Consider the following 288,358-nt stretch of genomic DNA (forward strand, 5'->3'; position numbering starts at 1 on the left):
AAAAAATCCCTATACTGGCATTTAAAAACGTTAATACAAGCTGTTTCGTCTAAAACCCACATTACAAGTATTGAAGATTCTAATAAAGATATCATCTGAAAGTTGGTACTCAGTCATAAGCCATAATTTGTTAAGTTTTGCTCAATGAAAATATTCTTATCAAGGCGGCACTTCCGGTTATACCGGAAGTCGCTATCAACTTGCTTATCTTAGTAGAAAACTATGCTTTTCACTGCGTTTTTGGACTACTTAAGTTATTTTAAGGCCGTTTTTATCAGCTTTCTCTAAATTTAACCTAACCTTAATTTAACCGTTTTTGAGATATTTAGGATTTTTAAAAAAATTTTTGGATTTGCACCTGTCTCCTAAAAAATTTGATTTTTAGTTTAATCAAAACTGGGAGAAAATTAATTAACACAAAAATTGTATGTTTGGACAACTTCAAGTACATACCCATAACTTAATTTTTCAATTTTCCCAATTTTTATTTTACTGGGTGGAGGAGAATTTTTTCTGCATCTATCAGTAATAGCATTCCCTATACTTATCTGTGATAATTTTCAAGTTATGTTGCTTTTTTGACATTGTAGAAAATTTCTTGCTCACCACAGCTATTTTTGCGGGGTTTGTCATGAAAACATTTTTGATTAAACAAACGACAAACTCTGTTCAAAATTGTGTTGTCCGTTCTGTGAAAACAAAATAAATTCATTGAATGTTGGTTTAAAAAACTTCAATTTCTCACATTTTTTCTATCGTTTCCATGGCAACCTATGAGAAAAAGCCTATGGCTAATGAATTTCTCAATCTCAACAAAAAGTTATTCTAATTTAAAAACTATTAAACATAAGTATAAGGAATGCTAATACAGATCGAAACAGAATTAATGCTTTACGATTTAATGAAATGAAACTGTTGGCATTTTTTTTTGAAAAAAAAATGAGTTATAGGTGCTTAACGTTCTACAAACTTAACTTTAAAATTTGGGGTTTGTTATATTTTTTTAGAAATTTGAAAGCACCAAGAGAAAGAACTAGGCTTCCTCTTTCAAATGAGCTAAAAAATATTTTAAAATTTTCAATAAAATGGCTGAGCTATTAGTTTTTGAACTAGAAGATGCAAATCTAAAAAAAACAAAAACCCTAAATAATTTGTAAACGGCTAAATTTAGATATAAGGTAAGCTTATAATAAGGAACTTGATAGCGACCTCCGGTATAACCGGAAGTGTACTATCTTAAAAATATTTGCATTGAGCAGAACTTAAGAGATTATGGTTGTATACGAATTTTTAGATGACTATCATGACTAGAACTCCCAATACTTGTAATATGTGATTTAGACGAAACATCCTGTAGACTGAATTATTAAGTCTCCGCGCCTAACTAGAATGCAACACAAAATACAAAGTATAAGTGCGGTAAGTACCATGGTTAGTAGAGACTAACCATAGGTAAGTACCAGGTAAGTACTGAGTTTTAAAATCAAATCACAAATACGAATGGGCATATTCTCGTCATCTATAACAATAAAATTTAGCCTAAAGTCAAGGGTAAAGTCATTAATGTCATTATTATTCAAAATATTTTCCAATAGTGAAGAAACAAATGATGATATTAATTTTCGGAAAATATTGGCGCATCGGTAAAGTAATGTTAAATTATGTACAGAGTGCTGCATTTTGGATGTCCGAATAGAGGATCTCCGAAACTAAGAGATTTAAAAAAAACGAGACATATTCTCGGACCCGTTTTTTGAGAAAACAATTTTGATAAAAACCTCATCCCGCTATTATCTTTTCTGTATGACTTATAAACGAAAGTTTACATTTTAGTGGAATCTTAAAAAATTCATATTTTCCTTATTATAAAAGATGCACATTTGAAACAAAAACACTTTTTTACAGAGAATTTATCAGCGATTTTTTAACCATTCGTTTAGCTGTAATAATAATAACATAAAGTTTTATTTTTTTTAATGTGAATCATAGGAGGCTGTGATATTTTGGAAAAGCTTATTTTGTTTGATTTGATATGTCTATTTGTGTAATACGTTCTTTTTAAATGTTTTAAAAAATACATCATTTTGCTTTTTTTATAGTAGGCCATAAAAAAATTTTGAATTTTCAATCAAAACTATAAAAAATATATTACCCAACAAGTATTTATAATTTATTGATTTTTAAACACTAATTAATGCAAAAACAGCATAATAAATTATTATTAGCTCAAATTTTTGCAGTTAATAGAAATTATTTGTTTTTAGATTTAAAATGACAAGTTTACATTGTCGTTTTATTTCCTAATTAAACATTTAATGTCGGTAAAGAAAAAATCCTATTAATTGTATGATTGCCTGTCAATAAAATTTCACTTTACAAAAAATATCAATCTAAACACCAAAATCAAGCTCCATCTGCGGTAAAAATTACGTATCATTGTCAACGTCACGTCACCTCCAATGCACTTCACTATGTCATAAAATGTTGTGACACATCGTTTTCAATTTTCTGCATATTTTTTATGTAATTAAAATCTGCGACGATCGTACATTTGTTCAACTGAAAGTAACTTTAACATAGCGTATTTTAATTTCATATTTTTTATTTTAGTAACCGTTTAACAAGATTTCTAGATTTTTCACACCTTTTATGTGAAATAATTTTTCCATGGCTAAATACTTTCAAATATTTTAAATATATTTTTTATCAAAAGTATATAAAAATATCAAACCGTATTTTATTATTTTCAGTTTAGCAAAAAATAAGCTTTTTGAAAATTTCAAAGCAATCTATGATTTCTACTTATGCTATTACGGTTATACGAATGATTCAAAAAAAACCGCTGTTAACATTATTAAATTCTCTGTAAAAAAGTGCCTTATAATGTTTTTGTTTCAAATGTGTACTTTTTATAATAAGAAAGAAATGATTTTTATTTCGCTGAAATGTCAACTTTTGTTTGTTAGTTTAAAACAAGAGACGATAGCGGGTTGCGGTTTTGATCAAAATTATTTTCTCAAAAAACAGACCCCAGAATGTGTGACACGTTTTTCTCTAACGCTCTTAATCCCCCATTCGAACATCCAAGTTGCAACACCTTGTACAACAGCGTACTTTAATATGAAGTTATTTCTCATATTAATATTTTATATTTTATTTTAATATTTCGTTCTAAATAACAGCCAACGTATTTTATAAAGAAAGGCTTATTTTAAAGTTTCCATTAAATGTTACAGCTGGAAAAGGTATATTAAAATAAATACATTAAAAACAAAACCTAAACACAAAAATCTACTTAATAAATTTTATTACAACTATGCTCACAACAATGTAAAATATACCTCAGAACCACACTATTGTATTTTGATAAAAACAATACAGAATGACCCAAAAGTGACGAACCAACTCTCGTTCAGTTTAAGGGTAAAAATAAATTCAGATTTTTCCCAAAAATTAACTTGATTATAAGTTTTGATATATTTTTTTGTTTATAGTTTATTGAGCTCTATCTCGGAAAAAAAAACTCAAATCATTTTTTTGTTAAAAAAACTTTATCTCGGTACTATCTAAGAGATGGTCCAAGACTTTTGAAGCAATCTGTTGAGGATCTAATGAAATTTTGAAGGTGTTAGATAATGCTTTAACAATTTATCATGGGATTTTTTTCCTAGCCGTGTCAAACATTCTTCTATTGGTTTCTTCTCATCAACACACAGAGTCAAAGCTTCTCGAATCATTTCACTATCAACTGTTTTCAAATCTGTTGCAAGTTCCAAAGCAGCGCACACTCGAATAAATTTTGAAGTACAATCACTTCCATATTTGCCATATTCACCCGTTTGGTAATCCCAAGGAGACATGTAGTGATAAGAAATCCAATAAGACTTGTTTATGAAGAAAACTGCATTGCTGTCATAAGAATTCCTAACGAAACGACAATTTGAAATAATTATTATAAATACATTATAGACTGGTTTATAGAAAGCTTCATTAAATTTTAATTTGTCGTTAAAAGTTAACAACGCGAATAGACCAATAAAAATGGTTCAACTTGGTCACGTGATCCGTAATTGCGGATTAAATTAATGACGCTTCTAAACCGGTCCGTTGAATGTTCGTTACCTGTCCATTTGTTTTAAATCAAAAACATTTATAGCGCTGTGAATTAGTAAAGTTAAATGGTAACTAATTCCCAAACGTAACCACCCAAGTATGAAGAATGAATTCAAAATAGTTTCGTCCCAATATTCCACAGGAGCATTTATTGGCAAAAGTAAAGTTACAATTACAAAAAGGAACCAATAATACCTGAAACATATTAATTATTTAATTATTTTTGATGAAATAATATAAATACTTTTTCTGAAACATGACAATTTTGTCTTGCTCTAAATCAGACATGTCGATTTCTTCCAACAATTTTTCTTGCGCTGGACTCAGTTTCAAATTATTTGCTATAAAATGAGAATAAATGAAACCTTTTTGAGGATTAAATGGATCCATTTCTGTTTGGAAATATTTGTGATGAAGCCGATGAAGACGAACCCAGTTGTATATGGAGGTCTGAGAAAAAGAAATTCTTGCTTTATTTTCTTATATTTAATTTTTGTCGTAATTACTTGTCCAGCCAATGTTTGACAAAGCATAAGAAATATTTTTAGTGAAGTTGTTGCTTGGTAGGAATTGTGTGCCCATAATCGATGTGCTCCGGCTGTTACTCCAATTGTGGAAAGTAAGATTAGCATTAAACCTGAAATTATCAATTACACATTAAAAAACTTAATAATAATACCGCAATACTGCTATAGAGGCTGTCCGTTTTTCGAGCTCCACACTTGGGATTTCAGTTATTATAAGCGATACGAGTTCGGTATGCTGAACAATTATATACAAAGCGATCAAAAAGTCCTTCTATTAAGTAAGCTTAGAAATTAAAGGACATATAGTTGCGGAATTCAAGCCAAATGTCAAAAGAAAAATGTCAAAAAAATTCAGCAAATTAAATTATTGTTGGAATCCAGTTTTGCCCCATAGACACCATTTAGGGGTCGTGTAGCGTTCGGGTGTTTTTTGTGTCACGAATTCACGGCATCTAACAGTTTACGTTTGAGGTAATTTCAGATTAAATTTTGACAGCAGGCTGAATTAATACACAAGACTGGACACACGTTCTCAAGTGATACGCCTACTTGATAGAAGGACTTTCTGATCGCTTTGTACAGGATGTTCCGTCTAAAACACACATTAGAAGTATTGGGAGTTTTAATAATGATAATCATCTAAAAATTTAGACCCTGCTCTATGAAAACATTTTCAAGATGGTGACACCGGTTATACCAGAAGTCGCTATCAACTTCCTTATTTTAATTGGAAAAATATATTTTTTAATGCGTTTTTGGATTACTATAGTTATTTTGAGGTAGTTTTCATAAGCTCTCTCTATACCTAAATTTAGCCGTTTTTTTATTTACGAAATATTTATATTTTTAATTTTTTTTTGAATTCGCACCTTCCTGTTCAAAAATCGATAATTCTGCCATTTTAAAAAATCTGAAAATATCTTTTAGCTCATTTAGAAAAAGAAGCCTAGATCTTTCGTTTGGTGTTTTCAAATTTCTAAAAAAGAATAGCAAACCCCAGATGTTTAAAGTTAAGTTTTCAGAACTTTTAACACCCATAACTCAATTTTTTCAAACAAAATACCACAACTTTTATTTCATTAAATCCTAAGATTTTGATTCTACACCGACCTATATTAGTATTCCCTATATTTATATTTAGTAGTTTTCAAGCTACAATAACTTTTTGCTGGGTTTGAGAAATTCATTAAACATAGGCCTTTTCTCATAAGTTGTCATGGAAGCGAGAGAAAAAACGCAGAAAAGTAAGGTTTTTTAAACCAACATTTTGTGAATTTTTTTGTTTTTACAGAACGGACAACACAATTTTGAACGTTTAATCAAAAATGTTTTTATAGCAAAACTATGCAAAAGTAGCGATTAGCAAGGAATTTTCAAATGTCAAAAAAGCAACATAACTTGAAATTTATCACACATAGGTATACGGAATGCTAATACAGATCGATGCAGAACAAAATTCTCCTCCATCTAGTAAAATAAAAATTGGGCATCCTAAATGAAAAAAATAAGTTATGGGTACTTGAAGTTGAACCTAACCTTTAAATTTTTGGGTTTATTAACTTCTTTTCCAATTTTGATCACACTGAAGAACAGATATAGGCTAATTCCTGTAATTCTCCAAATATAATTTCAAAATCTCTAAAACTAAGAGAGTTATCGATTGTTTAAGTGACAGGTGCAAATTCAAATACTTTAAAAAAATCTTAAATATCTCAAAAACGGTTAAACTTAGATATAAGAAAAGCTTAATAGCCTTAAAATAACCTAACTAATCTAAAAACGCAGTGAAAAACATAGCTTTCCATTGAAAATAAGAAAGTTGTAAACGTCTTTCGGTATAACCAAAAGTGCCTCCATCTTCAAAATATTTTCATTGAGCAGAACTCAACGGAATATGGCTAAGCACCAACTTTCAGATAAATATCTTTATTAGAACTTTCAATACTTCTATATATAATGTGAGGGTTAGACGGAACAGGCTGTATTTTTTGTTTTCGAATTATTGTAAAAAATGGAAATTTGTAATTTTCGTTTTATTTTCATGCAACTTTGGTTTTTGTTATGAAAGCGATATTTGTTTTCTGTATTTTTGAAAAGTATTTTTTTCCTGATTACTATGATGTATGATCAAAATGAAGAAAAAATCATTTTTGCGAAGAGTGCTTTGAAAAAAACGCCAACAATTTTGTTTTTAAACAAACTAGATTTTTTGAAACTTAATTAAATTTTGATTTACGTTTCCGTCAAGCTTGCTTATTTAAAAAATAAACGACATAATAAGTTAGAAGTTTATTCTTCGCAAAACAAAACAAAAAAAAGTTATAAAAATTTTTCTCACATATTTAATAGAATTGTTAAAATTTAGTTTGAAAAACAAAACTTTTTGCGTTTTTTGCAAAAGTACTCGTTGTTTGCAAAAACGCATTTTTCTTTTTTTCGACTATATCATGTGATACAATGTTGTAATCAGGAACAAAAAAACTATATCAAATATGCCTTCCATAAGGAAAACCCAAGTTGAGTGTCGTAACTCTGATGTCACGAAAGCCTTGGAAAAAGAGACGACAGATTTAGATTTCTTGCAAAAAAGTGCATAAGGTTGTTCTATTGAAAAACGTCTAGTTCTTTTAATTTTCGCTTAAAAAATATAAACGAAAATTACAATTTTTTTTTCAATAATTCAATAATTTTATAACTTATTTGTCTAGCATAAAAATGAGCAACTTTGCCCTAATTTAATCGACCCCCTATCTCTTATAATAAATAAAATCCCAATGGTGGAAAAACGCCCAACTTGTGTAGTGAAATCTTTCTTAAAAGATACGTCGTATAAGCGGACCCCTCTGACAAACGGACATTTTTGTTGAACCCGTTTTGAGATAATTTATTTTAAATGGTATTATTGTTTCTCTTTTGAAAGGACTCTCCAATAAGCGGACGTCATGTCATAAGCACTTTATTGAATAGTTATTATTAACGATCTATCAGAAAATTCGGGAAGTCACATAAGAGGCTACATGTTTGAATTCATATAGAAGAGAAAATATTTATGAAAAGCAAGGTTTTTGCTTTGTGGATCAATTACCATGAGTTGGCGACGATATTGGAAAATCAAATTTTTAAGGCATCTGAAAAGTGGCTAAAAATATTTGTTTTGCATTAGATATTACACTTTTATTAGGATAAGGATTTTTGAGCAAAAACTCAAAACTGAAAAAAAATTGAATGGTGTAAAACTACAGATAATTGACTTACAATCTGTTTGCGTTACTTCTAGCTTAACCTTAACCTTAACCAATAACTAATAATTTTACTAAGAACCGATTTATGGAAGCGTCATTAATTTAATTCGCAATTAAATGCCTGATTAACTGATCAGTGATCACGTGACCAAATTGTAGCAATTTGGTTGGTCCATTAACAACGGTTAACTTTTAACAACAAATTAAAATTTAATGAAGCCCCTAGAGTTTCACGTAAAGTAGGATTTCGTAAAATTAATGAATTTGTAAATTATTGTGAACCAAAATGTCGGTTTTTATTTAAACCAATTAAAGATGACCTCGTTAAACTCCAAAACCAATGACGTCATAAATAATGCTGTGTTTACAAAAACAAAATCAACTTGGTTTTTAAAAAATTTGAATTTTATGCGATATCTTTGGTTCAACTCGTGTTTCGTATTTATGTACTGATTTTTACTGTATTTTTACAAGGTAACCAATTCACCAAACTTTCTGTACACAATGTTGTAATAAACTAAACTAAAAATACAAAGTACACAAATATGTATTTTTTTGAGCAAACAGTCATTTCTCATTTTGTAATGAGAAACATAGGTATTCGTCGATTAAAATCACCTTAATGCAATAAAATTTATCAGATTACTGAATCCAACGATCCAAATAATTTCACGGCATTTTAGCATCTATAGCGTGTTTCAAAACTATAAAAACGCCAACGTCGCATTTTACCGAATTATTTTTTTAAATGAAATAATTAAAATTTTAAAATACAGACTGATCCAGAAATACTGAGTCCGTTGGCAACACTGAACTTAAATTTTTAAGGATACCAATGGAGTACGCTTCCAGTTAACAACAATTTAACATTCTTGTGGGGTTGTACGTCAAATAATTGTTAAGAGAAATCGAATTCGGTTACAGTGTTGCAAATTACGAGCACAAATACTTTCAAATGTGTTGCCAACAGACTCAGTATTTCTGGATCAATCTGTAGTTATTAATGATTAAATTTTTCATAAAAAGTATAAATTACTTTAGCTATTATTTTTTCAAGTGCATAAATAATTTGTAACAGCTAATTTTGAGAAAAAATGCAATGTTGGCGTTTTTATAGTTTTGAAACAGCTACTTTCCTTCAAGTTAGAAATATCTTGGTGATGAGCTCGAAATGCAATTTTAATAATTTATTAAAAACAAACACTGATTTAAAAAAATTGAAATTGCATTTTTTTGAAAACACAAACCTTAACCAAAAAAATCATCAGTGTAGATTGCTAAACAATCCATACCTACGTACCTCGAAAACTAAAATAAACTTTTAAAATTGTTTTCTTCAAAAATGATTAACAGATTTGATAATGTATCAACAATTTTTTAGTAAAAATTAAACAAAAACGTTTGATTCCATTTATTTCGAAACTTTGTTCTATAATACAGTAAAACCTCCGAACAACGGACACACCTTTATTATTTGCCCGTTGTGGAGAGGTGTCCGCTAGTGGGAGGTGGAAATTTTAATATAGGTTTTGTTACGTTCCTACAAAAATGTCCGTTGTGAAGAGATGACCATGAAGGGAGGTTTCACAGTATATGGTTTCCAATACCATGTGATCATTTGAATTTATAATGGAGTGTTATACTAAAAAATTAAAATTTTTATATGGATAGCCAACAACAAAATAGGCGACCCATATTTTTTTATTTTAACCAAAGCTCTACCGTTTTTGAGAAAAATAATTGAAAAGGTGAAAATTCCTGGCCTGACGTCAGCAATGTTCCTTTTTGAATCAGCCAGTCACAGAACTTGAGATAGAAGACTTGCCAACAAAGATAGCTTGAAAGACATACGTTTTTTCTTAATTCCTGCCTCTGCTGTTTTACATACGACTTCAGATGTGCTGCAGGAGCAGTCATTTTACCAAAACACAAACTCCTGCAAAATATTAGCACACAACACAGTCACAATCGACAACTTACAGTTTTGACATTTGTATTTGACGTTTACCAGCCTAAACGTAGGTCGTAGCGTTAATTGTATGCAGCAAAAGACTGACGAATCATTAGTCGAGACATTGCTTACGTCACAGCGCAAATTTTATATTATTACTAAAAAAGTACCGATTTAAAAAACTCAGACCGATATACTAGACATCATTTTGTGTCTACTTTCAGAATCTGCAATTTACAAAAACTTTTACTTTTGAGTATAACACTCCATTAGAGAAAACTTTATTATTTTTTTAAACTTGATTGAAAACGCTGACTATCATAATTAATCAAGCTGAAGACTCAAAGAATAACCGTTTTTCAAAGCTAACAATATTTAGTTTACGTGTTTCTGTATTTTTGCCAGAACAATAGTTTAAGCTTCGATTGTTTCAGAATGATATTAAATATAATATATTTTTGAGCGACTTACTCGTAATATACAAAGTGATTCTTTTAGAACCTACATTAGAAACTTTTTAATTTATAATACAGCTAGAGCTTTAAAAATTTGCGTACGATCCAAATCGACCATTCTGAGTTCAACTAAATTATTTTCAAAATGGCTGAGCTTCCGAAACTATAAAAAGTTGGATTGAAGTTTGAATTTTTAAAAAGTAGCCACACATTTTTATTGCATATTTAAATTTACCTTTTTACGCATAGTAAAATTTATCCAAGTTGTTGTTACTTATCTGTCATAGTTTTTGCCATATGTCAATCTTTCTGTTAAAATTTTCATTTGCAAGGGTTTATCTATGATATCACAGTCCTTAAACCCTTTGCAATAAATGGATAATTTTTTTGGATTCCATAACTGAAGGTTCAAAGAGTCTTCTAAAGTTTTCAAAATTGTCAACTGTCAAAATTCATGGCTAGTATGATTTTTTCAAAATGGTTATTAAAAAACTGCTACAACTTAGTTTTTTCAAATAGAACGGCCCCATTTTCTTAATGACAATCGAAAGAACATCGATATTTACAGTGACTTTTATCAAATCCAAACCCATCTCTTACAGTTTTTGAAAAAAATCACTAAAAACCGATTTTACCGTAATTTTCATAGTTAATCAAATAGACCTTGCAAAATGGTCAACAACTGTCAAACTACAGTATTTTTTTAAATTTCTTGCTGGTTCATTATTAAATAAGCAGTAAAACAATAATATCTAAAAACGGTTTCTTACAACTTAGTGAAAGTAACTCAGTCAGTCTGGCATCGAATTTTAAACTTTTTGAATAAAAATAGCAAAATTTTATTGTATTTTTCGAAAGTTTACTTAATTAAAAATAAAAATAATGAGCTAAAATTCAGTTTTTTGCGATTACTTGATAAACTGAAGAGATAGATATAAGGGATGTAAATAAAAATCTGCATAAAAATTAATGTTCTTTTGATTGTCATTAAAAAAACAAGGTCATTCTATTTGAATAAACTGTTTTATAATCATTTTCAAAAAATCATAGTAGCCTTGAAATTTGACAGTTGACAATCCTGAAAATTCAGGAAGACCCTTCAAACCTTTGACTATCAAATGCAAAATTATTGTAAAGGGTTCACGAGCTCTGCTATTTTAAATGAACCCCTGCAAGTGAAAATGTGTATAAAAAAATTTATACGTCAAAACCTATGACAGACAAGTACTAACAATTAGGGTACATTTTACTCAGTTTCAAGAAGCAAATTCAAAAATGCAATAAAAATAGATGGTTACCATTTAAAATTTCAAAGTTGGCGCCAATTTCTCGTAGTTCCGGATGGTCGATTTAGATTTTATACAAAATAATGAAGTTCTAGCTATATTATAAATTAAAAAGTTTCTAATATAGACCCTAAACAAATCAGCCATAATACTTTTGATTAAAGAAATTGTCAAAAAATCTAAAAAAATATACTAAAAAAACAAAAAAGGATAATTTCTGTGTGCTTATTACTTCCTTACATACGATAAAACTATATTTTTATCTCATCTAAAAATACTTAAAAAAGTAGTGGAAATTTAGTGTACATTTTTCAAATATTTAATTATTTAAAGATCAATAATGAACTTCTCTAACGTGCTGAGTCCACACTAGTTTTTTGCAGAATTGTTTACAAATTAAAGTTAGCTCTTATCACTAATTGAAGACTCTACACTGTAAAAGCAATCTATCAATGTCATTCAAACAACTTTGGTCAGTAATCTTTCTGATATTTCTACATGTTTTAGTGCTTTGTGAAAATACAAGATTGATAATACTGTAAAGACGCAAAAGCTGTGAAAACCTAAATTGATTTATTAATTAAATGTAACTTAAATGAATAAAACACATAAACTTACTGAAACTTGTCGTGAGAAAATAGGCATCATAAATAATGAAATGTAATCCACAGAAACAAGAAATTGCCACTTGAAGATTAAGTACAACGCAAAACCAGTCGACTTCTCGTAAAGTTGATAATTTTTCATCTTTTGATTCAGACATATTTAGCAATTTTATTTCACCAACTAATACGTAAACATAGAAGCGCACCGACTGTCCACTTTCCACCGACTGTTTATTGTATGGCGAATGAAATTCGATAGAAAGCTTTTAGCGACAACAGCAAATCGCATTTTCATGAACAATATTGAATTATTAGCTCAATTTATTTGCTCAGTTGAAAAGAAAGTGGACATTCCGCGGAAAATTAATGAGCTGGAAGATATCGTTTTAAATTGATGAATGTTTAATATGAAAATGACAGAGTTGGTTTGTAGGAAACTAAATTATTAATAGTAAATTATTTAAAGCTATTATTAAAAAATTGGGTGTAGATGAAGTAAAAAAATTGGAAGTGTAGATGAAGTAACAAACATGTGTAAAGATAAAGAGTTTTCACACCAGAGTTATCACTTGCTACACAGCAATGCGTTCTTTATTAGACCATAATTTTTAAATGGAAACTGTTACGTCTGTGCAAGGAGAAACTCAATCGAGTACCAACTGTTAGTTAATCATTGAAAATTTTTATTTACGTGAAGTTGTCTAATTCAATTACAATATCTTTTAAAAAGAAAATATCATACAGTTTGTTAAACCCTTCTCATGACTAAGCAGTGTATGGTAATCAGGTTTAGTAAAGCATTCGAGTGACATTTAACCCTAAAATGTATTGTATGCAAATTTTTGTGTTGAAAACTGTATCCAAAATGTTTTTATAGCAACTAACAAAATCGTGAAACCAAATTCTTGCTTAGAAACAATAGTAAAATATTTTATTACGACAAATTGAGAGGGAGAAAAAATGCAGTATTGTTTGCATAGGTATTAGATTAAAAAAAATGTTTATTCTAAGTAATAGATCGGTTATTTACAATATTTTTTTTTGTTTCGTAAAATATAATTTTTGTATTCATAGCTAGCTATCTAATACTGCAACTGCAATGTCTACAAACATTGATTATTTTATGTTGGTATGAGGTATCGCTTCCGTTGAGAGGGAAACGATGATTTTTTACGTGACGGTATAGTTAAATTAAATTAAATTTAGAAACCAGCCCATCAGTAGCAAATAAAATAAATTATATAAAAACTAATTTTTTCACATTCACAATTCATGCAGCACTCCCTGCGCTCGTGCTTTAAAGCATTGCTCATATGAGAACTGCAATTCTTGAACACGAAGTATTAAAAGTTCTAATGAAGATATTTATTTGAAAGTTGGTACTCAGCCATAATCCGTTGATTTGTGCTCAATGTTTTAAATAAGCAAGCATGATGGAAACGTAAATAAAAATTCAATTAAACTTCCAACATTTAGTTTCTTTAAAAACAAAATTGTTGTTGAGTTTTTTCAAAGCATTCTTCGCAAAAATGATTTTTTATCCATTTGGATCAGCATGTAAGATTCCATCATATCATGTTGTAATCAGGAATAATAACAGTTTTCAAAAATATAGAAAACGAATATCCCTTTCATAAGAAAAACCAAAGTTGAGTGTTGTAATTCTGACATCAAGAACGCCTTGGAAAATCCGTTGGCCGATTTAGATTCTTTGTAAAAAAGTTCCTGATGAACATACTAGTTAAAAACATCAAGTTCCTTTTGTTTTTGCCTGAAAATAAAACGATAATTACAAATTTCCGTTTTTTTTTAATAAATCAAAAACAAAAAATACACCCTGTTCCCTCTAAACCCCACCTTAGAAGTATTGAAAGTCCTAATTAGAATATTTATTTAAAAGTTGGTACACAACCACAATCCGTTGAGTTCTGCTCAATGAAAATATTTTTAAGATAGCTTATAACGGAAATCGCTATAAACTTTCTTATTTTAAACGGAAAGCTATGGTTTACACTGTGTTTTTGTATTAGACGAAATATTTTAAGGGAGTTTTTATCAGCTTTCCCATACCTAAGTTTAGCCGTTTTAAAGATATTTAAGATTTTTTAAAAGTTTTTGGATTTGCACCTGTAATTAAAAAAATCGGTAACTATCTTAGTTTTAGAGATTTCGAAACCATATTTGACGAATTCATAGAGAATGCCTATATCTGTTCTCCTGTGAGTTCAAAACGGGAAACGAAAGTAATAAACCCAAAAATCAAAAAGTTAAGTTTGGACAACTTCAAGTACCCATAACTTAATTTTTTCAAATAGAATGTCCCAATTTTTATTTTACTAATTGGAGAAGAATTGTTTTCTGCATCTATCAAGTATTAGCAGTATTATTGACATTGTAAAAAATTTCTTACTAACCACAGCTAATTTTGCCTAGTTTGCCATAAAACATATCTGGTTAAACAAACGACAAACTCTGTTCAAAATTGTGTCATCCGTCCTGTGAAAACAAAATAAATTCATTAAATGTTCATTTTTTCTCTCGTTTCCATGGCAACCTATGAGAAAAGACCTATACAACGTGTCTCAGCTAAGACTTTCGAGCTTAATATCTCCGTTAATTTTCAACGGATTGTTATGAAATTTAGAATGCACATATTTTAGGAGGTGGTCTTTCAATTAGGGGCAAAAAAATGACCTTAAGTTAAAAAATAAAATTTTAAAACACATTTCTTTTATTTAAAATTAAGCCAAATTACCGCTGGATCATTAAACCCCGAAAAATATATGGCCACACAAAAAATTTACCAAATCGCTCGGCCGATCCAAGAATAAAATTAAATTTTGTTGTTAAAAACTTGATCTAAATTTTGATAGTAATTTGGGCAGTCACTTTTTGAAACAATTGATGAAACATTTCTATGCGGCATTTTGTGTACCACTGAAAAAACTGTTAAAAGTGTGCGCGCTGTCAGAAAAGTAAAATTGTTTTAATTTGGTGAAATTACTTTAAAAACGAACAACAGTGGCTGCAATTTCTGTGTTGTTGAAAAAGGAATCAATATTCGCCTATGGTGGAAAGTGTCGTTGGACTTTTTGTGAAATGTTATTTATGAAATTTAAAGTTCAAAGAATCGTCAATAATTTGAAGACACAGGAAGCGTACCTGAACTAAATCGAGTGAGGACAAAACACCTCACTGGAAACAAAGCAATAGTTGGGGCTGTAATTCAAGCTTTTAAAGAGAATCCAATCAGCAGTGTACGAAACATTTCCAAACTCCTAAATGTTTATGTGTCTAGAATTTTTCAGCTGTTGTTCAATCTTTTAGTCCTTTTTGAAAGAATTAAAGCATCCAGTACCAAAAGTAAGTCAAAAATATTGTTTTTTAACTTTGTATGGGTGAGAGATAATTGTGAAATGTCTCTTGCGTGACAGTTACGTTTCTGCGAGTAGGATTGACCAAAATTCAATGGTAGTGCTCATTTGTCTCGTAGAGATCTACGCTTTTGCATCTGTACCCACGTTTAACAGTTTGTTTCTCATTTTTCTCGCGAAACAGACGTCTTTCACAAACGAGTTTTTTCTGACAGAATTTTTCACTGACGATATTTTAAGTCTTAAAAGGCTTAACATTTTAAAAAGGCATGCAAAAATTACAGTAGATAACGAATGGGGGGACAACACAACACAACCTTGACCTTGAGTTTGACCCCGCCCATTTTCCCTCTCTTTCTTTCAAGGCCACTCGTTCTCTCTCTTACTTTTCAAGGCCAACCCCTCCCACTTCCCCCACCACTTCAAGGCCAAGGCATTATTGGACCTTGATGTTTTCAAGGTCAAGGTTATTCATGCTACTCCCCACTTTTTCAAGGCCAACAACTCCTCACTCATTCAAGATGAATCGCGCAATTGTCCTTACTCATTTTCCACCCCAAACTGTATAAAAGATAATGTGTTGTGTTGTGTAACACAGTTCTTGTGTATATCTACTATAACAAGAAATTCTTTAAAAATGGAACCCATCAGAAAAAGTTCTATTTATAATACTCCTGGTAAGTTTAATATTTTTTTAGTAGTTTAGTTGGAAATAATTTTTTTTCAGAGGATATCATAGTTTGTCCATACGACAAAAACCACATTCTTCTTTGGTTTCGGCTCGAAAGGCACATATGGAAGTGCCATCGGGCCGATAAAGAAAAACAAAGGGCCTTACATGAAGTGATGATGAAGGAAGAAGAGGAGAACTGGGATCATTTCAATGAGCCCAGCTACCTCGACTTCTTAAAATCTAAAAGGAATCATAATGCCTTAAATTAAAGAAGTAAGTTTTATTGAAACTTTTTCAACAGTAATTTATTGTGAATTTTTTTAGGGTCGGGGTTCTTTCGTAAAAATAGTGTAGAATAAGTTTAGCAAAGTAGTAGTAGTCGTAGTAAACTGTAAATATTATATTATTGTATAAAAAAAATAAAAGTTGTAAAAAAAAGCTACATGTTTTTATGTACACCTATTTCAACCTACTGATACAAGTAAGTGTGACCTGCAAGCAGAGAGTCGCTCACTGTTTCAAGACCACTCATTCCCTCTTTATCTTTGATGTTTTCATCTCACTTTTTCTCATTATCTCACTTTTTCAAGGCCACAATATTGATGCATTTTCATTCAAGGTTAAAAAGTGGGGGTATAGTTAATATATAGAATTTAGTACAAGTTTGATAGCAGTCAGTACTGATTTAATCCTCCGAGAAATAATAATATAAAAAAAGTGCATATATCTGTGTTAATGTCTAAGAGTATTCGCTGCTGGGTCATGGATGTATTGAATCGAATCGCTCGATGCGGACAGAAACCCATTTTAAAAGCTGGTGAGCTAGAGTTGAACACAAGATTCCGCATACATAATATTAGACGCACAAAGTCTCTGTTCGGAAATTCAGTGCTTGTTGAGTTGGACAATTATGCAGTGTTTCTGCCGAGAAGAATAAGTGATTATTTAACTGAGGAGAAAATTGATGAGTTATTACGAGATCCACGTCCACTATATTTAATATATTTGGGAAAAGAAGATGCTAGAAACCCGACATCTGCACATTGTTTTGAGTTTCAACGTGTTGATGATGAAATATTAGGTGAGTGAACATAATGTAAAATGGAGGATGAAAAGAAATTAAAGAAATGTATATTTCATTTACAGTTAACGAGAGTGCCGAAGAGTAGGATGAAATTATCGGAAAAAGACTTATGTGTGTGAAGTAGTGTGCGTTTTGTGCTAGTGATAGTTTCTTAAAATAAATGAATAAAAATCATGTGTCTAGACGATGGACAATATGAAAAATGTTTATACGAGTGTTTTGATAAAAGACTGTTATCATATAAGAACTGGGTACATTCATACCCATCTCCATGGAGTTTAGCAAAAGCGGGATTGTTTTATATTCAAATATCTGATTGTACCCAGTGTTTTGTTTGTGGAGTAATAATTTCACGATGGGAAAAAAGTGATGATGCGTTTATGGAGCATAAAAAACATTCTCCAAAATGTGGATATGTGAAATTGCTTTCCACAGACAAAACTACAATTCAAAAATTCAAATTAGTTACTAAAAATAGCATTGTTGTAGTTTTATTTTTTATAGTATTTGTATTCATGTATTATTTATGGGCGTCTTCTTATGCATAGGTAATGTGATGCAGACTTGTTAACCTTGATCAGTGTCGGGCGCGCGCCAAAGGCGAGGTAAACTAAAGGTTTCAAGAGACGTCTTGATTTAATTAGTTTATAATTAAATAAGTGGTAGAATAATATGGAGGATTTATAATAGATTTAAGGATATTTAATGTACTACCTATAATATTGATGAAATAAAGTGTTTTAATTGATTCCTTTTAGTTTATTTTATTAAAAAAAAACAATTCATAATAATAATTATCTATGTAATATCCGATGAATTAATCCAAGAGTTATGAGTTTTATCCATTCCACTCCACTTGACGAATAAACGGTTACCTTTCTTTCGTAAAACTTTCTCAACGAGATATACATTCGGATATTTAACTTTTTGTAATTCTTCAGTGTAGAAACCTCCTCGTATTGTTTCTCCAGAAACATCTTGTAGCAAATAAGTTCTAGGATTAGTATTTTGAATCTTCGAAACTGTAAATACTTCATTACTCCAATTTGGGGTGTACCCTTTCTTAAAAAGATGTCGATGTTTACTAATTCGAACAAAATCACCAACTTGAAATTTGGGTTTATAAATGTCCATTGTTTTAAGATGACTATAAACTTGATCCAAAACTTTGCGTTCGTTTTTCTTATTTATTGAAATCGGTTTTAAACCAGTAGTCCCATGTCTGGTATTATTGTATTTTTTTATTATGTCAGGTAAAATGTTTATCCAGTTGTAGTGACCTTGCACCGAAAATTCTTTATACATCATTCCCTTGATTGTTCGATTCACGCGCTCGACAACACTACTTTTTAAATTCGAATAAGAACTGTAGTGATTAATTTTGTATTTATTCATTAATTGTTGAAAATGTTTATTGTAAAACTCCTTTCCCAGATCTGTTTGAATGTTTTTAGGAACGTTACGTCGAGTTTTTAAAATTTCACTCATTGCATTTACAACACTTAAAGCCGACTTATTCTTTAATGGAACAGCCCATACAAATTTAGAAAAAACATTGATAACCATTAAGATATACTTAAAGCCTTTATTGACGCGTGAATATGGTATCATTTCAACCAGATCGAGTTGCAATAAATCATTTAAACCTTTCACTATCACACGTCGTCTTTTAAAGTTCACTCTCGCCGGTGCATGTAGTTCATTAACAACTTGACGCTTAATATTTAAATCACTACGCTTCATGGTGGATTGGTACTTTTAAAACTATTTCTATATATATCGGTTTAGCTTCTGATGTTTTGGGTCCATATTTAAATGATAGTTTGTCACCTTCACGTAAAATTTGACCAATTAAATTCGTAGTTTGTTTCGAATTAATTAATGCAATCCACCCGCTCGATGGATTACCATTTACAGACGTAATCGTTGCTTCTTTTAATGGGAAAATATAATTCGTACCAATATTAAATAATACAAAAAGTTTTTTAGCTGGATCCAGTGTCCCAAAGAGTGAGATTGTGGTATATGAGAAAGATTTGACACGTTGTAAAGTTGTCCGAATTCTGTGTTCACTAATGTGTTCACCAAATTTATCTAATGTCATATTCTTGTCTATTGAATGAATAAAGTATGTAGAAATACTAACTATAAAATATAATGTGTTTGCAATATATACAAGTCGTCTCTAAATTATTAACGAATTATTTTCGATTCACGCAATTCTGTTATGATGCGATTGATTTCATTCATATGATTATTATTACCAGCTACTGTCGATGATAATAAAAGACGTAGTCTATTTACGAGTGTGTTGGGATTTTTGTAGGGAACAAATTCTAAATTTTTATCTGTTAAAGCCAATGTGCGAAGAATACTACCACCCTTAACTCTTTTTGATATTGGTTGGATACTACTTGTCGGAGTTGATTGTTCATGACCTTGAGTCTGCAATCGTTGTATTGCAGGTATGTTGCGAAGTCGCGGATACTGTTTACGTGCTGGTGGTACGAGAATTGAAAGACTACTACTGCGGCTTCGTTGCTGGACAGGAGTCGATTGACCTTGATCTGCATCAAGGCTTTCTTCAGTATCACTGTAAAATGGCGGCGACTGAGATGCACGGTGTTCCTGAAGCGGTAGTGGCTGTCTCGAGAAATGTCGAATAATTGTTTTATATTTGTTCCCTACATTCCCCAGAATTTGTGCATTTGGTTTATAGTTTTTTCTGTCTGCATTGGTTCGAATGACAATATTTCGATAAGTTTCTAAATCTGATTGAGTATAATTAGTTGGATTTTTTTTAAATAATAATTCATACAATCCAGGTGTATCAGGATAAGCTACATTTTGAACGATTACATGATCGTCTTTGAAATCAATTTCAGAATTGCCAATAAAAAATTTATTTGCCTCGGTTCCATGTCTCACACCATATTGATGATCAAATTTGTTTTCTGTGTCAATAATCATATCTTCAATGTACTGTCGAGGTAAACCGGTCCATTGTTTAAGAAAATGGCGAAATGCATCGGTTTTTGACAAATTTATTAATGTTTCTTGCAACTTTCCAATGGTCACATTCCTGAGTGATTCTCCCTCCTCTCTGGGTGTGCTAGCAGCCGCATGTTGTCGCATTAAACTGAATCGTGGATCGAGCGATGTAGTACTACGGCTTGTAGTCGTTGACTCAAAAAGTCGCTTCGCCTCCGGTTGCTTGATCTCATGATGAATTGATATTTTTTCCTGTTTTGGGACAACTTCGCGTTCATGTTTAATTTCAGAAATTAAACTTTTTATTGGATCAGTTAGAGGTTGAATATGGGTTGCGAAACGTCTTTGCGAACTTGCAATGTGTGAAGATAATGATCGTACTTTTTGTTTAACGTGTCGTCTTGCCTTATCCAGCTCTAAAGCTAAACGTTTATCCATGTCGATCGTCGACTAATAAATAAATCTTTGACAAACATTTACATTTATATTTTAATGAACTGATCAAAACCGTTACGATAACGCCCATTGTCTTGTTCAGCATCCTTATCAATAGTAACAAATCCATACGGTTTTTGCCAACACTGTGAACACATTTTCTGAAAGGTTTCAAATGACATATCTGTACCAACGTGATCATTAAAAATATGTTTTAAATTTAATACATCCTGAGGAAAGATAATTATGAAATTAGCATTATCACGAATTAATTGTTTCTGAATGGAAGAATACGTTTGGCTAATAAATATACAATCGATATTATAATGCCTACCAAAGCAAAAATAATCACGTATTATATTTTGGTTACAAGTGACTACATCATCAAATATTATTATGGAATAGGGTTTGATTTCTTTAGGAGGAGGAATTTCGGCACCATCTTCATATTCATAGTAACCGACTTTATCGAGAGGTGCCAGAACCGATTTTAAAAATTGATATTTTGGTTGTTGTAGGGTTTTTGAAAATAAGTAAATGTCTGTGAAGCGTAATCCATTTGGATGCAGCAAGAGACTTAATATCACATTTGTTTTTCCACATCCAGAACGTCCAACCACTAGTCCTCTTTTTACACTATTATTGAATAAAGTATTATGTTTAGGAAACTGTTGATAGGGTACACAAACTGAATAGTCGTGGTTAGAAATTTTTAATAAATCTTTTTGTTGCACAAGTTTCATTGTTGACTTACAGAATACAAATAAAAATACTTTACACATTACATCAATTATAAATACATAATAATAATAATAATAAATACGTAGTATAAATAAATGGTTACATATCGTTACATATCTACAATAAGGTAAAATTCAATCAGTGGGTTCCACATATTTTTGCAATTCTCTAATTAGAGAATCTAAATTTCGATCTCTATCAATATCGTAATGTCCCCAGGCTAATGTATCAATTGAATTACCTAAAATGTATCGTTTATCATCGAAATTAGACAGTGCTATTTTATTCCTTAATTCGGTATACATATTATGTAAATAAGATTTGAAAACGTTCATAACACAGAAAACTGATGAAGATGAAGGATTTGTTGCAATTGCCCGATATTGTAACAGTGTTAGAGATTTATCAATTACATGTTTACTTACACCTTTAGCCTTTTTAATTAAATCATTCACTGTTTGCACACAATATGCTTTGGCACCGGTGCCATAAAGAAGTACAATTGGTACACCAGCATACTCATCTTTCATTTTACCGATAATAGACACAGTTTTAGGAATATCATGAATATTATTCTCGGGATAATTTGAAGTATCAAACCGATCGATATTCTGTTTAATATCATTATATACGTTTTCCGTATAAATTTCTAAAATTAATGAATCCGTATCCGTATACAAAAGCTGTACATTATTTCCATACTTAACTTTAAGGAAATTATAAAAAAAGTCATACATTAAAGTTTTTGAAATTTCCAATATACTGAATCCTACATAAATAGGTTTATCATACGTTACTTGAACTTTATTCATTTCTATTGCAACTAAATTTTCAGTAAAAATAGAACAATTTTTAAATTGTGGTTTGGCTATCCATGTCTCTGCTCCATACTTGTGACCGTTTTTTTTCCAATGTGTAGCCAGTTTAATATCTACCCGATTATCGACATTTTCCATGGTTTTTCCATACACGCTATTATTCATGAGTTTAAATAAATCTTTTTCAAACTTATTTTTAGTCTGATTTCGTAATTTCGTATTTAAATCAATATATGGTTTGAGCCATGACGATTGATTGAATTTTAGTACTCTATGAATTTTTGTCAATTCTAGTCCATTTTGTAGAGCTTGTTTTAAATTTCGATAGTGTATTATGTAGTTTGTTTTAGCACATAGATTTGGAATGAGTTTCGCACATTTTCCGTTTGGTGGAATTAAATTTTCAGGTAGAAATGCCATATCATTATGAGAGTTGTGTAAATGATGAGGATAAGAGATATCTACTTCAAGGACATAACCTTCAGGTGTGGTATCAGTCAAATCCATAATACTAAGTGAATTAATTTCGTCTTGCGTTAACCAAGTAAATCCACCTAAAGGGAGTACTTCACTCATAGCCCAACCATAGAGATTTGTTGCATCGAGATATAAAATGTATGATGTCGGTTTCGAAGGGTCATAATTTGGAAGAAATTTATTATTTGCTTGAGCCGCTCGTTTAACACATGTACTAACTCCCCCACGAATCCCTTTTTTGAAAAAATGCAACATATCTATATCAGTCAATAATTCTAATTTTACATGGGTAAATTTAAGCATAGCATTCCAACTAAGAGATGGTGCTGTCACGTAATGTGCTGGATCAAGTTCATAATGCTTAAGGCACATGTTTCGAAAATTCTCAAAGACATCAGCTAATAGTAAAATATCACTTTTTAAATAGAGATCAGAATATTCGCCTAGAGTCTGACAATGGAATGTATCCCATACGGTATTAGCTCGTTGATAATCATCTTCAGAAATATGCTCATCGCGAAGTTTATCGTAAAAATAAATTTTTTGTGGTAATTCCGTGAGATCTAATTTAGAAAAATCATCGATAAATGAATATGGAAAAACCCCTTTCTGTCTAATTAACTGAAATTCTCTGTCAACGGGAAAGTATCGTTTTACTTCCATGCATTGAGCATCATCCAAGGCTGCTGCCAGTTTTTCTAATGAACATGTCAAAAACTGAAAACTATCTATAAAACGCAAGTGTAAGTGCTCCTTGACTATTCGATTGTTTGAATTTAGATATTCGCCTACACAAATTTTTTTCGAAAATGTAATATATTTCTCTTTAGTTTTACCAAGGATATTAATTTCACTTTCTTCAAGGGCCAACTCTTTAATGAATAAGTGACTATCATAATTTGTTAAATTATGAAATACTATCGGAATAAAATTTGGAATTTGAAAATTCAAGTTACAATTACTGTGCGCGGCGGACCTATAACGACCCGTTAAATGACAGTGATCTTTTACTTTAATATCATTCTGTTGAAAAGGTTTTTGACAAATATGACATTCCGTTGCTGTAAGATAATCAAACTCTTCTTGAATAGTTAATGGAAGCATTGGTTGTACAATACTTAAATACTTTTTATAAATCTCTATCAAATCTATTTCTAATGCTGTAATAAAGTCAACCACAGATGACTGTCCTCGAAAACTTTGGAATTTAGATAATTGATCGTTATATGAACATTTAATGTAATATGCACATGAATATGGTTGATGGAGAAAAGTTTTTATCGAAAATGATTGATTTGGATTTGGTGCAACTGTACTCATAGGTTTCAATAAACATTCGAAATCAGCATAAACAATAAATGGGATAGTCATTTTATGATGATAATTTTGAAATTCTAATACATTAGCGGGAACATTATAACCAAATCTATTTGTTATTAATTCATTATTTGGGATTCTAGCATAAAGTTTTCCACAATCAGTCGAAGAATGTCTATCTAATAAAGCTTGGGTTGTGAAATATTGTAGACATCCATCACAGAAAAATTTTGAATGATGATGTTTTGAGAGTTGGGAAGATACTAAACGTGGCAAATTAGTTATTGTACAGTAATGTTGATTACCATCATTATCACTCAACAATAATAAATTTATGTGTACCGGTTTCTTAAAGTTTGTAAAATATAATGGTCCCACAATTTCAAATTTTACCTTATTGTTTACATAAAGTAATTCAAGTCCGTAAACATTAAGAGAGACATTATTTTGACTTTCAAATTTTGCAATACTATCCAGTTTTGCAGGAAATTCAATACCTTGGAAATTAAAAAGTGTCGACCAATGTGGATATGAACTGGGTAAATGTTCTGGTCCCATAGGTAGACACACTGCTGCTACGACACTCCAACCAAAACAATGAATATCCTGATTTTGAACATTAACTATTGCCCTCTTCATTTTCACGCTTGGCGGTAGTGGGATATACGATGAAGCTTTCAATGGATTGTAATAGTTTACATTTAATTCTAAATGTAAAATTTTCACAAGTGTCCAGCCTAAAACACAGAAGCAAAAAAAATAATTGTATTATATAGATTTTTACAATATATAACTACCTGAATCTCGTTCCAAAAAATCCATCATTTTTTGACTAATAACTTCTTGAAAGTCATGCAACATATTCCTAATATTCGTGCCTAAAGTGACAATTCTGTTAGTAGTATTGAAAGATTTCACATCAAATATATTTTTTGACTCAATGGTATACAATCCAAATAATTCCAAATTAATTTTGATTGTACTAAATTTTTCAATTTGTGAAACAATAAGTCCAAGTAATTTATTGTGAATTTTATCCATAAATTCATTTAAATCGATATAATCGCCCTCATCACAAATCCTATATGAAGCGATGCGTGATTTAAATGCACTGCTGAGTGCAAACACCCCATCCTCCAAGGGAGTACTTTGACAATTATTTCTATGCTGTCTACTTCTCTCATGAGCCGTAATAAGCTTTGGAGCAATTTCTTGATTACATGTAACGCACATATAATTGTTGCTAGCTAGAAAAGAAAAATAATTGAAAATAGAGTACCTATTAGTTAAAACTTACCAGTTGAATGACATATTTTCTGTTTTTTGGCGGCCGGTCCTCCATTTTCCTGTTTTTTGACCACTTGACAATAGAGCTTTTCGTGGCGTAGTCGTGATTGACGGGTTGTAAATTGTTTATTACAGTTTTCACAGTGATGCATTTTCTTATGAAAATATGAAATAATAAATTAAACAGGTTACTAATAAAGTTTAATTATAAATTTGCTGCCTTCTGTTACTATCTTTGAAAGACTTTTATTTATACTATATAAATATATATTTTTTTGTGTTCAAAGATAGGTATCCAGCAAGACCTCGAGGAGGAGCAGCATGCTTGCCATCGTGTTGTAGGTAGTATGATGTTAAAATTTGGAAAATCGCGTCCGAATTAAATGTACTTGATATGAGTGTAGGACGGAAATAGGATTTATTAATAATAATTATTAATATTAACATCATTAATATTAATATTATAATTATTAGTAATTAATATTAATGGGGACTTTCGCGCACGTCTACGAGGCTTTCTAGGGCGCCGACTCCTCCTTGATCGTGAGTGAGGGGGAGTGGGTGGAATGATGTTGTCGTCGTCGTCATTGTCTTCGTTTTCGACATCAACGTCTCCACCCTCCACCCTATTCTCAACTCTATTATTTATTTGCCCTAGAATGGGTGACAATTGAGAGGGTTGAATGATGTCATTTTCAACATCCATCTCTTCACCCTGCCTCCTCTCTTCAACCCACGGCTCTGCCAGTGCGTCAATGACATTTTGAGTAATAATACTCATCGGATCGAACGTTGCAGGAGGCTGAGGGAGTGGTGGTGTGATGATGTTAAGTTCCACATCAACCTCGGATCCAGATGGTTGTTGTATGTCATTGACGCCCTGTGATAATATCATGGGTGACGGTGGTGGTGATGGTGACCGAATGATGTTATTTTCGGCCTCTACCACCACCAATCTCTCTGGCAGAACACCATTTTCCTCAATAATCGGTGAATTGGGTTGAGGGGGATGTTCAACGTTACCATTGATAACGTTTTCCACCTCAACCCAAGGCTCCGATAAAGCGTCAATGATGTCCTGCGATATTATCATAGGGGGTTGAGTTAATACCGCGGGTGCCGCTTCAGGAGATGTTGGTGTAACGGGGCGGGTAAACACTGGCTCAACGAAGGGGCTTTGTGGTGGTAGTGGTGGACTGGGAGAGATTGGGGGTTCTTCCACCACCACCATATCATTATCAAATACATTTAACTCATCGGTAACCGAATTATTGATGGGACAAGTTCCTTCATCCACAACCGGATTGGACGCCGCCTCGTCTTCGTTAATAAACTGGTCTATTAAGGTCAACGAGATGTCGTCCGAATAATCATTTTCAATACCATGTTGAGCCAGGTATTGCGTGAATGGTAAAGAAAACGATAATTCACTATCAGGTTGTGATGAAGGAGTAACCATAGAATCATCATCCTCATCAACGATTTGAACAATGTTAGCAACAGCGTGATTAGCTAATTGCTTCTCTTTCACACTTAACTGACTACATTCAATCACATCCTCTTCAAGACAATCTTCCCTCAAAGATTGACTTAAAGACGACTTGACAAATTGTTCAAATTGTATCTCATCATTTTTGATTAATTTTGAATAAGCAGGTCTAATAATTACATCAGAAACGATATTGATTCTAGGTTTATCCCTATTAAAACCACTACGGTTTTGATAGGGATTTGCAACTTTTCCCTTCAATACTTTAAATAATAACTTGGATGACTGGTTACTTACAGTTGTCCTAGTTGAGGGACCGGGACACTGAGAACACTCGTCACCATGAGTACACGGTTTAAAATGAGCAAAATAATTTGAACACATTATTTCGTACACAGACTACCTGTACAACACAGAATGAATTTCTGCATGCACTGCTTGCAATTTTATAAATTGTTGAAAGCTCCCGTCAAGGTCAACTTCTTACTGCAACTACATTGGTGTATTCCATCAAGGTTAACATATAGACACAAAAAATGTAAAAAAGCCCTATGTAGACAGGATGGAGTGTAACCGCCTGTTTCAAGGACATCATTAACCTGTTTAATTTATTGAACAAATAAGAAAAATCACTCATATCCACTGCAATAATCAACTCTTTTTTATAAATGAAATGAATTTTTTTGGGTGGTGTATAAGGATTATTGAAAGTGTAAGGGAGTGGTAAATATTATGAAAAAAATACAAATGTTTATAAATTTATAACATTTATTTATAAATACTACAATTAATTATTAATTCAATTAATATTCCATTTCATTACAAAAAATATTTTTTGAAGAGTTTGTATTTTCAAAGTTGCTTCTCGATGATTGTTGATAATCATTATTAGTATTATGGGATAAAGATGAATCAAAATAATTCCCATTTCCGCAATCAAAACTCCTCCAAGAATATTCACGTTGTGGAAGACATCTTCGTAAATGTCGTCGAAGATGTTTTACTTTCAGGCGATGTCCTGGATTATTACGACACGTTATCCAACTCTCTTGATCCATGATTACCAATAGACTGATGAGTTGAGATTATTTACACAATGTTTTGTACACTTTTAACGAAATGTTTGTTTTAAAAAAAATACATTATGTAGACTGCAATATGCGTTATCGTTCAGATGGTACATGCATTTAACTTTATCGGCGTGTAATGTTGGTTGTTGTGGAAATTCAATAACTTGTTTATGTGTATATTTTTTCAAAAATTCGGCTTTTTCTCTTCCTTTCACGTAAATTTTGTCAACATCCTTCAACACATTGTTTATAACTTGTACGTGTTTCCAATATGGAATATGTCCCATATTCCAGTCAATACAATGATAATTCTTCATTAACCATTTTACTTGTTTTTCATCTTGAGGATTCAAAAGTTGTGAAGGGAAAGGGGGTTGAAAAACATAGTGTGCGAGTTTGTCTCCTCTTAAAGCAGCCAGTTCTTTAACTATAAACTTTTTTCCAATTTTGTAACCTTGAACGTCTATAATCACTTCGTTCTCCATTACTATTAATATTAATTTAGACTTGTTTTACAGATTTTGTCAACGGTGTATATGTAAAGGCTCGGTCACTAATGACTAATGCATATGCGGTGGTTCCCTCACTTATACCGGTGTCTGTATCAAATTCAATTCTCAGTGCAATGGACTGTGTTTGTAAACCAGTTTTTTGCATCGAACAATCAATTATGATTAGTGGATAACTGTCGAAAAACTGTGTAGGTGTAATGTGTGTTTCTTTTTTATCTGTATAATAGTATCGGGATCTAAAGTTTGTAAACATTTCATATAATATACCGAAATGGTGTTTTTTATATGAAATATTTAAATTTTCATAAGGATATCGTTCATTATTTAGAAATACTCTCATATTGGTTATATCGCCTCTATCAAATTTACTCATATTTTTATCAAGTTGTCCTTCTCTATTGCTTTGAAGGCCAAAGATAATATAACGAGGTGTTTCAAATTTTGTAGAGATTTTCACAGGCCAACTACACTTTGTAGTATTTGGAAAGAGTGGCAGCGAATGAAGTTCCCAGCTTCTGTACGGCACTGCAATTTCTTTATCTTTTTCAATGGTTTTTGTCAATTTAACCTCTTCCTTTAAACCGGGCACAATATGTGGAACTAGCCATGCAATTTTATCAATTACAACTCGTGCTTTCTCATTTGTTGCACAAATTAATGCATTGACATCACTATTACTACGAATTAATATTAACTCTTGCGGTATGTTTAGCATTATATTTTTATAATCTTCTGCAAATCCTAATAGTCGATTTAATGGGATACATGCTTGAAAATATCCATCTATAGGTTTAGTGGCTTCTTCATTTAGATCCCAACCAGACATTGTTAATTTCAGACTTTCACTTTGATTTAATGATGCCAGATTTTTCATAGTTGTTGTAATACCTGGCTTTGTGTTTGTATCTACAGTTACTCCACTTACTTCATACCGTATTTCACTAAACAAAAAAGCGACACCATTATTTACAAACTTGGTTTCTGTTGCTGGTACAGTTTTATTAGTTGTAGCGTCGGTTTTAACCAATTGTCCCTCAATTAAAATTAAACTATCACATGGTAGTGTACACAAATCTTCTTGTAAAGGAATTCGAATTTCATCCGTGTTTTCATATCTGGCTGTATATGCCTCATGACTTTGAAATTTGTAACCTACCACACCTTCATCCCACTCAATACCCTTCTCAATATCGAACATTTTTTATGTGTATAATTCAAATCCTAATGATTTTAGAAACAGTTTATTTTTATTACTTAATTGTTGCACGTTTCGTTTCGTACTAACTGTTTTTCTACACTTTTGTTGCTTTTTATATGAGTCAGTTCTAAAACTAATACCCATTTTCTTCTTTCTTCTGCAAATGTAATCCAACTGTTACAGTCTCTTGTTGAAAATTGACTAACTTTTCATCTTGATCTATTATTTTAAGTGTAATATTTCTGATAGTTTTAACACTAATGGGTAGATAAATCACATGATCTGGTGACTGTACTATTTTAAATCCAGGTGGAACGTTTGGAAAAAATTGATAAATTATGTGTACAGGTTCTCCATTTTTAAAACTTCCAATTGTAATATTACATTCAATCATAATCGAATTAAGTTTCATTATGTCTGCAATATTATCCGAATCTTTTCCAATATTTTTTGGAACTATTTGACTATTAAATCCCAACACTGGTCCGATAGTATTTGGTTTGGTAAAGTCAACATCTTTTGTTGCTTTGATATGTGTATGTAATGTATTATTGTTTGCAGTAATAGATAAGAGGTCATTACTGAATTGTTTTTCAATTACATGTTGTAAATAGTTGTTTATATCGGTTAATTGATAACAACCGGTCGGTATTTTAAATTCGACATCCCCGAAAAAGAATTTATTATTTTCTTCATCAATATTCGGTATACTGTTGTAGACTTCAAAATTTGTAACACCCAGTTCATAGACACCATCACTAACATCAATCGGTGGATTAAAGTCAGCACTTAGTATCGCTGATTTTCCTGTTAATACAAACAGCATCTTTGATTCGACTAAACTTATAATTTGCATGTGTGTCTATATAAAAACTTTAAACATAATTGTCCACAATTATATGAACCCATTTTCTGATATCCATCATAATTGTATGTAATGTTATTACCATCATTATCACTTTTGAAATAATTTATAATCTCTGTTGGAGGTTTTAAATTGCCCATACTATCAAAGTATAATATATTATTTTTATTTTTTACATATGCTGTCCAATGAGTTCCACTATTTTTTTCTTCATCTAAATTTATAATTCCTGTTTCATTTTTATGTATAATTTTCGGTAATTTATTACGCATATATACACCTCTAAAATTTGGAATTTGTAATAGTCGAGCAAACTTTATTATTTCAATATTAGTGAGGGCGTGACGTGGTAATTTTACTGGGAGTTTTTTTTCTGATACCATTTATATGGACCAATGTAAAGACCTTTCCCTTTAGTTTTTCCTACACCTTTACCGCTACTCATTTCCATTGCTTTATTATGCCGCATAGTTTCCTCCAACATTTTTTTATCTACCGAAGCTTTATTTACAGCAGTCGCTATCCCTGCAGCTCCTCCTCCTAAAGCGCCTAGAGCACCTAATAGTGGTAATAGGAATGGTAAAAAACCACCATATTTAGGAGCAACTAGAACTCGTTGTTTTTTTGTCTTCTTTTTTTTACCCTTTTTACTTTTAGGTCCCATTCCGAATTTTACTTTGCCTTTCATTATACCAGCAATTGCTAATGCAGCTGCTTTTTCCCCAAACGATGCGTCTTTTGCTTTTAAACGTTCAACTGCTTTACTTAATAATAACTTATCTGCTTCGTGTCGTTTTTGCAAATTAGTTTCGTTGGCGTACGATATATCGTGTTCTTTACAAGCCTGATCTAATTTATTTCTACCACTATGTCCAAGTGCAATTCGTTCTTGTAATTTGGTTCCAGGACCACAAAACTGATAACCCGGTATATGTAATTCAATGGGTAATTTATTTATTAATTTATTTATTAGACCCCAACCTCTCTTTGTCAGAGTTGAATCAATACTATGTTGAGAATCACAAGTCTGTTTATTATATAACTTCATTTATTTACTTTTATCCATACAGCAAAAGAACAATATAGATACTAATTTAATCTAAGGTTACAAGTTGTTTATATCTAATTTCTACTATTATTAACTAACATTCTATACCACTATCACAGCTACTTGATGAGTCGTCAGAATCATAGTCATCAGAATCATAAAACATCATTTGTCGCTCTCTACTAAAATACCACATTTTAACAGTCATTCTGTTTATTAAATTATTTCCACACAACTGAGAATTCTGTCCTATTACTGTATTACACCAAAAACACTTGTAGTTTAACACTGAAGTCACATGTAGATGACAAATGTGAAATCTCACTGCCATAAGCTTCACACATCTCAAACAAAAGAATTTTCTGTTACCACAGTCCTTTGGAGATAGGCAAAAGAGCATGTAGCAGTAAGGATCTGAAAACATTTAAAACTTAATTTCTACAAGTACATACAATCTCATATTACATACCATTGTCAACTTCCATTATGCTGATTTAAGTTAGTGGTATATAGCTATAATTTTTTGGGCATTTTCCGGATCCACTTGGCTAGCTGTGTAACACGGAGTTTTACACTTATGACAAAGGAAACCATATTTTCTAAGTAACTCTTTGAATTCTTCTTCATTACACGTAATGTCAATACTTAAAGAATTATTCCACCCATCTGGATTAATAATAGAAATGTCCTTAGTGCTGCACTGTTCACACACAACCACTCTATTAAAGAAACGTTCCCAACCACCTTCCAAAGATATGTGTCCTAACTGGTTGTGGAAACACGTTTCTTCCACTATTATGACACCTTCACAAGTAAAACGATACCACATTTTTTTTACTACTTTAATATTGAGAAATACTTATTAGATACTGTTTTTGAATTTGTATTGAATTCTATATATATTAGCTGCAGTGACCTTGAATGATAAGTAAAGAGGGAAGTTGTTGGCCTTGCAAAAGTGGGGAGTAGCATGAATAACCTTGACCTTGAAAACATCAAGGTCCAATAATGCCTTGGCCTTGAAGTGGTGGGGGAAGTGGGAGGGGTTGGCCTTGAAAAGTAAGAGAGAGAACGAGTGGCCTTGAAAGAAAGAGAGGGAAAATGGGCGGGGTCAAACTCAAGGTCAAGGTTGTGTTGTGTTGTCCCCCCATTCGTTATCTACTAATTACGTTTTTAAGACTTGAGTTTTTGCATTAATTGGATTTTAATCTTTATCTTCTAAAATATCTGCATTTTAAATTTGATAAAAATCCGTTGACAAATGTCTGAGATATCAGGCTCGAAAGTCTTAGCTGAGACACCCTGTATGTTTAATGAGTTTGTCAAACCCAACAAAAAGTTATTGTAAATTGAAAAATAATAAACATCAGTCTAGGGAATACTAATACCGAATGCAAAATTAAGTTCTCTACGATTTAATGAAATTAAACTTGTGGCATTTTATTTGAAAAAAATGAGTTATAGGTGGTTAAAGTTCTGAAAACCTAACTTTAAACATTTGGGATTTGGAAAAATCTAGGCTTCCTCTTTCCAATGACCTAAAAAATATTTCCAAATTTTTAAAAATTGCAGAATTATAGATTTTTGAACTGGAAGATGCACATCCAAAAAAAAAATTGAAAACCCTCAAAATTTCGGAAACGACTAAATTTAGGTGTAAGGAAAGCTTATGAGAACTACCTTAAAATAACTCTAGTAATCTAAAAACGCATTCAAAATATAGCTTTTCATTTAAAATAAGAAAGTTGATAGCGACTTCCGGTATAACCATCTTAAAAATATGTTCATTGAGTAGGACCTAAGAGATTATAGTTGTATACAAATTTTCAGATAACTATCATCATTAGAACTACCAATACTTCTAATGTGGGGTTTAGACGGCACATCCTGTATAAAGAGTACAATTCTTTCAAAAATGTGTAAATTTTTAAAACAATTTTTTCGGCAAAATTGTGTTCAATTACCTTCAATGTTATATAATTTTTCAAGGTAATGATACGTTTGTTATCAAACATAGATAACCGCGTACATAAAAAAATATTAAAATTTACCTAGATAAAAACACATTTACAAATACCATAGGCAACTATTTACAAAGCAAGAAACCAAAAATTTCATTTTCTTTTCAAGGCTTCAAGAAATTAAATTCACAAAGTTTACGCAGTTTTTAATTAGTACAGAAACCAAACAAAAAATTAGAAAATCCGGAGACAGAACAACTTTGATTTACAGGTGGACACCTAACAAAAATTTGTCAGATTTTTGTACTAATTACAATTAGTCCAATTATTAATTTTGTATTGTAAAAGGTTATGCATGTGATGGATCTAGAGCGTAACTGCTGCGCGGGCAAATGACGCCGGCAGCCATCCCTCTATTTTTTGAACTATTGCCGACATTGTATTTGAATTGACGTAGTAAACAATTATTTTTGAACACATTGTATTTTCTAGTCAAATATGAAATGCTGGAAAAAGAAACTTTTTATTAATTCTATGATTATTGATTACCTGTCTGTCAATAAAAAGTAGCAAAAGTTTTCTTTATTTAGCAATAACTGTAAACTTCTGTTATTTGTTATGCAACACAAAATATATACAAAAATTAACAAGTGGGATTATCCAGACTGTCCCAACCTCTCATCCATCCCAAAAACCTACGCTTTATTTTTGTAAATAAGGATACAATGAAACTATAAAAGTGTATGAATAATTTATAACAACTAACATTTAGAGAAAATGCGATAGTGGTTGGTATTTCTTTGTAGCTCTAAAACAGCTTTAAAAATATGTATAAGCTTAACCAATTTCTCAATGGTATAATTAATTAAACCACAATTAAATTAAATTTTAACAGGAAATGAAGAAACTTAATTATGATAAATTATTCATTTTTATAGAGGTGCTCAAAAACTGGCGCACCAACTCGGTAGTGAAGAAATGCTTATAATATGCAAGCTCATTCTTTTAACTTCTAATAGAGGTAGAGCTTTAAAATTTTGTGTACGATCCAAATCGACCATTCTGATTTCAACTAAATTATTTTCACTATGGCTGAATTTTCGAAACTACAATTTTAAAATTTTAAATCGTAATTACCTATTTTTAATGCATTTTTGAATTCGCCTCTTGAAACTGCGTAAAATGTAATGTTGTTAGTACTAATCAATCATAGTTTTTGACGTATGTCAATTTTTTTGTTAAAATTTTCATTTCCAGGGGTTCATTTAAAATATCACAGCCCTTGAACTGTTTAAAATAAGTGAATAATTTTTTTTATATTTGAAAACCAAAATCCTTATCAACTGTCAACTGTCAAATTGCAAGACCGACCCTGTTTTTCCAATAACATTCAAGGACATCAATTTTTATGCAGACTTTTATTAACATCCATCTATCTATCAGATTGTCAACTGTCAAATTGTAAGACCGACCCTGTTTTTCCAATAACATTCAAGAACATCAATTTTTATGCAACTTTTATTAACATCCATCTATCTCTTACAGTTTTTGAAATAATCAGAAAAAACAGAATTTTGGCTCATTATTTTCATTTTTAATTATGTAAACTTTTGAAAAATACGATAAAAGTGTGCTATTAATTAAAAGAAATGTTCGATTTGTTCACCATTTTCATTCAAGAAGAAAAATTCGATGACAGACTGACTGAGTTTCATTACATAATTCACTGTTATAATAAAATATTATTGTTTTACTGCTTATTCGACAGTGAACCAGCCAAAAACTAAACAAAATGTTGATGTTTAACAATTGTTGACTAACTATAAGAATTACGAAGTAAAATCCGTATTTTTTCAAAAACTGTAAGAGATAGGTATAGGACGTATTGATAATGATAAAAGTCACCATAAATATCGTTGTCTTTTCGACTGCGGTTAAGAAAATAGGGTCGTTCCATTTGAAAAAACTGAGTTATAGCAGTTTTTTGATAACCACTTTGAAAAAATTATACTAGCTATGTATTTTGACAATTGACAATTTTGAAAATTCTAGAAGACTTTGAAACTTCGGTTATCAAACACAGAAAAAATTATTTACTTATCGCAGAGTTCAAAGGCTGTGATATTTTAAACAAACCCTTAAAAATGAAAGTTTTAAGAAACAAATTAAATATATCATAAACAATGACAGATAGGTACCAACAACTTAGGTAAATTTACTCAGTTTGAGAAGGTGAAATGAAAAATGCAATAAAAATGGTTACTATTTAAAATTCCAAAGTAGGCGACAATTTCTCATACTTCCGAAAACTCAGCCATTTTGAAAATAATTTAGTAGAATTCGGAATGATCGATTTGAATAATATACAAAATTTTACTACTCTTGTTGTATTAGAAGGTAAAAAGTTAGTAATGTAAGCCCCAAAAAAATCACCCTGTATAATGATAAAATTATAAAAAAATCTTTTTCGTGTACTTAATAGAAATTGATAACATTGTTTAACCCATAATTAAGAAACACTTTTTTTATTCATTCAATTTATTAACAAATGTTAAGTGTACAACTATGATTTTCTAAAAATGACAAATTAGAAAATGGCAAAATTCGGTTTTAAAATGCAACACCTTATATTATACGGTTTGTGGAATCTGATTTGTAAAATTTGTACGATTTTTGCGAAATAAATTGTTGTATATATGTTCAATAAAATTTAAATAAACTTTAAAATTTTTATAAAGTGAAGTACACGAAAAAGTGCGTGTTAAACGCGTATGAAGAGAGTTTTCTAGTTCGTAAAAATTTGATTGATCAATCACTTTCCTTTATTTATTAAACAATCTACTGTTGTGTTAACGTTAATGAATTAATGACAAATAACAAAAAAAATGTAACTTTGATTCACCACTCTGTATACAACACCTGTGTATAAAAAAAATATTTTTAGTTTGTGGACTTTAAGTCATTAAGTGGACTAAAACTCATCAAGTACAATTTTTTTTATATAACATTTTCTAAAATTATTATTTATTATTTTTACTGTTTTCTTCCTTACTTTTGTGTAAACGAGTGTTTAATAATTAGTTTGTATTAATAGCAACAATTCTCATCGTTGTTTTAAATTGTTTAAATTGCCCAAATTGTCCGTTTCTACCACAACGTCACTGCGTACATGTCTCAGTATATTATATTTTCCAAATTTTAAGTATTGTCGAAACATTTACTGAAAAATTACAAAAAAAAAAATTTTTTTTATTTGTTAAGCTCTGTTTGTTAAAATTAACACGTGTATTTCTTATACACCCCATGTACTAATTTCATGTACGCAATGAGTCTGTGTTTGTTCTTTTTCTCTATGTATATAATTTTTTTCAGAATTTTTCTACCCTTTTTATAATAAAAATTAATAAAATGAGAATATATTAAATTTTAAGATTTATAAGATTATTCCAAAACAGTGATGCTAAATGATGTTTTGAAGTTGTATTGTATAAAAATTATAATTATAAACTATTTGGTAGCAATACTAGTTTTTGGGATATAATTGTAAAAACATAATTTTAGTATTAGCAGTTTTAAAACTATAAAAACGCCAACGTCGCATTTTAATAAATTATTTAAGATTAAGATTATTTATGTAAGATTAATTAAATTGTAAAATAGTTATTAAAGTATAAATTACATTACCTATTATTTTTTTGAAGTGCATAACAGCTAAATTTGAGAGAAAATGTTGGCCTTTCCATAGTTTTAAAACAGATAATGCACTATTTGACTATAAAGAAACAAAAAAATTGTTTTTCAAACTTTTTTATTATATTATATAGGTATGTTCAGACTTAACAAAAAACACCATAAATCTAATAAGAAAACAAAAACAAATTATGTAAGTCACTGGCGCATTCAAGGAAACACTTATTCTAATTCCGATTTCATTGCAAGATTTCCTTGAATCAACCCCACCATACAACTGTGGCTGTAAGTAAAATAAAGTCACAAAACATTTTAAGTTGAACTGGATTTAAAAAACCGGTTCAAGAATGTTTAAGTAAGTAAGTAAACTTTATTGTTGGCTTTGTGACTCAAAACTAAAACTTTCAAAAGCATTGCTGCCTAAATGGCACCGTTTGGCTTTGTAAATTTTTCAAAAAAGAACAGCACTAAAAATTCAGCTAAAAAAGCAACTGACAAAAACTCTAGGGATTATTTTATACTGGCTAATACTGTTTACTGGCATTGACTTTAATCAGTTAAAATCCTCCATTTTATTCAGTTCTTCTAAATCTTCTTTTTCTATATCTGCATCTCCGTAACCCCAAATGTGACTTCCATCGCCACTTTTCTTCGCTCTTCTTGCAATCATCGAATTCGAAGCGAATTTCAAGTCGTAAGCCCATCCAATTTTTGCGAAGAAATCAATAAACGTGGTAGATGGGTTGTAGCTATTTCCAAGTTCTCCAGTTCTGTAATCCCATGGGAAGACGTGATGGTAGTTATGCCAACCTTCACCCAACGCTGCCAAAGACACTGCTAAATTTTCCACTGGACTTATATATCTGGAAACCAACTTTACAAAAGATTTGAATATTTTTTTCTTTAATAAATACCTGTCGTAAGGTTTCTGGCCCCACATATGCGCAACGCTGTTCACGAAAAATGCGATGTTTAAAGTGATACAAAATCTGGCGTTAAAATTCACCCAAAACGAATTCCAAATTGTTTCGTTCCAAAAATACACGGGGGTAAAAACTGGTAGAAAAATAACGAACAGGAAAAATAGTGGTGGATATAATCTAAAATCACAAGTTAAAATTGTTAATTTTTTACGAGGGGTAAACCGCAGGGGATATCAGTGTACAAAATCAGGGGAAATCCCAGGAAATCAAGAGAAATCAGAGAAAATCTTCCAACAGTGCGCATGCGCAAATTGAGATTCTGTGTGCCCTACCGGCAACATGTCTGCGGTGATAGAGCTTCGGCATATGGTCTACAATTGAATGATGAAAAAGAATACAATCTATACACGGTGTTCCGTCTAAACCCCACATTAGAAGTATTGAAAGTTCCAAGAAAGATAATTATTTGAAAGTTGATACTCAGCCATAATCCGTTGACTTCTGCTCAATGAAAATATTTTCAAGATGGCGGCACATCCGGTTATACCGGAAGTTGCTATGACTTTTCTTATTTTAAATAGAAAGCTACGTTTTTCACTGCGTTTCTGGATTAGTAGAGTTAATTTAAGAAAATTTTTATCAGCTTTCCTGTTTTCGAAATATTTAAATTTTTTTGAAAATTTTTGGAATTGCACTTATCATTTAAAAAAACTTTCTTAGTTGTAGAGATTTCGAAATCACAATTAGAGAATTAAAAGAGAAAGCCTATATCTGTTTTCTAGTGTTTTCCAAAATTGGAAAAAAAGTTAATAAACCCAAAAATTTTAAGGTGAAGTTTGGATAACTTCAAGTACCCATATCTTAATTTTTCCAAATGGGATGTCCCAATTTTTATTTTATGAGAACCGTTTGCGATAAATGAATAATTTTTTTTTGTATTCGGTAACCAAAGGTTTGAAGAGTCTTTTAAAATTTTCAAAATTATGATGTCAAAATTCATGGCTAGTATGAGTTTTTCAAAATGGTTATCAAAAAACTGCTATAATTCAGTTTTTTCAAATGGAACGGCTCTATTGTCTTAACGGCAATCGAAACAACTTCGATGTTTACGGTGACTTTGATCAATCAATACATCCAATAGAGTTTTTGATAAAAATCACTAAAAATCGAACTTACTTCGTAATTTTCATAGTTAATCAAGTAGACCTTGCAAAATGGTCAACAATTATCAAACTTCAAGATTTTGTTTAGTTTTCATCTGGTTCATTATGAAATAAACAATAAAACAATAATATTATAATTATGGTTTATTATAGCTTTGTGAATTATGTAAAAGAACTCAATCAGTTTGGCATCGAATTTTGAACTTATTCTTAAATGAAAATAGTGAACAAATCAAACATTTTTTTTGGTTAATAGTATTTTTCGAAAGTTTACTCCATTAAAAATTACAATAATGAACTGAAATTTTGTTTTTGCGATTATTTCAAAAACTGTAAAAGATAGATATAGAAAATGTTAATAAAAGCGTGCATAAAAATTGATGTTCTTTAGATTGCCATTAAAAAAACAGAGTCATTCCAATTAAAAAAAACTGTTTTCATGTTTTAATCATCATCTTCAAAAAATCATAGTAGCCTTGCAATTTGACAGTTGACAATCTTCAAGACGTGAGAAGATCCTTTGAGTCTTTGGCTATCAAATGCAAACAGAATAATTCACTTATTGCAAATGAAAATTTGTATAAAAAAATTACATACTTACGTCAAAAACTATGACAGATAAGTATTAACAACTATACTACAATTTACTCAGTTTTGAGAGGCGAATTCAAAAATGCAATAAAAATATGTAGTTACTATTTGAAATTTTAAAGATGACACCAATTTCTCATAGTTCCGAAAATTCAGCCACTTTGAAAATAATTTAGTTGAAGTCAGAATGCTCGATTTAGATTGTATACAAAATTTTAAAGCTTTAGCTATATTTGAAGTTAAAAAGTTCCTAATGTAGGCCCTAATTAAAAGAATCAGCCTGTATATTACAAAGTAAAAAATATATATTGGTAATAAAATTATGAAAGAATGAAGAACAATCTGCAACGAACAGGTAGTAGGTATTTAATTCACGGGAAATAATTTTAAAAAATTAGGGTATATTTTGAGAAAATCAGGGATAATCAAAGCAAAATTGTACAAAATTTGGCTTGCGGTTTACCCCTCGAATTTTTGTGTTTGTTACTACTTTTTGTGCCACATTATGAGCGGATCGGCTTCCAAGTCGCTCATATCGACGGCTTTTCGTTTTTCGACAACATCAGGATGAGGGGTTAGAACAAGCCAACCGACGTGTGAAAACAGAAAACCGCGTTTCGCATTATGTGGATCGGCGTCGGTTTCGCTGTATTTGTGGTGAACTCGATGGTCCAATGCCCAGACGTAGACATGCCTCTAAAATAAAGAACACAAGTGTTAAAAACTGTGAAAAAATTACATAGAGGTGACCCAGGGATGCGTGCATGCTCGATAACTTTTTTTTCTATGTAAGCTAATAAATGTTTAAATGATAAGTCTTACAATATGACACATTCTAAAAGTATTTTAATTTATATACAGGCTCTTCCAAAATCAAATACCCAACTAAATTCGGTTTTTTTTAAATGGAAACCTCAAATTTTTGTTACATTTTTTAAATCGTAAGTAAATTGTTGATATAACACACCCGGTTGATATAACACTAGAGTTATCTGTCATAGTATTCCACTTATGTCAATTTATTTGTGAAAATAGCGTCGTGCAAAGACTTACAGAAAAATTTATAACTTCAGAACCATTTAAGATAACTTAACCAACTTTTTCCAATCAATTCCTCAAGCTTTAGTGCATCTTTCTCAATGAAAACGAAGTCGGAATCGACATTCCATCGCCTACTACTAAAAGAATATTTCTTAACAAATTGTAAATTGTAGTAGAAACAGACGTACATTACAAGAAAACAATTTTAGTAGTCTTTATAAAAACAGGAAAGTATGATAAACAGAAACAATGTAAAACTTTTAAAAAAAGTCTACTTATAAAAAAAGCTCAAATAGGTCACCATTGCGTTCCACACAAGCTGCTAGTCTTCTAGTAAATGAGATCCGAACTCTAGGAAGCATTCAACTTCTGTAATTCTGTTGCTTACTTGCTAGAGGTCGGAGTTCATTTACCAGAAGAATAGCAGCTTGTGTAGAACACGATGGTGACCTATTTAAGCATTTTTTGTAAATAGCCTTGTCTGGAAACTTTTACATTGTTTTCTGTTCTTCTTTCAAAATGGTAAAGGGGTGATAAATTTATAACGGCCTACTGATTTTTTTTTTCGAAAAAAACCTTTCAATATTTCTTATTTCACAAAACTCTTACGAATTTTACAAATTAGACCACACAAACACTATATTGACAAAAAGCTCATAAAGAATGCCATGCAACGGTACAATAAAATATAGGGTATTGCATTTAAAAAAATCGAGTTATTGCTATTTGTAATTTGTCATTTTCAGAAGATCGTAGTAGGCGATGGAATATCGACTTCGGGTTCGTTTTCATTGCAAAAGATGCGCTAATGCTTCGGAAATCCAGTGGAAAAAAGTTAGTTAAGTTGTCTTGAATGGTTTTGAAGTTATGAATTTTTCTGTCGATGCACGACTCTATTTTCACACATAAAATGACATAAATCAAAAACTGACAGATAAATCTAAGAAACTGGGTGCGTTATATGAACAATTCGGTCACGATTTCAAAAATGTAAGAAAAATTTGAGGTTTACATTTAAAATAACAGAACTTAGTTGGGTATTTTATTTTGGAACAGCCTGTATACAAATTAAAATATTTTTAGAATGTGCCTTATTGTAAGACCCATCGTTTAAAAAAAATCCAAATTGATAGCTTGCATAGAAAAAACGTTATAGAGCATGCACGCACCCCTGGATCACTCTGTATCTTATGACATCGAATCTAGTTGTATGATTTTTTCTTTTCTAAATAGTTGGTATAATTGAAAAAATATAATATCTGAATAACATTTCGACATACAACTAAAACTCCTTCGCAATCTTTATGGTACACTATCTGTGCTAACACAAAAGTGTTACAATAACAAACGAAAATTTGTATTGTGGTTTTGAGACAAAAACCATAGTAGCAATGTTTTTGAAACAACAGTCGAATCATTACTTTTGTAAGATCGATATCGCGCAATCAGCGTGAGTTGTGACAGTGTTTGTAGAAACTTTCGTGCATTAATGAAAGTGTAAAGTAAACCAAATTATTTGTGAATAATAAAAAAATTAAAATCGATATGCTTTTAGGTCACACAAGCTACGCTTAACGTCGTTATCTAGGTCTTGAATATTTCTAGTGGCGCGAGACCGACTGATATTTATGTACCTACTAGGTCGGGAATAAAAATTAAATTAAATTAAAGCACTCAAAAAATCTACAACAAAGTTAAGAAAATAGTTTTGTAAAATGTATTGTATAATTAATTATCAGGTTAATTTTAATTTTAAAATAAATATTCATACTTATTTTGTGCACTTCATATTAAACAAAAGTATTTTTAACAATTGAGTACTAGTTATTTATTATACAAAGTGGTAAAATTTTATTTTATATTCGAGGGCTTGAGAAGATAATAGTGAATTTTATAGTGGTGTACGGGGTGCTGTACACGACACATTCTCGTTTTTTTTTCTTGTTTTTGATTTAATAAAACTTGGCATTTTAGCGAAATTTAAAAAAAGTCATATCTTCCTTATTATAAAAGGTACACATTTGAAACAAAGACATTATAACTATTATAAGGCACGTTTTACAGAGAATTTAATAATGTTATAAGCGATTTTTTTAACCATTCGTTTAGCTGTAATAACTTAAAAGTTTTATTTTTTTAAATAGCAATCATAGGTGGCTGTGATGTTTTTAGAAAGTTTATTTTTTCTGATTTGATTCGTCTATTTGTGTAGTAAATTATTTTTAAATATTAAAGAGAAAACATAACACTTCGCTTTTTCTTTAGTATAGTAGGTCATCAAAAAATTTTGGAGTTTCAATAAAAACTATGAAAATTTTATTACCTAACAAGTATTTTTAATTTAATGATTTTTTAAACATTAATTAATTCAAAAACAGCATATAAATTATTACTGGATCAAATTTTTCAAATTGCATTTATATGGGTTTCAGTTCAGAAAAAAATATGCTTTTCGAAAATGTCATTGCCAACTATGATTCCTATTTAAAAAAATAAAACTTGATGCTATTACGGCTAAACGAATGATTCAAAAAAACCGCTGTTAACATTATTAAATTTTCCGTAAAAAAGTGCCTTTGTTTCAAATGTGTATCTTTTATAGTTTTTTTTATTCTGCTAAACTTTTGTTTATAAATCGAAAACAAAAGATGATAGCGGAATGCGGTTTCAACCAAAATTATTTTCTCAAAAAAACGGACCCAAAAATGTGTCACTTTGTTTCGGAGATCCCCTATTCGGACATCCAAAATGCAGCACCCTGTACAATACAAAATTTTATTTCATCCTTGAGTTTTTATTCCATCACTGAGTTATTTTGATTATAAATTATAGACGTCAAAAAAATAATGATAGTTATTAAGCATGAGTCTCTAGACGATAAAATTTTATTTTACCATCAAACAAACAGTAGGTAATTTAATTTTATTATAAGTTTGGTTATAACAGCAAATTAAAGATTTTTAAACAAAATGGGAAATTATGTCGATGTGTCCTTTGTCTGTGTTATTTATCGAAAAGTAAATTTTTACACCTGGTTCTGTAGTACTTTTTCCGCTTGATCATTAATCCTTCAAACTTAATTTTTCACCATGTGTAAGCACGCAAAGTGTAAGTGTATGTAGGTACTCGTATGCTTAATTAATAATACACGCCACTGTCAATTCTAGTAAGTGAAACAAGACCAGTATTCATAATTAAATATTTCGTACAATTGAACTATCATGTTTTTTTCATAGTTTAACAAAAACTATTTATTTATTATTTATTGTTGAGTTTAAAAGTAAAATTTTCCTTGATGACAAAACATGTGAAAACGATTTTCAATTAAATCCAAACCAGCACAAACCAGATTCGCCTGTTGACAGCAACCGCTATTTGTTCGTGTTAATCATTGTTGATGGACTATTCCCATTTTCCAGGAATTTGTTACCTATTCACCAATGTCTACAAAATAAAGCCCGATATTTTCCCAGTAATTGTATTTTACACCGAATTGTGTCATTAAAATAGATCGATGTGGAAAGTAATTTGCTGTACTTGATAATGAGTTTCAAATCGAGTAAAAAGTGACGTATTATTACATTACTGGGTCATTAAATATATGGTCGAAACCATTGTCGTAAATTTGTTAATGCGTGTGGATGTGGTATTTGAATGCAGATCGATTAAATTGGGGGTAAGAACCTTACACAATGCACACTTGGATAAGAAATTCTAGAAAACTGGTAATCTATTTACAATCAAGAATAAATTCAAATAAACTAGTTTTTTTATAAAACGGCCACTTATCAAGATTAACTTTTGCTTGTTTTCTAAAAGCTTTATTCGAGCTGCCAGAGGACATATAGTTCCTAAGCTTTTAATAAACATATTAATAAAAGCTAATAAATAATATTTGATAGATCGACTTATAATACATAAACTAAAAATATTATTATTATACGCAGGGTGTTGCATACAGGGTGGTAAACCAAAGTTATATTTTTTATATGAAACGTCCCATATATTTTTGCATAATTACATTCTACACGAAAAAATAATGTAACTTTATATACACTGTTATGGGTCTATGTCTTTTCGTTTCGGAATTATTCAACTTTGCGTTATAGAAAAGACCAAATTTTGAAAAAGCACTACAAAGTCGCCAATACTATTTTCCGACAAATTTGCCATAGAAAAACGCAGAATATCTTGGAGTTTTAGCAAATAGTCAACTTATACCTAAAACACGCAGAAAATGTACAGGATGTGCCAAAACGCAAAGAGTTGATTAACTCATTTTTTTCAAATGGAACACCATGTATTTTATTACACGTATCTATTTATATACTGTTTGCATAGTAAATTTAAAACATTTGTCGAGATTTTTTAAAAAACGTATTTTATTAGGTACAAGAAAATTTGTTATTCTAGAATTTGATAAATCAAATGGTAATTTATTTTTTGATAGGTACTAGATACATAATAGTATATTATGCTTCAAGTTTTATGAGACGCATTTCATAATAGAGCAAGTGCGACAAAGTGCCTTATAAACGTGATATACAGTATTTTTTTCTACTTGGTACTTTTTGTACCAAAAAATTAATATTAATTTCGAAATTTAGGGAACTTTGTGGCAGTTGACAGCATTTGCGCGCAGATAATGAAATGAAATTAATAATTTAGACCGTCATTAGTTTATTTGTACAAATGTATTGTAAAAATCTCCAAGACGTTTTCCAATGTATCCCTTAACAAATACGGGCTTTTGTGGCAAATACGTGGAATTTGAAAATTGGCCGAAGGATAATAAGATCTGAAATTACTTACTTGCACTGGCTTTTGAAATTATGTTTGTACATGACTCCAAAGGTGTTCGAAAGGACCACACACATATCAGGGCTGGTACAAAAGCCTCTAAAAGTTCGTATTTGATTAATTTGATTAAATTATGCACTTGAAACAGGTGCCGATTGCCACTGACAGTTTGCAAATCGCGTATCATAATGACCTCAATACGAAACCGAAGTAGAAAAATGAATTTTACTCATCAAGAATTATTAATAAAAGAAATAAAAAAAGAAAAACATTTTTTAACACTTTAAGATATATTTGTAATTTGCTATACAAACCGCTTATCGTTGTTAGAATGCTTATAAAAAATGCTATCGATACGTGTAAAGAAATACATGGTGTTCCATTAAAAAAATGAGTTATTCAACTTTTTGCGTTTTTTACACCCTGTACATTATTTCCGAGTTTAAAGTAAAATTCCACTGTTTCCAAACTAAAGAATATTCTGAGTATTTGTGTTACAAATTTAGCGAAAAATATTTATATGCGACTACGCAGGTATTTTTTAAAAAATGGTGTTTTTTTATAAAAAAAAGTTGAATAATTCCGAAACAAAAAGAGAAAAACCTATAATAATGTATACAAGGTTACATTATTTTTTTGTGTAGAATTTAATTATGCAAAAAAGTGGGTTCCATTTAAAAAAATATAACTTTGGTTTACCACCCTGTATACAACACCCTGTGAATAATAAAAATATTATTAGTTTGTGGACTTTAAGTCGATCTACCAAATAATAAAAACGGAATGGTAATATTTCAAGTAACAAAAAAGTTATAGACCGATTACGCACCCCTAGGTCACCCGTATACTAACATTTATTCCCACGACATATGGGCTGTTCTGTCTAAACCCTCATTAGAAGTATTGAAGGTTCTAGTAAAGATATTTATCTGAAAGTGGGTACTCAGCCATTATTCGTTAAGTTCTGCTCAATGAAAATATTTTCAAAATGGTGACACTTCCGGTTATACCGGAAGTCGCCATCAACTTTGTTATTTTAAATGGAAAGTTATGTTTTTCACTGCGTTTTCGGATTAGTTGAGTTGATTAAAAGTTAATAAACCTAGAATTTTTAAGGTTAAGTTTGGATACCTTCAAGTATCCAAAATTAATTTTTTCAAATGGAATGTCTCAATTTTTATTTTACTAGATGGAGGAGAATTTTTTTCTGAATCGACCTGTACTAGCATTCCCTATAACTATCTGTGATAATTTTCAAGTTATGTTGGTTTTTTTGACATTGTGGAAAATTTCTTACTAACCTCAGCTATTTTTGCAACGTTTGCCAAGAAAGCATTGCTGATTAAACAGACGACAAATTCTGTTCAAAACTGTGTTGTACGTCCGGTGAAAACAAAATAAATTATTTGAATGTTAGTTTGAAAAATCTTAATTTCTGTCGTTTCCTTGGCAACGTATAAGAAAAGCTATTGTAACTTGAAAACTATTAAACATAAGTATAGGGAATGTTAATACAGATCGTTGCAGAATTGAATTCTCTACGATTTAGTGAAATAAAACTGTTGGCATTTTATTTGAAAAAAATGAGTCATGGGTGCTTTAAGTAGTGCAAATTTAACTCTAAGAATAGAAGGTTCTTGATCATTTTTTCTTAATGTGAAAGCACCAAGGGAAAGATCTAGGCTTCCTCTTTCAAATGAGCTGAAAAATATTTTCAAAATTTTCAAAATGGCGGAATTATCGATTGTTGAACTGGAAGGTGTATACCCAAAAAAAATAGCTACTCGTAAATGTCCGTAAACAGCTGAATTTAGGTATATAGAGACAGCTTATAAAAACTATCTTAAAATAACTCTAGTAATCCAAAAACACATTAAAATTATATAGCTTTCCACTTAAAATAAGGAAGTTGATAGCGACTTCTTGTATATCCGAAAGTGTCGCCATTTTCAAAATATTTTAATCGAGCAGGACCTGAGAGATTATGGTTGCATACAAATTTTCAGATAACTATCATTACTAGTAGAACTGCCTGTATAATGTATAAGCTTTGAGACCTGACCTTGAAGTGTGCCATACCTACTCATAACTTACCAGTCTAACCTCAAAGTCGGAGAAAATCAAATTCCATTAAAATTCAATTTTTTCAGACATTTTCAAAATAAAAAAAAATTGCTCACCTGACCCGTAATCGTAAATAAGATGAGTAGAAGTATCTTAAGTGGCCATTTGGCCTTGTAAGCCCTATGTGACCATAATCTATGAGCACCCGCGGTGATGCCAAACCCTGAGAGGTATATCGTTAGGAATGCTGCAACAAAAAATTGTTTTATATATACGCTCCCAAAAATATCTGTTTTAGAAACTCATTCAAGTTTAAAATGAGTAACTTCTGCGGATTATTTAGGTTAATGTAGCCCAAATGTCACGTACCTAAAATGTTTTTACGAACTCATTTGCTATTCAGTAATAATTCGTCCGCAAAAACATCACATTCGGTACTTGTTATAAAAATAACTACAAACTGATCCAGAAATACTGAGTCTGTTGGCAACACATTTGAAAGTGTTTGTGCTTGTAATTTGTAACATTGCAACCGAATTTGATTTTTCTTGACAATTATTTGACGTACAACCCCACAAGAATGTTAAATTGTTGTTAACTAGAAGCGTATTCCATTAGTAACCTTAAAAATTTAAGTCCAGTGTTGCCAACAGACTCAGTATTTCTGGATCAGTCTGTATTTACAGCCAAAATTGATGAAAAATAATATAATAAAATGAAAAAGGGTCATCTTGTCAAGACAAAAACTACATATTCTAGTTTCATTTTTTCAGGTGTTAAACCTCACTTCAATGATTTGTTTTAGTGGTTTATTTTTATTACACACACCACAGATACAGGGTGCCCCAACAATTCGAAGAAGCTGCATAACTTGTTTATTGTTAAAGATATTGACTTTTTCTTTTTTCTCAGATTATAGCTGCGCTTCTGCAGTATGTTTCTAAAGTCTTGCGGTATATATACAGTTCCGGTATAAAAAAACCCTAAAGTTATGTTTTTTCAAGGAAAACACCCTACGTTTTATTGTATTTTTGGACGTAGCTTTTAATACTGATGATTTTAATCTGAACTTATATTGGTCGTTTCTGTTTAGTTTTCGAAATAATTTGATTTTTTTGACAAAAACAGGTTTTATTTAAAAATTTATTACACAAAAACGGAGAATAGTAGAAAAGTAGGACTTTCACCGCTTTAACGGGAAAAGTTCAAACTTAAATCTGTTTCATTTGCTTAGCGCATTACAATTAGAAACATAGAAAAATTAAGTAGTTTTTTAAAAGTTGAGTAACTTGAAAAACTTAAATGAAACACCCTATTTTTTGTTCTTGCTTCTCAAAGATTATTAAATTGTTTATCTAAAAACATAATGTTTCAAATACCTAAAGTTTATAACTAAAAAGATATTTCACTTAAAAAGTTAATTTCAACAACAATGCACATTATACATGAACCATATCATAACCATAGCAACTCCACCACAGACCATTTATTGGAGTTTATATGAGAATTTAAAAATTTCGTCATAAATTAAAATTTTGGTTATTTTACTCTAATAAATGACAAATAAGGATAATATCAAAGTTAATATTAGCAGAAAATTTCACTTTTCGACAACTGAAACAATTGTTAATAATTTTTTTAATGTTTAATGTTAAATATCCTTTGAATAATCAGCAAAAGACACTTCACTGTTAATGTAATTTAAAGATGTTTCAGGTGCAAAAATAAAAAAATGGATGTTGCATTTAAAATTTTTAAGTTATTCAACTTTCAATAAACATCGTCATTTTTATCTTCTTGAGTGCAGTAAGTAATAAAAATAATATGTCCTTGAAGTTTGAATTTTCTTCTCTAAAATAGTGAAAGTTCTACTTTCTGAGATTCTTGGTTTAAATGTAATGATTTTTTTTTAATGCAAATTTTTGGCAAAAAATCAAGTTATTTCAAAAACAAAGCAAAATTAACCAATATCAATTTAGCTTAGTGTTTAAAACTACATCCAAAAATGCAAAAAATATAGGTTATTGTTTCATTTAGAAACACAAGTTTGTGTCGTAACTGATTTCGCAAACACGCTGTATAATTGAAAATAATTTTAAGTGAGTCGTGGGATTAGTATGTACGACTTTCGTAAAAAAAAATAATTTTCGAACATTTAAAGGTCAGTAATGGACTTTTTCACATTGCTGAGACACCCCGTATGCATCTGAAGAGAAATAAAACACAAAGTTACAAATAGTGTATGTTTTTTTTAAAAAGGTCAATTAATTCACAATAAAACAATAAAACTTTGGCGTAAGTGTACTTCCTACATTTCGCAATCCTTAATTTTATTTGAATAGGTCAACCCGAATTCTTGTTTTGTAATTAAAACTCTGGCTTCCCAGCAGTATAAAATAATCCATTTCTTTATTTTATTGTACCACTAGTTTACTCGTATTACTAAACGAGATCAAAGTTATGAATTTATGGTTCAGAAAATTATTCTTGATACCAAACTCAGATAGACTATTAATTTAAAATTAAATTCATTAAATCCGGTAAAACTTAAAAAACCATTTTTTTACATAGGGTTTATAATGCTAGGAAATATTTCATTTGGTAATAAATTTAATGGGAAAATATGAAGACGCAAAGTCCATTTTTTATTGGATCAATAGCTTTCATTTCACAAGGCGCCGCTGTCTGTATCAATTTACCGAGTTAATATCATCATTGGGAAATTTAACAAGGAAAGTTGAGTGCAATGTTTTGTCCGAACATCACGTCCAATAAAGGATTCGTGAATTTAATAGAAAAATCTCAATATAAAAAATATATACAGCATTACGCTCTTTAAATACTTATTTATTTATTACTGTTGTTTCATTTTTTCACAGGGTGTGAAAAAATCCATTATTGACCTTTAAATGTTACAAAATTAATCTTTTTTTTACAAAGGCCGTAATATACTAACCCCCTGACTCACTTAAAATTATTTTCAAGTATACAGAGTGTTTCCAAACTTATGTTTTTTAAGTGGAAGAGCCTATATTTTTTGCAATTTTGGATTAACTTTTAACTCAGATGTTTTTTAGCTAAATTGTTATTAGTCGATTTTGCTTTGTTTTTGAAATAACTTGATTTTTTGACAAAAACACGCATTTTAAAAAAAGTCATTACATAAAAACGAAGAATCTCAGAAAAGCAGAACGTTAAAGATGAAAGTTCAAATTTCAAGAATATATTATTTTTTTAGCTTATAGCATTCAAGAAGTTAACAAATGAAGATGTTTATTGAAAGTTGAATAACTTAAAAATTTTAAATCTAACATCCAATTTTTATTTTTTAATCTAAAATTAAATTGCCTCTCTAAAAACATTAACAGTTAAGTGTCTTTTGCTGATTACTAAAAGGATATTTAACTTTAAACATTCAACAAATTATTAACTATTGTTTCAGTAGTCAAACGGTGAAATTTTATGATAATAATGACTTTAATGTTACACCTAAGCCATTATTTGCTATTTATTACAATAAAATAACAAAAACTTTCATTTTTGGCGAATTTTTAAATCCCCATATAAACTTCCGACAAATGGTCTGTGGTGGAGTTGCTATGGTTATGATATATACTATGGTAACAATAGTGCTCATAAATAGTGAACATTGTTGTTCAAATTAACTTTTAAAGTGAAATATCTTTTTAATTATTAACTTTAGGCTTTTGAAACTTAATGTTTTTAGATAGACAATTTAATGATGTTTGAGTGGCAAGAACAAAAAATAGACTATTCCATTTAAGTTTTTCAACTTTTAACAAACTTCTTAATTTTTATATGTTTCTAATTGTAATACGCTAAACTGTTGACACAGAGTTAAGTTTGAACTTTGCCCCTTAAAGTGGTGAAAGTCCTACTTTTCAACGTTTCTTGTGTAATACATTTTTAAATAAAACGTGTTTATGTCAAAAAAATCAAATTATTTCAAAAACTGAGCAGAATCGACCAATAAAAGTTGAGATTAAAATCATCAGTATTAAAAGCTACATCCAAAAAGGAAATAAAATTTAGGATGTTCCATTTGAAAAAACATAACGTCTGTGTTTTTTAAGTATTGGAACATCCTGTATATATACCGCAATCTTTTAGGAATATACACCAAAAGCGCAGCTATTATAATTTTAAAAAACAAAAAAGTCATTTTCTCTAATAATAAATAGTTATGGTGATTTTTCAGATCGTTGGGACAACCTGTATCTAGAATTCACCCTATTCCATATTTAAAAATTTCATTCCATTATTTCATTTTGCTAACTAATTATCTACAAAAGTTTATCAGCAAAAGCTGGTAAACGATCAGTTTTTTAAAGTAAATTAGTCTATTTAATTAAATGATTTAGTCAAAAAATTAATATAAAATAATTACGCTTAAAATGCTTTATATTGCACGAGGCGAAAACATTTTTTCTTAAACAAAATCTATAATTAAAAATAAATCAAAAATTTGTCACTACCACTAAATGTCATTTGTGGAACAATAAGAAATAACAAAAGAACAATCGATCTAAATACTTCCTAAATTAATAGCTTTCTATTGTTAAAGCAAAACGATTAGGTAAATATTAAAAAAGGTTGACTCAGTAATGTAATATTTTTTCCACCATTATAACCATCTGTTACTTGGTTAATTGTCTCATATTATAATTTAAATTTGCTAACAATGTTTCTTATGATTAAAAAAATCTCTTACTCTTATTTATTTCAATTTCGTAATGTGAGTTTGATCTTTTATGTTATCGTCCAAAAGTAATTAATCAACCGGAAAAGCCATTTGTTTGTCCTCGAACTTGCCCAACCTAGAGAAGACGTTAACAACATGACTGTGTACTATCGCATGAAATCATTATCTTATCTGGTTTAGCATAAGCTTAAACAAATTTAGAAAGCATTATTGGCTTTAAAAAAATACAGGGTGTTAGGGAATGACTTAGCAATATTTCGTATGTGAATTTATGATCAGACGGGTTAAAAACCCTTATATCATTTTTCCAAAAAGTGCGTACTTTCTTCAGAAATGTTTATTAAGCCATCTGTTGAGTGCCACTGTGTGGCTTATAGTACTTTATTTAGCAGTTAATTTTTTCATAAAACATAATGGAGATGGAGCCGCGTTTTGAGAATTTTTTAAAATTATAGTTAACATGTTTATTTGTATGGGAGGTTCAAATCCAAAAAACTAAAACTTTTGTAAAATTTAATAACAAAACACAAATTGAAATGGAAGAATAACGTAGTAGACCAAAAAGTTAATTTACTCAGCTGTTTTGTCGATAATATTAGATTTGCGCGAATTTTTATAATTCTAGTTTAGCGGTTCTTAAACTTTAGGACTTTAATTTCAGAACGATTTTTTGATTTACATTCGGTTCACTTTCATAAAAACCATTTTGGTGGAAATTGGGTACTCTTGGCATTAACTTTTATATGAGTTGTCATGGTAATAGGTTAGTCAATTCCACCACAATGGTTTTTATCAAAGTGAACCGAAAGTACAGAAATTTTACTTAATCGATTTGTCTTGCCTTTCTACCTTTAAATTTTTGCTAAACCTTACCCTAACACGCTGTATAGGTAGATACCTGTGAGCAAAGTAGATAGATAATTTGAATCTTTATCACTAAATCAAACGAGAGGATAATACAGGATGGCCCAGCTCAGGTCCCGTCTTCTGTAGCTCAGCTATTGGTACCGTTGGAATTTTTATATTTTTAAAAAAAACTTTAGGGATATGCAAGAAACTCGAAAAACATCCTAACGAGCATTAAAAAATAGCATAGCATTAAAAAAATATTATTAAGAATTCATATTTTTTGGGACACTCTGTATAATTAAAAATATTTTCCTGAAAGACGTCCTAGAGTATAAATAACGTCTACAAAATATCTAAAGTCCAATTTTACTAATAACTGAGCTACAGTAAAAAACAGACAGAATCGGTATAAAAAAATAAATCTAAATAAATCAAATTATCTTTAATTTAAATCTGCGTTTTGACTATAGTTAAATTATTCTAATACTCGTAAACAAATTAAGTCGTTTTTTAATTGTTTAGCTTTTTTTTGGTAAGATTTTAAGTCTTCTTTTTAATTTCTAGATCCTAAATTATAAACATTATTTTAAAACACGCTTCCCATAGCAACGTGTTTTAAACTGAAATGTTAAAAAAAACAACGCTCGTATTATTAATAACTATTTTTATTTGTTGCAATAGAACCACTACGTGCTTCTTCAAGAATTAACGACTCTGTCATGTTTAAATGGGAGGTGGAAATTTTAATATAGGTTTTCTTACGTTCCTTCAAAAATGTCCGTTGTGAAAAGATGTCTGTTATTCGGAGGTGTCCATTAATGGAGATTTGACTGTATTATGACATCGAATTATGAAAAGGATTGATATTTCTTTGCTGCACCAATTAAACAGTAAAAAAATAATAATTAATAATTTTTCACACTATTTGACAAACTTTTATCGGCAGATAAAAGAATATTTGAAATCAAAAATTTACCCAATATGTTAATAAAAGCATAGCATGTATCCCGTTTATATAAGAATTAAATAAATGCAGACCAGTCTCATACACAAGAAATAATGAAATAAATTACGTAAACAGTGCTAATACGAATGTTTGTATTTTCAGTTGATCATTTAAAATAAAAATCGGATAAATGTGAAAAATAAAAAAAAAACGTAAATCATTTGACTCTTAGGAGTAGTACTGTGATACTCGTATAACTGATAAAAATATTTTTTATACTGGCGTTTATGGAAATCTAATACGTCTGCTGATTTTAGCTGCTGACGCTATTTTGGATTGAACAAACTTTATAAAAAGCCATAAAACATGATTCACTTTGACGCACCTGGTAGGTATAAAGATTAAATCTACTCATCCACACAACATCAATTTTTCAAGTACTATTTATCACTAATTCTCTGATAGGTTTAGGACCGGTTTAGAAAACGTTTTAATCGCAATTAAATTTAAATTTAAAGTTAAAAAAAAGATAAAAACCAAAAAAATAGGTTTTACACCTTTAATTTTAAAAATTAATAAAACATATAAGTAAGCTTTTTTGATAACATTATTACTATGTACGTGTGGATCAAGGTCTAACAGACTTATATTAATTAAATTTGATTGTTCTGAAGTATTACAGGGTGTTTACAATTTAATTCCAAAGTTTTTAAACTTTAAAGCCTTTTATTTCGCTTATTTCAAATGGCAACTCCTGTTTATGCAGATTGACCAAACTTACTAAGTCTGTTAGACTTTGTTCAAGACGTACGTACTAATGTGATCAAGAAAGCACGTGACATGTAAGAAACTAGAAAGCCATCTAAATGGCCACTAAAAAATAATAGCATGGCATTTAAAAAAATTATTATGACGTCATACTTTTTGGGATAATCAAAAATATTTTCCTAGAATACGTCCTAAAGTAGAAATAACATCCATAAAATATCTAAAATCCAACTTTACTAATAAGTGAGCTACTGAAAACGACTAAACTGAACTAAGTATTGCATCTTCAAAATGTTAGTTATCTAATGTAATTAATAAATGAGTCAATTTAGGCACATATGTTTTACCTAAACATGTGTTCAATAATACGAATTTATTCATAGAATCATTAAAACTTTGCATAAATATAAAGTAAGCGTAAACAAATAGTATTTTATTATTCGTTAAAAATGAATAAACGAATGCTTTTTACAAATTTTTGTTGTATTTATAATTTTATAGCTTCTTCACACATTTTTCGTATAAATTTTTGTAATTTGAAATATTCAAACTCATTTTACAATTAGACAAGCGTGAATAGCACGGAAGTAAACGCCAAAAAATGTATTAACCTGTCGTAAATAGCTCTTGGAACAAATCCATGACAATTAATTTAGTTCAACAGTAATAGAAATAAATTACCACTCAACAACTGATCAACGATTCATTGTTAGTATTATTACAGATGTAGAAAATTTAAAATTGCGTGACGTGACGCGTTTATTTTTGATTCGCCGGAATTAAATCAGATATGTTTATAATTACGATTTTTATTACTGTAACTGGTCGAAGATAACGAAAGCGTTATATTTAGATACCTAGGCTTTTTGCTTAGTCACCTTTTATCGCACAAAAATCAATCGCTTAATCTATTTGACACCTGTCTATGAATCATTTTACTGAAAATTACTTACCAAAAAGTGTTGTGTATAATCTGGCAGACACAAGGCACAAATACAGTCCATATAAACATCCTACATGAATAAATACTTGTACTGTTAAATCAGGCCATCGAATTCTTGGCCGGAATTCTTCTTTTTTCAATTTGTTTTCTGGAATTTCGGTTTTGGTTAAAGCGTTCAGACGTCGCGATGTCTCTTTAGCAGCAGTTGAACAAGCACCTTTTGAACATTCATCGCTGCCTTCCGTCATTTCTGAAACAAATTTAAAATTACATCTTAATGAACTAAATTTATTAAAACTGCATGCAATTCATTTATCAAATAAATTACACTGAAAATGTTCCGAGGAAAGATTTGGGTGATTCTCTCAGTTAAAACTAGGTGATGTAATTTTTTTTAATATACAGGCTGCAGCATTTTGGATGTCCGAATAGGGAATCTCCGAAACTAAGAGGTTTAGAAAAAAACGAGTGACACATTCTCGGGTCCGTTTTTGTGAAAATAATTTTGGTCAAAACCTCATCCCGCTATCGTCTTTTGTTTTCGACTTATAAACAAAAGTTGAGATTTTAGCGAAATTTCAAAGAATTCATATCTTCCTTATTAACCCTGTTATAAAAGACACACATTTGAAACACAGACACTATAAGGCACTGTTTTTACAGAGAATTTAATAATGTTAACAGCGATTTTTTTTAAATCATTCGTTTAGCCGTAATAGCATTTTAAAGCATTTTATTTTTTTAAATGGGAATTATAGTTGGCTTTGACATTTTCAAAAAGCTTATCTTTTTCTGAACTGAAAACAATATAAATACAGTTTGATATTTGTATATACTTTTGATAAAAAAATATATTTACAATATTTGAAAGTAGTTGGCCATGGAAAAATTATTGCACATAAAAGGTGTGAATAATTTAGAAATTTTGTGAAGGTTATTAAAGTAAAAAATGTGAAATTATAAAAATAAGCTATACCAAAGTTATTTTCAATTAAACAAATATGCAATCGTCGCAAATATTACATAAAAACTATGCAGAAAATTGAAAACAATGTGTCACTAAAATTTTTATGACAGACAATCATACAATTAATAAGATTATTCCTTTTCCGACATTTCATGTTTAATTAGAAAATAGAATGACAATGTAAGTTTGCTATTTTAAATCTAAAAGCAAGTACATAATTTTTATTAATTGCAAAAATTTGACCTAATAATTATTTAGTATGCTGTTTTTGAATTAATAAGTGTTTAAAAAATTATTAAACTTTAAATACTTGTTGCGTAATATGTTTTTAATAGTTTTAATTGAAAATTCAAAATTTTTTCATGGCCTGCTACAAAGAAAAAGCGAAATGTTCAGTTTTTTTTCTAAATATTAAAAAATAATGTATTTACTGAAATAAACATCAAATCAAAAAAGAGCATTCCAAAAATATCACAGCCGCCAATGATTCCTATCAAAAAAATTAAGCTTACTAAACAGAAAGTTAAAAAATCGCTGATAACATTATTAAATTCTCTGCAAAAAAGTGCCTATAATGTCTTTGTTTCAAATGTGTGTCTTTAATAATGAAGAAGATAAGGTTTTTTTTAATTTCGCTAAAATGTCAACTTTTGTTTATAAGTCGAAAACAAAAGACGGGAGCTGGATGCGGTTTTGACCAAAATTATTTTCTCAAAAAACAGAACCAAGAATGTGTCACTCGTTTTTCTCTAAACCTCATAATTTCAGAAATTCCCTGTTCGGACATCTAAAATGCAGCAGCCTGTACATTATTTAAGTGTTTCAAGTAAAAGTCGATTCTTGCAGTAACTACAGGATATTCTGAGTTTTCCTGTTGCAAATTTATCGGAAAATATTCATAGGCGACTTCGCAGTGATTTTTCAAAAATTGGTCTTTTTATATAGAAAAGTTGAATAATTCCTAATCGAAAAGAGATATACCCATAATAGTTTATACAAAGTTCCATTATTTTTTTACGTAGAACCCAATTTTGAAAAAATATATAGGGTGTTCCATTTAAAAAAATATAACTTTAGTTCACCACCCTTTATACAACACCCTGTGTATAACAAAAATATTTTTAGTTTGTGGACTTTAGTTTGCCGATCTATTAGATAATAAAAACAGCATGGCAATATTTTAATAGCAAAAAAGTTATAGACCGATTACACACCCCTGGGTCACGCTGTATGTATACAGAGTGTGAGCCAGTAGTGGGTTATTTCTGAATTATTAATTCCAGCTCACCAAATCGGTAATCGTTAAAAAAATTAATTTAAACCACGATTTGCTAAAATTTCAGTATGGATTATTATTATTTAAAAGATAAAAAACAGTATTGATTAAATTAATGTTTTTAAAAATCAAACGACGTATCCAAGTGGTAAGTAAGTGCAATTAGATTTTTTGTTACATCTTAGAGACATGTCAAAAGTATCCCACTATTGACTTACGCTGTACAAAGTGGTGTAATAAAACTTTTTTTGAGTGTAAATCGGACGCTTTATTGCCGAGAGGATTTTTAACGAGAGGTTTATCATCTACGAGGTGAAATAAATGAACCGAGTTGAATACATTTTATTCTGCGAATGAGACTCAACAAGGCTTAAAATTGCTTTAAGTTTGTTAAGAATAGTCTGACGTTTTACACTGAGAAATGCCAAACTGTTGTCGAAACTTTCTTACACAGGAGAAAAACCATAAATTTTGACAGTGTTGAAGAATAAACATTTAGTTATCTTAGTTTTTGCTGTCAAGACTCTTTGTGATTGTTCTTTTTTTCAACTTCAACTACTATTTTTCTCAAAATGTTCTCAGCAAAACTTAAATGGATTTGAGAAGCTCTTAACAACTTAGGTACTCATTTTCAAATAAAATAATTATTAGGTACCCGCAAATCACCTACATAAACAAAATAATTTAATAACTCAATAAACAAATCTCAATAAATTTTACTTAATTACTTAGCGGCAATATTATTAATGACTTTGAAAACCCATTTAACATCTGGACAACATGCCAAATATAACCATACCAAATTCAACCTTCACTAATAAATTTGCAATAATTTTTGCAAGTTAGATGCTGTTTAAGTACAGTTCACATAAATATAAATGTGACAGATTTCCAAAAACCACTTATATTTCTACTCAGAAAACTGTTAAATTCTGATGTTTTCCTAAATGACTAATAAAAAGAAAGCAACATTTCTGTGAAAAATACATTTTCTTGACAATATTTACAATCAATACGTGTTAACTGTGTTATCAACTGTGATAACATATCTACAGATAAAAATTAACACAAGTAATGCCAAACAATATAAACCTTGCTTTCCAAATTTCAAAAATTGTGAAAAAAAAATTATTAAAAAAAGTACAATTCTTTGTATACAAATGCACGTCCTAGAGATGTTAGCATATTGTAAATAAGTTGTTAAAGATTATGTCATTTGCAAAATAAAATGTTTGGCTAAATCACTCAATAATGCAAACATTGCGAAAAAGAATACACAATTCTTATCATCCAACAAAATTTGTTACCGCCACAAAGTTTGTGTTTGCAAACTTTATAACCAAAGTTAAAGTTAGAAATCCATACGTTTTTTGATAAATTATTACACGAAACACCTGACCAATAACATGAAAACTGCCATTCTTGACTTTCCCCCTTAATTTCACGCCCTATCCTAAATTATTATTTTATCGACTGACTCTCATCACCACTTGTTCAATCAAAACAAGTGGATGCTATTAGTAAATGGGTTCTTTTATAGCTTACTACAAGAATACAATTCATTGTTATCTATTTCGGTTAAAAGGAATCGTGTCAAATCTAGTTACAACAAAATCGATTCCAACTTTAATTTTCACCTACTATTTTATTGTGCGTAATAGCACTTTAAAAAGTGTAAATTTTTTGATTAATAATTCCAGAAAACAAATGTGAATGTTGCAGATGGTTTCGTTTGATAATTGAAATGAAAATTAACGTTGATTACCGAGTAATAATTAAATAAAATTACCTAGGTACTTTTAAAGTTTCGTGCAATTATTTTAATTAAATACCATACAAATTACTGATCTGATGTTCTTAGCTTCCAAAATAAAATAATAAACTGCGTTCATTTTACGATTTTTTAAATACCTGTTCTATACTTTTTTCCAAAACTACATTAGAAACTTTTCCTCAAAATATACCCTAATTTTTTTAAATTATTTCCCGTGAATTAAATACCTATTACCTGTTCGTTGCAAATTGTTCTTTATTCTTTCATAATTTTATTATCAATATATATTTTTTACTTTGTAATATACAGGCTGATTCTTTTAATTAAGACCTCTATTAGGAACTTTATAACTTCAAATATAGCTACAGCTTTAACATTTTGTATACAATCTAAATCGACCATTCTGAGTTCAACTAAATAATTTTCAAAATGGCTAAATTTTCGGAACTATGAGAAATTGGTGCCAACTTTAACATTTTAAATAGTAACCACCTATTTTTATTGAATTTTTGAATTTGCGCCTTGAAACTGAGTAAAATGTACCTTAACTATTAGTACTTATTTGTCATAGTTTTTGACGTCTGTCAATTTTTTAATACAAATTTTCAGTGGTTCATTTAAAATATCACAACTCGTGAACTCTCTACAGTAAGTGAATAATTCTTTATTCATGTGATAGCCAAAGGTTCCAAAGGTTTTTCAAATCTTCAAGATAGTTAATTGTTAAATTACAAAGCTACTATGATTCTTTTAAAAATGGTTAAAAAACGATTATAAAACAGTTCTTTCAAATGGAATCACCCTGTTTTTTCAATCGCAATCAAAAGAACATCAATTTTTGTGCAAACTTTCATTACCACCTTCTGTATCTATCTCCCACAGTTTTTTAAATAATCGCAAAAAACTGAATTTTAACTGATTGTTTTTATTTTTAATCAAGTAAACCTTCGAAAGATACTACAAAATTGTGCAAATAATTAAAAGAAATGCCCGATTTGTTCACCATTTTCATTCAAGAAGTCCAAATTCGATGGCAGACTGACTGAGATACTTTACATAATTCACTAAGTTATAATAAACTATTTTTAAATATTATTGTTTTACTGCTTATTCCATAATGAACCAGATAAAAACTAAATAAAATATTAAAGTTTGACAATTGTTGACCATTTTACAAGGTCTACTTGATTAGCTGTGAAAATTACGAATTAAAATCTATTTTTGTGATTTTTTTCAAAAAGTGTAAGAGAATGGTATAGTGGCGGTCAGCTCGGTTTGCGCCATCAATTTCATTTTTTCATTACCAACACAAAGCTGTAAAAAAATTATCAAAAACAATGCAAATTTAAACAACTAAGAGGTATCTAAGGGTGGTATCCTTGAACATTAATTTACATGTGCACTTCGACAACACCGTCAAGTGTCACATTTGTCAACCTGACACTGACAGTAAATTGTAGTCGTCGTCGCATGGTTGTCGAAAGTATTATCGGTGTTAATCGTAAGTATTTTCCGTTCGTTTATTGTGTTTTGTGATTTGCGTTTCGTTAGGTTTTTGATTCTGCGTTTATTAGTTCTTGTTTTGTGAATCTGTATTTTTTGTAACAACTCATAATTTAAACACTTCGTAACCTCAAAAAATATTTGATAGTTTGTCACCACTATGGCCCTGCTATGTAAACGTAGTGACATAAATGTCAGATGACGCACATGCAAATGGAGCTGAGCGCTACCATATAGGACGTATTGATAAAAGTCACCAGAAATATCGCTATTCTTTCGATTGCCGTTAAGGAAATAAGATCGTTCCATTGCAAAAAACCAAGTTATAGCAGTTTTTTGAAAAAAAATCATACTAGCCATGAATTTTGACAGTTGACAATTTCGAAAATTCTAGAAAACTCTCCAAACCTTCGGTTATCGATTGAAAAAAAAATTATTCACTTATCGCAAAGGAACTGTGATATCTTAGATAAACCCTTGTAAATAAAACTTTTAACAAAAAAATGACATACAGGGTGTCCCTGCAATGTAAAAAAGTCAATTATTGACCTTTAAATGTAAAAACAAATAATCTCTTTTTACAAATTATTGTAAAATTATTTGTATTATTTACAAATTATTTCCAAGTATACCTACAGTGTGCCTCTGAAATTAGCTACAACACAAACTTATGACCTTCAAGTTGTCTCTCTAAAAACATTAACAGTTCAAAATTCAAAAGATCTTTAGCATTAAGAATTAAAAAAAATTATTACCTATTGTTTCAGTAAACAAAAAGTGAAATTTTCTGCTAATAATAACTTTAATGTTACCCTTAGGCCATTATTTGTAATTACATACATTACAGTGAAATAACTAAAATTTTTCTTAATAGCGAATTTTTAAATTTCCGTATAAACTCCAACAAACAGTCTGTGATGGAGTTGCTATGGTTATGATATGGTTTACTATAGTAACAATGGTGCTCATGAAAAGTGTGCATTGTTGTTGAAATTAACTTTTAAAGTGAAATATCTTTTTAGTTATCAAATTAAGGCATTTGAAACTTTATGTTTTTAGATAGACAATTTAATAATCTCTGAGAAGCAAGAACAAAAATAGAGTGTTCCATTTAAGTTTTTCAAAATATTCAATTTTTAACAAACTTCTTAATTTTTCTGTTTCTAATTGTAATACGCTAAACAATTGGAACAGTTTAAACTTTTTCCTTTAAAGTGGTGACAGTCCTACTTTTCTACAATTCTCTGTTTTGGTGTAATAAATTTTTAAATAAAACATGTTTATGTAAAAAAAAATATTTCAAAAACTAAGCAGAATCAACCAATACAAGTTGAGATTAAAATCATCAATATTAAAATCTACGTTAAAAAATGGATCAAAATTTAGGGTGTTCCATTTGAAAAAACATAACTTTAGTGTTTTTTTATAAGTACCAACAACTTAAGTAAATTTTACTCAGCTTGAATTCAAATATTCAATAAAAATGTGTGGTTACTATCAAAAATTTCAAACTTGGCGCCAATTTTTTGTAGTTCCGGAAGCTCAATGATTTTGAAAATTATTTAGTTGAACTCAGAATGGTTGATTTGGATCATAAACAAAATTTTAAAGCTCTAGCTACATTCAAAGTTAAAAAGTTCCTAATATAGGTCCTAAACTAACCACCCTGTATGCACACAAAAATATGTCTAGAAAAGAATGTTGATAACAAAATGAATAATAAATTAATAAAAATATATTCAGTGATTGTCAATTATGTATGTATATGACATTGACCTAAAGCTTGGCTTTTGACCTCTTGTGGTGTTAACCGCCTAAACATTGATGATTTTTTGAGTATCACATCAACAAACTACTTTTGTTGCAAATTCGCTGACCTCTATCAGACAACCTTGTGCCACTGCCGTGTAATCTTTAACGAAAGTTCAGTCAACCTAACAACAGTTAAACTAAACAAAATCTAACAAGTTTTAAATAAACGAGAAAATTGGGTTCTTTTTAATTCATGAAACAAATGCCAATGATTTATCACTTCAAAAAAATCTAAAAAGTAAAAATCAAAAGAAAATTTATTAAACAAACACTTTCAGTAAGCACAAGCAAACCTGCATCAGTTAGGCAGTTAATGAGATTTTGTGTCTAATTTTAATATTTTATTTGCATTTGATCTATTTTATCTTACTTAACTCTTACTAATACCCTTACTAACACTTTCAAGTTTAGAATATCATGTATTTAAATGTTGTCTTTAGAGAAAGTATTGTAATAGAAAAATGAGAAAAGTACTCATAAAAGAAAACCTAGAAAAAGTTTCATGTTGATGTCTATTGAAAGTAAATGATGATATAAAAAATTAATAATGTGTGCCAATAAATTTATTGATATATTGTAATCAAACTTATGCCCAAATTTGAAACCTAAAACAATCATAACAATTATTTTTGAAATTAACACAAAGTTAAAAATTTGTGCCAACCTTGATAGAGATAGACTGATAAAGTGATAACAACGATAACTGATAATAAATTTACTTTAAAATTACTAAATTGATTTTTACCTTCTTGAACAATGTCTACTCAAGATTACAAATTAGTCATTAAATACCACAAAAAGCACAGTATACAAATAGTATATTATTATACTAGTTTAGAAGACGTTCTATTATGGCACGAATGGTTTTGGCGCACGAGGAAAAAGTGCTCCAATAGAATGAGTGCCACAATTAAGTCCCATAAAACGATTGTAATATACTATTTTTCTACTTTCTATTTATTGTTTTTTTTTGTTTAGTTTAACATATCAAAATCTGTTAAAACTATGTTCTCTTAATTTTGTTAATTATTCGAACTTTATCAATAAACGACTTTACGCTGGTGACAAATCACACACTAAATTACAGTGACGACTTATGACACCCAGCCCAGCATTGCCAAAAATTCCTAAAAATTTACTAAAAGGAGTTGCACAAAAGTGCACAATCTGTGAAACCAAAGTAGAAAAAAAGAAATTATAAACCCATACTCAATACATTATCGCAAAATGTTAATTAATAATATTTAATGCAGTATGATGGTGTTAGTGAGCTTCCCTTCCTAATCAAAAAACAAAAAAAAACTGAAAATTTTATCGTTATTGTTCAACAACAATGTTAATAGCTCTTTGTTAAATTAGAAAAAAAAATTAAACTTCAAAGATATATTATTTTTATTAACTTAATAGAAGATAAAAAAGAAGAGGTTTGTTGCAAGTTGTATTTGAATGATTTAAGAAAAAATATTACTTCTATTACCCAACTTGCTGAAGTTTAATTTTAAATATTTATTATTGTAGCATGTTGTTATAGAAAATACAATAAAATTGAGATAAAACGTTTTCCGGAAGTTTTTATAAATGTTTAGTTCAATTTTTCCAATTATACATATTAAAATTTAAAATACTATACAGGGTGCTGCAGTTTGGGTGTCCGAATAGGGGACTAAGAGGTTTAGATAAAAATGAGTGACACATTCTCGGTTCCGTTTTTTGAGAAAATAATTTTGGTCAAAACCATATCCCACTATAGTCTTTTGTTTTTGACTTATAAACAAAAGTTGACATTTCAGCGAAATCTTTAAAAATTCATATCTTCGTTATTATAAAAGATGCATATTTCAAACAAAGACATTATTTAACTATTTTTTAACTATTCGTTTAGCGGTAATAACAAAGTTTTATTATTTTAAATAGCAATCATAGGCGGCTGTGACATTTTTGAAAAACTTTTTTTCCGATTAGACATCCATTTGTATAATATAATACATTAATTTTTAATATTGCAGAAAAAACATAACATTTCGCTTTTTCTTTGTAGTAGACCATGAAAAAATTTGGATGCCTAATAAAAACTATGAAAAATACATATATTACCCCACAAGTATTTATAATTTAATGATTTTAAACACTAATTAATTCAAAAACAGCATAATAAATAATTATTACGTCAAATTTTTGCAATTAATAATAATTATTTTTTTAGATTTAAAATGGCAAGCTTACATTGTCATTCTATTTTCTAATAAAACATGTAATATGGGAAAAAGAAAAATTGAAAATAACTTTAACATAGCTTATTTTGATAATTTCACATTTTTAACAGCTTCGTTGTCTGTTTGTCCGTTTCACATTTTTGGAGCCAAATTTGAAAAGGTTCCCGTTTTGCATACTTACTTAATCTGCGTGACAATGCAATCCTATGTGGTTAAAGAGGTTAAATAGGGTTTTGAAGTTTTAAGTTATATTTACAAATGGGTTTTCGATGTGTGCATACCGTAAATTATACCAACATTAACGGTATGTTAGTCATTGGGAAATACATAAATAGCTAATCCTTTTCATTACGTTTCGTTACAAACAAATGTCACTATTTTTTTAAATTAATTTATCTTGGACGATAGAGTATAGACACAGAACAGAGGTTAGGATGTTCTTTTAATGCTAACAGCTGTTTTCTATCACATTCCACTAATCAAGTTTGCACAAATCAACAAAATAATGGTGTTACAATAATACGGCGAAACTAAATCTCAGAGCAAAAAACGTTTAGAATAAATAAAGAGTAAAAAGCGCTAAATAAAAAAAATGTTTTTTTTTAGAAAAAAGCTCTAATTTAAAAAATGCACTAAAAAGTAAAAAACAATGTTTTTCTATCAGAGGAGAATATTTTTGCTTGCAAATAAGGATTTTAAAATTTAAAAAAGCTTTGAAAACGGTCATAACAATACGGCTTAACGGAATTACGTTCTTAAAGTAAGCACTGTTCCTAAAGCTTTTATAAAATTTAAAATTCTAATTTGTAAGCAAAAATATTCTGTTCTGATAGAAAAACATAATTTTTTACTTTTTAGTGCATCTTTTAAACAAAAGCATTTTTCTAAAAAAAACATTTTTTATGTAACATCTTTTTTAATTATTTTAATAACCGTTCACAAAATTTCGAGATTCTTCACACCTATAATGTGAAATAATTTTTCACACGGCCAACTACTTTCAAATATTATAAATATATTTTTTATCAACATTATTATAAGAATATCAAACTGTATTTATATTGTTTTCAGTTAAGAAAAAATAAGCTTTTCGGAAATGTCATAGGTAACAATAATTTCTGTTTAAAAAAAATACTTCACTTCACTGATAACATTATTAAATTCTCTGTAAAAAAATACTATAATGCCTTTGTTTCATATGTGTATTTTTTATAATAAGAAAAATATGAATTTCGCTAAAATTTTACCTTTTGTTTTAAGTCGAAAACAAAAGACGTTTTTTTCTTTTAACCTCTTAGTTTCGAAGATCCCTTCGGACATCCAAAACGCGGCACCCTGTACAAAAGCATAACTAAACGTTTTGTACTATTTTTCCCTTTAGAAATTGATATACGCGAGTCCCTACATTATTTTGGTCAAGACCTGAACAGAAAACATGATATGTATTTAAATCAAACTATAAAACTAAAATGACATCATAGCGGACAATGACAAAACTAAGTTTTTAATCTCTTATAATGACTGTATGAGGTAAGCGTAGGTAATATTGTAAATTATGTAAACAAGCATAACCAAAGTAGGCTAAACAAGCAGAACTACTTTTGTCATAAAATTGCAACAATTAATTCGTTCGTCAATTTGCAATAATAACATTCAACCGCAGCCAATCCCAAAATTTCCAAAAACCCAAAATCTTTATCATTCGAACTCTACTTATAAAATGTGGAATAGTCAAGCGTACACCGCAACCCGTGTGAAAGTAAACACTTAAGTACTCAGTGCAGGTGTAAACATTTTTTCACTTTTATTAATCCAAATGTGTTTAAAAAACTCCAAATTAAAGCGAAATCAACTTACTTGTTTTGCAACAGTCAAAATTGCAAGACCACTTCACTTACTAAAAGTGGTGCACATCTCACATTCAACGTTCGTTCATTCACTAAATCTCGCTTCAGAGATAACGGCAAAATTTTCCTGCGATCGGTCGCCGTATCTCCTGTTGACAGCAGATCCGAAGGCTCGCCTGCCGCCACGTGGTAATCACTGAACTTTACGCAAACGTAACACAAACACATTCAACGCCAACTGCGATCTACTGCTCGCCTGCGTTTGAAATGTTTTGGTGCTTGCGGGGAAAGACGTGCGCCACCACGCCTTCGACAACAACCTGTAGATATATGATGTAATTGTTGAAAGTTGCCTATGGAAGAACCGGAAGGAGTGGTTCCAAGTTCAAGTGAAGCAGGAAGTGGAGCGTTTGTTTTCTGCGATTCAAAGCATTTCGTTTCGATGGATTGAAAATCAAGACGGTTTGCAGCTTCTAGAAAAATTGTAAAAAATATCATATTAAAAATAAAAACAATAAAAAAATAATTAAAATAAAAAATAAAAATATTAAAATATCATTGGTAATGAGTGTATTACGTCAGCAATATATCTTTTGATAGGAATAATGTTCTTTGTTCTTTGTCTGAGAATTTGAAACACACTTGATTTTCAAAAATTACCAGATACAGTACCCAATGTTTGGATAATAGGAACAAAAAATTTGCAGACCCCGTTCAGAATACGAAAACGTTGGGATATTATACAGGTTGTTCCTTCTAAACCCCACATTAGAAGTATTGCGAGTTGTAATAATGATAGTCATTTCAAAATTTGTGTACAACCATAATCTTTTAGGTCCTACTCAATGAGAATATTTTCAAGATGGCAGCACCACCGGTTATACCGGAAGTCGCTATCAACTTCCTTATTTTAAATGGAAAGTTATAGTTTTGAATGCGTTTTTGTATTACTGGAGTTATTTTAAGGTAGTTCTCATAAGCTTTCCCGATACCTACCTAAATTAAAACGTTTACGAAATATTTATAGTTTTTATTTTATTTTTTGGATTTGCACCTTCTAGTTCAAAAATCGATCACTCTGCCTTTTTTTAAATTTGGAAATATTTTTCAGCTCATTTGAAAGTGGAAGCCTAAATCTTTCCTTTGGTGTTTTCAGATTTCTAAAAAAAAATAACAAGCTCTAAATTTTTAAAGTTAAGTTTGCAGAACTTAGAGCATCCATAACTCATTTTTTTCAAATGAAATACCAAAAGTTTTATTTCACTAAATAGTAGAGAATTCAATTTTGCATCGATCTTTATTAACGTTCCTTAGACTTATGTTTGATAAAACAGTAACATAACTTGAAAATTGTTACAGATAGGTACCTATAGGGAATACTAATACAGCTCGATGCAGAACAAAATTCTCCCCCATCTCATAAAATAAAAATTGGGACATCCCATTTGAAAGAATTAAGTTATGGGTACTTGAAATAGTCCAAGCTAAACCTTAAAATTTTTGGGTTTATTAACTTCATTGTCAATTTTGAACACACTGAAGAACAGATATTGGCGAGTTACTGATTTTTTAAATGACGGGTGCAAATCTATACATTTTCAAAAAATCTTAAATATCTCGAAAACGGTTAAACTTAGGTATAGGGAAAGCTGAAAAAACTTTCTTAAAATAACTCAACTAAACCAAAAACGCAGTGTAAAATAAAAAGTTAGTAGCGACTTCCGGTATAACCGGAAGTGCTGCCATCTTGAAAATATTTTCATTGAGCAGAACTCAACGGATTATGACTGGGTACCAACTTCCAGATATTAATCTATATTAGAACTTTAAATACTTCTAATGTTGGGTTTAGACAGAACAGCCTGCAGAATTCATAGTAAATAATATCAATAATCTGAACACGCATTCGGAGTACAGATACCTTGCATATCCAATTAACCATGCAAATGCATATTTCTACCACAAAAATTATACTCAGTGGCTAAAAAAAAACGTATTTCCAAATAAAAAAATACAAAATTAAAAAATGTATTTCAAACAGTTACGTTCTTTCTACAAAATAAAATAATCAAGAGTTTAAATGTACAGGGAATGGTTTAGCAAAAATTTAAAGGTAGATAGAAAACGGCAAAACGAATCGATTCAGTAAAATTTTTGTATATCGAAAATGCAGTTTTTCCAAAACACCGTTCTGAACTTTAGATATCAAATTTTAAAAACCGCTGAACTAGAATAATAAAAATTAGCGTGTAGGATAAACTGCAGCTCAGAATAATCCACTGTGGATAAGTGAAACACATTTCCAAAGAATTGTTTTGGTGAATGTTTGGTGCGGCAATCATTTTGAACACCTTTTTCCATAAAAAACGTTGTTTGTCCCCCAGTTTATTGTTGTAATTTGTGATTTTGAAAAAATTGTTTTACCTACCTTTAATGTTTTATTCTTTCATACATTTTGTATAAAATTTTACACACCGAAAACACTTTCTCTATCATTCCACGAGCACTGAATGACACTAATGATTCTCTGCGCTAATGTCAGAGTGACATAAGGTGATAGACAACTTGGATTCAACTTGCAAATCCTAATTTAAATTGGATCAAAGGTATGTTTTTTGGGTTGCATTCGCAGATCGTCAGGCTCTTTATTTTGTCTGACTTTGGTTCACCATTCTGTATACAACACCCTGTGTATAATAAAAGTATATTTAGTTTGTGTCGATCTATCGTATAATAAAACCAGCAATGGCAATATTTATAAAGTTATAGACAAAGGTATAGACCGATTACACACTCCTGGGTCACTCTGTATGTAAACAGATTTTGTTTTTAGGTAGAATTTTTTTTGAATTTAGCAATTTCTACAAGGTGAGCTCAGTTATTATTAAATTGGAGTTTTATATTTTGTAGATGTTATTTTTACTGTAGGAAAATACTTTTTTTAAAGCATGCTATTATTTTTTGTGCTCATTAGGATACCTTTTTATCTTCTCACATGTCCCTAAAGTTTTTTTCAAATCGGTTCAGAGATTACTGTAAAAAAAATAAAAACTTAAAAAATCAGTTTTACACCTTTAGTTTTAAAAATTATTAAAAAACAGAAACAGTGCTTTTTTGATGGCATTATTACTAGGTATGTATTTAAACAAGGCCTAACAGACTTAGTAATTAATCTTAATTGATTTGAATTACTACAGGATATTTACAATTTGTTTCTAAACCTTTAAAACTTTAGAGCTTTTAATTTTGCTTATTTTATTAAATGGCAACCCCATTTATTTTTCTACCATTTAATGCAGAATTAAAAATGGAACAATTTTTTATATAAACTAACGTATAAATCCTAAATATTCGGAGTTATTTGTTAAAAACTCATTCTGTCAATGACAAATGACTAATGATTAAAAGTCGAACATAGTTAAAGTTTTTGGCAAATAACTGAGAAAGTGTTAGTATTTGCAAAAGGGTAGTGATAACAAAAAATAATACTTTTTTAATTCCGCATCAAATGATCTAAAAATTAACAGGGTTGGAGCCATATTCGGCTTTTATTAATTAAATTTGTCAACAAAACAGCAAACAAAACAAGTTTTTAATAAATAACTCCAAATGTGTTGAAATTTACGTTAAGGATGTAGTAATAAGAATAAGTTCGTTTGTTAATTCTGCATCGAGAATGGTATAAAAATAAACTGGGGTTCCCATTTAATAAGCAAAATAAAAGGCTTTAGAATTTAAAAAGTTTGGAAATAAATTCTTAACAGCCTGCAGTAATTCAATCAATCAAACTTACTTAACAAGTCTGTTAAACCTTGTTTAATACTTACATAGTAGTAATGTCAAAAAAGCACTGTTTTTGTTTTTTATTGAATTTTAAAACTGAAGGTGTAAAACCGATTTTTGTTTTGTTTTAACAATCCCTGAACCGATAAAAAAACTTCAGAGGTATATAAGAAGATTAAAAGGTATCATAATGAGCACAAAAAAGTAATAGCAAACCATTAAAAAAATATATTATTATGACGTCATAGCTTTTTTGAGACACTCTGTATAATTAAAAATATTTTCCTGAAATGTGTCCTAGAGTATAAGTATCATCTACAAAATATCAAAACTCCAACTTTAATAATAACTGAGCTACAGAAGACGGGAGCAGGGATGGACCACCTGTATAAACATTTAATCTGAAAAAAAAATCATCAAGAAAATTTCATATTAAGAACAATACCTAATTATTGTAACTTTTTATTCTGACACAGAAATAAATGACATCGTAGATTTCTTGAAAGCAGATTTTCCCGAAATCCAATGTGAAGCTCTGCCTTCCAAACACCCGGAAGAATATTCTTCATTCAAGGTTTCCGTTTATTCGACAAACAAAACGAATGTTTTGGATCCATCCCTGTGGCCTAGTGGTGTCCATATTCGAGAGTTTTTTCAGAAGAAGCAACATGCAAGGAAAACTTCATAGTTCCTAGGCGGGAAGACTTGAAGATGTTGGTCATAAATGCTCAGTCTCTGCAATCGAAGATATCCGAATTTGAACTGTTGATTGAAGATGAGATGTACTCCATAGTAGCAGTCAGTGAGCATTGGTTAAAAGAAGAAGAAGTGGTGAGGCTAAACTTCAGTAACTTTTCTATAAAATCTACTTTCAGTAGAAAAACCAGTTCACACGGTGGCTCAATGCTCCTGACCAGAAAAAGATTTTATTCATGACGCTTCTTTAGATATAAATTGTAAGTTTGAAAAATTTATTAATGTTATAAGTGAAAAGTGTGATCGTGCTTTCCCGGAAATTAAGGTGAAATATAAATCTAAAAACAGTATGGTTGTGAATTGGTTTGACAAAGATTTACTACTTTTAAATAATAAATTACGGATTTTAGATGACATACATAAAATTGATCAGTCAAATATTTCCAGGGAGGCAAGGAATAAGCTTCGTAAACTATATAGAGAACAAATTAAATTAAAACGGATATTCTATTCTAAAAAATATATTGATAAATCTAGTAATAAATCCAAAGCAGCTTGGAATATTATAAATAATTCTTGTGCGTCAAGGAAACATGTTGACGAGAATAGTAAAGACAGCAACATTAGTAGCGACGCTTTTAACGACTTTTTTTCTTCTATTGCTTCAGAACTGGCAAAGGGACTACCAGATAAAGCAATAGATCCCATAAATATAATGATGTTTCATTGTTCAGATTTAGATTCTAGAGTAAATTTTGCATCCTCTGAGGTTTCCTGCGCTACAGTTCGCGATATTATAAATAACATGAAATCTAGTAACTCTATGGATATATATAACTTAAACACTCGTATTATTAAGTATATTAAAGATCTTATAGTGTCTCCTTTAACTCGTTTAATTAATTTTTGTATTACTACTTCTATTTTTCCAGACTGTCTAAACATAGCTGTGGTAATACCACTCTTGAAACAAGGGGACGTTAACGTTGTTAATAACTATAGACCAATATCTTTACTTCCAATTTTTTCCAAAGTACTTGAAAAAGTCTTATACTTGCAATTAGTTCATCATTTTGAAGTCAATAATCTATTCACAGACAGTCAATTTGGATTTAGACAGGGCCAAAATACAATTAGTGCAGTTACCAAATTTGTAAAATATATGACAGATTGTTTGGAAGAAGGAAGCTATGGTATAGGAACTTTTCTTGACCTCTCCAAGGCTTTTGACTGCGTTCATCACCACATTTTATTACGAAAATTATATTTTTATAACTTGCTACCTAGTAGTTGTAAAATGATAGCATCATTTTTAAGCAACAGATCACAGCTTGTAAGACACAAAAGAATTGACTCAGGCAAAAATCGTGTTGAATTAGGAGTGCCCCAAGGCTCTGTACTTGGGCCACTTCTTTTTATTATTTATATAAATGATTTTTCTTCATATATGGAAAATAAAAGTATACATTTTGCAGATGATACAACTCTAATGGAAAAAAACGAAAATCTGTCTACAGCGTTAAAAATCGTAGATGATGCACAGTCAAAGGCTTTGTCTTGGTTCGAATCCAATAAATTAACATTAAACAAAAATAAAACAAATACATTCGTTTTTTCATTAAAGAAAAAAATAGATTTTGTGGAAGGATCTACAAAATTTTTAGGAATCTTTCTTGACTCCTCATTGAGGTTTAATACACATTCAGAAAAGGTTGCAAAATTACTTTGTAGTGGTATTTTTGCACTTCGCAATTTAAAAGATCAAGTTCCTCCTGAAACTCTAAAAACTCCATTTTATTCATTATGCCAGTGTCACATCAGTTATGGACTATTAGTATGGGGTCATTCTGCTTCCATTTCTACAATTTTCAGATTACAACGTCGAGCTATCCGTATAGTAGGAGGTCTAAAATATAGAGAAGACTGCAAATATGTTTTCAGGAATTTTAATGTACTTACTGTTCCTTGTATGTATATTTATCAGTGTTTAAATTATATAAAATCTAACATAGAGAATTTTAAATCACATAGTAACATTCACGAATATAGTACACGTCACAGAGATAAAATTTGCCTACACAGTATTCGCTTAAAAAGCTCCGAAAACGGCACCGGAAACCTAGGAATAAAATTTTTTAATGCGTTGCCTGATGATATTGCTAAGCTAAAGACAAATAAATTTAAAAAGGTTATAAAAGATACCTCTGTAAAAAAGCTTTTTACTCATATGATGAGTATTTTAATGATTTTAAATGTGATGTTATGTATTAACTTTGTATATATATATTATGTATGATGATTGTATTTTATGTCATTTATGTTCTTGGTAAGCCCTCTTATTGACTTGTGTTATGACCAGTGTAGTCTTTAAACATTAATAAACATTATTATTATTATTATTATTATTATTATTATTATTATTATTCTTCCATATGGTCCACCTCAGCTCTCGTCTTCTATAGCTCAGTTATTAGTAAAGTTAGACTTTATGTTGTAAGGATTTGCATTAGGGTTGTAAAAAATGTTCGTTTTTGATTTTTGCATCGCATGATAAAAATAAACAAAGATTGCCATTTGAAATAAACAAAATAAAATGCTTTAAAGTTTACAAAGTTTGAAAATAGATTGTAAAAATTCTGTGATAAGTTAATAACTAATAATTCAGATCAGTCAAACTTAATTCATAAGTTAACACGAGTGTAGTAATAATGCCATTAAAAAAAGCACTGTTTTTATTTTTTATTAATTTTTAAATCTAAACGGGTAAAAGCGATTTTTTTGTGTTTATTATTTTTAAGAGTAATTTTTTATTTGAAAAAAAACTAGAGACATGTAAGACATTAGAAAGGCATCCTAATGAGCATGCGATTAATTATTATCAATTAATTATTATGAATTTTCCAGTGTAGATAGGTACCGCTTTAAACTTTTGAAGGGGACCAAAATTGACCATTCTGAATTCAACCAAATTATTTTCAAAACGCCAACTTTAAAATTTTAAATGATAATGTTTATTTATGTTTATTTTTATTATAGTATTTTTGAAATCGTCTTAGCCAACTGAGTAGAACGTACTTAATTTGTTGGTACTTATCTGTTATAAGGATAACTTATAAATAGTTTGTGACTGTCGAGTAAGGATGTAAATTTTTTTGTCAGAATTTTCATTTGCAAGAGTTCATTCAAAAAAATCATAGCTCTTAAACTTTTCGCTAGAAAACGATTTAAAGACGATTTGATTTAATCTACTAAATCAGTTATTGAAAAATTGGACTAAGTAATTTTAAAATTTGATTGTAGGAACCGAGTTACAACAGGTTTTCTTTACTCTAGTCCTAATTCAATCACCAATATTAAAATTTTTATTAATAAGTTTTCACCAAATTATCAGTTAATTACCAATTTTTGTAGAAACTGTAATTGATCGGTATTCGGGCAACATTAGGGAGAGTGAAGAAAATGTATATTTAAGATTGATGGGTAGGCAACACACAATTTTTCTTTATGTATACGAGCCATTATACACTTAAACACTTAAACAGTAACGTACAAAATAATTTTGTTAATAATAATAATAATAATAATAATAATAATAATAATTGAAAGTATTTGTGGTCGTAATTTGCAACACTGTAACCGAATTCGATTTCTCTTGACAATTATTTGACGTACAACCCCACAAGAATGTTAAATTGCTGTTAACTGGAAGAGTACTCCATTAGTATCCTTAAAAATTTAAGTCCAGTATTGCCAACAGACTCAGTATTTCTGGATCATTTTGTATTTTAAATAAGAACTGACTTTTTTACAGGACACTTTTTCATCTTTGCGGTAAATACACGGTGACCCAGGGGTGTGTAATCATTCTATAACTTTTTTGCTAAGTGAAATATTGCCAAGCCGTTTTCAATATACGGTACATTGACTTAAAGTGTACACAAACTGTGTACACAGGGTGTTGTGTACAGGATGGTGAACCAATATTATATTTTTTTAAATAGAACATTCTATATATTTTTGCATATTAAGATTTTTCACAAAAATTTTTCTATCTCTTTTCGTTTCGGAATTATTCAACGTTTCGTTATAAAAAATACCAATTTTTGAAAAAAAAAACAAGTATGCCACAAAAAAACTCAGAATACCTTGCAGTTTTAGCAAATAGTCGACTTTTATTTGAAATATTTCCATTAAAAAAATGAGTTATACATTTTTTTCCGTTTTGGCACAGCCTGTACATTATTTTCATGTTTCAAGTAAAATTCAACTGTTTCCTAAAACTACATGATATTCTGAGTTTTTCTGTTGCAAATTTATCGGAAAATATTTATATGCGACTTCGCAATGATTTTTCAAAAATTGTTTTTTTTTATAACAAAAAGCTGAATAATTCCAAAATGAAAAGAAATAGACCTATAATAATGTATACAAAGTTCCAATTATTTTTTTGCGTAAAATCTAATTATGTAAAAATATAAAGTGTTCTATTTAAAAAAATATAACTTTGGTTCACCACCCGGTATCAACACCCTGTGGATAATAATTATTTTTTATTTAGTGGACTTTAAGTCGATCTATTGGATAATGAAAACGGTATGACAATATTTCAAGTAAAAAAGAGTTATAGACCGATTACGCACCCTTTGGCCACCCTGTATAAAAAATAAATATACAAAAATGACCCTCAAATAACCCAAAGAAAATGGGTAGTTTCATACGCTGCTTCAATTTGTAACAATTTTGTTTTACCAGTAACAATAAACCAGTAACAATACAAAGGTGGAGTAACGGTAATGACACACATTTTGTATGCGGGAGAAATTTTATGATGGATGTGCATCAAGTACCATTTCACTCGAGTGGCCAAAATAATTTGTGTGCCTAACATCCTAATGATGGAGGAGGAAGACAACACAAATTATTGAGCACACCTTTCGAAAACAGTAGATAAGACAGACAGTACAAATAGCGAGTACCATTTCTGAGTTCAAGTTCAATGTTGAAAATCTGTCGGAAGCACAGTTGTGCTTTTGCAAGCAATTATTACTATTCAAGTAAATATAATTATTTTTCCTGTGAATAGCTGGAAACCGTGAGTGATTTATTATTATTATTATTATTTTATTCAGGTTCTTATTTGACATATTTTGATATGTGTTTTGTTATATTTATTCTACAAAGTGAATGTAAAGGTTGTACATTCATTTTAAGGGGTAATATTAGAGTTCGACTATTCGCTAAAACTGCAAGGTATTCTGAGTTTTTCTGTGGCAAATCTATCGGAAAATATTTATTAGCGACTTCGTAGTGATTTTTCAAAAATTGGAGTTTTTTAAAACAAAAAGTTGAATAATTCCGAAACGAAAAAAGACAGACCTATAGTTCTATACAAATTTACATTATTTTTTATGTGTAATTTAATTATGCAAAAATATATAGGGTGTTCCATTTAAAAAATATAACTTTGATTCACCATCCTGTATACAACACCCTGTGTATAATAAAAATATTTTTAGTTTGTGAATTTTAAGTCGATCAATCGTATAATGAAAACCCTATGGCAATATTTCAAGTAACAAAAAAGTTTTTAGATTACACACTGTTTGTGCTTATGTTAGCTCAGTCTCTTTGATGCATTGTAATAGCGTCTGAAGAACTGACATCAGAGATCATGTTTCTTTAGAATTTTTGTTGGTGAAGTTTGAGTCTGCACCGTAAATTTGAGTTTATTTGCCGATTAAAACCCTCTTCTGTATACCAGAAACTATAAACACTCGGATAAGGTTAGTGGAGTTATTTTAACATTTTTGAGCTCTACTGTCATCCCTTAAAATATATGTACAACCTTCAAATTCACCTTGTAGTTATTTACAACAGAGCGGTGTAAAGTAACTTTAGGATTGTCATTTGATCTTTAAATTTAAAATCAAAACGTAGTTATGCTTTGTAATATGTAATTTGTGTTGCAATTTTAGATATTTAGGCTTACGTGTAAAACCTTGTATTATTTACTTCTTACTATGTATACAGACTGATCCAAAACTAACGTACAAACTTCATAACTTTGTTATTAGTCATTTAAAAAAAAAAAAAACTCGAACACATCGATATTACTTTTTAAATGCTACGTTTTGACATGATAGTGACATGTATGTCATTCATTTTAACGTTGTGACGTCATTTTTTGTTCACTATTTTAGATAGTACCCATCTTTATCTTTATGACAATTTTTTTGTATAGTTAGCATGAATATATTTAATATGACACCTAAAAAAATATATCATCTAAAAAAATAAAATCGACCTATCCGAGATTTTTTGGAAAAAAGGACTCATCTAAATTTTGTGCGTTACATTTGGTTCAGTCTATATATGAATTTGTTTATTTTTGTCTTAAATTTGACATATGATTATTGTAACACTTATAAAATATTATACATTAATATTTAATATTAAAGTCATATATGACGAGTATGCATATTTTTATTTGTTTAAATTGAATGACTCATTGTTGTGCATATGAAATTTTTATAAAAACTAATGCGTTCAAAATAAGTACCTAAAATAATAAACAGTTTTGCCAGTATACAGAATGATTCAAAAATATTTTGCCAAAGGTTAGATTTTGTAACGGCCGTTGAGACCGAAAAAGATCATTTTTTAAAATTAACTTCTAATTCAATAATTTTGTTTTTAAATTAGTGGTCTCTTTAAAATAATTGTGTTCATTCAAAGATCAATATCATTTTAAGGTAATTTTGAGTGAATAAGGCTGTAAGTATCTTTAAAAGAACAGTTTAAAAATTTTAATCATCTTATCCATTTAGTGTACTACTCTACTACGTAATCATAAAATGTTTTAAATACGTTGTTTTGACGCGTTTAAACGTAAGTTTAAAAGGCAAAAACTTTTGATGATACGACTATTACATTTGCAAATACAATGTGTTTTTAAATGATTCTCATCTAGTTAACTTTGAAATTGACTTACAAGAAAAAAAATTTCTACTGCTCTGCTCAATCGAATTCTATGTCAATAAATGTCAAAACTGTTAATTGTGGAATTTACAAATTGTTAATTAATTAATTTTAAAAATTTTGTTAAAATACAACTAAATTGTTACACTAGGCAAGAAAACATTTTTATTGTCGAAGACTATTTCTGAATTGTAATAAATGGAGAGTAGTAATATTCGGTGTCTAAATGCCTGTCATTAATTCTGATTTTACATGGGAAATTCACAGACGACTAGATGATAATCATTTAAAAACACATTGTATATGTCTCTATGATAAACTTTAAGAATCTCTTAAAGCACAATAAGTTCAGTTAAAGTAAAAAACACAAACATTTTAAAAAAATATTAGCGCTGTTTATGCATTTTTACATTTGCATAATATACACAGGGTGTTTCTGATAATGTTACGAAACCTACGCCTACGCCAATTAACAATACATACAAACTTGGTTTACAAAATTTTAAGAATTGCATAGTCTCCTCTAGTTTGTTCACCCTTTAAAAAAATTGCAAAGTTTTTAGTTACTTTGTGATAAGAATAGGTAAATTATAATTATATCTCCATGATGATTGTTTCTGAAAAAAAGCAATTTTACTAGTATTAATGAAACTGTAGTTAGTTTGACAACTATAGGTACTGTCATACTGTCAATGGTTTCCAAAAATTAAAAATCAATTAAAATTTTGTATCTTTTGTTATTTTTGTATATTTGGGTGCGTACATTAGGCACAACCCTCGTAAAATTGTGTAAAACACTCTGGATGTAAAAATGGAACCAACTAACGGGTACTTTCTTTTTATAGATTTATCTCATGACCTCGATTGATTTGACTCTTAAGTAGAAGGTGAAACAAGTTCCATTCATTGATTTTTAACAACTGGCACACATTTTTATGTGTCACACAGTATCACAGTTGTTTTTTTTAACGAAACAATCAAGTCAAAATTTTGATGTGAAGAGTGGTTGTAATGCATTAGCAAATTATTGAAAACTTTTTGTTTTTGGCAGTTTTGTATTGACCTTTTTTTCTCTCTTTGGTTTATGTTATGCTGATAGTTGTCAAAATATACAGAGTGTTGAAGCAGAATGTAAAATATTTAAGGATGTAATACTGTAATAGTGTGGCTGGTCCAAAACAAACGTTTACAAAATTTTAAGTTTTTTCATATTGCAAAAATTTGCGTTATCTTATTATAATTGGCTGATGTGTAGTGAAATAATAATTAATTATTTGACTGTGGTCGTCAATGCACTAATTTTTGTTTGCTAAGTCTGTTATTCTGCTGTTTACGTAGAATTAATCGACATACAGGGTAACCTTGTGTTGTTCAAATGGAATACAATATTTTTTTAAACGTATCGATGGCATTTTTTATAAACTTTCTAATGATATGTGTTTTTATAGCAAATTAGAATTATTTCGTATTAAAGCACTTTTTTTTTTCGTTTATTTTATAATTAATTCTTGATGAGTAAAATTCATTTATGTATCAAGTAATAATTAAATTACTAAAATAGATATTAATTTTTTTTGTAATAAAATATTTTTTTTAATTTCGAAAAATGTTTTTAATTTGCTATGCCATTTCTATTACCATTAGAAGAAAGCTCATACTAAATACTATCAACACAAAACAAATACATGGTGCCCCATTTGAAAAAAATGAATTATTCAACTTTTTGCATTTTGGCACAGCCTGTACATCATCTGCGTGTTTCAAGTAAAAGTCGACCAGTTACTAAAACTGCAAAGCATTCTAATTTTTCTGTGGCAAATTTATCGAAAAATATTCATAAGCAAATTCGCAGTGGTTTTTCAAATGCTGGTCTTTTTTATAACGAAAAGTTAAATAATTCCGAAACGAAAGGTACGATAGCTTTAAAAGGCCATAAGATAGACATAATGATTTATACAAAGTTAGAATCTAATCTAATTACACAAAAATATATACGGTGTTCCATTTTAAAAAATATAACTTTGATTCACCACCCAGTATACAGCACCCTGTGTAAAATACAAATACTTTTAATATTTGTGTACTTTAAGTCGATCTATCGTATAATGAAAACGGCATGGCAATATTTCAAATAGAAAAAAGTTATAGACCGATTACACACCCCTGGGTCACTCTGTATGGTCGTACTAACGGATTATAGCTTTAGTTTATTTATTTTTAGAACTTTTTATAAATGGCTCCAAATTCGCTCAGCAAATCGGAATATTTGGGAGAACCAGTCCAAATTATTAGTAAACCAAATGTTGAATACAGTATAGAAACTCAAAATAAATACAATTTGCCTCACAATAGATGGCAAATAGTTTGGAGAAACGTCTTAATATTTGCATATCTTCATTATGCAGCTTTTTACGGCTTATATTACATGCTCACTTTAGCTCAATGGAAAAGTATCATTTGGGGTAAGTTATTAATGAGTAAAAATTCTTTGTATTTGGAAAATATTTCAGGATATGCTGTTATCCTATTTGCAAGTATTGGAGTAACCGGAGGAGCACATAGGTTATGGGCCCACCGTTCGTATAAAGCAAAACTCCCATTACGAATTTATTTAGCTTTTTGGCAGACTGTTGCTTTACAAAATCACATCTATGAATGGGTGCGAGATCACCGAGTGCATCACAAATTTACAGACACAGATGCTGATCCTCATAATTCTAATCAAGGATTCTTTTTCTCACATATGGGTTGGCTGATGCTCAAAAAACACAAAGATGTTTTTATTAAAGGCAAAACTATTGATCTGAGTGATGTAGCAGCTGATCCAGTTGTCCAGTTTCAAAAAAAGTATTTGGAATTTTATTGAAAGAAAACACTAATGACTTGATTTGTTGTAGATATTATTTAATCTTGGCTCCGATTCTAACGTTTGTTTTTCCTGCAATTGTTCCTTGGTACTTCTGGAACGAAAATCCAATAGTGTGCTATTATTCTTTAGCAATTTTGAGGTACATTTTAAATCTTCATGGGGCTTGGTTGGTAAATAGCGCAGCTCATATCTGGGGCTACAAACCGTTCGACAAGTAAGCCATTTTATAGTGCGAAAACACAAGAGCTGTCGTTATGCAACGAGCGTATGCGAGTTGCATTCCTAGACACCCTAGAACTTTAAGAATTTTCTTTAAATTTTTTGTTGGAACATTTTAATTTAAAACACGTTGCTATGGGAAGCGTGTTCTAAATAGTGAAAACGTATTACTTAATTTAAAATACGTTGCTCTGGGAAGCGTGTTTTAAAATAGTGAAAACACGTTGCGACCGAAAACGTGTTTTAAAATAGTGTTTATAATCTAGGATTCAGATATTAAAAAGATGGCTTAAAATGTTACCAACAATTAAATATTTTTTTTTAATTTTTTTTTAGGAACATAAATGCTACAGACAATATAAGCGTCGCTATTATCGCTTTCGGTGAAGGATGGCACAATTACCACCACGTTTTTCCTTGGGATTACAAAGCTGCAGAATTAGGAAACTACAGGATGAATTTTACTACGGCTTTTCTTGATCTGATGGCAAGAATTGGACAGGCTTATGACTTGAAAACAGTGTCCGTTGAAATGATCAACAAGAGAAGGAAAAGAACTGGTGATGGTACCGGTGTAGTTGATCCTTTGGTGGAAAATAAAGAAGACCATCGCCATGAAGACACTGTTTGGGGATGGGGTGACAAAGATATGAACCAAGATGAAATGAATTTGGTTGAAATTTATAATCCAAGTAGCAAAGAACTGTAATACTCATAGGGCCGGTTTACAGAAAGCGAAATTAAGATTTAATTCAGAATTAAACTAATTCGAATTAAGTTGCCATTTAAAAAGCATTGACAAATGTCAAGTTAATCGCGATTAAAATTTAATTGCAATTAAAATGTTCTGTAAACCGGCTCTTAATACTCAAAATTGTTAATTTATTCTTTTTTAGTTAAATTGAATTAAAATAAAACCTTTCTTTTGATGCATTTTGTTAAGTTATTGCTAGTGTTGAATACCTAATACTTTTCGAGAAGTTAGATCAAATAATTTTCCATCTACTGATCAAACCCAAAACCCGTTATCGCTTTTTGTTTTTCGACCTATAAAAATTGATATTTTAAAAATATTTTATTTTTTTTATCTTGTTTTTAATTTTAATTTAATATTGTAATTTCTCACTTTTTCCACTGAGTTAATAAATTATAAAATTGCATTTTTAAATTTTGAAGAAGGCTGTGGTATTGTTAAATAGCCCATGTTATTTTTTATATGAAATATTTTTTGAGAAATGCATTTTCATTTACTTTAATCTTTAGGATTTTTATTTTTGTAGTTAAGTATAAAGGAGTATTGAATTTTAATTAAATACAAGTAATACTGATATATACAGGTGACCCAGAGTTGCATAATCGGTCTAAAACTTTTTTGTTATTTGAAATATTTCTATACCGTTTTCATTATCCGATATTTAGACTTAGAGTCGTTAAACTAAAAATATTTTTATTATGTACAGGGTGTTGAACCATAGGGTGGTGATCAAAAGTTTTTTTTATTTTTTGGTAATTTTTTTTATTTTTGTGTAATTAGATTCCACACAAAAAAATAACGTAACTTTGTATAAACTATTATGGGTCTATCTCTTTCCGTTTCGGAATTATTCAACTTTTCATTATAAAAACGACCAATTTTTGAAAAATCACTACGAAGTCGCGTATGAATATTTTTCGATAAATTTGCAACAAAAAAAATTAGAATATTTTGTAGTTTTAGCAATAGTCGACATTTACTTGAAATATGCAGGTAATGCACAGGATGTGCCAAAAGGCAAAAATTAAATAATTCATTTTGTCATATGGAACACTATGTATTTCTTTACGCGTATCGATAGCATATTTTATATGATTTCTAGCGTTTTACGGTCTACATAGCAAATTACAAAAACTTCTTAACATTTTTTTATTATTTCATTATTAGTCCTTCATGAGTGAAATTCATTTATGTATCAAGTAATAATTAAATTACTAATGTAATTAGTCATACTAGTATATATCAAAAATTAAATTACCATTTGACTCATTAAATTCTAGGATATCAAATTTTCTTGTAATTATCTCGAAAAATGTTTTATATGTGCTATGCAAACCTTATAGCATTACAAAACGTATGAAAAATTCTATCGATATGTGTAAAAAATACATATTATTCCATTTGACAAAAATGAGTTACTTAACTTTTAGCGTTTTGGCACAGCCTGTACATTATCTGCGTGTTTTAAGTAAAAGTCGACTATTTGCTAAAACTGCAAGGTATTCTGAGTTTTTCTGTGGCAACTTTCTTGGAAAAATATTCATTGGCGATTTCGTAGTGATTTTTTAAAAATTAGTTTTTTTTGTAATGAAAAGTTGAATAATTCCGAAACGAAAAGAAATAGACCTATAATAATTTATACAAAAATATAACTTTGGTTCACCACCCTGTATACAACACCCTGTGTAAAATAAAAGTTTCTTAGTATGTATACCTTAAATCGATCTATCTTATAATAAAAACGGCATAGTAATATTATAATTAGCCATAAAGTTATATACCGATTACACACCCCTTGGTCACCCCGTATATTAGTTAAACTTTTTTGCAATAAATTTCTAGTAAACATGAAGTGCTGGAAAAATTGTTATTGCCCGTTAAGAAAATTGTATTTAAGAAAAAAAACATTTGACCAAACACCTAAATTATCTATGACATAAAAGTTAACAATATCAACGTCACCTTCAGCTTATTTTCGTAACTAATCCTTTTTAATAGTAGTAATAGTAATAATAGCTTTTATGTAAAACACCTAAAACATTTTCACCTTTCTCAAAAAATAAACTTAGGAATGTGTGACTTATTTTTTTTTAAACATTTTAGTTTCAGAGATCCCACATTTGGCAAAATAAAATGCACCTCTCTGTATTGCTAAATTCGAAGTTAAACTTTTAACGTCGAAAAACTCCATAATAATTAATAAGATGATACAATCTAATGTATTTAATTTAGTTTATTTAATTTTTAAGTTAGTTTTAATTTAATGTGTGTTTAATTTAGATAAATGGGACACAAAAAGGTTTTAATATCATTTTTCAAAAAAATCCTCAAACAGGTCGATTTTTTAATGTCATCCGACATTTCCAATTTACTATTATGCATAGTACACATAGTTACCTTTCGGGTAAGTATGTATAAAAAAATTTCCAAAAATATACAAAAAAAATAAAATAATAAATTATAAAGTTATTGAAAGTTTTACACAAAGAGCCTTTTTTTTTTTGTTCTTGGTTTATTTTTGTGTATTCAGGATTCATATAAAGTGATTTCGTGTTGATTATTAAAAAACAAAAACAATTGCTTTTTATGAAATAAAACAAGAACAAAAAATAAACGTTCCGTGTTTAATTGTGAATATTATTTTTATTTAATTTTTTTTATTTTATTTTGTGGTTATTTATTTATTTTTTGATTATCTTTAATCATAAAGATAAAGGTATGTAGTATTTAAAACAGTAAACAAAAGTGTCGGTTGTCACTAAAAGAAATTACGTTATACAACTCAAAAACGCATGACATTACAAATGTCAGTAATACCTACGTCAAAATGTAAAAAAATAAAACCGACATGTTTGAAAATTTGTTTGAAAAGTGGTCAAAAAATATGAATTTTGTGCGTTACTTTTGGTTTAGTCTGTATAATGTGTTTAATTTTGGTTTTTATAATAATAAGAGCCACAAATTTGGTGCACTTTTGACCAGAGAGAACAGGAACTTACACACGTTTAAGTCAGCGATATGTCAAGGGTGCCCGAAATTTTTTACTCACCACCGTACATCTCATACAGGGTGACTTCAAAAAACAGATGTATAATGCTGTATAATTTTTGTGTATAGTGCTGTATAATTTTTATTTATGGCCCGATTTCATAAAATAAAAAAAATGAATTACATGGCTTTAGGTAAAAGTTGATGGTTTAAGTTTTTCTAAATGTAGTATATTTTGGGCTATGGTTAACAGTTCGAAAGTATATTTTTCTTTTTATAATCTAAAAAATAATTTTTTCACACGTACATGTATATTAAACAGAAATATTGTTTGAAAAATTAAGAAATTTGAAAGAAATTATTATTATTATTAAGTGTGTACTTATAGACTCAATTAACCATTATTAATTTTTTTATCTTTTTATTTTTTTAACTAAAATTTCTAGTAAAAAAACAAATTGCACATATTTGCACTACAAAAAACCTAAAGCCTTTCAGATTATGAAGGGAAATTTAAAATAAAAAAGTTATATGAATTTAGGCTAAAAAATACTCTGATATTCAGAACATTGTTAAACGAAAAGTAAAAAACTTTGACAAGATAGTGCTTGCTTTGATCATGTAGTTCAAAATGTAAAAAACAAAAAACATAACAATGACAGTAATTTCTTCAATCTTACATTTCTGAGTAAATAAGTTGTTTCCATTTGTCTGATAACGATAAGTTACAACAATCACTAAGTGGTTTTTCATAAATCAAATAGAATAATTATTTTCTACTTTGCTTTTATTGTTGTACGTTGTTCAACATGCGTACGAGTTATTAATTTTTTTTTGCTTATATGTGTTAATGTTGTATTAATCAACAAGATTTATTTTTAAGGTTACAACTAACTATTATGAATAACAAAAAATCAGAACGAAAAAAAAATACAAAACGCCTTAAATTAATGAGAATCCTCACGTAAACCACAGTGTAATTTTAATATTGATGTAAAAATGTAACACCAGATTATATTTACAAGTAAAGATATTAAAATATAAGTTAACTCGTCTTATTCCACTGTTTATAGTTTTTAAGATATACGTATAAGAAGTGCAACTACCATCGAAAAATTTGACAGAAAATACAGGGTGTCTGTTTTTCAAGCTCTACCATCGAGATCTCGGTTATTATAAGAAATACGAAAACAAACTTGCGCATTTTTAGTTTTTGAATTATTAAAAAAAACGTAAACTTGTAATTTTTTCTAAGTGAAAACTAAAAGAAGTAGACGTTTTTAAGTACGACATTCTTGAAGCACTTTTTTTATAAGAAATTTTATTATGGCATTGCCTTTTTGCATGGTTTCTAAACAAAAAAATCTCAGATTTGTTACCACTTATACAATGCGTTCGCAAATGGCCCATCACGTCACCTCTGAAATTTGAACGTAATGTGTCGCTTAATTTAAATTGTGAATGCCGTCAGACTCACTGATCCGTTAAAATAATACAAAAAGGCTTCGAATCCAAAGATGAAAGAATACATAACAACAAAAACCACGGAAATATAAAACACAAATCAAGACAAAAGACAAAAGTAAAAAGCTAGTTTCAAGATTTGACAGAGAAACTACAATCAGTCATTTGGACGAAGCGGCACATTAAATAATTTGAATTCCATAGTCAACTTGATGAACAACCATTTTTGAACACACTATAAAACAAATTAAATATGAATGCTTTGTATTACTTTTAACACACTCTGTATACAAACAACTACTTAAATATAAAATGACTCATATTTTTAAATAAATTATTTGTATATATTTTTTCAAACGCATACAAAATAAATGTATTCAAAAATAATAAAGATAAGCAGGTAAAAACAAATTTTAAATTTTAAAAAGAATCTAATTTTTTTTTTATGGGCACAACACCCCTTCGACCTTCCACCACGTTGGTTGCTCCTGTTATACGGAGCGTCCAAAAAAGTTTGGTCTAACTTTTAAATTAGTTTCAGTTATTGAGAAAATCTTTAAAAAATTCTTAAAATTATATTTTAAGTAACTTACAAATTTATTTTGTTAACTTCATCAATTCACATCAGTTTTTAATGTTTTCATATTCTACACTAAATGATAGTTCTATTACATAGGTACGAACAATTCTTTTTTGAATTAAAAAAAAATTAAACTTATCAAAAAATCAAAAATCGCATATCATTTAAAAAACTTATCAAAAATTCTATCGACACGTCAAAACAAATACAAGGGGTTTTTATTGGAAAAAGTAAATTATGTAACATTGTATACAGGGTGGAAACTAAAACACATTTTCGGGTCCGTTTTGTAAATAAATTATTTTGGTCAAAACCGCATCCTGATAACGTCTTTTGTTTCGACTTATAAACAAAAGTTGACATTTTAGCGAAATCTTAAGAATATCATATCTTCCTTATTATAAAAGATACACATTTTAAACACAGACATTAGAGGCAATTTTTTACAAAGAATTTAATAATGTTATCAGTGATTTTTTTAACCTTTTGTTTAGCTGTAATAACATTAAGTTTTATTTTTTTAAATAGGAATCATAGACGGCTGTGATATTTTTGAAAAGCTTATTTTTTATTTGGTGTCTATTTGTGTTATACATTATTTTTAAATATTTGAGAAAAACATAACGTTTCGCTTTTTTTTAGTAGGCCATAAAAAATTAGATTTTCAATTAAAACTATGAATTAAATTAAAACTAATTAATTCAAAAAAGCATAAAATTATTTCTTTTTAGTTTTAAAATGACAAACTTTTTTCTAATTAAACATAAAATGTCAAAAAAAGAAAAATCTTATTAATTGTGTGATTGCATGTCAATAAAATGTTATTTTACAAAAATGTCAATCCAAACGCCAAAATCAAATCCAGTCTGGTTTAAAAAAGTACGTAACATTCTCAACGTCACCTGCATATTGCACTTCACTAAATCATAAAAATGTGTCATCAAATGGTAGTGACACATCGTTTTCAATTTCTGCACATTGTTTATGTAATTAAAATCTGCGACAATTGTATATTTGTTCAATTGAAAATAACTTTAACATAGCTTATTTTTATAATTTCACATTTTTACTTTAATAAACGTTTACAATTTTTCTAGATTATTCACACCATTCATGTAAAATAATTTTTCCACGGTCAACTACTTTATATATTTTTTACCAAAAGTATATAAACATATCAAACTGTATTTATATTGTTATAAAAATACGCATTTCGAAAATGTTATATCTAACTATGATTCCTATTTAAACAAATTCAACTTTAGGTTATTACAGCTAAACGAATAATTAAAAAATCGCTGATAACATTATTAAATTCTCTGTAAAAATGTTTATGTTTCAAATGTATATCTTTTATAATAAGCAAGATATAAATTTTTTAGATTTCGTTAATTGTCACTCTGTATTACTATGTAATTAGAAATAGTACTTTCAAGAGTTTTATTTTTTTTATCAACCATAACTGCTAGAGAAACATTTTATATGTAAACAAAGGATAGAACGATCGTGTAAATATTATCAACGTTCATTAAAGTTATATGAACCTCGCGAAAGTGGTAAGATGTTCTTGACACAAATTGAGAGTTCAATTACGGGAGAAATTTCATGATCGGAAATCAAGTACCGCCTCGTCTTCACCAAATGACGAAGAATACCTAGTTTCCAGCCTTAACAATAAACAAGGAAAGCAACAAAAAGCACACATTCACTAGAGTGACGTCGTATATAAGAAAAGCATTCTTTTGAAGAAGGATAAAAGAAACTACGAATAGCAAGTACCTTTGGCGACTTCAAGTTCAATGTTATATAGCGCTCGGAAGAAAGTTACACTTGCATTTCGATGGTGTATGTTGTGCCGTTCGTTGCGAATTACTAGTCTTGCTAAGGTGTACTTTTTTTACAAGTGTACTTACACAAATAGTAAGTATTAATATACAATTAAGTTTTTTAACTAGTGTAGTCTTAAAATAATGGAAAGAAAAAATTCATTAAATCATAAAGAAATTATTTTGAAATTTATTTTTATTTATAATTTTATTATTAATTAATTTATACAGGGTGATTCTTTTGAGGCCTATTTTAGAAACTTTTTAATTTTTATTATAGCAAGAGCTTTAAAATTATGTACACGCTCCAAATCGACCATCCTGGGTTCATCTAAATTATTTCCAAAATAGCTGAACTTCCGAAACAACAAAAAATTGGCACCAAGTTTGAAATTTTAAATAGTAACCACACATTTTTATTGCACATTTGAATTTATCTTTTCACGCTGAGTAGAATTTACACAAATTGTTGGTACTTATTTGTCATAGCTTTTGACATGTGTCAATTTTTTTGTTAAAATTTCTATTTGTAAGGGTTTATCTAAAATATCACAGCCCTTGAACTCTTTGCGATAAATGAATATTTTTTTTACCTTCGATAACCGAAAGTTAAAAAGTCGTAAAATTTTCAAAATTGTCAACTGTCAAAATTCATGGCTAGTATGATTTTTTCAAAATGGTTTTCAAAAAACTGCTATAATTCAGTTTTTTCAAATGGAACGACTTTATTGTCTTAACAGCAATCGAAAGAACATTGATGTTTACGGTGACATTTATCAATACGTCCTATACCTATCTCTTTCAGTTTTGGAAAAAAATCACAAAGATGGATTTTCACTTCGTAATTTTCATAGATAATCAAGTAGACCTTGCAAAATGGTCAACAATTGTCAAACTTCAATATTTTATTGCGTTTTTAACTGGTTCATTATGAAATAAGCAGTAAAACAATAATATTTAAAAATGGTTTATTATAACTTACTGAATTATGTAAAGTAACTCAGTCAGTCTGCCATCGAATTTTGAACTTTTTGAATAAAAATAGTGAACAAATCGAACATTTCTTTTAATTAATAGCACAATTTTATCGTATTTTTCGAAAGTTTACTTGATTAAAAATGAAAATAATGAGCTGAAATTCTATTATTTGCCATTATTTAAAAAAAAGAAATAGATATAAAATATGTTAATAAAAGTCTGCATAAAAATTGATGTTCTTTTGATTGCCATTGAAAAAATAAGATCATTCTATTTGAAAAAAGTGTGTTATAATCATTTTTTAATCATCATTTTCAAAAACTCAAAGTAGCCTTGAATTTGACAGTTGACCACCAATCCTGAAGGCTTGAGAAAATCCTTTGAATCTTTGACTATCAAATACAAAAACAATTAGTCACTGTAATGTAAAGCATTCTCAAGCTGTGATATTTTAATTAAATCTTTGCAAATAAAAATTTGTATAAAAAAATTGACATACGTCGAAAACTATGACAGATAAATACTAACAACCACAGTACATTTCAGTCAGTTTTAAAAAGTAAATTCAAAAATGGAATAAAAATAGATGGTTACAATTTAAAATTTTCAAAAGTGTTCAAAATATGTTTTTTCTGTTTTCGTTATTTTATTAATAATTCTTGATGAGCAAAATTCAATTATATATCAAGTAAAAATTAGATTGCTAATGTAATTAGTCACATTAGTATATATCAAAAAATAAATTACCATTTGACTTATCTGATTCTAGGATAATAAATTTTCTGGTAATAAAATCATTTTTTCGAAAAATCTGGAAAAATATTTTATAAATTTGCGATGCAAAGCTCATACCGTTCGAAAGTTTATCAAAAATGCTATCAATGCAATCAATGCAAGACAAAAATACAGTATTTGTAAATAAAATACTGTATTTTTGTCTTGCATTGATTGCATTGATAGCATTTTTGATAAACTTTCGAACGGTATGCGTCATTCAACTTTTTGCGTTTTGGCACACTGCATATTATCTGCATGCTTTTACTAAAAGTCGTCTATTTGCTAAAACTAAAAAGTATTCTGAATTTTGCTCTTGCAAATTTGCCGAAACATATTCATAGGCAACTTTGCAGTGATTTTTTAAAAATTGGTCTTTTTTATAACGAAAAGTTGAATAATTCCAAAACGAAAAAAAAATAGACACAATAGTTAATATAAAGTTACATTATTTTTTGCGTAAAATTCAATTATGCAAAAATATATAAGGTGTTCCATTTAAAAAAATAATTTTGGTTCACCACCCTGTTATACAACACCTTGTGTATCATACACATATTTTTAATTTGTGGACTTTAATTAGATCTATCGGATAATGAAAACAGCATAGCAATATTTCAATTATCAAAAAAGTTATAGACCGATTACGTACCCATGGGTCACCCTATATGTTTAAAGAATCTTTGTAATGACTAATGAAATGACCACAAAATTCAAATTCAATAATTGATACGTAGTAGGTTGCCAATTAGAAATAATTTTTTGAATAACTCAAAAATTAATTAATGATTTTTTTTGTAAATTAAATAGTTTAGTTGGTATCATACTTAAACAGACCAAGTTACTGGTCCAAGTTACTTATGTTACATACTTAAACAAAACCAAGTTTTACCCATGGTAGTAGCTAATGAATGCTGGGAAAAATGTAAAAAAAATTCATACAGAATGGCCAAGCTTAGATCTCGTCTTCTGTAGCTCTGTTATTAGTATTCATATTAATATGTCATTAATATTTTTCAATGGTATGCTATTATTTTTTAGTACCCATTACATTAGGATGCCTTTCTAGACTCTTATATGTCTTTTTTTTTAAGTCAGTTGAGGGATTACAGTTAAAAAAAAGGAAAACGAAAAACATATCGGTTTTACACCGTTATTATCTTTATTATCATCCATACTCATGATCTTGTCAAAATTTGCGTAAAACAAAAATTTTAAATCAATTTTTTAGTTTCAAAATTAAGACATTACCAATCGCCAACAAAATCCCCAAATCAATTACAATAATTTTGTTTGTTTATAAACCACAAAAAGAAAACAAATTATAAAAAATAGTATTAAAAACTCGTGTCATAAGACTTTGAGACACTCATTCTTTTAAAAAAGTTATATTAAGACTAGGTAAGAAGAGTAAAGGTAGGTAAGAAGAAGATTAAACGTAAACAGCATTACAGTAATTGTCTGTAAATTAAATTAAAAATGACGTCATTACTCAAAAACCAATAAATTAAACAATAATTAAAGTTTTTTCTTTTTAAACGGTCCCTACAAAAAAATACTGAAAATTAAATGACACAGAATAATTATGGACAAGTAGGTGGTACACTGATAACGCTGTTTATAAACTCTGGTTATCAAAATTGCTAATTGAAAACCTTCAAAAATAATTAAATCTTCTTGCAAAATTATTAGCCTCTTAAGATTTTTATACCTATACTGAAGCAGTTACCTACTTACGATTTATGAATATTACCCATTGTTCTTCTATCACATCTTGCTGTCTATATTAATGTGCTTTCACGAGTCATTTGTTCAAATTGTCACTAAATCACTCATCTGCATTTTTCTCAAAAGTAAATTTAGTAAAAATAAACTTCTTTAAAAAGTTTTAGTAACATTTTCATTCGACGTGAAAGTGAGAAAATACATTGAAAAAGTAAGTATTTTTATACTATAAATTAAGAATTATGTTTTTTGTATTGTTTTGCAACGTATGAAAAATTATGTTCAAAATTTTATTTTTAACTTATAATATGGTTGTCAGTTAAATAATCTGCAATCTTTAGAAGTCTTGTCAATTGTGATTATTGTTTTCTATTATTTATTGATTTAAATTCACACATATTTTTAGTTATTACTTAATAGTTTTTTGTTCTATTATTAAACAAAAAACTTAAATAAAAACACCGGTAAAATTTTAAATACTACAGTGTACAAAATATAACAGGAAACTATAAATTTACACTCTAAATAATAACTAATAAATTGCTGATTACTAGAAGTTTCTCTAACTTTTCCTGACTGTTTATAGAGTTTCTGGATCTTATGGGTTATGAGCATACAGTGATTTTTTTATTTTCAACCCACTTTTGAAACAACCAAGTTAAACAATGGATCACTTGATTTTTTATGAAACTAGACATAAAACACTAACGTTGTTATATTTAAAGCTGAAAGTTGTTTGATATTTGTAATTGTGAAATAAACATAAAAGTTTTATCAAAATGCAGTATTGATTCTGTTCAAAAGAAAGTGTTTAACAAGAGAAAATTCTTAGTGAAACTGCAGTAAATTTTTAATGTTATAAATTATACTAAAAGACCAGAATGCGAATTAAAATTTAACTAATAATTTTGAATTAAAGTAAGTTGTATGATCTTTACTTTGCACTGACGATCTTCGAATTATTTAATTAATTATATATGCAATTTTTACAAATGCCTGTAATAAAGCATTGAAGATGTTAAAAATAAAATATTGATTTATTTTATAATTACTTACAATAAATACCTGCAAAGAAACAACAAATCTAAACTGGAAAACAATAAATATATATGGTTTTTTTCCATCTAAACCCCACATTAGAAGTATTGAGAGTTCTAATAATAATAGTCACCTAAAAATTTGTGTACAACCATAATCTTTTAGGTCCTGCTCAATGAAAATATTTTCACAATGGTGACACTTTCGGTTACACCAGAAGTCACTATCAACTTATTTTAAATGGAAAGCTAGATTTTTTAATGCGTTTTTAGATTACTGGAGTTATTTTAAAGTAGTTTTCATAAGCTCTCTCTATACCTAAATTTAGGCGTTTACGAAATATTTAGGATTTTTAAACTTTTTTTTGGATTGCACGTTCTAGACTGAAAATCGATAACTCTGCCATTTCCAAAAATTTGAAAATAGTTTTCAGCTTATTTGAAAGAAGAAGCCTAGATCTTTTCTTTGGTATTTTCAAAAATTCTAAAATTGAATAGCAAACCCCAAATGTTTAAAGTTAAGTTCTCAGAATTTTACCCATAACTCATTTTTTTCAAATTAAATGCCACCAGATTGATTTCATTAAATGGTAGAGAATTTAATTCTGCATCGATCTGTATTAGCATTTCCTATACTTGGTTTAATGGTTTTCAAGTTAGAATAACTTTTTGTTGGGATTGAGAAATTAGTCATAGGCCTTTTCTCATAGGTTGCCATGGAAGCGAGAGGCAAAATGTAGGAAAGTAAAGTTTTTTAAACCAACAGTCAATAAGTTTATTTTGTTTTCACAGGACGGAAAATACAATTTTGAACAGAGTTTTTCGTTTGTTTAATCAGAAATGTTTTTATTGCAAACTTTGAAAAAATAGCTGTGGTTAGTAAGAAATTTTCTACAATCTTAAAAAAACCAAAATAACTTGAACATTATCACATATAGGTATAAGGAATGCTAATACAGATCGTTGCATAAAAAAGTCTCCTCCATCTAGTAAAATAAAAATAGGGACATTCCATTTGAAAAAATTAAGTTATAGGTACCTGAAGTTGTCCAAACTTAACCTTGAAATTTTTAGGTTTATTAACTTCTTTTCCAATTTTGAAGACACTGGAGAACAGGTATTCCTTTTTAATTCTCCAAATATGATTTCGAAATCTCTAAAACTAAGCGAGTTATCGATTTTTTAAGTGATAGGTTCAAATCCAAAAATTTTCAAGAAATCCTAAATATCTCGAAAACGGTTAAACTTAGGTATAGGAGAAGCTGATAAAAGCGGCCTTAAAATAACTCAACTAATCCAAAAACACAGTGAAAAACATGGCTTTCCATTTAAAATAAGAAAGTTAATAGCGATTTCCTGTATAACCGGAAGTGTTGCCATCTTGAAAATATTTTCGTTGAGCAGAACTTAACAGATTATGCCTGAGTGTCAACTTTCAAATAAATATCGTTATTAGAACTTTCAATATTTCTAATGTGAGGTTTAGGCGGAACAGGCTGTATAAGTGAAAAAATAAAATAAACAAAATAAAATAATTAATTGACTCATGCTTCTTCAAGCTTTTGAAGTAGTAAAAATGTCATAAATAGATAGATGCTAAATGTATAAACACATAAATGAGGTTGATTTAATTTGGAAAGTATACAATGGCAAATTTAAGTACACTGTTTCAAGCTAATCAAAAAATCTGGGTGCGCAACTTTCATCTGGTGACCTTCTTTACCGTGTATCAAAAATAATGTGTAACGCGTACCATTCTTATAAAGGAAGTAAGATTGGCTTACATTTTTGCATTTACATTTACTACAAATCTGTGTCACTGAATACTTTTCAAATGATTTTTTAGTTTAACAGTCACTTGACACTTATTATTGCTATAGGTTAAATAAACAAGTAAATAAATAGTTTTGTTAACAAATATAATTTTTATTTAATTTTTTTAGAACGATGGCTCCTAATTTGCTAGGAAATTCAACGTTATTTCTCGCTGAAACAAATTCAGCCGAACCAATACAGATTATTAGTAAACCAGGACTGCAAGATGTACTACCGCAAGTAAAGCCACAAATTTCCAGCAGATCTTCTGTGTCCCAATATAGATGGCAGATTGTATGGAGAAACGTTTTGATATTTATATACTTGCACATTGCTGGTATTTATGGATTATATTATGCTATTGCTCAAGCGCAATGGAAAACTCTTCTCTGGGGTAAGTTTTCTTCATCTTTTTAGCTGTCAATAAGTCGACAATGGTCGACTTGGATCGTATACAAAATTTTAAAGTTATTACTTCATTCTCGTGTTATTGGCTATCATTAGTTTAGAATTTTAAACAGCACGCAATATTTATTTTTTAAACCATTATTGTTAATGTGAAGAAAAGCTTTATCTATTCGAGAAAAAAAAGATTTTGTGGAGTAATTTTTTTTAGAGTTTCAAATATAGCAGTGACGAACATTTAAATTTATGATTAGAGTAGGCGCCTTTTTATCTTTGTGATTGATAAACTAGTACAAAGTAAGGAAAAGAATGACTAATACCATTCAAAACTTTCTTCAGATTGATGAATTATGATTTTCAGCGTTTTCATATAAATTAAAAAATTAATAAAGCCTACTCTAATTATAAATTAAAATGATCACATGGCATTTTACTATCAGGTAATGGTAACCTTTTACAAATAGAGATAGTAGCGCATAAGTGTTTTGGCTATTGCGTAATAAAACTGAGTCTTCCCTATAATTACCAGTTTTCATTTATTTGAATGATAAGAAAACTGAAAATTACTCACTACGAGAATTTACACTTATCGTTGAACGTCTCCTTGAAACAAAAACAAAATTGTTATTTTATACTACGTAGGTATAATACCCATGTGTTATAGATTAGGAAATCGTTATATACGAACCAAGGGCAAAAAGTCAAAGAACAATGGCTAAAGGATATGTTTAAAGTACAAACAAGGCCTTTGAGAACTATCATCTTTAAAAATATCCCCGTGCCATATACAACATTTTATGTTATAGCTTTTGTCTATACGGAACAAATTTGATCGTTTTGCGTATACAGCGTGGCCCACAACTCATTCCTCAGCGGAAATGTGCTAGTGGTAATAGCAAAAATGCAACAAATAAGTATTTTATTATTTTAAGTTATGGTTCTTCAAAGTTTAACAAAATAAATGTGTCACAGCAAGGTGATGCTACAATGCAAATGTATGGTCTTGTCACCGAAACATACGTTAGACATTTGTTTACCCACGGACAAAGTCCGAACTTGATATCTCGAAAACCAAGCGCACTGCAATTTTTTATAATGTGCCTACAAAAGCACTAAATTATAGAAAAAATTTAATAACTCCTGAATGGTTATTAAAGTAAATTGCAAAAACTAAACTGATTTATAAAGCCTAAAAAGTACAAAATAAAATATGTACAAATATTTAAGACGTGCCATTTAAAAAATATGTTAAAGACCTTATATAGGGCAAAATAATTTTAGAACGTGCACTTTGACTTCCCATTTGCTGTGCCATTTAACTCATTTCGATATCTTTGACAGAGTAAAAGTAATCGAGCATGCCCATATCAATGACTCACCCTGTATGCACCTTTCTGGTGGAGAGCGAGTTGTGGATCACTCTGTATTTTAAGGGGTGATAATAGAGCTCAAAAGAAGTCAAAATAATTCAACTTGCCTTATCCGAATGTTTATTGTTTCTGAGATATAGAGGGTGAAACCTCCACTTAAAGGTCGGAATATTCGTCAAAAAAATGCATTGTAAACGAATTTTACGTATTTTGTGACATTTGTTATCAAGATCTCAAACTTACATAGCTACTAATCGGTGACATTTGAGAGAATGAAATTCGTTGGTATCAATATTTACAAAAAAAATGATGCGAAATTTCTAGCCTTTTTATATATTTTTTTAATGTGAACACACTTTTTTAGTGGCTGTTTTTGCAAATTATATATATTTTTTTAATGTAATAGGTTTTGAAAAATTAACCTTAAAGATCATATTTTTTTACAATTTTCGTAGATAAAGTTGCCTGCCCTGAAATTTACTCGCTGATTAACAAACCTCTCTATATCTCAGAAACTATAAACATCCGGATAAAGCAACTTGAACTATTTTGACTTTTCTAAGCTCTCCAAATGATTTTTTAAAATTTCGATCTAGTTATCCATGACAGTTACGTCAGCAGTGAAACGTATTGCGTAAATAACTTCAGCATCGCTTTATCTGTCAATTGTTCAACGAAAAACATAAAGAAAATATGTTGGAATTTTATTTCCGTAATAGGGTTAATCGCACGATATATGCAAAACTATCAGATTCACCTTGTATTTTTTTAGTTTCATTATTTATTTATTTATTTATTCCAATTATAATATATTTTTGCAATTCAACTGAACTATCAAGAGCAAAATAAATTAAAGTTTAAAAACCCAACACACCAAACCTTTATCAATAACCTTTATTGGTAAAGGTTTGGTGTGTCGGGCTTTTAAGTTTTGTTTTATTTATTTTCCACGCCAAGAAACTCCAACAAAAAGTAAAAGAGCAAAATATCAAATATTTTGAAAATCTTTTCTTCATTGTAAACATTGTGAGCCTTATTCTAACTAGTACAATAAAATACAGACTGATCCAGAAATACTGAGTATATTGCAACACTGGATGTGAATTTTAAAGAGTACCAATGGAGTACTCTTCCAGTTAACAACAATTTAACAATCTTTTGGGGTTGTACGTCAAATAATTGTCAAGAAAAATCTAATTTGGTTGCAGTGGTGCTAATTACGAGCAAAAATACTTGCAAATGTGTTGCCAACAGACTCAGTTCTTCTGGATCAGTCTGTATAATAGCAAAATCTGCTTTGCTATAGGCAACCACCAATCAAATTCTAGTGCGACCGAAGCAAACGACTAAAATAATATTTTTCCTAAGACAAAATTGCTTTTCTGCTTATTGCGCTTTCTCATGAAAAATTAATATACTATGCAAAATGAGCCGTAGAATTTAATGAAACAAACCGCGTTGCTCTACGACAGTTAGTTTTTGAGTTATGAATTTTTTTAGTGAAAAACTTTAATCGCAATTTGTAGCCGGAAACGTTGCCCAGAGCGGCTTCGGGTTTAGTCCAAACAATATATAATTTCAAGCACTATCAGACAGTTTTTTGTTTGTTGCTCTAAGCCGCATAGTTTTCGAGAAAAACACAAAAAACTATTTCTATTTTCACTTTTTTCAATTTTTAATCGCCGAATACGGCTAAACTGAAAGCTAAAAGAAAACGGTTTTTTCCATCGTAAAAAGCATATTGAAATCTAAAACTCAGGATTGGTTTTATTTGATTTTGAGACACATTTAAAATTGGCCGATTTTAAGGGGGGGGGGGGGTGTTAACTTTTTTATTTTTTTTATTTTCTCCATAAAATCGCCAAATTCCCAATAGTTTTCCGTTTTGATTTTTTTAAAATTATACTTATTTTTGCTTTTATTCTCACTTTTTATCGATCATGGAAATGCCTGCATAAATTAATAGAATTTTTTTTCTGACAATTATATAAAAATTTTATTTCAGGATATTTAGTTATTCTAGCATCAGGAATTGGCGTAACAGCAGGAGCGCACAGACTGTGGGCCCATCGCACATACAAAGCTAAACTTCCATTACGAATTTACTTAGCTTTTTGTCAAACTGTTGCTTTACAAAATGACATCTACGAATGGGTGCGAGACCATCGAGTTCATCACAAATTCACAGATACAGACGCTGATCCTCACAACTCTAATCGAGGATTCTTTTTCTCACACATGGGATGGTTATTGGTTAAAAAACACAAGGATGTTTTCGTCAAGGGCAAAACTGTGGATATGAGTGATGTGGAAGCCGATCCGGTGGTACGGTTTCAAAGAAAGTAAGTAAATTCACTTTTATCTTGACATCAAACATCTTATTATGCATAGTTTTCCCAAAAAATCGTTATAAACTTAAAATCCCAAATTGAACTAGAATGATAAATAATAGCTTATATGATAAAATTATGGACAAAACGGCAGAGGTAAATTAACTTCTTGGTCCACTATGTATTTTTTTTATTTCAATTTGTGTTTTATTATTAGATTTTTCAAAAAAAAAACAAAAAAAAACATATGCCACAACTGAGGTTTGAACCTCCCACACAAATGAATATGCTAGCCACTATTTAGAAAAATTCTCAAAACGTCCATGTGCTACTGTCTATTTTGTTTAAATAAACTACCCTAAACTACACAGTGGCTCTCAACAAGTGAGTTAATAAAAATGATACCGGGTGACCCAGAGGTACTTAATCGATTTATACCTTTTTTGTTACTTGAAATATTGTCATGCCGTTTTCATTACCCAGTAGATCCACTTAGAGTCCACAAATTAATTTTTTTTATTATACACAGGGTGTTATATTTTTTTTAATGAATCACCCTATATATTTTTGCTTCCTTAGATTCAGAATTATTCAACTTTTTATTATAAACCAAGGTCAAATTTTGAAAAATCACTGCAATGTCGCCTTTGAATATTTTCCAATAAATTTGCAACAAAAAACTTAGAATATTCTGTAATTTTAGCAATAGTCGACTTTTACTTGAAACACATGGGTAATGTACAAGATGTGCCAAAACGCAAAAGTTGAATAACTATTTTTTTTAATGAAACACCATGTATTATTTCTACATGTATCGATAGCAATTTTTTATAAACTTTTTAACGATATGCGGTTTGTATACCAAATTAGAAAAATTTCCAAGTGTACCAATTTCTTTTTCTTTTTTTATTTATTTTATTATTAATTCTTGATGAGTAAAATTAATTTTTGTATCATGTAATAATTAAATTACTAATGTAATTAGTCACATTCGTACATATCAAAAATAAATAACCATTTCACTTATCAGATTCTAGTATAACAAATTTTTGTCGCTATTTTAGTCAATAACTACGGAACTATTAGCGATAACCTAATAAAGTTGGAAAGCTCTTTTAATTATCTATTATTTGCAAAAAGGACTATTGTTCGCAGACTTATAGTTTTCGAGAAAATTGCAAACAAAAGCAAAATTCGGTCGTATAAACAAACATTCATAACTAAAAAACTATTGAGAATTTGGCGATTTTCTTGGTGCCAGTCGATTCCCCGAATATATTGCTTAGGTAAGCATTAAAATAGTTTCAGTTTTTCGAAAGTTTTGCCGAAAATAAAAAAAAATAAAAATTTGTTAGCACTCCTCTCTTAGAAAATTGCCAATTTAAAAGTGTCTCAAAATCAAACAAAACCCTAACTCTTTTAGTTTGGCCGTAACCTTAAAACGCTCTGGAACCCGTACCATTTTGTAGTTTTTTATTCCGGTTTTCTCAATTTTTTCGTTTCTAGGTAACTCTAATAGTTTCGCCGTAATCGGCAATTAAAAATTTTCTTACAATAAAATAAATTATTATTTCCAAAAATTATTGTACCATTAGAAAACTTATGCAAAACGCTATCGATATGGGTAAAAAAGTACATGGTATTCCATTTGAAAAAAATGAGTTATTCAATATTTTACATATGTCACACCCTGTACATAATCTGCGTGTTCCAAGTAAAAATTGACTATTTGCTAAACCTGCAAGGTATTCTGAGTTTTTCTGTGGCAAATTTGTTGGAAAATATTTATTGGCAATTTCGTAGTGAGTTTTCAAAAATTGGTCTTTTTATAACGTAAAGTTGAATAATTCCGAAATGAAAAGAGGTACACATATAAAAATTTTAATTTAATTTTGCAAAAATATATAGGTTGTTTCACTAAAAAAAAAATATAACTTTGGTTCACCAGGCTGAATACAACACCCTGTGTATCATAAAAATATGTTTAGTTTGCGTACTTTACGTCGATCTATCGTTTAATGAAAACGGCATGGCAATATTTTCAATAGCAAAAAATTTATAGACCGCAGGTCATTTGAATATAAGTGTTTTGAACTCATTTTATCATTGCAAATTCACATACAAAATATTGCTAACCCATTCCCTAACACCTTGTATTTGTTTTAAATTTTGCTGTCACTGCGACCATAACTTTAACTTAAACAGGGTTTTATCATCAATTTTACTTTCAATTAATTAAGAACCAACGTATAGCTGACATAGTTCCCATTAAAAATAAAAAGTAAATGTTTTTATTAATTATGCAATTAACATAGGTGTAAGTGAACTAATTAATAAGTTTTAAATCAAAGTTTGATTTTAAATCAAATCAAACTTATTAATTAGTTTTATTTCACTTTCTAAATATAATGCACACATATTTGTAGAAACATGGGAAAGCTAATCATGCTTTCTAATTCAATCCTAAACATGATTTTGAAAAAATATGGAAGTTATTTATGTTTATCGTTAGTAATAAATATAAAAAATTTAAAAAAATGTTTTTTTTTCTCTCAGAAGCAAAAATATTCTCCTCCGATAGAAAAACGTAGTTTTTTACATTATACTGCATCTTTTAAATTAAAGAGATTTTTTTAATTTTTTTATTTATTGCTTTTTAGTCTTTACTAATTCTAAGCGTCTTTTTCTCTATGATTTAGTTTCACAGTATTATTTTACGTAACGCCATTATTTTGCTGATTTGTGCAAACTTGCTTAGTGGTATGTGATAGAAAACCTCTGTTCTGTGTCTATACTCTATGGCCCAAGATAAATAAATAAAAAAAATTGCGGCATATATTTGTAACGAAACGTAATGAAAATGATTAGGTATTAATATATTTCCAAATGACCAACATACCGTTAATATTGATGTGTTAACAGTATGTACACATCGAAAACCCATTTGTAAACATAACCTAAAACTTAATATAACTTAATAATAACCTCTTTAGGGGGTAGTTAACTAGTTAACCACATAGGATTGCATTGTCATGCAGATTAAGTAAGTAGGCAAAATTTCAAATCATTGGGACAACGGGAACTCTTTCAAATTTGGCTCCAAACATATGAAACACACAGACAGACAACAAAACAAGTTAAATAAAAGCTTTTAAAAAAATTTCAATTATAAGTAAAAGTTTAGTAAAAAAAATTACAGATTTCTAAAAAAATATTTTTTTTTAGATACTACATAATTCTAACTCCAATTTTAACATTTGTTTTTCCTGCTATCGTTCCTTGGTACTTCTGGAACGAAACTCCCACTGTTTGCTTCTATAGTGTCGCCATCTTTAGATATATTCTCACACTTCATGGGACTTGGCTGGTAAATAGTGCAGCTCATATTTGGGGCTATAGACCCTATGACAAGTAAGGCTTGTAATAATGATATTTCTGGAAACGGTGAGGCTTTAATACAATTTCTAGAAACATAAATGCCACAGAAAACAAAAGCGTTTCAATTCTCGCTTTCGGTGAAGGATGGCACAACTATCATCATGTCTTCCCTTGGGATTACAAAGCCGCAGAATTAGGAAACTACAGGATGAATTTTACTACGGCTTTTCTGGATTTGATGTCAAAAATTGGACAGGCTTATGATTTGAAAACCGTGTCAGTTGATATGATCAATAAGAGAAGAAAGAGAACTGGAGATGGTACTGGATTGGTTGACGAGGAATTGCTAGAAAATGAAGATAAACATCACCACCATCATGATGACAGCATCTGGGGATGGGGTGATAAAGATATGAAACAAGATGACATGGATATGGTACAAGTGCATAATCCAAGTAGAGAGAAATTTGATTAAAATTGAGTATATTTGCTGTGATGTTTGGTTACCAGTAATATTTGATTCTCTTGTTATTTATTGTTATATCTTTAAATTGTATCTATTTATAATTTATTTTTTCTGGTGGCTTTATGTGTTAAATATTTCGCCATGTTGTCGGTACTTTGTCAAGCTTTATGTGTTTAAATAAATTGTAACCTACTTGTTTTAATTTTCATAAGCCTAAATCTGTGTTATGTTTGTCATTGTAATTTCTAAGTTAAAGTATATATAAATAAATGCAATACTTTTCAGATTTTGGAATGATTGATTTTCTTTTTACAAATCTTTTTATTGGTAAAGCATATGAGCACATATGAGGGTGACACAGAAGAATATAAATATAGGACACTATATATTTTTGAAAAATTAGATTCTACACAAAACTTTAAACGCCTCTGTATCCGGAAAAATTAAAATTTTTAACTTAAATTTTATTTAACAAAAAAATTCATAACTCAAAAACTAAAAGTCCTAGAGCAAAACGAATAAAATATAGAAGTTTTGAATACTGTTTTGTAAATAGATGTTACAAAGTTACAAAAAGGATGTATTGTAACACTGCAATGTTGCCGTCAAGTTTTCAAAGATAATTTTCAAAATTTCCAATAGAGACAGTTTCTCTATTACTCAACGCAAATTCTTATCTTTGTGAACAAAAAGTAAACTACTGAATGCTTAACATAGATTTCACAATGAAATGTAATTATGTTTGATGATTTTTACTTCTAAAAGTGAGACATTCAAAGACCCATAGTAAAAGAAATGAACTCGACAATTTTTTTTTAACATTTGTCCGTGGCTTATTCTTGACTATATTCTATCTAATTATGAATCGTTGGGACATCCTGTATGAAAACGCCAACTTTGCATTTTACCGAATTATTTTTTTAAATAAGATTGATAAAATTGTAAAATAGTTATTAATAATTAGATCTCTCATTGAAAGTATAAATTACATTACCTGTTATTTTTTTAAAGTGCATGAATAATTTATAACAGCTAATTTTGAGAGAAAATGCGACGTTGGCGTTTTTATAGTTGTGAAACTATATTATTTTTAATCATTTTGACAGTTCTCAGGAGCCGCTTTAAACACTATAATCTGAAATACTGTGCATATACAATTTTTTACTGGTCACTTTATACTGAACAAATTGTAATAAAATACTGTGCGTAGTTTACTTTTTCATTTAAATTTTTTACTGTGCAAAATATTATACTATACCGATCACTTCTAGTTTTTTACTGTGCAAAAAATTAATGAAATACTGATCATTTATTATTTTTTACTGATCAAAATCGGATTACTGATCGCTTTATTACTATTCTATTATTGGAAAGTAAAATTACCGTTGGGGGCTAGGTTTTGAGCGGTCGAAAACAGTACCCATAAATGGCGGGAAAATGTTTGTTCGGATATTTTCAGCTTTGTACGAATTTTGAGGCTTCACAATTATTGCATCGCCTATGCGGAATGACTGTTGTATCTTTGGTGCAAGAAACGAATATTGTCAATTTAGAGATGAAGAGGAAAACACGATTAACGAATGACTGGTTCACTTTCTTTATTGGAAAATTATTACAAAGACATTAAAAAGCCATTGTTTCAGAACAATCAATGCTTAAATGTATCAGCAGTTGTTAATCTTAATTGTAGTTTTTTGATTTACGGAAGTATTTCATGATTTTTTCAAATGAAAAATTCTAACCTAAAATTCACGCAATTCACTAATTTATTGATTTCTTGAGCCCAACTTTGTGTTTGTTGTGATCTATTACTTATAGTCTTTAATTATACAACTTTTTAATAACACTTTGTAATCAAAATTTAAATCATTTTCACTTTTTATCCACGTTCAAATTTTAAAAATAAACACTATAGTACCACGAAAAACCACAGAACCAAAGTCACAGATAGTATTTACAACCACATACTTTTAAAGTGATTCTATCTAATGAAAGCAATTAACACTATACACGCAAAATTGTTAAACAATTCATTAAATGTCAGTTAAGTGTGGCACTACGAAAATTTTGTTACTGTTTTCGTCCTGACCTGACCTGACTCTTAGGTACCCCTTCTCTGATTGGCTCATTCAAAATATTTCCAAGTGTTTCGTTAATATTCGTCAAACTTCGTGCTTCACGATTGTGATTAAAGGGAAAAATTGTAAATTTTGGGCTTAAATTTACCTGTGAATGGGTAAAATTTGGTTCTTATGTCGAAATATATAGGAGAAAGTATCCACAAGGGCTTATTCATCGTTAATGTCATCCGTAAGTAAGAAAATACACGTGTTAACCTAAATATGGAAACACACCAGTGGCGTCGTAACGTATTTTGATTTTCCGCTTTGATACTGAATATTTTTGAATATTATAATATAACTTTGACGACATGTCATACGATAGAATTAGAAGTATTTTAACTAAGGCAATTTTTTTTTAAACACGAATACATTAATTGTTTCTGAAACTTGTAAGGTTTTTTCAATTGTTTGCCCCTTGACTACGAGCTGCCACTGAACAAGAAGTAAGCTTGCTCTTGCCCCTCACTCCTTTCGCCCTGAGATGTTGGCTTCAAACAACCTGCCTATAAACTCGCTTTATGGCGAGTCATAGAATAAGAGAGAGGAAGAAGCGAATCTCTCTGTCTACCCCTCGTTTTTTCGCGAAAGCGCCACCTAACCCTGGGAGAACGAACTAATTCGATAATAGCGGGAAATTCAAACAGGACATTTTATTTATTTTCCAAATTTAAAGAATTATAAATGTTAAATGTTTCTGTACTCATGCACTGTTACGAGACATTTTAATAAAAAAGCATCTGTAACAGTTGCAATAGCACAAAAACATTTAACATCGCTTAATAAAATGAAACAAAGTCTTTCCAATAAAAATTTATTAAAAAAATAATAACGTGCTGGAATGTATAGGCAAAATTAATTTAACTCGAATTGTTCTTCATAAACATACTCAGATGTAATAATATATGTAAATACATTGTCTAAATATACATAATGATCCAGAGAAACTGAGTATGTTGGCATCAGATTAAATTATTGAATTGCTACCTGAAAGTGTACACTATTGGTATCCTTTAAAATTTAAATTCAGATTGCTAACAGACACAGTATTTCGGGATCAGTCTGTATAAATACATCAGTTTTGTTGGTTTGATTACTTGTCTACAGACTGTTCAGAAAAGCAAAAAAATATCAAAATTTTGCTTGTAACCTTTGACAATAGTCCAATTTTTAAGTCCCTTAAGGCTAAATTTAAACAACTATTTTTCGAAATTTATTCGCGGTTATAAGGTTTACGGACATTTGTAAAAGCGGCCCTAACACGTACTTTAACAGTTTGATGTCAAAGTTCTTGATAAGTTTTGAAATTTTTTAAAAGTAATCTCGATTGCATCATAGTTATTAGTAAATTACTCAAACACAAGAGAATTACAAGTGTGCTAAAATTATTTTAAATAAAAACCCACATATCTGATATACATAACTATCACTGGAAGTTAACTGATTAAAACTACCATGTAATCATTTAAATTTATAATAATAGTAGGCTTTAATATTGATTAACTTGTATGATACTTGTAGAATACGTTTTTTCGCTTAGTTTCTAAATTAAGCAATCACAAAAAGGACAAACCTTGTTTTTTTAACAGGCATAGGCGTTATAACATTGTGTAAAACAACATAAAAGATTAAGACATAGAGGGACATGGCGAATTTGAAAACCTTGAACCATAGCAAGTCCTAAACTCCCTGCTTTCACAAAATACTAGCTTCGCAACTACAATAAATTTATTTATTATTATGATATACCTATTAATTACTGCACATTATATTTAACTCGTCTTCATGGGATTTTCAATTACATCCCAAGAACCGTTATCATCTCCAAGGACGGTCTTCATCTCCTAAGTTTGTGTGATCCTTCTTGGTGTAATATGATTATATTAATATCTAGAAATCGCAATTAATTGGTGTATAGACACCTTTCAATAACGTTTACCTTAATTTGCCTTAAGTTGATTCATCCTTCATTAAAACATTGTCATTCACACTATACACTAGATTCAAATAAAAGATCCATATAAAAGTAGAGATGTTTGATCACAAAAACATCCAAAAAATCACGTTAAATCGTTTTCTGAAGTCTTTAAAACACATTAAAACAAAATGTCGCCAAAAACCGCAACGACAGCAAAATAATCGACTGTTGATAAATCAAAGAATTAAAAAGAGAAGTGTGCGCACGTCGATTATTTTTAAGTGAACCTTCTTTACTTTTAGCAAAATGTGTGACAGATTCCTTTAACTTTACAGATTTCTTTGCAACTGACGCGACCTCTAAGCTGGAGCACACGAACTATTTTAGCCATTTCCCCCCTTTGCCCCACCCCTCCCAGTGAACACATAATTTGTATACACTTTCAGGGGCCTGTGGCGAGTCCATATATTATATATAATGGCTGTAGATTGGCGACTCTGCCCAGGGTTACCAACTATACGACTTTTGAAACCGCGCAATTTAAAAAAAAATCGCCCAAAATCGTCCAAATTTAAAATCAAAAAACAAACTTGAAACAATTTTTTATTGCACAAAAATCAGTACATAATAAGAATGCAAAGTTGCAAACATTAAACTCTCAAAAGTCAAAACGTAACCGCGGGAAATACATCTAACAACTCATCATCATTATCGTTATTATTCCCTACTTTAAAGTTATACATACTAGTGTTAAACTTATTGTACGTTTCTTTGGTCGGAATAAAGTTATCACAACACATTTTGTTTATTGTAAACTCTGTTTTTATCCTTAACAAACTGTCCAAAAATTGAACATTCATTTTGTTTCTTAATTTGGTTTTTAAAGAATTCATGAACGAAAACATTCTTTCTACAAAAGCATTACTAATCGGTAAGGATAAAACCGTTAGTGCAAACACTGCAATCTTTTCGAATATTTTAATGCCTCCTGCATTTGTATAAAGTCCGGGACATTTCTATTTGGACATAAAAAATTTGAATTTTCTGACATTTATACGTGTATTCAGCGTCTGTGTGAACAAAAAATGTTCTCTCTCTCATTCTATGGTCCTTGAGCTTTAATAACAGGGACATTTTTTAAATTGGTAGCATTAGAAAATGACAGTAAACAGCTGACTGATGTAAACAATAACACAATAACAAAGGAAATGTTATAATTTTAATCTATATAACCAGTGGCTGCTTTAAAAGTGTGTACTAACGGGATAATAACATATTTACGCAAGTATTTTTGAAGGTAGAAACATTACTTGTCATATAACAACTACTCAGATTATATGATGAGACGGGAATGGCACAATACAGAATTGCAGTCAGTGATTGTGATGGAGAAAGCCGCTGTGAAGTACTGACAGTACTGACTATCGCTGGTTGTACGATTTGTGCAATTTGTGATATATTTTGTGTGAAAAACTGGAAAAGAAAGTGCATCACTGCATAACCTCACTTATCGCAGTTTTGCACATTTTGATGATGGGAATTGCGGTTCAAGTAATTATGAGTTATAGATGGAGAGCCCTGTTTACTTCAAAGTAAGTTCACGACATTTACAGATACTTTCTTTATGTTTTTTGTCTTTTCTGGTATAGAGGGTTAACTTTTCTATTTTCATATAAAATTCAAACCAAACGAAATCGAAAAGCTTAATATTGTCATGTTTTTTATTAATTATTAAAAAAATTATTTAAAAAATCACAGATAGTGTTTATAATTTGCAGCTGAAGCCTTTTGGGTCCACTTTGTTCGTTATTTCCTGGCAGCCACTCTTGTTTCAAGCAGAGTGGGTGTAAAGTTAAAAATAATCCCGTAAAATTGTTAATATAACTCCTTTGCACTGGCATGGGGTATTTGAAAACTTATGTTTAACAAATACGTCACAAAGTCTCAGCCATCGTCGAAAAACATAATAAGGGCTTTATAACAAGAAGCGCTTTCTGATTTTACTGTGGACGTGTGGAAGAATAGTGTGAAATATTGCGAAAAACCAACTTTTACTCTTGTTTACATTTTTGTACGTCTATCTGAGAGTAGTCTCTTGTATAAAAAATATAGCCTACTAATAAAGGAAATTAAAGTGTTTTTATTTCTGGGTTGCCCCCAATTCCACTTCGCCCTTGCCTGATAATCAAGACACTGATAATGAAATTGGTGTAAGTGCATCGAATACAAACGTGTTGAATAGATGAATAAAAGAGAGACAACTGCTTTTTTCAAAAAGGCCATTTCAAATTTATTCAAAAAGCACACCCCCACTGAAAAGGGTCCATTCACGATGAAGTTTGGCTTCCTGCATGACATAGGTTTCGGGCACCAATCACACTGTAAATGGTCTAAATTGGTCTTACATCTCTCAGACATGGACTCACTGAGAGCGACTTCTGCAGTAGGCTTGAGGCCTGCCTGCCTGTCTCGCAACAATCTCTGCATTATGATTCCAAATCATTCTATAAAACGCTGTCAATTACAAGCCATGATATGAGGCATGAGGCCGTCTTAGTGTTTTCGAATGTTGGTGCAAAGACTTGTCGCGAGGCAGGTTTCAGCCTTCCGCCAACGTCAGTCTCAGTGAAACCCTCTCAAAGTGATCTCAGCGAAAACCATTCACAATGAGATTGGTCTATGAGGCCTATGTCGTGCCGCATGCAGCGAGATATGTCTCATTGTTAATGAAAATAGGGCCTTTTTTGTTGTTTAAAGTCGTTTTTTAAAACTTTTGTGGCAAATTTTACTGATGTGGCAGAGAGGGGGCATGCACTTGGAACATGACGGTGACTACCCTGAAAGGCACTTCGAGGCTTTTATGACCTTTTTAATGCAAATTTCAACTTTAAACCTGACAGTCATACCAAGGTCAAACATAACCTCAACAGTAATCCAGCAACGGTACTTCAAAGCATTTGAAAGTTTCTCCATTTGTTTTTAAGTGTTCTAGTTGGTACATTTTGCTGTACTTTACTACAATAAAGAAATATTTAAATTTTTATTATTGTTTACATTTGTAATCTGTCAAACACATCAAACAACCAAGTTCCCTAAATTTGAGCTCTTATCTAGTTTTTGTGCTCTATATAGTCTCGCGTCAACGTATGCCCTATGACGTATCTCATATTGAAATGTCCCGGACTTTATATAGTCCGTGACATTTCTATATGAGATACGTCATACCGCATACCTTGACGCGAGACTATATAGAGCACAAAAACTAGATAAGAGCTCAAATTTAGGGAACTTGGCTGTTTGATGTGTTTGACAGATGACAAATGTAAACAATAATAAAAATTTAAATATTTCTTTATTGTAGTAAAGTACAGCAAAATGTACTAACTAGAACACTTAAAAACAAATGGAGAAACTTTCAAATGCTTTGAAGTACCGTTGCTGGAGTACTGTTGAGGTTATGTTTGACCTTGGTATGACTGTCAGGTTTAAAGTTGAAATTTGCATTAAAAAGGCCATAAAAGCCTCGAAGTGCCTTTTAGGGTAGTCATCGTCATGTTCCAATTGCATGCCCCCTCTCTGCCACATCAGTAAAATTTACCACAAAAGTTTTAAAAAACGACTTTAAACAACAAAAAAGGCCCTATTTTCATTAACAATGAGACATATCTCGCTGCATGCGGCACGACATAGGCCTCATAGACCAATCTCATTGTGAATGGTTTTCGCTGAGATCACTTTGAGAGGGTTTCACTGAGACTGACGTTGGCGGAAGGCTGAAACCTGCGTCGCGACAAGTCTTTGCACCAACATTCGAAAACGCTGTCAATGGCTTAAAATTATGAAACTGTGTCAGTTTTTTTGTGTCTTTTGGGATTAGTCTTTGAGTCCTGTTGCGCCGCATGTAGCGAAGCAGATCTCATTGTGAATGGGTTCTTTAAGAAACAGTTTCAATGTACACCACAAGACATACACTGAGACGGCCTCATGCCTCATATCATGGCTTGTAATTGACAGCATTTTATAAAATGATTTGGAATCATAATGCAGAGATTGTTGCGAGACAGTCAGGCAGGTCTCAAGCCTTCTGCAGAAGTCGCTCTCAGTGAGTCCATGTCTTAGAGATGCAAGACCAATTTAGACCATTTACAGTGAGATTGGTGCCCGAGACCTATGTCATGCAAGAAGCCAAACTTCATCGTGAATGGACCCTTTTCAATGGGGGTGTGCTTTTTGAATAAATTTGAAATGGCCTTTTTGAAAAAAGCAGTTGTCTCTCTTTTATTCATCTATTCAACACGTTTGTATTCGATGCACTTACACCAATTTCATTATCAGTGTCTTGATTATCAGGCAAGGGCAAAGTGGAATTGGTGGCAACCCAGAAATAAAAACACTTTAATTTCCTTTATTAGTAAGCTATATTTTTTATAAAAGACGACTACTCTCAGACAGAGACGTACAAAAATATAAACAAGAGTAAAAGTTGGTTTTTCGCAATATGTCACACTATTCTTCCACACGTCCACAGTAAAATCAGAAAGCGCTAGTTGTTATAAAGCCCTTATTATGTTTTTCGACGATGGCTGAGACTTTGTGACGTATTTGTTAAACGTAAGTTTTCAAATACCCCATGCCAGTGCAACGGAGTTATATTAACAATTTTATGGGATTATTTTTAACTTTACACCCATTCTGCTTGAAACAAGAGTCGCTACCAGGAAATAACAAAGAAAAAAGTGGACCCAAAAGGCTTCAGCTACAAATTATAAACACTATCTGTGATTTTTTTTAATATTTTTTTTAATAATTAATTAATAAATGTCGTGAACTTACTTTGAAGTAAACAGTGAGCTCCATCTATAACTCATAATTACTTGAACCGCAATTCCCATCATCAAAATGTGCAAAACTGCGATAAGTGAGGTTATGCAGGTATGCACTTTGTTTTCCAGTTTTTCACACAAAATATATCACAAATTACGCAAATCATACAACCAGCGACAGTCAGTACTGTCAGTACGTCACAGCAGCTTTCTCCAGCACAATCACTGACTGCAATTCTGTGTTGTGCCATTCCCGTCTCATCATACAATCTATAATTGTTATATGACAAGTAATGTTTCTACCTTCAAAAATACTTGCGTAAATATTTTATTATCCTGTTAGTACACACTTTTAAAGCAGCCACTGGTTATATAGATTAAAATTATAACATTTCCTTCCTATTTCCTTTGTTATTGTGTTATTGTTTACATCAGTCAGCTGTTTACTGTCATTTTCTAATGCTACCAATTTAAAAAATGTCCCTGTAATTAAAGCTCAAGGACCATAGAATGAGAGAGAGAGAACATTTTTTGTTCACATAGACGCTGAATATACGTATAAATGTCAGAAAATTCAAATTTTTTATGTCCAAATAGAAATGTCCCGGACTGTAAATACACTTTTAACCAAAAAGCTTCAGAAGTAGTAGTTTCCGTGCCCCAATTTACTGAAATGATGTTGTTCCATTCGTTTTCTAAAAGTTGAATATCAGTTTTATTATCAAAAAGCTGCAAAGGCAATACATCGAAATTGGGGCGCCTAATCTGTTTTAGACAGTGTTCAGGACTGAAATTTTTGATTGAATAAAAAACTTCTAAATTGGCTGGTATTCTTTTTACAAGTTACTTGCATAAGGTTAAGATAAAATTTCGACAATTTTCTTTTATAAATCCAGTGTCAGCATTAGTCAAATCGCGTTGTTCCGCCAGTGCTTTCCGATAATTGTAACCAAAATCAATTATGTTTAATGGGGTAAACGACAACTCATTATTCAATATGTCAGAAATTTTTTGATTGCAAGAACTTTTCATTTCATTCAAGTTATCTAGAAATATAGGTTTTATCAAAATCCTTAAAAAAGTTAAAAGCAACTGATAGAGATCCTGGTAAAGCTGAAATGCATCTGCATTTTCCTGTTGAAAACTGGCATTCACAACATACAGTGTTGTAGACAACAGTAAAATACATAAAGTTTATATCAGTTAACATTTGATTAATTATTTTCGCCATTGAATCTTTGGTGCCATTTGCTACTTGAAGAAAATAAGTCTTAAGTTGGAGCCATTGTTCCAGTATAACTTTGATCACATTTGCTCTTTCAAGCCATCGTGTATCAGACAGTTGGATAAAGTTATGAAATTTGACATTTTCATTGATATTAATCAATTTAAAAATTTCTTTGTAACACTCTCGTCTTTGAGTGCTTTTTGAAAACCAATTATAAATATGCTTACACAAAAAATCGAGTTCATCAGGTAACACACTTGCAGCTTTAGAACAACATAAGTGCAACGAGTGAGCTACACATTTTACGAGAACTAATCTGGGAGCATCAACTTTTAAGATAGTGAAGACCGAGTTGTTTGGCCACATAAAACGCTTGCACCATCTGTACCAAGCCCCAATAACCTGTCTATTTTTATCCAACTTTTAAAATGTAATTTTAATAAGAGCGGCTAAAGCAACTGTAGTTGCATCGGTGATTGTGATGATTCCCAGAAACGTTGTAACAAGTTTGACTCGTGATGCACTAAAATATCTGAAAACAAAATGTCATTTATAAGATAAAAATACATTTCAAAACATACCGAACACATAAGCATAAGTATTTCTCCACAGAAACATCGGTGGATTCATCGATGATTAATGAATAAAAACTATCTCCAATGTCCAGAATCAGTTGTTCTCGAAAAGTGGCCCCAATCACATTTTGTATAATCATACTACATTTGGTTCAATGAAGTTTTACATTCATTGTTGAGTTCGGTTTTATAGGTCTAAATTCGTTTTGTAAAATGTTGGATAAATGATCCACTGTCCTAATACTGGAATGTACAGCAACATATGCTGCGACTATGATTTCAGTCTTTTTCGTTTTGTTGTTTACAATAATTACATTATTGATTATTGATTGATTACTTGTAGGTCTCAACCGAGTAAAATTTTTCTTGTGTTTTTGATTATTAGAATGATGTTCCAAATCGGTTTTATCCGCTCTTAAAGAAGTAGAGCAAACCGTGCAGAAAGCTCGAGACGCATCCTTTGGATATTCAGCCAGCCAACCTTCAAAAATGTAATAAATAGGATATTAGTCGTGAATGGTCATGAACTAATTTTCCTACCTTTAAAGAGTGGAAGCGTTTCCCACTGCTTTCTATACGTTTTTTTATTCTATATTTCGCATAGTTACGACGGTCGTTGGTCTTACTATTGCCCTGCATTTTCAGGAATCAGGATTCACATCGTTCACATTGTTTAACACCTGTTTAACACGATGTACGTAGTTTTTAGCACTTTTTAGTTTAGTTTAGTCTGTCCGTTTCCCTTGACTTGACAGAGTTGGACGACATCCTAGAATAACACTTTTATAGAAGCGGAACATAATGGTTGGCAATGAATTCCTAGCTGGAGCCATCTAGCCGCATCATCACGTACTAAAAATGGCGCGAATTTAAAATAAAGCCAGTATTTTGTGTAAGCAGGGAGTTTAGGACTTGCTATGGTTCAAGGTTTTCAAATTCGCCATGTCCCTCTATGTCTTAATCTTTTATGTTGTTTTACACAATGTTATAAAAAAACAAGGTTTGTCCTTTTTGTGATTGCTTAATTTAGAAACTAAGCGAAAAAACGTATTCTACAAGTATCATACAAGTTACTCAATATTAAAGCCTACTATTATTATAAATTTAAATGATTACATGGTAGTTTTATTCAGTTAACTTCCAGTTATAGTGATGTATATCCGATATGTGGCTTTTTATTTAAAATAATTTTAGCACACTTGTAATTCTCTTGTGTTTGAGTAATTTACTAATAACTATGATGCAATCGAGATTACTTTTAAAAATTTCAAAAGTTATCAAGAACTTTGACATCAAACTGTTAAAGTACGTGTTAGGGCCGCTTTTACAAACGTCCGTAAGCCTTATAACCGCGAATAAATTTCGAAAAATAGTTGTTTAAATTTAGCCTTAAGGGACTTAAAAATTGGACTATTGTCAAAGGTTCCAAGCAAAATTTTGATATTTTTTTGCTTTTCTGAACAGTCTGTAGACAAGTAATCAAACCAACAAAACTGATGTATTTATACAGACTGATCCCGAAATACTGTGTCTGTTAGCAATCTGAATTTAAATTTTAAAGGATACCAATAGTGTACACTTTCAGGTAGCAATTCAATAATTTAATCTGATGCCAACATACTAAGTTTCTCTGGATCATTGTGTATATTTAGACAATGTATTTACATATATTATTACATCTGAGTATGTTTATGAAGAACAATTCGAGTTAAAGTCGAGTTAAAGCGATGTTAAATGTTTTTGTGCTATTGCAACTGTTACAGATGCTTTTTTATTAAAATGTCTCGTAACAGTGCATGAGTACAGAAACATTTAACATTTATAATTCTTTAAATTTGGAAAATAAATAAAATGTCCTGTTTGAATTTCCCGCTATTATCGAATTAGTTCGTTCTCTCAGGGTTAGGTGGCGCTTTCGCGAAAAAACGAGGGGTAGACAGAGAGATTCGCTTCTTCCTCTCTCTTATTCATAGAATAAGAGATAGATAGAATTGACTCTTTCCTTGTTGGTGGCGGTTGAGAGACTGCAGCGCCATCAGTAGGTGGTCGCGAGCGTAATGGCGGTAAATTTAAATGACTCCAACCTTTACTTATTCATAAAATATTATAATTTTTCGTAATCTTTGCAAATATTTGCAACAACAGTTTTTAGTAACGAATTACTAAAAACTGTCATTGCAAATATGTGCAAAGACTACGAAAAATGTTTCATAATAAAAAATTGTAATATTGTAAAAATTTATTAATAACAGTTTTTATTGGACATAGGTACGTTCATCTTAAGATTATTGTTCTATAATGCAAATTTACACACAGGTTATTATTTTTCACATCTGATGGCTACTTGCCGGTTTTAGCTCTTGCAAAGCGGTCTTCGGTCATTCGACGCTGTTTAGTTTAATTGAAACACCGACAAGAAAGCCTCGACTTATTGGAGGATTGTTATGTTGTTATAACTGACTGAGGCTTACTGTTGTACGGTTAAGAAATACGATCTGAAAAAAAGAAAAAAAATTATCTACTTAAATTCTCCTATTATTTTCCGAGAAAATTTACTCAATTACAAAGTTTTAAATAAAACACGAGCAAAGAATATTAGTTTTAAGGCCTTAAGGAAAACAAAATTGAGTCGAAAATAAGCTATGATGTCAGGATGGTGCCTTTTTCAACCTTTCAACCGTTTTGACACTCTTCCAGTCAGAAGAACAACTGTTTTGCCAAATTCCTTAAGAAATGCTCCAAATTACTTCAATAATGAAGTAATTCTATCAGTTTCGATTGTTTTAAAGTGTTTATTTAGGTCATTCAGAAACGCAATTTCGTGAATTTCTTTCAAAAATACTCAGAAAATTGTCTCGAGTCCAAAAATTGCTCAAAAAATTGGCTCTAAGGTCTCAATACTACTGTTACTCGCTAAATTATAAGTGATTACCTGTGTCGTTGCATCTGGTGGAACATTTATTTTTCAAATGTTGAATCTGTCCACACGTTGAACAAAAGGTGGAAAATCCAGTTCTCTTAGCAAAATTAATCACCCATTTTGCAACAAATTGCTGCTGTTGTCCTCCGACACCTTGGATAGCCAACTGGCAATCTAATCTACATTATCCAGGGTTCTTGACGGCCTGTATCTACTGATGGGATGTGGGAAACGAAATATGGGCCTTTTATTGTTGGTACACCCTTGTACCGAACAAACAACAGTGTTAAAGTCCCATGCCCACGTTCAATTTTCTAGAGTCAAGTTTTGTTATACGTTAATTTACTTCTATTCGTTTACCTCTCACGAATTCAAAGAGTACTTTATTAGTTGTAAAAACTAAAACCAAAGTAAATGCACTGCTGTAAGCATTTTGTTGAATAACAAGGTAAAAAAACCACAAACAAAACCGTTAAAAATGGCGTTCGACCATTTGATAGTTTTGTTTGACATTTGTGCTGTCGGTATTACAGACTTTGACATCAGAGCCCACAGCCAAAGCCTGTCTAGGTAACACAGTAACACAACAGTGCAATTTGTGCTGCCTATTAATTTCTACCAATGCGCTCCCTTGCGGTGGCTGAGAGCTTTATTTTCAATCGACCAATAACGTCGCTTTACTTTCATAGCCCTGCTCTTATTCTATGATTATGGCTCTAGACCCTCTGGGAGCTGGCGCATACGTTTTACGTGTAAACTGTTTTCACTGTTTTTAGCCGCAAATTTAGACTTGAAGAGTTTCTTGACATTTGCAGTGTTTCTTTATAAGTAAATGTAGGTCGAAGAGTCATTTTTGATTGAAATAAATGCCTAGATATTTTTTTATTAAATAAATTGTCTGATAATGAAGTTGATACGAATTTTTGATAATTTAGAGGGAAAATATGAAAATGTAAACACAAAATTTGCGCAATTTTACTTTTTCAAAAATTTTCAGAAAAACATCTTTTTCATAATGAGCGCATTTCCAAATCAAAAAGCGACCAACAGATTTGAATTCAGCAGGAAATTCTACATGAGAACCAGTTTTCAGCAATCGTGTGCAATCGAGTCCGACCCAACTTCTTAAATAAGTGAGATGCCTGCTCTCGGACTATAAATTAGAAATTACGGAGTTTTATACAAATTACAACCCCTGTTCAACCCCCTTGAGGTTAATATATCCAACTAAAAGACGTGTTTCTTCACTTTTCACTGAAAGCCCAAATACCATCTTTAATTAATGTAAATTCAAAAGTTACGGATTTTTATCCAAATTTTATTACGCCATGTAACCCTCTTAGGGGTTGATTTTTCGGAAATCCTGAAACACGTCTTTCTTTTTTTTAACCGAAACCCCTACTAATATTCAAGAATATAACTTAAATGAACTAAAAAATAACCAAAATGATGGATTTTTATTCAAATTTCAACACCCCATTTAACTCTCTTAAAGGGTGATTTTGCAAAAATCCTTTTTCTTAGTACATCTCCACGTTATAAAAGCTACCTATTGTGAAAATTTCAGGTTTCTATACTTAGCCGTTTAGAGTGTGTGTTGATAGGTCCGTCAGTTAGGAGAAGCAATTTTATTTAAGTGCATGAACAATTTATAACAACTAATTGTGAGAGAAAATGCGACGTTGGCGTTTACATTGTTTTGAAACAGTTAATACTATCTTAAAACACTAATCAGTAATGTCAGTTATTTGAAAAATTAACAATGACGTCATTACTCAAAAACGAATGACGTCAGAAATGTCAGAAAGGTCATTATGGAGTTTTAATTGTATTTATAATTTTCGTAATAAAATGATATTGCTCAGATACATTATTTAATTATTTTTGAATAAACAAAATGAATGAGATCTAAAACTAAATTCAAATTTGCCGCCATTATCCGCAGCGCCATCTGAATACACGTTTACATCTAACGGAAAAACCCGACAAGTTCCGAAGATTGTGGATAAAAATTTTACATAAATTTGGTCATCTGAACGTAATCTGTGGTAGTAAATGGCTTATTAAAAATCGAAGAATTTCCAAGCTACGAAATTGAAATGATCGAATTACGAAGCGATTAATGACATGATAGACATGCCATCTAAATGATACACGACACAATATTGAGTTTTGTGAGAAAATATTTAGTATTGGATTAATTGCAAAATGCTAGAAAAGGAAACAGCACCCTTCAAAAAAATTATTTTGTTTTTTTTTGTGGTATTAAAATATTCATTTGCATATGGCAACAATTGTGTACACCTCCCTCTGTGTTTCTTGAAATGTCCCGTGTCACTACATACGAATTATGGCAAGCCTATCTATTCCCAAATAAAGCAACAACACTGTGACGAAGGGAAGTAGTCAAACATGGTTCGATTCATACTAGCAAGTTTGGTGGAACAACTCGTGTTGCAATTTTTTTAAGCTATTTGAACAATTAGAAAAGTGAAAAAAAAACATACCTCGTATTTGGGTTTCACATTGTAATGACTCACTGTTATACTGCTGGTCAGTGGTCATCAGCTTATTACAAACCTTATATAAGTATACTTGTAGGCGCATGCGCACAGTGCAACGCTATAACGGAATTTGGAAAAACTGGTTATAACAGCGCATAATCACGTTAGGTCTTTAGAATACTCTATTTATGAACAAGAATTCTTATTTCTCCTTTGACAAAATTTTGGACAAGGTTATAACAATAAAAATTTTGATAGACTCATGAGACACTTAGTCCCTAGACCATCCCCATAATATCTGAGATATTTAGACTGCTGTACCAAAAAGAACACGGCTCACTCAGGCACTTTACACCTCTTAGAAGAGAGAAAAAATATATGAAATAAAACTGCACTGATATCCAACTTCGATAGGGAAAAAAATTGTTGTTTATTATATAAGTAAAGAAAAGTTGTTCATAATGCCAACTTTTCTTTAATTTCTTTAATACGTTTTCTCATTGAGAAATTTTTGTTTTTCACCGATAGAATAAAAAAATCACCAAATGGCTACTTTCGTGATCCGACAAAATAGCCTAGCGACAAAACGGCCCATTAATAACCATTGTTATTAATAACATTATTGTTTTAAATGGCGTAAACAAATAAAATAAAAATTAAACAATTGATAAAGATTTGTCTATTCTTAGTCTTATTCCAAATTGTATTCACTGTTTTAACTATTTTTTAATAATTTTCATTTTAGTAACTTTTCATATCTATATACTAATAAAAATATAATTATATCTTTAGAACAGTCCGTTATTTTGTTATTCAACCGTATTAAGACAAATACTGTTGTATAAGTTTTTTGATCAAGCTGAATTAGAGCAAGTCTTGAAAATGAAGAACTTTAGCCACATCATATTTTTTTGAAATCTTTTGAAAGAACGACCACTACTCTTTTTTTGTACCACAGTTCCTTCTTCTCTAATTGTTTTTATCAAATTCTGCAAAATATATTACGTGTGGTACAATTGGTTGCAATAAAAGCAGAAAATGTCATAACATGAAAACGTCAGATTTTTATAACAATAAGTACCTACAAAAATAAAATTATCGTTAGGGGTATTACTGCACCAGATGAAAAAAACATTTTAAAGTTTCGGTAAATTATAATTTTTTTATCAATGTTTATGGTGCTGCACTGTGTAGTTTTAAATCTTCGGTGCTTAATTGTGAGATTAAGTTAATCAATTAAATCAACGAAAATTAAGACTTACTGTTTTCGAAAAAGTGAAAGGAGGCGTCTAATTAATTTTATCTACAGCATTGTTGTTAATAGGAGTCGTCTTATGATATTCATAGATCACACCGGTTTTATAGTAAAATTGTCTCGTGATTGGCCGAATAAAAATTAATTCGACAAATCTCACTTCAAAACTTCGAGTAAAAATTTTTTTAAATATTGATTTAGTCTTTATTGTCTGACTGTGGATAAAATGTTATGTTGAATACGGGTCTTACACGTATTTTATCCGTTTTTGTTGCAACAAACTGTAATTAAACACTTAATTAAAATATTTCTCTCAAATTTCTGATAAGTATTCACCAATTACATATTTTCACTATCCATTTATTTTTTTACCCGTTTGAAATAAGTTTTTTGCAATGTAAGCTTTTTTTTCGGACTAATTTTAATAAACAAGAAACCGATGTTTGAAAATTTAAAATTTAAAAATTTTGATAAATTGTTAACGTATAGCTAAAATTCCACAGGCACAGCCTGCTCTAATTCAATTTAATTTCGATCTCATGTTATTACATGGATTCATAATGCAAAATAAAATTCTTCTGTAAAAATTTGACTTGAAAGAAATTGTTAGAATTTAATTAAACGCCATTTTGATATTATTCATCGGTAATTTCACTGTAATTTATAAGGGACAGGATTGAGTAGTAATAAATCTCCGCCACAAAAGGACCCACTACCTATCCCAATAACAGTAATGACTGCAGACATTTTAGAACTATCGGAACGGTCCCATCGGACGGTTTTAAAGCCAGGAACGGTGGTATAAGCACATTAACGTATTAAAATGTTTTTATTAAAAAATTACATCGGATGTTCAAATTAATGACTATTTTGGTCTAAGCACAAAAGAATTCTTCGTTTAAAATTTGCATTAATCCTTGCGGTAAGATTTAATACATTATTTAATACATTCGTTTTCGAATGCGTTACCTGAATTAGAAAGTTTATTCCAAGCCTGCATGTTATGTTTTCCCTATTTCTGTGAAAAAGATTAACATTCCATTTACAGTAAATAGATAAAATAAATGGGAATCCGGGCCTGAAAAATTCTTACCAGCTGCCTCAACCTTCAGACCCGATAATGATCGTATGCCAATTTTACGAAAAATGCAATAAATTTTTGAAAACCACCACCATGATGAAGATCTTTGGTGGAAATGATTTACAATTCTACCAAAATTCATGTGAAAACTGCCCCAATATCAAAATGCAAATTAAAAATCAACGACACATTTTCTCGAAAGTTTAATTAAGCACATTGATGCAATTATTTGTACTATAATTATTACTGGGTATAGTTACAATAAATTTTTACAACAATGTATTTTTCAGAATTTATTACCTGGATAAAATTATCAGACGAAAAAGCGGGTTTAAAGAAGTTTTCATCATTTTAATGAGATATTCCTAGTAACTTTTTTAAAGTTAAACTGTTTTCTGAAAGAACAATAATGTTTCACAATTAATTTTTTTATTTTAAATTTTTTCAATGCAAGTGATCCAATTAGAAATGCACATGACACATAATATAGCGAACAGAATTCGGTTAATTAAAACATAAAACCCAATAAATAAATGGTGTAATGGTGAATTATTTTTTACAAAACTATGCTAGTATTTTATTATTCTTTAGTATCAAATTTTTTTAACAAAATAAAAAACGTATTTTTCACTGTATGTTGCTTGAATCTCTGAAATAAGAGAAACTATCGTGGGCGATAGTGGAATTCAGTTTGTTTACATTATTTGCATTTTATGAGAAGGGACAAGACACCCCGAGGCGAAGGTCGGATGCCTATCCGATGATTGACAGCTGTCACTGAAAACAGGTCTAAAAAAGTATGCAACTTGTAGTACACCAATTCTCAACAATCGCTTCGGTACCCTGAAGCCTTAAGATTAAGTCTTTTACTGTCGGGATGGAATTGTTCGAGTGAAAGTCGGTAAGTGACCGCGGGTGGTTTATGATAATGATAATATTGTTACTAATACTAAGATTATGTATGGTATTTCCGCTTGTGTTGTGATGGCATCCTTAGGTATTGGGAGTCGCATTAAAATCGCCGTTTGGCTTTAAAATATTAAAACGGACCCTTTGCTCAGTTTTTTTTAGTTACCTTTCGATTTATTTCTGGCTGATATGGGGATAATCATTTAGCGTTTCAATCACCGCCGGTTCTAATATTTTTCTTCTTAAACTCTCCCGTTTAACGTAAATTAATTTCGAGTTGTGTAAACACACGGTTTCAAGGTGTTTGTCTCTCTGGGTATCGTCTCTCATAGAGTCAAACTGCTGCCTCATAATTTCAATTGAATGTTCTCAAAGAAAACTATAATTATGTGGCTTTTTTCGGGATTTGAATACATTTTTAGATAATTTAACTAAAGTCAACGTTATAAGATAATAGTTGTGCGTTAATTCTAAAAACCAAAATTCTAAAAACCAAAATTCTAAAAATCAAAATTTACTTTGACTTGTACAATGTGTTGCCTGTTTTCGAAATTCATGGCGGGAACAGATAAATTAGGCACCATGTGTAGAAACTTTTTGAAAAAAAAAATTTCATTACAATGCCTACCAATTTCCAAAATCTTAACAAACTCTTTATACCGGGTGAATCAATTTTTACTTACACTCAAGCACTTTACACCTGTTTGTAATTTATCTAAAATTTTATTAAAAATCGTATCTGATTTTATTGTATAAAAAAACGTTTTGACCAATTTTTAAAATGTTTACTTTTATGGAGAGTGTTTTTTCACTTTCGCTTAGTTAACTATAATCTAATGTCAACGATTTTTTGTCCATGGGTGTTTTCTGAGGTATTTTCAAGTCAATCTATCATTCTTCCGTTCCAATATTTACTATCGTCTTTCTCAATAATACAATATTTTAAATCTGTAGAGGTGTACACTATAAAATAACAAGTTTGGCGATTAGTAATGTGGAGCTGACCTTGTACTTGATACATGTAATTATCTTTTTCTTTTAAAACTATTTTACTATCATCTTGAGAATTTATTTCTAAGTATTTAATCAATTTTTGTTCTATGGCAGTTTTAATATTTGTGTTTCTTGCGCTAAATGGACATTTAATTTCAACAATAGCATTTGAACCCACTAACCCATCTGGTGTTGCACCTAAAAATTTTTTTTCTTTATCAACAAAAAAGCCGCATGAATCTACCTTTATACGTGTGATCTGTTCAAACTTCTCCTTTGCTTTCTCTTCATTATCAATTCCCCACTGTAGTGGTTCGGGTAATTTTTTAAATTTAGATAATCCCACACGATACAAGATATCTTTTACAGCATTCTCTGTATTGGTCGTACATTTCATATTAATAATTTTTCCGAAATTACTAGCCGTTAATCTATTATTTCTTTCTTTATCCCACTGCTCATTATTACGTTGACCAATTGTTAACAAAGGAATTTTTAAAATATCGCAAGCAGCCAAATCATTCAAGAACTCATTTTTTATTTTGTCATATGTTTCTGTTGGCATGTCTATTATGTCATTAGTCGCACCATAATCCGAATCTGCACTTTGAATACGAATTTTTCTTTTATTTAATTTTGTCTAGAGCAACGTTTTCCGCGATATGTAAAATTTTTCCTTCGGTTTTAATATATGTTTTTTTATTAAGTTGTGGAATGTTCAAAGCTGCGCAAAATTCTGTTAGTTGAGAATAACCAGCACCTATTGCTACTGTGCCACAGACAGCTGCTTCATTTATGTTATTATCAGCTTTTTCCGTACTAAAAGTCCCTGTTACTCCACACATACTACAATTGATGACTGAAAGCTACACTCCGCGAGACTTGATTTACTTGGAAATTCCGTTTTAGAACCCTTTCGTTGTTTTTTCCAAAAATTACGCATTATTTGTTTTCGACTTTTTCTTTTTTTTTTGAAAAAATTAGTTTACTATTATTACCCATAATTTTAAATATACAAAGATTTGAACTATTTACAAGTCATATAATAAGAAATTAGGAAATACACTTACCAACCAGCAGTCGCAACAAATAATTAAATAAAAAGAAATAGATAAAATTGATATTCTGCAAAGTAACAAATTAAAAACTACAAATACCACTGTTTAAAAATTACCACTTATTACAAAACACTGTGGGACATGAAAGTGACCAGCACTCTGCAAAGACTCAAAGAGTAAAGAAGTTGTAGAACTATATCTTTTGATTATATATAAGTACCAACCACCACCCTAAACCCTCCACTAAATACAAGTCTGTTTACATGTGATTTCAGTTTCAGGTGCCCGATCTTTAGCAATGTTTACTTATATTTTAAAGAAATACACAAAATTTATATAATGTAAGAGTAACGCAGCTATATCTTCGCAAGCTAGTTATAGAAAAATTGTATAAATTTAATAAAAAAACGAGAAATAATTCCTAAATTCTAAAATAATACATAATTATAAAAGTATCATTTATTTTACTAGGCGTAACGTAAACAAATTATATCCCTAAGACCGGATCTTACAATCTCTCGATACGTTATTTGTACTATAATTATTACTGGGTATAGTTACAATAAATTTTTACAACAATGTATTTTTCAGAATTTATTACCTGGATAAAATTATCAGACGAAAAAGCGGGTTTAAAGAAGTTTTCATCATTTTAATGAGATATTCCTAGTAACTTTTTTAAAGTTAAACTGTTTTCTAAAAGAACAATAATGTTTCACCAATTAATTTTTTTATTTTATATTTTTTCAATGCAAGTGATCCAATTAGAAATGCACATGACACATAATATAGCGAACAGAATTCGGTTAATTAAAACATAAAACCCAATAAATAAATGGTGTAATGGTGTATTATTTTTTACAAAACTATGCTAGTATTTTATTATTCTTTAGTATCAAATTTTTTTAACAAAATAAAAAACGTATTTTTCACTGTATGTTGCTTGAATCTCTGAAATAAGAGAAACTATCGTGGGCGATAGTGGAATTCAGTTTGTTTACATTATTTGCATTTTATGAGAAGGGACAAGACACCCCGAGGCGAAGGTCGGATGCCTATCCGATGATTGACAGCTGTCACTGAAAACAGGTCTAAAAAATGTATGCAACTTGTAGTACACCAATTCTCAACAATCGCTTCGGTACCCTGAAGCCTTATACAGAAGGCTCTAGGCCCTCTGGGAGCTGGCGCATACGTTTTACGTGTAAACTGTTTTCACTGTTTTTAGCCGCAAATTTAGACTTGAAGAGTTTCTTGACATTTGCAGTGTTTCTTTATATGTAAATGTAGGTCGAAGAGTCATTTTTGATTGAAATAAATGCCTAGATATTTTTTTATTAAATAAAATGTCTGTTAATGAAGTTGATACGAATTTTTGATAACGGTGCATTGTATTGAGAATTTAAAAAAACCATTTTATAGGAAATTTAAAAATACAGACTTGAGATATTTTAGATTTTTGTTAACTGTTCTTAATTGTTAGATATAAAGCAAAAATTAAATTGTAAGTAGGCAACTTTTAATGCATCCTTCTTCGAATGCGTAACTAGCTGGAAGAAGATTTATGACGGGTTTAGGACACACCGCTGGAGGTAACCACCATTGGGGTGACCCACAAGATAATAATTTTATTGCATTTGTTCAAGACAGAGAAATGTATCGGCACAAATAGGAATTTTAGCGATTTCTCTAATAGTGGTATAAAATTAAAGCACATGATTTCGGAATTAATTATTTTAACAAAATAATTAGGTACCTATAGATTTGCATTACGTTTTTTTTGTAGACACTGCTATCAACGTATCTTATGAGATTTTGAAATACGAGTAATCACGCTCGCTATTTATTTGAATACTTTTAACAATAAAATTATTCCTGTTTTAAAAAAAATATAAAAAAAAATTATTAAAACTTTGGTTGTACTTAGCTTCGTTCTGCACAGGTTTTGTGATAGAACTACTGAGCTCCCTCACCACGACAAGGTGTCAACCCACTGAGGAAGTTTTTTTTTACTTTTATTGTTCAAATTAAAAATTATAATTATTATTAAAATGCTTATCATCATATTATGTATTTATGTAAAAATCTCTAAAACTAAACCACGAGTAATAATAAGTCTGAAAATTTTTTGAGGCAACTAACATTACATTTCATAGATTACGTGGATAGTAAAATATTTGGTTTCAATTAATTAAACATAGTGATCGTAGTTGTATTTTTGACAAATTTGTATCAGTCATGTTGACTTCAGTTTTAGAATTTTATTTAGTCAAACGTAAATAAATTGATTTACGTTCAAAATGTTCAAACTTAATCTGAAATGTATTTACATATCTGACCACAGTTTCCATATCATGCATGAATTCTTCTTATGAATGATCCTCTCGCACTAGCAAGTGTTCTAGACGCAATATTCGCATACTATCCAACAATTCGGTTTTTTAAATGTTTCCGGTCAACAATAGGTGCACTATAAAACCTCTTCTTAAGCACTCCCCACACGAAATAATCAAAAGGCGTCATATGGAGACTTCTAGAGACCCAAGGATACACGGAATTCCTTCCTATTTTCCTATTTTTATCAATAACTGCAACAACTGTACCTTCATTTTCAGCTGATGTTGCTACTCTTTGCTACTCTTCTCTTATTTCTTTTAATTGGAGGCCATTTTTCCTGCAGTTTATTTTGAACAGTTTGGAAACTGTATCACTCCGAGCCCGTTTATTTGGATATTATACGTGTATAAATGTGCAGCCTTCGAAGCATTTTTCACATATTCTTCATAAATGAGAACCATTGCTAAACATCTTAATACAAAAGTTTCACTAAATTTCATTACAAACTCAGCAAGGTTTGACACTATGTTTGACTTTTTATATTAATGTTGAAGTGTACCACTCTGTATATATCTATTATTTATGCTAAGGCAATCAGAGACAACGTTAGGTTTGATTCATTGCTTAGCAACGGTCACCATCTGGTTGTTATTACTTTCACAAAGTTAATAGGTGCATTTCGAGCCAAAATCAAACACGAATAATTGCAAATTTCGGAATTTGGGAGGGGTCGCTATACCAATATGTCGCGCAGCGACATCATGAAATGGCACGAACGAAGTGAGTGCCATGAGTCCTTAGGTGGTTTTTCAATTTAAATGCCTCTCATGGCCCCGCGAATCAGGTAGGATTTGTTCACATCCACTAGTTTATTCTACTATTTGTGACCAATTTAGCAACATTGCATTTTACCAAATTATTTCATTAAATAACATTGATAAAATTGTGAAATAGCTATGAATGATTAGACCTCTCATTGAAAGTATAAATTACGTTAGTTATTATGCTTTTGAAATGCATGAATAATTTATAACAGCTAATTTTGAGAGAAAATGCGACGTAGGCGTTTTTATATTTTTGAGACAGCTAAAATAAAGTGCTGAGCGCTACATCTCGATTTCGCGAGTCCACTGGATATTTCATGCAATCGTCCACATAGTTTGTGGAAAAAAAATGTTTGGTTTTTGGATGTCGGTGAATATAGCACCAAATATGGTGTCAGGACCATAAAAATTACAGTCGACCTGACTGACAATCGCTGCGTGCAAAGAGAGATGGCACCATTTCCTCACCATTTTTGTTTTCTACAGCCAAGTTCACGCCACGAAAATTATCAGAATAATATTAAATCTTAAATCATTATAAAAACATTAAGAAGATGTCACGCTGACTTGCATATCACATTTTCAGAACATCTCTTGACCATTCTAATGTGTTTCTATTACAAATTAAAACTTAACTGCATTTATTTTCTGCATTTATTATTTTCATATTTACGCAATGCAAACTGATTTTTTCATGCCTTTCCAAACAGCACTTTTGTTTATTTTAACATGAGATCAAGCTCTCTAACAGTGTTTTCGACTGTTAAAAAATCATGTTCCAACAAACACCTCTAGCGACTTAACGAATTTTTTAAATTTTCCTAAAGTTTCTCGATTTTGTAAACTTTTTAACAAATTTGGAAATAATGGTAACCCAAAGCAACCAAAAAATGGCTATCAATAAAAGCAGCCACGCATTTTTGGAACAAAATTATGTAACTTCTGCGTTTGTAATAAGAATTGTTGTGCTTTGTTACTCTAGGGTTTTGATCTGTAAAATAATAAAAATCCTTGTTCGGAGGAATACGTTTGTACAACTGTTTTTTTTTCACAATTGGTTTTATCTTTTCTCTTTTAATTAGTGGAGTTCTTGATAATAGTGTAAATGCAAAAAAATTAAAAATTGTGAATTCTAAAACATTTAAGATGGGAACAAAGAAATCTGAACAAATGTAAACTGTTTTATAACAATAACTTAGATAATCCAGAAACACAATAAAAACATTGATTACCATTTAAATCGACAATTTTTAAAAAAAATTTTGAATTAAAGCTGTGATTTTCTCTCAAGTTCGTTGTTATAAATTATTCAAGCACATCAAAAAATTAATAGCTAATGTAATTTATACTTTCAATGGGAGATCTAATCATTAATAACTATTTTACATTTTTATCAACCTTATTTAAAAAAATAATGTGATAAAATGCTACGTTGGCATTTACATATTTAATATTTAATAGTTACATATTTAATGCGTTTTGGTTTGTTATGTAAGCGAAATAAATTTTTAAATTATAGTTAGTATGCTGTGTCAAATAGTTTTTCGAATTGTTAGTTAAAAAATTTGTATCGTTGATCGTTAATCGACGACATTTACAAACGCAATTCGCATAAATAAAAAACAAAGTAAAGCTTTTATAAAAATTTGTATTAGTATTAGCTGTTTGAAAACTATAAAAATGCTAACGTCGCATTTTCTCTCAAAATTAGCTGATATAAATTATTCATGTACTTCAAAAGAATAACAGATAATCATTAATAATTGTTTTGCAATTTTATTAATCTTATTTAAACAAATAAATCGGTAAAATGTGACGTGGCGTTTTCATCGTTTTGAAACAGCTAATAATTACTTTTTGAAGGAAAACACTAAAAAATAGTCAATAAATAAATAATAAATAACAGTCAAAGGCACTATTAGAGGGTATAAAAACAAACAAAGTTCTATTTGTTAAAGTTCGCAAAATAGAGAAACTTTAGGAAATTTTAAAAAATTCGTTAAGCTCCCTAGGGGTGTTTGTCCAAACATGAATTTTTTTAGTCAAAAGCACAGTTAGAGAGCTTGATCTCCTGTAAAAATAAACAAATGTGCTGTTTGGAAAGAGGGTAAAAAAATAAAGTTTGCAAATTAGAGAAACTTTAAGAAAATTTAAAAAATTCGTTAAGGTTCCTAACAGTGTTTGTCCCAACATAAATTTTTAACAGTCGAATAACCTATTAGAGTGCTTGATTTCCTGCAAAAATAAATAAAGGTGCTGTTTGGAAAGGGGGCGAAAAAAAATAAAGTGTGGAAAATAGAGAAAAATTTAAAAAATTCGTTAAGGTCGCTAGGGGTGTTTGTTCGAACATGATTTTTTAACAGTCGAAAGCTTTTGTTGTTTTTATAATGAATTAATATTATTCTGATAATTTTCCTGGTGTGAACATGACTATAGAAAGGAGAATGGTGGGGTGAAAATGATGCCATCTCCATGCGCGCAGCGATTGTCTGGTCGACTGTAATTTTCATTTCGTTGCAATCTTTACCGACATGGTTATTGGCGGGTTATTGCCGAAAGTGTGGTTATGTTCGGAACTGATTTGTTGTTGGAATAATAAATATGTAGACTTGTGTGCTGCGTGGTAGTGCCGATATAATTTCCAATGGTCCGTAACGTATTTAACAATTCAGCCGGTTTTCTTGGGTAAGTGTTTTTTTTTATTTGTAAAATGTTTAATTTCGAATGCCGAATAAACAGTCCGAGAGCGATATTTTCCAAAAGTATCCTTTGTATCTATCACATGTGATAGAAAGGTAAATTTGTGCGTTTTGGAAACGGGGACGCGTAAGAATCTGGAAAAATACAGCTCTACAAAAAAATAGAACACCACCATCGGACAAATCTAGAGAAATACATAAATTGAGTTTGCTTTGTTTCCAGAAAATTCGGTTTTAAAAGTAAGGTTATATTATCATCTGTATCATCTGGAAATGTCAAAATTTTCACTTTTATTTATGGATTTTGTGTACGTTTTTGCTCTTTAGTGTTATGATTGCATATTTAGGACAGAAAAAACTTCAATGCTATTGTCACTTTCACTTTTACAAACTTTGCGTGCTTCAGTGTTGCCACATGACTCTAATATATCTTTACTCTTTCCACTACTGGAAATTACTCTTTTTTTAGACTAAATTACTTCCGATTTTTCCGAATTATTATGTTACGCACATGTATTAATAAACCACAATGCATTTATTTTGAATTTTTATTTATTTAAAATATATAATAATCTGTATAATAATCTTATAAAAAAACACAAAAACGAAAATTAAATTCTAAAAAACAAAAACATCAGACTTCAGACCTTATTAATCTTATAAAAAAAATCACAAAAAAAAATATATTCTAAAAACATAACATCAGACTTCAGAAATCATACATAACTTACTTGTATATATTTTTATTACATTTAGAGAAATGTTTTTCGTTTGATTCAAAATTGCTACAATTAATATTTTTGGCTGAAAATGAGGACCTAATCATACATACTGCATTGAGGGTATCGTCTCCTAAGCGATTTCTTTTTATTTTTAACATCAGTCATTATTGAAAAAATCCTTTCTGCCTCTGCGTTCCAATGAGGCAATGTTAATATAATACTAGCTAACTCCCCAATATTTTTAAACTTAAACGAACCAGTAAAATCCTTAAAGTTTTTTATTTCCTGTCACATTACATCTAAAGGCATATTTGTTAATCGGTTTCTTTCCAAATCATCAAACGCGAATGGTAAAATTCGCCATTCTAAAGCAACAGCGGATTCGCTTAAAAATTGTTTGTATTTTGTAGGTAACACCTGTAGGTCTTTTAAAACAATCCTATTTTTGTTAAAAACATGTTCAGGTTTCAAAAATTCCATTTCTTTGAATAGTGCATTTGCCAGTGGAAGTCGATTTATTATTTCTTTTGCAAGTGTAATATAAAATTCTAAAACACGAAGTCTAAAATCATGTTGAACATTCTCTGGCAAAGATTTTAAAACAATTTCACATTCTGGACCAGTGTAAACTTCAAACAAAGGCACATAATTATGAGGATGAATTATATTCAGATATTTATCTCCATATGTTTCAGAAAGGGCTGTTCCTTTTACAAAATTTTGACAAATTTCAGTATAAAGTTTTAAAGATAATCTCTGTAGGTCTTGTATGAGTATTATGTTTGATTGGAAGAGTGCATTAAATGAATTCATAAAGTTTAATGAATAATTTAAAAATATAAAGTAACATTTAATGCACTGGTCATTTAACTGTTTCAAAATATTATCTGCTGCTAACAGCTTATGTTCAAATGCTGCTACCTCAAAATAAAGTTTAAGAACTTCCCAGTTTTGCAAAATACGAGAAACACACTCATGCATTGATAACCAACGGGTTGCTGAAGGCTTTAAAATTTTCAACTGTTCTTTGTGTAAGTATTGCTGTATTTCGGCCAACTGGGCGCATTTTTTCGAGCTCCCTGAAATATACGTAGCTATTTGTCTCATTAAATCTTCAGGACCTCTTGGTAACTTCAGGCATGCTTTACTAGCAACAAGTGCTGCCGAATGGCAAATACACTTTAAAAGTATTATGTTAGGAACTTCATTTTTAAGTTAAGAGAAAAACGAATTCTTCTCGCCAATCATTACGTTCGCACCATCACAGGCAAGTCCCACAATGTTATGTAATGGTATATTTGTTGAGTGAAGGCATTCTTTAAAAACCTGATAAATTTTCATTGCACTTCCATCAGTGGCATCCACATGACAAATTTCAAGTAACTGTGTTACTGTTTTATGGAAACCATTAATATATCTCACAAGAACAAATAATTGTTTTGACATGGATATATCTGTAGATTCATCACAAAGTACATAGAATGTTTGCTGAAACAAAATTTTTACTAAAAGTATGACTAGAAAAATTTATAATTTACTGTTCTTAAAATTTCTATTAATTCATCACACTCCACTTTTGCGATGACACTGCGAATTAATGAGGTGCATTTAGTTCGATAAGTTCCATATCAGCAACTACCCGTGAGTCTGGGATGTTTTTTTTTTCAAGATTTCCACGAGATGATCTACTGTGTGGATTGCGACATTATGTTCTGCAAAATAAAATGCTAATCCCAGTTCCAGTTTTTGGACATTAGTCTTATGAATCATGGCTTTCTTCCTTTCGGTTTTGTTAATTGCTATTAATTGATCCACTTGGCGGTTCTGTTTTATACACTTTAAACGTTTTTGATGAAAAGCGCTTTGCGCGTGTCTGATAAGTTGTATTTTTCCGCAAGTGAGCTCCTTGTTGCAACACCCACATTTGCACTTAAATCTGTTAGACGAAACAGGTTTCAACCATTCTCTAAATCTTGTATCTTGCAACCACTTGTTGCAAAATACCTTTTGTTTTGATTTCGATCTAGACACTTCCCATTCTTGCTCATTTTCACTTGAACTCATAGTTAGGGCTAAAAACAGTTTTATTTACTGTTTATTGTCGTACTTTTTTCGCACTACTTTTGAGTACCCACTTGAAAGTATGATATGTCTTACCTTTGTTATGGCAGTTTAATTTAACGCTTCAGATTTGTGGTTCAACTTATGTTCAACTTTCACACGTGTGATATGACTTTCAACTTTGAGGTTATGTTATGATTTATATGGCGGTAAAATACAACATTTCAGCAGCAGCTACAAGTGCACTGGCGCAGGCGCAGACTAGCTGAACATGAAACCACCGCCAGGAAATAACCAACCAAGAACAAGAATTTGAGGAAATGGAGCAATAAAAAAATTAAAAAAGATTTTACTATCTCAATAAAATACAAAAAAATACTCCCCAAAATACATGGATTACTCCTTTACTCTCTTTTATTAAAAATGCTGTTAAAAAAGAGTAATACACCCCCATCTGGCAACACTGGCGTGCTTTTTTGCTTTTTTTAGGGTGAGTTCACCCATGGTTAGTAGAGACATGGTTGCGCCGTTACTTTGTGGAGGAGTGGGAGAACCGCCACGTTGATACGTCACAAGATTACAAACATGTTGTTTACATCGTGTTTTTTATGGTTTTTAATAAAAAATAAGGATTGTAACCCAGTGGTGATGACTCTTTTAGTTAATAGTGTTGTGTTGCTTGATAACAGTGCAGTGAAAAAAAAACAGGAACACCACTAGGAAGGGAATTTCAATTTTGCAGAACCAATAATAATTTGCAGACCAGGGCTTTAAAATAATCCGACCGACTTGAAATTCGACGCACATAAACAACTTAATAATAGCTTTCATTTGGTATTACTTTCAACCCCTTTGATTCAACCCTTAAAAACATCCCCCAATTCAACCTTGCAGACCAGTACTTTAAAATGATCCGACCGACTTGAAATTCAACACATATAAACAACTTAATAATGGCTATCATTTGGTATTACTTTTAACCCCTTTGATTTAACCCTTAAAAATATCTCCCAATTCCCCAGACGTTCGTCACCTCTATTTTAAAATTTTAAATGACACTTTCAATTTTCGGAAAAGAAAGAAAAAGCTTGTCTAACCGTAAAAAAATTGTTGATTTGTTTTTGGGTTGGGGGTAGATTTTGGAATTTTTAGCCATTGGGAATCTTTGATTTTAAGCCCATTTGATTTAAACAAACAACACTTCAATTTGACTTGCAAAGATAGAGGTTAAAACCAACATTACATATGTTTATGTTTAGGTTTCATCCCCTAGTCGCTAGCCACTCCTTTAACATTTTAAATAGCTTCTCCTACATTTTGAATCATTATTAGAAAGAAAAAAATATTAGAAAGAAGGCATAAACTAATCTATATAATTGTAGAGAAAACATATAATTGTAGATTTGTTTTTGAGTTAAGGGTGGTTTTAAAAAGTGGAGGGTACAATTTAAAGTTTATGTTCTTTATTTAAATTAAGTTGGCTTAAAATCAAAGGCTACTAGGTACTACGACCAAAAATAAAATTACCCCTAACTCAAAAACTTTCCATAAGCTAAGTTTTAGCTAATAAATATCGAAGTTTTTTAATATGAACAAAATGGCAATATGTATTTGGACCAAACTGGCTCCAGGGGAGAAACGGCGTATTTTCGACTAGGGGTTGGTATACAAACGTTTTCTCACGCAACAATCTCCTTAAAGGGTGGCACCATATCTTTGGAATAGCCTTGTATACCACAATTTTTATTGTCCCGTAATTATAATCTTCTCCAAGTCAAACAAACATGCATATAAATACATATGAAATTCAAAAGTGTAATCTCGTGACGTATTCGCGCGCCGTCTGCTGATTGGCTAAAAGTTACGGCGCAACCATGTCTCTACTAACCATGGGTTTCACCAACGTAACTGGACGAAATTGAGCAGTTAAATTCTATGCGGTTGTCATTTTTGACATTTTTTTTTTAGAATTACAAAAATTATTTCATATTTCTTCGGGTTTAAATCGATGTTGTGAATGATGGTCGGTGAACATACATAGCTATGGGCGTCGAACTTGATGCTGTCCATAACTTCTTCTTCAGTCATTTGAAAATACTGTTGAGTATTGTAGTCAATAGCCAGGATTTTACTTTTGCTGACTAAAATCCAGTACGCTTTTTCTTCAACTTTTAGTGGAATCGGAGTGACCTTGATCATCATGAAATCGTAGACTTCTGCCATTGCGAAGATCCGAACACATGAATGTAGTTGTCAGTGTGTTGAACTTCTGTCTTCAAGTTGGACGGAAGTTTCTTTGATGATTTCTTCAACTTGGGCTGGAGTGAGGAATTCGTAGATTTGACCATTATTGAAGTGTATTTCTAGCAGTTTCTTGTAATAGTCCATGAATTCGTCTATATATTGTTCAGCTAATCGGTATGCACTTAGCAACTAGATGTTGATTTTGTTTTCGTCGATCCCAAGGTAGTACCACCTTTGCATTTCTTCAAGTGCCTTAAATCCCTTGTTCAACTGTTCCCTGAAGCGATTTAATTTGTTGGTAACCCTGTTCTCAGTTTCACTAACCCTTGACAACACCTGGAGCATGAACTTGGTCTCATGATTCGATGCTTTTATTAGCCCGTGTTGGTTCTTGTCTAGATCTTTAATATTTTTGCAGACTTCGTCGTTAACGCTGAATCAGTAATTCACCTAGTAGTCCTTTCTTCTGACGATCTTTGATAGCTTTGACAAGTCCTTTTTTCTTTTTCTTGAAGGGCACTATAACGTGTTTCTGTTTCAAATTTTCGGATCTGTTCTTTGAGAAAATAATTTTGGTCAAAACCGCATCTTGCTGTCGTTTTTTGTTTTTGACTTATAAACAAAAGTTGAAATTTTAGCGAAATCTAAAAAAATCATATCTTCCTTATTATAATAGATACACATTTGGAACAAATAACATTATCCAGCCATTTTTGTATGATTGTCTTTCAGTAAAATGTTATTTTACAAAAAAAAAATGTCAATCCCAACACCAAAATTGAATCACATCTGCGGTAAAAAAATACATAACATTATCCACGTCACCTTAATTCTACTTCACTAAATCATAAAAAAGTGTAATTAAATGGTAGTGACACATCGTTTTCAATTTTCTGCACATTTTTTATGTAATTAAAATCTGCGATGATCGTATATTTGTTCAATTGAAAATAACTTTAACATAACTTATTTTTATAAATTCACATTTTATACTGTCACGCTATTTTTTTTTTATTATTATTATTACTAAATAGGTACACCGTCTCCGGACTCAGAGGTGGTTCAGGAGAGCCGGAGTCGTGGGTCTAGTTAAGGGCGCCAAGTAGCTTTTTTTTTGTGTCAGCTAGCTACTGAATGCTGATTATGAAAACGACAAAATAAATTTAATTCAAAAATGAAAAATAATAATAATAAATGATAATAATAAATAATAGTTAGTAAATTAAAATGAATTGGGTAATAAGAAACAATATCAAATTAAAAGGCCATTTCACAGCTGTGATATGTTTACATTGAACTTAATTTAATTAAAATTGAATGAAAGAATAAATAATAAGTTGTAGTAAAAAAAAATTAAATATAATACAGAATAATAAATTATGATAAATGAATTAAATGAAGAAACTATCCAGTTGGTAAATGTAGTTGGAAAAATAGAGAAATAAATTTGTACAATAAATCCCGACGGGTGTAATGCCAAAATCGAAGCGGTATACGAATTATGAGATAAGGGGTACTTATCGTTCGATAGGCGAGGTCAATTGGTCCAGGCGTTCCTTTTGTAGGAACTTTGGTAGGCTGGTGTCGAATCAGCCACTTGTAGAACGGGGTTAAATTCTAGATATCCCGATGGGTACAGGTTACACAATGGACTATTTCTGCCTCAGCCAGGGTCCCTGATTTCGAAATGATAAGAATACGGGCGATAAGAGAAATCTTACTTTACCTCTGTGAGGGACGACGAAAAAGAAAGATGCGGTATTTCTGAATAAGTCACTATGTGGTAATTTACGAAACGGTAGGTCCGAAATCCGGAAAGGTAAAAGAAACGATAGTGTAAATTTTCCACGTGGACTAATACAGGAGCTTCTGTACTCGTCGAGGACCGCAGCCGAAAAAGGAAGGTTGTTAGGAAGTCAAACGATTTATCCCTACTCGTTTTCGTGGCGCGAAACGTTGCCCATATCGGTCTATGTAAAAGAAAATGAAAAATTTTGAATTTATCGCAAGGATCCTCCGAGAGCGCGCACTTGGTTCTTGAAAGCCGCATACGAAATTGGTGTTTAACGACAGGTGGAAAAGGTTAAGTTTGTTTACATTTTGAAAATGTGGCTTTGTGCAAATGGACCTTTATTGTGTCGATGGTTAGTTAATAGGGAGGTAAGTGAAAACAATTTACTAATTAATTGAGATGGAAGTTACAGAGTGTGTGCCCTTAAGACAATTTGCACGACTTAAATAAAGGGACAAAAAGGGCATTTAAAACGTACCAAGGAGCCCTACAACTCGGTACGACGATACAAGAGTAACATGAGCACTAAAATTAACCCGGAGGAGATGCTCAGGCTTCTCCGGAGGGACGGCTTGAAATGCTCCGGGACTACCCACTCCTTATAGCCCCATCACGGCTAGACGATACAACTAAATAAGGAAAACAGAGAGGAAACAAGTCTTATCCAACTCTCTCTAAAGTTGGAACTAACGATACGAAAGGAAAACACAAGGAAACAGAAACCAGTGATCAAATACCAGAAGCAGGTAACATGAACAGACAAGGTATGGTAATTCTAAATGTTTTCGTCTGTTTTTTAGTTGAACGAAGATGTTATGTCAACGGTGTTCAAGTGCCCAAGCATCTACGGGACTCCAAAACGCCTCCCGTACCAGCGAAACTATGTTGGATTGATTGTAATTGATTATACGATGTATTAGTGACTATTGCTAAGAGTTTAACAAAATAAGACCGTTACAATACTTTAGTAACCGTTTATAAAATTTCTAGATTATTCATACTTATTATGTGAAATAATTTTTCAATGGCCAACTACTACAAATATTTTAAGTATATTTTTTACCAAAAGTATGTAAAAATATCAAACTGTATTTAGATTGTTTTCAATTCAGTAAAAAATAAGCTTTTTGAAAATGTCAGAGCCAACTATGATTTCTATTTAAAAAAATACAACTTTATGTTATTACAGCTAAACGAATAATTAAAAAAAGCACTGATAACGTTATTTAAATCTTTGTAAAAAAGTACCCGTATAATGTCTTTGTTTCAAACGTGTATCTTTTGTAATAACGAAGATATGAATTTTAAAAGATTTCGCTAAAATGTCAAAATGAAAAATGAAAACAAATAATGATAGCGAGTTGCGATTTTGATCAAAATTATTTTCCCAAAAAACGGACTCGAGAATCTGTCACTCGTTTTTCTCTAAACCTCTTAGTTTCGGAGTTTCCCTATTCGGACATCCAAGATGCAACACCCTGTACATTCCAGGTTTTGGGTACAGCACCTTGTATAGCGGTCTTGCTGCATCCGTAAGTCTTATGATGAAAAGCAGAGCTATGGTCATTACTTTCCATGAGAATCTTGCTTTATTGTAGAGCGAGACGGTGTTGCTACATCTTTTTGACGTCTTCTGATTTTCTTCTTGTTCTTCGTCTTCCCGTGGAAGAGGAATCAAGCGATGAATACTTCTTTTGGCTGGAGCTCAAGTATGACAACTCGTACCACACCATCTCCATCTGGATGAACTTTTTTTTAAGAATTATTATAATCTTAATAAGTTATAAATTATACTTACCTTTGTAATTGTCAGAAGCTTTTTACACCACTTATTAACAACTAAATAAAAATACGATTTCCAAACAGTCTTTTTCTAACTTGGAATATTGTTTAGCGGAGGTAGAAACCTGCTCTGATCGCAGTTTTTCTATTTAAATATAAATGGCGCGGGTGCAATAGCTATTAGACGAAGTCCATAATCATGGACAATCTGTCTTTAGGTGACAAAACAATTCAGTCGCGATAAAAAAAGGATTAATGCAATCTTAAGTTAGTTGCATAGGTTAGCTGATTTCATAGATTATAATTAATCTGTGAAGTTAAGCAGCTCTGACCCCGGTCATTCCTTGGATGGGTGACCGGATAATGCCAAAACATCGCAACTAACTCGTCTTTCGGAGGAGACGTTAAGCCGTCGGTCCCGGTCACTACTAGTGGTCGTTAGGTCAGGTCAGAGGCTGTAGATGCGACCTGAAAACTCTGGCACTTAGGTGATGGCGTTACCACCATACGCATATTTATTTTTTTTTTTTTAATGCAATCTTACATGGTTCTTCACCTTGCAGGGGCGTATTTAAGATTTTACCGCCTATAGACAAAAAATGTTCAATAAACAAGCAAATACTACACGTATTAGTACAAGTTTTTTTAGAAAATCATAATTGTAAAACATTACGCCTATAATATTCATTTCAATTTATTAAAAATCGCAACACCGCATTTTCTCTCAAAGATCTAATAATCAACAACCATTTTACATTTTTACCAATGTTTGTAGATAACGAAAAAAAAAACATACACATTTTGAAGAAGTAAAAAGTAAGAACTTGCTTTTGAACAACACTCAACAGCTGAATTTCCAACTAAATTCAGTGCATGTGCTGAACATGGTGTATAAACTGCCAAAGAATTCAATTCTTTAATTTTTGCTTGTGCTAAGCCATTGTATGTACCAAACATATTACTACCATATCGTAAGATTGCCCCCGGCAATAATAATAATAACAGGTATATTGATCCAACAGAAGTAATTCCATTTATATAGGATCACAATATAATGAATATAAAGATTTACAAAGTACATCACTCATTACAAAGATTAAACAATACAAAACGCAAATTTAAATCATTATATCGGTCTACACAATATGGACTTAATTACACTCACCGGCACAAAATTCGATCCATCATTTGTATTTAATTTTTCTTAATAAAATCTTGTTTTAAACGGCAACAATTTTTTGGTAAGTTTAAAATACACAATTTAAAATAAGTACAAACAAAAACCAGCATAAATTAAACAAGTTTTTTTTTATTTTGCAATTTAACAAAAATAATGCTAAATAAAAAAAAATTAAAGCCTTAATTAAAACTAACAAAGTGGTAAACCTAAACTTTAGATAAAATTCAAACTTAATAAGGTGTGTTGCCTCCTCTTGATTGAATTACTGCTGCCATTCTTCTTGGCATTCCCTCAATGAGGTTTACAATCGCTCTTTTCCAAATCGCTTCCTTCCAAATTTGAGTTACTACGACATTTAACTCTCTTAGAGTTACTGGAGCAGGAACTCTGCTACGAATTTTTCTTCCCATCATGTCCCAAAGGTGCTCAATGGGATTTAGGTCTGAACTGCGCGCTGGCCATCTCATCCGCGAAATCCCAACCTCATCAAGATATGTATTCACGATGTGTGCAGTGTGGGCACGTGCATTATCATGCATGAAAATAAAGTTTTCACCAATAAATGGTGCGTAAGGCACCACATGGGGTTCCTAAATGTCCCTTATGTATCTATCAGCAGTCATTGTTCCCCTATCTACAATGACTAATTCGGTGCGGGCTTCCAAACTAATGCCACCCCACACCATGATGGAACCTCCTCCAAAATTCACCCTTGGGACAATGTTACACTGAGCAAATCTTTCCCCTGAGCGTCGCCAGATTCTATGTCGTCCATCTGGAGAATGAAGACAAAACCGCCACTCATCAGAGAAGAGAACCCGAGAATTAACAGCTGTTGTGTCCCTATTTCTCAACACTTGTGTGAGAAAATGATCATCTCGAGCTGTTGTACATCGCCTTCTTCCGGATCCAACTCTCCTAGTGTAGCTCCCAGTTTCCCGAAACCGTTCTACAGCTCTCTGCATCCTGCATCTTGAAACCCCAAGAACTCGAGCTGCGTAATAGTGTGATCGTCCATCTTGAACTAAAGCAATTGCTCTAGCTGCGTCCGTTGAATTTAAAACCATATTTTCTCTTAGAAAACCAAATTACTTCTATACTTACACAATAGTGACACTTATCCACAGATATCACGATAAACGAGGATAAATTAAAGTTAAAAAAAATAAAAAAGTTAAAAAAAACTTGAATTTTTATCATGTTCTCATTTTTTTGTTTTTTGGTCTTAACAGTGGTTAGAAATATATCTTATTTCTACCTGAAAGTTCTCTGACTGAAATAAAAAAAAACCTAATTCGTTTTTGAGAAAATTAATTATGGATCGATTTTTTTGCCGGTGAGTATATTAATAAAAGTACTTAATGGCATATTAAATATATCACCATGTTTGTGTAAAAAATTATAATTTGAGCACATTAACATTACGAAAGAATACATATGTTGTCTTGAATTCGATAAAGGATTTTTTAAGCATACAGAAATTTTGCTATATATCACCATGTTTGTGTAAAAAATTATAATTTGAGCACATTAAAATTACGAAAGAATACATATGTTGTCTTGAATTCGATAAAGGATTTTTGAAGCATACAGAAATTTTGCTATTGACACGTTGGACATTAAAGCACAAACATGAGAGCATGAAAGAACAGTTATTAACATTATTATTTATTTTATTAATTTATTTTATTAATAACATTATTATCATGTTCAGTTAATGTAGACAAAACCGCATTTTTTAGTTCTTTAGCTTTGTATCCTATTTTGCCAACAAATTTTAAAAATCTTTCAACTGGAACTCCGCTAAAAACATATCGAATAATAAAAGATAATTGATCAACATGTGAAATATCAGGTGTTGAGTCAACTATAATTTAATCATATTTAGACGATTTTATCTGATTAATACTTTCAGCAATAACTTTATCTGACATAATTTTGATAAATTCTTCGTAAGTAGCAAATGAAAGATACGAAGTGCTGCCTTTACCTTTATTACCAAATTTTGAAATGTGTTCAGCTAAAAAAGGATCAAATTCAGCAATTAATTGTAAACACATCATTTAGTTGCCATTATGTACGGATCCAAATTGATCATCTTTGCCTCGTAAAGGAAGGCCCTTTATTGCCAATGATTTAACAACTGCTACAACTCTTTTTAAAACATTCCGCCAATAGTTTTGCTCGTGTTCCAGTTTAGTAATCAGCTGAGAATTAATTCGGGATTTTATATTGCTTCGATTTTTGACATCAAGTAATGCCTTCCTATGTTCTAAAGAATTTTCATGTTGATTTAAGTAACTATATATTTTCAATCATTTACACCTTCAGAGCTAAATTGGGACACGGTGGTATTATTGTATAGTCCGCACGGTGCACAAAACACTTTTCCCTTGCTTTTTGAATAAACTAAATGATATCGATTTTTTGTTTCACCATTTTTTAAATATCTTTGAAAAACATTTTTTTAAATGTTTTACTCCATCTTTATATGTTCTTGCTCATTCTGTAAAATCACCGTCATCGTTTTGTTGCAAAAATCCGTGAACAGCAATATAATCCCGGGTAGTTTCATTAATTATCCATTCTGCAGGATCACAGCTCACACTCACTACAATATTTTTAGAATCTTTTTATTTCACTTAGTTCACTACTATCACTCTCAGCTGTCTCTTCAGTTCCAACAATTTTTGTCGAACATTCAATTATTGATAAACTTTGCGTAGTTTCAAAGTCTTTTTCACACTCATCAATTTTTGAAGAACACCAGGGTAACGAACTTTAAGTGTCTTGATCTGGCACGCACTTTTTAAGAAAAGGTTTCAATTTTTGATGTTTATCAACTACTTCGGATAGTTTTTCAAGTCTTTCTTTAGCTTGTTTTTTTATATTGTGCACCACTTAACTTTTTTCTGACAACCCCCCCCCCCCATAACTTAACTAAAACATTATTTGTGTTTGCGACGAATAAAGCACATTTGCCGTTTTGTTTGGTCTATTTATGCTGCTTATCGGCGCCGCAGGTTGTTTAAAATTTAATACCACATTTATACAGGGTGTCCCAGAAAAAGTGTAGGAGCCGTTTACCACAAATTCCTATGTTAGTTCTAACAAGAAAATTGAAAGAATAAAAAATATTCAGGGCCTAATAGTTTTTAAATTATAAAAGTTTTAAATTGACCAATCATCAATAAGATGCAAATTAAACTTGTAGGTGTAGTTTAAAGAATTTTGCTGTTTGTTGGTAACAAAAAAAAAATTAAAATTGTATTTATTTGTTTGGTCAACTTTACAAACTGTCTAGAAAATTGTCACTAATGTCATATGAAGTAATGGCTTGTCATAGTTAATAAATCATAAAGAAACGTTATTTCTAAGAATGTTTGCGCCCTATAAGTACAGTGAGATGCATGAGAAGCTTATGAAGCAGCACTGGAAGGATTTCGGGATTATGCTAGACGTTTCCTTCAAAGAAATCAGCTTTCCGCAAATAATCACTATTTTTACTTTTGGGAGAGAGAACAAGGCGAACTGTGTATTTAATAGGAACTTTTTTTGAACTACAAGAACAAGATAACTAAAGGAATTGCTCAAAATGCCTTCCTTCCATTTCGATGCAATGCGCGGCGCGTCTAATTAAACTTCGTGAAGTATTTTGGAGCATTTGCGGTGTAATAGTTGCTAATGCCTCAACTATCCTCCCATCCAATTCTTCGACACTTTCAACTGGCTCAGAGTAAATGTAGTCTGTCAAATGGCCCCAGAAAAAAAAATCAAGAGGCGTTAAATCGGGGGATCTTGCTGGCCAATTTATGGGCCCCCCGCGTCCTATTCATTGGTTAGGATACGTATTGTTTAAAATCTCTCACATTTAAAGCAAAATGTGGGGGGGCACCATCATGTTGGTACCATTGAGGTAATTGTTGCAGTGGTATATAATCTATCAGTTCCTGCAAATTGTTTTGCAGCATATCTGCATACATTTCCGCATTCAGCGTACGTGGTAATTCAATCGGCCCTATCTAAAAGTTTACTTGTCCAAAAAACAAATTAAATGTAATAACTTGTTCTCACTATACGATCTCCTAAAATTCTGGCCCATAAATTTATGCTAAATTTGTACTGAAAAGAATTTGGTGTAATGACATGAGGATTTTGATCTGCCCAAAAATGGTTATTATGAATGTTAAAAACTCCTTCCCGCGTGAAAGTTGATTCATCAGTAAACATTATGGTCTTAACAAAATTTTGATTTTCCGCATGTTGCCTCAATAACCATTGGCAAAATTTCACTCTTGCCGCATAATCTTGTGGGTGCAGGTGCTGCACACGCGTATAGTGGTAAGGGTGTTGCCTATTTTCTTTGAGAATTCGTTGGATTGAATTCCTAGATACGCCATGAAGTCTAGAAACTGTGCGGATGCTAGTGGTTGGATCTTGGAAAAAAGCCTCTGTCACTTGCTCCTCAGTTTCTGGCGTTCTGGCTCGTCGTCGCGCTCCAACAAGACCCTTTTTTTGGGGCAACAAAGATCCTGTCCGTCTTGTGCTTTCTACCAAACGCAGGAAGGCATTTGCGGACGGTTGTGTTCTTTGAGGAAAGCGCCTGGCATATTCCCTAGCTGCTTCATTAGCGTTGCGATTGCATTGCCCATAAATGATTAGCATTTTACAATACTCATCGGGTGCAAACATTCCTAATTCTTAGTATTAAGATCAGACAAACCGTTACTTTATGTGACAGCTTTCTAGACAGTTTGTAAAGTTGACCAAACAAATAAATGCAATTTTATTTTTTTGTTACATAGAAACAACGAAATTCTTTAAATTATACCTAATACACAAAATTAATTTGCATTTTATTCACAATTGGTCAATTTAAAACTTTTATAATTTAAAAACTATTAGTCCCTGAACATTTACTCTTTCAATTTTGTTGTTAGAACTAACATAGGAATTTCTGGTAAACGGCTCTTACACTTTTTTTGGGACACCTGTATTCGTCAGCAATTCGGAAGTAAAATTACCGTTGGGGGCGCCACTGAACTAGGTCGAAAACAGTAACCATAAATGGCGGGAAAATGTTTATTTGGATATTTTAATAAGCGTTGTATGAAGTTTGAGGCTTCACAATTATTGCATTGCCTATGCGGAATGACTATTGTATCTTTGGAGCAAGAAACGAATGTTGACAAATTAGAGATGACGGGGAAAACATGAATAACGAATAACTGTTTAGTTCACTTTCTTTATTGGAAAATTGTTACAAAGACTTTAAAAAGCCTACTTTTTGGTATAATTTACGTTTAAATGTATCAGCAGTTGTTAATCTTAAATGTAGTTTTATAGATTTACCGAAGTATTTCATGATTTTTTCAGTGGAAAAATTCTAACCTAAAATTGACACACTTTACTAATTTATTAGTTTCTTGAGCCCAACTTTGTGTTCGCTGTGATCCATTACTTACAGTCTGTAATTAGACAACTGTTTAATAACACTTTGTAATCAATATTTAAATCTTTTCCACCTTTTATCCACTTTCATATTCCAATAATAAACACTTTATACCACGAAAAACCGCAGAACCAAAGTCAGAGCTAGTATTTACCCCACGTACTTTTAAAGTGATTCTCTCTAATGTAAGTAATTAACACAATACACGCAAAAGTGTTAAACAATTCATTAAATGTCAATTAAATGTGGAATTACGAAAATTTCGTTACTGTTTTTGACATAGTTCAAAAGTCATCACCAGAGGGCGTCTAGTTAATTTTATTTCAAAAGTCACTAGATTTTAAAGTAGCGCAATGGGCTGCCATATTGTGTCCAGCGCTGGCGCCAAATTTAAATTGCTCAAACAAAAATTTATTTAAAAAAGTCCAACTCAATGAAAATATTGCCAAAGATATAACATCCTATCCCAGTAATTAGTACCTAAATTAAAGGTGTAATAAAAGCATACAAGTTGCTGTTAAATATGTGAAATTTATTTAATATTTTTACAAGCTTCTCGCATGCCCAAACTGCGGCTGCTGTTAGTCTCCCCGCAATTAGCAATTTGTTTTGATTTGTCCCGCAAGGAGAAATAAATCCTACATTTAACAAAAACTTTAAGGCAGTTATAAATTATGTTGTGGCAAGAAGGTATCTCTGGTAGTTGTCCAACTTCTTCCAGAATCGTTGTTACCAATTGATGCCGATCAACAACATTTGCAATGACGTTGCTTTCAAGGCGCCTGTATAGTATTTCGCAGTGACAGAAATAGTTGAATAATTCTTCACTGGGGAAAGCAAGAATATTTTCTTTGTACTCACGAAGCCCAGTAAACAAACTGAACTATTTTTTTCCATAAAGCTTTCTCGATCTGGGGCCAACAACACCGTAAAATAGTTTTCGCAAACCTTATATTGGGTGCGAACTTTGTGCAGAACAGCACCCACTAAATAATATAAAGCCGCTTTAGCTGTGTCGGTTAAATTATAGGCACCATTCCCATCAAAACTGTTGGAAATGTGTTCTTCTATTGTGGTTTCAACATTCGCAGACACTTTCGACAGCGTATCACAATAACTGATAAGATGACGATGATCACTTGTAGAGTAACTGCCATTGCTGACATCACCTTCAAATTGTGAAAGGCAAACGAGTTGTAGCATAACTTTAAATTCACGTGCATACGGTACAGGTTGCCGATGCCGAATTTGTGAAAACAGATTTTTGAGGGAATCTTGTGTAAATCGTCCTTATAGCAAATATTTAAAGTTTGATTCTTTAAGGCCATGGAGATAAATGTGTTGCAAATCGATGGCTGTTTGTGTAGCTAACAACAAACCAGTCTGGTAAGGTTTCCATGCACGGTCATCCACTGTGATGCGACGAACAATATTTATAAACGAATGGAAGAACGAAATGATCTCATTATATTCTTCTTCGGTATGATGTGAATGTCGTCTTTCAACCGTTGAATGGCAATTGCATTAGAGCGAGCTTGGTCACATACAGTGGCCACGCCCTCTAAACCAATGTCTTGTAAAGCGGCAATGACGATTTTGACTTGTGCAGCAACGGCGTCACCTGTCATACCACTGTTAGTGAACTGGTAACATATCGGTTGCTTCCACTTTTTGCGAATGCCTCTTGCCATAAAAACCATTACGTGGTCCGCGAAAACGGTAAATTGCCCTCTTCTGAAGTTTTGAAACCATCTATCCTGTCATTTTTCTTGTTATAGGATAGCCCAGGTTCGATGGACATTTCATCAAACACAACCGTACACACTCGGTCGTGCTCGTTCATTTTCTGTACAGCCTGTTCCAAAGACGTCAAAATTGCTGGATTTACTCCAGCTTCAAACGGTACCTTCTCCAATAACTTCCTAGGGTTTTCCGCGAGGGCAATGCAAAGGTTTTTTTCAGCAACTTATAGCAGGAGGGACTGTGCTTTAACAGAGACAGTGCAAATATTTTGTCTTCCATAGAAAATCTTCTTCCCCTGCTCTTTTTTAATTGCAACCGCAACTGCGACGTCATAAAGTGGAGGGCAGTGACATTGATCTTCCTCTTCAAAAAATCTCCACTCTCATAAAACTGCTGCCCCGTCTTCAGTTTCTTCCTGTTCGACGCATTTTCTTGTTCTAAGCGCCTAGCCGTTTTGCTCAAATCGGAAGCTATTTTGTACAGCCGATGAGCTTTGGGACACAAGTCGCTGGCCCTTGTGACTGCCACCGCTTGCAGCAGCTTTCCTGTAAGAATATAACCACAATGGTAATGCAGACGTTCACAGTGTAAACTCCTGGGTGAATAAATTGGGAATTTTTCTATAGGTCTCTACCAGATTTCGTCTGCACCTTGTAAGTTGTATTGCAACCAAATGTATGCCCCAACAATAGATTTATTCTGTGAATACTGATCCCTACTGATGTGACTATTGACGTGACCATAAAATATGCCCATATGATGCACATGACTCCGCATTATTTGATATCTGTGAAAATGTACTTCCATATAGTTAAACCCGCATTGATTCTAAAGCAACATGCGCCACATACCTGACTACACACACACTACAATTAATTTAATGTCACCATGCACAGCGGTCACGCAAAGCGGTACATACCGGGTGTCCCAGATTGATTTGCCCACTGACTTTCTCAGAAATAGTGTATGATATAATTATTAAAAAAAACATACACGTTAAACAGTTTGGCATTTGCTCCTATTGAGACTTTTTTGATGTGCGTAGTCGGGCGCCGCCCCCAACTAATTTTTTTTATGGACTGTAACGGTCTTATTTTGTTAAACTCTTAGCAATAGTCACTAATACATCGTATAATCAATTACAATCAATTCAACATAGTTTCGCTGGTACGGGAGGCGTTTTGGAGTCCTGTAGATGCTTGGGCACTTGAACACCGTTGACATAACATCTTCGTTCAACTAAAAAACAGACGAAAACATTTAGAATTACCATACCCTGTCTGTTCATGTTACCTGCTTCTGGTATTTGATCACTGGTTTCTGTTTCCATGTGTTTTCCTTTTGTATCGTTAGTTCCAACTTTAGAGGGAGTTGGATAAGACTTGTTTCCTCTCTGTTTTCCTTATTTAGTTGTATCGTCTAGCCGTGATGGGGCTATAAGGAGTGGGTAGTCCCGGAGCATTTCAAGCCGTCCCTCCGGAGAAGCCTGAGCATCTCCTCCGGGTTAATTTTAGTGCTCATGTTCCTCTTGTATCGTCGTACCGAGTTGTAGGGCTCCTTGGTACGTTTTAAATGCCCTTTTTGTCCCTTTATTTAAGTCGTGCAAATTGTCTTAAGAGCACACACTCTGTAACTTCCATCTCAATTAATTAGTAAATTGGTTTCACTTACCTCCCTATTAACTAACCATCGACACAATAAAGGTCCATTTGCACAAAGCCATATTTTCAAAATGTAAACAAACTTAACCTTTTCCACCTGTCGTTAAACACCAATTTCGTATGCGACTTTCAAGAACCAAGTGCGCGCTCTCGGAGGATCTTTGCGATAAATTCAAAATTTTTCATTTTCTTTTACATATACCGATATGGGCCACGTTTCGCGCCACGAAAACGAGTAGGGATAAATCGTTTGACTTCCTAACAACCTTCCTTTTCGGCTGCGGTCCTCGACGAGTACAGAAGCTCCCGTATTAGTCCACGTGGAAAATTTACACTATCGTTTCTGTTACCTTTCCGGATCTCGGACCTAACGTTTCGTAAATTACCACATAGTGACTTATTCAGAAATACCGCATCTTTATTTTTCGTCGTCCCTCACAGAGGGACCCTGGCTGAGGCAGAAATAGTCCATTGTGTAACCTGTACCCATCGGGATATCTAGAATTTAACCCCGTTCTACAAGTGGCTGATTCAACACCAGCCTACCAAAGTTCCTACAAAAGGAACGCCTGGACCAATTGACCTCGCCTATCGAACGATAAGTATCCCTTATCTCATAATTCGTATACCGCTTCGATTTTGGCATTACACCCGTCGGGATTTATTGTACAAATTTATTTCTCTATTTTTCCAACTACATTTACCAACTGGATAGTTTCCTCATTTAATTCATTTATCATAATTTATTATTCTGTATTATATTTAATTTTTTATTACAACTTATTATTTATTCTTTCATTCAATTGTAATTAAGTTAAATTCAATGTAAACATATCACAGCTGTGAAATGGCCTTTTAATTTGATATTGTTTCTTATTACCAAATTCATTTTAATTTACTAATTATTATTTATTATTATCATTTATTATTACTATTTTTCATTTTTGAATTAAATTTATTTTGATCAAGGCCTGTCGTTTTCGTAATCAACATTCAGTAGCTAGCTGACAAAAAAAAGCTACTTGGCGCCCTTAACTAGACCCACGACTCCGGCTCTCCTGAACCACCTCTGAGTCCGGAGACGGTGTACCTATTTAATAATAATAATAAAAAAAAATATCGTGACAGGACTTATATGTTTTTCTTTTTAAATTATGAATCTACATATTTTTCTGAGTATAATCCTGTAACAATGTGACACAAATGCTGCAGGAAGTACTAAAAAAATACTCTCAATCGGATTTTTTTAACAAAATTAAGAAATTTTGTTAATACATTTTTTACCGTTACCCCAATTATTCATTCGACCAAGGTCTACATTTTTATAAACAATGTAACTAAGTATTTTATCACTTTGTTTTAGTATTTTCTTTATCAATTTTGTCACAACAATACAGGATTACACTCAAAACAATATGTACATTTATAATTAAAAAAGAAAATCATATGATTCCCATTAAAAAAATTACGTTGGGAGCGGCTACGCGAAGGCGGCGGCCGACTACCCACATCAAGACATTTTCAATAAGAGAAAATGTTGAACTGTCTGTTTATCGTGAATTTTTTTTATAGTTTTCATTTAATAATTGTTGCTTACATCGAGAAAGCATTTTAGTTGAAAAACAATAAAACTTGGCAATTTTATACAATCGTAGATAAAGTATAGTATTCGATTCGTGTATAACAAGACACATTACATTCGTTAAATTATAAATATTAACAGTCGCTCGTGTTCTAAATAATTCTCGTCTAAACATTAGTCAAAAAATCTTCTGCGAAAATTTGAAGACAACAGTACAGAATCAGGGATAAATTAGGTATGGGTCCGCTCACGACGGTTTGCGTGTGGCTCGCTATTTTAAACAATTTTTGCAAAGCTATGGTAAATGTAATGTAGTTTTTCGACATATTATCTTCTTATAGACGCTAATACTATTTCTTTGCACAATTGTGACTGAATTTTTAGTCATCTAAGCATCAGTAGCAAAGAGAAGAAGGTCATCCGCACACGCAAACCGAGCTGAACCCATGTATAGTATTAGTTGTTAGAAGATTCAAATGAAGAATTGTGTCAAATTAGTGAAAACATTTTGGGTGAGAACTTAATTACCGGAGTTCAAGATGCTGAAGTTGCAGAAAATGTCACTCCTAAAATGGTTCAACAATCTACAAAGGATGTGGGTGTGCAGGTTGATTTGCTAACTTTCTCTGAACCATTCATTAATTTCATTGGCACCGATAGTAAAGTTAATACTTTAACGGGAGTTAACAGCTTAAGATTATTGGATTCCATTGTAGAGTGTGTGGATAAAACCCACAAAAAAAAAGAGACTCGGCAAATTTAGCGGTAGAGAAAGAGTGATTTTGACTTTGATGAAGTTAGAGTGTAATATGGTATTTGCTATGTTAGCCATATTTTTTCGTACTTCTCCATCAAACTGTAAAACTGTATTTAAAGAAACTATCTCCGAGTTGTGTGCGGTTATGAGTTCTGTAATTGTGTTTCCACCAAAAGAAGAAATTCAAAAAAATATGCCTAAATGTTTTAAAAATTTTGAAAATGTTCGTGTTGTTGTAGACTGTACTGAGGTAGGAGTTAATATTAGAAAATGTTAATGTTGTCGAATAAAAACTTACTCACATTACAAATCTAAGCAGACTATAAAATTTATGACTGGAGTAAGTCCTGAGGGCCTAATCACTTTTGTAAGTAAAGCATATGGGGGAAGAGCATCTGATAAGGCAATTTTTGAACAGAGTGAATTAATTAAATTGTTAACCCCTGCCGAAGATGCAATAATGGTAGATAAAGGGTTTCTTATAGACGATATCGCAAAAACAAATTTTATTCAAGTGTTTCAACCACACTTTTTAAGAAAGAAATCTCAATTTAATCAACCAGAAGCAAATTTAACAAGTAGAATTGCTTGCGCTAGAGTACATGTTGAACGGGTTAATCAAAGAACAAAACTATTTGCTATATTAAATAATCAAATTCACAGCCACATGCTTCCTTATATTGATTCAATTATTGTAACCATTTGTGGTTTGGTTAACTTGTCAGCGCCTATTTTGGCTGAAGACAAATTTATGTAATTATTTTTAAATAAAGAAAACAAACAATTCTGGTTTATTATTAGTTACTGCAACAAATGTAATGGATCATATTATTAAAATACTTACACTTTAAAGTTCTTAACATAATCTTTACAAATTCTGAATGAAAAGGAACTGAAATATTAATATAATGGATTTCTTTCTTAGAAAATACAATGAAATCGCATTCTGTTACATTCAAAATTGCCATTCCTAACTGGACTTGACCGTAATATGAATGCCGTCTCTTAAGAGTTATTTCATCATTTCTTCTTTCCAAATAGGCACACGTTTTTATTAGATCTACCGTACTAGACTCTTTCCCTAAAATTATATTGTTTGGGATTAAAATTCGATAAAAAGCAAGAACAAGAATATTTTCACCTGCAACAGGGCACTTTATTTCTAAAAGTTTCCATGGTTTCATATTTTTCATCACTACTCCATTAGGGGAGTAGGCCAAAAAAGGGCTTTGAGGCGGAACTATTAGTCCACATTGAATGACGGTCACCTTTTCAACTTTTTCGTAGATCTGACGGGCCAAGAACTCACACTCGATGCCATGTCGTGTAGTTTTATTGGAAAATTTTTTGGGCCAAAAATATTTTATGCTTTTATTTTCCCAGTCAGTCTTGTTATAGGTGTAGATCCCATAACACCTTGAACCGGTGATTCTGAACTGTCTTTCTTTGAACCACAATTCTTTAGATAAAAAGGTTTGGTGACAAAGTGTTTTGTAGTCAAAATTATGTAGCAAGTCATAAATATTTTGGCAACATTCCCTCACTGGTCCAATTAAAACATCTGTACAAGTTATGTTCACTAAAGAACTTGAACTACAAACGAGACTTAATGCGGCTTCAAGATTTGCGTCGATTGTACATGTAGTAGTTATTTGGGACGTTGGTAGGTCCCTGCTACATCTTTTTCTAAAAATTTTATACACATATATGTATAATAGCTTATCAAAATAAATAACGTACTTATATATTGCTAACGCCGAGTTCGGTGCTGCACTAAGTAAATTTGCCCGACAATCCTCCTGCAATTGTTTGGGCAACGCTGTAGGTACAACAGTTTCAAAACAACTAAAACTATTTAGAGGTCTTGGACTGTATTCTTCCAGATGCAACCGTTTATTTTTGTTCCATGGACAGCTACCGTCCGTTGGTGAAGCTTTTTCTAACTTGGTGAATGATATCTTGAAACACAAAACAACACACAGCAAAACCAAAACCCTAAAAATAACACAATTGTTTATGTCATTGAAAATTGACGGGCTTGATAAAATGCCATAAATAAAAAAGAAACGGTTCAACCTGGTGCAACGAAGAACGGCCGATACATGTTTGCACTGTCCTCCTAAACCTGCTTTACATGTGCAGGTCATTTGCTTAATTTTGCAAATATTATTTGGCAACATTTCAATTTGTCCCTTAATTTCATGAGGATTGTTCTTCAACGCAGAAGTTTGTAAACTTAATGCAAAAATGTTTATCCAATCATCTAAAAAGCATGTAAAACCACTAACATTACCGTTTCTAATTGTTTTTATTACCTTCGGCATTTGTTTTCCCACATAAAATAATATCAAGCGTTCATTTAAAAAAAAAACTCTAGAGTGCTTTGAAATTAAAAAACAATTGTTTTGTATGTCTATGATTAATTCGTGCACTTACTTGTCCAATTGAAAGATTTCATAACCTTACTTTTTGACAATTAAAAAATAACACATTTTCGTAAAAATATTTATTTATTAACTATAAAAACTGTTGGAAATGTCTTCCTTGTTGCTCAACACAGATAACACAACGCCTTCGAACACTGTTTAACCCATTAGTCAGTTCAAGTTGATTTTCGTTAATTTCATTAATTTTCTGTTGAATGCGTCGTCTTAATTCATCAATAGTTGGAATTGGTGTAACAAAAATTGAATTTTTAATGCGTGGCCAAAGATAAAAGTTGCAAGGCGTTAAATCACATGATCTTGGGGGATAATCATTTGCTGTATTCCTGCTAATTATTCTGTCATCAAAAAACGTTCTCAGAAAGTCTAAAGTTTCTGCTGTGCAATGCGCTGTTGCACCATCTTGTTGAAACAAACCTTCTCGTAATTCATCATCGTGAAGTTCTTCGATAAAAGGCGTAAGAATTTCTTCGCGATAACGAACTGCAGTTAATGTTCCTAAAAAGCACATCAAACTGTAGTTTTAACACTAGCATTACGAAAAAACACTCAACCTTGAAAGAAAATTGGACCGACAATTCTTCTTTTGCTGATAGCTGCCCAAACACCTATTTTTTCTGGATGAAGAGGTTGTTCCACAATTTCATGAGGATGTTCTGTTGCCCAAATTCTCATGTTTTGTGAATTCGTATAGCCAGACAGGTGAAACCATGCTTCGTCCGTAAAGAAAGTTTTTTCCAAAAGTTCATTGTTATTTGCAATGTTATCCAAAAACCACTGACAATACTGTAATCTCCTAGGAAAATCCACAGGTTGTAACTCTTGCACGGATTGGACACGATATTGGTACACATGTAAATCTTTTCGTAAAAGTTTATGGCAAGTACCAACAGAAAGTTCAACTTGTTGAGACAGATGTCTAATGGAAGTTATTGGGTCTTGCTCCAAAATTTCCTGTGTAGTATGAATAACTTCTTCTGTTCGCTCAGTTGGTCTTCCACTACCTTCTTTACGCGAGGTGGACGCAGTTCCACGAAACAAGTTCACATTTCGGTGAAGGGTGTTTTTAAATTCTTCATAGACGATAACAACCTCAGGAAAAGCTTCTCGAAACTCCTCCAGGCACGGTTGAATTGAATATTTCCAAACACCGTTCACTTTCTGTCCATTTCGGAAATAACTTTCCAACAAAAAGGCTTTTTGTTCACTGGTATACACACTGATTACAAATCAAGAAAACACGAAATTTAGTATTGAAAAATACTGTTTTTTTATGTTCGGTAAACAGAAGCAACAATCACACAAAAACCAAGCTTGTATTGGTGGAAACCGGCGGAAACGAAAAAAATGTCAAGTTATGAATTCTGGTTTAATAGGCAACCAACAATACAATGCCAAAATTGTGTACTAGCCATGGGCACTAGCTAAGAATACGTAAAAAATTCAACGCATGCTGCGAGTTTTTTTATTAATGAACGCCTGATATGTCCAGCGTTCAAAACTGCTTCCCCTTCAACAAAATTGCGAGAAGCTAGTGTGGATTGCAAATTTCGACCATATATCATATAGACTCGCCGTAAAGCGAGTTTGTAGGCAGGTTGTTTGAAGCCAACATGAATGGGTGCGAGGAGTGAGGGGCAAGAGTAAGCTTACTCCTTGTTCAATGGCAGCTCGTAGTCAAGGGGCAAACAATTGAAAAAACATTACAAGTCTCAGAAATAATTTAAGTTTTGGAGATTCAAAAAAAATGCCTTAGTTAAAGTACTTCTAATTCTGTCTTATGACATGTCGTCAGAGTTGTGATATTCAAAAATATTCAGTGTCAAAGCGGAAAATCAGAATACGTTACAACGCCACTGGTGTGTTCACATATTTAGGTTAACACATGTATTTTCTTACTTTCGGATGACATAACCGATGAATAAGCCCTTGTGGATACTTTCTCCTGTATATTTCGACGCAAGAACCGAATTTTACCCATTCACAAGTAAATTTAAGCCCAAAATTCACCATTTTTTCCTTTAAGCACAATCGTGAAGCACGAAGTTTGACGAATATTAACGAAACACTTGGAAATATTTTGAATGAACCAATCAGAGAAGGGATACCTAAGGGTCAAATTCGCGTACCAAGCCTCATTTCCCCTTGCCCCACCTGCACATGTTGGCTTCAAAACAAATCTCACCTTGCCCAATCTATATGATATATGGTCGAAGATTGCAAATAATTGCAAACTTCTGATAAACTTAATCGTAAGTCGTTTTCCATCATTTTAACAACACTCCACCATAGATAAGACTCCACCAAACCACTACACAAATTATGCTACACTTCCAAACAAAATTGAACGATGAAATCAAGCCGGTGCTTCGAAATGCAACATAAACAAAAAAGTGAGGTTATATTACTATCCGCATTAGGCGCCCATTACTTAGCGGGAAAGCGTCATTTGAATCGCGAATAATTGCATTACAAAATACTCCTGCGTGACATGTGCCAGGCCCTTCGAAATTGTCGCCCCGACAATTGTTCCTAAATTTACCCTGACAATCACAATCTAAAAATTTTCCAACAACCCACATAACTGCCATCCTTCAGTTCTTCCGTTACATGGACCAGGGAAAAGCTTCAAGATCGGTGTAAAAAAACTTTTCTATTTTTCTGACCCACCGTCGTAGAACACTATCCTAACGGCCCGAGTTTGCTTTTTTGTCGTAATATCGATTTTCTACCAGGAGCTTTGGCAATGTATCCTCTTCAGTTGTAGATAGTAACTAATTGTCGACAATGTCCCAGGAAATGTCGATACTTTTAAGACATTAAGGACATTTCTTTATCTTCTTCTTTTTCTTTCTGTTGGGTGTATAGCTGATGCCTTCTGGCAAGTTGGTGTTTTGCAGCCCGAATTTGAACGGTGTCGTCAAGGGGTTATGTTTTACTGTAAAACTGCTGCGACAGTCCCGCTTCCCTTTCAGCCATCCCTGGTCAGTCCACACTTGCTCCCTCACAAGCTCAGAGATTTATCCTCTCTCGGTGTCTTCTCGTGGGTGTTGGAGCGCAAAAACAGCAACAAAAAAAAAAACAAGAAACATCAATTTAATTTTTTTACATCTAAGCATCCAATAAAATAACAAATTATTAAGTATTAACTCTACATTTCCAGAACCTTTAGGACTAAACAGACTGCATGCATTTTTTTTTCGATCTTAAACTCATCTGAATTGTTTATTAAGACATTTTGCCTAGCAGCGATTTTTTTGGCTAACCACTGTTAAACAAAACACCCCAATAACTGGTTTGGACGTCCAAATTTACAACTTAAATTAAAAAAATATTGTAATTAATTATGACATGGCCGTTACTTTGTGAGCTCACATTTTTACCTCTATTTTTTTTACTTTTCCCTTGTGCACTTATCCTTTAAAAAAATGTGTTTTCGACGTCGCATTCCTAAAAGCCCTATAAAAAATAAACACACGACTGTCGTCTTAGCGCATCGGCCTATGACAAAATCCCATAAAAGACTTCTATTCCTGGATTGGTCGCATCTCAATTTTCATTGTTCCATACCAACTAAAAGTGACAGTCCTGAAAACAAAATTATTAAAATTTTTCCTAATTATCTACAAATTACGTAATCAATAAAAAAATCTTAATATTAACACCCTCATTTTTTTTGTTAGATACTATTAGTTTTTTTCTTTACCCCAGTGCTCCAATTTTCTTCTCTTTTTACAGATTTATCTGTTCTTTTTCTCCTTTTGTAATCTGAACCCGATTCTAAATGTAATTGTTTCGTTCCGATAAAGCTTTCAAAAGTAGTCAACATTTTTTCATCCAACTGCACTCTAGAAAATTTTTTTGTTTCTTTCAGAAGGGATTTTGGTTTGTTTCTCAACCCAGATAATTCTCGCAATTGACTGATTGTTTTAGAAAGATTTATATTTCTTTTGGTTTCATATTTCTTTGTACTGAAATTTCCTTTTTTGCATAATTGTGTCCCATTTCTCTTCACTAGGTCAAAGCCATTTCCTAGGCCATGGTTTGTTATGGTGTTACGTTTAGCATCATCAGCAAATAGAGTAATATTCGCGTTGACTGTAGTTCGGGTCATTTTTGAGACGCTGTGCTTCAAACCTTTAACCTGCTTAGCAACAAAAGATTTGCTGAATTCGTGTTCTTTTGTGTCGAAATGTAAAGTTACGTTATCAAAACCGTTTCGCAATTTAATACTGCCATCGTCAAAATTTACACAAGCCCTAAATTTATGTAAAAATTTCGTTCTCAAAATAACCGGTTTTGGCAATTTTTCGACCACAATGGCATCTATTTCCGTTTTGAAATTTCCTAATTCTATTTTCACTTTCACGATCCCCAACGTGGAAGTCCTATCACCACCTGCTGATAAAATTGTTGTTCTGTGACTCGTATTTATTTTTCTTCCCTCAACCATGTTTCTGCTAACTAGGTTGCCCGCTGATTCTGTATCGATAACTATGTCGATATATCTATCATTTCCTACTCCTTTTAAAGTTAGGATCTTGCTACTCGATCCGCATTTCTCATCTTCGTTGAGTAGAGTGATTTGGGAATCCCGAACTGAAACTGTTTTATTGTACCCGGATGTCCTAGCATAGTTTCTTGATTTGGCGCGATTCCAATTGTCGTTTTATCTAATGTTGCCCTCTAACGTTAGCAACGAAAGCGGTTCTTCAGTCTTCTCGCAAAAATTGATCTTACTCCAAATGTTACTAACTTTGAATACCACGTGTTTTAATTCCACAAAATTTTTGGTGTCGCACCCAAGAACATAATACGTGTGCCGAAAAGTGGAATGCATCCCCGCCTCAAATTTATCGCGAAACATCTCGAATGGCATTTTAGGGTTTACTTTATTGGCTAACGCAACCATATCAAAGCAATAATATTTTAAACTTCCACATCTTAAATTTACTCTCTTTAACCATACCAGATTTCTCTTGGTCAGCTTTTGCGGATGGGTTTTGTTGGTCGTTTGTAGGTGAAGGCGCTTGTTGTTGTGAAGGGTCTTTCCCCTTGGTTTTAATTTGCGGTGGTTGCACCGTCGTCTTTTGGGCCTCTGGTAAGCTTTATCTTCCTGGTACGTCAGACTTGTTGTCCATACGTCCACGACCAAAACCTACACGGCCGCGTGAAAAGCCACGCCCTCGTCTTGAACCTCTTGCTTTGTCCATCGTAAACCGATACCGGCACTTAACCTCTTAAAGTCGCGAACACCAACACCAACCCGGCATACTATACAGGTTGTTTCACATAATTTTACGAGGTCTACACCTGTAAAACCCATTCAACAATAAATAGTCCAATACGAACTCGATTACAAATTTTGAAAAATTTTATAGTATTCTCTAGTTTGCTCACCCTTTCAAAAAATTGTGAGGATTTTATAATTATAATTATTATCATTATTATAAATGAAACAATGATTAGTTTCACAACTACTATTTATTGATCTACAAAAATTAAATAAGTGATTAAATGTGTATTTTTTATGTAGCGTTTTGTGACTTTTGTATCTTTGCTATTTTAGACTTTTTATACATTATTTTATGTACATACTTTTACCCGGTACACAGGTGCGCTTTATTCCATGTGAATTATGTTTCTGAATAAGCAGTTGGCTTTTTTAAAAATTTATTTCAAGTAATTACAAGCGCGGTGAGACATAGAGTGTCTCCCCTCTACAATTTAGCATATATTTATAATATAAAAAATGTTTACTAAGCATTAAGCACTAAGGGGATATTTTGCACATATAATTCCTCCCCTCTTAGCCCGAAACTCCGGAGAGGAACTAAAATTTGGCATCGCGGGGTAGTTCTACTGGCTCAGGGGCTTCTTCCGTTTGGTTTCTTCGCCGAAATGCTATCTTCTGCATCATAAACCAGATGGCTAAGGCTAAAAATACAAAATACAATATAGTAGTTCCGGTTAGGTGCCAAATATTTTCGCTATCTTCGTAGGGGTACATCTGAAGTCGGGGCAGGTTGTTAGTTAAACTTGTAACTTGAAGGGTCCTCAAGGTTAGCTTGGGAATCTTCACATTATTTCTTGCAGGAAGTCTGAAGTCTTCTAGAATTATGGGTTTTCCTTCGGTTGTATCATTAAAAATCAGAAGTTGATCATTGACGTATTTTTGGCAGTTTAGTTGATTTTCGAAGAGGAAGACACCTTGGATTTGGTGTTGTGCCAAAACATTGGAGCAAGAAGTTTTGATGGGAACTGGTACCGGAAAAATGCCTAGATACTGATTAATTTCGGGAACGAATTCGAGAGTTTGGAGCCTGTTGAGCTGGATTGGAAGACATTTTTCGAACGTGTTTTTAAATAGGATTTCCATTTGACAAGAAATATTAACATAGGTCCTTAATTCATTTTTACAGAAGTATTCCTTTTGGATTTTGTCACAGATGTCTGTTAACGGCCACAAATAGGACTCGCCTTTTAAAACATATTTTGCAGATGGTATGATTGTTTGAAATTTCTGGTCTGGAAGAGGTATTAAGTAAAATAATTCTAATTCACGTGTTTCGTACAAAGGAAAAGAAAGAAAATAAATTATTTCGAATTTATTAATGACACATTTGGTTGACAAAATTCTTTTATAATTTTGAATGTTTTCAGATTTTACAGGAAATGGTAAATGATTTTTATAAATAGATTCGATTTTCAAAAGTTCTTTGAAAAGTTCTTCATTTGTTATTATGCTTGGGTGAACAGTTTGTAATTTACAAAATGCCAATGAATTTTCAATATCTTGAGCAATATTCAAAATTACATTGAATAAATGACTAAGCTGGTTTAAGGTGTCTTTGATAAATAAAGTGTTTATTTGATTTCTTGTGACGTTTTGAAATTTTGATGTTAACGAGTACAATGCTCTCTCGTTATGTTCGATATCCTTTATAGTTTTTTCGAATTTATTAATTATTTCTTGATTAATTGAATATTGATTAGTCAGTTGATGTGCGATGTTATTTTGATTTTGTTTTATTGTGTTAATGACACTAGTTATTCTTTCATTATCTTCGGAGTCCATATTTCCTGTAATAGTTTTTATGATTGATCCTAATATGTTAACTAATCCTCTTTTTGCTCGTTTATTTTGGAAAAATGGGTAAAGTTTTTCGTCTACAAGATTAATGTTATAATGAATAATTTTTAAATAATTTTGAATTTCTTTTTGAGTTTCAGTTTCATTAGCCGTTGAGTTTTTCACGATTTCTAAGTAGGTTTGCAATTTATTATATTCTGTTAAAAGACCGGAAATATCAAAATAGTGGATCATGTGATGGGAAGAAGATTGAAGCCTTGCTTTACCTAAATTTATGGGAAGAATGCCAGGGTTATTTGTAATGTTTCGGTCTGACGAAACGGTAACCATTAGCCAGGTTACGAAGATGTACCTGCAATGGAATTTTCTTGTTTAGTTGGTCGTTTAACATTATCCATATGGAGTTTATTAAATTTTCTGCCGGTTTTTGATTTATTGATTTTAGGTTTTATCGTTTTACGGTCACGATTTGTCTCTAAAATTTCTTCTTTCTTATATCGATTTCGAACTTTTGATCTAAAATTACTTTTTACGAAGACTGTGTCAGGTAATTTAGTTGGTATGTTTTCCCTATTTTCATTTAATTTGGTTATTAATTTTTCTTTGTTTTCTGTTAGCCGTTTGTTAATTTCTTTAAAAATGATTTGCAGTTTTTCTTTATGAGACTGTAAATGGTTGTTTAAAATTACATATTCTAAATTAATATCTCCAATTTCTTGTTCATTGTTCAAATTCAAAACATTGAAAGGGGTTAGTTTTGTGGTACTGTGGATGGCATTATTATAGGCAATTGTGGCATATAAAATTTTTGTTGAGATTGGGTCTTTAGAAAATTCAGGACGATTGTTGAGTAAATTTAGATGTTCTAAAAATGTTGAATGGAAACGCTCTATAAGTCCATTACTTGCTGGGTGATGAGGGCTACAGAAATGGACATCAATTTTGTGAAGTCGGAAAAATTCTGTTATAACACCGTTATCGAATTCTGATCCATTATCAGTTACAATCAAACTGGGGACAGAATGATGACTAAAGAAAATCAGTAATTTTTTCATTATTTCTATTGCTTGCATGTTTTCGAGTAGATATACTTGAGCATATTTACTGAAAGCATCAATGATTGTTAAAAATTTGTGGGATTGGTATTTTAATACGTCTATATGAACAATCTCGAATGGTTTGGTCGGTGTCGGAGTCAAATTGAATTTTAGCTTCAATGGTTTGCGGTCGTATTTTACAGCTTTACATATTTCACATTTGTTGATAAAATTTTGAATAGCTTTTTGCATGTTAGGCCAATAGTAACGGGATGAAATTTTCTGTAGGGTTTCATTAATGCCACGATGATTAGATTTACCGTAATGGTAGTTTTGAATTATAGCAATTTGTTCTTCGGGGGATTCGACGTCTTCTAAAATTTTAAGGTGCCTTTTAAATAATATTGATTCATTGAAATGTTCTCTTAAAATGTTTCCGGTTATTTCATAAAGTTCGTCCGATGCGAAGTGACATGCATATGATACTTGGGGTATAACATAATTTTTTATAAAGTTTAGGATATTATTTTTCGAATCATTGCGTGAAATTTGGACTGTTATTCTTTGTTTTGAATTTTCAAATAATTTGATTACTACTGGATCTGAAGGATTGTTTGTAACGGAAATGAATTGAATTTGATTTTTGCCAAAATTTAACGGGTCTTCAGAAATAGGTATTAAACAGACGGGGTTTTCTTTGTTAGTATGAATTGTAATGTTATCGTCGCTTTCATCGATATTTTGGTCCAAATCTTTATCGGGTTCTACGCGGGTAGAACTTATGTCATCTTCTTTATTAATGAGTTCTTGATTAAATTTTTTTATATATTCGAATATTGGTTTATCCGAATAATCTGTTTCTGGTTCAGAATTGTTTGGGGTTGTAGCCATGTTTAAATTTGGAGGTCGCGACAAAGCGTCGGCGTTGCTATTTAATTTTCCTTTTTTATAGTGGATTTCGTAATCAAATTCTTCAAGACGTAAACGCCATCTGACTAATTTAGAGTTAGGCTCTTTAAGCGAAAAAAGCCATTTTAGTGGTTGATGATCGGTGACTATTTTAAATTTTCGTCCATACAAATAAGGGCGAAAATATTTGGTTGCCCAAACAATGGCAAGCAGCTCCTTTTCGATTGTGGAGTAGTTAATTTCATGTTCGTTCAGGGTTCGCGAGGCGAATGCGACAGGTAAATCGCTACCGATGGTTCCTTGTGAGAGAACAGCACCAATGGCGTAATTACTTGCATCAGTCGTCAAAATAAATTGTTTGTCAAAATCTGGGTATTGTAAGATAGGATCATTGGTTAAAAGGTTTTTGCAAAATTCAAAACAATTTTTGTAATCAGTTTCATTTGGGTCAATTTTATGGTCTTTCTTTAGTCGAATAGTTAATGGTTTTGTAATTTTTGCGAAATTTTTAATGAATTTTCGGTAGTATCCAATTAAACCAAGAAAACCTTTGAGTTGTTTCGGTGTTGTTGGAATACTATAGTCTAAAATAGCTTTAATTTTGTCTGGATTTGGTTTTATACCTTCCGGGGTAATGACGTGTCCTAAATAATTTACTTCTTTTTTTAAAAATTCGCTTTTATCCAATTGTATCTTAAAGTTAAATTTGCGTAGTCGGTCAAAAACAGCTGTTAATTTTTGAATATGTTCTTGTAAAGATGTCGAGAAAACGATTATGTCGTCTAAATACACAATGCAACAGTTATTTACGATACCGCGTAATACATTGTCCATCACACGTTGGAATGTTGATGGGGCGTTTTTCAAGCCGAAGGGCATTCTGACGAATTCGTAATGCCCATTTTCTACCGTAAATGCAGTTTTTTGGACATCGTTTGGGTCTACTTCTATCTGGTGGAAACCGGAAGCAAGATCGATTGTGCTAAAGTATTGACTACGACCCAGCTTATCGAGTATGTCATTGATATTTGGTAGGGGGTAACGATCTTCGACTGTTTGTTCGTTAAGTTTTCGGTAGTCGATGACTATTCTCCATTTGCGTTGCCCGGAAGCGTCTAATTTTTTGGGTACTATCCAAATTGGAGAGGACCATGGCGAATCAGAAGGTCGGATTATACCTTGTTTTAGCATTTTGGATATTTGATTTTGTACCTCCGTTTTGTGAATGTGGGGGTAACGATATGTTTTAGTGTGTATGGGAGTCTCGTCCTTCAAATTAATTTTGTGTTTCACTGCATTTGTAAATGTTAGGTTGTCAGAATCAAAATAAAAAATGTCTGAATAAGATTTCAGCAACTTTACTAAATTTTGACGCTCTTCTTTGTTACAGTGGTCTAATCTTACTTTGGAAAAATCAAAATTTTGTGCTTGAGGTTCAAGGTTGTTTAAATTTGGTATATCAAATTGGTCCTGTGGAATCACTTCAAATGGATGAGAGATGTCGACTTTTGTATGTTTGTTAGTAGGGTTTATTAACGACGTTAAAGCGAAATTATTTTCGAGTTTAATGAGACTTTCGTGAATTTCTAGGTCTGAAAATGTATGTTTTGGTAAAAGGGCAGTTCCATTTTTAACGTTTGCAATCTTAATTTTTATTACTTGTTCGGAATTTGGTAGGACTTCGATATGATTATTGTAATCACATAATTTTTTAAAGTTTATATCGATTTGGGTATTGGGAAGAAAGAGTTTGCCCAAGTTAAGGTCAATGTTTGCTTGGAGTTGTTTTAAATTATCAATGCCAAGTAAACAATCGAAATATTTGTGAAATTTGAATATATGGAACTTAACGATTTTAGTTTTACTTTTAAAAATTTTGGGACAGGGTATGGAAACGCTAAATTGTTCTTTTGTACAACCGTGCGCTGTAGAAATAATAAACGGGTCATTTTTTATTAATTCAGCAAAGTGAAGTTTTGCTTTTTCTGGATTTATAAACGATTTCGTGGAACCAGTGTCGATTAAGCATTTTAATTTACAGTTTGGAAAGGGTATAACGATATAAGGCAATTGTGAAGGGTTGTCGTCAATATTTAATAATTCAACATGTCCGAGGCTGCTTCTTCTAAAAAAGGTTCTGAATATTGTTCAAAATTTGGTTCAAAAAATGAGGTTGATGCACCGTTATTTGTTTCATTATTATCATCAGGACATTCTTGAATTTCAGATTGGTCATTTACTTCATTTTCGTTGTTGTGCAATTCTTCCGCGTACCAATTTTGCTGAGGTTGTCGAAAATTATAATTTGGTTTATTTGGAACTGTGTTTCTGGTACTTATACTCATTGGAACTGGTTTGTCTAATTGGGTTTGTCGTGGTTTAAATACGTTAGATTGATTTCGGTTTTGATTGAAATATTGCTGACGGTTAAAATTTTGGTGTGGTTGAGGTAAGGGTTTGTACACCATTGGGTTTGGTCTGTTGTGATTAGTTTGGGGTTTTGTAAATTTGGTCTTGTCATTTATGTTGAAATCATTGGTCAAAATTCGTAAAGCGTCGCCCAAACTTGCCGGTTGTCTAGTGGATAAATAATCTCCTAAGGGGTTGTTTAAATGTTTTAGAAAAACTCTTAGGGCCAAATGATTCGAATTTTGAATTAATGCGTCTCTGGCAGTAACGACTACTTGGGTCGAAATATAGCTGATTTGCAGATTCAAGTTTTCTTGAATTCTTGTGAAAAATTCTAGTGGTTTCAGGTTGCCTTGTCGCAAGTTACACAATTCGATGGTTAACGTCTGTAAGTCACGTTTGTCCGCGTATGTTGCTAATAACGCAGTTTTGAGGTCGTTCCAGTTTTTAATTTGATACGAAGCTATGTGAGCAGCAGCTTCACCTTTTATTTTATTTTTTATCGATTTTATTAATAAGGTATTTTGAAAATCATTTGCATCTTGTACATTGTAAAACTTATTAATTAACTGTTCACTTGTAGCAATGAACTCGCTTAATAAAGCTTGATTTCCGGTAAATTCCGGTAAAATCTGTAAATATTCAAATTTAAATAATTGTTGATTTTCTGGCATTTTTAATTTTTATTTTTCTTAATACTCAAAAATTTCAAACAATTAATTTTTCGGTTTTCGCCCGAATTTGATAAGATTGGTGCAATTTTTCGAGTCCGAATTTGTTGCAAAATGACATCTACGACTCACCAACTGTACTCCATCTGCCAACGTTGTCTTCAGGTTTTTTCGATAGGCGTCAAAGCGTTGAAACGCACCGTCTTTTGATTGGAAGTCCGTGGAGTTGTCCAGGTCCAGCGGCCACTAGGTGAAAGTCCTCACGCACTTGTTGGGTTCACAATTTTTCGGTGAAAGTCCACAACTTAGATTTTTGGAGGTTCACTTTTTTGGGCACAAGACGTTTCGCCTATCCTACTGACTGCGCCAATTATGTTTCTGAATAAGCAGTTGGCTTTTTTAAAAATTTATTTCAAGTAATTACAAGCGCGGTGAGACATAGAGTGTCTCCCCTCTACAATTTAGCATATATTTATAATATAAAAAATGTTTACTAAGCATTAAGCACTAAGGGGATATTTTGCACATATAATTTGTGCGCTTTATTCCATGTGCGATTTCTTCCATGTGCGCTTTTTTCTTTGTGCGCTTTTTCTTTGTGCGTTTTTTTCTTGTGCGCTTTTTTCTTTGTGCGTTTTTTTCCTTGTGCGCTTTTTTCAAGATTAGACATTTTTTTGCTGATGTCAGAAATTTTGTTGTGTATTCCGCATTTCCACAATCTAATTTATTTCCAATATGGCGGTTTTGTTTTTTTTAAGGCTTTATAAATGTTTTAGCGGCACTCAAAGCTAACATTACAAAGAGGTTTAGTAACTTATGTATGATTGTGAATTGAATACTACCCTGTTGAAAATGGCCGTTAGGTTTCATTAGAAAAACCTACTTTATGGACACAACCGTAGATTTTTCGTGGTTTAATACTTTTATGTCGTCTATGGTGGGAGTTAAAATATAATTTAAATTAATTTCATTATAATTTTGATTATTTGTATATACATATGTTAGCGTCCCAAAGGGGTAAACAAGAGTGAATGGGGTTTTTACCGCTAGAAAGACACTATTCGGAAAACACCACTTTATTTTATACAGATTTGAACTGCGTCTATGCGACTACTGCGTATTCGTACTATTCGACGCCTTCGCAGGCGCCTGCGTCGGGTGCGCCTGGGTACTGCCATAGGAACTGCCTATATACCGCTAACACGGCCATCCTGTTCCTGTTGCGTCCTCGCAACGCAACTCAAGGGAAATTCTGAAAACAGAAATCACAAGACAGTTCTCCTGTCTTCACTACTTTGACTTGTCTTTGATATCCTTGTTCAGGACTATCAGACTTACTCTGTTTTGTCTCTTATTTCACGAAAGAATGTCACTCCTTTATTTCTGTTACAATTTGTGGGATCGCCACTAATGTTTTTTTTGTAAGGTAAGTGGGACTGCCACTAACCAACTCACTTAGACTGTTGTCATCAGATGGTATTGCCATCCTTCCCTTTTTACCTTGTGGTTCTGCCACTACTCTGTACATACCAGTACATACCAGGTGGTGCTGCCACCCTAATTTGCCAGTGGTACTGCCACTCTTCACATTTACACACATCAGGTGGTACTTCCACCTTCCAGGCCTAGTAGGACTGCCACTAGCCGATTTATTGCACTTTCAGTGATATAGCCGCTCACTTTTTATTGTTTGTAATCAACTTTATTTGTATTCGATGCGTTTTGTTTACTTTACTTACTTAGTAACTTAATCATAAGTCTCCGTTGAGGGCCAAGGTCTCAACTGTTCGTATGCAACTACAGTGGTCCTCTGTCCCTTTTTCGTTAACAGATACCTTTCGTTCGGAAGTCGTTTTGACACAGTATAAGTAGGGTTGCCAAGTCGCCAGCGTCCGATTACCGAACACTAAATAATAATAAAAATACCCCTGACATGCGACAGTTTGTCGCTTTTGCGTCAACCCAAGCTGAGAAATATTTTTTGTTTATAATTAATATTATTAATTAATAATAAATTATTAATACTAATTATACATTATAATTAATATTATCTATTATATTAATTAAGTGAAATCATTATTTAAACGTTTTATTTGAAACTTCAACAATATAAATAAGTGCATGTTTGTACAACATAACATTTATTATATAACATAATAACATTTATTAAACCAACAAACAATAATACGCTCACAACTAACTTAACATCAAATAACAAAACAGAATAAGACTATTAATATGAAAACAAAAATATACATATTACTTATTTAAAAATATGTACTTTTTTTGTTTTTTTGCGGCACTCAGTACAGTTGGATACTTTTTAATAAAATCTGCGAATTCCGTGCAATTCATATCAAAATTTAATTTTGTTTGCAACTCTGCTTTTACTGTGTCTGTTCGCAGACGATTGCGCTCGTCTGTCCATATATTTCCCATGATTGAAAATACCCTTTCACAATAAGCATTACTGATTGGTATGGAATAAACAAATTGCACAATCTTTAATAAATTTGGAAAATTACCGCAAGCAAAAAGTTCCATCCACTTCTCAACCGCTGATTTATTCATTGCTACTAATTCAGGCAATTTTTTTTTCAAAATTCCAAACTCATTATGGAGTTCATCTACGTCAATATGATCCGCCAACTTTAAACTCTCCACACAATTTTCAAGAGTATGCCACTCAAATTCAGAACGTAGATTAAACATTTTTAGTAGCTTGAATGGTGAATTTTCTAAACTAAAATATTTTTGAATATATGTGGTTGCTCTGTCACCAGATTCACCATTTGCTTCAAATTTACAATAAGATTTTCAATAATCTCATACAGCTCAGGAGAAGCGCAGGTTTTATTCTCTAAAGCTAACACCACATTGTGGAATAAACCACTAATATGATGCACAAAATATAAATACATTTCCGGAATAGAAACATTATTCTCACTTGGGTCAGATTCTGCATCATCGATTACAAATTTCCATATTAGCTTATCGCAATTATCTTCACCTTGGCTGAGAAAGTAAGATTTTAAGGAAGGCCATTTTTCCGTTATCCGACAAATTGCTGGATATAACGAAAACCACCGTGTTGGGACATGACGAAGAATCTGAGCCCATTCAATCTCTAGAAACTCACAAAAATCTTTGAGCGACTCAGAATTTTTTGCAGATGAAGAAAATTCATTATAAATCTTAATTATCAAAGTTTCCACATCCATTGAAAGGACCTTTGCCGCAAACTTAGCAGCATTATTAATTACATGGCAATTGCAATTGGCCGAAATCAAACCAGGAACATCATTTTTTAAGTGAATAAAAACCGAATTATGTTTTCCGTAATTTACAGAAGCATTATCTGCAGCATAAGATGATATTTTGTCAATAGGCAGATTACATTTTTGAAGAATCATTTTGATTTTGTGGTAAATTGCCTGTGAAGTTTCATTAGCATCTTCATAGAAATCCAAAATTCGCTCTTTTATACCGACACGCACATCAAAGTAACGAATGCAAAGCGGAAATAATTTCATATTGCCTTTATTAGAAGCATCACTGGCAATAGAAAAAAAGCTAGAAGTTTCTAAATCTTCTAGTACTAGCTGTACAGAGAATGGTGCAAGAACATTTTCACAAATTGCGGCACATTTAGTTCTTCCACAAGACATCTTTCTGACTATTTCAGAATCTGAAAATACTTTTTTGTTAACTTTTGAACCGCAATCTATTGATAAATATGAATGATGATGTTGTATGCCATGAAACGTCTTAGTAAGTTCAGCTATAGTGGTGTTCGTGTCTACGGAAGTTCCCGGTTGTCTTAGAAATGAATCCATAGATTTATTAGCTTTTTCTGCTCTTTCTTTATTTTGATGTCCCTGTGAGGTATGGTGTTTTTTAACTGCAGTTATGCCGTCCCATTTTATGGTAAACGAGGTACCGCAAATTTTACATTTTGCTAATTCATCAGAATTAAGGTCCTTTGTCAGCCACTTATAAGAGTCTTCCCATGCTTTACTATAACCGCAAAGACGTCTTTTGCGACTGCCGACCTCGGGTTGCTAAAATCGAACAGTTTTTAAGAATTAATAAATAATTAACATTAAGTAAACTCAAACCTTTTCCATTTTTACACTTTTAGAAATAAATATACGCAGTCGCAGTGTGATCTAATAACACTTGTCAAAAAGGAAACTTTCGGCATTGCTGCAATTCCGCATAGCATTGGGTAAAGTTAACAGATGGCGCGCGAAAACAAAATTATCAAAAAAACAACCTATTTGCAAAAATTACCGAACAAATTGTTGTTCAGTTTGTCCTTCGTTCCGGACACGAACAATAAAGTAAATTACCGAACAGTCCGGACGAAATCAGGACGGTTGGCAACCCTAAGTATAAGGGCCTTTGTACTTCGCACTTTCCACCACCAGCTAGTTGAGAATCTTCAACTGCTACCTTATCTCCTTCCAAAAATAAACTTGAACGAAATCGAGTCGCATCGAATCGCTGAGCGTGCTTTTTCGTGTTTTCCTGCATACGGACACGTGCATCGGCGACGGCCTTGTCAGGGTCGACGAAATGATCGCTTGTCTCCCAAAAATTGTTGAGTTGCGACCAATCTCGGATTTATTCCCAATTGTAGTACTGCGGGTACGTAACCAGTTGCAGAATGAACAGTAGAATTTAAATTGTGTTCAATTGCCGCTATTGCAACGGTACAGGTATTTTCTTTTTCGGCAGTTAATGTTGCTCGCAGAAGGTTGAAAACAGTTCGCATAAGACGTTCAACTTTCCCGTTTCCGCTTGGAACACCAGTAGCAATGTGATGCAGTTTTACACCTTGTTCACTCAGAAAATTTTGGAACATCGTTGATGTGAAAGCAGTTCCTCGATCCGCAATAATGCGTTTTGGCCTTCCCAATTCTTCAAACACTGCTAATAATGCACATATAGAATCTTCGGAAGTTTTCTTCCGTATCGGTTGCAGCCGGCAATATTTCGAAAAGGCATCAATTATTACAAGAATTTGTGTACAGCCGTTGGATTTAATCATAGGTCCAGCGTGATCGATATGCCAGGTCTCTAAGATGTCACTGGGTTGCTCACCATGTTGCCATAACCCTGAACGAGGACCAGTATGAGATTTACCAAGGACACATGATCTGCAGTTTTTGATGTATTTTTTAGACACTGTCCCATCTTTGGCCAGAATAAATCTTCGCTCATTTTCTGTATGCATTTGTCCCAGCCAATGTGTGGAGAATAATCGTGATACAATTTCATCGTCAATAAACGAGCAGCAATAGGTACAAAGCACTTTTGAGGTTTTGTTTTTGTCACAACTACATTGTTTATTACAGTGAAGTCTTGATTACAATCCGGGTCATTCAGTATTTCGCGGCAAAACGAGTCATTGTTTTGGAATTCCCGTAATGTTTGGACATCTGATATTTTATTTGCGCTTATCGTTTTCAACACACACACTTTTAAGTCACTTTCTTCGTCGACGGGATTTCGGCTTAAATAGTCTACGTGGGTCATTTGTTTACCGGGTAGATACTCAATTGAAAAATCAAAATCTTGTAACTTCATCCACCAGTGGGCTACACGACGATGAAGATTCTTTTTCAAAGCGGTTGCTCGCACCGAATTACAGTCTGTAAACACTGTGAATTGCACACCGTACAAATAAACTCGGAAATGTTCTACCGCTTCGACGATAGCCAGTGTTTCCAAATCATATGCGGGGTATCTGGACTCATAATCAGTTGTACGACGACTATAGTACGCCACTGGATAGGCCGCACCATTTTCAACTTGAAGAAGCGCTGCTCCAATTCTAACAGAACTAGCGTCGGTATGTAACTGACACGGTAACTCAGGATTATAAATTCGCAAAATTGGAGGTTCAGTTAATTTACTGATAATTAGTTGTCTAGCGCTTTCACACTCAGGCGTCCAGTTGAACACTTGATCTTTACGCAACAATGCTGCTATGGGAGCAGTTATCTGCGAAAATCCTTGGATAAAGCGGCGAAAATATCCGGCAAGTCCCATAAACTGACGTACACTTTTAATGTTTAATGGAACGGGTGTTTCAGTCAAAGCTTTAACTTTTCGCGGACCAGGTTTAATGGTACCTTCACTCAAAACAACACCTAAATATTCAGTCTCAGTAGCGAAAAACACATTTTTCATAGTTCAGGGAGAAACCACCAGCAGACAAGGCACAAAGCACTTCTTGTAGAGTGTCTAGTCCTTCTTCTATTGTCGTGGATGGAACTAAAACATCATCGAGGTAAACAAAAGCTTTGCTGCCTTTTAAATCTCCTAGAGCCTTGTCTATGGCTCGTTGATAAATCGAAGGAGCATTCACGTAGCCGAAAGGTATTCGATTAAATTCATAGTGGCCATCAGGCGTGATGAACGCTGTGATATGTTTTGACTCTTCCTCAATTTCCATTTGGTAGAAACCAGATTTCATATCTAGTGTTGTGAAAAATTTGGCATAGCACAAAGAGTTAATTTGATCTTGAATGTGTGGCAAAGGGTATCGTTCCTTAAAGACGCGTTTATTAACATCTCAGTAATCCACACACATTCTTAATTAACCATTTTTCTTTTTCACAAGCACGATCTCGGGCTAGCATAGTCCGAGTGACTTTCACGAATAATACTGTCTTGCAAAAGCTTAGTAACTATTTGTTTCACTTGACGCCGCTCCTCGTAAGCTAAACGCCTTGGATGGTACTGGAGTAGTGTCTTTCAAACGAATCTGCATTTTCCCGGTAGTAATATGATCCGGTGTATTATTTCGATAAGTTTCCAACATTGTTTCTAATCGTTGGTTGATATCATCGGTCATTCGGTCATCGGTCATCGGTCATCGGTCATTCGGTTTATTTTTAGGCAATGCGTTGTTAATACTTTCGGAAGATTGCGATGGTCATGGTGTCACATTCTCGTCTTCAAGATTCGAGATGTCTTCAGGAAGATTGTCTTCCTCCGCCATTGTCCTTTGTCTTAAACTATTTCACAACAGACACTAGTGGGAACTTCGCGGTAGGATTTTCGAATCCCACTTCTGATGTTAGCGTCCCAAAGGGGTAAACAAGAGTGAATGGGGTTTTTACCGCTAGAAAGACACTATTCGGAAAACACCACTTTATTTTATACAGATTTGAACTGCGTACTATGCGACTACTGCGTATTCGTACTATTCGACGCCTTCGCAGGCGCCTGCGTCGGGTGCGCCTGGGTACTGCCATAGGAACTGCCTATATACCGCTAACACATATAAGAGTGCCAAAAGGTAAATGTTTCTCAGACGAGTAGTGTGAAAAAATTTTTAATTGTAAAATAAAAGACTAACTTATAACATGTTGCTTTACTACCTATTGGATTTGTTGTTTCAAAATCACCGTAGCAAATTATCTGTAATAATATGTACCATTGTGATATTCGAAACTGGATCCGTCTTGAAGAACTTGTCGAAACCAGTAATATTTTTCAATAAGAAATTGAAGTTGTGGGGCTGGGTTTGTTGTAGGAATGGAAGCCTGTGATGTTTACGGGTCGTTTGGATTGCGTCTCTGTGATTTCTGCGATGCGAATTTGGTCGGTGTGTAGAAAATGTTTTTGGGTGGCGAGGGAGGCGGGTATGTTTTGTACAGAGTACCGAAATAATGGTTTTAGAGATTTTTTGGGTGTAGCTGTTGTGGAGGAGGATGTTGAGGAGAATGGGCTGGCAATGGTGTGCGTGAGCGTTGTTTGTGTAGGTTTGTAATGTGTGCGTTTTAGCTGTGAGTGTGGTAGAGTTGTGTTTTTTTTTTTGGTGAATGTTTCACCGGGCCCTTGGAGCGGGGCCGACGCTCGTTCTCCATTGTGATTTTTCACTTCGCACTTGTGGGTTTTCACTTTCACTATGTGAGACGGTCGAGTGGCTGGACGATCAGAGCCAGCGCAGAGACTCGATGCGTTCACTTCGAGATCGCGTCTTGAGGGTGCGAAGGACTACACTCCCCCGAGTCAATGGGTTGCGGGGGTGCGAGGCCCTCGCGCTGATTGGTCCTTAATTCGTAGTGAACTGAAGCGCCGTGCTTTATGCCTGATTGCAATTTCTGCGCTAAGCGCGGTATCACCAGCAGTTGCTTACTGTTAGTGATGGGACTTTTATACCACAAAAATCGATTCTATTAATCAATTAATTTTTAGTTGGACGGTTCTTATAATCGATTTTACACCATAAAAAAGATTGATTCTCGGAAAATCGATTTTTGATTTTAGGAAACAAATATAATTCAACGACTTTATTGAAATTGCAAAAACAAAAAGAAAATATATCAAAAAATAAACTTAAAAAACAAAAATAAAATGGTTATATAAAACAAAAAAAAACAAACAGACAAACACAAAACAAAATAAATTCTGAGAAAAAAAAATTGAAAAAAGTCAAACTATTTCTTTGTTTTCAATTGTTGAGAAAACCAAGTTATTGTAACTTTGTTTGAATTTTTCTCGTCACAAGAAAAAGATAAAACATCTTCGATGATTCCAGGAACTGGATAACTGTTTTTGTTTTATGTCTTTTCTTGCTGACACCGAATGGGGCGATAGGGTTACCGTTGATGCTGTTGATAGTATTGATACTTAATTTTTTTTATTGTGGTTCTTCTTCGTTGACTTCGTTGAGTATATATATATATATATATATATATATATATATATATATATATATATATATATATATATAGTTGTATCTTCTGATAAGATGGTTTTTTAAGTTAGTTATATTTCCATGGTTCTTTATTATTTTAACACATAATTTACATCTGGACGAAGTTCCATCCAACCGTTAATTTTTAACTTTCGTTTTCTGTGACATTTTTAGACTAAAAAACATGAATATGGTAAGGTGACAATCCAATAGTGATTTTGTTACCTTTTTACGAAAAATTATTAATGGCCATTTTATGTTGAGGATAATGAAGTGAATCAGCAGAAGTAATTTTCCGTCTACTTCTTTTTCACAAAAAGAGAGAGGTTGTTTAAAATTTCTCTTCTTACATTTTCTAACATCAAAATCCTTTTGCGGTAGGAACTACCTGTTGTAACAACACTTTATTTATTTATACCTACCTTATTTATTATTGTGGTGTTTTGTTTGGCATATACGCATGACCAATAATTGATTAGTTGGTTTTTCAAGACACCTGAAGTACTATAATATTGTTTATAACGGAACTATAAATATTAGAGACTCTTTAAAGTGTATTTAGTCGCAGAAATCGTAAATCACTGTTAGTAGAAAGATTTGACATAAAACCTTTCACAAATCATTAGTCCAACACTTTATTAATGTTACCAACGCATGCATTTTTTTGGCAAAGCGAATTTTCAGCCGACTGTGCACATCTTTACTTGGAAATTTTTTTAATGTAAAAGTATTCAATTTGTCAAATTTTTAGACAAATAGCAGTTTTCAAATTTTCTTCGTGTTTTAATAAAACCTTTTGCCTAGAAGAGTGTTGTTGCCAACTCTCACGATCGATGACCTTAATAAAAGCTGGACCAAGGCGGTGTGTTGCTGGGGGTCGTGCGTCGAACAAACCACGGGGCGCTGAATGCTTGTCGGAGGAATTTGTTTTGGAAGGTTTATATCTTCTGCATCCGAGTCTTACAGGGCGCGAACGTCCAAGCTATAGAAGCATAGGTTACGGTGGGTCGGATAACTGATTTATACAACAAGAGCTTGTTGCCAGTTGACAACGCGCTCCGCCGACATACGAGAGATCTCAGCCTTTTTGTGGGCATCTTGCCGTTTGTTAGTGTGTAGTGTGTGTCCAGTTGCAACCTGTCGATGAATTGTTCGAGCTCATCCCGGGCTGCTCGAAGGCCGTTGGCATTTCAAAATGCAACTTGAAAAGAACTCTGAATTAATTGATTTGCACCCATCAACAATTCAGGAGAGCAACGAAGGCTGAACGCTTTTCAGCCAACTCCTCCGGGCTCTTTGCCATTGCCATTGTCTTTGGTGGCAGTGGGGTTTGCCTTGGGAACGACCTTGGGGGCGACGGCCTTTTTGGGGGCTGCCGCCTTTTGAGGGGCTGCTGCCTTGGCGGAGGGTCCTTTGCAGCTTGGGGAACTGCGAGCAGCCCCTGTAGTTGGCCGTGTGGGGGCCATTACAGTTGGCACCCTTGGGAGGCTCCTGGCGCTCCTTCGCGGACACTTTCGTGTCACTTCAGATATCTGTGTTCTACCGTGCAATTCCTTTGGGCATGAAAGAATCGCTGGCACCGATGGCACTGGGCTGCTTTGCCTGATTTCCTTGGTTTTTCATCCTTGACCATTTTCCAGACTTCATTCGCCTGGCCGAGTGGTGCCTCCAGGAGCACCAGCGGAAGTTGTCTCTTCCCGGTGTGCGTCCGATGGGTGCTGATGGGATTGAAACCCTGGCGTTTTAGATCCGCAAACACCTCATCGGTTGACACCTGGACTAGGATTCTCATCGGCCTTTTAGGAAACCAAATGCCATTTTCCTGCATCTCGCAGAAAAATGGGGAGAATCCTTAGGGCCTTGGGGGCTGTTGGGGTGGAGCCCTGGGGGGCTGCCAAGATGGGGCCTTTTGAGGCTGCCGGAGGGGTGTCCCGCCGCGATGAAGGACTATGAGGGGGCTGCCTGAGTAGAGCTTTGCTTGGAAGAATAAGAGCTTTTCTTGCGCTTTTCCTCTTGGAAAGAAGCTTCGACGTTACTATTGGGCTCGGAATCTTCCGATTCTTCCTCATTGGAGAGACTCAAAAACTTGTTTCGTGTCTCAGTGGTCTGGGGGCTCCGAGATGGCGCTGGGCGCTTCTTTCCAGCTGGGCTGAAGACTCCTACGTAACCGGCGAGTAACGTCGCCGGTGCATTCTTTAGGCCGAACGGCATAACCCTATACTGGTACGTTGCTCCGTCTGGAGTGGCAAAGGCGGTCAGCCTTTTTGAAGCTTCTTCCAGTGGTATTTGCCAGTATCCAGATTTTAGGTCTATGGAAGAAACTACGGTCGCGGCACCAAAATCACGCAAGGCGTCACTCCCGATTGTAGCATTTCGCGCACGCACTCGTATAATTGTTTTTTCTTAACATCGTTAAGTGGGTAGGGTCGGAGGCGAAAAGGTTCGTCCTTCTTAAGTCTAATTACATGTTGCGCGGCCCGTACAGCACCCACGCACTTATTCGTGTCTAACTAAACTTATAATTAACATAATAACAAATATATAATATACATAATTTGATCAAGATTGGGCCCAGTTTTTTCTGTCGGTAACAGGGCCTAGACTTAACGCCGAGACGTTAAATTGTAGCTGACTGAAGACTGAACGTGGCTTTTCGAAAGCCGATTGGAGAAGATCGGAAACTAAACTGCTCTCGACGGCTGCTCGGACTCGACTGTATCGACTCACCCCAGTGTTGCTTTTTTTTTTTGGAGAGGGGAAATGCTTTTACGCATACCAGACTAGGTCTGGTTATGTGGGACTCGGTCGGTAAATGTGCAAGCCGACAATACCCACTAAAACCCCTCGCATCACCTTAGGGATCGGAACCATTGGTCCTTCATCCCTGAACGCACGCTGCCCAGCCATGCCGGTTTGCATGGCGCCAGAAGAAAAGAGGGCGCTCCGGGGATTCCCCCGAAGTGATCCATTTGATGGAATCTGAAAAGAGCTGCGACAGATAAATGTGGCAATGACATTTGATGCTTACCAGATTCGGAAGATCTGAGTGAGAAGGCATTTTTCGATCACAAGAGAGCCATCTTTGGCCTCTTGCATCTGGACGGACCGTTTTCGTCGTAGTCAACGGCCTCTCGCACCAGGGGGTTCGGGTGGGCTTCCGCCTTCGAAAAGGCTCGCTCGGCGGTCTCACGGAAGAATTCCTCCATCGTCGGCATCTTCGCCTCTCGGTGCAATTGGTTGTTGCGAACAAACCACGGGGCGTTGAATGCTTGACGGAGAAATTTGTTTTGGAAAGTTTGTAACTTATGCATCCGAGTCTTACAGGGCGCGAACGCCCAAGCCACAGAAGCATAAGTCATGGTAGGTCGGATCACTGATTTGTACAACAAGAGCTTGTTGTCAATTGACAACGCGCTCCGCCGACATACGAGAGATCTCAGCATTCCCGTGGCCATCTTGCCCTTCGCGAGTGCGTAGTCAAGATGTGGGCCGAAGGAGAGTTTTTTGTCCAGAATGACCCCGAGATATTTGACCTGGTCAGACCAGGGAATATCCGCGTTGAACATTCGAACAAACCCATCAGGGCTGACTCTACGTCGTGCCAACAAAAGCGCTCGGCTTTTGTCGGGGTTGACGTTTATGAGCCACCTGCGACACCAGTTTTCGATGCATTCCACAGACTCCTGCAAGTAGCGGGTAGCCATGTAGGGTTGCTTTCTCCCGATCGAAGCAGTTTTTGGGATGTCGTGGGTGAAAATGGAGTAAAGGAGGGGTGAAAGAACGGAGCCCTGAGGGACTCCGGCTTCCAGGTCCTGGGGATCTGAAACAGAGTTATTGATTCTCACCTGGAAACGGCGTCCAACGGGAAACGATCTGATCATTTGAACCATTGCGAGCGGAATGCCAGTCTGATGGAGCTTATGAATAAGCCCATCATGCCAAACCGCATCGAATGCTTTAGCCACGTCGAGAAACACTGCACCAGTAACTTGCTTGCGCTCGATACTGATGGAAGCGTGCTCTACGACTCGTAGTAGCTGATCAGTTGTTGAATGATTCGACCGAAAGCCGAATTGTTCATCGGGGACGATGTGCCGCTCCTGGGTGAGCTGGAGGAGGCGGGTGCGGATGAGACGTTCTGCGACCTTTCCCACGGCCGACAGCAAGCTGATTGGCCTATGGTTCTGGGGAAACTTTGGGTCCTTCCCCGGTTTCGGGATGAAAATGACCGTTGCCATTTTCCAACGCTGTGGAAAATATCTGAAACTGAACATTGCATTTAAAATACCTGTCAGTTCGACGATGACTTTCAGCGGGAGGTTCTTGAGAGCCCTGTTGCTGATTTCGTCTGGTCCGGATGCCTTCCGTTTCTTCAGTTTCCGAATCACTCCGGAAACTTCTTCGGGGGTTGTCGGGGTCAGGGGTTCATCTGGGTCCTCGGTGGCGATGGATTTCACGTGATCCTCGATCTCTTCGACGTGGTCCAGGTCCGCATTCGTGAGGTTGAGTGAGCATTGTCTGCTCATGCTCAACGCGAACGCTTCTGCTTTCTCCTCGTCGGTGAAGACGATCCCGTTCTCACTGTGGATTGGTGGAAGCGGTTTTCGGTCGGATCTCAGCACCCTCGACATTCTCCAGACGGAGTTGTCCTCGGTGGTGAGAGATTGAAGTTTGGCTTCCCATCTCTCGTTTCTGAAATTAGAAAGTGCTTTTCTCACCTCCCATCTCAGCCGGTTGGCTTCTGCACGGTCCACCGGAAAACCGGTACGTTGTGCAATCCGTCTGGCTCGCCTTTTTGCCCTGATGAGGTCCCTGATTTCCCACGAAATCTCCAGTCTTGGGGCCGGAGTTCTCCGTTCCCTGGTAGCGGAGGCGATGGCGTCCCGGATCTTCGTCTCGAAGGATTGGACCGCCTCGTCGATTTCTTCTGTGGATCTGATCGGTGGGATTGTTCCGAAGTTGTTCACCAGGTGCTTGGTGAACTTCCTCCAATCCACTGAGGTATAACGACATTCAATCGGATCGTTTGCCTCGTTCCCGATTTGCATCAGGACGGGGTTATGATCCGAAGAGAGGTCGTTTATTGCCGTCAGCCGAACCTGGTGCACGACGTTTTTGACGATTGCTACGTCAAGGATGTCAGCAGCACTGTCCGAGTTTCGGTAGAACGTGGGTTCTACCGGAGCCATGACGGAGATGTCCAGGTGTTGATCCGTGAAGCCGTTGAGGATGTTTCCGTTCCTGTTCGAACGGCGGCTTCCCCAGTTGATGTGCTTGGCGTTGAAATCACCAGCAGCGATCGTTGGTGTGTTGCCGTCGAAAAGTGTCCGCAGGTCCTCTTCGAGAATTGGAATTTGTGGTCGGTTGTAGCATGCAAACAGGCGCAGGGGTCCATTTGCAGTGGCTACGTTGATGCCCACGGCTTCCATGTTGCAAAGATCGGGTGTTGCTAGAACAGAATGTTTAACTCTGTTACTTACAAAAATTGCCGTTCCTCCTCCTGGGCCGATCCCTCTGTCCGCCCTGTGGAGAGTGAAACCCCGAATTTTTGGGTCCGTCGTTTGAGGTTGCAACTTTGTTTCGCACACAAGTACGATGTCAAGTTGCAGCCTGTCGACGAATTCTTCGAGTTCGTCCCGGGCCGCTCGAAGACCATTGGCGTTCCAGAACGCCACCTGAAAAGAATTTTGGATCAGTTGATTTGCACCCATCAACGATTCAAAAGAAGAGCGACGAAAGCTGAGAGCTTTTCAGCCAACTCTTCCGGGCTCTTTGCCATTGCCACGGCCGTGGCAATCTGGTTCCTCTGCAAACCAAAGGTCACCGTTTGACGCTGTTGAGCGGTCTTTTTGGCGCCTCCTTTGCCTTTGGTGGCGGTGGGGTTTGCCTTGGGAGCGACGACCTTGGGGGCGGCTGTTGGCTTGGGAGCGGCGGCCTTTTTGGGGGCTGCTGCCTTGGGGGTGGCGGCCTTGGCGGGGGCGGTTGTCCTGGGGGTGGCGGTTTTCTGCAGCTTGGGGAACTGCGGACAGCCTCTGTAATTGGCCGTGTGGGGGCCATTACAATTGGCACACTTGGGAGGCTCCTTGCTCTCCTTCGTGCACACTTTTGTGTCATGTGCTTCCCCGCACTTGACACATCGATGTTCTGCCGTGCAGTTCCTCTGTGCGTGGAAAAATCGCTGGCACCGATGGCACTGTGGTGCTTTGCCTCATTTCCTCGGTTTTTCAACCTTGACCATCAGGCTGCAGACGGTCTTGATTTGCCAGACATCCTTTGTCTGGCTGAGTGGTGCCTCGACGAGCACCAACGGGAGTTGCCTCTTTCCGGCGTGCATCCGGTGGACGCAGACAGGATTGAAGCCCTGGAGCTTCAAGTCCTGGAGCACTGTCTCCATGGATACCTGGACTGGAATCCCGCTCAGGACGACCCTGGTGTTCTTCTCCTCAGGGAGGGTGAAAGTATGGTACGGGATTTTCTCCTCGTCCATGAATTTCGTGAATGATCTGAAATCAGCTACGGTAGTTGGCTGAATTCGGATCTGATCACTCACGCTCCTCGCCTTTGTGAATCCGTACTTCCGTTCATTGGCCACGGACGAAACGCGTTGCCATTTTCCTGCGTCTCTCAAGAAAATCGGCGGAATTCGTGGGGCCTTTGAAATGGGGGCTGTCGGGGTGGAGCCCTGGGGGGCTGTCGGGGGAGAGACCCGGGGGGCTGCCGGGATGGAGATCCGGGGGGCTGCCGGGCTGGAGCACTTGGGGGCTGTCGAGGTGGAGCACTTTGGGGCCGCCGCGACGGAGGCCCAAGTGGCGATCCTGGGAGAGGGCTTGGGCGAAGAAGGCTTCTTCTTCTTCTTCTTCCTCTCTTCCATCTCACTTTCTTCCCCATTTTCGACATCCGATGGGGTCGGCTCGAAGTCATCCTCGTTCGACAGGCTCGAGAACCTGTTCCCTGTGTCGATCTCATTCTCGACGGGGGATGGGGATGGAGCTCCTCGCTTCTTCCCAGTTTTCACTGGGCTGAAGCCCTCGGTTTCCATGAAATCCTGGGATTCCCCGGATTTCAGCGAATGTGCTGAAAACCCGGTGAATGTCGAGGTGGAACCGGCTTCGGAGGCTTTGTCTGAAAAGACTGCCTCCTCGAGACGCTGGAGTCTCTCGCTGAGGGGTGCCAGAAGAGTCTTCATGGCACCCATGATGGCTTCGAGTGTCAATGGGGGACTTGAAACCGCCATTTTTTCACTCTTTACTTACTTGTAAACTTTAGTTATTTGTAAGAAGGAACTTTCCCTCCTTCTAACGTGTTGAAAAACACGTTTCGAAGTCGGAGAAAGTTCGTGTGAAACGTTTTATTTGCCAATCAGCGCGTTGAAAGAACACGCTTTTTGAACAAAAGTCGGCTTAAAAAAGCCGATTTTGAATTTCGGCTTGAAAAAGCCGTGAATGAATTTGTTCCGGCTTGAAAAAGCCGAATTTTGAACTTGTTAGTTCAGACGAAGCTAAAATTTAACCATAAGGTTAAATCGAGCCCGACCGTAAACTAAACAAGGGGGCGGGCATTGACTTAACGCCGAGACGTTAAATTGTACCTGACTGAAGACTGAACGTGGCTCTTCGAAAGTCGATTGGAGAAAATCGGAAACAGGACTGCTCTCGACGGCTGCTCGGACACGACTGCCCTGTGTTGCCAGATATGTCATTTGATTCATAGCCAACCTTATCCTCAGAAGTAGCCAACATAACAAAATCAATTCACCAAAACTGTTTTGAGTTTGAGTTTAAATTTATAGTTTCGTTTTAGCCTTTTTTCGTTGTTAGTTTATCTTTAAGCTGTTAATATGATTATGAATTCACATAAACCTATACTCTCTGAACGAATTAGCCAAACATTGTTGAAACAGGTGTAGTTGTATTAGAAAATCTTATTATTTAATAAAACAAAAGTTAAGAAAATTAAAATGAACAAGTGTGCATAAATACATATTTTAAAATTTATTCAATAAACGTTTCGAAAAAAATATAAACATAAACAATAATCATTATAAAAATTTATAAGTTCACAAATCGTAGGTACTAATAGTCATACAATAATGTGAAACATAAAAAAACACAGAAGAACAAAACAATGTTATAAACATAAACAAAAACAATAACACTTATTTAAAAATGGTCTGAATCTTGCAAAGCAATGCAGTTAAAATCTGCCATTTCTGTTATAATCTCTAAATCATAATCAGTCGTATTTATATCACAATCGAGTTGTTTGTTTTTATACATATTACTATTAAATAATTTATACATTTCTGGTGTTGGGATAAATTTGTTACAACAAATGTTATTCGTGTAAGAGTTGATTCGTATTCTCAAAATACTGTTCAGCATATCAATTTGCATTCTATTCCTCAATTTATATTTAACAGTATTCATTATACTAAATACACGTTCTACAACAGCGTTTGATGAGGGTAAAGACAATACTGTAAGTGCGAATACAGCTATCTCCCTAAAAACAAATGTCCCACCAGCATCTTCGTAATTATATAGAAAATTCCAAAAACTATTAAAATTTTTTAAAATGTTGGGTTCAACTTTGCCCCAATTAAAATCAAGCAATTTATTGTACTGTGATTCTGTTGATGACAATTTGTTCTTGTCGATAAATATATTTATAAACGGTAATTCGCAAAACTTACGCCTACCAGAGGGTGATAAATATAGGGCAGGTGATAAATATGATAGATCTTTCAATAAATTAATATTATCTGGTAATCTGGTAATAGTTTCATTTAATAAATGTTTCATATACGCAAACGCTCTTTTCTGGAGATCATTTTTTTTTTCTAATGAAATAACAAGTTTCGGTAGTAAAACAAAATAGTCAATTCCAAAATCCCAATCTTCTGGCGCCAAAAATGCTAAATTATTATTTATATTTGCAATAACCACAGAATAGCCTCTGTCAATAAACACCTTGGTCATTATTTTTCTTGCTAAAAACATTACAAAACTGATTAAATCGTCGTGCGTCTTTCCAATATCAATCTCATTTTTTTGAAAAAGTAAATTTATGGAATTCGTTTCCTTCAACACTGGCTTGAGAATAGTTAAAAAAAGCAAATTGCTGTCACCATGTAAAATATCGTTCAGGACTCTTGCAGTGTAACATTTTTCTTTTTCTACCACGGTTTCAAAAAGTACCCTCAGCTCACTCCATTGTTCAAGGATCACAGATACAACATGGAATCGTGAAAACCATCTTTTACTTGATAACTGAACAAAATTAAGTCTTTTTTTATTATTAGTGTTCAATAAGTTGAATAAATTAGCATAAGTCGCTCTTCGTTGAGGACTACAATGAAACCAATTATACACTTCACGACACAGAAATTCTACATGAGCAGGAAGTTCATCGGCAGCATGTGAAGCCGCTAAATTAAGTGAGTGACATATGCAGCGTATTAGTTGTATATCTTTATTACCATCTTTTAGTAAGGAAAATAATGAATGGTTTTTTCCACACATACTGTTGGCTCCATCAGTCCCAAGACCTATCAGATTCTTAAATTCTAAGTTTAAGCTACCTAAGAATCCTTTCACATAATTGTATAGCGAGTCTGCTGATGCACTTTCAATTACTATATTTCCTAAAAAGTTTGTTACAATGGCATGTGCCCTTTTACTATAATACTTAATGCAAATACATAAATGTTTAACCGTTGATACGTCGGTTGATTCGTCTATAATTAGAGAAAACTACATTTTCTAAATCATTTTTCAAAGATTCCAATAGGCCAACACTTATGACATTTTTTATTATTTGAGAGCATTTTGTACGATGTAGTTTCATTTTGTTTTCAATTTGGTCTTTGCATATTTTGTTAAACAATTCGCTCAAATGATCAATGGATCTTATTGCACTATGCATTGCAATGTAGTACGATATTACCATATCATTCTTCTTTTCTACGTCCGTAATTGTTATAATATGGCTACGCATGCTGTTCGCTTCAGGTATATTACGTAGTTTTTCCTTATTTTGGTGGCCAGCTGAATCTTTGTGCTTTATAAGGTAAGTTTTATGTGGCCGAAGGGTTACTTTACAAAATGAGCAATACCCTTGGTTACCTTCAGATTTTTCCAACCAATTTTTGAACCACGGTTGGTCAAGCCATGCTCTGCTAAATTTACGTGAGCTCATGATGTACTATAAAAACCAATATTAGGTTAATATAGGTTTAATAAGATATAAAAACTTACAATTAGTTGTTATTAGACAGTTCAAAGCACAGGTTCAAGGGTTGGACCAGGTTGGACAATCACAACATTTCGAGGTTGGAATTGTAGTATGTATTTTATGTTTTGGCGCGAGTACTACACAAGCGAGATTTCAGATTCCACTAGACTTGTGAACGAGCCATTTGTGATTGGCAGATTTACATGGCGTGCTCATTCAAAAAAAAATTACCTACATCAAAGACTGGCCCATTGCTTTATTACAATCGGAACTAAGCCATGCATATAAAAAACTGTTCAGGAAATGACAGAAGTACAGAATGACATAATACAAAACTATAAATTCAATATTTTTATTTCAAAAAGGAGATAAAATTAGAACCCACTACAAATTGTACTGTTGGTTCAAATTGTGATCAAATTATCTACAAATAAACCACTCATGACCAACACTTATCAGAATTTGTTCTTGTTATTTTAAAAGTAGACAGGTGAAATTAAAAGCCTATAGAAAGTCAATAATATATTATTATATATTAAACAAAATGGAAAAAGTTCAGAAAAGGTCCACAATATTTAAAAAAAAAGCGATGAATACCTGCATGATTACATATACATACATATTTATCAAAATTGTTAAATTTTTGTTTAAGATTAAAATAATTACATCCTTATAATATAAGAGAACAATTGTTACAATTATTTCTTATAATGAAATCGTATGTGTTGATTGTATCATCATAGTAAACAATAATAACTAATAACGTTGACTTTCAATTTTTATTTACGAAGGTGAAAAAAAGAAACGCTCTAAACTAAATATAAAATTATGTCCACAGGGTGTCATCAATATGCGTTAGGATATTTTACGAATATATTCTCAATAAAAAATCAAGTGAAAATTAAGTATTATATTAGCGTTACTGATTTTCAACAACATAAGAAATAGAGTGAGGTGCTTTACTTCTTTTTGACGGGGGGATTTCATAATTTGCAGTTCGTTTAGCAGCAACATATGAATGTTCATTGTTCAAAGGAAAATTTTTGCTAGGTCGTCCAGGAATTAAGCAATGACGACCTCCGACTGTCGTTTTTCGCCTAACCACTGCGGTGGGTTGGACTCCTATGTATTTTCCTCCATTTGTATTTTTTTTAATTTTGGGCCCTACTGCTTCTGCTGCACCATTATATTTTCCAAACGTATGTAGTGCACTTATAAGGGCAGTCTCTGTTTTCAAATTATTGAAATTATTGAGAAATGTTTCAATGGGATTATAAAAAACATCGGGTTTTTCCAAAAAGATCTCTTTAAAGAATTATAAAATTCGTCAAGTTTCTCACTTAATGTTGCAATATTTTGTTCTTCTTGTATATCTACATGGGATATAACATTATTGTTTGAATTGTTACTACTTTCAGATGTTGTACTATATTTGACATTCTTGATATTTTCACCAGTAAGTGAATCGTACCATCCCTCAATGTTGTTCTTCACACCAGTTAACACCTGATACAATACATTTTTAAAAAGGGAATCTTTGATGGGGATAAATTGTGTTGAGGTCAAATTATATGTTTTCACAACAGCATAGAGATGTTTACAAGCAGATCCTTGCTCTCCAATAAGACAGGTACATATTTCCAGTTCCACATTAACAGTATATTCCTTATCATGACTAAAAACTGTGAACAAATTTTCAGACACTTTTTCACACTTGAGGTCTTTCATCTTATTTGCATTAATGAAATATTTTGTTTTTGTGTATCCTTCAAATCTCTTGTTTAACACATCTGTTAGTTTCCGTTTATAATAATTCTCATAATTTTTTATTAGAAAACTAAACATTTGAACTATGCTGAACGCTTTAGTACGTTTTAATATTTTATCTTTGAGTATTCTAAAACTTGCTTCACAGTAGTTATTTGTATTATTGCCCCTAGTCAATAAATGACGACGGTAGCTTAAAGCCCATTCTTGAGACCGCAATTTTAAATCATTTAAATGTTGAATAATTTTACGATATTTTAAAATAATGTCATCTTTTAACATAGCCTCATACATAATTTCGAATTCAATACTGTGTTTCAAGTGAACTAAATGTCTAAACTTTTGATATATATTGTAATATAGATATTTTTATTTGGGCATTAATTACATTGTCAATAATAATTTAAATCACAAGTCAGGAAGTTCTTTCGTCAGGCCGTTCCAGCGGATAGACCAACCAGCTCAGACTTCATTCTGTAATGAAGTAAAAAGGGTTGTTGAGTATTTATGTCAACAACTACAAGACTTAACATTAAATGTAAATTAACATTAACTTGAGAATAACTCTTAGGAACCATGTATAACCAGATCTCTCACACTGAACTGTACAAATCGTGCAATGGTCAGCCCGCTAAACCCCACCTGGTTAGCCTCCACGCCGACCTGATCTTGCAGCTCCTTCAATACTCAATCGTGCAATAGGGTGGAATCCACCATCCCTTCACTCCACTATTATTTGACCACAGATACCTCATAAAAGCTTGTAATACATGAAATTGACACAGTAGTAAATTAGTCTGGGGGAAAACAATGTTCAAACTATTTCTTTCAGCTTTAGAGTCATCAGTTAAAATAATATCAGGATATCCTTTGCCATAGAAACTATATTCTTTAGGAAACACATTCTTAAGTAATTTTAAACCTTTTGTAATTGCTTCTTCAGATTCTGAATATATCATAAATACTCCTAAAGGAAGAGCACCAGCAACAGTTGCACAAAATAAAATAAAAATTCTTGAGTTATGACGATCCATATTCCCCGATGAATCCAAAAAAATAATTTCTGATGATGATTTCAAAAATTTATGGACTCTTTTCATTAGAGGTGTACATATATCAACTAATAAGTGATCACCTTCTGAGGACATAACAGCACAAATATTTTCAACTTCCTTATTGTAATCATTTATAAAATTCTCTAAAGAATTTACCATCTGAATACCAGTTGGTTTACCAAATTTTTTTTTGAATATTTTGTAGTACAGTTCGTAACACCATCGTTTTGTAGGACATACAGATCCATCTGCTACTTTCAAGTGATAATCTTCATATTTTTCTTGAAGCTCAATTTTGTAAGTTTCCTGAGCCGTTGATGGGGAATGACCCTCAGAGAACAAATTACTAAAAACGTTTTCCAATTCAATGGTAGGTTGTTGGTGCCTCAATGCTTTAGCAGAACATAATATATGATTATGGGTATGTCTAATCATAATTTCTGTTGGATACTGCTTGAGATGAACATCTTTACTCCTAAAATATTAAGCAAATATTTTAGAAATGATAATCATACATATTATAGATAAAGGATGTCTCATCACTTACTGCCGCAAAAATCTCCAATTTAAAGTTTCTCCCTTCAAAATTAATAGGTACTCATTATTGGCGTCGCCCTAAGTGGTGAAGCATCCTGTATGGACATTGGACAGTGTGTGTTTCATTTTAAATATTCTACTTAAATAATGTAACTATCCATGGAATACAAAAATTCAGATTTAGCTTTTCAAATGATTTACCTTTTAGTATTAAAGTACAAATAATTAATATAATCTACACGTAAATGTAGGACTTCCCATATTTTGTATTCGTGAAAATTTTTTTTTGAATTCCATGCAATACTATGAAATTACATATTTACGTAAAACATCCTGTGCATACATATGATTAAACACCTTCTTAACAGCAAACCCAAAGAGCAAAGCAAAGCAGCATTTTAAATTTTAAAAGTGTTGTTACAAAATCTATACACTAATTAACAAAGAAATACTAAATATATTATCAAAAGACATCATCTTAATACATCACCCATCATTATTTGTCGAAATATAATATTTACACAAATTACTAAATAAAAAAATACATGCCAATTTCAAAAAACACCTGTATAAATCATCAAACAATGCCAATACCGAACACCAATCCCAACCCAATATGTATAATATTTTATGAAACTACCTTTTTACCGAGAAGAAATTTTTATAGAGATGATCTTGGTTCCACTTGATAATTATATTTTCCAACTTTGACATTAATATGGAAAGGGCATGTCTTTTTATATCAAAAACGATAATATTAACACATTCTCCTATTCATTCTTACTCATCTTTTAAGATTTTTTTGTTTCACAGTAATTGTTAATTTTGCATTACAACTTGTATGCTTTACATGAGGATTCTTCACTTTATGTGATGAAGGAAGTGTGTTGTGTATACATCAGTATTTTTTCTAATTAAACTGAAATCTCGCACTGCACAATGCACATGATAAGTGCGCGCGCACGCCAGAAGTCTCGAAGTTGGAGCTATTGGACATTCGATCTATTTGTGCCCAGGGTGGTGAAACCTAAATGCACCAAGCCAAGTATAGGCGCCAAATTCAAATTCGACTGTAGTTCGGCTTGCTATCGCAGATGTCGCACACACGTATAGTCAATTTTAGCGAAGCTACCTATAATATCGGCAGAAATTAACAGTGGACCTGTGACAGTTGCCATTGTGTAAATCGCCATTTTGTGCTTGGTTTGTTTGGTGTTCACCTTCGGCTTTGTTTTATGTGAAATTAGTACTATTTTGTGGTTTTTTTCGTGTGTGTGCTTTTTTGAACTTTTTTATTGTGGGAATATAAATAATTTGATGGATCAATCATTAGTTTATAGTTATCGTATCGTGTATATTGACTAGTGATAATAAATTTTTATTACAAGTTTATTGTCTTTATTTATTCTCATATTTTATTTTTCGTATTCTTTGTAAATATTCAGCAACAATAGTTGTCTAACATCAGAAAGTGTTATTAGCAACTATTGTTGTGAATATTTACAAACAATACGAAAAATGCAATCAAACTTTAAAAGAAAAGTAACTACGGGCAATTCAAATCGCCCGCCGATAACGCTTAGTACGCGCTGGCAACAATAGATGTGCTAGTGACACTTTCGCTCTATCGGGACAAGGACAGATGCGTTTCTGTAAAACCTGTTATTCTGTGTTTGTGCCGTATCTACCTTCGACCAAATATCATATAGACTCGCCGTAAAGCGAGTTTGTAGGCAGGTTGTTTGAAGCCAATATGTATGGGTGCGAGGAGTGAGGGGTAAGAGGAAGCTTACTCCTTGTTCAATGGCAGCTCGTAGTCAAAGGGCAAACAATTGAAAAAACATTACAAGTTTCAGAAATAATTTAAGTTTTCGAGTTTCAAAAAAAAAATGCCTTAGTTAAAATACTTCTAATTCTATCTTATGACATGTCGTCAGAGTTGTAATATTCAAAAATATTCAGTATCAAAGCAGAAAATCAGAATACGTTACGACGCCACTGGTGTGTTTCCATATTTAGGTTAACACGTGTATTTTCTTACTTACGGATGACATTACCGATGAATAAGCCCTTGTGAATTCTTTCTCCTATATATTTTGACGCAAGAACCAGATTTTACCCATTCACAAGTAAATTTAAGCCCAAAATTCACAATTTTTCCCTTTAATCACAATCGTGAAGCACGAAGTCTGACAAATACTAACGAAACACTTGGAAATATTTTGAATGAACCAATCAGAGAAGGGGTACCTAAGGGTCAAATTCGCGTACCAAGCCTCATTTCTCCTTGCCCCACCTGCACATGTTGGCTTCAAAACAAATCTCACCTTGCCCAGTCTATATGATATATGGTCGAAGGTATCTACCATCTAAATGATCTACTCAAGTAGATAACGAATGGGGGGACAACACAACACAACCTTGACCTTGAGTTTGACCCCGCCCATTTTCCCTCTCTTTCTTTCAAGGCCACTCGTTCTCTCTCTTACTTTTCAAGGCCAACCCCTCCCACTTCCCCCACCACTTCAAGGCCAAGGCATTATTGGACCTTGATGTTTTCAAGGTCAAGGTTATTCATGCTACTCCCCACTTTTTCAAGGCCAACAACTCCTCACTCATTCAAGATGAATCGCGCAATTGTCCTTACTCATTTTCCACCCCAAACTGTATAAAAGTTAATGTGTTGTGTTGTGTAACACAGTTCTTGTGTATATCTACTATAACAAGAAATTCTTTAAAAATGGAACCCATCAGAAAAAGTTCTATTTATAATACTCCTGGTAAGTTTAATATTTTTTTAGTAGTTTAGTTGGAAATAATTTTTTTTCAGAGGATATCATAGTTTGTCCATACGACAAAAACCACATTCTTCTTTGGTTTCGGCTCGAAAGGCACATATGGAAGTGCCATCGGGCCGATAAAGAAAAACAAAGGGCCTTACATGAAGTGATGATGAAGGAAGAAGAGGAGAACTGGGATCATTTCAATGAGCCCAGCTACCTCGACTTCCTGAAATCTAAAAAAATTCATAATGTCGAAAAACAAAGATCCTCATGTGCAGTGATGATGAAGGAAGAAGAGGAGAACTGGGATCATTTCAATGAGCCCAGCTACCTCGACTTCTTAAAATCTAAAAGGAATCATAATGCCTTAAATTAAAGAAGTAAGTTTTATTGAATCTTTTTCAACAGTAATTTATTGTGAATTTTTTTAGGGTCGGGGTTCTTTCGTAAAAATAGTGTAGAATAAGTTTAGCAAAGTAGTAGTAGTCGTAGTAAACTGTAAATATTATATTATTGTATAAAAAAAATAAAAGTTGTAAAAAAAAGCTACATGTTTTTATGTACACCTATTTCAACCTACTGATACAAGTAAGTGTGACCTGCAAGCAGAGAGTCGCTCACTGTTTCAAGACCACTCATTCCCTCTTTATCTTTGATGTTTTCATCTCACTTTTTCTCATTATCTCACTTTTTCAAGGCCACAATATTGATGCATTTTCATTCAAGGTTAAAAAGTGGGGGTATAGTTAATATATAGAATTTAGTACAAGTTTGATAGCAGTCAGTACTGATTTAATCCTCCGAGAAATAATAATATAAAAAAAGTGCATATATCTGTGTTAATGTCTAAGAGTATTCGCTGCTGGGTCATGGATGTATTGAATCGAATCGCTCGATGCGGACAGAAACCCATTTTAAAAGCTGGTGAGCTAGAGTTGAACACAAGATTCCGCATACATAATATTAGACGCACAAAGTCTCTGTTCGGAAATTCAGTGCTTGTTGAGTTGGACAATTATGCAGTGTTTCTGCCGAGAAGAATAAGTGATTATTTGACTGAGGAGAAAATTGATGAGTTATTACGAGATCCACGTCCACTATATTTAATATATTTGGGAAAAGAAGATGCTAGAATCCCGACATCTGCACATTGTTTTGAGTTTCAACGTGTTGATGATGAAATATTAGGTGAGTGAACATAATGTAAAATGGAGGATGAAAAGAAATTAAAGAAATGTATATTTCATTTACAGTTAACGAGAGTGCCGAAGAGTAGGATGAAATTATCGGAAAAAGACTTATGTGTGTGAAGTAGTGTGCGTTTTGTGCTAGTGATAGTTTCTTAAAATAAATGAATAAAAATCATGTGTCTAGACGATGGACAATATGAAAAATGTTTATACGAGTGTTTTGATAAAAGACTGTTATCATATAAGAACTGGGTACATTCATACCCATCTCCATGGAGTTTAGCAAAAGCGGGATTGTTTTATATTCAAATATCTGATTGTACCCAGTGTTTTGTTTGTGGAGTAATAATTTCACGATGGGAAAAAAGTGATGATGCGTTTATGGAGCATAAAAAACATTCTCCAAAATGTGGATATGTGAAATTGCTTTCCACAGACAAAACTACAATTCAAAAATTCAAATTAGTTACTAAAAATAGCATTGTTGTAGTTTTATTTTTTATAGTATTTGTATTCATGTATTATTTATGGGCGTCTTCTTATGCATAGGTAATGTGATGCAGACTTGTTAACCTTGATCAGTGTCGGGCGCGCGCCAAAGGCGAGGTAAACTAAAGGTTTCAAGAGACGTCTTGATTTAATTAGTTTATAATTAAATAAGTGGTAGAATAATATGGAGGATTTATAATAGATTTAAGGATATTTAATGTACTACCTATAATATTGATGAAATAAAGTGTTTTAATTGATTCCTTTTAGTTTATTTTATTAAAAAAAAACAATTCATAATAATAATTATCTATGTAATATCCGATGAATTAATCCAAGAGTTATGAGTTTTATCCATTCCACTCCACTTGACGAATAAACGGTTACCTTTCTTTCGTAAAACTTTCTCAACGAGATATACATTCGGATATTTAACTTTTTGTAATTCTTCAGTGTAGAAACCTCCTCGTATTGTTTCTCCAGAAACATCTTGTAGCAAATAAGTTCTAGGATTAGTATTTTGAATCTTCGAAACTGTAAATACTTCATTACTCCAATTTGGGGTGTACCCTTTCTTAAAAAGATGTCGATGTTTACTAATTCGAACAAAATCACCAACTTGAAATTTGGGTTTATAAATGTCCATTGTTTTAAGATGACTATAAACTTGATCCAAAACTTTGCGTTCGTTTTTCTTATTTATTGAAATCGGTTTTAAACCAGTAGTCCCATGTCTGGTATTATTGTATTTTTTTATTATGTCAGGTAAAATGTTTATCCAGTTGTAGTGACCTTGCACCGAAAATTCTTTATACATCATTCCCTTGATTGTTCGATTCACGCGCTCGACAACACTACTTTTTAAATTCGAATAAGAACTGTAGTGATTAATTTTGTATTTATTCATTAATTGTTGAAAATGTTTATTGTAAAACTCCTTTCCCAGATCTGTTTGAATGTTTTTAGGAACGTTACGTCGAGTTTTTAAAATTTCACTCATTGCATTTACAACACTTAAAGCCGACTTATTCTTTAATGGAACAGCCCATACAAATTTAGAAAAAACATTGATAACCATTAAGATATACTTAAAGCCTTTATTGACGCGTGAATATGGTATCATTTCAACCAGATCGAGTTGCAATAAATCATTTAAACCTTTCACTATCACACGTCGTCTTTTAAAGTTCACTCTCGCCGGTGCATGTAGTTCATTAACAACTTGACGCTTAATATTTAAATCACTACGCTTCATGGTGGATTGGTACTTTTAAAACTATTTCGATATATATCGGTTTAGCTTCTGATGTTTTGGGTCCATATTTAAATGATAGTTTGTCACCTTCACGTAAAATTTGACCAATTAAATTCGTAGTTTGTTTCGAATTAATTAATGCAATCCACCCGCTCGATGGATTACCATTTACAGACGTAATCGTTGCTTCTTTTAATGGGAAAATATAATTCGTACCAATATTAAATAATACAAAAAGTTTTTTAGCTGGATCCAGTGTCCCAAAGAGTGAGATTGTGGTATATGAGAAAGATTTGACACGTTGTAAAGTTGTCCGAATTCTGTGTTCACTAATGTGTTCACCAAATTTATCTAATGTCATATTCTTGTCTATTGAATGAATAAAGTATGTAGAAATACTAACTATAAAATATAATGTGTTTGCAATATATACAAGTCGTCTCTAAATTATTAACGAATTATTTTCGATTCACGCAATTCTGTTATGATGCGATTGATTTCATTCATATGATTATTATTACCAGCTACTGTCGATGATAATAAAAGACGTAGTCTATTTACGAGTGTGTTGGGATTTTTGTAGGGAACAAATTCTAAATTTTTATCTGTTAAAGCCAATGTGCGAAGAATACTACCACCCTTAACTCTTTTTGATATTGGTTGGATACTACTTGTCGGAGTTGATTGTTCGTGACCTTGAGTCTGCAATCGTTGTATTGCAGGTATGTTGCGAAGTCGCGGATACTGTTTACGTGCTGGTGGTACGAGAATTGAAAGACTACTACTGCGGCTTCGTTGCTGGACAGGAGTCGATTGACCTTGATCTGCATCAAGGCTTTCTTCAGTATCACTGTAAAATGGCGGCGACTGAGATGCACGGTGTTCCTGAAGCGGTAGTGGCTGTCTCGAGAAATGTCGAATAATTGTTTTATATTTGTTCCCTACATTCCCCAGAATTTGTGCATTTGGTTTATAGTTTTTTCTGTCTGCATTGGTTCGAATGACAATATTTCGATAAGTTTCTAAATCTGATTGAGTATAATTAGTTGGATTTTTTTTAAATAATAATTCATACAATCCAGGTGTATCAGGATAAGCTACATTTTGAACGATTACATGATCGTCTTTGAAATCAATTTCAGAATTGCCAATAAAAAATTTATTTGCCTCGGTTCCATGTCTCACACCATATTGATGATCAAATTTGTTTTCTGTGTCAATAATCATATCTTCAATGTACTGTCGAGGTAAACCGGTCCATTGTTTAAGAAAATGGCGAAATGCATCGGTTTTTGACAAATTTATTAATGTTTCTTGCAACTTTCCAATGGTCACATTCCTGAGTGATTCTCCCTCCTCTCTGGGTGTGCTAGCAGCCGCATGTTGTCGCATTAAACTGAATCGTGGATCGAGCGATGTAGTACTACGGCTTGTAGTCGTTGACTCAAAAAGTCGCTTCGCCTCCGGTTGCTTGATCTCATGATGAATTGATATTTTTTCCTGTTTTGGGACAACTTCGCGTTCATGTTTAATTTCAGAAATTAAACTTTTTATTGGATCAGTTAGAGGTTGAATATGGGTTGCGAAACGTCTTTGCGAACTTGCAATGTGTGAAGATAATGATCGTACTTTTTGTTTAACGTGTCGTCTTGCCTTATCCAGCTCTAAAGCTAAACGTTTATCCATGTCGATCGTCGACTAATAAATAAATCTTTGACAAACATTTACATTTATATTTTAATGAACTGATCAAAACCGTTACGATAACGCCCATTGTCTTGTTCAGCATCCTTATCAATAGTAACAAATCCATACGGTTTTTGCCAACACTGTGAACACATTTTCTGAAAGGTTTCAAATGACATATCTGTACCAACGTGATCATTAAAAATATGTTTTAAATTTAATACATCCTGAGGAAAGATAATTATGAAATTAGCATTATCACGAATTAATTGTTTCTGAATGGAAGAATACGTTTGGCTAATAAATATACAATCGATATTATAATGCCTACCAAAGCAAAAATAATCACGTATTATATTTTGGTTACAAGTGACTACATCATCAAATATTATTATGGAATAGGGTTTGATTTCTTTAGGAGGAGGAATTTCGGCACCATCTTCATATTCATAGTAACCGACTTTATCGAGAGGTGCCAGAACCGATTTTAAAAATTGATATTTTGGTTGTTGTAGGGTTTTTGAGAATAAGTAAATGTCTGTGAAGCGTAATCCATTTGGATGCAGCAAGAGACTTAATATCACATTTGTTTTTCCACATCCAGAACGTCCAACCACTAGTCCTCTTTTTACACTATTATTGAATAAAGTATTATGTTTAGGAAACTGTTGATAGGGTACACAAACTGAATAGTCGTGGTTAGAAATTTTTAATAAATCTTTTTGTTGCACAAGTTTCATTGTTGACTTACAGAATACAAATAAAAATACTTTACACATTACATCAATTATAAATACATAATAATAATAATAATAATAATAAATACGTAGTATAAATAAATGGTTACATATCGTTACATATCTACAATAAGGTAAAATTCAATCAGTGGGTTCCACATATTTTTGCAATTCTCTAATTAGAGAATCTAAATTTCGATCTCTATCAATATCGTAATGTCCCCAGGCTAATGTATCAATTGAATTACCTAAAATGTATCGTTTATCATCGAAATTAGACAGTGCTATTTTATTCCTTAATTCGGTATACATATTATGTAAATAAGATTTGAAAACGTTCATAACACAGAAAACTGATGAAGATGAAGGATTTGTTGCAATTGCCCGATATTGTAACAGTGTTAGAGATTTATCAATTACATGTTTACTTACACCTTTAGCCTTTTTAATTAAATCATTCACTGTTTGCACACAATATGCTTTGGCACCGGTGCCATAAAGAAGTACAATTGGTACACCAGCATACTCATCTTTCATTTTACCGATAATAGACACAGTTTTAGGAATATCATGAATATTATTCTCGGGATAATTTGAAGTATCAAACCGATCGATATTCTGTTTAATATCATTATATACGTTTTCCGTATAAATTTCTAAAATTAATGAATCCGTATCCGTATACAAAAGCTGTACATTATTTCCATACTTAACTTTAAGGAAATTATAAAAAAGTCATACATTAAAGTTTTTGAAATTTCCAATATACTGAATCCTACATAAATAGGTTTATCATACGTTACTTGAACTTTATTCATTTCTATTGCAACTAAATTTTCAGTAAAAATAGAACAATTTTTAAATTGTGGTTTGGCTATCCATGTCTCTGCTCCATACTTGTGACCGTTTTTTTTCCAATGTGTAGCCAGTTTAATATCTACCCGATTATCGACATTTTCCATGGTTTTTCCATACACGCTATTATTCATGAGTTTAAATAAATCTTTTTCAAACTTATTTTTAGTCTGATTTCGTAATTTCGTATTTAAATCAATATATGGTTTGAGCCATGACGATTGATTGAATTTTAGTACTCTATGAATTTTTGTCAATTCTAGTCCATTTTGTAGAGCTTGTTTTAAATTTCGATAGTGTATTATGTAGTTTGTTTTAGCACATAGATTTGGAATGAGTTTCGCACATTTTCCGTTTGGTGGAATTAAATTTTCAGGTAGAAATGGCATATCATTATGAGAGTTGTGTAAATGATAAGGATAAGAGATATCTACTTCAAGGACATAACCTTCAGGTGTGGTATCAGTCAAATCCATAATACTAAGTGAATTAATTTCGTCTTGCGTTAACCAAGTAAATCCACCTAAAGGGAGTACTTCACTCATAGCCCAACCATAGAGATTTGTTGCATCGAGATATAAAATGTATGATGTCGGTTTCGAAGGGTCATAATTTGGAAGAAATTTATTATTTGCTTGAGCCGCTCGTTTAACACATGTACTAACTCCCCCACGAATCCCTTTTTTGAAAAAATGCAACATATCTATATCAGTCAATAATTCTAATTTTACATGGGTAAATTTAAGCATAGCATTCCAACTAAGAGATGGTGCTGTCACGTAATGTGCTGGATCAAGTTCATAATGCTTAAGGCACATGTTTCGAAAATTCTCAAAGACATCAGCTAATAGTAAAATATCACTTTTTAAATAGAGATCAGAATATTCGCCTAGAGTCTGACAATGGAATGTATTCCATACGGTATTAGCTCGTTGATAATCATCTTCAGAAATATGCTCATCGCGAAGTTTATCGTAAAAATCAATTTTTTGTGGTAATTCCATGAGATCTAATTTAGAAAAATCATCGATAAATGAATATGGAAAAACCCCTTTCTGTCTAATTAACTGAAATTCTCTGTCAACGGGAAAGTATCGTTTTACTTCCATACATTGAGCATCATCCAAGGCTGCTGCCAGTTTTTCTAATGAACATGCCAAAAACTGAAAACTATCTATAAAACGCAAGTGTAAGTGCTCCTTGACTATTCGATTGTTTGAATTTAGATATTCGCCTACACAAATTTTTTTCGAAAATGTAATATATTTCTCTTTAGTTTTACCAAGGATATTAATTTCACTTTCTTCAAGGGCCAACTCTTTAATGAATAAGTGACTATCATAATTTGTTAAATTATGAAATACTATCGGAATAAAATTTGGAATTTGAAAATTCAAGTTACAATTACTGTGCGCGGCGGACCTATAACGACCCGTTAAATGACAGTGATCTTTTACTTTAATATCATTCTGTTGAAAAGGTTTTTGACAAATATGACATTCCGTTGCTGTAAGATAATCAAACTCTTCTTGAATAGTTAATGGAAGCATTGGTTGTACAATACTTAAATACTTTTTATAAATCTCTATCAAATCTATTTCTAATGCTGTAATAAAGTCAACCACAGATGACTGTCCTCGAAAACTTTGGAATTTAGATAATTGATCATTATATGAACATTTAATGTAATATGCACATGAATATGGTTGATGGAGAAAAGTTTTTATCGAAAATGATTGATTTGGATTTGGTGCAACTGTACTCATAGGTTTCAATAAACATTCGAAATCAGCATAAACAATAAATGGGATAGTCATTTTATGATGATAATTTTGAAATTCTAATACATTAGCGGGAACATTATAACCAAATCTATTTGTTATTAATTCATTATTTGGGATTCTAGCATAAAGTTTTCCACAATCAGTCGAAGAATGTCTATCTAATAAAGCTTGGGTTGTGAAATATTGTAGACATCCATCACAAAAAAATTTTGAATGATGATGTTTTGAGAGTTGGGAAGATACTAAACGTGGCAAATTAGTTATTGTACAGTAATGTTGATTACCATCGTTATCACTCAACAATAATAAATTTATATGTACCGGTTTCTTAAAGTTTGTAAAATATAATGGTCCCACAATTTCAAATTTTACCTTATTGTTTACATAAAGTAATTCAAGTCCGTAAACATTAATAGAGACATTATTTTGACTTTCAAATTTTGCAATACTATCCAGTTTTACAGGAAATTCAATACCTTGGAAATTAAAAAGTGTCGACCAATGTGGATATGAACTGGGTAAATGTTCTGGTCCCATAGGTAGACACACTGCTGCTACGACACTCCAACCAAAACAATGAATATCCTGATTTTGAACATTAACTATTGCCCTCTTCATTTTCACGCTTGGCGGTAGTGGGATATACGATGAAGCTTTCAATGGATTGTAATAGTTTACATTTAATTCTAAATGTAAGATTTTCACAAGTGTCCAGCCTAAAATAAAGAAGCAAAAAAATAATTGTATTATAAAGATTTTTACAATATATAACTACCTGAATCTCGTTCCAAAAAATCCATCATTTTTTGACTAATAACTTCTTGAAAGTCATGCAACATATTCCTAATATTCGTGCCTAAAGTGACAATTCTGTTAGTAGTATTGAAAGATTTTACATCAAATATATTTTTTGACTCAATGGTATACAATCCAAATAATTCCAAATTAATTTTGATTGTACTAAATTTTTCAATTTGTGAAACAATAAGTCCAAGTAATTTATTGTGAATTTTATCCATAAATTCATTTAAATCGATATAATCGCCCTCATCACAAATCCTATATGAAGCGATGCGTGATTTAAATGCACTGCTGAGTGCAAACACCCCATCCTCCAAGGGAGTACTTTGACAATTATTTCTATGCTGTCTACTTCTCTCATGAGCCGTAATAAGCTTTGGAGCAATTTCTTGATTACATGTAACGCACATATAATTGTTGCTAGCTAGAAAAGAAAAATAATTGAAAATAGAGTACCTATTAGTTAAAACTTACCAGTTGAATGACATATTTTCTGTTTTTTGGCGGCCGGTCCTCCATTTTCCTGTTTTTTGACCACTTGACAATAGAGCTTTTCATGGCGTAGTCGTGATTGACGGGTTGTAAATTGTTTATTACAGTTTTCACAGTGATGCATTTTCTTATGAAAATATGAAATAATAAATTAAACAGGTTACTAATAAAGTTTAATTATAAATTTGCTGCCTTCTGTTACTATCTTTGAAAGACTTTTATTTATACTATATAAATATATATTTTTTTGTGTTCAAAGATAGGTATCCAGCAAGACCTCGAGGAGGAGCAGCATGCTTGCCATCGTGTTGTAGGTAGTATGATGTTAAAATTTGGAAAATCACGTCCGAATTAAATGTACTTGATATGAGTGTAGGACGGAAATAGGATTTATTAATAATAATTATTAATATTAACATCATTAATATTAATATTAATATTATAATTATTAGTAATTAATATTAATGGGGACTTTCGCGCACGTCTACGAGGCTTTCTAGGGCGCCGACTCCTCCTTGATCGTGAGTGAGGGGGAGTGGGTGGAATGATGTTGTCGTCGTCGTCATTGTCTTCGTTTTCGACATCAACGTCTCCACCCTCCACTCTATTCTCAACTCTATTATTTATTTGCCCTAGAATGGGTGACAATTGAGAGGGTTGAATGATGTCATTTTCAACATCCATCTCTTCACCCTGCCTCCTCTCTTCAACCCACGGCTCTACCAGTGCGTCAATGACATTTTGAGTAATAATACTCATCGGATCGAACGTTGCAGGAGGCTGAGGGAGTGGTGGTGTGATGATAAGTTCCACATCAACCTCGGATCCAGATAGTTGTTGTATGTCATTGACGCCCTGTGATAATATCATGGGTGACGGTGGTGGTGATGGTGACCGAATGATGTTATTTTCGGCCTCTACCACCACCAATCTCTCTGGCAGAACATCATTTTCCTCAATAATCGGTGAATTGGGTTGAGGGGGATGTTCAACGTTACCATTGATAACGTTTTCCACCTCAACCCAAGGCTCCGATAAAGCGTCAATGATGTCCTGCGATATTATCATAGGGGGTTGAGTTAATACCGCGGGTGCCGCTTCAGGAGATGTTGGTGTAACGGGGCGGGTAAACACTGGCTCAACGAAGGGGCTTTGTGGTGGTAGTGGTGGACTGGGAGAGATTGGGGGTTCTTCCACCACCACCATATCATTATCAAATACATTTAACTCATCGGTAACCGAATTATTGATGGGACAAGTTCCTTCATCCACAACCGGATTGGACGCCGCCTCGTCTTCGTTAATAAACTGGTCTATTAAGGTCAACGAGATGTCGTCCGAATAATCATTTTCAATACCATGTTGAGCCAGGTATTGCGTGAATGGTAAAGAAAACGATAATTCACTATCAGGTTGTGATGAAGGAGTAACCATAGAATCATCATCCTCATCAACGATTTGAACAATGTTAGCAACAGCGTGATTAGCTAATTGCTTCTCTTTCACACTTAACTGACTACATTCAATCACATCCTCTTCAAGACAATCTTCCCTCAAAGATTGACTTAAAGACGACTTGGCAAATTGTTCAAATTGTGTCTCATCATTTTTGATTAATTTTGAATTAGCAGGTCTAATAATTACATCAGAAACGATATTGATTCTAGGTTTATCCCTATTAAAACCACTACGGTTTTGATAGGGATTTGCAACTTTTCCCTTCAATACTTTAAATAATAACTTGGATGACTGGTTACTTACAGTTGTCCTAGTTGAGGGACCGGGACACTGAGAACACTCGTCACCATGAGAACACGGTTTAAAATGAGCAAAATAATTTGAACACATTATTTCGTACACAGACTACCTGTACAACACAGAATGAATTTCTGCATGCACTCCTTGCAATTTTATAAACTGTTGAAAGCTCCCGTCAAGGTCAACTTCTTACTGCAACTACATTGGTGTATTCCATCAAGGTTAACATATAGACACAAAAAAATGTAAAAAGAAGACCTATGTAGACAGGGTGGAGTGTAACCGCCTGTTTCAAGGACATCGTTAACCTGTTTAATTTATTGAATAAATGAGAAAAATCACTCATATCCACTGCAATAATCAACTCTTTTTTATAAATGAAATGAATTTTTTGGGTGGTGTACAAGGATTATTGAAAGTGTAAGGGAGTGGTAAATATTATGAAAAAAATACAAATGTTTATAAATTTATAACATTTATTTATAAATACTACAATTAATTAATTCAATTAATATTCCATTTCATTACAAAAAATATTTTTTGAAGAGTTTGTATTTTCAAAGTTGCTTCTCGATGATTGTTGATAATCATTATTAGTATTATGGGATAAAGATGAATCAAAATAATTCCCATTTCCGCAATCAAAACTCCTCCAAGAATATTCACGATGTGGAAGACATCTTCGTAAATGTCGTCGAAGATGTTTTACTTTCAGGCGATGTCCTGGATTATTACGACACGTTATCCAACTCTCTTGATCCATGATTACTAATAGACTAATGAGTTGAGATTATTTACACAATGTTTTGTACACTTTTAACGAAATGTTTGTTTTAAAAAAAATACGTTATGTAGACTGCAATATGCGTTATCGTTTAGATGGTACATGCATTTAACTTTATCGGCGTGTAATGTTGGTTGTTGTGGAAATTCAATAACTTGTTTATGTGTATATTTTTTCAAAAATTCGGCTTTTTCTTTTCCTTTTACGTAAATTTTGTCAACATCCTTCAACACATTGTTTATAACTTGTACGTGCTTCCAATATGGAATATGTCCCATATTCCAGTCAATACAATGATAATTCTTCATTAACCATTTTACTTGTTTTTCATCTTGAGGATTCAAAAGTTGTGAAGGGAAAGGGGGTTGAAAAACATAGTGTGCGAGTTTGTCTCCTCTTAAAGCAGCCAGTTCTTTAACTATAAACTTTTTTCCAATTTTGTAACCTTGAACGTCTATAATCACTTCGTTCTCCATTACTATTAATATTAATTTAGACTTGTTTTACAGATTTTGTCAACGGTGTATATGTAAAGGCTCGGTCACTAATGACTAATGCATATGCAGTGGTTCCCTCACTTATACCGGTGTCTGTATCAAATTCAATTCTCAGTGCAATAGACTGTGTTTGTAAACCAGTTTTTTGCATCGAACAATCAATTATGATTAGTGGATAACTGTCGAAAAACTGTGTAGGTGTAATGTGTGTTTCTTTTTTATCTGTATAATAGTATCGGGATCTAAAGTTTGTAAACATTTCATATAATATACCGAAATGGTGTTTTTTATATGAAATATTTAAATTTTCATACGGATATCGTTCATTATTTAGAAATACTCTCATATTGGTTATATCGCCTCTATCAAATTTACTCATATTTTTATCAAGTTGTCCTTCTCTATTGCTTTGAAGGCCAAAGATAATATAACGAGGTGTTTCAAATTTTGTAGAGATTTTCACAGGCCAACTACACTTTGTAGTATTTGGAAAGAGTGGCAGCGAATGAAGTTCCCAGCTTCTGTACGGTACTGCAATTTCTTTATCTTTTTCAATGGTTTTTGTCAATTTAACCTCTTCCTTTAAACCGGGCACAATATGTGGAACTAGCCATGCAATTTTATCAATTACAACTCGTGCTTTCTCATTTGTTGCACAAATTAATGCATTGACATCACTATTACTACGAATTAATATTAACTCTTCCGGTATGTTTAGCATTATATTTTTATAATCTTCTGCAAATCCTAATAGTCGATTTAATGGGATACATGCTTGAAAATATCCATCTATAGGTTTAGTGGCTTCTTCATTTAGATCCCAACCAGACATTGTTAATTTCAGACTTTCACTTTGATTTAATGATGCCAGATTTTTCATAGTTGTTGTAATACCTGGCTTTGTGTTTGTATCTACAGTTACTCCACTTACTTCATACCGTATTTCACTAAACAAAAAAGCGACACCATTATTTACAAACTTGGTTTCTGTTGCTGGTACAGTTTTATTGGTTGTAGCGTCGGTTTTAACCAATTGTCCCTCAATTAAAATTAAACTATCACATGGTAGTGTACACAAATCTTCTTGTAAAGGAATTCGAATTTCATCCGTGTTTTCATATCTGGCTGTATATGCCTCATGACTTTGAAATTTGTAACCTACCACACCTTCATCCCACTCAATACCCTTCTCAATATCGAACATTTTTTATGTGTATAATTCAAATCCTAATGATTTTAGAAACAGTTTATTTTTATTACTTAATTGTTGCACGTTTCGTTTCGTACTAACTGTTTTTCTACACTTTTGTTGCTTTTTATATGAGTCAGTTCTAAAACTAATACCCATTTTCTTCTTTCTTCTGCAAATGTAATCCAACTGTTACAGTCTCTTGTTGAAAATTGACCAACTTTTCATCTTGATCTATTATTTTAAGTGTAATATTTCTGATAGTTTTAACACTAATGGGTAGATAAATCACATGATCTGGTGACTGTACTATTTTAAATGCAGGTGGAACGTTTGGAAAAAATTGATAAATTATGTGTACAGGTTCTCCATTTTTAAAACTTCCAATTGTAATATTACATTCAATCATAATCGAATTAAGTTTCATTATGTCTGCAATATTATCCGAATCTTTTCCAATATTTTTTGGAACTATTTGACTATTAAATCCCAACACTGGTCCGATAGTATTTGGTTTGGTAAAGTCAACATCTTTTGTTGCTTTGATATGTGTATGTAATGTATTATTGTTTGCAGTAATAGATAAGAGGTCATTACTGAATTGTTTTTCAATTACATGTTGTAAATAGTTGTTTATATCGGTTAATTGATAACAACCGGTCGGTATTTTAAATTCGACATCCCCGAAAAAGAATTTATTATTTTCTTCATCAATATTCGGTATACTGTTGTAGACTTCAAAATTTGTAACACCCAGTTCATAGACACCATCACTAACATCAATCGGTGGATTAAAGTCAGCACTTAGTATCGCTGATTTTCCTGTTAATACAAACAGCATCTTTGATTCGACTAAACTTATAATTTGCATGTGTGTCTATATAAAAACTTTAAACATAATTGTCCACAATTATATGAACCCATTTTCTGATATCCATCATAATTGTATGTAATGTTATTACCATCATTATCACTTTTGAAATAATTGATAATCTCTGTTGGAGGTTTTAAATTGCCCATACTATCAAAGTATAATATATTATTTTTATTTTTTACATATGCTGTCCAATGAGTTCCACTATTTTTTTCTTCATCTAAATTTATAATTCCTGTTTCATTTTTATGTATAATTTTCGGTAATTTATTACGCATATATACACCTCTAAAATTTGGAATTTGTAATAGTCGAGCAAACTTTATTATTTCAATATTAGTGAGGGCGTGACGTGGTAATTTTACTGGGAGTTTTTTTTCTGATACCATTTATATGGACCAATGTAAAGACCTTTCCCTTTAGTTTTTCCTACACCTTTACCGCTACTCATTTCCATTGCTTTATTATGCCGCATAGTTTCCTCCAACATTTTTTTATCTACCGAAGCTTTATTTACAGCAGTCGCTATCCCTGCAGCTCCTCCTCCTAAAGCGCCTAGAGCACCTAATAGTGGTAATAGGAATGGTAAAAAACCACCATATTTAGGAGCAACTAGAACTCGTTGTTTTTTTGTCTTCTTTTTTTTACCCTTTTTACTTTTAGGTCCCATTCCGAATTTTACTTTGCCTTTCATTATACCAGCAATTGCTAATGCAGCTGCTTTTTCCCCAAACGATGCGTCTTTTGCTTTTAAACGTTCAACTGCTTTACTTAATAATAACTTATCTGCTTCGTGTCGTTTTTGCAAATTAGTTTCGTTGGCGTACGATATATCGTGTTCTTTACAAGCCTGATCTAATTTATTTCTACCACTATGTCCAAGTGCAATTCGTTTTTGTAATTTGGTTCCAGGACCACAAAACTGATAACCCGGTATATGTAATTCAATGGGTAATTTATTTATTAATTTATTTATTAGACCCCAACCTCTCTTTGTCAGAGTTGAATCAATACTATGTTGAGAATCACAAGTCTGTTTATTATATAACTTCATTTATTTACTTTTATCCATACAGCAAAAGAATAATCTAGATACTAATTTAATCTAAGGTTACAAGTTGTTTATATCTAATTTCTACTCTTATTAACTAACATTCTATACCACTATCACAGCTACTTGATGAGTCGTCAGAATCATAGTCATCAGAATCATAAAACATCATTTGTCGCTCTCTACTAAAATACCACATTTTAACAGTCATTCTGTTTATTAAATTATTTCCACACAACTGAGAATTCTGTCCTATTACTGTATTACACCAAAAACACTTGTAGTTTAACACTGAAGTCACATGTAGATGACAAATGTGAAATCTCACTGCCATAAGCTTCACACATCTCAAACAAAAGAATTTTCTGTTACCACAGTCCTTTGGAGATAGGCAAAAGAGCATGTAGCAGTAAGGATCTGAAAACATTTAAAACTTAATTTCTACAAGTACATACAATCTCATATTACATACCATTGTCAACTTCCATTATGCTGATTTAAGTTAGTGGTATATAGCTATAATTTTTTGGGCATTTTCCGGATCCACTTGGCTAGCTGTGTAACACGGAGTTTTACACTTATGACAAAGGAAACCATATTTTCTAAGTAACTCTTTAAATTCTTCTTCATTACACGTAATATCAATACTTAAAGAATTATTCCACCCATCTGGATTAATAATAGAAATGTCCTTAGTGCTGCACTGTTCACACACAACCACTCTATTAAAGAAACGTTCCCAACCACCTTCCAAAGATATGTGTCCTAACTGGTTGTGGAAACACGTTTCTTCCACTATTATGACACCTTCACAAGTAAAACGATACCACATTTTTTACTACTTTAATATTGAGAAATACTTATTAGATACTGTTTTTGAATTTGTATTGAATTCTATATATATTAGCTGCAGTGACCTTGAATGATAAGTAAAGAGGGAAGTTGTTGGCCTTGAAAAAGTGGGGAGTAGCATGAATAACCTTGACCTTGAAAACATCAAGGTCCAATAATGCCTTGGCCTTGAAGTGGTGGGGGAAGTGGGAGGGGTTGGCCTTGAAAAGTAAGAGAGAGAACGAGTGGCCTTGAAAGAAAGAGAGGGAAAATGGGCGGGGTCAAACTCAAGGTCAAGGTTGTGTTGTGTTGTCCCCCCATTCGTTATCTACTTACTCAGAAAATTTATAAATGTATGAAGAAATAAATTATAAAAAGTAGTTTCATTGAATTAGTAGCCAACAACAAAATCAAATTTTTAGAAGCCAGAAACTTGTCTCAAAGAGCCAAATTGGCTACAAGGAGCCATATCTGGCAACACTGAATTGCTTAGTGCCGTTTACTTTTAGTTTGTGCTACTCAAAAGTGACATGTGCCCCTTTAGAAACATGACCGCCCCACAACAAATGTAAGTAGACATTCTCGTCAAAATCTAGTCATTTCTGTAAATAAACCTTTTTATACCAAAACCACCCACATGGCTTTTAATCCCACCCTGTGACAGTTGTAAAGAAAGCATTTTGTTTGTTAGTAGATAGGCTGTGCCGGTTCAGGTTCACTGCGCATGCGCCATTTGAGGGATTCTCCGACGCAAAATATAGGAATCCCCTGATGTTGATGCTATTTTCGGATTATGATGTCATGGCTTGTCTTCGTCTGCGCTCCGATTCAATAGTTTTATTACAAATGTGACAAATATTGCACTCTTTATACAGAGTGTTTGTGAACTGCGCAAAATTTAACCACTAAAAGAATGCGATATGAAAAGTAAATTTGAAGACAACAAATTCCGTATTCAATTTTTTTCCCCATTTTAGAGTAAAATACCTGCCGAGTAAACAAAGTACCAAATTTGGTACGAAAGTACCAACTGGAACAACATTGGGTAGCGATGGCCTGAAAAACACCACATTCCTCAAATTCCAATTCCAAGGGGAGAAAGCTGATTCCAGATGGCGGACTTTTCTATTGTTTTACCCTTATTAAATCGCTAATTCCCTATATTGCCAACCAGAAAAAACCGAATCTAAATCAAATTCACAAGAGGAAGCCCTATGCTCGAAATCGCCGATCTTCGATACCGCTCGAGGTACATATCAATTCATCCTCATTTTAATCAAACATAATCGTCACTGATTGAATCAAACCTGCAAACTTCATACCACATACAACTCCAAATCTCATTCAGCATAAGACACGAGAAAATTATCAAGAATCAAGCAGATAAACCCGAAGAAAGCTCCATTATTCCACGGAAACGCTTTTACTAATTAATTGGCGATTGAGGAACAAATACGTCGATTATATCACATCTCGATATCAACCAGAGACTTTTGCAAACCTCTGTCAATCCTTCGATGATATTAACGCATTGTTTAGCAACTTTAAACAATATTTCTACTTAGTCACGTAGGCCACAGATCCAGTGACGTCACGCAACCCCTATAAATAGTTGCCGCTTGGAAGAGGAAAATCTGGTATGCGTAAAAGCATTTCCCCTCTCCAAAAAAAAAAAAAAAGGAAAATCAGACAGTGTTTGTACGTCTCTCCGGACACAACGCTTGCAGTCGTCTCACTGCTGTAGTTGAGCTTCATTGTCGTCGACGGGTTGAGCCAATTAGCTTTGCGTTCCAAACTCATTTTTTCCACCGATGGGTCGGAAAGACTGTTTGGAGTAACTCCTGGTGCTGGATGTAAATCCTTGGCAGCTTCTTTGTCTCCGACGGGTTGAGCGCCAACTTCAAATAAAGGATTGATTCAGTCACCAACTTAATTCAGGTACAGCTTCTTTGTCTTCGACGGGTTGAGCGCACCAGCTGCGAGTTTTGTTGAGCTTCTTTGTCTGCGACGGGTTGAGCCAACTAACTCGCGAAGCCGATCAATCTTTCCCGCCGACGGGTTGGAAAGATTGTTTGAGAAATAGTCTCCTGGAGGTTGAACGGAAATCTTAGGCAGCTTCTTTGTCTCCGACGGGTTGAGCGCCTCTTCAAAGATGAGATTGGTTCAGCTTTCAGTTGAGGTTTTTCACCATGGTAGCTTCTTTGTCTGCAACGGGTGAAATGTACCTCGAGAGATACTCCAGGTCTCAAAGAGACAACCTCTTCGTCACACACACCAGGATAACCATCTTCAACGGTTGGAAGTCTCAAGGGAGGATCTTTATCTAACTCTTTTCTTTTTTCGGAGCGTTAATTATTCTTTTTTTCACAGGGCGCAAACTTAATCCTTTCATGTCATTTATTTTATTTATTTTTACCAGACTTTCGCTTACTGTAAAAATACTTAGCTAGGAGCACGTGATATGTACGTGTTGAATTCGACGAGAGCTCTTTTGCTTAATTAAAACAAACTGTTGATTACAAAGGCTTAATTTGGCTGCATGTTTGAGTAGTAACTATCTTTCTGTCTTCCTTTGGAACTTGCCATCACACTAGGGAAAAAGACCTCGGCAGTCCCAGTGAGTGCAATGGCCCAACTACAAAACATGCCTATTCAAAAGAGAGCCTAGCTTTTACCCCGGGGCTTGGGGAGAGATGTATACCCAAGGTTAGGGAATGGAGAGCACGTGGTGGTCGGAACCTCTGGGAGTCCCTCTTGCAACCGTTTTTCTAGAATCACCAGGTTGGGTCTGAGTAATCAACTTTGCATTCAAATTCCCCGCTCAGTTCTCTTAAGATTCAATACTCGTTTAGCTGGCTGCCTATGTATATTGTTTAACTTGTTGTCTATACTCACTTCTGAATTGTATAACGTGTTGCATACTATTACCAATGACTAAATTTAGTCAATAAACATTTTGGGTCGAACTCTTTGCGTTCTCTTTTCCCAGACACACACTGCTTGAAATAACGAATCTCTAAATCTACACTACAACGTAGCGGTCCTCCAAACAATTTCTAGAGGATCACCTCAAAACTAAACACTTTGACAAGGCCAGACCCCCAAACTGTTACATTATTATTATTATTATTACTTGTTTACAAAACTCTGAAAATCTTTAGACGTAAAAGCAGAACCTCTGTCTGAAACAATACGAAGGGGTTGACTATAAGATTGGAAATAGTTTTTTAGACATTTTATTGAGTCACTCGCATTCGTAGATTTAACAGCGTATAATTTAACGAATTTAGTACTTCGAAGATGTATTTCTTGCCAGATGAAGTCTTTTTTAAGGGGCCATAGTGATCTATATGAATCGTTACGAACAGTTTGTCACCTTTAGGTATATTGTGCAAAATACCTTCAATTTTTCCAGACTTCGGAGAATAAGTAATACACTTTATACAGTTCTCAATATAAATAGTGATCATTTCTTTAGCAGGCGGAAACCAATATACTCAGAAAGGTACTCATACGTTTTGTCAACACCTACATGGCCCAACTGGTCATGACAATGAAATATGACTTGGTTTTCCATTAGTTTCGGCACATAGAACAGCACCTTATTTTTATGCTTCCTATATACCAAACCGTTGGTAATTCAAACTTAGGGTCTTCACGTGTCTCAAATTCTGACTTGAGTTTAGCAATGGTCTCATCAAGATTTTGCGCGATCGAAAGGTTTTGTTCGAACAAGTTTTCTTCCAGGACAAGTATACTATTACAACGACTTAAGGCATCCACATGAGCCATTTTATCTGTGAATCGATGAACAACTTGGTAATTATAATTCCCTAAAAACAATGCCCAACGCGAAATTCGGGGGTTTATATCCTTTTTACTTAAAGTTAATCGAAAACTGTTACAGACAGTTATAATTTTAAAGGGAATACCCAAAAGATAAACATGAAAGCGACGAGTAGCATAAACTGCGGCTAAGCATTCTAACTCAAAGCTATGTTAACGCGATTCGGTATCAGTTGTCCTCTGACGAAAATAGAAAATTGGATGAAACTTTCCTGAATCCTGCCGTTGGGTGAGTACTGCTCCAAACCCATGAGCACTCGCATCACAATGTAGTTCTGTTTCTGCTGAAGAAGAATAGTAAGCAATACGGGAGCCGAAATTAATTTGGATTTCAAAGTTTCAAAAACGTTTAAAGCGTCTGTATCAAATTGAAAGACTGCATTTTTCCGAAGTAAATCATATAGAGGTTTAGCTATAATAGAAAACTGGGGAATGAACCGCCGAAAATAACTAGCAAGTCCGACAAACCTATGTAATTCTTTAGGATTTCGAGGTATTGGATATTCAATCATCGCTTTAACGGTTTCTGGGTTTGGCCGGATACCCTTTTCGTTAATTAAATATCCTAAGTAAAAGAGTTTCACTGTTCAAGAACATCCATTTATCTATGTATAGCAGCAAGATCAAAAACCTCACGCAGAATCAAAAGATGTTCGTCCAAATCCTCGGTTGCTATCATTATGTCGTCAAGATATACAAGAATCTTATGACTATTAATCAAATCAGAAAATACCTCATGAATATATCTTTTTAAAACATGTGGCGCATTAGTAAGACCGAATGGCATCTTTAAAAACTCGTACTGGCCCAAGGGCGTAACAAAAGATGTATACTTTATAGAGGATGGAGACATGCGGACATGATGAAAACCATTTTTTAGATCAAGGCAACTAAAATACCTTTTATTTTTCAACATGTCCAAATGATCATCAATCAGAGGGGTAGGATAGTTGTCACGCACAGTTATTTTATTGAGTTCTCGATAATCTACGTAAACCCTAATTTCTCCATTCTTTTTACGTACTAGAACTATCGGACTACAATAAGGTGATTTACTAGGACGAATTACACCGTCTCTCTCAAGGTCGTTCAAAATGACGCGAAGCTTTTCCTTCTCAAAAAAAGATAATCGTCGAGGTCGAAACGCAATAGGTTGGTCATTTTTGAGTGTGATATTCATTTCAAAATCTGATACAGGCTCCAAACCTACCCAATTAGAATGATTCCTGTAACTCTCCTCGTACATTTCATTGAGTTTCAATTTAATATGTAACGGTAAACATGAATTGACATTCAAATCAAGTTTAGGCTCTTTTGAGTCATCGTCAATATTGATATGAAGTATTTCATGAAAAGCTGTTTGTTCAGAAGATCGCTCAGAATTCTCAACACAATCAATTTGAACTGTTTTACCGAATGAAATTTTTAAATTCTGAGAAGAAAGAAAGTCTCTACCAAGTATGACGCTAAAAGTCATGGTATTGTCAGGCACTACGTAAAATTTTATACGAACTTTAACGCAATTTACAGTAATTACAGTATTAAATATGCTAATAGTCAATTTGGATCCGTTAATACCAGAGAATTTCTCATTCTTAAGAGATTCGTTACAGTTAATGTCTGTTACATACTGTAGTTAGACTGTGATTGATGATGGTTGATCGATGTTTAAATGATTTACAACTTATTTAATTTATTTATTTAATTAATCTTGAATTTTACTTTTGTTTTTTTCGAAATGATTTGGCTCGTCTAGTTAATTGATCCGCTACATGATTATTTCTCTTACCTACGTTGTTGGTTTGATGTACGAAGTCACTCTTAGTGATTTCGCAATTTGATCTTAATTCTTATCAGAAAGGGTTCAGGATTTATCCGTAACGCAAGTCCGGATTCAAAGTAGTGTCAAAACGCATGGGAGAAGGGGTTTAAACCACAAATTTCCTCCAAAGTTATTTATTACAAGAAGAAAGAATATTCCGTTGTATGGATTACAATAATCAATGGTTATGAAAGTTTGATCAAATTTGGCCAATTGTTTATGGGTGTATGTGTTATAAAGTCGTCAAAATATATCAGAATCGTAACCACAATTCGTTTTGTATTAAATTTAAAATAGTTTTGTAGTCGTTGAGTGATACGAAAAGTTTTTCTTGATAACTCTTTGATATTAACCTGAATTAATTTAATTCAGTAATATTCAGCAAATTTAACCTATGTTTCAGACGATATTGTTCGAACTTATATGATCCAGGCAACTGACAGCGCGTTTCTAAATTACTTGTACCAGAGTCGGATTATAACATACTCGCGGAATGTTTGATAAGTGCATCGCATTTAATTTTTTTTTACGCCCTAGTGCCGAAGTACCGTCTCCGGTAAAAGTCAGGTGATCAACACCTAGGACAAATTCCGAACAAAACCCGGACACACAAACTTTTACAAATCAATCTGAATAAATGTAGAAGTAATTTCTCTCTAAAGTTTTCCGTCCACGAGCTTTGACAAAGACTTGTGCAGAACTTTGCCATGTCGCGATATCAGTTTATTACAGATAATCACGGATGATTATGTCTGCTCGATCGTCCGTAGTAGCCTGCAAGTACGTGGAAGTACTTGCCGTTGGGACGGGAATTACAACGTCCATTCTAAGTACAACGGGCGGAAACTACGACCTGCCACCGCGTCTTAGACCTTGTTAAAGTTGGGGAAGAGCGCCCCCGAGGACTACGACTCTTTCCATGAAGATGGCCAACTCACGAGCCTGTAATTTCTGATCTGGACGCAAAAGAGAAACATTCTTTTGCTTTATCGCCTAACACGACACGACAGAGAAATCGTTCTACTCTAACCCTATCTTTAACTAGCAACAACATTCTACTTCGTAAGGTTTTGGCATATGAAATTTAAACTATTTGTATACAACAGTTTGAAAAGCATCGTGAGTTTTGATTTTAGTTTTTGGTTGTTGTTTAATATTTGTTGGATGCCGTTTCACTCAAATTTGTTGTAACAACGTGATGACTAACTTCTAATATTGTAACTTAAATGAGTGATATTCAAAAGGGAACTAGAATCAGTTGTTGCAAGGTGGTTTCAAGTAAAATACCATTTTTCATAAATTTGAATAATTTATGTGTGAAGCACGAAATTTTGATAACGCGTTTATCGCCTAAATTTTGGAGAACAAATAATTTGAGGTCACTAGAATTTTATGAGATGAATGACAATGATCACTATTACGAAATGACTTTAACGAAACTCAAAATAATATTATAAAATTAATTGAATAAAACTAATTAACCCTTTTGAGGGCTTACCTAGAAATTTTAATCCTCCTAACGCAGGATGTTAGCTGCTTCCCAGGTGTTGTAGTTCGCAGCACTACCTAATCGAATGAACACTAAACTTGTCTCGTTTTTAACTTACTCACTAATCACTAACGCTATCACTTAATTTAAGAATTTAAATTAATTTAATTTAAAATTACGATTAAATGCACTTAGTACAATTTAGGCGCACTAAAAGGCAAACGAAGATGTTTTAAATTTATAAAAATTTAAAGGACAACACGACAATCGACTACCTCGAAAGACCGTCAAAAATCCAATCCCTCCCAAAGTCAAGGGCTAATCTTGCGTAAGCTACACTAACTCGCTTACCCCACTACCCTTGTTAAGTAGTTTCCACATATGCGAAATTTTGCAAATTTGACTCTTATGGTGTCTTGGCATTTGATCAAACCTTGTTTAACTTTCTAAATATTATTATTAATTAACAGCTGGGGTGTTTTCCGATTAACAATTTCATTATAATTAAACATTAAATTTGGTAATCGTCGATCTGAACTGAATACAATACAAGAACGCTATGGAATTTCCCCAAATATCCTGACAGAGAAATTAAACTCCAAAATTGGTTGTTGTCAGGTCTGAAGTTGTTTTTGGAACACAATGAAATGAATTTTGTGTAACAACAAATTTTGTTTGTTTAAATAACACAGAAAATATAGGGAAGAACCCCGTGAGGAAACTGTAATTTTGGTCGTACTACCCCTTGTTAGATGTCGCCCCCAGTACTACACCGGTACTATTTTAACATTTCCGCGTTTTTCTCCAATTTCCTTAGGGATTTTCCTGTCTACTTTCCTCTTAGGATTATGTTAGTAACGGGCAGCAATCGTGTCATGCAACTTTTTTTTCTTACAATAATTTAATTAAATAGAATAATTTATACATCCGAATTTCGACGGCTGCGCCTTAAATATTAGAGTTAAATTTTACATTAAAATGTTCAGAAAAATTACGCGTGTTTTTCTAAACTACCGGTTTCATGATCTGATTTTGATTTAACTAAGAAATCGTTAATTACGCTGCAATTTCTTATAAGGAATGCACATGTGTGCTTGTAATTTGATATTCTTTTAAAAGCTCTGTTCTGTAACGAATTTGTCAACAACCCCTATTCAAGCGTCACTTGACCAGCGTCGTTTTGGCTATGCTAATCTAGTTAACAGACATGAATTTCAATCGACCAATTCGTTCTTGAAGTTTTGCAACAATTTGTTAACAATTACGCCGAATAAAATGAATTATTCAATTTTATTCGATGACTGAAGTACACTGCATAAAGACTCAACTTTTTGGTACGAAACGTTACGGGAATTTTGAATAAGATGAAATTTTGATTCTTTCTCGAGTTGTTTACTGATCATCAACGTGTCTTAAATTGGCTCATAAATTCCTTTCTTTTTGAAACGTGACTAGTTAATTTCTAAACAAAATATTGGATTTAATTTTAGGTTTATCAATAAATTTTGGCTATTTTAAACAAAAGTAAATTAATTATGCTTTTGTGAGAAAATCATTGGATTAGCTGGGCGACTGTGGTGCAGAGCCAGGCCGTCGCCAACCCCCATATCTTTGCATATCCACTTGTTAAAACACATGGCCTTTCGACCACCCAATTTGGCGATTTATAACGATTTTAACAGTTCTTGGAAAGTTTCGTGGGAACGATAATTTTCTAAACATTTTAATGCTAGCAAAGGAATAAATAAGTTAAATTAAAATTTGTTGAAACTTTTGAATTGAAGTTGAATTAATATTGCCAAAGAACTACACGTTTAAACTGACTCCGAATATTTTGCGCTGGTTAATAAAATAAAATTTTAAATACCGCGATCATCACAATACCGAGACTTAATTAAACTAATAGGGCTTCCCGTTTCAACAAGACAATTTAAAATGGTAATTACAAATTGTATCATACTCGTCTTTGGTTGTAACGTCTGTCGAGATAGTCGATGATGAGTCAATGACGTTGGTGGTGGAATCTGCTTGCGCCTGAACGGTGGTACGCTTCCTATTTGCTGCAACGGGACAGTCTCGTACTCTGTGATCTCCTCGTCCACATTTGAAACATGTTCCAGAGCTGCTTTCCATTTACCCCAACAAAGTAATCGGATTAGTTCAGTTTGAACCACAGAACAGTAAGGGTTAAGAAGTGATAATTCCCTAGTAAATCACTGGCAACACGAGAATCCAGCGCCTCTGGTGCTGAAGTGCGTTACTACCACGGTAAAGCGCCACGTTTGAATAAATCCCTTTTATATTTATTATTTTTATCTTACAAGTTTCATTGCAAATTGTTCAAAATAAAAAAAAATGTTTTCATTTAAAACGAAATGAAAACATTTTATATTTATTTTAAACAAAATTTGCAATGAAACTTACAAAAAAAGTTGTTTTGGGGTAATAAAACACAGATTTTGTTAACATTTTTATTGTACACTTGAGTAACATAACAAATTAAATTTTTCAAAAAATTAAAGTATTGTATTATTTCTTAATTATACAAAAATTATCAAAAAATGAATCAGTCAGTGTTGGCATGTTTTGCCTGTCTGCTCCAGACTTAAAACAAAATAAGGCCTTCTTTGCAATGACTTTTACCTTGTCTGTCAGCAAACAGTTGCCCGCGCTACGACCACGAGGAGGTACATGCAGTGCACTGACACACTCGAGCGCAAATAAGAAACTTAAAAGTAAATTCTGAAATAACCTAAATAGAGAATTCTAAAAAACATCAAAAAACTTAACAAACAATTTTAAACTATATACATTAAAACAGAAATATTTCCTCCAAAAGAACTATGTACAAATAAATTAAAAAAAAATACATTTCTTGTTTAAATATATATCTACAAATCACAGCCTTCTATGTACAAATCACAGTCTATTTACAAATCACAGCCTTCGGAATTTCTTCATTTTTTCTATATGACCGGTGGTAACGGATTTTGCTTTCTGCTTGTCTCTTGTGTATTTATATATTAAAAAGGTGGTACACCTATTTAATATTAAATTATCACAGTCGTGAGTCATGCAATAGGCTGGCCCAAAATCAAACTGAGATTTATATTTCTTTGAACCTGTCTTCCAACATTGCGTGGTGAGCATAGGTATCAAGGAAACTGTATAAACAGTCATGAATGTTTTGAACAAGCCACATTACATGTTCACTAGCATACTTCAGTCGCCGCTGATTATCGTCAAATTCCTTGAATGAGACTAAGAGATGGTGCTCTGTCGGCTCCTCAGAATATAGTTTATTCTGACAGTTTTCGCAATCAGGAACCTCAATTTCCTTCAATACATAGCCAGCAACATAAGCCAAACCTTGACTGTCTTCACAGCAAAGGTCTGGTTGCTGCAATGTAGAAAAATCCACTGAAATTTCTGGATGCGATTCCTACTCTCTTTCCTCATTCCCTGAAAAGTTCAATAATCTCCCCAAGTTTTCCAAAGGCGTGCACTCGTCATCCTCACAATTACCACAGCCTTTTGGTGAAACCAAATTGTTAACAACTACGGTTTTCAAGGCAGCTGTGAACTGGTGGCATGTGGGATTCGTGTTTGCAACACCGTGCTGGCGAATACTACAAAAAAATTCTCCAAGGGGTCTTGATTTAGACCCCTCAAGTTCAAAAAATCAAACCCATCGATGTTTTTGAGGTGATTCCATAAAAAAATAATAGACCTGATTGTCGTCTGACAACCCTTGACGAATGAAAACTGATTGGTACAATCAGTTCCATTTTTCAAATCTATTAGTTTCTAATGGCCCATCTCCGTTAACAATTTTGACCAAAATGCCAAATGGGGCGACTCATCTGTCAAAGCACACCGGTACTTTTTTGAGTCAGTTGGAAAAACTCGCGAACCGTTCAAAGAGTCAAACAAATGATCAATTTTTTTGACAAATTCTGCCGTGAAAATGGCGTCGGCTGGCAATTTGTCTGTAAAAACAGAGAACGTCTCAATTGCACTAGCCACTGAGCTGCTGAGTTGGGCGGCAGCAACTTTGACTTTCATTTTCACATAGGAATCCTTAAAATTGAAATACTCTTTTTTTAATTTCGGCAACGATTTAAATTGTTTTTGCTGGTCAAGATTGAAAACGGCCTCGATGTGTTCGAATTTGGCACATTTGTGTGGTTCAAATTGAAGCTTGCATCGCAATAGCGAGTTTCGGGTGTTCTTTAATAAATGCGGCACATCAAAAATCGTAACAATTGGCCGGTTGTTGACAAAGAAATAATAGGATCCTTGCCTGGGGTGTCGTTCAGCACAGAGCTGAGACAAGGCTTTTTGATTTGTTGGACCTTGGTCGCAAACAGTTGCAACAACTTCAAGGCCAATTTCCTGAAGTCGACCTACTATTTCTTTAATCAAAACCTTTAAATTGTCAGCAGAAACCGTATGAGCAGTAAAATAATAAGCAACTACTTGTTTCCATTGCTTTCTGATGCCTCGGACCATGAAAACAAGAGCGTGGTTGGCTGCCTTGTTTGTCCGCCCCAAAGAACCCAAGTCTTCAAAACCACTAATTAATTGTTGGTGGGCCTCATAATGAAATCCATGGGATAAGGATATTTCATCAATAATCAAAGTGCAAAATCGATTTTGACTTTTCATTTTGATGACTTCTCCTTGTAAGTGCCCCAAAATTGCCTAGTTAATTCCAGGACCAAATGGAATTTTAGATAAAATGGCTTTCAAGGTCCGCGAGGAGGGCAATTGAAAATAAGTTTGCAAATATTTATACAACCGTGGGCTGCGTTTGTAAACAGATAAAGCAAATGCTTTATCCTGTTCACTCCACCTGCGCCCCGATGGTGGTTTGGTCGCGTTTCTGAGTTGTGAATTGATGAATTCCTTCGTTACAGAATTCAGGTTTTCATCAATGAATTCAAATTTGCCAGAGTTGTATAAATCTTGCAGAGTATTTACTTTGCTCCTCTCTTGTTGCAATAATTTTTGCAACTTTGATAAGCGCGAAGTGACATTTCTATGAATGTGATACATTTGCTTTTCTCTTGATGTTAAATCCGCCCTTGAAAGTCTCATTTTGTTTAAAATACCATTTTTGTCACCTTCATTCAAAAAAGCAAATTTTTTGCACCTCCCAGTGATTGCATTATTTCCCTGACAATAATTGTGGTCTTGTTGAACAGTATTGTTGCCTATTATTACTTCACTGTTTGTAAAAAGAGGAAGTCCATGAGCAAAACATCTGGCATTGGATGTTGAAGGCAAATTGCAAATACAAGATGGGTGATTTATTGAATTTTCCACAAAATTATTTTCTGTAACAGAAAGATTTGTTTGTGAAACCTCAACAAACTCCTCTTGTGGGGCCATAACGCATGGTTTTGGAACTACATGTGGATTTAATTTATCCTTCCTCTCATTAACAAAATCGCGACTTTCAAAATGATCCTCACATAAACGCCAAAATTTTGAACTACAGGATCCTCAATTTTGCAGGCATTCCTCCACAATTCGTGAAGCTTTGGATTCTTAGGGAAGGTGAAGAAATGCTTGTTGGCATGTCCTTTGTTGGGAACATAACCACTGGTGCATCCGGGGTATTTGCAGGAATATTTGCGATAACCAGCCATGACTAAAGTTCGCTTGAGTAGTAGAAATCAAAAATCCGTCACCCCAGCCAGACCAATGCCTTTAAACTGGAAAGATACACCAATCAAAAAGATGAAATTATGTTAACAAAAGAAGAGATACTTATCTTTTTGGTCGGTGCTCAACACCAGGAATTGACTCACTAACGAACTGTAATCAGAATTTTTGCTTTGATTAAACGATTAAACAAATAATTGCTACATACTTACGGTAACACGTTGAACGATGAGTGACAAAACACAACACTTTTGGCGCGATATTTTCGGCGCGATCTTTTTAGCGATCTGAGCGCAAGCGTAGATGTCATTGTTACGTCAAAAAATACAAATTAATGAAATCCCTAATGAATACGCACTTGTTTTAAAATAAGCAGTCATCATTGGTCGTTCCTTTTCATCTCCCCGGGAGTGCAAAGCCCCCCCTCGCCTATACTCTCGTGTTGCCAATGCGCGTATCCCACTTTCACCCCCATGGTTTGAACTACTTAGGGTAGAGGTAGATCATCTTAAAAAAGGCAAAAGGAACAAGTTTTAAGGTGCGCGTGCGCAGTTCTCATTTTGGTTTGAGAGGTGTCGGTACTGTTATGTTGTGGTTATGTTAGATGATTGTCAGTGGTTACGTTAGCTGTTTCTGCGAATAAAGTATCTTCTGATCTGTTAGTGAAGCGGTGCGAAGGCGGGATGGACGATGTCATACTGGTGAGTGTACATTGCTGTAACGATTTTAACTAAATATAAAATATTGTTGGTTTAGGAGGAATTAACAGAAGATACGTCTTCGAGTAGTAGTGAAGATAACACCGACAGTGATGCGTCAAGTTTAGAAGAAATTAATCTAGCGATTCAAGTATTTACAGCACCCAATAGAGCTAAAATACCAAGAATTGAAAACTATGTGTGTTAGATTTGAGTGTCAGGGAACACAAAACACAGTCTGTTAAAACAAAAGTTTAATGATGAACTTGATTTCGGAAGATTAACAACAAAAACACATTTCAGGCCGACGCCATCACAGTAGCTTCTCTCCTAGTTACTTTCTGACTACCAACCTCATAACCTAAACTAACTAAATATTCTAACACTCGGTCATTCTGACCTTCGAGCGGACCTCCGCTCGACATAAAACAAGGAGCAATGAAATTTAATACACTAATGAAACAAAATCACTTAAAATAGTTTATAGTCAGCCAGTTTCTTTGGCATCCGTCTATTTCGTTTTGGTAGTTCTTCGGTTACAATTGCATCTGGTGTAGAATGTATCTGAACTTCAACAGTTTCGATTTGTGGAAGTTCATCTTCACTACTGTCACTGTCTTCGGATTCTGTGTCTTCGGGTTCTGTGTCTTCGATTGGGTTTCTGTAGAGTTTGAGTTGAGAAACATTGGCTGTAGTCGTAAAAATGCGTCCCTCATCCGCAAGACTGGAGATACGATATATATCCGAAGGCAATTTCTCAATAACTGTTAATGGTCCTCTATATTTGGCTTTAGTTTTTGATGATTGTCCGGTTCCTCCAGGGATGTAGGTTTTGAACATAACGATGTCTCCAACGTTGTATGTCACACCTTGGAACTTCTTCTTATCATATCGTCTTTTATATGCTTTTTGTTTTTCAACAATTGCTTCACGAATTTCTGCTTGGATACTTTCGGGAGGAGTCCAGGTACAATCTTCGCCTTCTGCAAGCTTAGTGAGTTTTCCATCGTCGAACACGGGTAAGTATCCATGAAGGGCTTCAAATGGAACTCTACCAGTGGTTTTATTCAACATAGAATTTAAATTGCGTTCTACCTTGACAATCTTTTTGTCCCATTGTTCTTCGATATCCATTTCGCACATTAATGTGGGTATAAGAGTTCGCATTACTCTTTCCACTTGTCCATTTGCTTGAGGCCACCGGGGAGGTATTAATAAAACCTGTATGCCTAAGCTGTCGCAAAATTCACCGAATTCATCTGATTTGAAACATGAACCCTGGTCCGCCACTACGAGACGGGGTATTCCGTAATTGTCAATACAGTTTTGTAAGGCGCTTACACTTTCACTGGATTTTGTACTCTTCGTGGGGTACAGTTTCACAAACTTCGTTAAAGCATCGATTACCACAAGAATGTAAGAATTTTCGTCGTCGGTTTTTACTAAAGGGCCTACATGGTCTAAATGAATTTTTTTGAAAGGTCGTCGTGGTGGTCTCGGTGGGTGTAGCTCTCCGGGTCGCTTTCCTGATGGGATTTTATTTAGTAAACACTCCGCACACGCACTGATATGTCTTTGTACATATTGTTTCATCTTCGCGAACCAATATCTTTCTCGAATTTTTGCAACTGTTCGGTCAACGCCGAAATGTCCTAATTGGTCGTGATGTTTCACCACAATACTTTTCCTCATTGATTTTGGGATCACATACAGCCATTTTCCAGAACCATTCACGTTAACGTTTCTGAGTAGTCTCGCACTATCTAACTTGTAGGGAAGCACTCGCTGACGTTCCACTGGTGTTCTCTCTTCATTAGGTTTTTTCAAAATTTGGATTAGCTCACGAAGTTCAGCATCTCCATATTGAATCATTAGCACGTAGTCGGTCTCGTCAAGTGTTTGCAGGACTTCTAGTCTCTCATGAATGTGGTCAAGAGTGTCTTGAGAGTCATCGACAGGAGCACGGGAAAGGGCATCCACATGGGCCATTCTTCCACCTGGACGATGTTTAATCTCGACGTCATATTCCTGTAACAAATTAAACCAACGACAGATCTGGGCATTTTGCGTCTTAAAATTATTTAGAAATGTTATGGCTTGACAGTCCGTGTAGACCACAAATTTTAGTCCGATTAACAAATTGCGCAATCTCTCGATACACCAAACTACCGCCATCAGTTCTGATTTCGTCGAATGATACTTCTCCTCAACGTCAGTGGTTTTCTTCGAGATATAATATACGGGATGTAGTTGTCCTGCACTGTCCGTTTGAAGTAGCATTCCCGCCACGCCCGCACTACATGCGTCCGTATGTAATTCGGTTATAGTCGCTTTTGGATTATACAGTTTTAAAACCGGTTCAGCACACAAACTATCGCGCAAATCTTCAAAAGCTGCACTTTGGTCTTCTCCCCACGTAAATGTCTGAGTCTTCCTTGTCAAATCCGTCAAAGGTCGGGCACGTATTGCGTAGTTTCGCAAAAATCTCCGAAAATAACTTGTTAGTCCTAAGAATCTCTTCAATTCATGAATATTTTTCGGCGTTGGAAACTCTGATATGGCTCTCATTTTGGATTTAGCTGGTTGCATCTTCTCACTTGAAATTGTGTAGCCAAGAAATTCAACTTCTTTTAGTCCAAATACACATTTACGCAATTTTAAAGTCAACTTTGCTTTCTTAAGAGCCGTTAAAACCATTTTTAACTTGTCTAACATATCTGTCCAATCTTTCGCACCAAGCAAAATGTCGTCAATGTAAGTCATGCACACTTTATTTCTGAGTGGACCAAGGACTATGTGCATTAATCGGCAAAACTCATATGGGCCATTTGTTAATCCGAACATTAACCTCTCAAACTGGCCTGTCTCGTCTGGAGTTATAAAAGCAGTCTTCTCCTTCGATTCTTCATCTAACGGAATTTGCAAATATCCATGAGCGAGGTCCAATGTCGAAAATATTCTTGATTCACTCAGCATCTCAAACTGTTCATCAATACTTGGAATTGGAAAAGGAACTTTTTCAGTTTGTTTATTCAATCTCCTGTAGTCAACAACTAGTCGAGGTTCACCACTTTTCTTCTGGACCAAGACGACTGGGCTAGCATATTGACTATTTGTTTCCGTCACTATTCCATTTTCCTTCCAATCACGGACTATATTTTTAATAATTTCTCGTTCTCGCAAACTTGCTCGATATGGTTTGGCACTTACTGGAACATTCGTATCTCTAATTTTCATTTTCATCACATCTGTGCAACCTAGTTCCTTTAAATTAAATGCAAAACAAGACCTAAATTCGTTGAAAAGCTTGATTAGCTCGTGTGTAATTTCAGGAGGAGTTGATGGGTCTACTATTATTTGATCTTCAGTAATTTCACACTCTTCGGAAACAACTTCTGAATCTTCTGCCGTTTTCTTATGTTCATCGGTCGAAATTTCCCATTCCGAAAAGGGAAAATCCTCTCGTTTTTTAAAGATTAGCTTATCGTCCACTCTAAGATAGATTAGATTTTCATTCTCAGTAAATGGTCTGCCAATAATCATGTCCACACTTTGGGCATCATCAGCAACAATGCAGATATCAACATTATCTACGCGAACTTCATCGATTTGAATACCAGTATTCACTACACCTAAGCATGGTATTGGTGAATTATTTCCAAAACCAAACAATTGCACATCTTTTCTCGTGATGGGCCAATTGTTTTCTTTGACAACTGAACTTCTAACTGTGCAAACAGAACTGCCCATATCAATCATTGCATGGATATTTACGTCGTCTACTTTTGTCACTCGTAAATATTTTTCAATTCCATCGCTATCTTCTCTTGGCTTCTGATGGGACGAAATAAGACTAACTTCTTTCTTGACTGTTGCAACTGGTTTTCGCGAAAAATTCTGACTCTTTTCCCCATAAGAATTTTTACAATCCTTTGCCACATGACCCGTTTGTTTGCATTGAAAACAAATCGTTTGTTTTGGTTGAGTACATTTTGACGCCAAATGTCCCGCTTGTAAACAATTGTAGCACTTAATTTCGTTAATGTTTTTACTCGGTTTTATCGAACGTTCATTTATACCGGAAAACGCGCGCGAATTATTCAAAATTCTCGAAAATTCAATGATGTCATGAAGAAGTTCATCCGCGTCTGTATGCGATTTCGCGACTAGTCCTTGCACAATATTTTTATTCGATAGTCCCACAACTATTTGTTCCTTTGTTTCCGCGAAAGGTAACTTCAATTTTTGGCACAATTGGAATTTATCGTGAAAATATGTGGATACAGACTCACCGGGTATCTGTTGCCTACTTTGCATTTGTCGCCAACACTCCGTTGTGCTTACTCTGATTTCGAAGGTTTTCTTAAATTGGGTAACGAAGTCGGTCCATGTTTTGATTTCCGTGCGATGGGCATCATACCATTTTCTTGCCGCTCCCACAAGATGGTTCCTGGCTGTCTCCAAGCAACATTCGTTTGACCACGAATGGATTTCTGCCGTGACGTTTATCTTCTCCAACCATTCGATTGCTGCACCACTCTCACAATCGCCATCAAATGTCTCAACTGATTTCGAAAAATCGGGCACAGTTTGAATCGTTGTTCCACGATTTTGTTGTTCAAGCATCATTTTCATTAGTCTTTCTTCGCTGGCAACACGGTTTTGTTCCATGACTCGTAAAGCATCCGTGAACATCGTCATCATGTCCGCAACAACCTTCTCGGTACCCATGATGATGATTTCTTCCACTGATCGGCTGATCGCAATTCGTCAAAAGAGAAAAATTGAATGACGCTGTAACACCACTTTTACAAACGCCAAACACACGCGCTCACTTATTTTCTCCACACACTGGACTTTTTGGGAAAATCCCACTTCTGATTGTTAGATTTGAGTGTCAGGGAACACAAAACACAGTCTGTTAAAACAAAAGTTTAATGATGAACTTGATTTCGGAAGATTAACAACAAAAACACATTTCAGGCCGACGCCATCACAGTAGCTTCTCTCCTAGTTACTTTCTGACTACCAACCTCATAACCTAAACTAACTAAATATTCTAACATGTGGAAAATACAGTTTCCAGATACAACTGATTCAAAGGATCTATTTAATTAACTGGTAATATATTTATTGTGTACAAAAATAACATTATAAACGTGTTAATTATAATAATACAAAACAAAAACAGTCTTTATGAGTACAAAACAAAAAGAAAAAATCATTCTGACTTAACACTAGATGTACTTTGGCTGCGAGCGAAACGGTATTGAGTCCTCCTTAGACCCATTGCACTTTGTGAAATTATTGTTGCATCTTGCAGGCTACAAGCATTCTTAAAATTTCGTTCTTTTCCCTTAGAACTTCCAGTTTTTCCCTGGCCATGGTCATTTTTTCGTCGTGTCTTCTTTGCTTTTTTTCTGCTCGCTTTTTCATAAAAGCATCGACATTAACGGAAACGGGTGCTTTTCGTTTGCGCTTCGTTGTTTGTTGCTGGGGTTCGTCTTCAACGGCGCCTTGTGCTTCAGTCACTTCCGTCTCCACATTTTCCCTCACGTTTTCTATGGTAGCACTGGTAGTACTGCTTTCAATAGCATGTTTACATTTATTGCTAGGCTTCTCTCCAAGCAATTCGTCCATTTTTTCAAAAAAATGAAATTGAGAGGCTCCTCGACCCGTCTTTAGACCGTGGTCTTTTGCAGTTTTATAACTACGTAACAGATTTTTCTATTTGCTCTGGCAAGCGACTGGACTTTTCGAGAATTTACAGCTCAGTAAGTCGTTGTGCACATTTGTGAATACAAATTTTCTTTTTTTCGCATGGTTCAAATCCTCCATGTGGACAGCCATTGATTCTATAAGGCATGGCCTCCTTGATGTATTGAGGCAACTTCGTTGTTCAGGCCTGGCGCATCTTTAAGTTCGGCTGATTCTCCACTAGCGCTGCATTTAGCGGACTGACGTTTATTTGACAAATACCATTTTTGAGGTTAAAGACTAATAAATTTGAAAGATGTAAGTGTGCATTCGTGAAATACGTTGAATATGTGAGGATAATTCTAAAGTTATGCCCTGAATGAACGTTTGGATAGTGTAACTTTTGCAGGAAATCATTTTACGATCATTAGGATTTTTTATTTTCAGCTTCAGAAGATATACAAATTATTTTAAGGTGAATTGATTGTTCATCGTTTATAAGTATTTTAAGCATAACCTACGGCACTAGTACGCAGACACAGATGCAGAGAAAACGATGTTTCAAAGAACCTTCCATTTATTATGCATACTCTATGGTTTTTCCAATGGTTAAGGATGAATGCGTTACAAATCTGTGATTTTTAAGACATGGCTTAAGTTTTCTGAAAGGTATTTGCAACCTTTTAACCAGCAGATATTTGCAATACATTGTTTAGGCAAATGAAACTATTTTGCACACACGTATTTTCAAAACCTGCTATTGTTAATTTAGTTTTAGTAAAATGTACAAAGGAAGTCGTTTTTTTCAAATGAAATGGTTTAAAAAGCTCGATCCAGCGTTCTTCTGCTAGAGTGTCTCTGAGCCGTCCGTTCCAAAGTCCCTGTCTGGACCTCTGCTCACTCTCAAGCACCGCTCGTGGATCACCAAACTCCCGAAAAAAATCTACTACTTTATAAATTTTTTTGAGTTTTTGTATTTAGAAATTATCAATTACATTGTGGGCTCTTTTTCACCTTCTCTTATGATGATTGTACTTGTTAAATTCAATTTTTTTTCGGATTTAACCTCACAAATGCTATTTGTCACATAAACGTCAGTGCGCTAAATAGGGCGCCATCTACGGTTTCGAAAAAACCGCTGAAGCTTATCGATGCGCCAGGCCTGAACAACGAAGTTGTCTCCATACATCAAGGAGGCCATGCTATAAGGCATATTGTTTCGTCATGCGCCCATATTTGGCGTACATCTGTAACAATAAAACAAACTATTATTCCTACTGCAACACGCTTCTAAACAATTCTTACCCTCATACTCAGTTTTCCCCGAGGTTTCTAGTTCTGCCTCATTCTCTATTATTTTTTCTGGCCATGTTTCTGGCTTATCGAGTTCATCCCGTGGTTCATCCTCATGTGTAGGAACTATCAACTGCCAATATGTTGTGGCGTCAAGCTTAAACAGAGTTCCATTCTTCATCTCCACAGACCCCACAGGTAATTTATACGTTGTGTTTTCTGAAATAGGATTTTAATTTGTATCCCAGATTTGCCAAGATTTGATATATTATCTTACGTGGAGATTTGAGCAGGTAGCAACCGTTTTGTACGTCGGATACTGTCATTGGAATTATTGTTATTGCTTGTACATTTTCCATGGTTCACTTTTAAGTATCACTACCACAGTCACTACTTATAAATTTCCAAAGATGAACAAAACCCAACATAAACATAACCCCACCGGTCGCAATCAAAACATAAATTCCTTCCCCCTTCTCCTTAAGAGTTTGTTACTCGGCGTCAAAAAGGTGGTGCTTGAGAGGACGGGGGTAGGTACAATTCTAATCTGTTCCGAGTAGTTCAGTTTGCTAAATGGAACAACAATCACTGACCTTGAAGCTAGTTGGAGCTACTCCGGAGTTACTCCAGTGGTAAATGGAAAGCACCTCTCAGGTTCTCTTCTTGGTCTGCGGCATTCACTAGCTTTGTGCCATTGCCGTCTTGAAACTCCAGGCCTGCATGTTGACATTGTGACGTCACAGTAAGAGTCTGTGGGTTCTATTGTGCGTCGTAAAGAGGCCAACGAAACTCACTTTTCATAAACTCCTTTATTACAATAACAAATCGATTATAAAATTAAAATAATGCAGATATGTCCTAGTGACGCTCGACGCCAAGAGAGAGAGGTGTCGCTAGTGTCGCTCTGGCGGGCTGCAATGTTGCCAACTCACAAGATTTATGATATCGTACAATTAAAAAAAATATATCGTATTTCGCTGACAAAAATCGTACGTTGTAACATTTAGTTCCACTTTCATATCGCTTATATCTATTTAATAGTTGAACCAAAGGATACAATAATTAAAATTAAACGTGAAACATATGAGTGTCCGACTAAAGTCCCTATACCTAGTAACTTTAGACCAAAAATAGTGGATGTAGAAGACCAAACAGTAGTAAAATAAAATACCTAAACATATTTAAAAATTTGTTAGCTATGTATGTACCATGTGATCAACAATTGTTTAGATACGGCTTGGCTATATGAAAAGCAAAATTAGAGTTCAAAATTAATCGCCAAAGTACAAAATGCTAACTAACAAAATTACATGTTCTAAAAGATCCTCTTTTGGCATTTACACTGAGTGCATATCATTCTCAATCCATCTTCAACGGTATTCAACCGTTGAACATTCATCTCTTCTTTGCTTCAACGGGCGAACCAACAAATTTGACAAGAATTGAAGAACTGACAAATGGAACGTAAATTTGTTTTTCATAGCCAAGCCTTATCTCAATAATTGTTGATCACATCGTATTTACAATAGTAACTAGCATCATTTATAAAACAAAACAAAAAATGATACACGTATTCACTTTTAGTCTTATTTTTCAGTTTTTGGCCGAGAAGAATTAACAGCATATCTTCATTAAAAAACATTAACGAATCAAAAGCTTGAAAGTTTAAGTAGGTACTGTGGCGAGCATAAAATTTTGGTCGTCAGTGTCAATTTTTTACATTGTGTTATATGGAAAAATGTCACTTTGACGACCAAAATTTTATGCTCGCCACAGTACATAAAATACATATGTAGAACAAAACGAAATAAATACTTATATTCAAAAAACTAGTGGTAACAAATTCAACTGTTTTCCAATTGAAGCAGTTTAAACAAAAAATTAAATAACATTTTGCATATAGCTATAGAAGAAAAACAAAACCAATTATCTATTTTTAAAAAATAATATCATCAATTATTGCATCCTCAGACTTATCACTTTCAGCCACAGATTCTCTTTTATGATCATATAAATTCTTATTCATTAAAGAACGCATTTCTTTGGTAGGTTGGAAAGTAACACATGTACCACCTGTAGACTGGACACTGTGTTGTGTCAAAAGTAGTCCGTTAATTGTGGGCGTTATAATTTTATTCCTTAGCTTAGTTTTAATTAGATTCACTCTATTGAAGAGACGCTCACATGAAGCATTTGAATGAGGAAGTGAAAAAAGTTGCAAAACAAATAATGCAATGTTTTTAAATAAATATTCTTCTACTTCATTTTTGACTTGATCTACCAAATTCCAAAATACATCATCATCAGTTGTATTTAAAACATCGTCACTAAAATTGTAAAACGGTAGTTGTCTCCATTCATTATCTATCATTTGCATAAGCATTATATCATTACTATTTATAAGTCGAGTACAAACCTCCATAAGTGGAAAAAGAGTGGGAACTGTTTCTCTATATTTTTGAGAGATTGCATTATTTGGTTTCAAACATGACATTAACGGTAGTACAGGGTCTTTAAAATCATACCTCTTTTTGACTTCAATACAACAAACGATTAAAAATTCAGTGCAATTTTTCTAAAACTGATTAATTAAATCTGGCCTGGCTTTTACAGTGGGTTCTTTCAGACCATTAAGCACTGCTATTCCTAGGTACATTTGAGTTTGTGGTAACACTTTACTACGTTCTGATGGATTAATTTTATCAAATGTTGTACACATAACATAAGCTCTGTCTAAATAACATGAGAATAATTCTTGATACAAAGACACCATACATTCATGTAACTTTGTGATGATGACATTCTCAGTTTAAAATAGTTCATCTAGTTTTGTAATTTTTGGAAGAACCCATTGCAAAAAGAAAAGGATCATTAAGCCATGTATGTATTTGTTCTGCTGCATCAAGTTTCAACTCCAACCACTGTTCATTAAAGTAAAGCTGTAATGCTGGCCACTGTTCGATCATTCTTGCTACTACACTGACTAGTGACAGCCATCTGAAAGTAATTATGAATAGGAAATTTAGTTAGAAATATAACACAACAATATAAGTACCTTGTTTGTGATGGGTGTAGCAATTTATGTATTTCTAGGCTGCAATATTTCTGGAAGTGTGCTAGTGCACATTGTCTTTTGGCACTTGACTTCAAATAATTGTATACATTCCTTGCTAAGTCTTCTAAAGATCGAGGCAACTTTTTACAGGCCTCGCTTGCACAAATGTGCAATGAATGGCATACACATTTGTAAATACATATTCCAGGACACATTTCTTTAAAACGGCTCGATACAGAGTTATACATTCCCATCATGACATTACAGCCATCAGAAGCAAATCCAATTATGTTATCAGTTGGTATGTTTCGTTTATTAAAACTTTCTATAATTTTAATGAACAAATTTTCTGCAGTGGCTTCTTGTGGTGTATTTGAAGAGCTATCAAATATTTGCACCAGTTCCCAAAACTTGGTGGTTATTTTACCAGACAAGTTATCAAAAATGCGATCCAAAATGCAAGCAGTTTTAACACAGCCTATGTCTGTGGACTCATCTACCAATATACTAAATTTGTTAGATTTTAACAAATTTTCTAAATTGTTCTTTTCACATGTCGCTATAACGTTTTGTACAATTCCGGTGGCCTTTGTCCTTTTTAACTGCAATCGTTGCGCTATTCTTGAATCACCAGAAAAAGAACTTTTAAGAAGTGGTTCTAAATGATCCATAATCATAAAGGGTACATTATGCTCTGCAAGCAGAGCGCAAATCTTTATTTCAACATTCTGCACCTCTTGATCTAATTCTAATTCAACTTCAGATTTTGTATTGCTTACATAATTTGTTAAAATACTTCCTTTTGTGTTTTTTGTAGACATCACATTTGTTTGATGATTTTTTGATTTAAAGTGATTTTTTAATACTGTAAGTTCCGCTAAAAACACTTTCTGGCATTTGTTCCATTGAGCTTTTTCAGGATTATTGTCAACAGGTTGCAACCAATGCTTGTATTCATCCATTTTCATCCAGTCTGTTCTAAATCTTTGTTTTCTATGTACCTGTGATACATGCTTGTTTTCTTTCCTTCGTTTTTTCCCTCTTTCAGAACTTGATCGACTGTCGTTATCAGGGTTATCATCTTCGTCCGACTCCGAATTAGTGATTTGATTAAATTACTCGTCATCATCAATGGGTACATACATCTAATTAGTATAGTTGAAATAAAAAATTACCCACCTAGGTTCAAATGGACCTCATGCGGAGGACCAGTTTAGGGCACTTGTTTGCATGACCAAAGACAAAATTTCCATGTTGGGCTGGTACCTGGCATGCAATTACATGGCCAGCCTTGAAAACGGCTTCCCCCTCTCACAATGGCCTTTTCCGATCACCCAAATAGCCCATTATATCAGTTAAAGTTACGGTGATCGATTGTAACCTAACCTAAGTGACCTAACCTGAAAACTCGGTGCAAAACGTCAAAAAATTGACAGCAGTTTGTTGTTCCCCCTTTCTTTCTGTCAAAGTGGCACCATCTCTTAGTTGCTGATTTTCGCGAATATAAAAAAGGTTAGTAAAGTATTTAATTTCAAAATTTAAACAAATTTTATTTTACCACAAAAAGAATAAACAAAAAATAAATTCTGAAACCTTCAATGTAACAAACATTTCTATAAAGTATAAAAATACTATTTGAAAATGGTATGTTATGACCTTCAAAAACTGAAATTTTTAAAGCTTCAAATAGAGATTTAGGAGTAGCCGATTCAACTTCTATCAAGTCAAGAAATCTGTCCGATATTCTGGCTTTTTTTACTGTACGTGCTATAACTGCTAAACTTTTAGATGTGCTGATATCTGTTGTCTCGTCCAAAATTAGAGAAAAGTGTCCATTCTTTAAATCATTTACGAGATCCCTTTGGCAAGTTGATCCAATCACACTTGTACAAAGCTGAGTTGCTTTTTTGCATTTAAATGCTGGTCGGCTTGAGGTACGACTCGACTCTTTCCATAGAGAAAGTAAGGGTGGGGCATAGAATAAGAGAGAGGAAGAAGCGAATCTCTCTGTCTACCCCTCGTTTTTTCGCGAAAGCGCCACCTAACCCTGAGAGAACGAACTAATTCGATAATAGCGGGAAATTCAAACAGGACATTTTATTTATTTTCCAAATTTAAAGAATTATAAATGTTAAATGTTTCTGTACTCATGCACTGTTACGAGACATTTTAATAAAAAAGCATCTGTAATAGTTGCAATAGCACAAAAACATTTAACATCGCTTAATAAAATGAAACAAAGTCTTTCCAATAAAAATTTATTAAAAAAATAATAACGTGCTGGAATGTATAGGCTAAATTAATTTAACTCGAATTGTTCTTTATAAACATACTCAGATGTAATAATATATGTAAATACATTGTCCAAATATACACAATGATCCAGAGAAACTGAGTATGTTGGCATCAGATTAAATTATTGAATTGCTACCTGAAAGTGTACACTATTGGTATCCTTTAAAATTTAAATTCAGATTGCTAACAGACACAGTATTTCGGGATCAGTCTGTATAAATACATCAGTTTTGTTGGTTTGATTACTTGTCTACAGACTGTTCAGAAAAGCAAAAAAATATCAAAATTTTGCTTGTAACCTTTGACAATAGTCCAATTTTTAAGTCCCTTAAGGCTAAATTTAAACAACTATTTTTCGAAATTTATTCGCAGTTATAAGGTTTACGGACGTTTGTAAAAGCGGTCCTAACACGTACTTTAACAGTTTGATGTCAAAGTTCTTGATAAGTTTTGAAATTTTTTAAAAGTAATCTCGATTGCATCATAGTTATTAGTAAATTACTCAAACACAAGAAAATTACAAGTGTGCTAAAAATATTTTAAATAAAAACCCACATATCTGATATACATAACTATAACTGGAAGTTAACTGATTAAAACTACCATGTAATCATTTAAATTTATAATAATAGTAGGCTTTAATATTGAGTAACTTGTATGATACTTGTAGAATACGTTTTTTCGCTTAGTTTCTAAATTAAGCAATCACAAAAAGGACAAACCTTGTTTTTTTAACAGGCATAGGCGTTATAACATTGTGTAAAACAACATAAAAGATTAAGACATAGAGGGACATGGCGAATTTGAAAACCTTGAACCATAGCAAGTCCTAAACTCCCTGCTTTCACAAAATACTAGCTTCGCAACTACAATAAATTTATTTATTATTATGATATACCTATTAATTACTGCACATTATATTTAACTCGTCTTCATGGGATTTTCAATTACACCCCAAGAACCGTTATCATCTCCAAGGACGGTCTTCATCTCCTAAACATCAAGAAATTCCCTTATTAGAGAAGTTTGTGTGATCCTTCTTGGTGTAATATGATTATATTAATATCTAGAAATCGCAATTAATTGTTGTATAGACACCTTTCAATAACGTTTACCTTAATTTGCCTTAAGTTGATTCATCCTTCATTAAACACTATACACTAGATTCAAATAAAAGATCCATATAAAAGTAGAGATGTTTGATCACAAAAACATCAAAAAAATCACGTTAAATCGTTTTCTGAAGTCTTTAAAACACATTAAAACAAAATGTCGCCAAAAACCGCAACGACAGCAAAATAATCGGCTGTTGATTAAATTAAAAAGAATTAAAAAGAGAAGTGTGCGCACGTCGATTATTTTTAAGTGAACCTTCTTTACTTTTAGCAAAATGTGTGACAGATTCCTTTAAATTTACAGATTTCTTTGCAACTGACGCGACCTCTAAGCTGGAGCACACGAACTATTTTAGCCGTTTCCCCCCTTTGCCCCACCCCTCCCAGTGAACACATAATTTGTATACACTTTCAGGGGCCTGGGGTGGGGGAGAGTGACACATCTCCTGACTCGCGTCTACAGACACGAATATCACTTTGGCTCCTTGACTTCCCGCATGCGCAATTTCACTTCCGAAAATCACCAATCAAGAAATTGAAAAAAGAAGTCGAATTTTGACAACTGTATATATTTGAGTGACTGTATATGAGTTATCAGTCACTTATATCATTCTGTTAACATTTGAGTAGTACGAAAAGAAGTAAGCATTTATTTAATAAATTTATTTAATGTAACTACAAATTTGTTTTATAAAAAAATTAATTTAACAATAGAATAGATTAAGTTTCATTTAATAATTACTAATTAGGTATTGTTGATTCCATTACTTTTTAATAAGCGAATGGCTTCTGTATTTGCTTCTTCGTCATTTGGTTTGGTCATCTTTGCAGTTCTTTTCCTTTTTTTCTTTGTAGAGAAAAACCGTTGTTGGTCTATCCGTTTATTATGAGGGACATTTGGAGGTAGCCTTATTTTTTGTTCGTTGTTTTTTCGAACAGCTGCTAAAGTAGGGCCAATGGACGCTGTATGTCTTTTGAATATTTCTAGTTCTTCAAAAGTTGAAATTTTATCAATCAACTGAATATGAAGTGTTTTCAGTTTTTCTTTTTCGGTGTTCAATTGATCTTCTTGTTTATCCAAAGGTAAGTTTTTATCAGATTTAGACAGTATTTGCACAAGTTGTTCTTCTTTTTTTTCTTTTCGACATTAGATTCGTTAACAACCAGAACGCAAGGCTCATCATCTGGAAAAAACATTATATTAGAAAATGTAAGAAATTTGTGAACGAAAAAAATTATAAAAAATATCCGGGATTTTCCAACACCGCCACCAACTTTGAATTTGTCAATTGTTAATAAGAAACATTCACCCATAAAAAAGGAAAAAAGCTGATTATTTTTATTGTTTATTATAAAAAAAAAGAAACCAAAACCAAAAACCCTAAAAAATGTATACCCTATTTGGACCTCATACCATTGGTTCACTTGAACATCCTCTCTCGAAGGGCTTTTCAAATGTCTCACTAATAAAAAAATTACAAGCAATTAATAATATTTCACTCTTTAATAATATTTAATTCTTTAAAAAGAGAAATAATTAATATAATATATGTATATTATCTGTTTCAAAACAATGTAAATGCCAACGTCGCATTTTTTCTCAAAATTAGTTGTTATAAATTAATTATGCACTTCAAAAAATTAATAAGTAATGTAATTTATAGTTCCAATGAGAAATAATTATTAATAACTGTTTTACATTTTTATCAACCTTATTAAAAAAAATCGGCAAAATGCAACGTTGGCGTTTACATGGTTTTGAAACAGCTAATTTGGACAGTGGTGAGCAAAAAATTTCGAACACCTTTGAAATTTCGCTGACATAATCGTGTGTAATTCTCGCCTTTTCTGACAATGAAATGACAAAAGTGTCCGAAATTTTTTGCTCACCATTGTTCCCACACGAAAGTTACTCACGACTATTATATTTTCAACATACATACCTTCAATTCTATTTGAAATAGTAGGTGATTCTTTGATATCTTTTTTATATCTGCAAACCAAATGAATATGTTTGCACATGTTCCATCGAATACTGTTGTCCAAACAGGTACATGAATAAGCATGGATACATACTTCACATGAAGAGCAAACTAATTTGCAGTTACAACCAGACCTTTTTTCTTCAACGATATAAATTTCCTTAGATGTTGAAGACAAAACCTAGTAACCGGATTTAGATTCCATAACAGTTGACGTATCCAACTTCTCACTAGTTTTGTGCTTGCTTCGCAAATCCTTGACTTTTGTTGATATTTCTTGACTTTTGTTGATATTTTGCCTTTATTTATTATAATGAGCCTCTCGAAAAGTTTGTCTTTAATAAATTTCATGAGTTTATTGATTGTTTTCCCGAGGCGATGTGCTTTCTTTCCTTGCAAGTATAAATACTTAATCGTATGGTGCATACGCTCTATGTGCATATTGGTGTTGATACCAGCATGCAGCCGATGACAATAAGCCCATGCATTTACATTGTCCCCATAATTTTGCACAAAATAACGTCCAAATTCTGAAGTTTGAGGGGTAGACAATAACTCATTCACAAAATTTTGCATCATCCTCAAAAATGCTTCACGATCTCTCTTGCAAGAATGTTCGTAACTTTGTAGACATTCGACTAGTTTTGAACGTTAAAAAATACTTAAATCTGAAAAACAAACCTGAAACTCTTGACCGTCAATTTTATTTCAATTTTTTCTCCATGCTCTGTCGACATGCCATATACAGAACAGCCTATAAGTAAGTTTGTAAGTAATATGGGATATTTACTGATAAAAATATATAAACATTTACCTGAATTCGGCAGGACCAAACACTTGCAACCAGGCGTTGTAATAAGCCGGCGCCATGTCAGACATAAATACTCGTGCCTGAATTGAACGTTCCAAGTTACCCTTTATCTCTTCAAAAAAAATTTGAATAACAACTTTGTCCGTTCTATTTGAGAACATGAAACTGCAAGGGAACCCTTCCCGCATGTCGTTTAATACCAATAGTGTTGTGAGTTCGAAGTCATAATCATTGAGACCATGAGTTCCGTCAATACAGATGCAATCATCACAAAACTTATTTAATACTTCTAATTGACCAGGATGCATAATAATTATAACAAAATCGTCATCTTTCAGAAAAGGGTAACGCTCACTTTTCGCCCCCTGAGGCTTATAAAACAAAATTGTCCCACTTTCCTTAACTTGATTTACCCAGGCCTCAATACTAATAGCGTCATCTTTATGCCGCACAGATTCATTATTTAAATTAAATAATTGAGTGATATTATGAAGGTCTTTTCTAGACAGCAAGTGCATTCTTTCCAAATTATTGCCAGTGACTGAATTTCTAACGTCATCCAAAATTGATGCGAACGGGACTTTGGAAGCAATTTTAGAAGCCAAATCCATTCTCTGAGAGTCTGTCAGATTCAAATGACCTAATTCATTATCATGCCCTATGTGGGTTTCAATAAAAATCACATTATGGGTACCATCGTCTTGGATTTTTAGAAGAATCTCTGAGGGGCATATACCGTTGATTTTGTTGCTCCCTTGTGTTTTCAAATGTCTCAGACCTTCACCTTTTTTCACGTCAAAACCAGAACGATGACAAACGTACATTATATTTTTAAGACCACTTTGAATTTTATACGAGCCGTGACTGCTAACATATTTTGCGCAAGTGGCCTTCTCTACGTTATTTTTCCAACTGTCAAATTCGTTTGCGTTGAGAAATTTAATGATTTAGTAGAAATTTCTATATCATGTGCTTGTCCAAAATGAATATTTAGTGTTGATTTTGACACGGTTTCAAAATGACACAAGCTACATTTTTTCACTGTCATTCGATTATCGGCATTACCTTGGTCATTATGAATTTTCCTATGATTTTTATAGTGATTTATATTTGAAAAGTTTTTTCTGCAATGTTCACACTGGTATGCATGAATTTTTGGAGATGTAAGCTGCTCTACTTTTGTTACAAAAGATAGTAAGTATAAAAAAAAAGTTTAATTGTTTCAACTCACCGCTATGAAATTTTTGAACGTGTCTTTTCAAATTCGAGTATTTTGAAAATGTTTGGGAACATTCATTACATACTGCCTTGCATGTTCGAGCTTTATTTGGAGCAATTTCCTTTAAACGTCCTGAAAATTTTTAGGTTTGGACATTTCGATGTTCTGAATGTTTCATTTATACATTAAAATGAAAATAAATACATACATAAATTGGAGTATTTAATAACGTAAGCAGCAGAGTTATTAATATAACTTATATTATACTTCTGGTCAGTGTTGCCGCCAGCAGAAAAAATATTGTACTAAGAAATATGGAAAAATTGTACTAGATGTCTCTGAAAGGTACTGATGGCGGGAAATTTAAAAATAGTGTAAATTCAAACTTTTAATATTTTATTAAACAAAACAAAATATGAAAATAAACTCAAAAACAAACATAAATCAGACTTCAAAGTTTCAATCAGTTTTCAAAACAAATCAACTAAATATTAAATGGAATCACAGAAAGTGCAATTTAACGAAGCAAACTGTTTTACACTCATGATACTAGAAACGGTTTCAGTGTTTAATCTATTTCTCTTACATGTTTTAATTGACGAAAGTTCCGAAAACTGACGTTCAGCAGACGCTGAAGAATGAGATAAGATTAAAACACATTTAACGACTTCAAATAAATTTGAAAACATAGGCTCACCAAGTTCGTTTTTTATAAATGGTAAATCATTCCAGAACGAAGTCGTTACAGGTTTTAAATTTTTTAATTTCAGGTAGGTTTTGCCATTCCATATTTACTTTGTCTATGTCTAATTCTCTTAAAGTAGGGAATAAATTTACAAACTCTGAGATTGTAAAAATTTTACCTGACAATGCATTTTGTGGTGTAAAATATGAGGCAAATTTTAAATATTTATTGTCAAAGTCAAAACGATTTTTTATTTGTTGCGCAAGTTCAACATAGTAGTCTAGACACTTGACTTTAAAAGCATGGAGATCCGCTGTTAATACATTGGCAACGTCACTTGGATTTTTTTAAAAAGCATTGACTTTTCCCCCATAATAAATTTCATCCAAACTTCTAACGTTTGATGGATCACGCACATTTATCGATTGCATTTGGTCTGTTGTATTTAGTATATCAAACTTGACAAAACTTTTTAAGACACTTTTATACTTTTTTGTAAATAAAATGGCATTTTTGACTGTTCAGATTGACATTCAAGATTTAGTTGAGTAATGCGCTCTAAATTAAAAGATAAAAACTTTAAATAAAGTTTGTAAACGGGGTTACACAAGGCGTTTAACACAGATTTTGCTGAGGGTAATTGATCTTCAAGCACAGCTTGTTGAAAATAAAGCACCAAAGAATTCCAGTGTTCGAGTACTCTATTGCAAATTTCCTAAAAATTAATAAATTTAGAAAACTCAAAAAAAGCAAAATAAGATACCTACTCTTAAAAATAACCATCAAGTTTGGCAGGGTTTTAACATCTTTCGTAGCTTTTCTTCAACAAACATTTGAAATTCTTTCAGCTGACTTGTCCTCTTAGTACTATTACTGAAATGATTATAAACGTCACGTACGAATTGTTCTACCACACTCGGAAGTTTTTTCGCTGCATGTGAAGCTATTAAATGCAATGTGTGTGAAGCACATCCCTGTGCCACTAATCCGGGGCAAATTTCTCTTAATTTTTGCTCGAGACTATTAAATTCACCCATCATTACACTTGCGTTGTCAGAACCGAATCCAACAATATTTTCATACGGCACATTATTCTTGTCAAGCAAATTTTTTATACAAATAAATAAAGAGTTTGCTGAACTGTCTTCTACTTCCACGAGTTCCACAAAATGATCTTTTACAGCTTTCACATCGCTATTATAGAAGCGACTATTTATTACTAAACTTTTTTTCGTACTGACGTCCGTAGTTTCATCGATAATTAAAGACTGTTTTTCTGTGGTTAATTTATTTGAAATGTAAAGTTTAGCTTCTGGACCCAGTACCTTGTTAGCAAGTTCAGTACCTTTAGTCCTTTTTAATTTCAAACCTCTGAGTACATCAGGATTTTTAAAAACATCATCTTTCAACAGTTCTGTAAATTTGTCAGCCAGGGCAAATGGAATGTTATTTTCACAAAAAAAAGTTACAATTTTTGTTTCTGCTTTAGTAATTTGTTTCTTTAAAGTCAATTTGGAATCATTTTTAAACAACGATGCAATTTTTGGAGTTTTCATTGCTGCTCTATACTTCTCAATATGAATCTTACGTTCTGCGTGTCTTTTTATATGTGAAAGTGAGCCTTGGATACTTATATTATATACTGTACACTTTGTGCCAGATTTATCACCGTCAACAAAATTAAATTTTTCTCGCCATTCAAATCTAAATATCTGTTTATAATATTTCCTTTTTTTAATGGGAATTGGAGAAGTTCCCCTTTCGTCGCTAAAGTCCTGTTCACTGCTACTAGTGCCAGTTCTACGATCCGTGTCTCGATTTAACGTCCGTTTTTCATCACTAGCTGCAGGACCTGATGGAGAAGGCGACGGCAAAAGTGACTTAAGGCTTTCTGATTCTGAACTGGTTTCGGTTGCAATGGAGTGTGGTTTTTTTATTACAAACCTCAAGATATTTCATTGTGGATATCGGTATAATACTCATTAATACTTACTTGTCCATAGTTGTGCTTGTGATAACCTCAAATCAACTCTTAACAGCTGTGCTCAACAGTCTCAACTCATCATCAACTCATGCTCATGCGCCATGCGTGGCGCTTGCCGCTTTGAATGTCTATAATGTTGGCATGAATGATGATAATAATCTAGGGATTTTTGTTGACGGAGGTAACTGTGGAAGTCTAGACTGGAGTCAGTTCCTAGTTCACTGAATATTAGGCTCTTTTAAAGCAATAGTACATATTTTTTTAAGAATTATAACTTATATTAAAAAATGTACTAAATTTGTAAAAGGGGTACTGCAGTACTAGAAAATTTCCGATTGTACTAAATTTAGTACCATTGTACCATTTAGTACCATAGTAAAAACGGCAACACTGCTTCTCAGCTACTTAGCTACTATTCTTAATATTCTTGTTATCTGTGTTGTTATTAAAAGTACTGCAGAATGAATAGTATGCGAATATAACCTCACCATACAAACAAAAACTTCAAAACAATTGAAAACAGTGAGCAATCCGTAATGCGCATGCGGGAAGTCAAAGAGCCAAAGTGATTTCGTGTCTGTAGCAAACTTCGACCATATATCATATAGACTGGGCAAGGTGAGATTTGTTTTGAAGCCAACATGTGCAGGTGGGGCAAGGGGAAATAAGGCTTGGTACGCGAATTTGACTTTTAGGTACCCCTTCTCTGATTGGTCCATTCAAAATATTTCCAAGTGTTTCGTTAATATTCGTCAAACTTCGTGCTTCACGATTGTGATTAAAGGGAAAAATTGTGAATTTTGGGCTTAAATTTACTTGTGAATGGGTAAAATCTGGTTCTTGCGTCGAAATATACAGGAGAAAGTATTCACAAGGGGTATTCATCGGTAATGTCATCCGTAAGTAAGAAAATACAGGTGTTAACCTAAATCTGGAAACACACCAGTGGCGTCGTAACGTATTCTGATTTTCCGCTTTGATACTGAATATTTTTGAATATTACAACTCTGACGACATGTCATAAGATAGAATTAGAAGTATTTTAACTAAAGCATTTTTTTTGAAACTCGAAAACTTAAATTATTTCTGAAACTTGTAATGTTTTTTCAATTGTTTGCCCCTTGACTACGAGCTGCCATTGAACAAGGAGTAAGCTTCCTCTTGCCCCTCACTCCTCGCACCCATACATGTTGGCTTCAAACAACCTGCGTACAAACTCGCTTTACGGCGAGTCTATATGATATATGGTCGAAGGTAGCAAAGAATATAAAGATTAAGAAGTGACAGTGCCGTGAGAAACTAAATCCACCATATTGGAAATTGAAAAACCGCGCGCAATTTGAACATTGCGTATTTTATGTATGTACCCTTATTAGTTTCCATTACTGGTTTTATATGAAATTTGAATAAATATACCCAAAGTTTGTAATACAACCTGTAAAATTATTATCACTGAACATGGGACTAACAAATTTACACTATTTAAAAAAAACGGTTTTATTAATTATAGTACTGCAAAATACATTCTAAAGTAAAACATATTGTGTAATTTTCTCATGCACAACTTAATTTTAACAGTCGACAAAACTAGCACTTTACTTTACTTTGTGTATGTCTCTGCACTTTGGATCTCTGGCAGTTTATGCAAGCTCTAGTCCAGCGGCTGACGTCCTTGTTAATACCAGGCCAGACAAACCTGTCAGTGAGGAGTTTTGTGCTGGCTTTGATACCGGGGTGAGCCATACCATGAAAGTGCTTGAAAAGTTCATACCGTGAGGTTTTGGGGATGAACGGACGGATTCTGCGGTTAGAATCGTCGCAATAAATTTGTTTCTCTGAACCAGGGACGGTGAACAATCTCAGTTTCAGTGCTGTAGAATCGGGTTGTGCCAGAAATGTTTGCAGTTCGGGATCTACGTCTTGTGATTCGCGTAGTGTCTGGTAATCGATAGCGATGTGAGCGAAATAGTATCAGTAGCTGTAGGGTGCACTAAGAGCATCGCTTGAGCGAGGTCGTGTTTACACAGCTCGAATGCTGCTTTCGATTCGGGGGTCCAAGATAGCGGTGTTTTGTCGTTCTTTTTGCTGTTTTTGCCTAGATTGTGTATCGGGGCTTGATGAGCGGCTGCATGAGGTACAAAACGTCGGTAAAAGTTAATTGTACCTAGGAACCTTCTAGCGTCTTTGGGTGTCTTTGGTAGCGGGTAGTTCAAAATGACCTTGACTCGGTCGGTTAAGGGCTTGGTGCTATCTGCTGAGACTTCGTACCCCAGGAACTTCACTTTGGAATTTCCGAAAGAACATTTTTCGGGATTAATAGTAAGGCCGTACTTTAATAATCTTTCAAAGACTTTGCGAAGGTGGTCAGTGTGTTCCCTTTCGCTAGTGGAGGCGATGAGAATGTCATTCAGGTAGGGGAAGCAAAAGTCGAGACCATTCAAAACTTCGTGGATGAATCTTTGAAAAGATTGAGCGGCGTTACGAACACCAAATTGCAGTTTTGTAAATTCGAAAAGGCCAAAAGGTGTGGTAATGGCGGTTTTCGGAATAGAGCTCGCTTCGACCGGGATCTGGTGGTAAGCTTTAACGAGGTCAACGGTTGAAAAAATGGTCTTACCAGGAAGCAGGTGAGCGAAGTCATGTAAATGAGGAATTGGGTAACGATCCTCTTTAGTGACCGCGTTGAGTCGTCTATAGTCACCCACCGGACGCCAGTTGCTGTCCTTTTTAGTGACCATATGGAGGGGACTTGCCCAGGGCCTATTGGAGGGTCTGCAAATCCCTAGCGCCATCATATGTTCGAATTCTATTTTGGCTATTTGTAGTTTGTCTGGAGGGAGTCTCCGTGGTTTTGAAGCCACTGGAGGTCCGGTGGTTTCGATTAGATGCTGGGTCGCGTGTGTAAGGATTGGCTCAACATTGTGGAAAGTTGTCAGAACTGGTGGAAATTCCTTGATCAGGTCGCGATACCGAGCGTTCGGTGAAACTGACAACACTGCAGCGTGAGAGGCGGAAATGCATGTGCCTGCACTGGAGATTCCTGTCGTGCTATCAATTAGTCTGGCCCGTCTAATATCGATTAAAAGGTCGAAGTAATGCAATAAATCGGCGCCAATTATTGCTCGTTTGGTATCAGCGATGATGAAGTTCCAAATTAATCGTCGTAATCCCAAAGTGATGGTAAGTCTCTCGTAACCGTAGGCTTGAATGGCAGTGCCATTGGCAGCGTAAAGTACGAGGTCACTTACTGTTGACTGTCGTGCTTTCTTGGGGATGATTGAAATATCCGAACCAGAGTCAATCAAAAACGAAATACCGGTGGTTGGATCGGTTATCGTGAAGCGTCGACTGGCATGGATTGCATTTATAGTGCAGCTGGCGCACGCCGCGTCGCTTGCCGCCGTTACTGGCGCGGCGTGGAGTTTTCCGACTTGTTGAAGTTGCAGGGAGTGATACACTTCTTTTCCTTTTTGCCAAATGTTCGGTGGTACCAACAAGAGTCCCTGCTTGAACGGTCTGGCGTCTGTGGTCGTGATCGTGATTGTCGCGGCTTAAATTCAGTATTGTAGGCAGCCTTTAATGCTGCGACTTCCTTAGTGAGTTGCAGAATAGCTGCAGACATATCTTCGGTTGGGGTCGCAACTGTACAAACTGGGGACATGTGTTGTATCTCCACGATTTTGTCTGCCATTTGCGCAAGATTCTGAATCGGGTCGGAGCTGGTTGCGAGCACGGATTGGACGTGGGTCGGCAATCTTTGTAACCACAAAGTTTTCAATAATTCGTCGGATACAGCCGAATCACCCAGACGCTTCATTTCGTTAAGCAATTGCGAAGGTTTCTTGTCGCCTAAGTCCATTTCCGACAGTAGTTTACGCAACTGGCGTTCCTGAGAATCCGAAAATGTAGAAATAAGCCGTTGTTTGATACCTTCATATTGGTTAACAGCGGGAGGATTGGTCACGAAATCGGCAATTTGCTGAAGAACTGATGTGTCGATAGCACTGACCACGTAGTGATACTTAGTTGTATCGCTTGTTATCTTGCCGAGGTTGAATTGGGCTTGAAGTTGGACAAACCACAGTTTGGGATCACCTTTACAAAAGGGTGGCGGTTTAACAGTAACCCTCTCGACCTGGACAGCGGCGTTGAAATCTGGTGGGTTATCGGGCATGTTGTAACGTGCACTGTTGCGTGGTGTTTTCGATGCGCGTGTTGTGCGGGGTCACCAATGTGGGTTTATATTGTGCGTCGTGAAGAGGCCAACGAAACTCACTTTACATAAACTCCTTTATTACAATAACAAATCGAAATGATTACAAAAACTAAAATAATGCACGTATGGCCGAGTGACGCTCGACGCCAAGACTGTGCTCCCCACTCGATGAAGTACGCATTGGCTCCGCCTATCGTGGTCGTTTACAGAGTTTCCGAGCTCTACAATAGGGCTGACTGGAACAACACTGCTCCTGTGTCAAAGAAGAAACACGTACAACAGCGCACCCTCTTCATCTGATTGAACTAAACCATGTCCACACGCGCTAAATTTGAATTAGTTCGATCTTCAACTGATTGTTCATTGTAAATTATTAGGGCTCATAATAAAATACAGTTTATAAGTAAATACAATTTTATTAAAAAAAATAGAAACTCCAAAAACACAACAAAAAACGTAAAAACAAAATACCATCTTTGGTAAAGCGAGGAAACAAAAATAAATTGCACTTCCATCTAACAATAACAAAAAATAGGAACAAAAAAATGTAATTAATACAAAAAATGTTTTTTAGCAGTCAAATCAAATAAGGTATTTAATAAAGTTAACTGAATTTCATCTTTGTGAGAGCTGCACAAAAACCACAAAAAATCTACAGCAATTTTCAACAGCCTTAACATTTTTTGTTTAATGTTACAGACATGACCTAATTTATCTATTGAAAAAGTGATAAGGTCATGACAATGTGCAACAAAAATAACAACGGATCTACAAACATAATTAAGTCTTTTTTTCTCATTAAATTCTTTAAAGTAGGTAAAAGTGTGGTGAGGTTGAATATCGTCTGATAACAAACTTTGACGACATTGTAAGCAATTAAGTTCATTAATTTTTTTACCAAGTAACCACAAACGTAACTTAAAGCTTGAGTATCGGATCTGTTATCTACTACATCATGTTCGTCAAAACTAGGTAATGTCTGATACAACAATTCATTGTGTTTATCTGAAACTAGAGGCACAGCAAGTTCTTCACTACTTTCTAAAAAATCCTGCAAATTATTTAACAAATTAGCATTATCTGGTTCACAATTACTTCTAGGACTTTTGTTCGAAGCTAAATTGTTAAGAACCGCTGTCTTTAGAGCCCCAATAAATTGAAAAGGAAAAGGATTTGAGTTGCCATGTCCAACCTGCCTAACTGAAGAAAATAAAGTTTCAAGTGGGTCCTGACAGAAAACATGGGGACGTAAAAATCTCATGTCAGCTTCTTGGCATGTTTTCCAAATGTCTTTTATTGCTCTAATATTATTAAGCCATCCGCTTTTACATGGCATATCAGTTTTTGATGTTTTTCCCCCCACGACGGGTTCAAACACCCATGACGAAATTTTCGGAGCAATATTATTCCAAAATAAAATATGTCTGGATTTTTCTCTCAAGCTACATCTTAATGTCTTACCTTTTATGGGATATAGACTGTTACCATTAAACGAGTCGAACAGAGAATCAATATCGTGTACAAATTCTGCAGTTTGAATTGCTTCAGATGGCAACGGATTATCTCCTGACACCATTGTTTCAATTGCAAAAGCCATAGTGTGACTTAATGTTTTTGCAGCAGGGGCAACCTTCATTTTTAAAAACAAATTTTGATTTTTATCGACTTCTAGGTACGATAGTTTTATTTTATGAAGCATACGATATCTTCTGTTAAGGTCTTTTTGATATGTTTCTTTTATATATTTAAATTTTGCCGTTTTATGTGAATTATATTTAATATTATAATTGGCTAAAGTAGTTCTGGTATTCTTTAGTAAGTGTGGTGGATCAAAAAAATACAAATTTTTTGTCTGTTATGATAAAAATATGGCCCTGTTTTGATAATCATATTATTTGTCATTCTTTTCATTAATGTACTTCTATTAGTTGAAGCTTGATCGCACACAACGGCCAAAGGAACCAATCCAGTAGACTGCACTGCTTCTATTACTTCCGAAAGAAGTACATTTAAATCTTTAGATTTTATTGCGTCCCTAGTGTAATAATATGCAATTCGTTGTTTAAAAGATTTACAAATACCTGTTATCATAAATACTAAAGCATGATCATTCTTTCTGCCTTGTGAACCTAAATCCACGTAACCAATAATTTTATCAGGCCCCTTTGAATGCACTAGTCCCTCTGACAACGATACTTCATCAAATAAGATGCAACAAAATTTATTTCGATACTTTTTAATTTTTTTAACGTCACGTTTAATTTTTTGTAATAATTCATTATAATACCTGGTTCAAACGGTACTTTTTGTAACATATTTTGCAAAGTAGTCTTTGACAGTAACTTTATAAATTTTCGCAAAAATCTGTAACATTTGGGACCACTTTTGTATAACGACAATGCAAAAACCTTATTTTGTGTTGTATAACGTAACAAATTGTGATTTACTAAAGCTGCTGCTGCTGAATCTAGACTTTTTTCAATATTATTAAAAAAATCGGTGTGACTTATATTATAAACCGCTTTCAACTTGTTTTTAGCTTTATGTAAATTTTTTTTTAGTTTACAAATTTGACCCTTTTGCTTTCTGTATTCCGAATACAACATTTTTTTCCGCGGTGTAAGTTGCTGAATTTTATGACAGTCCATTTTTTGCAAAACAGAACGAGACCGTTTTTTTTTTAATATTATCTACTGGAGACACTGAACGTTTTCTTTTTGAACCCACTTGGTGTTGACATTCAGGTTTATTAGAGGTAGATGGTAGTGTGTCATCACCAATTACCTGTGTTTCAAAGTTAGATTCTAATAAATGTTTTTCTTCGTTTGGCAGAACAAAAATGGATGGGATGGCAAATTTGTTCAATCGTTGTTTTAACGAACTTGTAAAGTTTTTTTCACAAAAATGATTTTGACATAAATAAATTTTTGTATCTGTGTAAACAACTTTTTTATGAACATTTTGATTCATTGCGTCAAACCATTTCTGTCTGATTTCCTCGTTTTTGGGAAAAGTAAAAAATTTTATATTATTTTTTACATTTTTATAATATTTGTTACTGCAGCCTGGGTACCGGCATTTATAGCTGGCAACTTTTTTATTAGGTGCCATAATTCGAGACTAACAATTTCAACCACACCACCTTCTTACCTTAGGAAACGTATTTACATAATGGAAGCCCTAATAAAGCTAATAAATCTGACTAGTACGTCTACCATAAAATGCTGCACCCAACTTGTGAGTCTGCCAAATCTGCAACAGTACACCTGTAGTGGAATTGTATTTGTTTGTTATTATTTCTCACCACTAGTTTAACACAATTTCACATAGTTAAGAGATGCAATTTCAGCACGAGTAACATCACGTCATTTTTGCGTTTGACATAAGCAGCTTGACACTGACAGCACCGCGCAACAATCCCATGCGCAGAAGTTGCTTTTCCATATACAAACATACGCAGACGGCGCAGATTGGTTTGTTACCAATAAAACTAGCCTTTGTGACGGTCTTTATCAGTGTTGCCAACTGTTCGGAATGTATTCCTACTAAACACATGTTGCAAATCTACCAGATTTCCACCAGATTTTTTTCTGCTTTTACAGGTATCTACTAAAAATTATTTTGACTACTAGATGGAGCGATTATTATGAAAATATTTTATTAAGAAATAAATCGCTACATATAAATAAAAATAAATTTTAATTTTAATTTTTTAACGAAAAAATAATTCTAAAATAAACTACATCGTTATAAAATTGTTCATAAACAAGCAACATGTAGAAGTAACTACATATAAAACATTACAACAAATAAAAAATTAAATATAACAAAAAACAGGTGATCCACCATCACAAAAAATTAAACCGAATCTAGAATATTTAGTACTTCTTCGTCTAAATCATAAGTCTCTTCCTCGTCTGATCGGGGGTTATAAGTGTCCATGCTTTTTAATTTCATTAACAATGATGAGGGAATTTCATAATTGTAACAGCATTTATTTAACCTCTGTAAACCGTACCTGATGTTTAATATTGCCGTCAATAATGGCAATTTCATTCTATTTCTTAATTTATTTTTGATTATGTTTATTTGGCTAAATAGACGCTCTACTTCGGCATTTGAATGCGGAAGTATTAAAAATGAAATTGCAATGAGTGACAAGTCTTTGTATGGTTTATCACCAACACTGTCTTTGAATGAATATACTTCTGACCAGAATTTTACAGTATTATCAGTATTTTCCCACTTTACAAATGATATACTTTTCCATTGAGTATTCACTTTTTCAATAATTTGTGGCTCATACCCTGAATCTTCCAAGAGTTTTACCAAATCTGGTTTAATTGCTCGCAGAGTATTTTGAACAGAAAACTCTGACATCGTTTTTAGTGTCTCAATATTGTCTGGCAACCGCTGAATAATTACTTGAATTAATTTTATTAGAAACCTAACACATCTTTCCCGTAGACCAGCCTCGTCGGTAAACCCTGCTTGCTTCATTTCCTTCACTTTGGTTTCAAACATGTAACCTAGGTAACCGTCTCGAATGGCAAATGACTCAATGTTATCTTTAAATAACTGAAATTTAGTATTTGGTGTTGTTATTCTCTTGATTAAGCTGTCTAGTAATCTAGTAATATCGTCTAAAAGTTTCGTAGAATCTGGTTCCTTCACTTTAAAGGCCTTATTAACTTTCTGAACCTCACTAAGTACTGGCCTTAGAAAACATAAGTAGGCATAATTTAAGTCATCACTATACATTGAATATAACATTTCCGCAGTATAACATTTTTCTTTTTCTCGAACAATTTGAAAATGAGTTTTTAGTTCGAGCCACTGGTCGCAAATACGGGTTACAGCCAATTCAATAGAAAGCCACCGGGTAGCTCCCGGTATTTTTAAAGGGTCACTACCATCATTTATTGCCTGATACATCCGCTTATAAACTATTTGGCGAGAGGATGAATGCTGAAACCAATTGTATGTTTCACGTACTAAAAATTCTAGATTTCGGGCTAGACATTCTTTAGTAGCTGCAGAAACTGCAAGTTGAAGAAAATGGCATATGCAGCGAATTAAAATTAAATTAGGTACATGCGCCTTTAATTTTTTGTACACTCCGTTGTTTATACCAATCATAACAGACGCATTGTCTGTTCCAATACCCTTTAAATTTTTAATCTGCAGTTTAAATTCTTGTATTACCCCAAGAATGGAGTTTGTAATAGAATCTGCATCACATTGTTCCAAACAAACTAAATCAAAAAACGAGTTAACAATTTTGTTCATTTTAAAACTAAAATAGATATTGGTAATTCCTAAATACTTGTCTACCGTTATGTCTGTTGATTCGTCTAAAATGAGGCTAAACGGAGAATCACCAATATCCTCACACATTTCTTCAATAAAATGTGGGGACCATACATTTTTTAGGATATTAGTACATTTTGTTCTATGCATTTGAAGATTGGCGCTTGCGTCACAATTTATAAAGGCTTTTTTGCAACAGTCTGTCAAATTATGGGAAAAATTCTGTATCTTCTAGGCTGTCTAAAACATGCAACGTACTTTCTGGTAAATTAGATTTTATAGGTTTACCTAAAAATAGATTTCTAAAAGATTTAAAAACTGTTATTGAACATAGTGAACTTAGCTCTTTTAATAATTAACACTTTATTTTATATTAACTGTATTGTACCTATCTGTGTTTGTATTTATCTTTGTATTTTATATATCACTTGTACTTGGCGTGGCCGTTAATAAACATTATTATTATTATTATTATTATTAAATGGTCAACTACATTTAAGGACGTATGTTTCGCAGTAAATAATGCTAGACGAGCTTCTGCAAATTTGGCTTCATTTTTTTCAGGTCTAAATGGTATTTTTTTTTGGATTTGACCATGTACTGGCTTTCCTATAGCAATTTCAGTGATTGCCTTGTGTTTCTTGGATTCTCCATGAGCCTTCAAATCCGCATATCTACTAGTGACAATTTTTGAACAAAATTTACACTTTGCCTCTTTCCCTGCAGTGCTTTCTACAACCACTAGCCAGTCTTTCAAAATAGGATCCTTCAACCATGCGTCGCGGAATTTTTGAGTATACTGTAGTTTTGGCATTTCAGATGACGCAATTGTGTTTCATTCTATACAATAAGAATCTTAATTTTTTCCAAGCGAAAGACAATATGTTACTTACCAAATAGTCACATCACACACTTATGGGACAGTATAATTCCAAAAATAATAAGTTATTTTATTTAAAACACTATAGGGTTACTCATTGCTATAGGCAAGACGCACATCAACGAAAACAAAAGAATAACTCAAATGTAGCAAAATTGAAACAAAGAGGCACAAATGATACTCAAAGAAATGATACTAGAGTTCGATGACTAGAGTGTCACTCTACTGGCTCAGTACTTTACAGGAAAACCAAATCTTAAATAGTAGACTGTAATTTATTTCTTATTTACTAGCATGCGCAATAGATGGCGCTGGCTACCAAACCAATCTTTTTTGGGAATTAAGACATGAAGAGTTTTATAATAAATTTCATGATAAAAATTTGAATTCGAAGAAAAGTGTAGATAAAACAAATCTACTAGATTTTCTACTAGCCCACTAGACGAAAAAACTCCTCACTAAATCGACTATTTATTCTACCAGATTTAGTAGAAAATCTACCAAATTGGCAATCCTGGTCTTTATCCCCTTCATTTGTCTATGACAGTGTTCTTCAACCTTTGCCATCCGGCGGAACCCTTTGTCGAGATATTTTTTTTTATGGAACCCTTCATTTAGTAATACACCCAGATGAGATTTTAGGGACAGCTGCGTTGACTTGTTACGAACAAGGTGAGCCCGTGCTTTGGTAATAAAAACTCTAAATAAGATTTAAATTTGCATTTATTTAAACAAACTTTAAACAAAAAGATAAATATTCCAAATAAAATAATATATAAAATAAAAAATAAAAATTAATGACTTTTTTGCGCTTGCTTATTATTGCACAAATTATCAATATCGGGATGGATCGTTGTTAATTGGAGACGCATATCATCCTCAGCGTCAAGTCTATTTCTGTACTTGGTTTTTGTTGCGACGTAAACAGAAAACGATTTCTCACAAAGGTAGGTTGTCACGAAAGGCATCAATTCTTTTACGGCACGTTTGGAAATTTCTGGAAATTCGTCCATTAATTTTATCCAAAATGGGCCAATGCCATCCGGTACAAAAGTAGACTTTAATGTTGTATCAGTGCGTATATCTATCAGTTGCTCCCTTTCTTTAATTGGGAGGGTATCCACATTACCACACTCATTAAACGGATTTTCGACCCAACTAATATTGTTGCACGTAGGAGGAAAATATTCCAAAAAAGTGTTTTTCAAGCCATTTAAATGTTCCAAAATATTGCTTTTTAAATTCGGGTCTAATGCAGTATTACTGGTTTCCAAAAAATCGTTTAAATTAGCAAAACATTCCGTATTATTTTTGGTGATACATTCCTCCCAAAGCTTGAGTTTAGATTTTATCGAGTTTATTCTGCTATTGACCTTAAAAATTGTAGAATTTGGTCCCTGAAGTGAAAGATTAACTTCGTTCAGGTATGAAAATATATCTGCAATGTAGGCCAGATTTTGAAGCCAACTAGTATCATTAAGTTTTCCAGCAAATTCACGTTCATTAAAAAAGATTCGAATTTCATCACGCAATTCCCAAAATCGCGTTAGGACCTTTCCCCTCGATAACCATCTTACTTCGGTATGAAGAAGGAGATTTTTATGTAAGCTTCCCAAATCATCGCACAATAGGGCAAATACCCTGGCATTTAGAGGTCTGGATTTGATGAAATTAATCATCTTAACGGCGTCATTGAGTACTTCGTGCAAAGCATTTGGTATCCGTTTGACAGCGAGAGCATGACGATGAAGGCAGCAATGGCTAGCTTTGATGTCTGGAACCAGCTTTTTTATACGTGCTATTACGCCCTTTATAACACCCACCATAGCTTTGGCTCCATCAGTGCATATGTGATAGCATAAATTCCAAGGAATTGAATGTTTTTCAAAATAAGCATTAAGTAAATTAAATATTTCTTCACCTGTTGTTTGAGTTGGCAGAGCCTTGCAAAAAAGCATATCTTCCTCAAAAGAAGATTCGTGTATGTATCTCACAAATACTAATAAAATTGCTAATCCAGCTACATCTGTGGACTCATCCATTTGCAAAGTAAATCCACATTTAGCATTTTTCAAACGATTTACTAGTACCGCTTCGCAGAAATATGACATATCTTCAATTCGTCGTGAAATCGTCGTGTCAGACAATGGGACGAGATCGACTTTGCTTGCAAATTTTTCGCCGAATACGCATGTAGTTAAGTCTTTCGTACAAGGTTTAATTAATTTTTCAGCAATAGTATAAGCTTCGCCTTGTTTAGCTATGCGCAAGCTAACTAAATAAGATGCTTTTAGTAGATTTTTATTATCATCACGAACATATCTTTCAAAGGTATGCTTTTTCTGATTTAGTTCATTACATTTTCTTTTAAAATATTCGCTTTTACCTTTTAAAGTCGGATGTTTAGTGTCCAAATGTCGCTTCAGCTTTGCAGGATTTAAACTGCTGTTGTTCACTACTTGCTCACATATTACGCAAAGTCCATTTGGCTCATCTTTATCACCAGTCCAAGTAAATCCGAAGTTCAAGTAATCTTCATCATATTTTCGTTTTTTTCGACTTGTTGTTCCCGCTTTATTTTCTTCTCCAATAATATCTGTCGAGTCTAATGTTGGCGGAAGACAGTTGGAATTTTCAAGATAGCAAGAGGATTGTTCTTGGGATTGTGATTCCAATTTGCCACTTTTGAGCCAATTCAGCATCATATTTCTGAACGATTCTAGGTTAGGATCAAACAAAATACAATTTATTTTAAAACTGTAAGTTAACTTACCTTTGCTTGTCTAAACCTAAAACAACAACAAAACTACGACCACAAGTACAGTTACATATTTTTGAAAATTAAGGTTAAGTGCAGTGTAAGTCAACTATGCGAATGGATAACATGTTTCAACATGAAACTCCGATTGACGCATGTGCATTCTGAAGAGCGGCGCGGCCGACGTCTCTCGAATTGAAGCAATGACTCGCGGAACCCCGAAAGCCTTTGGGTGGAACCCTAGGGTTCCGCGGAACACAGGTTGAAGAACACTGGTCTATGACTCTCTCTACTCGATTCTCTTGTTTCCGAACCGGTTTGGTGTTTTTGCCGGTATCCCGACTACGGTCGGTATATATTAGCCGTTGGCTGGTGGATGGCGCCACACGTTCATTAATAGAAACATTCTCCTTACGGGCCTAAATTTTGAATAACCGCGACTTAAAGATGAACCGTTTTATCCAACTTTTAACACAGGTTCATATGGAATGCAACATGTTATTATTCGCTATATATGTTAGAAATTAGTCGTAAAAGTGTGATCGAAAGTATAAGAATATGACGAAGAATTCTACGTAGATCATCGTAACATAAAAAAAATTGATATGGGTTTTTAGGTTTTATTTACTTATTGTAAGTATTTAATTTTCTTTTGTTATTACTTGTACTAGCAACAATATTTGATTTGATTTTTGTATAGTTATTAAGTAGAATGTTAGCCCAAACAGAAATTGATTTATTTAATAGTGTCTGGGAACTTTGGCCACATTTGCACTCAGACAAAGGAAAATTTTCTAACAATTCGAGTACCAAAGTTCGCAGCACTGCTTTCTGCTTCGTTATACGAAGAAAACTCGCTTCACATTTTGCACATGTAAATACTTCTCCAATGTGGCTGGAAAATTGGGTAGGATATTTTAATCCCCCTCTGTTTAGATATTGAGTATATATAAGTGCATCAACTGAACCCTCAAAATCATATGTAAGATTTGTTTTCGTAATTAACAGCGTTACACAGCTCTTACATTTACAGCTAGATGAAACTTTATACCCTGCATATCCCGCTATGAAAACTAAGCACTCCAGTGTACTAAAAGATATGTTAATATTATTACAATTATATGTAGTATCGTCCATGTATACAACTACAAACGTGTCTCTTTTATTTAATTCCTCATCCTCAATATTATTAATTTTTTTATCATTTCCTTTATCCGGATTTTATTAGTGTTTAACCGCAACAAACTTTTAACTTTGAGTTTTTTTCAGACTCAAGAATTTGTTTTACAGACACGTTGTAATTGCACCCACTAAGTTTGCGATATTGCCCAAATCGACGTTCTAATACATCTGTTTTAGATTTCCTAACAATACATATTTTAAATTTAAGTTATATAAAAGATATTCACTTAACAGTATTAAATTATTTGTTGTAAATGTTAAAGCCAAATGTGCTTCTTTGCTAGGTTTATGGGCTTTTTTAGGGACGCCTACAATTACAATATCTTCCCATTTTTTAAGCCAGGACACAAAGGCCTGCAAGAATTGAAGACCTAGACTACAAGAACTAGTGATTGGATTGGCATAAATGTCCCGCAAATATTTGCCTTTGCTACGGTGTTTTACGTTAACTACCCTCCACCATCGATTAACGATGGTTAAAAATTGTTTTGTACCTTGATCTGTTACACCTGCTATGGTTTTTTCATTAAAAATTTGTAATGCAAGATTAACATTTTGTCGTTCTAAGTTCTTAGGATAACAAACTTTATATGAAAGACCAGGAGCTTTTTTACAACAGAGAATTTTTCAGATTCATATAAATTAATTATGTTTGCAAATGAGCAGCATATTATAGAAGAGTGATCTGAAAATGAAGGAGTAAAAAAGATTTTTGTTTTTTCATTAAGCCAATTATTACGTTCATTTTTTAACAAGTGAACTGTATCAAAAAGTAAGTAAATTCTTTCATTTTCATTATTAGGATTTAATATATAAGGGGCCATATTTCCATTAGATAATTTTTGAAATAATTTTACATTAACTTTGTTATGGTCGGAAGTAATTGATACAACTCTAAAACCTGAACTGTGAAGCAATTGTAACACTTTAAGAGTAGTTTCATGCAAATAATCTGCATCTAACTTTTTCACTGGAAATAACCATTTCTTTTTTTTACTTAGTATAGATTTAATCATAAATGCTTGAATTGTGGTAGCAGCATCTAGATTATCACTGTTTTCAGCTAATCCTACAATTTTCGCCGCTGCGTATGTTATTTTAGGTTTAACGTGTATTTCGTCTATGTAAAGACACCACACGTTTATGATCGTTTAAATTTTCTGACTTTTTTCTTAAATACATCTGTAATGACTCATTAATCCCGGAACCTAAATTACTATTAATATTAAAAGTTTTGAGATATGTTGGATTAGGTAATGTGATTGCATTTTGCTCTCTTAAAAATTTGTAAGCAGCGGGGAAAGTAAACGAAAATGTGCAGCGAAATAGTAGACAATCTGTGGAATAGCAATGTTTTTCTGACTTAAAAAAATTTAGCTGTTCAATGAAAAATTTAGTTTTGCTATTTTGTTGTTCTGTCTGACCTTTTCCAACATACTCTGTAATTAGGCTTAATACCGTATCAATTACTTCCGACCGGGTTACTTCTACCTCACTTAAATTATCAAGAGCATTAACTAAATCTCGTAATTTATTGTATGAGTCACATAATAAATTTGGTCCTAATAGATGCTGATATTTTTCTGTTTGCAGTGTAACTTTTTTAAATATTATTGTAACAGTTAAGTTATGATTGAGTACTATAGTTTTAACAATTTCTGGGATTGCATTAAAATCAATTTTGAAAAAATTAATGCTGCTTTCTTTCATTTCCACAATCCAATTATTAAATACTAATTCTTTGCACTGTAACTTGGCAATAATTTCATTTAAACTTTCAATTTCATCTAAGATTTCATCACATTTTTCAACCCGCGTTTTATGGTGAACGTCATTCAGAATTCAGGGAACAGAATCTCTTGGCTGGATTTTTTCATTTGACAGGAATATTTTCGGAAAGATAAGCAGGAAGGTCAGAGAAGAGTGATGGATAAGCATCACTTTTAAAGGTTAGTCTCTGTCTTGGTAAAGTTAGTCGGGAGCCTATAATATGTAAAAATTAATAAAGGGTAGTTATTAGCAAAGGTACAGAAAGTAATAACAACCATCATCTCTGGTCACTTCGTGATATTTTATTATAAAATCATCCCGAAAATGTTTCACACAAACACGACTGTTCTTGGTCCAATTAGTTCGGGGTATCTTCCTTGACCATAATGATCGCAGGGATTCTTGTTTGGGAAAGGAAAACATAGGTACATAAGGACCATTCATGTTAGACACAAAATTGGGAACACAACACTTATTCGGCTTTTTCTAAAATTAGGAATACAATACCATTAAGTATGTTAGGTTTAGAGACTGAAATATACCTTACCTGCTTATTTATTACCAAATTAAACGATTAAAAACAATAAAACCAAATTTATAAACAAAAATAATGTACAACTATCCTAACCTATAATTGTCAAAATCACGTCACACAAGACTATAAACACACAAAATTCATTCCCTACAACGCAACCACAAAACCAAAAATTCGTAAACAACAACAAATTACTTAATGACACTCCCAAAAACACCAAAAAGTACAAAATATTCAAACGATGCGAACAAATGTCACGAATCTTACGATGACGTCACAATAAACAAAAGCTAGTAACCTGACGGCCTAGAGTTCGAGACGGCAATGTTTGTGCCCTGTAATATTGCAGTTGAAACAACGCACTTGTGCCCCCAACATCACCCTATGACTGCCACCACTGACGCTTACTGCTGATGACGCATTCGTTTGAGTTGTGAATTGCTTTCCAGATGTTCTTGAGGAACCAGAGCTACTGCCCAAATTGGTAAATTTTTACTTAAGCTACTTCTGGATATTTGAAAAATGTTTTTTTGCATTTTGCTTTAAAAAGCCTCTAGATCAAAGATATGACCATGAAAGTTTGTGCAAATGCCCCGTTTTCGAAAAATTCGATTTTGAATGACCTTGACCTAGACTTTTTAAATTTTATTAACACTCTAATAAATGATATTAACCGTAAATGTAACTATAAATGAGGCAAGGCGCCTACAGATGATAGCCCGCAGGCTGGGGCTTCGCCCCAGCGACCTAAAAATAAACATACCCCACGGACGATTAAACTTGAAAATGTTGAACTCGAAACGTGGAATAGTGATTTTTATGGAGCTACAGCGAGTACAGGTCGTAGGGTACAGGCTGGGGCTTCGCCCCAGCGAACTAAAAATAAACATACCCCACGAACAATTAAACTCGAAAAGTGGAATAGTGGTTTTTATGGAACTATGTTGCGCGTGGCTGGGGCTTCGCCCCAGTTAACTAACAGGAAACATACCCCACGACCAATTAAACACGAAAACGTGGAACTCGACACGTGGAATAGTGTTTTTTATGGAGCTAGGGCACCGTACAGTTCGTGGCCGGAGGCTGGGGTTGCGCCCCAGCTAAATAAAAGGAAATATACACCACGATTGGTAAATTAACCTCGAGAACGTAGCACTCACAAAAAAATACCTTGTTCACCACTAGTAAGTAAAATAGTAATGGAGTGGTGTTGTTGGTAAATTGCATGAAGGGAAATGCGGGAATGCATCCCCACTTCCGTCAATCAGCCAATCAGAGCACAGAGACATAAATTCAAATTGCAAAATATGAAAAAATACACCTACTTTTTAATGAAAAAGGTATAATACGTCATTTAAATTCATTCTGGGAATACCCGAAGGTGTTATAATCATAACAAACACGCAGGTGCGATTCTTACCTATTGAAGCTAAACAATAACAACCAATCAGAAATAAGCACACGCAACGCATGCACACCCTGGTGGCAAACGTTGTATCCCTTAAAATCAACAAAAATGGCGATTCAAGTGAAAAGTGAGTGAAAATAAAAATTATTTTTCTAATGTTATTTTCAATTTGCACAAGAAAATTCATAGTGTACGGTCATCAGGGCACTCAGAGGAATCGTTTGGCGTAAGTTTCAGCTTGAAAATCCAGAAGTAGTTAAAGTAAAAAACTATCCAAAGCTCTACCGTTTTTGAGAAAAATAATTGAAAAGGTGAAAATTCCTGGCCTGACGTCAGCGATGTTCCTTTTTGAATCAGCCAGTCACAGAACTTGAAATAGAAAACTTGCCAACAAAGATAACTTGAAAGACGTACGTGTTTTCTTTATTTCTGCCTCTGTTGTATTACATACGATTTCAATTGTGCCTCAGGAGCAGTCATTTTACCAAAACACAAACTCCTGCAAAATATTAGCACACAACACAGTCACAATCGACAACGCACGGTTTTGACATTTGTATTTGACGTTTACCAACCCAAACGTAGGTCGTAGCGTTAATTGTATGCAGCGAAAAACTGACGAATCATTAGTCGAGACATTGCTTACGTCACAGCGCAAATTTTCTATTAATACTAAAAAAGTACCGATTTAAAAAAAAAAGACCGATATTACTAGACATCATTTTGTGTCTACTTTCAGAATCTACAATTTCCAAAAACTTTTACTTTCGAGTATAACACTCCATTCCAATATCAAATATGTTTGACGAACAAAAGCACAGTTTTACACCCGACGCACGAAACTGAGTTTTACATGACGCGTTTCAACCTGAGGATTTCCACAAGGTGATCAGCCTCAGTTTGAAAAGGATCTTGTAAAACTTGATGTTTGGTGGATTCCACGTGGTCCTCGATCTCTTCGACGTGGTCCAGGTCCGCGTTCGTGAGGTTGAGTGAGCATTGTCTGCTCATGCTCAACTCGAACGCTTCTGTTTTCTCCTCGTCGGTGAAGACGATCCCGTTCTCACCGTGGATTGGTAGAAGCGGTTTTCGGTCGGATCTCAGCGCCCTCAATATTCTCCAGACGGAGTTGTCTTCGGTCGTGCGAGATTGAAGTTTGGCTTCCCATCTCTCGTTTCTGAAATCAGAAAGTGCTTTTCTCACCTCCCATCTCAGCCGGTTGGCTTCTGCACGACGGTCCACCGAAAAACCGCTGCGTTGTGCATTGCGCCTGGCTTTTTTTGCCCTGATGAGGTCCCTGATTTCCCGTGGAATCTCCAGTTTTGGGGCCGAATTTCTCCGTTCCCTGGTTGCGGCGGAAATGGCGTCTCGAATCTTCGTCTCGAAGAATTTGTTAAAATAATAAAAATCTAAATTATAAAAATAATGTTTATTCCGAGGAATACAAAGCTTTTTAGTCGAAGTGGATAATCTCGGCTGACGCGGACTTGATTCCCGACTGTAGTACCGTGACGCTGGCAGGAATGGCTCCCCTCTCCTCGAGCGACTCGGGGAACTCCCGACAAAATATGTGCCAACGTAACAAATTGGACCGCCTCATCGATTTCTTCAGCGGATCTAATCGGTGGGATTGTTCCGAAGTTGTTCACCAGGTGCTTGGTGAATTTCCTCCTATCCACTGAAGTATAACAACACTCAACTGGATCGTTAGCCTCTTTCCCGATTTGCATTAGGATGAGGTTATGATCCGAGGAGAGGTCGTTTATTACCGTCAGCCGGACCTGGTGCACGACGTTTTTGACGTTTGCCACGTTGCAACTTTGTTTCGCACACAATTACGATGTCCAGTTGCAACCTGTCGATGAATTAATTCTTCGAGCTCGTCCTGGGCTGCTCGAAGGCCGTTGGCATTCCAAGACGCAACCTGAAAAGAACTCTAAAAATAACGAAGGCTGAAAGCTTTTCAGCCAACTTCTCCGGGCTCTTTGCCATTGCCACGGCCTTGGCGATCTGATTCCTTTGCAATCCAAAGGTCATCGTTTGACGCTGTTGAGCGGTCTTTTTGGTGCCTCCTTTGCCTTTGGTGGCGGTGGGGTTTGCCTTGGGAACGACCTTGAGGGCGACTGTTGGCTTGGGGGCGGCGGCCTTTTTGGGGGCTGCTGCCTTTTGAGGGGCTGCTGCCTTGGTGGCAGCACCTTGGCGGGGGCGGTTGTCCTGGGGGCGGCGGTCCTTTGCAGCTTAGGAAACTGCGGGCAGCTCCTGTAATTGACCTCTGGACCTGTACCAATCTTTCCTGGTACTTCAGAATGTCGAGTGCAGTAGGACCCCAGATTGGTGCCGCATACATGACAATCGAATTTACTACTTCTGCCATTACCTTCCTCTTTGAAGGTGATGGTCCTTTTACGTTTGGCATTAGCCTCCCCAGCATTGCCCCCATCTTTTCTGCTTTAGCTGCCACACGCATTACGTGTGACGTGAAAGTCATTCTCTGGTTTGTCTACTCCCAAGTTCCTGACATTTTGTTTAGGTCTTAGCTCAACATTTTCCACCTTGAAGACAACGTTCTTGTCTGGTCTACGTCCGCCTGCAAGAAGCACAGCTTCAGTCTTTTCTAGAGCCAGCTGCAAGCCATTGTCTTTCATCCATCGTCCAACAATTTTGGACGTCATCTCTACTGTGCACATCAAGTTTTCGATGTCCTTCTCTATCACGACTAGTGCTAGGTCATCAGCATATGCCACTAGCGTCGCTTCCTTTGGAATTTCTAATCTAAGAACTCCTTCATAAAGGATGTTCCACAAGGTCGGCCCCAATACCGAACCTTGTGGAACTTCACTCGTCACCTCCATGACTTGTTTCTCGCCCAAGTCTAGACTTCTTTCTGATAGATAGCTACCTATCACTTTCCTCAGGTACATGGAGATACCCTTTTTCCTCAAGGCCTCCATGATGTTTTGCCAGTTTGCCGAATTGAAGGTGTTGTGTTCTTTATTTTTTGGGCTATCAATTGATAATGAAACTATCACAGGAGAGACACGTTTTATTGCACACACCATTACATTGTTACCTCGAGAGTGCCTCGCAACATCGAGTGATTCGGCTACTCTCCATACTTGTATGTGAACATCGAGATACATATACTACATCTCCCCCTTTTTTATACGTTTAAAAAGAAAACAAACTAAACAAATTATTATAAAATTCGAAAACGTTACATAACAAAATCATGATATTTCTGTGGTAGTTTAATTGTGCGTTTTGGTCTTGTCATGGGCATGGTAGGAGTTATCATAGTTGGGCTAGTATTTCTGGTAGGACTAGTTAGGTCACGAATTGGGGAACTGGGAATTTCTGTTCGGTCTTGAATTTGAGAGTTTACCTTGGGTTTGAAAAGCTCTTATTGTTCTTCCATGAATACTGGTGGGGCATTCATAGAAGGCCTTAGGTCTTTCCTATTTCGCCGAATGAAGCTTGATTCTGTTTGAACGATGTATGACCTCGGTTTTTCATGTTTGTCTACTACTTTTCCAGGTTTCCAAATTCTGCCTGTCTTGACTAGAACACTTTGATTTTTACTTAGACTAGGTAAATCTCTTGCATTTCTGTCATAATATTTTTTTGTTTTCGTTTGTGCAAGTTCCTTATCCCTTTTAATATTTATAGGAATTTGAGGTCGTAAACACTCGGTCTTAATCGGTAGTTTTTCTCTGAGGGTCCTGTTTTGCATGGCCTGCGTGGGCGAAACCCTGTTTGTTTTAATTGGAGTATTCCGGTATGCGAGTAGTGCTGGATATATGTCTGTATTTTCTTCATACGACTTGCGAAGAATGTTTTTTGCAATTTGCACTCCCCTTTCTGCCATTCCATTGAATTGTGGATAACGTGGACTTGAAGTGCTGAGGGAAAAATCCCATTCCGTAGCGAATCTTCTAAATTCGTAACTATCGAAAGGCATGTTGTCTGATACAAGCTCTTCAGGAATTCCATATCGGGAAAAAATTTCTTTAAATTTGATGGTCAAATGTGCCGCTGTTTTTCCTTGCAAGCGAATTATTTCCAACCAGTTTGAGAAATAGTCGATTACTATTAGAAAATCCATTCCTCTAAACGTCATTATATCAGCAGCAATCTTCTTCCAAGCGCGATCTGGAACCGGGTGAGGAATTAGTGATTCCTTCTGATTTTGATGTCTATATTTTTCACAGATCCAACAACGCATGACCATATTTTCTATTTGTTTGGAAATTCCAGGCCAGTACACAGTCGATCTTGCCCGAATTTTACATTTTTCAATGCCCTGATGTCCTTCGTGTATTTGTGATAGAATGTCTTCACGAAAAGTCTGGGGAATGACTAATCTGTTTCCTTTGAAAATCAAACCGTCATCGGTAGAAAGTTCGTCTCTAATATTCCAATAAAATTTTATTGTTTCCGGCACTTGTGTCTTCCTTTTAGGCCAACCATTTTTGCAATAGTTCAGAAGTTCTAGCATTGACTTGTCCGTATTCATTGCTTCTTTGATTTTTTCTTTCTTCTCCTTCGTCACAGCTATATGTTTCGATATACTGTGTACTACAGATTCCAAATCTCCATCATCTTTTACAGTATCCTTCAAAAAGTTTCTAGAAAGAGTATCAGCTAGATACATATGTTTTCCTTGAATGAATTCCAAATGAAAGTCATATTTCAATGTTCTTAACAACATACGTTGTAGTCTTGCTGTCGTTTGTCCTATATTCTTTCTAGTTATTGCTAGTAGTGGTTTGTGATCTGTTTGCACCGTCACGTGTCTTCCGTAAATATAATAATGAAATTTTTCTAAACAGTACACTACTGCAAGCAGTTCCTTCTCAATTTGTGCGTAATTGATTTCTGTTTCCGTTAATGCTCTTGAAGCATAAGCCACTGGCTGTCCGTTCTGTAACAAACAACAACCTATCCCTTTCTTTGAAGCATCTGTTTGGATAACGATATTTTCCTTTGGGTCGAAATATTTCATGGTCGGTTGTTTACTAAGTAATTCTTTTAATTTATTGAAGACTTCTGTATGTCTATGGGTCCAATGCCAATCAACGTTTTGCTTCAGTAGCTCTCTTAATGGGGCATTAATTATTGCTACATTAGGAATAAATGACGAAAGAAAATTTATCATTCCCAAAAAACGTTTTACTTCTTCCTTGCACTTGGGCTCAGACATTTCTCGTATTGCACGTACTTTATCGTCATCTGGCTTTATACTCTTGTCCGTTATTATGTTTCCCATATATCGTACGCTTTTTATTTTAAACTGAATTTTATCCTTGTTAAATTTTATATTGTTTTCCAGAGCTGTGTTTAAGACTCTTTGTAAAATCTCATCGTGGCCCTTTTCATTATTTGCCGCGATGATGAGATCATCGAAAATAACGCTTACTCCCGATATATGGCCAAAAATACGAATGACATGTTTTTGAAAAACTTCTGAAGCCGATTTAATTCCGAATGGCATCCGTAAAAATTTGTATCTACCCACATGGGTGTTGAAACAACACAAATCTGAACTTTCCTTATCTAAAGGCACATGCCAGAATCCAGCGCTCATATCTATTACTGTAAAAATCTTCTTACCAGCTAAACGTGGAATTATATCCTGGGCTGTGGGTATCATATAGTGCTCCCTTTTTATGGCTTTGTTCAAATCCTTAGGGTCCAAACATAGTCTCAGCTGTCCTGTTTTCTTCTCAACAATCACTAGACTGTTAACCCAATCTGTCGGATATTCCACCTTCTCAATAATTCCTTGGCGTTCCAATTCTTTCAAGGTCTCTTCTAGTTTGGGCTGGAGTGATAAAGGAATGCGTCTAGGAGGATGAACAACAGGAATAATGTCTTTGTCGATTTCTATGTGATGTGCTGTGTCCAATACACCTACGCCTATAAAAACATTTCTATACTCATCTATTACATCATTAACAGTACAGTAGTTTTTGTTAATTTGGTCAATTCTTTTAATCAAATTTAATGAGATACAGCCTGCTAACCCTAAAATAGGTTGAGATTTTACAACTGCAACAACAAACTCAAGACGCTTTACATTGTCTTTATATTTACACTCTAGTGTAACTTTTCCAGTCGTATTTAGTTTCATATTGCCAAATGTTAACAAAGTTCCCTTATATGGAGAAATACAATTTAATTGGATTGACAATTTATCTAAAATGTACATTGGCAAAATATTTACCTCCGCTCCTGAGTCAAGTTTAAATTTCACTGCGACATTATTTATCGATAAATACTCATACCAGGCTTTAGAATTTTCTCCCGACACTTCGGAGACGAAAAAACTTTCAGAACTTCCTTCTTCTGTTACTTCTTTAATTTTTCTTCTATCTGGAATTGGTTCGCTTCGTCTGTTTTCAGTTTCCAGTTGATTTTTCTTCTTGCACACCGTCGAGAAATGATTTCTACCCTTGCAATGTAGACAGGTTTTTCCAAATGCGGGGCATTTCCTTGCTTCGTGTCGTCTTCCACACTTGTGACAGTTCTCCGTTTTCTTGGTAACTTGCTCTTTCTTCACAGCTTCTACTCTTGCTCCATTTTGAAACAACTGGGCTTGTCGTTCACTCTGTTCGGCGGCACGACAGTACTGGATGCAATCAGCCAACAATAAATTTGGTTCTCGTAGCAATCTCTTCTGTAAAGCTTTATCTCGGATTCCGTACACTATGCGATCTCGGATTAATCCTTCCTTCAATGTACCAAACTCACAGGTGGCTGCCTTGTTTTGTAGTTCCGTTACGAATGAATCAAATGTCTCTCCTTCTCTTTGGACAATGCTGGGTAAATTTTTACTTTAGCTACTTCAGGATTTTTGAAAATTTTTTTTTTGCATTTTGCTTTAAAAAGCCTCTAGATCAAAGATATGACCATGAAAGTTTGTGCAAATGCCCCGTTTTCGAAAAATTCGACTTTGAATGACCTTGACGTAGACTTTTTAAATTATTAACACTCTAATAAATGATATTAACCGTAAATGTAACTATAAATGAGGCAAGGCGCCTACAGATGATAGCCCGCAGGCTGGGGCTTCGCCCCAGCGACCTAAAAATAAACATACCCCACGGACGATTAAACTCGAAAATGTTGAACTCGAAACGTGGAATAGTGGTTTTTATGGAACTATGTTGCGCGTGGCTGGGGCTTCGCCCCAGTTAACTAAAAGGAAACATACCCCACGACCAATTAAACTCGAAAACGTGGAACTCGACACGTGGAATAGTGTTTTTTATGGAGCTAGGGTGCCGTACAGTTCGTGGCCGGAGGCTGGGGCTGCGCCCCAGCTAACTAAAAGGAAATATACACCACGATTGGTAAATTAACCTCGAGAACGTAGCACTCACAAAAAAATACCTTGTTCACCACTAGTAAGTAAAATAGTAATGGAGTGGTGTTGTTGGTAAATTGCGTGAAGGGAAATGCGGGAATGCAACAACGCATCCCCACTTCCGTCAATCAGCCAATCAGAGCACAGAGACATAAATTCAAATTGCAAAATATGAAAAAATACACCTACTTTTTAATGAAAAAGGTATAATACGTCATTTAAATTCATTCTGGGAATACCCGAAGGTGTTATAATCATAACAAACACGCAGGTGCGATTCTTACCTGTTGAAGCTAAACAATAACAACCAATCAGAAATAAGCACACGCAACGCATGCACACCCTGGTGGCAAACGTTGTATCCCTTAAAATCAACAAAAATGGCGATTCAAGTGAAATGAGTGAAAATAAAAATTATTTTTCTAATGTTATTTTCAATTTGCACAAGAAAATTCATAGTGTACGGTCATCAGGGCACTCAGAGGAATCGTTTGGCGTAAGTTTCAGCTTGAAAATCCAGAAGTAGTTAAAGTAAAAAATTACCCAATGCTGTTAAAGTTGAACCTCTCGATCGTGATATTCTTCAAAGGCTGGCAGTAATCCTTGAATTTGTTGACTACTGCTCTGAAGTTTCCCCTTTCTTCGGCTGTGGCCCATACGAAATTATTCATCAACTCTTGAGCATCTTCGCCAATGAGGTTAAGTAGCAGCGCTATTTTCCTTTTCTCCGTGGCCTCGTCTAATCCCGATGCGCTCAGAAATGTTTCAAATGTATTGTACCATTTGGTCCAGTTGACGTTGGGAACTCCTTTTATTTTTAGCGTCGGTGGTTTGTTAACTCCTTCCATCTTCCTTGGTTCACGTGTTTTTGTAACACCCTAACCTCGATTTTTCAAATCTTCCAACATCCAAGTTATGTGGCACTATTCTGCGTTTGTGACACTTTCAATTAGACTTGTTTCACACCTGACACCATGTTGTGTTCTTTATTTTTTGGGTTTATCAATTGATAATGAAACTATCACAGGAGAGACACGTTTTATTGCACACACCATTACATTGTTACCTCGAGAGCAGAGTTGTTCTCGACAGCGTGATCATGCGTACTGGATTGGCGGGAAAATAGGTACTAAATTGAAATCTAAAGTACTAAATTTTATTATACCATATCTTGGAATTGTAAGCTATATAAAAAAGGTTAGTAAAGTATTTAATTTCAAAATTTAAACAAATTTTATTTCACCACAAAAAGAATAAACAAAAAATAGATTCTTAAACCTTCAATGTAACAAACATTTCTATAAAGTATAAAAATACTAACAACATATAACTCTACTCGAAAATAATATCTTCTTCACACACTTCCTCCTGAGAAAAGGCTTTATATATCATTTGCACCATGACTAAGGGAGGTTTCCAGGTGAAGCATTGCTGGCCAGTCAGTCTTAAACTATCTTTGGCTTGTAATAAACTAGCACAAGTTTTTATTAAAAGTCTGTTTCTTGTTTTGGTTTTTATTAGATTCAATTGGGAGAAAATTCTTTCGGCTGCTGCCGAAGAATGCGGAAGGCACATTACGCAATTTGCAACTTTTGTTAAGTTTGGAAACATTGCCTCATTTAAAGAATTTTTCATTCCAGAAACTTTGTACCAAAAGTCACTAATTTCCGCATCCTTGTATTTTTTTCAGTTCTGCTGTTTCTGCAATAAGTCTATATAAGTCTATATTCAATTCAAAGTCAGTTCGTTCCACATCCAATTCTAAATGTGGAAATATGGTCAATGCTTCTGCAATGCTCAAGCATTCCCCTTCACATGCTTTTTTAGGGTCGAACTTACTTGCAAAATTCAGATTTTTATCTCCAAATTGAAACCTTTTTTTTATTTGATGTGAAAGTTCAATGTAAAAATCTAAAATTCTTAAACGAAAATTGTGTATGTCTGCTTCATTCATATTTGCATCCTTCATAAATATTGCCGTTTTAGCGCCACAGTAAATTTCTTCAAGAGGTAAATAACTTTCTGCTCTGTAAACGTTTACTTTATCTATGTCGGTAATTTGATCTAAGTATGTTTTTTTCATAAATGATCGTAAAATTAATTTAAACAACCCTGTCACCCTGCCCAATAACACATGAATTTTCGGCGATTCACTCTGGAATTCTAAATTTATGTGGTTAATAATTTCCAGGATGTAGCTCATGAAAAGTAAATAAATCTTAAAGGATGGATTTTTAAGTGCATTTAAAATGTTTGAAGCAGAGTGAACTTTATCTTCACTTGCAGCTCGTGTAAAAAATACAGATAGGGAATTCCAATGACACAAAATCCGATTCACAGCTTAGCCTAGCGACAACCAACGTGTCTGACTAGGCCGAAGCAGACGATGGGGTTTTTCGTCGCAGAATATTTCACATTCCTTGAGCTTCATTGATCGTTTGCTACTGTTAGAAAAATAGTTGTAAATGTCCCTACAAAACTGTTCAACCGTACTTGGTAATTTTTCACAAGCGTAGGAGGCACACAGGTGGAAAGAGTGGCAGGTACATCCGATCGTCACAATGCTTGCATTTTCTTTTTGAAAGAGTGCTTTTAATCCATTAACATCACCCATCATGACAGAGCAGTTATCCGCTCCAAAGCCGATCATATTTGAAAATGGTATGTTATGACCTTCAAAAACTGAAATTTTTAAAGCTTCAAATAGAGATTTAGCAGTAGCCGATTCAACTTTTATCAAGTCAAGAAATCTGTCCGATATTTTGGCTTTTTTTACTGTACGTGCTATAACTGCTAAACTTTTAGATGTGCTGATATCTGTTGTCTCGTCCAAAATTAGAGAAAAGTGTCCATTCCTTAAATCATTTACGAGATCCCTTTGGCAAGTAGATCCAATCACACTTGTACAAAGCTGAGTTGCTTTTTTGCGTTTAAAAGCAAGCTTTTTACAAATCTTACAATCTGGGCAAATGGAATTAAACAATTCCGACAGGTGGTCAACCAATGAAAACGGCAAATTGTGTTCGACAATAAACATTTCTATTTTAAGTTCTGCTTCTTTTATTTGCTTCTCAACCGGATCTTCAACTAACTTCTTGAAAAAAATCAACAACTGCTGGTGTTCTTTCGGCGGCCCTCATGTTTTTTTGGTGATTTTTAGAATTCTCATGACGAGATAAATGTGAAACGCTTCCAACAATAGTTATATTGCACACTCTGCATCTTGTTTCTTTTTCGTTCTTCTCTTCCACCCATTTAAATTTTTGCTTCCAGCATTCTCTAAATGCTTGCACATACGCTTTCCGTTTTTTTGTAATTTTTTCTGTTTCCTGTTCTTCGGCTTCGGTACATGACTCAGCGGAACTAGCAGAAGAAGCAGTACAAGTTTTTACTTCTGCACTGGAAGCAGCCTCATCCACTGTTACCTAAGTAACACAAGTTGGTGCCAGCCGGCTCTGGGTGTTGGGCGTGGGTGATCACAAAGAACTATAAACCGAAGTTATTGGGCGCCACTAGTTGTATAACCCCAACTAGAGGGAAAAAAAAAAGAAAGGAAAGAAAAAGGGGTTTCCCCGAAATTAAATTTTAATGGATTAAAATATTATATAACAAAGATTTAAAAAAATGTAGGAAATTAAAAATTATTAAAGAAATAAAAAAATACTATTCTATCTACGCTGGACAAGTAGACAGGAGAAAAGTGATTCTCTTATACCGATCACGTGCTCGGAATATTATTCTTTGTCGGCCGCAAACTCATAGATCTATGTTTTGTGACTGATATCGATAAGCGCAAAATTAATAACCGAATCTACCAACCGATATGTCCAGAGACGATTTACAACGAAATTATATATATTAAATTACAAAATGAGATCAGCAATATTACCTTTGATCGTGAGGCGATCAAACAAAAAAAAATTGGAAGAAAGAGAACACACGAGACAGCAAAAAGGCTCGAGGTTAGGGGGTTCCGGCGCGTCCGTAATTAACAAAGGCTTGCCTGACCGTCTTTTCGATGAGGGGCTCCCTCAGAGGTAGCTGTTGACCTCGCAGATGGCGGGTTTGGTGATAACGGCGAAGGACCACGTCCGGAACGAGAGATGATGGGATGTTAGGTCCCCTCGAAGGTTTTACTCCCCCCAATTTGAAGCCTTTAAATCGAAATACACACTGAACCAAGAAAACAAAGAAAAGGGCTCATCAGAATCAATTCGGTACCTTTGATGTTGGGCGGCTTCCTCGTGTTAGCAAAAGAATTTTGTCCTGCGAATCCGACTATTCGGCTACGGCGATGGTGCGAGCATTTACCACGAAAATCTTAGTGAAGCTGCACTCACAACGAATCACTCCATACGATACTTAAATTTTCACACTCGATGACCGCAAATCTCCACAATAATGTGAGATGATCTAAAATCTGATCACTCGAGATGACTCCCACAACGGAGCTAGGACAAAAGTGCTAGAACGATTTCCGTTCGGAGTTTTAAAGAACGAGACTCAGAAAAAAAGTGAAACGGAAACGAAAATTTAAAATTTACGCGCTAAACAGAAGATAAGAGGAAAACTAGGGAGTTTAGAAAGGTAACTAAGATTGACAATTACAGGTTAGATTCAAATTCAAAACAGATAAGAAAATGTAAACAATGACATGGGCAATTAAACTAAGGCCCCCATAGCCCACATGGGAACCCCTAGGGCAGGCAAAAGGAAATAAGGAGGCTATCCGGCCCTAACGGATAGCATTTCCGACGATTTTCCCAACTAAGTTATCAAGGTACCAACCTACGGTTTTAACCAGAAACATTTTCAGGACAGTGGGCACTAAAAGGCTGCGACATTCAAGTTTGCCCACAACTGAATGCGGGACGCACCGAGCCACATATAAGGAAAAAAAAAAACATTTCTTTGTAAGGTTGACAAAAAAGCGGACATCACAGAAGGAACAGGAACATTGACGCTCCGACGTCAGCCGTTCACTCTGACGCCGTTAAGGGCATTAAAATTACACCCTGACCCGCCCTTCTAAGTCAGGGTGGATTTTCCAAACGTAACAACCCCCCCTTACCAAAAAAAAAATGGACCCACACCAGGAAGAATTTAGTCGTCACCGCGGTTCAGTTTCAAATCTTTAACATGCCACGACCCAAGGTTTTTCCTTAATTCAAAATCCAGTAGTTCATACACATTGGACGTAACTCGACGGTGTACGATACATTTGACGAACTTCGGGGCGAGTCCGGCCGCAAAATTATCACCCGCTTTCGACAAAACATAATTCCGCTTCCAGACGACTTGACCTTTCTCTAACGATAGGGGGCGAGTCCGTAAATTATAACGCCTAGCACTATGAGCGTACGCTTGATCTAACCGCATTTTTACTATATCGCATAGCTGTTGCAATTCCTTTACGTGACAAGCTAAACTATCTCTCCCCGCAAAATCTATGACATCACCCTTTTCATTAGTTTGGAAGATTTTATGGAGCTTTCCCGATAAAAACAGTTCTCTACCAAAGTTTAAATAAGCTGGACTATACCCCGTGACCTCATGTACCGCAGTTCGTAACGCAAAACCGACCTTACTTAAATTTGCGTCCCATTCTTGGTGCGTAGAGTCTTTTAGATAACACCTAATTGCAGTTTTGGCGACTCGGTTGATCCTTTCGCTAGGATTGGCTTGCGGATGATAGTTTGGATTAAACGTTATATTGGACTCATAAGACGCAACCATGTCTTTAACCTTTTTACTTACGTACTGCTTCCCATTGTCACATATAATTAAATTTGGGACTCCATATACCAAAAACAAATCGTTTTCCAGGTGATATGCGACTTCTTTACTCGTTGCTGATTTTAATGCGAACAGAAGTACATATTTGGTAAAGCAATCAGCTACAATCAAAATAAACCGATTTCCCTTTTTGGATCGGGGAAAAGGACCCATAAGGTCCGTACATACTAATTCCCACGGTTGCGAGACTTCTCTTCTACCCATCTTCCCGTATGGGGGGCGTTGTTCGGGTTTCTGGCTCTGACAGACCTCACATCGACGAACGTATCGAGCAATATCTGCATCCATTTTAGGCCAATAATATAAAGCAGCAACGCGTTTTTTCGTTTTGAAATACCCCAAATGACCTGCAGTTGGTTCATCATGTTGCTCTATCAAAACGGCTTCGCGACACGATTTTGGGACAACTAGCTTCCACTCGCTATCCGGATTAGACGAGCATGGTCCAGAACGAGCTAATTTATAAAGTTTTTCGTTTCTAACACACCACTTGGGATATTCATTGGGAGAAGAAGTGACTTTTCGTATTAAGTCTTTGTACCAGTCGTCCTGGTCCGCCCGAGAAACATCAATGTATTCAACCGCCCGCGATAAAGCATCTGGCACCACATGGGATTTCCCTTTTCGATGAATAATGTCGAACTCGTAACCTTGTAACCTTAACGACCAACGAGCTAATCTACCTGAAGGATTTTGGAGTTTATGGAGCCACAGTAAAGAGAAGTGATCGGTTATCACACTAAACTTAGTCCCCTCAATATAGGGCCGAAATTTTTCTATTCCCCACAATACCGCGAGACATTCGAGCTCCGTTGTTGAGAACCGAGACTCACCGTGGGTCAGAGACCGACTAGCGTAAGCTATGACTTTCTCGCCGTCCGAAAAATTCTGACTAAGGACACAACCTAACCCGACTTGTGACGCGTCACATTGAAGAATAAACGGCAAGGAGAAATCTGGACACGCCAGGATCGGCGCAGTTACGAGACACTGTTTAATTTTGCAAAAAGCCTCCTCTGCTTCTTTTGACCAGACGAACTTTTGCGATTTACGAGTAAGTTTGGCCAAAGGGGATAATATAGTCGAAAAATCTTTAATGAACCGCCTATACCATGAAGCAAGCCCTATAAATCGCCGCACTTCTCGGACATTTTTGGGGGTGGGATAATCGACCATACACTCCACCTTCGACAGGTCCGTCCGAAGACCATTTTCGTCCACAACATATCCCAGATACTTAAGTTGGGGTTTTAAAAATTCGCATTTTTCCTGATTTAGTGTCAAACCCGCCCCTGAAAGTCGATCTAGAACTTTTTTCACTACTTCACAGTGAGTGGCGAAATCCGGAGTGGCGATTATCACATCATCTAAATAAACGAAAACCATAGGTTCTAAATCTGCTCCCAGGACCTGGTCGACAAACCTTTGCCAGGTGGCAGGGGCGTTATTCAAACCAAACGGCATACGACGGAACTGAAAGAGCCCCTTACCCGGTACAGTAAACGCGGTTATTTCCTTACTTGACTCCTCCAGCTCAATCTGCCAATATGCACTCTTTATGTCAATTGACGAGAGATACTTTGCATTGCGTAACCGATCCAAGATAGTGTTGATGTAGGGAAGTGGATAGGCATCGCGTTTGGTAATCTGATTGACCTTCCGAAAATCTATACAGAACCGATACTCGTTATTTGGCTTCTTCACCATCACAACTGGTGAAGACCACGCCGACCGCGACGGTTCAATTACGCCTAGAGTAAGCATTTTATCCACTTCCTCATTAATTTTCTCCTGAATGAACGGCGACACGGGATAGTACCGCTGTTTAATCGGTTGGTGATCACCCACGGTGATTTTGTGTTGTATGCCTCGTGCACACCCTAGCTCCGACCCCATTCTTTCAAAGAACTGTCCTATCATTTCTTTAAACTTTAACAACCCTTGTTCCGAAACCTTTTTATCAGCGATTGCTGATATGTGATCCGGTATTTGTCTCGAGCCGAAACAATAACGATTAGTCCGAAAACAAGGGATAATATCCATGTCCTTCCAAAAGTCAATTCCCAAGATGAGATCACTCTCTAAATTGGCCACCACCAATACCTTAATTAACTTCACGCGGTCGTTCAAAACAATTGGCAAATTGGCCGACCCCATAACCTTGCAACATTCCCCATTTGCAACCCTAACTGAAACACTACTTGGTGGTTCTAAAACTACACCGGATGAGCTTACTTTAGCCCACCCACTACAACCTAATACCGTTTGAGTGGCTCCCGAATCCAACAACGCAGAGAACTTAATTCCGTGTATCGATACGTCTAAATAGGGTCGCGGATCCCCCGTCTGCTTTGCGAAAAGCGCTTCAATCTTGGCCTTTTTAAATTCGGTACGAATAAGGTTAAGCCACTCCTGCCATGAATTATCCGCCGTTGCTCCCGTTACTGCTGAGATCGTGGTCCGGCTTTTCCACGATCCCCGTCCGCGTTTCCCGAACTGCAAGAGCACTGACTTTTTACCACATCTTTCTTCCCACATCGATAGCAAAACCTTTGTCTTCGCGGCTTTTTACATCCGGAAAAGTAGTGTCCCCGCTCGTTACAGTTCCAACAGACACTCTCGATCGGCTCAAGTTTAATGTCTGGCTCCGAAGTTCCGGGACCTGCAAGGTCTGGCTCTAATAAATTTACCTGATTTATTGCCGGACGAGTGACAGAAGCATATTGCTTAGAAACTTCCAGCTTTTTGCAAAGTTCTAAGAGGTGCTGGACGCTCGTTACATCGCTCAGCCCGAGACCGCGGATATAATATGGGGAAATATTCCGACGCAATACTTTTAGTTTCTCTTCCTCGGTAGGTTTTGTGGGGAGACGATTAAATAAATTCACCATGCAAGCGAAATAGTTGCCCACGCGTTCAGACGAACTTTGAACCCGTGATCGGATCTCGCCCCATAAATCCGTTTCGTAATCGAAGGGCAAAAACTCCGCCCGCAACCGTTGCACAAAATCCGTCCATGTCGAAATTTCCGCCCGAACCGACCGGTACCAAATGAGGGCGCTACCTCCCAACAAATCTATAATTGAGTCGGTCAGTTGGGCCTCGGTACAGGAGCGTGCCACTCGGTACTCCTCTACCCGTTCAATAAACGCATTCACGCTTAGTCCGTCCTTCTCTCCGGTAAAAGTGATGCCCCATTTATAAACCGGTACTGGTGGTTGTGGATGACTACGAACCTGAACCGGCAAACCCTGGGCGCCCTCCACTATTGGGGATGGCAAACTTCCCATCGCTACAGAAGGGTCGGCACTCGAGAGTTTTAAGTTCAGGGACATGTCTATGTCATCCAATTCCTGAAGGATGTTGGCGATAGCGTTTTCGACAGCTTCGTCAGGTGTTTCCGAGCTAAGAGACTGCTGCACCCGAATTACCCGACCGTACAGATGGCGTAACTTGCTTTCAAAAACTCGGTGGTCATTACTATTTTTTTGCAAGCGCGCTACGGCTTCCAACGAATGCTTTAATTCAACCACTTTCGTGTTGACAATTCTTAATTCATCCACCCTATCTAACTTTACGCTACTATCTAAGACGAGTTCCCCGAATGACTCGGTACGCAGCAGCTCAGACAATTTCCTCCGCAACGAGCTCAATGTTTCTGCCCTAACATCGGAAAAACCCCTTACTAATAGCTCATATCTTAATTCATCACGACCTAACCGATGTGGATCCATCTTTTAACAGTAATAACGACCAGAACGGCCAACCCGAATATTTCTAACTCAACGACAAATTCCCACACAATTCAGAAAACGTGGCCCCACGTTGGGCGCCAAAATATGTTACCTAAGTAACACAAGTTGGTGCCAGCCGGCTCTGGGTGTTGGGCGTGGGTGATCACAAAGAACTATAAACCGAAGTTATTGGGCGCCACTAGTTGTATAACCCCAACTAGAGGAAAAAAAAAAAAGAAAGGAAAGAAAAAGGGGTTTCCCCGAAATTAAATTTTAATGGATTAAAATATTATATAACAAAGATTTAAAAAAATGTAGGAAATTAAAAATTATTAAAGAAATAAAAAAATACTATTCTATCTACGCTGGACAAGTAGACAGGAGAAAAGTGATTCTCTTATACCGATCACGTGCTCGGAATATTATTCTTTGTCGGCCGCAAACTCATAGATCTATGTTTTGTGACTGATATCGATAAGCGCAAAATTAATAACCGAATCTACCAACCGATATGTCCAGAGACGATTTACAACGAAATTATATATATTAAATTACAAAATGAGATCAGCAATATTACCTTTGATCGTGAGGCGATCAAACAAAAAAAAATTGGAAGAAAGAGAACACACGAGACAGCAAAAAGGCTCGAGGTTAGGGGGTTCCGGCGCGTCCGTAATTAACAAAGGCTTGCCTGACCGTCTTTTCGATGAGGGGCTCCCTCAGAGGTAGCTGTTGACCTCGCAGATGGCGGGTTTGGTGATAACGGCGAAGGACCACGTCCGGAACGAGAGATGATGGGATGTTAGGTCCCCTCGAAGGTTTTACTCCCCCCCCAATTTGAAGCCTTTAAATCGAAATACACACTGAACCAAGAAAACAAAGAAAAGGGCTCATCAGAATCAATTCGGTACCTTTGATGTTGGGCGGCTTCCTCGTGTTAGCAAAAGAATTTTGTCCTGCGAATCCGACTATTCGGCTACGGCGATGGTGCGAGCATTTACCACGAAAATCTTAGTGAAGCTGCACTCACAACGAATCACTCCATACGATACTTAAATTTTCACACTCGATGACCGCAAATCTCCACAATAATGTGAGATGATCTAAAATCTGATCACTCGAGATGACTCCCACAACGGAGCTAGGACAAAAGTGCTAGAACGATTTCCGTTCGGAGTTTTAAAGAACGAGACTCAGAAAAAAAGTGAAACGGAAACGAAAATTTAAAATTTACGCGCTAAACAGAAGATAAGAGGAAAACTAGGGAGTTTAGAAAGGTAACTAAGATTGACAATTACAGGTTAGATTCAAATTCAAAACAGATAAGAAAATGTAAACAATGACATGGGCAATTAAACTAAGGCCCCCATAGCCCACATGGGAACCCCTAGGGCAGGCAAAAGGAAATAAGGAGGCTATCCGGCCCTAACGGATAGCATTTCCGACGATTTTCCCAACTAAGTTATCAAGGTACCAACCTACGGTTTTAACCAGAAACATTTTCAGGACAGTGGGCACTAAAAGGCTGCGACATTCAAGTTTGCCCACAACTGAATGCGGGACGCACCGAGCCACATATAAGGAAAAAAAAAACATTTCTTTGTAAGGTTGACAAAAAAGCGGACATCACAGAAGGAACAGGAACATTGACGCTCCGACGTCAGCCGTTCACTCTGACGCCGTTAAGGGCATTAAAATTACACCCTGACCCGCCCTTCTAAGTCAGGGTGGATTTTCCAAACGTAACACCACAGTTCGAATTTTTTTAACAAATCTATTTACATAACATCATAATGATGAATTGTTGAAACGTAAAAACGATTAACCCTACCTATCCATCCTTTGTGTATTCCAGGAGTGACGTAGTGACGAGTTTTGTAATTAAAGTTCTGTAATTGGTAATTTGACATTTGTGTTTATGTTTGACATTGTTATTTACCAATTTAAATTTGTGACTAAATGGTACTAAATTGTATAGAGGAGTACTAGGGTACTAGACATTGTTCCAAAGTACTGAAACTAGTACTGAAGTACTGAAATGCACATCACTGCTCGAGAGTGCCTCGCAACATCGAGTGATTCGGCTACTCTCCATACTTGTATGTGAACATCGAGATACATATACATATACATATACATTTTTCACATCGAAGGTGAGCAACACGCACCACCTCTTCCTTCTCGTGTCTCCAGAGTTAGCCCATCTTGCCAGGGCCATAACTCTGTCTACCGCGTCAAGGGTAGATTTGCCTTCTTGGAAGCCAAACTGTTCTTCACTTAGGCCTCCTTTCTCTTCCAGCTCTTTTTTGAGCTTTATCAGTATTAACTGTTCATAGAGCTTCGCTACCACATTTAGGAGACAGATCGGCCTAAAATCCGATGGTCTGCCTCCTTCTTTTCCGGGTTTTTTGAGTAGAACCAATTTAGCTCGTTTCCACTCTTTCGGAAATTTCCCTTCACGTAGGAGTCCGTTATAGGCTTCCAACATGAGTACCTCTACTTGCTCGTGGACAATTGCTTTTACAATTTCCACTGGAATATTATCTGGTCTCGGTACTTTGCCCGTTTTTAGCTTTCGTACCGCTTGTTACATTTCATTGGAGGTGATGCCCTCTACCTCACACGTCTCTGTGAGATTCCATCTTTTTATCTGATGTTTTGGGAACAGCACATCGGCTATTCTCTGTCTAAATTGTGGGCTTAGAGTGATTTGCTCTGAACCCAGTCTTAGTTTCCTGGTGGCTATTTGGTAACCAAGCCCCCATTGGTCTCTTTCGATTTTATTTATCAGTTCCTCCCATTTAGCCTCTTTAGCTTTTCTAATGAGAGCCCGATAAATTTTCCTTTTCTGTTTATACAGCTCTGTTACCTCAATGACTTCTTCCAGTCTATTTCTGGCCCTCAGTCGCATCTGTCTTCGTTTGACAGAAATGCATTCTTTCCTTGCTCTCGCAATGTCATCGTTCCACCAGTAAACCCTTTGTTTACCTGTGTTTCTTGTTCGGCCTTTCCTCGGAAGGTGCATGTCGCATGCTTCCTTGATGGCCTCCACCATGCTGACGCAGTCTTTGTTTTGTTTTGCGATCATCTTTTCTATAAAGCTATGGCGAATCACCGAAGGGTTAAAGCCCTTGGTGTTCCATTCACAGCATCGCCCGGAGTTCTGACCGTTTCCGGTTCTTTCTCCGTCTAGTTTCAATTGAAACGTAATAAACTGGTGATCGCTGAGAGTTTCTTTTTCCTCAACGGTCCAATTTCTTACCCACCGTGCAGCATTTTCGGTGCTGAAGGTGATATCTATCCAGGATTGATAACGTCCTTTCAAAAAGGTTGGTTTCATCCCATCATTGTGAACAACGCAGTTTAGCGTTGCTAACCATTCAGACAACAGACTTCCCCTTTCGTCTTGTGTCTCTCCCCCCATTCGGGTGACTTCGCATTGAAGTCATTCGTCACAACACAGGGTTTCCTGCCATGGGACCCTATGCTGCCCACTAGGTTACGCAGAGCACGCTCTGCTATCACAGGTTCGACATTGGGAGAAATGTAACAACTGTATATGATACACTCTCCCGTGTCTATCCATACAAAGCCAAGCCCCTTACCCCAGGCATAGACCTTTATCTTCTTGTTCATGACGGCAATGGCAACATCATTGGCGGCATCGTCCGTCTACCATCCATTGCTGTGAACCCTCCCCACGTTAGGTTCACTCATCAGGATCACATCCCGACCTGTTCGTCTACAGAAGCTCGTAGCTGCGTTGTGGGCACCATGGCTTCTATTCAAGTTAATTTGGAGAAACCTGATCACGGTGGTTTCTCGTTCTCAGCGCGAGCCGCTTTCTTTCGAAGACTCTCACACACCAGCGTCTTTGCTCGGTGACCCCTTACGCCGCAAACCGGGCAGAACATCTCTTTTTCGCAGGCCTTCGCTGAATGACCTTCTTCTCCGCATCTGTGGCACAGTTTGGACCTGTCCACCCCTTGACATCGGGCTGCCATGTGTCCTGGCTCCCAACACCTATAACAGAAAACACTGTTAACTCGTTCAGTGATTTTGCATGTCACTAAACCAATCTTTATCTTGCCCTTACTCAAAATGGCTTTAGCAGTTTTTGCAGGTACTTTAATTGTAGCTACTGTAGTGAGACCGTGATTGATGATGGTTGATCGATGTTTAAATGATTTACAACTTATTTTAATTGATTTATTTAATTAATCTTGAATTTTACTTTTGTTTTCTTTTTTCGAAATGGTTTGGCTCGTCTAGTTAATTGATACGCTACATGATCATTTCACTTACCTACGTTGTGTTGTTTTGATGTACGAAGTCACTCTTATAATGATATCGTAATTTGATCTTAATTCTTATCAGAAAGGGTTCCGGATTTATCCGTAACGCAAGTCCGGATTCAAAGTAGTGTCAAAACGCATGGGAGAAGAAATTTAAACCACAAGTTTCCTCCAAAGTTATTTATTACAAGAATAATGAATATTCCGTTGGATGGATTACAATAATCAATGGTTATGAAAGTTTGATCAAATTTGGCCAATTGTTATTTGTTTTTGTATAGTAATGTCGTCAAAACATATCTCAGAGTCGTAACCACAATTCGTTTGAAATTCCAAGTAAATAGTTTCGAAGTTGCTGAGTGATACGAAAAAGTTTTATTGATATGATATGACGTTAATATTTAACATGAATTAATTTAATTCGATAATGTCCAAATAAATTAACCTACGTTTCAGATGATATTGTTCGAACTCATAGGATCTAGGCAATTGACAACGCGTTTCTAAATTACTTGTACCAAAGGCGGATTATAACATGCTCGCGGAATCTTTGATACGTGCATCGCATTGAATTTTGCGCCCTAGTGCCGAAATTCCGTCTCCGGTAAAAGTCAGGTGATCAACACCTAGAATGAATTTCGAATAAAACCCGGACATACAAGCTTTTACAAATCAATCTGAATAAATGTAGAAGTAATTTCTCTCTAAAGTTTTCCGTCCACGAGCTTTGACAAAGACTTGTGCAGAACTTTGCCATGTCGCGATATCAGTTTATTACAGATAATCACGGATGATTATGTCTGCTCGATCGTCCGTAGTAGCCTGCAAGTACGTGGAAGTACTTGCCGTTGGGACGGGAATTACAACGTCCATTCTAAGTACAACGGGCGGAAACTACGACCTGCCACCGCGTCTTAGACCTTGTTAAAGTTGGGGAAGAGCGTCCCCGGGGACTACGACTCTTCCCATGAAGATGGCCAACTCACGAGCCTGTAATTTCTGATCTGGACGCAAAAGAGAAACACTCTTTTGCTTTATCGCCTAACGCGTTGCGGAAGAGAAATCGTTCTACTCTAAACCTATCCTTAACTAGCAACAAATCCTTCTATTTCGTAATATTTTGGTGTATGCAACCTTAAATTATCTGTGTACAACAGTTTGAATAGCACCGTGGGTTTTGGATTTAGACTTTTGTTGTAGTTGAATATTTGTTTGATGCCGTTTCACTCAAATTTGTCGTAACAGATTTAGAAGTTAGAAGCAAAGAATATAAAGAACTTTTAATATTGTAATTTAAAGGTGGGATGGTTGAATTGAAAAATATGAAATTGTTTGTTGCGAGTTATTTTAAGTTGAAAATGATTTATTTAAAATTTATATAGCTGACGTAAGACGAAGCACAAGAATTTAAATAATTACTGGTCTTTTCGGCATTTCCGATGCTTAATAACTTGGTGGTTACGAGAGAATTTATGAAATGAATGATAATGATCACTATTTCGAAATGACTTAAATGATTTAATATTATAATATTAAATGAATAAAAAATTAATTAATCCTTTTGAGGGCCTACCTAGAAATTTTAATCCTCCTAACGCAGGGGGTTAGCTGCTTCCCAGGTGTTGTAGTTCGCAGCACTACCTAATCGAACGAACACTAAACTTGTCTCGTTTTTAACTTACTCACTAATCACTAACGCTATCACTTAATTCAAGAATTTAAATTAATTTAATTTAAAATTACGCTTAAATGCACTTAGTACAATTTAGACGCACTAAAAGGTAAACGAAGATGTTTTTTAAATTTATAAAAATTTAAAAGGGCAACACGACAATCGACTACCTCGAAAGACCGTCAAAAATCGAATCCCTCCTAAAGTCAAGGGCTCATCTTGCGTAAGCTACACTCACTCGCTTACCCCACTACCCTTGTTAAGTAGTTTCCACATATGCGAAATTTTGCAAATCTGACTCTTATGATGTCTTGGCATTTGATCAAACCTTGTTTAACTTTCTAAATATTATTATTAATTAACAGCTGGGGTGTTTTCCGATTAACAATTTCATTATAATTAAACATTAAATTTGGTAATCGTCGATCTGAACTGAATACAATACAAGAACGCTATGGAATTTCCCCAAATATCCTGAAAGAGAAATTAAACTCCAAAATTGGTTGTTGTCAGGTCTGAAGTTGTTTTTGGGAACACAATGAAATGAATTTTGTGTAACAACAAATTTTGTTTGTTTAAATAACACAGAAAATATAAGGAAGAACCCCGTGAGGAAACTGTAATTTTGGTCGTACTACCCGTTGTTAGATGTCGCCCCCAGTACTACACCGGTACTATTTTAACATTTCCGCGTTTTTCTCCAATTTCCTTAGGGATTTTCCTGTCTACTTTCCTCTTAGGATTATGTTAGTAACGGGCAGCAATCGTGTCATGCAATTTTTTTGCTTACAATAATTTAATTAAATAGAATGATTTATACATCCAGAATTTCGACGGCTGCCCCTTAAATATTAGGGTTAAATTTTACATCAAAATGTTCAGAAAAATTTCGCGTGTTTTTCTAAACTACTGGTTTCGTGATCTGATGTTGATTTAACAAAGAAAACGTTAATTTCGCTGCAATTTCTTATAAGGAATGCACATGTGTGCTTGTAATTTGATATTCTTTTAAAAAGCTCTGTTCTGTAACGAATTTGTCAACACCCCCTATTCAAGCGGCACTTGACCAACGTCGTTTTGGCTATACTAATCTAGTTAACAGACATGAATTTCAATCGACCAATTCGTTCTTGAAGTTTTGCAACAATTTGTTAACAATTACGCCGAATAAAATAAATTATTCAATTTTATTTGATGACTGGAGTACACTGCATAAAGACTCAACTTTTTGGTACGAAACGTTACGGGAATTTTTGAATAAGATGAAATTTTGATTCTTTCTCGAGTTGTTTACTGATCATCAACGTGCCTTAAATTGGCTCATAAATTCCTTTCTTTTTGAAACGTGACTAGTTAATTTCTAAACAAAATTTTGGATTTAATTTTAGGTTTATCAATAAATTTTGGCTATTTTAAACGAAAGTAAATTAATTATGCTTTTGTGAGAAAATCATTGGATTAGCTGGGCGACTGTGGTGCAGAGCCAGGCCGTCGCCAACCCCCATATCTTTGCATATCCACTTGTTAAAACACATGGCCTTTCGACCACCCAATTTGGCGATTTATAACGTTTTTAACAGTTCTTGGAAAGTTTCGTGGGAACGATAATTTTCTAAACATTTTAATGCTAACAAAGGAATAAATAAGTTAAATTAAAATTTGTTGCAACTTTTGAATTGAAGTTGAATTAATATTGTCAAAGAACTAAACGTTTAAACTGACTCCGAATATTTTGCGCTGGTTAATAAAATAAAATTTTAAATACCGCGATCATCACACTACCTTACTCCCTCCGTATGCTTTTCGCAGAGATGTCACCTCCAAATCTGTGTTTGTGATGGTTCCATCCATAGCTGCTACTATGCTACTGACTATTTCAGTCTCCACTGCCAGCGCATCTAGGCCCTTCACATGTAGGACTTTGTCCTCTTTCGTGCTATCATCCCGTAGCACGATCTTACGATTTGCCATCTTCTTTGCCAACTAGCAAAAGAAGTTTACCTTCTCTAGTCTTTCGGACTGCTCGTATCTCGCAGTCCGTTTCGGCCAAACTTTCGCGTACTTCTTTGAGTACAGCTTCATATGTTTCGGTTTTGCTGCCTTGCACAATTACAGCATCCGTTTTTCTCATCCCTTTTGGCGATACAGTTATGGCAGACTGGGCTTTCCCTTGGTCTCTCCAAATCATTTCCCTTGCAATAGGGACACACAGTGTAACCTCCACATTTTCCCCTCTAAAGATGTATTCCAACATCTTTCTGAGGTGTTCTTCTCGGCCTGTGAGGTCGCTTCCAATTGCGACTTTTTCAATTTGAAGTTCTTTGAGTACTTCTTTCAACTCTTCCAAGGCTTCGTAGGTCTCTTTAAGATACCCACTTGCCTTATTTTTCTCGTCACCGGCAACTACAAACATGTAGTTTTTCAGTGTCTCTTTTGGTCCTGCGACGTGTCCAACCACTACGCTTTTTACAATTGGAGTCACTTTGCTTTCTATAGGATCCTCCCCTTCCAGCACCGACTCTCTGTACTCAGGACATCGTTGATGCAACATTTTCAACAATGCCCCTTCTTCCTTTTTGTCTCTGCTCCTAATAATCGTTGGAGCAGCTTCTGGCATCATGGCAAGCGGATTTACTGCCTTAATCTTTACTTTTTCAAAGTAACTTTCTTTCCAGTAACGTTTCGAAAGGTCTTTAAAATCAACAAAGGATCTTTTATCTCCGATGTACAGCGGCTCTCTCAATTGTCCAGGCTAAGTCATCTCTGTTACTTGTGTCGACTTCCCCCACATTTCAATAGGAGTCTGAGTCTCTGCGTTTTTTGTTATTACTTCCGTTGTCTGGGTGGTTACCTGAATGCCCACCCCTTTGTTTTCTGGCGATTCTACGAGTACAATATCGTCATCGCTATCCTCCATTTGCATATGTCTCTGCCATTTAAAGATTTCTTCAAAGACATCATCTTGCATAGCTTGCATGTCTGCCATGGCATAACATACTGCTTTTGCGTCATTTTTGATCTCCCGTCGCGTGTTGGGAGTATCGTCAATTCTGTCTTGCAGTACCTTGACCTTTTTTGCCAGTCTGCTTGTCACTTGTGTAAAGGCCTGTAAAATATCAGTACAGGTTGTATTTCCTAGTACCAGGCTTTTCTGTTTTTTTATTCTAGTTTCAACTAGCTTTTTAACTTTATGTGCTTCCTCAGGAGTAGACACTCTTTTCCTTTTTGGAATTGCGCCTGTTGGTGTTTCCTTGTACGCTTCGATCCTTTCGTCTAGCTTGGGTGTTTGTCCTACTATCAAGCTAGTTTGCACTCTTCTTTGTGGAGATCGAGGCGTCATGCTTGATCTACCAAACGGGTTAATGTTCCCCAAACTCGAGTCCTCTCCTGGAGTTTTAGGATTCTCTGCCTCGTCCAGTTTGGCGGTTTGTTTCCCCGCCGCTACTTTCAGAGCATCTGTTTTCGACAGGTCTTTCCTCAGAGTACCTTCTCCAGCCAGTTTCCCAGCTTCTTTCTCCTGTTTTAAATATACCTTTTTCATGTGGATTCCACGAGTACGGGCGATAAGGTGGGGTCTATCCCAGGAGAGCGCCCGCTCCTAGGACAAGGCGTTTTCTATGTACTATGGGGACGCACCATCTCCCATAGTCGTTTCACCTGGTTTGACTGGGCACCTCCCAGCCATGGCTATTGCATCCAACAGCCACAACCCGCTTGGTCGGAAAACTGCAAAAGCCGCCAGCGAGTTAAGGATTTTTTATAGAGGTTTTCATCCTCGTAGGCCGGCCGGTTAAGGTAAGCCTCCCGAACCCAGCAGCCGAGACGTTCCCTACACCACGCCTTGTGTAGAGTCGTTGAATCGACCTCTGGGTTTGCGGTATTAGGAGGGGCTGGCGCTCAGCTCCCCCAGCTAAGATTTCATCCAAGGTCGCCACACCCTGTCACCGGGCTTTCCGGTGTTCTTTGATGGATTTTTTATAGAGGTTTACTCCTCGCGGAACAGAGTTCTCCTGTTCCCTCTTAAGGGTTTACGGTATCCGTTTTCCCTCCATACCTGCCAGGAGTATGATGGGCTACTCCCTTTCTGACTCCGTTCCGATTCTGCCTGGTCTGCATCGCAACGTGGTCTTCTTTTCGGCCCCTATCACCTATTAAAACAACCAGAAGTTTAAAGGTGTAGGGGGCCCTTCCCCGCCCCCTTCGGTGAGCCACAACCATGGTTTTCACCTGGCTCTCCTTATCCAGCTTACCAGAACTCACTCCCTGATGGGTCCTGGCGGCTTCTTGGTTGGCGAAGTTGGCCTCCGCGTCTGTACCCGTTGTGTCTCCATAGACACCACCCTGCTATACAGTGGGCATCTAATGGAGCCGGCGTTGTGCCCTTCTTTGTTGCAGCTCGTGCAGAACACCTTTGTTTCCTTGCACGACCTGGCCTCGTGTCCTTCGCCACCACACTTAAAGCAACTTCTTTTGCCTTTGGTGCACTGGCTGGCCCTGTGTGTGATTGCGCCGCACCTTGCGCAGCGATCAACTTCCACCACTGGTCTTACTCGACAGGTAAGAATTCCCACTCGGATCTTTCCCCTTTCGAGCATGGCGTCCACCAGACCTTTTTCTGCCCTCACTCTTGCGGTTTGGGGGCCATTTTTATAACTGGAGCGGAGTGATCCACCTTCACCGACTCTGTGTTCTTGTCAGGGAAAGCTGATCGAATCGCAGCAATCACCTCCTTGTCGCATGTGCTTGCGTCAATGTCTTTGACAATCACCAGTCTCTCTCCGGCTAATCGTGTGGTGACTGTCGCTCCAGTTTTACTGGTTAGCACCTCCTGGATTTTTGAGAGGTCTTTCCTGCCTTTCACAGACAGAAGGACATCTCCCCTTTTGGTCGCTGTGACCGCCTTCAGCTCTTCCCCAACGTCCTGATTTTTCAATGCTTCCTTTACTGTTTTGAGCAGCTCCGGAAGCTCTTGGTTCTTGTTGCTCACCAGTATTGTACTGGTGGCATCCGCCTTCCTCACCATACCTTTTCCAGGTAAGGCAATTGGCCTTGTAGCCGACCTTTTAACGGCTGTCCTTGTCGTAGCCACCTGGCTAGCTGGTTTCGGTGCAGGTGGTAAGCACAATGTCACCGTCACCTGCGTTCTGCCGAACACGATGTCCAATAGCTTCCTAAAGCACATCGGTTCTGCCTTGGTTGGAAGCATGACCTCAAGCCTTGTCCGCTTAAGGTCTTGGACCGCTTCTTTTAGCTCTTCAAGGGCGAAGTACCAAGTTTGCAAGGTCTCGCCCTTTTCCTCTGCCTTGGTGAGGAGAACGTACCGCGCACAATTCCCCTCACCATCTGCCTGTTTTTTGTACGTTCCGGTAGAAACCACAGCGTACGATACACCTTTTACCTCGAGGTACTTTACCATTTCGGGGTGTCCTGCTGCCAGTAGTGTTGCCACCGGCTGCTCCTTTGATGGTTGGGGACCCAGTACCACGACTGCATCTCCGCCTCTCGGTGTTGCCAGGGGATTGTATGATTCCATACCCACCCTGAAGCTTCCTATCGGCCACCTTTGTGCGATAAGGCTTTTTGCATCTTCGTAGGTCTCGATCCAGTCTCGGCTCTCGACCAGCTTCACCCACTCTTCTGGAGAAGCCGTTTGCACGAGCGCATTCCGAACCCTCTTTGGCGGAACGTCGGTCATGACCTCTGAAACAGCACAACAGCATTCAATTGCAGTGCCAATTTCCCTTGTCCAGGCCTCGCGCAACTCCTGTGGTAGTTGCGCTG

General features: G+C 33.8%; 6 protein-coding genes, 12 long non-coding RNA genes and 1 other non-coding gene across 31 annotated transcripts; 7 read left to right on the forward strand and 12 right to left on the reverse strand.

Moving 5' to 3' along the window:
- Positions 1-3,290: 3,290 nt before the first annotated feature.
- LOC103314796 (uncharacterized protein) lies at positions 3,291-12,428 on the reverse strand. Its single transcript, XM_008201715.3, has 5 exons — positions 12,193-12,428; positions 4,620-4,750; positions 4,358-4,563; positions 4,123-4,308; positions 3,291-3,924 (listed from the first exon to the last, which is right to left on the reverse strand). Exons 1-5 carry the CDS (start codon positions 12,335-12,337, stop codon positions 3,609-3,611), a joined length of 984 nt encoding a protein of 327 aa, XP_008199937.1. The 5' UTR covers positions 12,338-12,428; the 3' UTR covers positions 3,291-3,608.
- A 3,408-nt stretch (positions 12,429-15,836) lies between these two features.
- Positions 15,837-18,058, forward strand: LOC135266703 (uncharacterized). Its single transcript, XR_010334846.1, has 3 exons — positions 15,837-16,230; positions 16,281-16,499; positions 16,551-18,058. It is a non-coding gene; the product is annotated as an uncharacterized LOC135266703 (long non-coding RNA).
- A 3,374-nt stretch (positions 18,059-21,432) lies between these two features.
- LOC135266704 (uncharacterized) lies at positions 21,433-27,241 on the reverse strand. Of its 4 annotated transcripts, none has more exons than XR_010334850.1 (3): positions 27,163-27,241; positions 24,887-25,531; positions 21,433-24,826 (listed from the first exon to the last, which is right to left on the reverse strand). It is a non-coding gene; the product is annotated as an uncharacterized LOC135266704 (long non-coding RNA). The 4 variants fall into 4 exon arrangements; XR_010334848.1 differs by having other exon boundaries at positions 24,887-26,256; positions 27,163-27,212; XR_010334849.1 differs by lacking the exon at positions 27,163-27,241 and having other exon boundaries at positions 24,887-25,336; positions 25,387-26,320.
- Positions 27,242-37,310: 10,069 nt separating this feature from the next.
- Positions 37,311-67,563, reverse strand: LOC656313 (acyl-CoA Delta(11) desaturase). 2 transcript variants are annotated; one of them, XM_962850.4, is made up of 6 exons: positions 67,423-67,563; positions 56,031-56,270; positions 47,908-48,038; positions 40,377-40,582; positions 38,124-38,309; positions 37,311-38,072 (listed from the first exon to the last, which is right to left on the reverse strand). In XM_962850.4, the coding sequence occupies exons 2-6, from the start codon at positions 56,266-56,268 to the stop codon at positions 37,763-37,765; spliced, it is 1,071 nt and encodes a 356-aa protein (XP_967943.1). In that variant the 5' UTR covers positions 56,269-56,270; positions 67,423-67,563; the 3' UTR covers positions 37,311-37,762.
- Positions 67,564-76,735: 9,172 nt separating this feature from the next.
- LOC656395 (acyl-CoA Delta(11) desaturase) lies at positions 76,736-82,890 on the forward strand. Of its 2 annotated transcripts, XM_015984386.2 has the most exons (5): positions 76,736-76,983; positions 81,091-81,331; positions 81,380-81,716; positions 81,767-81,952; positions 82,294-82,890. In XM_015984386.2, the coding sequence occupies exons 2-5, from the start codon at positions 81,103-81,105 to the stop codon at positions 82,664-82,666; spliced, it is 1,125 nt and encodes a 374-aa protein (XP_015839872.1). In that variant the 5' UTR covers positions 76,736-76,983; positions 81,091-81,102; the 3' UTR covers positions 82,667-82,890.
- Positions 82,891-89,502: 6,612 nt separating this feature from the next.
- On the forward strand, positions 89,503-104,141 carry LOC656478 (acyl-CoA Delta(11) desaturase-like). Of its 2 annotated transcripts, XM_008198963.3 has the most exons (5): positions 89,503-89,663; positions 96,027-96,292; positions 99,679-100,015; positions 103,229-103,414; positions 103,472-104,141. In XM_008198963.3, exons 2-5 carry the CDS (start codon positions 96,031-96,033, stop codon positions 103,854-103,856), a joined length of 1,170 nt encoding a protein of 389 aa, XP_008197185.1. In that variant the 5' UTR covers positions 89,503-89,663; positions 96,027-96,030; the 3' UTR covers positions 103,857-104,141. The 2 variants fall into 2 exon arrangements, with proteins under 2 accessions (XP_008197185.1, NP_001306192.1); NM_001319263.1 differs by lacking the exon at positions 89,503-89,663 and having other exon boundaries at positions 96,031-96,292; positions 103,472-103,856.
- Positions 104,142-107,482: 3,341 nt separating this feature from the next.
- Positions 107,483-108,332, reverse strand: LOC135266777 (uncharacterized). The gene is made up of 2 exons (XR_010334923.1): positions 107,907-108,332; positions 107,483-107,857 (listed from the first exon to the last, which is right to left on the reverse strand). It is a non-coding gene; the product is annotated as an uncharacterized LOC135266777 (long non-coding RNA).
- A 554-nt stretch (positions 108,333-108,886) lies between these two features.
- LOC135266801 (uncharacterized) lies at positions 108,887-110,926 on the forward strand. Its single transcript, XR_010334963.1, has 2 exons — positions 108,887-109,477; positions 109,664-110,926. It is a non-coding gene; the product is annotated as an uncharacterized LOC135266801 (long non-coding RNA).
- Positions 110,927-111,105: 179 nt separating this feature from the next.
- Positions 111,106-220,860, reverse strand: LOC107398890 (uncharacterized). 5 transcript variants are annotated; one of them, XR_010334970.1, is made up of 8 exons: positions 220,653-220,860; positions 217,795-217,893; positions 115,052-115,363; positions 114,826-114,992; positions 114,518-114,776; positions 113,453-114,468; positions 112,719-113,403; positions 111,106-112,641 (listed from the first exon to the last, which is right to left on the reverse strand). It is a non-coding gene; the product is annotated as an uncharacterized LOC107398890 (long non-coding RNA). The 5 variants fall into 5 exon arrangements; XR_010334969.1 differs by having other exon boundaries at positions 113,453-113,495; positions 113,549-114,468; positions 114,518-114,992; XR_010334968.1 differs by having other exon boundaries at positions 111,107-112,641; positions 112,719-112,978; positions 113,028-113,403; positions 114,518-114,992.
- Positions 116,742-119,567, reverse strand: LOC103313063 (uncharacterized). Its single transcript, XR_511462.3, has 3 exons — positions 117,792-119,567; positions 117,444-117,745; positions 116,742-117,006 (listed from the first exon to the last, which is right to left on the reverse strand). It is a non-coding gene; the product is annotated as an uncharacterized LOC103313063 (long non-coding RNA).
- LOC107398912 (uncharacterized) lies at positions 130,891-139,939 on the forward strand. 2 transcript variants are annotated; one of them, XR_001575635.2, is made up of 5 exons: positions 130,891-131,077; positions 136,050-138,278; positions 138,339-138,656; positions 138,711-139,442; positions 139,509-139,939. It is a non-coding gene; the product is annotated as an uncharacterized LOC107398912 (long non-coding RNA). The 2 variants fall into 2 exon arrangements; XR_010334971.1 differs by having other exon boundaries at positions 136,050-138,656; positions 139,509-139,933.
- Positions 152,912-154,363, reverse strand: LOC135266802 (uncharacterized). Its single transcript, XR_010334965.1, has 3 exons — positions 153,808-154,363; positions 153,209-153,753; positions 152,912-153,148 (listed from the first exon to the last, which is right to left on the reverse strand). It is a non-coding gene; the product is annotated as an uncharacterized LOC135266802 (long non-coding RNA).
- On the reverse strand, positions 187,914-191,385 carry LOC107399191 (uncharacterized). Its single transcript, XM_064357981.1, is given in 4 exon segments — positions 187,914-188,024; positions 188,558-188,876; positions 189,703-189,848; positions 191,359-191,385. Coding segments are annotated over 4 exon segments (603 nt in total).
- Positions 197,035-201,759, reverse strand: LOC135266803 (uncharacterized). Of its 2 annotated transcripts, XR_010334973.1 has the most exons (3): positions 200,993-201,299; positions 200,493-200,942; positions 197,035-200,433 (listed from the first exon to the last, which is right to left on the reverse strand). It is a non-coding gene; the product is annotated as an uncharacterized LOC135266803 (long non-coding RNA). The 2 variants fall into 2 exon arrangements; XR_010334972.1 differs by having other exon boundaries at positions 200,493-201,759.
- LOC135266804 (uncharacterized) lies at positions 208,323-209,679 on the forward strand. Its single transcript, XR_010334975.1, has 2 exons — positions 208,323-208,921; positions 208,972-209,679. It is a non-coding gene; the product is annotated as an uncharacterized LOC135266804 (long non-coding RNA).
- Positions 220,861-227,553: 6,693 nt separating the features above from the next.
- LOC107398906 (uncharacterized) lies at positions 227,554-228,229 on the forward strand. Its single transcript, XR_010334964.1, has 2 exons — positions 227,554-227,885; positions 227,989-228,229. It is a non-coding gene; the product is annotated as an uncharacterized LOC107398906 (long non-coding RNA).
- LOC103312454 (uncharacterized) lies at positions 228,116-229,216 on the reverse strand. Its single transcript, XR_010334974.1, has 3 exons — positions 228,787-229,216; positions 228,522-228,728; positions 228,116-228,463 (listed from the first exon to the last, which is right to left on the reverse strand). It is a non-coding gene; the product is annotated as an uncharacterized LOC103312454 (transcript).
- A 23,550-nt stretch (positions 229,217-252,766) lies between these two features.
- On the reverse strand, positions 252,767-255,086 carry LOC135266705 (uncharacterized). The gene is made up of 2 exons (XR_010334851.1): positions 254,835-255,086; positions 252,767-254,780 (listed from the first exon to the last, which is right to left on the reverse strand). It is a non-coding gene; the product is annotated as an uncharacterized LOC135266705 (long non-coding RNA).
- A 22,175-nt stretch (positions 255,087-277,261) lies between these two features.
- On the reverse strand, positions 277,262-280,386 carry LOC107398137 (uncharacterized). The gene is made up of 5 exons (XM_064358034.1): positions 280,345-280,386; positions 279,988-280,282; positions 279,233-279,907; positions 278,779-279,142; positions 277,262-277,454 (listed from the first exon to the last, which is right to left on the reverse strand). Exons 1-5 carry the CDS (start codon positions 280,384-280,386, stop codon positions 277,262-277,264), a joined length of 1,569 nt encoding a protein of 522 aa, XP_064214104.1.
- Positions 280,387-288,358: the final 7,972 nt, after the last annotated feature.

This window comes from Tribolium castaneum, chromosome 7 (genome assembly GCF_031307605.1).
Source record: "Tribolium castaneum strain GA2 chromosome 7, icTriCast1.1, whole genome shotgun sequence".
In the NCBI taxonomy this organism is placed as follows: Eukaryota; Metazoa; Arthropoda; class Insecta; order Coleoptera; family Tenebrionidae; genus Tribolium; species Tribolium castaneum.

What these genes read in the sequence shown, in the direction of transcription:
- LOC103314796 (XM_008201715.3), bottom strand. Translation starts at nt 12,337, where the DNA reads ATGTCTGAATCAAAAGATGAAAAATTATCAACTTTACGAGAAGTCGAC. An exon ending in GTCAAACATTGGCTGGACAA is followed by an intron (nt 4,564 to 4,619) that starts GTAATTACGACA and finishes TCTTTTTCTCAG; the next exon opens with ACCTCCATATACAACTGGGT. An exon ending in ATTGTCATGTTTCAGAAAAA is followed by an intron (nt 4,309 to 4,357) that starts GTATTTATATTA and finishes AATATGTTTCAG; the next exon opens with GTATTATTGGTTCCTTTTTG.
- LOC656313 (XM_962850.4), bottom strand. Translation starts at nt 56,268, where the DNA reads ATGACGGAAGGCAGCGATGAATGTTCAAAAGGTGCTTGTTCAACTGCT. An exon ending in CTCATAATGTGGCACAAAAA is followed by an intron (nt 38,310 to 40,376) that starts GTAGTAACAAAC and finishes TTGTGATTTTAG; the next exon opens with ATTATATCCACCACTATTTT. An exon ending in GGCCAGAAACCTTACGACAG is followed by an intron (nt 38,073 to 38,123) that starts GTATTTATTAAA and finishes GTTGGTTTCCAG; the next exon opens with ATATATAAGTCCAGTGGAAA.
- LOC656395 (XM_015984386.2), top strand. Translation starts at nt 81,103, where the DNA reads ATGGCTCCAAATTCGCTCAGCAAATCGGAATATTTGGGAGAACCAGTC. An exon ending in GTTGTCCAGTTTCAAAAAAA is followed by an intron (nt 81,717 to 81,766) that starts GTATTTGGAATT and finishes GATTTGTTGTAG; the next exon opens with ATATTATTTAATCTTGGCTC. An exon ending in GGCTACAAACCGTTCGACAA is followed by an intron (nt 81,953 to 82,293) that starts GTAAGCCATTTT and finishes ATTTTTTTTTAG; the next exon opens with GAACATAAATGCTACAGACA.
- LOC656478 (XM_008198963.3), top strand. Translation starts at nt 96,031, where the DNA reads ATGGCTCCTAATTTGCTAGGAAATTCAACGTTATTTCTCGCTGAAACA. An exon ending in ATGGAAAACTCTTCTCTGGG is followed by an intron (nt 96,293 to 99,678) that starts GTAAGTTTTCTT and finishes ATTTTATTTCAG; the next exon opens with GATATTTAGTTATTCTAGCA. An exon ending in GGCTATAGACCCTATGACAA is followed by an intron (nt 103,415 to 103,471) that starts GTAAGGCTTGTA and finishes TACAATTTCTAG; the next exon opens with AAACATAAATGCCACAGAAA.
- LOC107398137 (XM_064358034.1), bottom strand. Translation starts at nt 280,386, where the DNA reads ATGGTGCCCACAACGCAGCTACGAGCTTCTGTAGACGAACAG. An exon ending in GAGCTTCTGTAGACGAACAG is followed by an intron (nt 280,283 to 280,344) that starts GTCGGGATGTGA and finishes AATGGATGGTAG; the next exon opens with ACGGACGATGCCGCCAATGA. An exon ending in GACACGAGAAGGAAGAGGTG is followed by an intron (nt 277,455 to 278,778) that starts GTGCGTGTTGCT and finishes TTCGATTTAAAG; the next exon opens with GCTTCAAATTGGGGGGGGAG.